Source organism: Plecotus auritus (genome assembly GCF_963455305.1).
Source record: "Plecotus auritus genome assembly, chromosome: 8".
NCBI lineage: Eukaryota > Metazoa > Chordata > Mammalia > Chiroptera > Vespertilionidae > Plecotus > Plecotus auritus.
The window spans coordinates 35,773,860-36,062,217 of NC_137782.1; the positions used below are offsets into that span (position 1 = coordinate 35,773,860).

General features: G+C 40.1%; 1 protein-coding gene and 1 pseudogene across 2 annotated transcripts; one reads left to right on the forward strand and one right to left on the reverse strand.

Annotated features, from left to right (window-relative positions):
* Positions 1-1,267: 1,267 nt before the first annotated feature.
* Positions 1,268-142,764, reverse strand: ARHGAP28 (Rho GTPase activating protein 28). The gene is made up of 17 exons (XM_080683466.1): positions 142,612-142,764; positions 65,514-65,731; positions 63,795-64,012; positions 47,140-47,229; positions 41,334-41,418; positions 40,491-40,633; positions 37,919-38,084; positions 37,723-37,814; positions 35,334-35,411; positions 27,902-28,064; positions 22,130-22,212; positions 19,540-19,737; positions 19,088-19,201; positions 12,489-12,545; positions 10,626-10,750; positions 6,767-6,831; positions 1,268-4,065 (listed from the first exon to the last, which is right to left on the reverse strand). The coding sequence occupies exons 1-17, from the start codon at positions 142,731-142,733 to the stop codon at positions 3,971-3,973; spliced, it is 2,112 nt and encodes a 703-aa protein (XP_080539592.1). The 5' UTR covers positions 142,734-142,764; the 3' UTR covers positions 1,268-3,970.
* LOC308255818 (interferon-inducible double-stranded RNA-dependent protein kinase activator A-like) lies at positions 105,536-106,469 on the forward strand (annotated as a pseudogene). Its single transcript has one exon. The product of its transcript is annotated as an interferon-inducible double-stranded RNA-dependent protein kinase activator A-like (transcript).
* Positions 142,765-288,358: the final 145,594 nt, after the last annotated feature.

The following is a 288,358-nucleotide window of genomic DNA, read 5'->3' on the forward strand; positions in this document are numbered from 1 at the left end:
TGTTTAATTTTATAAAAATTCACAAATGGGTATTGAACTTTGTCAAATGTCTCTTCTATAAGAAAAATTTAAGCTCCTACTAAAAGCTTGTGCAGACAGAACATCAAATTTGGGAAATAGTGCTTACTTATTCAATCTATCCCCTACCCACAACCACCCACCATGACCGAGGTGTACATGTGGATTCTGAACAAGACCACCACCTGGCTAATAAGTGACAGAGACTTACAGGGCTCAGACACAAACCTCCCGATGTTCAAGCTCCTGTTCTTTCATCAGCACCATGGTGGCCGCAGAGTAGTTAAATATAAGAATTCTCATAGCAATGCTTTTATTTTTTATTTTTATTTTCATCAATAAAATGCAACATACATATTATACTGAACAACAAAAGCTGATGGGACAAAAGAATCATTAACTTTTAAGGTGGGAGACAACATAAAACATTGGCATTCCTTGTGACATACCATTTTTCAATTAAATCACAGTTTTAGAAAATAGTTGAAAAATGCCTGAAAGAAAACATGTTATTTTAAAGTTAAGGCGCATATGTATGTAAACCTACTGAAAATGCTTGAAAGAAACATTTCAATCCATGTTATATAATTTTTTATTAAGTGATATATTTATGGAGAAGAGTTGAAAATGCCTATCAGAAACTAGGAACTATTCAATCCTACAATTTATAATCTTTCAGGCATGTGATACATTTGTGAAAAATAGTTGAAATATGCATGATAAAAGAAGGGTCATGTTAATCTAATCCTACTTTTCAGTCATTTGCGATAGAGGAAGAGCAGTTGAAAAATGCCTGCAAGAAGAGATGACTATTAATCCCTACACTTGAAAACCTGCATCCCAGTACGGTTAAACACACAAGACAATGACCAAGGGACAGGAACTCTCTCAAAGCATACCAGATGACAGTTACAGAGTATTTTTGGCTTCAAGCTTTTGCTAAAAATATTTTACATTATTAAATGTATATTATTAAGTGTACACTGAAAGCTAACTGAAGTGACAAATAATAAGACTCAGGGACAGTTTGTAACAAAAGTTGTTAAAGTCCATTAATTTTTTCCCAAGAAAGGCAAGTGAGGTAGTTTATACTGTGTATACATTATAAAGAAATGAACATTCCAGTTTGTTTGAAGGTCATTCACTCCAAAAATTATATCCCCAAGTGAGCTGCTTAGCAAAGGGATTCTCTTTTGCAGAATAAAGGACAAAGTGAGCCAGTTCTAGTTTTTTTTTTTTTTTTTTTTTTAAATGAGTAAGTGTTCCTAAAATGTTAATTTTCTCTAGTTCTTTCCTGGATATTATTTTCCTAACTGTACACCAAGGGCAGTAGGGGTGAGGTGGGGTATGAAGGTATTAAAAACAGAATTTAAAAGCCCAGTCTGATGGCTTTTGTTTGCAAATAATACTATTCATTTTTACAGATTGCCATAACTATTTTAAAACAACTCTTGATAAGGCAAGAATAGTTTTTCAATACTTAGGTGGCATGCATTTTTAAACTTCAATTGTAAAGGTTTGTTTATTCTTTAAAGTTAAAATTAGTAAAAAAAACAAAACCAAAAACCCCCAAAAAACAAAACCCTCTTTATTCACATAAAATTCGTCTGTGTGTTTACTGAAAATTCTTCTCTAATCAGTTAACCCTATGACTAAGAATAAAAGTTATCATTGGATAATGCTATTGGTATTGACATGGCCTTCTATATAATAGTTATTTGAAAGTTGTCACACATCCTTGAATACATTAGAGTGATTAATTTAAAGTAATTGACTCAGTTAAGTCTCTTTCCTGTGAAAACACACAAAGTGGCTAAGAAATTCAGAAACTTACTGTTTTTACCTGTCATCTGTTAGCCATTTATTTAAAACTGATGACAAGTGAGGTAAATCTTGAAATCCTTAGAACTTATGTATAGGTTCTAATGTATTTTCAGTCAAAAGAAATGAAAATTCCTAAATAAAAAACTGAATGACTAGATTCATGAATTTTCTATATAAACAATTTATTCTAAATGATAAGAAATACAATGAGATAAATCAATCATTATTTTCATATATACATAGAAGTGTAAGGTAGTTAATTTGAAGAATTTCTTCCATGTGTGTAGGCATATATTACTGCCATCTTATGTCTTGGAACTTAGCAACAACATAAAGTGAAATGTTTATTCCTGTTGTTTAAATTGCAAAAATGATAAAAGCATTTTTTCAGACTCTTGAAATTCATTATGTAAACTCATATGTCATCAATTACCCACATACCAAAAGCTAATGAAATGTAAGTCTAAACTTACAGAACACGCTTCTTTCCTAATGTGTTTTCAGGAAAAGGAAATGAGAATTCTCAAACAAATAAAATGAATAGATATTTGAGTTTTCTACAAAAATGTAACAAAATCTTAGTGACCAGAAACTGAATTATCTACATGTTGAATAAAAGCAATGTTTTTATAGACATCAAGGCATAATGCAGCATATAAAAATTTCTTGTATATGTGGGCTTTAATTATTATCACATTATGTTTTGAGACTTGGTAAGCAGATATGTTTTCTGCAATTGTGAGCAATTTTGTCTCTTGTTTGAACTGCAAGAGAGTCATTTGAGTGTCAAAGCTCATTAAAACTGATACAAAGTCAACAAAATACCAATCTGTGGATTCTAATCCAAGGCATGTGGGATAAATGAGACGTCGGCCCCATTTCTAGCTCACCCCAGAAGGACTATATCTGCATTCTCAAGATGAAAGGCAGAGCTGTCTGACCCTTCTGCATATTTTAGATTTGCTTTCAATTACAATCATGGGGACTGTGTGTTCTTATCAATTTCAGGTCTGAAAATGGCTCCACAGGATCTTGATAGCGAGACAGTTTTCCGCTTACAAAATATGCATCTGATTTTAAAACCTGATGCTAATCCCCAGTGCTTGGCCATGACTATGATTGATGAACAGAAACAAAACCTGCTTTTACAGCATGAAAATCTGAATGTAACGGTATTTTTAAGCACTCTTGGATAAAGGCAGTTCTGTATTTTTAAATGGGGGTTGCAGAAGTGACTATCTACAGTTGTAAAATATAAAAAGTGATATGTTTGATCAGAAAAGGAAATCAATGCCTGGCACATGGAAAGCTATTCATTGAGCACCATAATCATGATGAGAAAAATAGAGGCTCTGTGACTTCTGACTACACAGAAGGTTATGAAAACACAAGAATACCCTTTGTCAAACTAAGCTTGCCTAGGGGGCCCTGTGCTCATAAGGGAATAAGCTTTATAAATGTAAATTTTCACCAGTCCAAGAAAAAGAAATGTTCATTTGCACCAGAATGCTGATTATCATGATACAGTACAACGTACATAATAGTACAGTGTCTTTACACAGAAGTTTCTCCTTCTCCAATTCATGAGTAAGTCAGAGCATAAATAGTGTATGTGTAACTTTAGAAACTGATTCTATTGGAAAGTAGAGCTGAATTATTTTATAGAGTGGACGTTACTGATATTTCTGGCATTCTTGCTTGAACAGGACAATATATGTATATATAGCATAAGTATAAAAAAGTCTTTTTTTCCACCTCTTGTGTTTGGTAGCATTTGCTACACAGAGAAGTGTTTCTTATCCTTAGCTACAGGATCAAGTTTATTTCTGCTGTAGCCAACATACTAGAAATGATCAGAATTCCTGTTCTCGATTGGTCTCTCTTCAGAAGGATCATGACCTCTTACTTGCACTCTTAAAAGGAACTGTCATGAGAAAGCTTTAGTTCAAATGGTTAACCATATCCTCTTCCATAGTTCACGCTGACAATGCTGGGAGACACCACTTGGGCTGAGAAACACCACGAGGGTTATAGGAACAAACATGTCAAAAGCAGCCTTTTTTCCCCCCTACTTAATGTAGAATTTTCTTGGCATATTAAACATAACAGCTGCCATCTTGAGGGTATTTCAAAAATTTGATTGGGGTTTAATGACCCATTCTGCTTGAGGATTTACATGATATACATCCAATATGTAAGCATCTGGATCCAAGCAATGCTGTCCTAAGGAAAGAGAAAATCAGAGCATGTTTTTAAGAGTGAACACTTATTGTAAGATTTCAATAAGGCTAATATAGTTCTCTTAGCCAAAAGTAAGTACACTAAGCACTTTCCTTATTGTTTTTAGAGTTGAGTACGTTAGTTATTAAATACTTCCAGGCCCTTACTGATCATTGGACAAGCAATAAACAATTAAAATATATAATGAGACAAAAAATTTAGATGGCAAACGTCAGTGTACTTACACAAATCTAGAAAGTATAGCCCAATGCTGTAATTATATGTGCTATGTTTTTATATGACTGGCAGCACTGGCATCACCACAAATAAGTGACTAATGTGTTCTGCTATATATGACAGCTACAATGTCACTAGGCAGTAAGAATTTTCCTGCTCCAATATAATCTAATGGGACCACCATCATATATGCAGTCAATTGTTGACCAAAAACATGACTGTAGATACATTTTAAAGATTCTTATCAAAGCTTGCCTGTCTTCCTTCCTTCCCTCCTTTCTTTCTTTGTTTCTTCCTGGCTGTTAAGTACTTAAAAATAAATCCCATGCGAAATTGTGGAAAATACAGACATATCACCACAGGCAAAATGTTTCCTAGATTCACCACATCTATTAGCAAATATATGGCAAGGACTTGTTTCAGGTATAAAATGATCATTTGTAATGTAATACATGTCCTCTAATGGTTTTATAGGTAGTAACTTGACCAGGAATAGAGAAGATTAAAAAGCAAGTTCATTTTAATTTCTTTATGATGGATACAATGCCCATAGGCAGAAGATCTGGAAATAACAAAAAGATCATTCTATGTGATAAAATACATGTGAAAATTTTTATATACAATGTGTTTGAAATGCATATTAAAGTCTCAGGCAAACCTACCAAGATCTGACTGCTTGCTTGAGTCATTCATTTATCGAATACTTTATTGAGAGTTATTATGTTCCATAAACAATTCTCGGGCTGGGGCTACAGCAATGCATCAGTCAAAAGTACTTGCCCTATGCATGCTTACATTCTAAAAGTGGTAAAGTCAACCAGCAAATAAGCTAGTATAAAGTAAAGCAAGTCTGGTGGTGATGAGAACATTAGAGAACAACCAAGCGCGGAAGGAACATAGTGAAGATATAATCCAGGAAGGTCTCATTGAAAAGGTGATATTCACCAAAGGCCTGCATGAGCAAAGGGAGCAAGGAATGAACAATCTGAGAGAGTTCTAGGCAAACGTCAGCAAATGCAAAGACTCAAAGCAGAGTGTGCCCAGTGATTGAACAGACAAGGTTGGTGTTTGAGGGAAAGTCTGGATGTAAATGTGAGAGGCATCAACATACAGGTGTATTCAAAGCAATGAGATAAACTGAGCTCCCCAAGAAAGTTAAGTGTAGATAAAGAAGAGGTGGAAGGACAGAACCCTACACCTCTCCAATCTTAAGAGGCTGAGAGGATAAGTAATGGGCACAAGACATCCGTGAGTAGCCAGCATAGTGGGAGGGAAGCCAGAAGCTTAGGTTGTCCTTGAGACCAGATGAAAATGTTTTTTAAAGAAGGGAAAGATCAACTCAGGCAGTTATAAAGACAGGCTGAATTGTTGGATTTCACAAGGTAAGAGTTCTCCGGTGACCTAGACAAGAGAGCAATTTTGATTTAAGTGTTGAAAGCTAAAGCTTGACTGGAGTGGTTTCAAGAGTGAACAAGAGGAAGAAATGGAAGTTTAGACAACTGATTCTAGGAGTTTTTGCTGTAAAGTAGAACAAAAATGGGCATTGACTGGAAGGGGGTCAAGAGAGAATTTTGTAAAAATGAGAGACATGCCCTGGCTGGTGTGGTTTAGGGCATGCACTAAAGGTTGGCGGCTCTATTCCTGGTCAGGGAACATGCCTGGGTTGTGGGCTTGATCCCCAGAAAGGAGGAATGCAGGAGGCAGCCCATCCATGATGTTTCTCATCCATGTCTGTCTGTCTGTCTCTCTCTCTCTCTCTCTCTCTCTCCCTCCCTCCCTCCCTCCCTCCCTCCCTTCCTCCCTTCCTCTGTCTCTCAAATCAATAAAAACCAAATTTAAAAAATGAGAGACATTACCAAATTTTTATGTAGATAGAAATGATGCAGTTGGAGGGAAAGTTGATGATACAAGAGAGAATGGGGGAATACCTGGATCAAGGTCCTAACTGGGCAGGGTGGACATAAAGTGAGACATGAGTGGAAGAGTTGGTCTTAAATAGGAGCACAGATATTTCCTCTGGACTGGGAGGAAGGCAAGCAGAAGACACAGACACAGAAGATATGGGCACAAAAGAAAGTAGAGGGAATTTTCTTTAAATTCCTTTTTCACCGTCAGGGAAACAGGAAGAATGAAGTTGGGCTACTAGTGAAAATAGGGCAGTTAAATAAATGTTCCATGATGTTCTTTCCTTTGTTTTTCATGAATCTCCAGAAAGAGATTTTCCAACTTTGAGGCACATTTAAAAGATCCAAAAGTCTACTCTACATAAACTAAAATATTCACATTTAAACTCTGAAAATATTTTAGGAAAGTCATACTGTTTTTACATGAGATTAAAAAATCAAAAAGTCACTCATTTTGAGTTTATATCTAAGAAACTTATAAAATATACTTTTATAATAATAGTATCATATTTCTTTTAGAGTAATCAGAGAATTTAGGAGTGAAAATGTTAAAGAATCCTTACCTATATTTCCTCCAATTTCATATAACCTTTGGTTCTGAATTTTAATGCATTCTGAAGAACCATGACTGAAAAAAAGAGAAAGCAACATAAATTTAACCCTTTCATAATCAGAGGTTAATCTGTAGATTAAATAACCATGGCAACAAACAATTTATTCTGCCTTGAGTGAAACACACCCCACAAATCATTATGACAGAAGTTATGATAAAAACAACTTTTTGTTTGACACAGACAAGCATCTGAAGCACAGAGAGGATGGATGCTACGGGGCTTTCCACAGCAACTGGGGCCCATTTATCCACACTGTCAGCTCCACTTAAGGGAGGTAACTGCTACCGACATATCCCACTGGCCAAGGAGCAGCTGGGTGCTTCATTATGCCTAGTCATTGGTCCCATCACTCTTAGTTCAAAAAAAGTCAGGTTTCATTTCCATGTTTGCCAAAAAATGAATGGGATTCTCTCCTCAGCCCATGTCACATTTCTAAGCTTGGCTAATTAATGCTTTGCTACTGTCTAACATTTCATTGCATGACTTTGCCTTATAATAAAAGCAAGTCAGAGAAAATGATTGCCCAATGACATTTTTCTACACCAGACTAGAATGCTGGGGTAGAAGAGTCTGGAAAGACCATTTCTGATCTCTACCCCACTTCAGGAATGACTTTCAGCTTGATTTCTTCAAAAATATTGTTCTCACTCTACAGTGAGGAAGAATATGTACGTTCTCATTTGTTTGTTTAATTAAACATTTTGATATAATAGTAAATTTGCATGTAGTTGGAAGAAATAATACAGACAGATCCTATGTGTCCTTTATCCAGTTTCCTCTAAAGAAAAAGTATTTAAAGACTAGTGCAATATCACAACCATGATGCTAAGTGATTCAGTCAAGATATAGAATATGCCCTGGCCAGTGCTGCTCAGCAGTTAGAGCATCAGCCCACACATCTAAAGGTCACAGGTTCAATTCCAGGTCAAGGGCAAGTATCTAGGTTGCAGGTTCAATCCCCAGTTGGGGTGGGAGGCAACCAATCCATGTGTCTAACACTGATGTTTCTCTCTGTCTCTCTCCCTCCTTCCCTTCTACTCTCTCTAAAAATCAATGGAAAAAATATCCTTGGGTGAGGATTAACAACAACAACAAAAAAGAGAGTACATTTCCATCACCAGGAGATCCTTCCTTTCCCCTTTATAGTCACCCCCACTCTCTCTTCCTGTCCCTATCCATAACCCCATCCGCTATCCCTCTATCTACATTTCTATAAATTTGTCACTTGAAAATGTTATGGAAATGGAAATGTACAGTATAGAATTCTTTTGTATTAGCTTTTTTACATGGGTAAAAAATCCCTGGATATTCATCCAAGTTGCTGACTTTTATTGCTGAGTAGCATACCATGGTATGTACGTACTGTAGTTCGTTTAGTCATTTGCCTGTTAGAAAACACCTGGGTTTTTTCCAGTTTATTATTATAAAGAAGCTGCTATAAGCATTTGTACACAGCACTTTGTGGGAACATGGTCTTAATTTCTTTGAGATAAATGCCCAGGAGTGTAAATGCTGGGTTCACATGTTGTATAAGAAACTATCAAACTGTTTTACAGAATGACTTGTACCATTTCACATTCCCATCAGCAATGCATGAGTAATCAAGTTTCTCTATGTTTTTGCCATTATTTGGTATTATCGATATTTTTTTTATTTTAGCCATTCTTATAGGTATCTAATGATTAAAGATACTGAACGTTTTTTCATGTGCAAATTTGTCATCTGCATATCCTTTCTGGTGATAAAAAGGAGCAAACAATAAAAATCAATTTGTATTGATTTTTGTTGTTTGTTTTTACTGTTGAGTTTGAGTGTTCTTTACATATTCTAGATACTAGACCTTTTTGAATATGTGGTTTGTAGATACTTTCTTCAAGTCTTTAGCTTGTCTTTTCATCATTTTTATTGGTTCTTTCAGTGTATATTTCAATTTTGCTAAAGTCTAATTTATAAATTTTTATCTCTTATGGATCATGCTTTCAATGTTAAGTCTAAGAATTCTTCACTAGCTTTATATCACAAAAGTTTTGTTGTAAGCAATTTTCCAAAAGTTTTTATGTTTTACACTTAATTTTGTTATCCATTTTGGGTTAATTTTTGTATAAAATGTGAGGTTTAAATCAAGGGTCATTTCTGGGTTGTTTTTTTGTTTTGTTTTGTTTTGTTTTGTTTGCTTTGTTTTTGGCTCATGGATGTCCAAAATTTCTTTCTACAAAAGGTATACATGAGCATATAGAAACAACTCTGTAAGTAGAAATCTATTGGATGCCCAAGTCCCTCGAATGGAATTTCAAGTCCCTCTATTATTGCTCAGGGGAAACTATTAACAGTGTTGTAGGTGTCAGGGCCAGCAGCAGAAAGGAGTAAATGTTTGGGGTTCCTGTTGGCTTCTGTCTACTCTTCTTCTTTTTAATGTAAGCTTTATATGTATGAACTTACATAGTACTAATCATGCAAAAAGTGTATACATCATGTAAACAGCTTCCATATCTAAAAAATGAACTTTTCAGCATTATTTACAATAGCCAAAATATGGAAACAACCTAAGTGTCCATTGATGGATAAATGGATAAAGAAAATGTGATATATATAATGGAATATTATTCAACCACAAAAATGATACCTTGCTATTTGCAATAAAAACATGGATGGGAGCTTCAGGGCATTATGCTAAGTGAAATAAGTTATACAGAGAAAGACAAATAGCATATAATCTCACTTATATGTGGAATCTAAAAATACAAAACAAAACCTCCACCACTGCCGGAAGCCAATTCCAGCATGTCATAATTGCAAGAGTTTCATCAAAAGATTGATGGAACTTGGGGACTCAACAAGGGCTGAGTCACATATGTTATTGCCTGTTGGGAATGGCTAAAGGCATTTCCCCAAACCTGAAAAGGATGATTGCTTGCTGCCAGACAGCTCAGGGCATCTTAATCTACATGTTATTGCTTCCTACTGGCCAAACACCTGAATAGCCGCAGGCAATTCCCCATTCCGACAATGGATTCTGTACCTAACCCTATATATCTCCACTTTGCCTTAGGACAAATTGTGTTAATAAAAAGCAAGGGGTCCTGAGACAAGGAGAACTTAGTTCCTTTAGCTAAGTCTTCTCTGACTCCCCATGATGCCTTTCAAAATTATGTTTCGTCTCTGGACTCTTGATTAATTTATGCACAGCACCTTCTCCAGGTTCCTGAACCCTTCTAGATGCCGGATCAAGACCACCGGTGTTACACCACAACAGAAAAACAGTCTCACAGATATAGAGAAAAGATTGGTAATTGCCAAGGTAAGGGAGTGGGGTAGGGGGAATGGGTGAAGGGGGTACAAACTTCCAATTATAAAATAAATAAGTCATGGTGATAAAACGTACAACATGATGGTATATTTGAAAGTTACTAAGAGAGATCTTAAGTTTTCATTACAAGAAAAAATGTAACTATGTACAGTGACAAATATTAACTAGACTTATTGTGCTGATAATTTTGCAATATATAAAACTCTCAAATTATTTTGCTATATGCCAGAAATGAATATGTTATATGCTAATTATAATTAAAAAAAAGAAAATAAAGAATCTCACTTGTAGAAATTCCTTTAAATAAACCAAAACTTCTGTTACTGACAATTCTCTGGCCTACTAACTTCTTATTCTGCTTTTGACTTTTCACTTATTGGTAGTTTCCAAAGCAACTGGTTCTAATTTTTCAAAAAGGCCAAATTTGTAAATTCCTGGAAAGTTACTCTCTGATAAAAATTCATCATCTTTGTACAGAGACCTTTATTCACATTTACTCACCTGCTCTCATATTGAAATTTTGCCAGTATGTCTTTGGCTTTGGTTTGACTACTGAGCTGAATGGCCATGGAAACCTTCGAGAGACGTGGAGCATGGACCCTTATGACGCCTTCTGGCACATCAGACTGACAATGAGGAAAAATTCAGTACATTCTGTCAAACTAGGATGAACATCAATCAGTTCAATGATTACACTCAAGAGATATAAAAACCAGTGGCACTCTGAACTAGAAAAACAGGTAAACATGACTAATATTTAACCAGAATGAAACACTGCTTTCTTTTTAACTGGAGATTCGACAACACTTAACCTGGAATTTTACTGTCACCATAAGCTTAGGTCATATATGCCTTAAAAATCATGAGAGGAGTAGAACTGAGTTATAACAAAAAACCTAAAGTTTCTATTACTGCATTTCCTTGAACAATATTCTAAATAAGCCTACTGTAAGCAGAGTTCTATATTTCAATGTATTTTAATATCAACCTGAAAAAGTCAAGGATCAACTAGGAAATATGACTTTTTAAATATCCATTTGCTTTAGTCAGCCCAAAGTTAACTCCAGATGTACACTTGAGACTTGATCCCTCCACTTGTGCTAATAACACTGTGAAGGGCAGACATGGACTGCTACTGGGAAACAGAATGTCTCTGCTTTTATGTAATAGAATTGGCTTGGGGACTCTGAAACTCCCATCTAAATGAAATATTAAAAAATGTTGCTCTCTAATTAATAGAAATTTCTGTTTTGTCAGGATTGACTGGAAAATTTCTTTGTTTCAAAAAATTTTGAGTGTTTTAATGATTAATTCTCTAACTAGAGATGAATAGAAACAAATTTCTATTTGTTTGAGGGTCTGGCTACTCCTCAGGTAAATCTGTATGTTCTCAAAAGGTGAAATTGTTGATGTAGATTTATGTGAACTGATTCAATATTTACCCTAGAAGGGATATTATGTATTAAATTGCATTCCCCACAAAGGTATGTTGAAGTCCTCACCCCCAATACCTGAGAATATGACCTTCTTTATAGGGTCATTGAAGATATAATAGCTAAGATGAGCTCATACCAGAGTAGGGTAGGCCCTTAACCCAGTGTGACTGGTGTCCTTATAAGAGAAGAAGAGACAGGGACACATAAACAGGATGAACGCATATAAAGGCAGAGGCAGAGATTGGAATGCACCGACAAGCTAAGGAATGTCAAATACTGTTGGCATTATGAAAATCTAGAAATGAAGTCAAGAATAGGTTCTGGTTTCATGGCCCTCAGAAGAAATCAACCAAACCAACTCCTTGATTTTGGACTTTTAGACTCCAGAAATGTGGGGAGTGAATTCCTATTGTTTTACTAGTAAGTCATCCAGTTTGTGGTACTTTGTTATTTACGGTGGTACTAGAAAACAAATACAAATTTTAAAATAGGGTCGATTTTTATAGGACTATTCTACCATTCCCAGCAGAACCAGGAGAGCATGGTAGAAAACGTACATACAAGATTTAGACTTGGAATGGGGCAGAGTGCCCCTGCTTTGTTGCAGCCAAGATTGTATTCTTAAGCTACACTGTTCATTTCATGTCCTGCCCCTTCCAACTCTCCAGAAGCCTCTGTAAGATAAATTCCATACCCCTGACATTATCGAACCTGTGATCATAAAAATCACATTTCCTTCTAATTTCCACTTGTGTGGAGATGCCTAACCACACATTTTGAATCATCATTTAGTTGTGCTACAATAAAAATGTCAAGTTTGAAGGATATATCATGACCAAAATTATACACAGATATTCTGGATGTAGCCAGGGAATACTATGTAGAAGTTAATAATCACAGATGAAAGGAAATTATTATTTTTTCTTACCATTCTTCTTAAAGAGGGTGATTTTTGTAGTACCTTTGAAGTCTTGGGACTTGTAACCTAAATAAAACACATTTAGTTTTTAGGATTAATGTTGGAAAGACAAGCATGTGCTACTGTTGAAAGTACAAACTGGTACAATCTTTATGGAAAATATTCACCAAATTATAAAATAAATATGTACTTTAATCCAGCAATTCCAAATCTACAAATTTATTCTACAAATATACTTCATTTTTGAGAAGTGACATAAAACAAGTTTATTCACTGATGTAAAACTCTTAATAGCAAAAGACTAGACACCATCTAACTGTTCAATAATATGGGGTAGCTTAAATAAATTATGATGTGTCTATGAAATATCGTGCAAAAGAAGCAGAGAAGGCTTTGTGGACCGATGTGGAATAAGCACCAAGATGCAGGACAGTGTTTTATGTGTGTTATATCATTCATGGAAAAAAGGGGAGAGGACATTTACTCATATCTGCTTGTATGTACATAGTTTTTTCTGGAAGTATATACTAGTACACCTGCGAGTTCCTGTGGACATACAACCTGCATTAGTAGCATCATTGGTCTCTGGGAGGGGAAGTCAAGGTATCCAATTTTTATTCTATTGTCTTTCTTACCCTTTGAATTTTTTAACCTTTCAATGAACTGACTAGTAGTCCAATCAAAGTTAAGAATTAAAAACAATAGAACTGCAGAAAGACTATTTCTTCATCTTTAAGTGTTGCTTCCATGATACTTATAACTTTTAAATTCTGCCTTGGTTCTAATTTACAATTAAAAAATTTGTATTCATATAGCATTGTACAATTTACAAAGTGCTTATACACATTATATGAGTTGATGCTAATGATAACTCCGTGAGATAGAAAACATTACTTCCTCCTCCCCTACTCCAATTTATAATAAACCTGAGATTCAAATAAAGACTAATTAACCAAGGCTCCTATGGCAAAGCCTGACCTGACCTCAGTTTCAGCTCTGAACATAACATACTTTGCCATTAAAATTGTTCACAGTGAAAATGGCAGAGTAAGGAGTTCAAAAGACTGTCCCTCCATAAAAGCAATGAATGAAGTGGCAAAAATGGTCAGTATCAACTTTTTCAGAACTCTGGATACTAACCCGGAGGTTGCAACCAGAGTGCCTAAGTAAGAAAAAACAGCTGAATCTTGTTAAGAACAGTAAGCTTTATGGCTTTTTAGCTTACACTTTTCCCATCTCTGTTCCCTAGCTCATTGATAGCCTTGAAAATAACAGCCTGCATTCCTGGTACAGGTCCTAGAGGGAGAAAAAGACACCTCACTCACAAAGAATAATTATTTGTTTTGACCTATCTCATGGTTCCCTGGAACACTGGCTCAAAAGACTGCCTTTAGCTTGCCTAACTTGGAACTTGATCAAGGCTAAAATAGTATAATGTTGAAAACATCTATAGGCAAATGTTTTATCACTGCTGTCTGATGCAGTGGGTAAGAGTTGGGGGGAAGAGACTAAAAAGCTTTAGAGGCAAAACTAGAGATCCACATACTATGAGGAATTAGGGCTCTGAAAAGCTCCAACATAATTCCAGAGAATCCAGAGGCCATTCACATGTCCAGGGCTGTGCACGTGTTCAGGAAAGACCTGAAAAGAACTTGAACTCTCACCTCTAGCTGACATTCAGGCTCTGTCCAAGCAGAAAATGAAGGTTCAGGCAGAGTTATAAGGATCTCTGCTCCTGCCTTCTTACTTAATACTTTACAAAAAGTTCTAGCCAGGGCAATTCAGCAAGAAAAAGGAATAAAAGGCACCCAGATTGGAAAGGAAGAAGGAAAATTCTCTCTTCATAGAAAACATAACATTATCTTATAGAATCTACACAAACATAACTAAACTTTTATAACTAATAAAAGAATTCAGCAAAATTGCAGGATACAACATCAATATATAAAATTCAGTTGTATTTTCATATACTAACACTTAAACACCCCAAAATTAATAAAGAAAACAATATCATTTTCAATAGTTTCAAAAAAGTGTGTGATCAAGAAAGTGCAAGACTAATACACTTAAAAAATTATAGAAAACTTTAAAAAATGGAAAGATAACTCATTGTCATGCACTGAAAGCTTAATATTATTAGAGTGGCAATACTTTAAAATTAATCTACATATTCAATTCAATCCCTATCAAAATCCCAAGTACCTTTTTTTGCAGAAATGAAAAAGTTGCTTCTAAAATTCATATGGGAATACATGGAATTCAAAATAACCAAAGTTATTTGAAAAATAAAAAGTTGGAGTGCTTACATTTTTCAATTTCAAAACTTAAAACAAAGTTACAGCCCGGCTGATGTGGCTCAGTGGTTGAGTATCGACCTATGAACCAGGAGGTCAAGGTTTGATTCCTGGTCAGGACACATGCCCAGGTTGCAGGCTCAATCCCTAGTGGGGGGGCGTGCAGGAGGCAGTCAATCAATGATGCTCTCATCATTGATGTTTCTATCTTTCCCTCTCCCATCCTCTCTGAAATCAATAAAAAATATTAAAAAAAAACACAAAGGTATAGTAATCAGAACAGTGTGATACTGGCATATGAATAGCCATATAGATCAATGGAACAGAATTAAGATTGTAGAAATAAAGTTATATATCTATTATAAATTAATTTTTGAAAAAAGTGCCAAGACCATTCACTGGGGAAAGAATAATTTTTTTCAACAAATGGTGCTAGGATAACTGGGCAGCCACATGTAAAAGAATGAATATCTCCTAAAAACAACTCAAAATGAAACAAAATAAATATATATAGGAGATATATATATATATCTCCTATCTAATAAAAGAGTAATATGCAAATTAACTGTCACTCCACATCAAAAATGGTGGTGCCCATAGCTATAAGATGGCTGCGCCCAGTCCTCTCAGCCCCGCTGGAATCCCCCAGTCTCAGGGAGGGCTGCCGCTGAGAGCCGGCAGAGTAAGTGGCCTGGCAGAATGCTGCCCAGAGGCCCTCCTGATCCTTTATAAAAAACAAAAACAAATTCACTCCCCACGGAGCGATATCCCTCCCAGTGGCAGCAGCCTGGAGTCTCAGCCTGGGAGGGGCACGCACCCCCACGGCGTGATCCCCCTCCCAGCGGCGGCAGCCTGGGCTGGGGTCTCAGCCTGGGAGGGGCGTGTACCCCCACGGCACAATCCCCCTCCCACCGGAGGCAGCCTGGGGTCTCAACCACTGAGTCACACCAGCCAGGCAGATATGGAGAAATCTTAAATGTTTCTCTTTTTTTTAAATATATTTTATTGATTTTTTACAGAGAGGAAGGGAAAGGGATAGAGAGCTAGAAACATCTATGAGAGAGAAACATTGATCAGCTGCCCCTGCACACTCCCCACTGGGTATGTGCCCCCAACCAAGGTACATGCCCTTGACCAGAATCGAACCTGGGACCCTTGAGTCTGCAGGCCGACGCTCCATCCCCTGAGCCAAACTAGTTAGGGCTGTTCAATATGTTAAAGAAAAAACCCTATATAATAAAGAGGGAATATGCAGGGGAGGGCATTTGGGGGTGACCGGGTTGTCAGGGGAGGGCAGTTGGGGATGATTGGGCTGGCAGGGAGCAGTTAGGCGTCAATCAGGTGGGCAGGGGAGTGGTTAGGGGGTGATCAGGCTGGCAGGCAGAAGCGGTTAGGGGCAATCAGGCAGGCAGGCGAGCAGTTGGGAGCCAGCAGTCCTGGATTGTGAAAGGGATATCCGAATGCCTGTGGGATCGGGCTAAACAGGCAGTCAGACATCTCCCAAGGGGTCCCAGATTGGAGAGGGTGCTGGTTGGTCTGAAAGACACCCCTCCCCCCTGCATTGCATGAATTTCGTGCACTGGGCCTCTAGTGTGTGTGAGTGTGTGTGTGTGTATGTGTATATATATATATATATATATATACTAAAACTATAAAATTCTTAGACAAAAACATAGGGTTAAATCTTTATGATCTTGGATTTGACAAAAGATTCTTAGATATGACAACAAAACATGATCAACAAAAATAGATACAATTACACTTCATCATAATTAAAAACCTTTGTGCATCAAAGGACACAAATATTTTCAAACTATGTATACATTTGATAAGGGACTTTTATATAGAATATATGAAGTTTTACAACATAATAAAAATTCAAATAACCCAAACAAAAATGAGAAAACATCTGGGTAGATATTTCTCCAAGGAAGATATACAAATGGCCAATAAGCATATGAAAAGATGCTCAACATCATTAGTCACCAGGGAAATACAAATCCAAACCACACAATGAGATACCACTTCCTACCCACCAGATAGCTAGAATAATGAAGTTCTGATAATATATGTGTTGGTGAAGATATGGAGAAATTTGCATCCTCATATGCTGATGGAGCAAATGTTAAACGGGCCAGCCACTTTAGAAAACAGTGGTAATTCCCCGGATGATTCAACATAAGAGTTGCCATATGACCCAGCATATTACCAATGGAGTCAAACATATATTTACACAAAAACTTGTACATAAATGCTTGTAACAGCGTTGTTCCATAGTAGCTAAAATGTGTAACTAATCTAAATGGCCATCAATGGATAAATTGATAAATAATGTGATATATCCATATAATGGAATATAATTCAGCCATAAAAAAGAAAGTACTGATACATACTATAAGTTTGATGAATCATGAAAATATAATGCTAAGTGAAGTAAGCCACAAAATCCCACATATTATATGATTTTTCATTTATTGAAAGTACAGAATAGGGAACTCTAAACAGATAGATAATTGTTAGGGCTGGTGGTAGAAATGGGGCTGGTGGGGATAGGGAGATGATAGTCAAAGGGTATATTTTTTTCCCCGAGGTGATAAAATGTTCTAGAATTGATTGTATCACTAACTGGGTATCTGTGAATATACGAAAACCCACTGAACTGTACACTTTAAATGGATGAACTGTATATGTGCATTATATCTCAATAAAGTTATTTTTAAAAGAATATAAAGTCAAAGAAGTGAAGTAGTAATATATGCTACAATATGATGAACCTTGAAAACATTTTGCTAAGTGAAAGATGTCAGACACAAAAGACCATATATTGTATGACTCCATTTATATGAAATGTCCAAAATAGGTAAACTCAGACAAAAAGTAGATTAATATTTTTCAGGGGCTGTGGAAAGGGAGTAATGAGGAATGAGTGCTTAATTGGCATGGGGTTTCTTTTAGGGATGATGAAAATATTATGGAATCAGATGATGGTGATAGTTGCATGACATTGTGAATATACCAAAACCAACGAATTGTACATTTCAAAATAATTAAAATGGTGAATTTTCGATTACGTGAATTTTTCCCAAAACCATTTTTTAAAATATATAAATGTCTTGGTTCTACTTGATCTAAAGTTACTTTGCCTATTACCAATAAAGGAATACAGCCATTCATCATGATTGTGATAAATCAACCAGCAGCACTCACTACCTTGACCTTGGCATTTACCATTCCTTTCCCTGGATGAGCTTTCCCTTCCTTTCTCCCTTCAAAATGCTTTCCATCCTTCAACATGCGGCTCAAATGACACTTTTTCCATGAAGCTGTTTACAATTTCCCATGTTGGAGCACATTTCTTTCTCCTCTGCATGGTCCTTACACGATGTGTGCACAGTTGATCTGGCACTTAATGCATATCCATAGCTCTCTACACACCTGTCTCCTACATTAGGCGTAAATTCCTTTAAGGGGCAAAGTGAGTTTCATGTATCTCTCTATCCTCCTCAAGGTCAAATGCTATGCCTGACACTCATAATCATCCTCAAATTAAATTAAAGCAATAAAGATAATTCTTCTAGCTCCTGCCAGTTTTGCTTGGTGGTTAGAGCACTGGCCTGCAGTCCAAAGAGTTGGGGTTGCATTCCCGGTCAAGGGCACGTACCTCAGTTGTGGGTTCAATCCCTGGCCCTGGCAGGTTGGTCAGGGCGCATGCAGGAGGCAACCAATCGATGTGTCTCTCTCACATTGATGTGTGTTTTTTTTTTCTCTCCCCTCTTCCCTGCCTCCCTCCCTTCCACTCTGTCTGAAAATCAATGGAAAAATATCCTAGTGTGAGGATATTTTGTACCTCTTTCCATTATTCACCTCTACACAAACTGTGCTAATGCAAATATTTTTCAGAATGCAATGAATTTACACACAAAACAACCTAACGATATGATATTCTTTCAGTATTCAATCACTGAAGAAATTTCTTTCTCTATGTATTAGGTATTTTAAATTCTTAAATCTCATTCGTAGTGATTAAAACATCAACATTCAGTTTTTGTGAGAACCATTTTAGCCTAAAGTACTTGACAGAATAAAACAGTAAGTAAGCATGATAGAGATATTTCAGAAACTTCAACCAAAATGCATAGCAAAATAAAAAGACCACAGTGTTCTGCCATGGACACAATTTCCACAAAGTTTATAGTCACAAGACTGGCAAGTGGTGAGAATATAAAATTTCTGGTTCTAAATGACAAGCTACTTTTGCCTCACTCTGAGAAATAAAAACCTGGTAGTAACACTTGCCTCCGTGTTTATTATTACCTCTCGTTCTATGGTCTTCCTCCTTAGCAACTTTTTGACACTTGGGAGCTGCTTCTTTAACAACATGGTGGCTTCATTCATTCTTCGGACTTGATTGATTAAGAAAGATGGGACCTGGAGAAGAAAAATAGCTTGACCTGAAGGAAAACACTCAAACTAAACCTTCCCACTAGATTCTGTCGTCAGTTATGGTAATTCATAGCCACTCAGTATTCTGTGGCATTTGTCCTTGTAAAAATTAGAAAAAAAACTATTAGAATTCATATTTAAAAAGAGAGGACAAGTTCAGGAGCAGCTCTCAAAAAATGTATAACGATACCACAGGTAACCTGGGATTATATTCTCATATTTCCTCCCTGTGACTAAGGGCATTGCTTCCTCATGGAGCCATTGTTTCTTGAGTGCTGGTAGACTTCAAAGGAGTACATTAAGGTTATCACACTATTACTCACCTTCCACAGAATTTTCTGGTAGTTAAGCATTAGGCGGATGATGTGGGCTGCAGTGTTTGCTAAGCGTAATTCTTCATAGTCAGAATGCTTGCTTCTACTGAAGAAAAGGTTTGGTGCCATTATAGTAGAAATGTTCCATATGCTCATTCGGTTCTTTGATTCATTGGCAATCACTTTATTGAAGAATGTCATGAGGGCCTAAAAAGATACAGCATTGTGTCACACTAATGTAAATTATCAAAAGGTGCCAATGATCATGTTCATTTATTTCTGTACCCATTTACTGTGCCTCAGGAAAATTGTCAGATTATTCTCAGAAGTACAGAATGGCTAAATGTCATGCTCCCCTTCACTTGTTTAAAAGTGCTGATGAGAAATGTGAATAGTTTTTATGAAGTTTAGTATAGTGGAATCTCTATAAATAATAGTTTGCATTATCTTTTCTTTTATCCTAAATAAGTTTGACAAATACTAAAATTAAGTAATAAACTAGGACTAAAAAATACGTATCTCAAAAAAGATAAATAACATGTAATGCAATTTCATTTTGAAGAAAAGTAATTCTAAAAAAACCCAAAAACACCCTTAAAGCATCACTACTAAAAACTACCGTTTTCTTTGGAAAGGGAAATCCATTTTTTTTAAAAAAATGAGTATCTCATTCCTCAGGCCAAATGTAAACAAAATTGAAAAAATTTTAAATTTTACTTAGTGGATATCAGTTTTCCATTGTTTTTCAATTTTGGAATCTTCAGTAGACCAAAGGAAAATGCTTACATGCAGCTGTTGTAAAATGTTTTTTTTAAAAAAAGCTTTGAGAAAGCTTAATAACAGTTTGGCTAAGCCAACAAAGTATAAATGTTTATCAGACCTTCTGAAATTCACCAAGAGGACTGAAATCCTGAAGGGAGATGCTCTTTAGTTTCCCAAGTTTGAATTCTGCTATAGTATTTGTAATGAGAAAATGGACAGCACATAAGAATAATAATAGTTAACATTTATCTGCGGGTTTATTATGAGTCAGGCATTATTCTTAGTACTTTATATATATATCCACTGATTTTATTATATTTCAAAATCTTGTGTGGTAGGTACCAGTATTAATACCATTTTATAGATGAGAAACTAAGGTGAGGAAGGATTGATAGCTTTGTTAAGCATCAGTTCATTAAGTAGCAAAGCCAGGATTTGAACTGAAGACATCTGATTCTTGAGCCAGAGCTCTTGATCTCTATGTACACCACACCAACTTCAATCTTAGTTCCAGTCACAATTTAGAATGGGAGAGAGAAAGGAAGGAAGGAGGGGAAGGGGGGAGGGAAACTGGGAGCAGGAAAAAGGGGGGAGAGAGAGAGAGAGAGAGAAAGAGAGATATTGATTCTTCACAAGTTCCGTAATGTTTTTGAGGATCTTCTGTTAGAAATGTATTGAATTTCCTCATTATTACTACATCCTCAATTATATGAAAGGATAGATGATATTTTGACTGAGATATCTGATACCTGATGCATTTTTTGAATAAAAGATCATTGCTTAGACAAAGTCAAAAACTAATAAATTCCAGCTTTTGAAAAATTATGAATTTGTATCAGAGAAAGTTCTTATGCCATAGCCAACCCCCATCTTTGTGTTGAGGATATAATTAACATATAATTAACATAGGTGTTTTCACTATGTGGGAGGAAGGGTCCTCATCAAATTAAAATGTCTGATAAGAGTCAGCATTAAGAATCATATTTGTTTTCAGCATTATGTTTACTGGCTTCAAAATTATTGGCTCTTTCTAACTCATCTAACCTAATTTCAAAGATTCTCAACACCTATTATACTTAGATAACAAATGCCCTATTGTATACAGAATCACTATCAAAATAGCAAGAGAAACTTTGATTTTTTACCAACATACAGCAACAAAATGAATTTGAAATGAAGGGAGCGATATTTGGGATGAAGAACTATGGAACAGGATTCTATCAAATGTTCTATCATATGTTAATGGGCAGATCACTTTTCTGAGTTTAATTTTCCTAATTCATAAAATGACAAGTTCCTATCTTGTAACCTCTAAAATTCAGAGATTGTAGAATTCTTTAAATTGAATTTGCAAATGTTAAGGCATGAACATTAAAAAAAATTAAATCACTGATTTCAAAATTCCTCCCCAAGGACACTCCTCAGATCTTTTGCCACTAGACTGAGGTGGGCAGCTGAGGACCAGCAATTAGAGAGTTTTATATTTTACAACTTACATAATATTCTTGTTTATTTCTGACATCATTCTACTTAAGTCTTCCATGTTTGCTTTTCTAATCCTAATCCTAACCCTAGCCCAGGGCCTGGCACATGGTAGACATTCAATATCTAACAGACGGAATGAATGAAACTGAAATGTTCAAAGAAGACTCCAGGATTTACATTCTCTCTTATCTTCCTCCAGAGAACAGCAATGGGAGCATGGAAGGGAAACAGGTTTGCAGCATGCTCAGCTTGTTTTTCACTTGTTTGTCATCTTGTTTTTCGCTTTTCCATCTGAGCCATTTCCTCTGACCAACAAGAGCCACTGACAAAGCATGAGGTCAATCCAACATACCTGAGCTGTGTCCCTGTTGGCATCAGGCAGTGCCATGACCATGAGGTGTAAGGCTTGAAACTGTACTTTGATGTGAGGCCCTCCTAACAAGAAAACAGAAATAACCACTCATTTGGAACACCACTGATGTATGCTGACAGCATTCCTCGCTAACATCTGGTGGCAGAGGAGGGCTCCTGACTGCTCTCGGTGGTAAGGACTCTGTTTTTGTGCCCAACAATTAAATTTGTTGGTGTGGACAGTCTATCAGCTCCCCTCTCACATCCCGTGATGCCATTGTAGAGACAGGTGGCCAAGATCCTCAAAATAATTCTGGATTTGTACTAGTATAACATTTCCCATTTCAAAGTACTTTCACAGACCTTGCTTTACTTTTATGCTATAAACAGAAGGCTTGAAGCTCAATTCAAGAGAAAATAAATCTTGTTTCCACATAAAGAAGCAGCAAAATATAATTATTAGGAACATGGGCCATATAAGCAGCTTCCAATCCTGCAGGTACTGCTTAGTCCCTGAGTGACTTTGGGCAGGCTATTTCACCCCTCGTTGCTCCACTTTTATCATTTGCAAAATGTAAGTAGTCTTTACACCTCCCTCACTGGGCTGTTATAAAATTTAAATGACTTAAAACTCAAAATGGAGTAAAGACTTATACAAAAGACCTGGAACCATAAAACTCCTAGAAGAAAGCATGGCAGTGGGTCCTTGACATATGTCTTGGTGATGAATTTCTGAATCTGACACCAAAAGCAAAAGCAGCAGAAAGAAAAATTAACAAGTAGGACTATATCAAACTTAAAAGCATTTACACAGGAAAGGATATAATCCACAAAATGAAAAGGCAACCTGCTTAATGTGAGAAATATTTGCATATCATTACATCTGTGAATCATTATATATTAAGGGGCAAATATCCAAAACATAAAGAACTAATACAACTCATAGCAAAAAACCCCAAACAATCTGATTTAAAAATGGGCAGAAGAACAGTCATTTTTCCAAAGACATATAGGTGGCCAACAGGTACAAGAAAAGATGCTCACCATCATTAATCATCAGGGAAATGCAAATCAAACCACAATGAAATATTACCTCACACCTGTTAGAATGGCTATTATAAAAAAGACAGTAACAAGTGTTGGCAGGGATATGGAGAAAGGGGAACCCTTGTGTACAGTTGGTGGGAATGTAAATTGGTACAGCCACTAAGGAAAACAGTATGGAGGTGACTCAAAAAATTAAAAACGTATGATCATATGATCCAGCAACTCACTTCTGGGTATTTATCCTAAGAAAATGAAAACACTAACTGGAAAAGACATATGCATCCCAGTGTTCACTGCACCATTATTTACATTAGTCAGAATATGGAAACAACCCAAGCGTCCAGTTATAGATAAATGGAAAAAGAGAATGTGTTACACACACACACACACTGTGGATATTATTCAGCCATAAAAAATGAAATCTTGCCATTTGCAATAACATGAATGGACCTTTAGGGCATTGTGCTAAGTGAAATAAGTCAGACAGAGAAAGACTAATAGTATCGGATCTCCCTTATATGTGGAATCTAAATCTAAAAAATACCCTCCAAAAAAAAATTCATAGATACAGAGGACAGCTTTGGGAAAAAAACCCCAAACATTACTGAAACATACTTAAGGCTTTGTGATTTGGGCAATTACATAAAATCCATTTATAAATGCTCAAATTATACTTAAGTGGGATTGTGATCTATGCCCTATCCTTTATAGTTTTTCCTGGGTTGTAATAATTACAGAAATGGCAAGATTTTAGTACCAGTTGAGTCTCTCAGGGGATTTTTTTGCCACCAATAATTTTGAAAAGTATGGACCAATTTGCCTTTGCCATTGTGTATGCTTTATGTAGTATGTGGACTAAAGTGCTGGACATTCACTTTGGTGCCTCTGGGTAAATGTTTTGAGAATGTCCCATCCATTGCTGTGTAAGAGACAGTGCTGAGATATCTTCTATTTTATGTAAGGACAGATTGTTACATATGAATTAGTACCTCTTATTAAAGTATGGATTCATGAAATCGGAGAGAAAACCTTTTAACACCAAGAGCAACAAGATCAATAAAAGGTGCTTTTGTGCATAGTGGTTTATGGATAGAGTAATCCCTTTACCTTAAGAAATGTGGGCTTTATATATGCATGCATATAAGCATAACCAATGGACACAGACAGTAGGGGAGTGAGGGCATGTGCTGGAGGGTGGGAGTGGCCGGAGAGAGGTCACTAGGGGGGAAAAGGAGACATATGTAATACTTTAAACAATAAAGAATTAAATTAAAAAAATAAATAAAGAAAAAAATGTGAGCTTTATTTCATAACTAAGATTTCCTTTGTATGTTGGACTGCCTCTAAAAATTCATTTGTTTCTTCTTCATATGGGGGTATCTCAGGATGTTAGAAAATCTTTTTGTTTTCACATCATGCCTGTAGTGGGACATGGAACATGATGCCGGCCTGCATCCACCCCCCGCCCCCCCGGCCCCCGCTTTTCAGGACTGAAGGACTAATCCCTCAGCTGGCAGCTCTTCCTAGAAAGTGCTCTCCCCAGCTGTTTTGCCTAAGGTCAGGATGTCTTCTGAGGTTCCGTCTATATCCACGCACAGCCCAATTCAGAATAAAAATGCCCAACTTTCTCACTGTACTGGGAAACAATTCTGAAAGGCCACCCAGCTTCAGAGCTCTCCAGAGGGTTGCATGAGGTCTTGGCTCAGACTGCACCACTACCCAGCCTTATCCTCTGCCCAATTCTGCTTCCTTTCCCTTCCCTTTCAGAAGTGTGGAACCCAAGTGTACACCCTAATAAATGTTCTACACACACTATGAGATGCTGCTTCTGGGGAATCCAACAAAGCTTCAATCATGAGCCATTTCTAAGGCATATGATGAGCAAAGATGATAACTTAAAACTTTAAACAAGGTAGCTTCTGTAAACAGAATGCCCGGCATTAAAAAAGAAAGATTAAGTAAGTTAATATGTGTAGAGTGTTCACATCAGTGCCTCTAAGTCGTTACCTGTATGCGTGTTTTCTCTTGTTCTGATTAATGACACGTATTCTAGATCTTAAATGGACATTTAGGGAAGGTGATTCTATTTGGATCTCTGGAGATTGTTGATATTTTATTTCTTGACAATGACAGAAGATGGCGCTAGACGTTTGGCATTTATGCTTTTGTTCTCAATGCCAGCTCTTCCCATTTCAGGGAAGGGATTTTAGCAATTCCATCCACAACTGGTTAACCTACACCAGCTGTGCTGAAAATGTGGCGTTTACTACAGCACCCAGGTTTTGCTTTGTCTCTTTGTATTCTCCTCAAAATGGTCTCTTAGTGGGGAGTTCCTGGCAGGAAGCATTATGTTCTACAATCCCTGGGGAGTTCTCAAGTTGATGAAAAATCTATCTATGTATAGTCAATGGATGGAAGGCAGTCAGCTGCTTATAGTCACTTAGCTTCACAATACTGGAAACACTCCTGTGACCAGGTACTTGTTACAAGAGGTTGTGTGCACCCAAGTTAGGAGTAGATGAGGAATACAAATAAACACATAATGAAGGAACAGTTGGAAGGTGTATTTATAGGATTGTGTCATATTTTCTCAACACAATCCCCATGTAGATTTCTGGAAACGTATGTCAAATTTGTAAACAAAAATGACACAGGTGCAGGATATTTCTGAAAACTGCTAATGCATGCTGACATGAGTTTGATTAAATAACAGGACTATCAGGAGCACATCTCAGTACATATTTAGGGACAGAGAAAGCATTATTTTAATGAGGACTGCTAAGGGCTGCCTATAATCTTCCAATGTAATCCCAAAAAACCTCTATGGGGGAGATAATAGATGCAGACTGTATCTCCATCAATTTCAGATAAATGATAAAGTTTCTGTTAAGATTAAAAATCTAAACTGGCAAATAATCCATTTTCATTTTATTTAGGAAACCTGGCCCTACTCTGTTTTGTGTTTAATGGTTTGGTACTTAATTCATTTATTGCATCCTAGTTAAGTCTTCTTTGTCCTGAGGTCATTATTTCCTTAGACAGCTACCAAAGTTTTCATGCAAATAGCTCAGGTTTGATTGATGAACTATTAGTCCTTTAATTTTATGGACAACATTTGTTCCAAGTTTGAAAATATAAAGTAATTACCCTAGTGGAAGTGACTCTATATCCTCTATACCAGTGGTCGCGAGCCACATGCAGCTCTTTGGCCCCTTGAGTGTGGCTCCTCCACAAAATACCATGGCCTGGGCGAGTCTATTTTGAAGAAGTGGCATTAGAAGAAGTTTAAGTTTAAAAAAATTTGGCTCTCAAAAGAAATTTCAATCGTTGTACTGTTGATATTTGGCTCTGTTGACTAATGAGTTTGCCGACCACTGCTCTATACTGTTTCAGAGTATAAAGAGGGGCAGATTTAACACACATACCCACGGCTATAATTCTTCACTTCAGAAAATCTCATTACAACTAAAGTTTACTCTACCTGGCAAAAGGCTGTATTCCCTGCTGGTAGTAGCCCTGACCTTTGGGCTTCCCTGTGGGGTCAGCTGGTTTCAAATCATTCACTGTAATGCAGTATTTTTCACTTTCAGAATCATACAAAGAAATGTGGACTCCTCTGTGAGCCTTTTCAGGGTACTTCCCAGATCCTTTCCCTTAAATGAAGTGTACTGGCTGCAGACAGAGAGGGAGGAGCAGAGCTGAGCAGCTGCTGCCTCATTATTTGCGGCGTGTCCTCTCAGTCTGCCCATAGCCCTTTTCTGTCCATGTAGAATCGCCATTTACTTAACAGGCTTGTACAGTAAGTCCTCAAATACCATCTTCTCCATTCAACATTGTTTCGTCATAATGTTGGTGTGATGCTCTAAGAACTTAACTCTTGTTTACATCCATTAGCCTCTGATAAAACTGGTTTCCTCGTAATTGTTTCACTTAAAGTTGCAGAATCTATCAATGACAAGTGAGGATTTACTGTACATACTTAGGTCTGTGATCCCTGAATTTCTCAGGTTAGTAGTGAAAGCCGTACTATTTAGCTCCATTCTACTTTTCTAAATGTCTCTCTTGTCACACCCTCCAAAATATTCAACCCTTAGGCTGAAGCCATGACAAATCATTCCCTCATTGCCAAACACAACGTACTTTCCATTACTATCCTTTTATCAAAGTACTCACTTAAGGCCTAATCTACGTGACTTTGTAATTTTCAGAAGTACTACGTGATCTAATTTTCAAAGAGAAAACACATTCTGTGTAACATTTATTATGTGTTACATCATCAGGACAGGATTTTAGAGTCAAAGAAGAGAGAGGACTTACATATTTTTAAGGACTATTACACACCAGACACTATTCTAGATGTTTTCATCCAATAGCCACAACACTGACACGTAACTATTAACTGCAGTTTACCGGCACACTGATGAAGCCCAGAAAGGTTCACTGCATGGCTAACAATTGGTTGAGCAGGAATTTAAATCTCGAGAGTCTATTCCTTCTGGAAACCTCTCTACCTTTTAATGATTATAAAACTCTCTAAATCATATCTATCAGATTAATTATGTAAAGAGATGACTGCTTACCATCAAACACAATATTTCACCAAGCATTGCCAGGAAAGAGCAAATATACACTTTGGATCACATTTTATTTTGTATCTTTCTTCTACTCTAAGTCACTTTATTGACCTTATATCTTAGTCCATTCACACTTAACATCTTCCACCTACTTTCCATTAGAGTGATGAAGGCAGGTATATATTCCACAGGGAAGAGAGAAGTGGGTAGTTCTCTGAAAAAGGCTTTCAACATCACTGCAGCTTCTCTATGGCACATTTTGTCCCATTTAAATTTGTCAGTATTAAACTTGGCATCCAGTTCTTCACGGTATTGCTGAAAATCAAGGAAAATAGTAAATCTTAATGAGCTTTTACCACCTGACCCCCTCCACTCCACTTTGAAAGCTGTTCTCACACAAACTATTAAAAAGCCTAACTTTTCCCAAAATGATTAAAGAATTGAAATAGTTATTTCTGAATTAATTTTAAAAAATGGTTTTCTAGAATCTTTTTGAACAATGTTAATCTTGAAATCATTGGCTAATTCTGCACAAATATAAGAATTTTTTCCTCAGGTCATAATTTCATTTATGTGGTTTTGGCAGAATGCCACCTATCCCTACATGATAATGCAGTTAGACTGTTAGATTTTGACAAAGACTCCATTTCTTTTTTATCCTGGTCATCTAGAATTTCTAAATTAGATCATGAATGTATGCCTCTCAGTTAATTCACATCCAGAATAAAGAAACTCTGATCTCATTCAACCTACAAACCAATGACACCTTCCTGGAGCAGTTATGGCAAAGTTTTAAGCCAAGACATACACATGTCTCCCACATGTGTGCATGCTTATCCAATCCTTCAGAAGGTTTGGAACATTGTGTAAATACTTTAAGAAACAAAACACTAAGCCTCCTTAAGTTCTACTTGGGTTATACATTTATGTTATCAATTCATTTGATCAGTGCCACCAATTCTTCATGTTTCTTTTTCAAAGTCAAACTCACTTTCTACTGCTCCCTTCACCTACAGATGTTACTATTAATAGCAGATAGTTAAGTCAATTCCCTGATTGACCTTAACAGTTCCAAAAAGGATACTTACAATGTAACTTTGAAAACTCTCTATTTCTTTAAGACCCCTGCTTTATTCCTAGGAGAAGCCTAATTCTTCCAGTCTTAGACATGCATAGCCAGAGTCAGTTTTTTTAAATTTATTATTATTTTATTGTTTAAAGTATTACAAATAGTAGTACATATGTCTCCTTTTTTTTCCAATTGACCTTCCCCCAGCATCCCCTACCCGCTGGCACATGCTCTCCCCGCCAACCCCAGTGTCTTGTGTCTACTGGTTATGCTTATATACATGTATACAAGTCCTTCGGTTGATCTCTTACCTTCCCCCACACCAACCCTCTCTAGCCTTCCTGCTGTAGTTTGACAGTCTGTTCAATGTTTCTCTGTATCTATTTTTGTTCATCAGTTTATAATGTTTTTTACTATCCATAAATGAGTGAGATCATGGGAGAACATATTTGCCAATGTTATCTCTGATAAGGGTTTAATCTCCAACATTTACAGGGAACTCATACAACTTAACAAGAGAAAGATAAACAGACCAATAAAAAAATGGCAAAGGACCTAAATAGACACTTTTCAAAATAGGACATTCAGGAAGCCAAGAGACATATGAAAACATGCTCAAAGTCACTAATCATCTGAGAGATGCAAATCAAAACAACAATGTGGTACTACCTCACACCTGTCAGAATGGCTATCATCAACAAATCAACAAACCAGTGCTGGCGAGGATGCGGAGAAAAAGGAACCCTCGTGCACTGCTGGTGGGAATGCAGACTGGTGCAGCCACTGTGGAAAACAGTATGGCGTTTCCTCAAAAAATTAAAAATGGAACTGCCATTTGATCCAGTAATACCACTCCCAGGAATATATCCCAAGAAAAGAGAAACACGAATCAGAAAGGATATATGCACCCCTATGTTCATAGCAGCACAATTTACAATAACTAAGATTTGGAAACAGCCTAATTGCCCATCAGCAGATGAGTGGATTAGAAAACTGGTACATCTACACAATGGAATACTATGCTGCTATAAAAAAGAAGAAATTCTTACCATTTGCAACAGCATGGATAGAACTGGAGAGTATTATGCTAAGTGAAATAAGCCAGAGTCAGTTTTTATAGCAGACTTTTTCCTCCCTAGGAGCAGCTCATTATCCACCCCAGAAATAAATGCTCCCAGGGGTGCCCTGGCAGGACACATCTTAATAGACACAGAAACGATTCCAAGTCATCTTTTGATGACATCGAGAGATTTTTCTTATTTTCCTTGAGAAGCTCTCAATATACAGCAATCAATCAACCTCTGCTGATAAACACACTTATAAAGCATTGAAGCATGCATATAAAACTCTTGCTGAATAAAAGGAAGTGTAGACTGGGATCTAAGAAAAAGAGGATGCATGAGATAGATTCTTTGCCTTTAGGCATCTTATAGTTCAGTGGATACAACTAGTTCATGTACTCATAATGCTAACTTAGGGTGTTAAACACTCTAAGAAAGGTCACTATTGAATGCTATGAATTCATGAAAGAGAATCAAACTCTGCTAGGGCAAAGTGATAAAGACTAGTAAGGAGTTTGCCAGAAGAGGAAAGAGAAGGGTGTCATGGACAGAAGAAACTGCTCAAGCAGCGATACAAATCCAAGGAGGGCCAAGGGGTCTGGGAACTCCAATTAGTTCAGTGTTGCTGGTGCATCGCGGGCAAGGAGGTGAATAAAGAGAAAGACAAGGCTGAGGAATACACCAGAGGTGACTGGACTTCATTCTGTAGGCAATGAGGCAACATGGAACAATTCCAAGAGAAGGACATGGTAACATTTCTTTTCTTACAGCCAGATGCAAAAGTGATTTGGAGGAATGTGGTGCTTGGCACTAAAGAGCAGGCTAACCCTGGCCGACGCTAAGTGATTAGAGTGTCAGCACACACAATGAAGGGTCTCGGGTTCAATTCCTGGCCAAGGGCATGTACCTTGGTTGTGGGTTCATTCCCTGGCTCTGGTTGGGGCTTGTACAGGAGGCAACCAATTGATGGTCTTTCTCACATCTCTCTTTCCCTCTTTCTCCCTTCTCTCCCTCCCTTCCACTCTCTTTAAAAATCAATGAAACTTCATTGGTGAGGATTAACAAAAAGAAGAGCAGGCTAGAGGCAAGGAAATCAGTTATTAGAAAATTGACGAATATGTGGAGATTAAATAATTTGCCAGCGAACAACCAATGGATCAAAACAGAAATCAAAGGAAAAACTAAAAAATACCTTGAGGCAAACAAAAATGGAAACACAACATACCAAACTTTGTAAGATGCAGCAAAAGCAGTTTTAGGAGGGAAGTTCATAGTGATTAAATGCTTACCTCATAAAACAAACAAAAAAATCTCAAATAACGAATCTAACTTTATACTTCAAGTAACTAAAGAAAGAAAAACAAATAAAGCCCCAAGTTATTAGAAGGAAGTTAATAGTGAAGATTAGAGCAGAAATAAATTAAAACAGAGATTAAAAAGACAATAGAGAAGATCAATGAAACTAAAAACTGTTTTTATTTGTAAAGATACATAAAGAGAAAGACAAGGAATAGACCAAAGGTGAGTGGACTTCATTCTGTAGGCAATGAGGCAACATGAAACATTTCCAAGAGAAGGACATGGATTCACCAAGAAAAAAAGAGAGAACTCAAATAAAATCAGAATTGAAATAGGAGAGGTTATAACTGATACCACAGAAATACCAAGGATCATAAGGTACTGCTATGAACAATTACATGCCATCAAATTGTACGACCTAGAAGAAATAAATTCTTAGAAACATACAATATACCAATTCTGAATCATGATGAAATAGAAAACATGAACATACTAATTACTAGTAAATACAGGAGAAGAAAAATGTTTTTCATCCATGTTTGGTGCCATTGCTGTAAAGCAAAGGGGAAATGGTGTTCAAGTGGGCAGGAAGCACCAGCGAGGGCAAAATAATTCAAATCCATTTCCTACAGGAATTCATTCCCATAGGAAGCCATCTGAACACTGATGTGGCCATCGTTCTAACCGGCAGTGTTCCCTGTCACCTAAAAAGCAATATAGCTCTAGTGTCAAGAGCAGGCTCTATAACCAGCTTCTTTAGGTTTTTATCCCAATTCCACAACTAACTAGTTATATGGCCTGTGCCTAACTAGTTCTCACTGTTTCACAGGGATACTGAAGTGACCTCAAAGAGATGAAATCAGATGATATAATGTAAAGTTCAGGAGGCAGGGCCTGTCACTCAGTAAGTGCTCAATAAATGCCAGCTGCTAGCTATGTCCCCCTCTCTTTGTTATAACCCTTAGTATTGTCACCAACAGAAACACATGCATATGTGGTTGTGGATATTTGGGTGATAATATCACTTCATTTTGTCTGATGGCCAGTGTCAAACAAAACAGAGCAAGAATGCCCTCTGCTGGATTTAGGCAGAGCCAACTGTGGAGCAAAGGAGCAGAGCTGGTATTTCTGTGGCCCTAAAAGGGAAACCATAGAAATCGGGTGTTGAATTGACCTTGCCAAAGGCAGGGAGCATTTAGAGGTTAGAGAATCATGTTTTCTGTTCAATGTTAATGAGAACACCATGCCAGGGCTAGAACCACGTCCTTAAATCTCTCACAAATAGCCTGCTTCCACTTCTGAGATAGTAAAACAGTGCAAAGAACCTGCCTTCAGTTTCAAAAACCAGTGCAGGAAGGGAAACTAGCAGGCCAGGTACTAAATATGAAACATTTAGAGAAGCCTCAGAATAATTCAGAAAAGAAAACCTCACATATCAGTTTTCCTTCTTCCCCCAGTGCTTGACTCAAATTTCTGTCATTTGGTGGTGGTGGTGGTGGGGGGTGTGTGAGGGAGGAATTATTGAAAACACCAAAGTATTAAATTGGTTCCAAATGATCTGAGGCCTTAAATGCAGGAATGGGCCTCGCAGCTGTGGGCCTGAGTGGGTAACACCAGCAGCTCCCCATTTCTGTCGGCCTCACCAGGCCTCAAAAGCACAAGTCTGGGCCTGACTGTAGCTGAGGCATTAGTGTTAGTGTCATCCTCTCGGCCCAATGAGAAGATAACTATGATGTAGTTTTTTTCGAAATGGTCTTCCCTCAAGGATATTCCTAGAAAAAAATAGTCTAACCAATGAAATTACAAAAAAAAAATAGTTTAAAGTTTGAACGAGGAGAGGAATAAAGACCCCTTTACTATATCAAGTTGCAAGGCCTTTCTAACTGCAATGTTCCCCTGTTTTTGTTCACAGGCCCAGATTTTTTTCACATTGGTTTTCCTGGAACTCAAACAATGAAAACATCTGGATTCCATTTTTTGGACTAATAAGAGGTGGAATAAGTAGGCTGAAATGACATAAAACTGATTAGGGGAGAAAAGGGACTTCTACCCAATGTGATTCATAGATACATGTGCCTATGAGAACACTTTGAAGGAATTAATAAGCCAATGATAAGCATTTTTCAGTCAAAGATTAGCCAAACAGCCTGGCCAGCATGGCTCAGTAGCTGAGCATCAATCTATGAATCAGGAAGTCATGGTTTGATTCCTGGTCAGGGCACATGCCTAGGTTGCAAGCTCGATCCCCAGTGTGGGGCGTACAGGAGGCAGCCAATCAATGATTCTCTCTCATCATTGATGTTTCTATCTCTCCCTCTCCCTTCCTCTCTGAAATCAATAAAAATATATTTTCAAAAAAGATTAGCCAAATATAATCAAAGATTTAACCAAAACTAGTGATAGCCTTCATCCTTGGACTGAGGATATGTTTGCTCAGCAGTATATAATTACCATATCTATGAGACCCTGAGATGAAAGCAGATTCAATTTAGAAAGTATATACCTGAAGGACCCATTAGGGATTTCCCTGCCTTTCACATGAACTTGTGCCAGTATTTAGAAAGCTCTACTGGCAGGGAAGTCTACCACTGACAAAGTATGATGCCCTTCTCCGATCTCCCTTCAGAAAAGAACTTGCTGATCATCTGCAAAAATCCAGGTAGTTGACTATCCAGCTGTTAGGACTTTCTGGTCTGCCCCAGCCCCTCCTCCATACAAAGCCCTCGCCGTAATTGAGTGTGGTGTTGGGGCTAGGGCCTGGCCATCTGCTCAGTGCTAGGCTGATTCATGGGACAGGAGGAACTGTCAGACCTGAACTGTGGTCTGAGGCTCAGCCTGCTCAATCCTGCCTCCATCCCCTTTTCTTACAGAAGCACTATCCCCAATAACGCTCTTCTCCTAACTTCATCCCAGCATCTGCTTTCTGGAGCTTCCAAAGACACAGCCTATTTTCTAGTTTCCACTTAGAAAAACATCTTCTCAGATTCTATATAAAAACTCAGAGACTTCTGATAGAAATAGAATTTCTCAAAACATGTACAAAAATGATTTAATGAAGAGATGCTTTTCCGTTTTTATGCATTTCCTTTTAATAGTTCTAAAGAGAATTGGGTTCACTTTTCCCTCTCCCTGGGCATTTTTCTGAGGGACTCATCATTTAAACTGCTCATGTTTCTATGTCCACCAGCCAGAGAGTGATCCACGGGCAGGAAGGAATTCTTCATTGTGTATGCCCACCAGTAGATAAAGCAGCATATCCTCGTGGAAATTTATGAAAAAAAGCTTTTCTTTTCTAGTGATTCTTTTCTTTACTGAATGGTAAGTTTGCACCATACAGAAGTAAGAAAGCAAAGTAAAGGATTCACATTGCATGGGTGCTTTTATTTTTTATTTATTTATAATTTTTTACTGATTTCAGAGAGGAAGGGAGAGGGAGAGAGAGAGAGAGAGAGAGAGAGAGAGAGAGAGAGAGAGAGAAACATCAATGATGAGAGAGAATCACTGATCAGCTGTCTCCTGCATGCACCACACTGGGAATCGAGCCTACAAAACTTGGGCATGTGCCCAGATTGGGAATCAAACCGTGACCTCCTGGTTCATAGGTCGACGCTCACCTACTGAGCCACACCGGCTGGGCACACGGGTGCTTTTATATGTAGAAACTAACATTACTTTAAGTAGAACTGGGCTTTAGAACTACTGAGTATTGTAGTGGTTATGGCCATTCCTACACATTCTTATAAGGAAGTTCATTAAAAAGAGAGCCAAAGAATATTTCTGTATCTAAAGCAACTGGTAATGGAAATAAGGGCTCATATAATAATTGGCTTAATGAGTGAGAGGGACACAGCAAATTAAAGTGTTTAACACCAAAAACAGTAATGGGACATTTCAACTTTTCAAACTGAAGGTAACAGCAGTGCTGATGGTGAATTGATGTGTTATTTCACTGTTGTTGGTTTTTAATTGTTGTTTTAATTTAAAAGAATGCACAACTTAGGACTATAAACAACATCTAATCATAGGTAAGGAGGAAAACTAGGTAAGGCCAAGTGATAGAATTAAAACAGCAAAGGACTCAATACCTGATGCTTGTGTGAATTGGTCTAGCCAGCTTAGATCTCTAACTAGGAAGAGAAAAAAAACGTTTGTTACCTTGACTTTGGCAGTACATCCTGAAAGTCGAAAAATTCCTTCAGATTCCAAACCGGATTCCTCAACCTTCTCAAAAAACTAGAAAACAATGATACAACACAAAAATAAATACCTCCAATATGATTGCAAACATCTGAAATAACACCATTGATGACAACAAATGATAAATTACCAAGCATACATATGTGCCTGGTACTTGAATGCCTTGTTTAAGTTTTCACAACCACCATATGAGGTCAATGTTAGCCTCTGATTTGCAAATGAGGAAATGGAGACTTAGAGCTGTTATATCACTTTCCCAAGATTAACCATCAAAGTAATGGCACTGACACTCTCAACTTGTGCTCTTCACCACTAAAATATGCTGTCACTTCACTATTTTAAGATCTGATTACTACACCTCTTTCTGCAGATTAGCTAGTAAGAAAATGTTCTAAATTCGCTATCATTAGTTACAACCACTCTGGCTAAGGAACTATAGTCACTCTAGAAATACAACCAAGGAGGCAGAAATTATAAAGGGTTATAGCTCTTATGGTGATGGTGTTAAAATCATTATCATCATCATGACTATTAACATTGATAGTGTACTTTTTGTGTGTTAGATGCCATTCTCAGTACTTTACATCTATCAACTCATTTAAATCCTCACAATAATGCTGAGGAAGGTACTATTAGAATCCTCATTCTACGGCTGAGGATACTGAGACATGGTAAGGATAAATACTTGCCCAACTTCACACAAGGCTCTTGCTATTTTTCCTTCAAGACATAATGCCTGGAACTAAGGTAGCTCTTGCAGGTATGGAGAGAAATAGATATTTAAGAGAAGAAACACATCCATAAGAAAAGACTCTCCCATAGAAGTGGAAAGGTAATACCTCAAATTGTCTTAAATGAGGAACACTTAATTAACATCAGTAGAAATAATAGCTGGCATTTGTTGAGTTGCTAATACAATATAAATCCGGACTTAGCTTAACTAGCATTTATTGTTCACCATCCATTTGCTATGTCCTGTGCTAGGTTTCTGCATTTACATAATAACACAAGTTCATGTACTGAATATTCTCAGTCTAGATTTTTATGCATTTTCTTAAAACTCTGTCCTGTACAGAGAGGACAAAGGACATAATCTGGTTCTAATTCAGAAAGAAAAGAAAATCTTAGAGTCACCATGGACCTTGGCCTTGGATATATACTGAGCTCCTTTTTCCATCTACCTCTTGCTAGCTTGTGTTCATGGCTGAATTACCCTACCCTACTATTGCCTCAGTTGCTTCATCAGTAGAAGGGACATGATAACACTGACCTCCTCTGGCTGTTCAGTGCTGAGGAGATGTGACAGGATATGGAAGGCACTGGCCCAGCCTGTGCAGGAGAGACACCCTACAGATGGCCCCCCACGCACACCGGCATGTTGTTGGCCTCTTCTGCCATCCTCCCTGCTCCCACTGGCAGCTAACTAATCACCTAGTTTGAGGAGTAGTTCAACTTTCATTAGTGGTAACAAAATTTAGAAAGATAGTGAAGAGATGGAGAATTATTACTGTGAATAATGTAAACATGTGTTTCCTAAGTCAATATTTTCACATATCATTTAAAACCTCAATTTAAAATTCAGTAAGACTTACGTTAAGGGCTTGGAATTTTAATTATGACACTGGATGTCACTGTTAAATAAATGCATACTTAGGTAAACTGGTGTAAATTGTTGGTATAAAAAAATGACTTAAAAGCAAATGAGCCATTCACCAAATGATAGGGAGATATTAGCATATGATAGTTCAAATCATATCACTTCTAAAACTTCCCCAAACTCCTCTTTGTCTAACTGTATCATATTTACCTGTCATACCTAAAAAATTACCATAACAAGCTGATTTTTATATTTATTAAGCTTTGTTGGAAAATTCATCTAAATGATTACAAATACACATTTTGAAATGCCCAACTTATGATATAGCTCTGCAAATACTTATATGATTAACAGATAGATTGCTGATAATTAATAGTCATCTTTTATCTCAGACAGAATAATCAAATATACACAAATACATACATACATACATACACACAAATAACATTTTTTAAATATTGGATAAACCAGATATAACCAAAGGAAGCCATGTGACAGAGCATCTGTATCCACCACCTGATGCTTTATGGTCAACAGGCTCCAGAAGTTCACTGCGAGGCAAACTGGTCCAAGTACTTGTGGTATGGCAGGGCCTCATGGAAGGAAGCTGAAAATGGCCTGGGCCTGAGTCCTAACAGGGCTTAGCTTTAGTGTCCTTAACTCTAAAGGGAAATCCATTAACAGGTTTACAGATAGCAAATTGCAAGCAAGAGGTTCTATTTATCCCCCGTTCATTTATATTCCACTCACTTTTTGTAACACAAGGGGCACTTTCACTCCAGGGTCCTTCTTTCGGTCACTCTCCAGTAGGACTGTAAGTGGAACTCCAAAAATCCCGTTGTCTTCATTAGAAAATAGTTGAGAAAGAAAAAAGAATCAGAAAAGCACTATCTTATACCAAAGTGTCAAAGCGTTAAAATCAGAAGACACCAGTCCTCTTAATTACCTCTTCCTTTTACTTTCTCTGTTTTGTTTCTCTTCAGTGGAATTCCAAAGGCATCAAAAAAGGCCGTCAATTCAATCAGAGAGAGGTGGCGGATTTTCTTCATGTCTTCTGAAGACAGATCTCCTGCTTCAGTTAAGCCAAATCTGGTTTTCTGAACAATAAGTTTCTAAAATATATATAAGGATATTTATTTTTTATTGCTAAGAAAAATTACTATGCTTTCACTCAAATGCACCTGGACCATTCTAAATATATATGCTATTTGCAAAACAAAACAAAAAAACCTCTGAGGAGCATGTTGCATTATGAATGTAATTTTCAGAACATCTGCAGGTTACTACTATGCTAAATGTGAAGCAAAACAGTGGTCTGAGAATACTATAACATCGTCATCCCAACTGTAAAAACTGCTTTCTTCTAAGGACCCTCCTATATGGGCAATAGCAAACATCCCAGGCATCGCATAAAATGTACACACCATGGGCACATGTGAGATAGGCATATAGCCACATCATCTAGGTACTCCCCAGAGAGCTTTCAATATATTTTTTATTTTGAATTATCAGTCCTTAAATCAGGCATCATCTGTTCTGCATAGTTTAAAATACTGTAATTTCCAAATTGAAATTGATCGCACATGCTGCTGAAACAATAGTTATTTTACCTTCAAAATAAAATTTAGGTGATTCCAAATAGTCTTAAAAGAGAAAAATGCAGAGAAAGTGCCAAATAATCCTACTATCACTTTGAAGACAATAATATTGTTATATTCTCTATTTCCATACTAGAAAGCAAAATATACTAAAACAACAAAAAAACTCTTCAACAATCCAGAAATATTGTAAAGACTATAAGAAGACCTTTAAAAAGCAAAAGATTGTTCTTATTAATATATAAGCATTGCTATAAATATTATATATAATGATAAGATATAAGTATTAAGTAATAAATATGTAATTAACATGTAATTATATAAGTATAATATATAAGTATATATATATATATAAAGTATATAACAAATACTTTGCTCTCAGAAAACCTAATAATGGGGGGGAGAAAGTTAAAGTAGAAAAATACTATCGTTATTTAAATTACAAAGCTTTAGGTACACAGTCTTCATAGGGGTTCCTTAAATTAGAGCTTCCTTGGGGTTTTAAATCCATCCAATTCATTCATTCAATCAACAATTACTCATTGGAACTCCAAGTATTTAAAAATTAAACAATAAATTTTAGGATGTGTTTTGGGGCATAACTTGTGCTATTAAATGTTTAGTTATTTTATCTTCTTTCTGAGACCAAGGCCCCATATAACAACACATAACAACAACAATATAGACAAGAACCACAATCATTTATTGAGCAATTACTGCATGTTAAACCCTACGCAAAGTTCCTCATGGGAGGGAGGCTGTCCTGTACCCTGGGTGTGCAAAACTTCAGGAGGAGACACACACTTGGATGAGGGGGCTGGGGGCAAGCGTCCTCCCGTGGGCAGCTCTCTCTAAAGATTCTGAGGGACTCCCCACGAAACCAGAGTCCCCCTGGACTCCTTCTCTTGCTCTAGAATGCCCCTGTGCCCTTCACCATAGAGGCTTCTTAGACACCAAGAGGGTTTTTGGAATTTAACACTCATAGGTTCAAATCCTGTTTCTGCAATATACTAGCTATGGGCTACTTAGCTTCTTTGGGCCTCAGTTTCCTCAGCTGAAAAATGGGACAAATCACAGGAATGATTACAGCTGAATACCTAGTGCAGTGTCAAGCCCATAGAAGGCACTCAGCGAGTCTTACAGTTCTTGCCCTGCCCTCTTCTTCCTCTCCATCACGGGGTGTTTGTCTGGGAAAGATCCACGCCTCCTGGGGCAGACCACCTGTTTCTAGATGACTCATTCCTTTAGCTCTGAAACTACCTGAGCCCTGCTCACCATGCTGCCTGCCCTGGTCAGCACAGAAATTCAGGGCTCCACATCATGAACTCTTCTCAAATGCATTTATTGAAAAGCAAGCAGATCAATGTAACAGTTCCTGTATTGGGCTATCAAGATAGAATATCCTAGACATAATGAGGCTTCCAGGATAATGAAGTATGGAGCACTTCTTGCTCATCCATAATGAAATGAAAAATTCTTGACTTTGTTTTTTGATTAATTTTTAGTGTCTGTCCTATAAGCTTTCCTTTCTTGTTGTTATGACTATGACTTTCTGCAATGCTTCCATGTGATACGTGGTTCTAGAGGCACAAGTAGGTATACGAGTACTGTTGGAATCTGCATTAACCTGTAAGTAAGGACACAAAGTGCATGAAAGCACACAGCCAGGTGGAAAGCCTATTTCATCTCTACAACAATATTCAAGCACACACACCCTCACAACTCTTCCTCAAGCCAGGGCTGCCAGCAACAGCCAGGCAGGTTTCACTGCACAGCAAATAACGCCCTGAGTTTATGCAAAACTGATGCCTGGCCTCTCCCTATATCTATGCACACCCAAAGAAATTTTAAAAAATTCTAGTTTGTGCCATGTAGAAGTCACAGGCAGCTAGTGGAATAATGATAAAAGCTTTTACTTACAGTAAAAACATAGTCTTCTTTCTTAAAATCTGACTTCTTAAATTTATTTCTTTTTGGAGCCTCTGTAACCATTTCTGAGTAAGATACTTCAAAGGACAGCTCTTCAGCTTCAGGTGGAATGTTCTTTACCCGATAATCATCATCTAAGGAAAAATGATATGGAATATTTAATATGCCACTTAATCAATCAATACCACTTACTTTAAAATAAGCACAATCTATTTACAAGTTAATCCATAAGCATGTTAGAATGTTTACGTCCAGGGAAAGGTATCAGACCCAGAACATAGTATCATCAGACTTCCATATGAATAAATGTCAATAATCATTATCTAAACAAATTTTCTATTAAAGTGATGTTTTCAATTTTGGATTTTGTCTCATGAAAGGCCTTGAGGATAACTAGAGGAAGTCCAAACATGGCATATTTCTATATATTATTATGATATTAAAATTAAGTCCATCTAGACCTACTGTTGCTGCTATTGGGGAAGCATAGTTAGAGTGGCCTACTTCCGGCTTGTTTGCAACTGTTAAGCAGATCCAGATTACTTGTGAAAGAGGCCCCAAAGCAAAGACACTACCCAAGCGAGTGGTTTCTAAATGATATGGTGGTAGCAAAGGAGGAAAAGATTCTGCTCTCAGTTTGGCTTTATTAATTTTGTCTGGTGGGACAGAACAGGGTGTTGGGAGGTGGAAGGAGTGCATGCTGGAGTGGTAGAATCAATATGGGGAGAATAACACCTACATTTCCCTTTTAGAAATTCACTGCTAACTTTATGGAGTACCAGCACAAAAATGAGAAGACATAGCTTAAGTTCAGCAGGAGGCTGTGTCACTCACCGCTCACGGAATTCTGAACTGATTGTCCAGGGCCTGCTGATCCATTGGAATGAACTGGTATATCTGGAATAGTCTCAAGGATAGACTGTGAAACAAGGAAGATGAACACAAAACATTTACCATCAATACAGTCTACCCTACATTTCAATCTGATTTATGTTCTGTAGAATAAGAGAATTAAAATAAATTATGGAGCCTGTATCTAATTTCCTTTGTTTCTTCATTCAGTTCAGACCTATACAAGCCCACACAGTTACTCAAAAGAGAACTAGGCCAAGGTTAAAATAAGTGCATCTTCTTAGCTCTTAAATATTTATTACTCATATTTTTCCTAACACATAGATATTACATTGCTTGATATCACAGTTTGACAAATATAGTATTTTTACAATTGATTTCAGAAAGAGGAAGGGAGAGAGGAAGGGAGGAGGGATGGAGGGAGGATGGAAGGGAGAGAAAGAGAGAGAGGGATGGAGAAAGAGAGAGAGAGACAGAGAGAGAGAGAGAGAGAGAGAGAGAGAGAGAAACATTAATGTGAGAGAGACACATCGATTGGTTGCCTCCCACATGTGCCCCGACCAGGCCGGGGATCAAGCCTGCAACCCAGGTATGTGCCCTTGACCAGGAAATGAACCTGAGACTCTTTGGTACACTGGGCCAACAATAACCATTGAGCCCCATTTGTTATTCTTAATGCACTTGGTCACACATTTTGTTCATAAACTCTAATCTTGACATAGCTAGGTGTTACTAAAAGTGATGCTAGAGCCAGACTGCTTGAATGTTAATTCTGGCTTTACCACTTACTGTGTGACTTTAAGTAAGTTACTAGAAATCCCTATTGCTTAGGCTCCTAATCTGTAAAATGAAGATGTTAGCAGAACATATTTCAAAGTGTTATTATGAATTGTAAATGACTTATCCTATATAAAATCACATGAAACAATATCTAGTAGATAGCACTATGTAAGAGTTAGCTAGTATTAATACATTAACATATTAATTCTTCCACTATAAAATACAGTGATACCTACCAAATATTGAAAAACATTAGAAGTTCACAACCTATTTGTATCAAGATTAGCATAGCTCTGGTAACAATAACAAAACATTACACACACATACACATGCACACATACTAACCCCACATATTAGACTAGTGGTTAAAAATGCTAAAGTAGCAGCAAATCATATTCTATAGTATAATAAAAGAATAATATAACACATAAGTAGGATTTATTTAAGCAACAAAATTATAGTTCAACATTAGGAAAACCTATCACTGTGATTTCCTGAAGTAATTGCTTAAATAAGAAAAATAATATATTCATTTTACTAGATGATGATCATTTTTATATAATTCAACCTCCATTCCTGATAAATAGCAAGAAACCTAGAATAAATATTCTAGTTAATGATGAAACAGAATATCATGAGAAAATAAAAACTTACCTAAAGATCTCCATAATTATTATTCAATGTTATAAGTGACTGTGGTCAGTCAGTCAAACAAGGAAAAGAAAAAATAAATTGGGTAAATAAAATTTTCAGTATTTCAGATGATATCTGCTCAAACTATAAAATCAAATGAAAATTTCGTAGAAGTAAAAAAAATTCAGAAAGGAAGCTATAAGAGATATTTTTGTAAAAGAATAAAATAATTAATTTCCTTATACATCTGCAAAAACAAACTAGAAGATACCATAAAAACCCTACCATTTAAAATATGAAAGAAAACTATTACTAGTAAGTTCCTAGTAATTAAACAGTGAAAAGGTGTGTGAGAAAAAAAATGTAAGGTAGAAAACTATGAAGTTTTTTTGAGGGACAGATGATATAAATAAATGAAAAGACACAATCATTGTTTCTCAATAAGAAACAATATTTTGTTTCTTTCCCTGACATTAATCTTTAAATTCAATAAAATTCTCAGTGGAAAGGATTATTAGCATTCTTGACAGTAAAATAATAATCAAGTTTTCAGATTAATTTAAATAGGCTAATTGAAATAAGTGAATATTCAAGAAAATTTAATTGTACTGGACAAAAAGCTGTTCCTAAAGTGGTAACTAAAATTTCTATTGGTAGTTCATCTCATGGTAAAATTCCTGAACATGCAATGAAACTAAAGCAGTCATATTTTTGTGCAAAAAAATAAAATTTAAAGTTATCAAGACTGCATTATAAAATTTACAAAAGCCTCCATTAATCAAAAAAAGGGGGGATAGTAGGGTAATATCATGGAAGGAAAAATATCCTGTAAGTAAATTACATCTAGAAAATTTTTACTTTACAAAATTAATTTTCATTTGTAATGCTAACAGCAAGACACCCATGAAAAACACAGATGATGTCTAAATAAGACAAAGGAAAATCGTTTGGGCAAAAATAAAAAGGATCCCAAATCAATTATATAGAAAAGATTCCTTTATTAACTTTTGGTCGAGAATATGTTTGTATATTTTCAGAAAACAACTCCAAGACCATGTGGATTCCTGCAACAGAGAGGAATTGACAGGTCTGCTCCAACCACGAAGACAAGAGGAGAAACAGTCCAGAGATGGAAGACGCTGACGATGCCTTGCCACACTAGCAGTCAGCAGCTGTGCGTCACAGCAGGTTGCCTAGGACCAAACCAGAGAGGGTCGAATCTGCATTGCCACCATGGGCCCACCATCCAGATATCATTGCTGACATGTACACATAAGGAACTGTTTGACATTGAAACGGGGACTCAGAACTGTTGGACATTGAAATTGGGACTCAAACATTTTTTGTTATTATATGTTTATTTCTAGTCTGCAGAGGCAAGATTTTTTAAAGGAAAGAAATGGGGAAAAAATAGATACAGAGGCAAAGAAGCATTGAACAGACTGTCAAACTACAGCGGGAAGGCAGGGGAGAATGGGGGGGGGGGGCGGGGTGCTGTAAGAGATCAACGGATGGACTTGTACGCATGCATATAAGCATAACCAATGAATACAAAACACTGGGGTAAAAAAAAAAGGAGACATATGTACTACTATTTGTAATACTTCAAACAATAAAAAAAAAAGGAAAAGAAAAAAATATTCTCAGTGGAGTTCTAACAAGATTTCTTTTTTTAATGGGGAGTAATAGTCTTATTCTAAGTTCATCTGAAAGAAAACATTTCTAAGAAGAGTAAAGAAAATTTTGATGCAGAATAATGAGAGTGAATTTAGATTAAAAAAAACAAACTATAAAGTCATAGTAATAAAAATAAACCCTGTATTTATAGATATTTCATGTATCATGAAGGTTCATTTCAGATGTGAAGAAAAAAAGAGAGACTGGAAAAAATATTGGTCAAGCCAAGGTTATCCCTTTGGAAAAGATAAAGTTAGGTTACCTACTTTATACAATTCCATAACATAAATTTCAATGTGGTAAATTATCAGGAGTCCCTGTAGTCTTGTAGATGACAGTAAAATGTCCCTGGGAACTTATCTAGGCAGGTGAGATTTACCTTTACAGACGTCATGCCAGGACCCCTGAGGCCAGTGCCACCACTTCTGGAAATCCCACCATCTAAAAAGACTGGGGAACCAAACTAGGGTGCCTGTAGCTCCCATAACCAAGAAGCAGGGGAAGCAAAATGTATTTATAACTTGGTAAGAGTTAAGTTGGCATCTGTGGGCTACACTAGCAAATAACCAATTGTTGGACATTTCTTAGTAAAGATATTTTGAGTAACAAACCAAAGTCAGTCACATTGGAGACTGGTGCCAAAGAGATTTTTTTTCCTGGAACTTTTATTTATGTCATTATCAGCATCAAATCAGTTTTCAGAAAACAAAATGAAAATAAAACCAAAATCTAAGTAATCTACCCCAGGAAGCTCTATGATTCCAATAAAAGATCATTTATCTCTTTTACACTCTCAAATTTTCAAGAATCCTATTTGCAGACAATATATACTCAGTAAGGATTTTTAAAATAATGAATGAATGAAGCAACCAATGATCTGGAGAAGCTAGCAGAAAAGAATAAAGAAATGAAAAAAACATGACTAGCATCGGTCCTATTACAAATAAAATTGTGGTCATGGAACTGCCATGGAAAAGCCTCAAAAACAAGGCCTTTTCAACCAACTTTCTTAGCAACTCAATTGTGCAAACATCCCACTTCAATTTCTGCTTGGTGTGCGCCTGGAACCACGGGCAGTCCTTTGTTGGGACTCATACAAAACGTGTGGGATGAAGAGTCAGCTAGGGAGGCCAGACTATGCCAGGAGCTTTCATATTAACTAGAAGGTGTGGGGAAGGACGGAGGGCTTTAAGCAAGACTTGCAGCTTTGGAAAGATGAATTTGAGGTGTATAAACAAACATCCAGGAGATGACTTAAGGAGCTATTTCAGCAATATGGAAAGATAATGATAAGTTTCTGTACTAAGGAAGTAGTTGTAGGAAAAGAGGGGAGAGGAAATACTCTAGAACTACTTAAAATGATACAATCCACAGGTCTCGGTGATGGGCATGTAGAGGGGGAGAGGATAGGTGATGTTGAGACTAACATATAGATCTTGGGCACCTGGGTATCACCAGCTGAGGCAGAAAATAAAGGATGGCAGGCAAGAACCTAAAGCAGGACTCCCCAGTGACAGGGTTACAGCACAACTGTATTAAGGCATAGTATAGGCAACTACTTACTTCTAGTACTTACCAGAGTTTGTGAATGGCTTACTTTGTTTTAGTAAGTACAGTGGACTGGAATTCATTTCATGAGACATACTCATTTGCATTCCAATGTGGTCTTAAATGGGAAAGTAAGGGCTGAATTTACAGCCAGTTGTTCAGACAGTATGGGTCATTCTTAGTCTATCTATGCCAACACCTGTAGTGTCACTGACAACTTACTCATTAGACAAAAGTCACTCACATTATTTTATGTTTCTTATGTGATCACTGTACAAGACAAAAGAACTCCACAACCGAAGATCTAAAAACTACAGAAAAGCTAATTTTCATGGGGATAATACAATTATCTCCCTGAACAATGGGATATACTGGGAGTGTGTCATGCATGTAAATGTCAACCATCCAGTATCACAAAATGGTCAACAGAGGAGAAACTATTGTCCTGCAGGGACATCTGAATGTGCCCCCTCCGTCTATTTGAAGTGCTGTTTCTGTCCATCAACTTGCCATCAGAGAATGACTGCCTCCTCTAGCAGGAGCTCTCACTTCTTCTGGTCCATTGTATCACACCCATCAGAGCATCCACACAGAGACACCAGTGAAGGGGGAGAGGGGGAATGATGAGAATTTTAACAAAGGAAAGTACAGGTTCTGTTACTCAAGGCCAAGTGAGTGAGTGTGTATGGAGTGGAGGGTTTGCATGGGTGAGTCTTGAGTGCTAAGGTTGGAAAGGTAGGCAATAGTGGAAAAACTTCAATAAGGATAAGGAGTTTTACCTTATTGTGCAGTTAAAGGGACTTCTGTATTAAGATGGCAGAATTAAGCTGGATCATGTGTGTGAATTCAGCTAAAACGACCAAAGTTCATAAAATTCCTCCATGCTTGATAGATGTAAAGAACACATTTGGTTTCTGGCTGCAGTGGTATTAATTTATGAAGTCCTCTTTTAAACTGAAATATATTCACTCCTCAGCTTTGAATCTCCTTCCTCCTAATTATTTCAAGGTTCCTGGGTCTACTGGCAGCTGTGGTTTTCTTGCAATCTTATTTACAGTTTTCCTTATCTATTTTGAAGAAACTGCTTCTTTTTGCCTTGAACTGCCAATTTTGCCCTGACATGCAATTGTCTTGGCATGCGATGACTTACCACAGAGCCACTCCTGGGAAGTGCAAACTTCCCTTCTTCATCCTGGGACCCATCTGACAAGGTAGTACTGATGAGAGAAGCAGCATCTGGCTAAATGGAGAAATGAAAGTGCATTCTTATTCGGGAAAATATTTTCTAATGTGTTTGTGCATTCCACTGTGTACATAGTTGGATATGTGTGGCAATCTATGAAGTTACAACTGCCTGAGCCCAAATAATTGCATCCAGCCCTTCAGGGTTCATTACTGTAGCCACCTAAACACCCTCTGACACTGACCTCTGTGGCAAACGCTTCTATTGCCTACCACAAGCTCTATTTTCCTTAGCAATATCTTGGTTTTGTTCCAGGGATTTGAGTATTAAACTACAGAACTTGATCACCAGGTTCTTTTGCAGCTAAGAGTGATCATGTGACAAATGTGGCCAATGAGGTAAAAGGGTAATTTACCAAGAGTGCTTCCAGCAAGGCTATGGCTTTCTTGAACAAAAGAGCAAAGTCAGCTTATGTATGCTCATGACAGCACATGGATGAAAGCCTGGAATTGCCATCTTGTATGAGTAAGGAAAATGGCCACAGGGAAGAATGCCAGAAGGTCATCTGAGGTTGGTCCATGCTAAGGGGCATCATGTAGCTTCTCTGTCACACTTGGACCACCTCCCTTTGTGTGAGGCAAAGCAACTCTTTATTTCCTATTACATGCAGCCAAACACAAACTTAACTCGTCTCATCTTATTTTTTTTAACAGACTCTAAAACGACCTTTTCCAGAGATTATAATTCAGTAGCAATAGCATCAAGTTGTTTTTAATTTATAAAGCTGGGATGAAGAAATTTTGCTTCAGTGTACAATGGCTTCGCTGAAATTTAAAACCTGAATATTCTTTCCTATTACAAAGTTGGATATAATTTATACTTATGAAAACATATAGTTTTGTCTTTTTAAAAAAATGTCAGTCATCTTGCTTGACTGTATTTTCTAAATTTTCTATAGAAGGCATGCATTACTTTATAAAATGAACAAGACACTTTTTTCAAAGAAACACATAAAACACAAGAATAAAAGAAATTCAAGTCAAGATGGTGACTTCACAATTACTACATCCCCTTCCACCTCAAATTACTAAAAATGATAGAAAACTATATATCTATACTTAAATCCTCACCCAAGGATATGTTTTCATTGATTTTAGAAAGAAAAGAAGGGAGAGGGATAGAGAAACATTGATGCGAGAGAGAAACATCAATTGGTTGCCTCTCACACACATTCTGATCATGGATAGAACCTGCAATCTGGGTATGTGCCCTGAAAGAGAATCTAACTTGCACTCTTTGGTACATGGGACGATGCTCCAACCAACCAAGCTACACTGGCCAGGGTGAACACATATATTTTTTAAAGGAACAGATATTTAACAGCACTTTAAACCAATAAAGAATTCTGTAGGATATCAACTGATAGATATTTGTAGATAAAAAGAAAATGGAAAAAAGAAAATGGGCCAGGCTGGGATGGCATGGCTCAGTGGTTGAGTGTTGACCTATGAACCAGGAGGTCACCAGTTCGATTCCTGGTCAGGGCACATGCCCAAGTTTCAGGCTTGATCCCCAGTAGTGGGGCATGCAGGAGGCAGCCTATCAGTGATTCTTTCTCATTATTGATGTTTCTCTCTCTCCCCGTCTCGCTTCCTACACTAATTAATCATAAACCAATAACTCTGCAGAGAACTGAAGGGGCCTGGAGAACTGTATATCCACATGAAAGTGTGCTTCTATCTTATGCCTTGTAGAACCTTTTGCACCCTATGTTTTCATGGATGATGTGTTTGGTGGATCATCTCACTTTCTTGCTGTGACAGGATTCTGATACAGAGGACTATGGGGAAGGGACTAGGAGCTGAACAGGAGAAAACAACCAGGACCTATAGTCTTGATCAGAAGCTCTCCCTGCATTGGAGGCAAATCCTAAAACTTGAGAATACTTGCTGCCACCTGAGGAGACATGTGCACGTCCCTGACCAGATGGTATCCACACGCAGGCAGACATTTCACTGTTTGCACCACTTACTGCCTCACATTCCAAAACCTAACATGTTCTCTACAGAGATGTTTACATTTGAATAATAACTAGAGAAAACTAAATATTTATATGTAGTTGATACTGAAATGCTGAAAAAAAATATTTACATGGCAGTCTCTTATTTTTCTTTCTGAGCTCAACCATAAGGACCAAAGTTTAGTTGAGAACATCATCCACTTAGAATACACATAAAAAAACCACCTAGTATTTGTTGTTAAAAAAAAAAGCAATAGAATTTAGTTATTTTTTATTGATGCAATTAGTCCTTGTTGATTTTAAGAGCTATGTTTGATGGAGCTGTGGGTGTCTGTGTTTGCCAAAAATATGAATTACGTTGCATCTTTACCCAAGAGAAATGAAAATATACAAATCTTTATATTACATGAATATTCATGGAAGCATTACTCATAATAGCTCAAACCTTGAAACAACCCAAATATCCATCTACAAGAAGTATATTTATGCAATGAAATATTATTAGTAATACTAATACCAAACTTCTAATACAAGCAACAAATGGATGAATCTAAAAATTATTTTGAGTAAAAGAAGCCAGATACAAAAGTGCCTATTATATTTATAACTAGAGGCCCGATGCATGAAGATTTGTGCAAGAATGGGCCTTCCTTCCCCTGGCTGCCAGCACGGCCTTTGCTCCGGCCTGGAGCCGCCTTTTCGCTCTGGCCCAGAGCCGCCTTTCCACCTTCCCACGCTGCCCAGAGGCCCGGAGCGGCTGGGGTGTTGCAGAACACCTATGTCGCCGCCATCTTTGTTGGGTTAATTTGCATACTCACTCCTGATTGGCTGGTGATCATCGTGAAGGTACGGTCAATTTGCATCTTGCTCTTTTATTAGTATAGATTCCATTTATATGGAAGGTGAGACCAACTTAAGTATTAGAAATCACAACCAGGCTCGCCTCTGCAGGAGTGGGAGGACAATAGACTGGAAAGGGTCTGAGGGAAATTTCTGGAGGATAGAAATGTTTAATATTTTGCCTGATTGTGGTTGCTTGGGTGCAAACATTTGTTAAAACAACTTAATTATATACCTAAAGTGTATGCAGTTATTGTTTGTAAATTATATCTCAATAAAAAGAACACATCAGAATAATTTAATTCCTTACAATAACTGAGTTCTTATCTTCACAGTGATTTATGAATCACTGCTATGAGTTAAGAACCTATGCCTACCTATACTAATGAGTACATCAGAGAGAAAAAAGTTGTTCTTGGGAAATAAGAATAATCTTGCTAAAATTTATAAAAAATTTGAGACCAGCTAAAAATAATACAATAACAACCAAGAAAAAATTACTAATTTGAACATAAAGAAGAAATCTAGAATACAAAGCAAATAAACTAACATGATAAAAAATTGTGGGATATTGAAATCCAATTCAAGCAAAGTAACAACCATTTAATCTGTGTTCTAAAGGGGTGGGACATGGAAAATGTGGGAAAAATGAAGACATAACAGAAGACAATCCCCAAAAACTGAAGAGAGAAAACGGTTCTCAGATGGAAAGGAATCACCAATTTGTGACCAGAATGAATGAAATAAAGGGCAGATCCTTGTGAAACTTCAGAACTACAGATTTCTTATTTTTTAATGAAAATGAACTTCTAATTGTAGCTATAAGTCATGCAACTTAGCGATAAAATTATGTTGCTTTAATATCAGAGATCATGACTATATTTTGCAATGATTTATAAATGAATAGCAAGAATAGGCAGTTTTTTTCGTTTATAAGATTGAAAATACATTAGAGTATCTCACAAGCACATATGACCTACACAAATATTTCATTCTCAGTCACAGAACACTGGAGATGCTCTGGTTTTCATTAAGCAGGAATTGTATTTGGCGTCTATTCTGACAGTCATGGGCTGTTTTGTAGGTCTCTTGCTTATGCTCTAAGATTTTTAACAGCATTTTCAATACCATGGCATTCCCCAAAATAATATGAAAATATTCTATTCCCTGACTAACGCCAACTTAAATTAAATATAAAGGATGTTAATAAAATCATAAACTTTTATATGAGACCTTAGAAACTTTTATTTTTCATCTTGCTTCTCTGTATTTTCTTTCTCCAAAAGTATATGTATTGCATTAATAACAAAAACACATACCTATACTGAAGTGGGAACAATGCTAAGGAGGCACTACAAGAAAACTTAGGTGAGGATGGAGGACGAAGGGTGCACCACTCCCAATCACTCAAAATTAGAGAGTGGAAAGTAAAAAGTAAGTAATTTATTACATAACTGTACAGAAATTCTCAGACTCAGAACAGCATAAGTCAATCTTGCTGGCAAGGAAAGAACAGATCCACAAAAAGCAAATAGACAAATAAACAACAAAGCTCAGAGTGAAAATTTTAAAGGGCAATAAGGAGCCCCAGGGTAATGGCCAGGATAACTTCCTGTAAAGTGTTTTCTGAACAGAGGGGCCAGGCTAACCTTCCAGCAGCTCCTTTATACTGAACAGCAGGCAGCAGCTATGTATGAACCCAAGAAAGACACTCTGAATGAAGTAAGCTACCTGCCTTGGTAAGATGTCCAGTGCTGGGACCAAAGAAGACTTTCATTTAATCAGGTCTCTCTGAACTCCACAAAAGACATGGATGGGAAAATAAAAGGAAAACATCAGCTTTGTCTAGGAGAGAAAATGAAGTCATTCACTGTTCTCCCTTTGGCACTAAAGATGTGTGTTTGTGTGTGTGTGTTTGAGAGAGAGAGAGGTGTATATATGTGTATGTGTGTGTGCAGTGTGTGTCTGTGTGTACTAATGCATGTGCTGTTAAGCTCACTTCCATTCATGCACAGTTCTCATAGTTGATTGACTTATACAGGACCCAAAGTTTCCCCTCTTATTCAAAAAAGAGTTAATTGGGAAAATAGCTATACAATGACAGGAAATCATATAGCAGTGACATACCCCAAGTCATTAATTAATCAACCCAGTTCATTAATAAATATAAACTAATCACCAAAGATCACCAGTCATTGGAGAAAATCAACATTAAAAAGTTGGCCATGGAGAAAATTAATATCCTGAAAAGACATGTAGTGATATAAACACTCTGGGAGAGAGAGATAATTGAGAGACAAGAAGGCAGCTTATAATGATTTAAAAATTTCAGAGGGATTTGAGAGGCTATTGTATCTATATATCAGGAATTATCTATAACAATAAAGGGGAAATCAGTAAAAAAGGAAGAGTTCTTTTGAATTAACAAATAATTGAGTTTAAAAATTAATAGCAGTTAAATTATAACCACTCAGGGCAAATATTAGAATTAGGGATCTACAAAATGATGTAGACAAAACAAACAGAAAAACAAGACATGTAAAATGTAAAATAAATCTTAGGAGATATGAGTTTAATGCAATGAAATGAAAAATAGAGAAAATGAGGAAAATAAAACAGAAAAATGATGGGAATAGAATGTTCAGAACTGAAAGGAACATTTTTCAGAAACAAAAAACTGAGTGCTGATAAGAATGAAAAAAAAAATGTTTCATATCCTGATGACAGTCCAGGTCTCCAACAAAAATGATAAACCTAAAAAGCTTCCAGAAATATGAAAATGAAAGCAGGATATAAACACTAGAATAAGGTTTAGAGAGGCATCAGACTTCTCAACAATAACATTATATGTAAAAGCAAGTAGATTAATATTTACAAATATCTTAAAGAAACGGACTTAAGGCCTAGCATTTTGATACTGATCAAGTTAGGATTTAAGCTTTGTAGATATGAAATTTTAGTATCCAGAGTTATTTCTTGCCAGATATGCTGAAAGGATAAAAGGTGCAATCTGGAGGAAATGGCAACAGAGTAAGTGAATGCTGCACGGACATGCTCTCAGGAACAAAATGGAATTACAACTAAAATACAGAAAAACTTCCAGAATAATCAACAGAAGACTCGCAGGAGAGAACCCTGATACCCGAGGACCTAAAGTAGAAACCACGTAGATACAGCAACTGAAGTTCCAGAGAAATATCTCAGCTGTGGGGAGTTGCCACTGAGAATTCTGGGATCTAATCCCCAAGCTGGGCCCCCCAGCAGAGAGCACCACAACTGAGAAGGCTATGAAAAGCAGCGGGGTTGCTGTCTGCCAGGGAGTGACAAATCAAAATTCAGGTACCCTCTTAAAGGGCCAACACACAAAACTCCCTGTAGAGCTGCCCACCTGTGCTCTGCAGAGGGAGGGCAGGGTGGACTGGAGCTGTGTGAGTAGAAGCCAGGATTGGGCACTCGGGGGTTAGAGCTCAGAAGGCAGACACCCCTAGTTTCCTAGGCGGAGTCATCCCCACATGCAGCAGAGGACATCTTTCCCACACAGACATTTGCCTTGCTTTGGGAGAAGACAGTTGACCACCCTATTGGAAAACACCTTGCCCTGAGTTCACTTAAGAGACTAAAAATAACAATTAGCCTCCAGGCAGAAGCAACTGCCCTACTCTGTTGAAAAAACTGGCCACACCTGAGGATGATTGCCTGGGGGGCAATTCAAGTGGAATGCTATAGACAGAGGTGATCTCTGGAGGCTTTGACTCCTTGCCTGATTTAATGAGTCAGAAACAGCCTTTAACACTGTCCTGCACTAGAGAATGAGAGGCATAGAGGATCTACCTAATACACAGTCACAAACTCAAAAACAGCCAAAATGAGGAGACAAAGAAACAACCCCCAAATGTAAGAACTAGAGTATTCTTCAGAAGAAGAGATAAATGAAGCAGAGACACCAGTATTATATGAAATGCTGAAAGGTATTCTTTAAGAAGAGGAAGAAGAAGAAAAAGGTAAAGATAAAAATTATGAACAACAAATACATATCTATCAACAAGTGAATCTAAAAATCAAGTGAATAAAAAAATCTGATGAACAGAATAAACTGGTGAATATAATAGAATCAGGGGCATAGAAAGAGAGTGGACTGATAATTCTCAGGGGGCAAAGGGTGTGGGGGGTGCAGGAAGAGACTGGACAAAAATCGTACACCTATGGATGAGGACAGTGTGGCAGGGGGAGGGTGGGTAAGGACAGAGGGTGGGGTGGGAACTGGGTGGAGGGGAGCTATGGGGGAAAAAAGAGGAACAATTGTAATAATCTGAACAATAAAGATTTATTAAATTAAAAAAAATTTATCCAAAACAGAGTTCAGAGTAATGATGGTAAAGATGCTCAACAGAATGAAAAAAGATATAGTAACAAAAGAACAGTCTGAGATAAAGAATGACATAACACAAATAAAGAACACATTGGAAGGAATACACAGCAGATTAGGGGAAGTGGAGGAATGAATCAGTAAATTAGAAGACAAGGTTGAAAAAAAATCACTCAGAGAATCAAAAAGAAAAAAACAATTAAAAAACAGGAGGACAGCTTAAGGGAGCTATGGGACAATGTGAAATGTAACAATATTCAAATAGCAGGTAGGCCAGAAGAGGCAGAAAGGGAGGAAAGGATAGAGAACGTGTTTGAAGAAATAATGGCAGAAAACTTCCCTAACCTGGTAAAGGAAAAAGTCACACAAGTTCAGGAGGCACAGAGAACCCCAAGCAAGAAGAACCCAAACAGGCCTATGCCCAGACACATAATCATAATTAAAATGCCAAAAATTAAAGACAATGAGACAATCTTAAAGGCAAGCAAGAGAAAAGCAAACTGTTACATACAAAGGAGTTCCCATAAGGCTGACAACTGATTTCTCATCAGAAACTCTATAGGCCAGAAGGGAATGGCATGAAATACTCAAGGTAACAGAAAGCAAGGATCTGAAATCAAGATTACTATATTTAGCAAGGCTATCATTAAGAATAGATGGTGAAATAAAGAGCTTCCCAGACAAAAAAAAAAAAAAAAAAAAAAAGAAGAAGAAGAAGAAGAAAAGGCTAAAGGAGTACATCACCACCAAGCCAGCATTTACAAGAAATGCTAAAGAGACTGCTGTAATGAGAAGAAGAACACAGAGAGAAACCTAGCCATACAGAATTAAAGTGGCAATAAATAAGGACCTATCAATAATAAACCTAAATGTAAATGATTAAATGCTCCAATCAAAAGGCATAGGGTAGCTGAATGGATACAAAAACATGACCCAATTATATGCTGTCTACAAGAGAACCACCTCAGAACAAAAGACACATATAGGATGAGAGTGAAGAGATGGAAAAATTTTTCCACGCAAATAGAAAATAAAAAAAGCTAGCAATACTCATATTGGACAAAATAGACTTTAAAACTAAGGCCATCACAAGAGACAACAAAGGTCACTACATAATACTAAAGGGATCGATCCAACAAGAGGATATAACCCTGGTAAACAACACATATGTACCCAATATAGGAGCACCTAAATATATAAAAAAAAAACTTCTAGAAGGCTTTAATGGAGAGATGGACAACAATACAGTCATAGTAGGGGACTTTAACACTCCGCTTTACTGGTTAGATCTTTCAGACAAAAACTTAACAAGGAAACAGTGACCCTAAAGGACACACTGGATCAGATGGATTTAATTGGGCACAGAACATTTCACCCCAAAGCAGCAGAATACACATTCTTCTCAAGTGCACAGGATCATTTACAAAGATAGACCATATGTTAAGACAGAGATTTACTCCGTACTTCTGTGCTCTTACTAGCTGTCTCTGGTTATTCCTGCTGCAATATCTGTAACTGTATTATCGTTCAATAAATTCTTATTTTGAAAAAAGAAAAGGTACAATCTGCTAAGAAGATGTAACATTTTGTAATTTATGTGATTATGCAAATTAATACTTTTACTATTCTCTGAAGTCATTCTGTGATGCTAGGTGTCCTCCTCCTCCTGTGAGAAAGACCAGTACAACTGACCCTTTACAACAGGAGTTGGAACTGCCCGGTTCACTTATATCTTCAAGGGTCAGTTGTACTTGCTTTCTCATTCTATAAACTTGTGAGCCGTTCGGGGTGTGGCTGGAGTGAAACTTAAATGTTCTCTTCCATCTCAGGGAGAAGTTTTTTCATGTGTTTGGCACTACACCGGCCCCTTGATTAACCTTTAAAAGAAGGGGATAAGTCCTTCAAGAAATTGAAATAAAAGTGATAAATAAAAGTGATGAAAGAGAAAAGAAATAAAATAAATCCAGACTACTCATGAGAGTCCATGGCTAGGTGTGGGGGTGTCAGTGTGGCTTAATACCTAACATAAGGCCCACTGTTAAGTGTTGCCTTGACCACTGGAAAACTCGGGGAGGCCATTAGTGGCCTAACCACAACTTCCCCTCCCATTCTGCTCCCCCAGATAAGGCACCCCAGCCAGACAAAGATCTTTATCCAGGGTACCAGACATAGTTCCCTCATTATCCCTGAGTGGTGGGTTTCAGTTCCTTGCCAGCTGTGAAATTATACAAACAAGCCAATCACATCCTCTCATGGGAACCAGGCAGCACCTCACCTCGTTACTACTAAGCCTGCCTCCTACAGCCCTTCTTGTTCACTCTGCTCCAGGTGCTCTCCATGTGTGGCTGCGTGTGGTGTGTGGTGTCCTCCTCCCCCAGGCTGTGAGAATAGGTGACTAATAAGATGCTGTCGATCTTATCTGTCCAGTGTCAGGTGTCATGTGTTCAACCACCTCTATAAACCTATTACCAGGGCAGGAACCCCTCCCTTACCTATGAGGTGCAGAGGAGGCAATCAAAATGTAGGGAGAGTTAGTAAATGTAGGGGTAAATCTCACAGGAACCCATTATTTGGAAACACATCAGTGTCTACTCTGCTCCTCCTCTGGTGGAGGGAAGAGGCAGTGGCTGCTGTGAAGAAAAACTGGGCAGGCAGAGAAGAACAAATAACCCTGAGGCAAGTTCCTGGTTGGAAGTGAGGTATCCAGGACTTTTTGCACTGTGGGCACAACATGAAACCAGAGGACACCTTCTTCCAGCCCAACAGAAAACTGAAAAACCTCTGACTGGAAAGAGTTAGCACTCTTATGAGAAATACAATAAGAAAAAAATTAGAGACAACTTCTACAAAAAAGGATTGTTCACAGCCGCAATTGCCCAGACTCCACCTCCAGACCATGGCTTACTCTCAGTCACAGAAGGGCAGCCAGAACACAAACTGGCCACATGCAAACCCTACAGCAGATGTTCAGAAGGAACCAGGAGTAACCCATGAGTGAGTCCCCCATGCAAAATATGCAGAAGATGAAAATAAATTGTATAGAGACTAAACATCATTCTCATCATCTTCTTCATCAGATCAGAGGTGGTTCAGGGATTATTCATAGAATAGTAAAGAATCCCCCTTCTTCTGCTAGGAAGGGAGAAAAGCAGAGCTAGCGAGAAGAAAACATATTGAAGTATAAGAGGAAAGTCTCCCACTGCAAATTTTCTGCAGCCCTGAGTCCAAGTGGAGAAAGATATCAGTAAACCCATGACCTTCTACTTTTCCTACTCGGGTGCACCACTTCAATAAGAGGACCAGCTCCACACCAAGCGGTACAGATCATGGCATGGGTTCATCTCACAAAAATAAAGCCTTCTACTGAGATAGCTTTCCTGACAGTTATAACTCAGGTGAGCTCTTTGAAACTCTACTAAAACGAACAAGGAGTGCTCTAATGAAGTATCTCCCGCCCTGTGACTCAGTGACAACTATCTACCTCCTGTGCCAGACAGTGCACCTTGCACCTTTCCCCACTTAGTGAAATATGTTTAAGATGCTATCATGCTACCCCCCCAAATATTTACATTTAGAAAATAACTGAAATGTCAAAATATGTCGTATGGTGAGAATTACCAATTAATATTGAAAGCTACATGAAGGGTAGCGCGAGATTTTCCATTATGCGCTCAGCAAAGAGAATAACATTTTAGCTGATGACCTACCCCCCCCCCCCATTTTGCCTTATGGTTGTGGCTGTAGCTGCAGCTGTGGCTGTTTTTGATGTTGTAGGTGCAGGTAGGCCATATAGTTATTTGTGGTTTTAACTAGTTAATTAATTTATTCCTGAGTTTAAGAGTCTTCTTTTTCTTGTTACAAGCAGGCGTTTTTCTCAAGTGTTCCTGATTGCATTGAAATAATTACTGTTTTCTAAACTGCTTACTCTTAACTCCCCTTGCTTATCTTACCAGTAGACCATTTCTGGAGGGAATTGCTGATATCCCTTCTTCATCCAGGGTCGCATCCAAAAGAGGAGTTGGGATACAACAAAAATCATCTGGCTATTGAAAAAAATGAGAGTGCATTTTTATTCAGGCATATTCTCCCAAATGTCATTGTGCATTTAGTTATGTGTTTTGCATAATATGTGTATATTCCGACATATTTGTGGAGCTATATATATATATGACCGCCTTGCATTGATCATTGCATTTAGCCATGATCAGCCAGTATCTGCCAGGATGATGATAGACACCAGTCTCTGTGGAAACCAGATACTGTCAACTGCCCACCCCAAACCTAGGCGCTTATCTTCCTTAACATAATTCTGATATTTTTTAAGGAACATTTTTGTCCAACTAAAAAAAAAATTGATTTCCCAGGCTCCCTTACAACTAAAGATGATCATATAGCAGTTCTGGGCAACAGGTGGTACATGGAATTTTACCACATCAGATTTCCAGGAAAGCAAGTCAGAGGGACAGAAGCAGTCGGTACAAGTTCCAGGAACTGTCAGGAACACTAACATGGTGTGGCCAAACGAACTTATAAGCAAAAGGATGAAGGCCACATATGAAACACAAATAGAAATGTAGAAGGAAGCTGGGTCAATGCTAAGAAAAAGAATCATCTACCTTTAGCTTCTTTTTTTTTTTAAATATATATTTTATTGATTTTTTACAGAGAGGAAGGAAGAGGGATAGATAGTCAGAAACATCGATGAGAGAGAAACATCGATCAGCTGCCTCTTGCACACCTCCTACTAGGGATGTGCCTGCAACCAAGTTACATGCCCTTGACCGGAATCGAACCTGGGACCTTTCAGTCCGCAGGCTGACGCTCTATTCACTGAGCCAAACCGGTTTTGGCTAGCTTCTTTTTTTTAATATATTTTTAATTGATTTTTTACAGAGAGGAAGGGAGAGGGGCAGAGAGTTAGAAACATCGATGAGAGAGAAACATCCATCAGCTGCCTCCTGCACACCCTCTACTGGGGATGTGCCTGCAACCAAGGTACATGCCCTTGACCAGAATCAAACCCGGGACCCTTCAGTCCGCAGGCCAACGCTCTATCCACTGAGCCAAACCGGTTAGGGCAACCTTTAGCTTCTTAAAGAGAGAAAAACAAATCTATATTTGTATAACTTATGCTTTCTTGGGTTTTTCATTACATGCAGTCAAATGTGTATGTGCATATATGTTATTTAAAACAGAATGTATGACCACATTTATACGGTCAATTATAAGTCAGTATCACCTTTAACAGTTGTTTATCAATTATGAAAGTGGAAATAAATTAGACTGACAAATTTTCTCAAATGTTACTGAAAGAAATATTTGGTTCACATCTTCTGAATATTATAAAAATGTATCTAGGCACTGGAATTCTGTTCATGATGAATAAGACTGTAGACCTTGTGTTATGTGTCCAGAGGTTGATTTAGTATTTAATGGCTCTACCAAAACAAGGGTTAAATATTCTATTACTTTATGGTCAGAACTCCATTGAAAATAAAATTTATTGTATATTTAATGAAATAATAAAATTTTATTTGGACCCATAGAGATAGTCATAATTTACCTTGCTTGTCTATATTTTCTAAGCTTCTAGTAAAGATTATATATTACTTTTATAATAAGGAAAAATGTTTTTTGAAAGAAACAAATACTACTGAAGAATCAGCATAGGAGAGTTGGATCAAGATAGTGAATTATATATACCACTTTCGGGTCTCCCTGCAAATCACTCAAAGTGTCAAAAGAGATACCTTTTTCAAAGAGTAGATCTAGAAACCACTAAACATTTCCATTAGTAGAAGAGAACTGTTGAATGTTCCTGGAAGACAAAAAGCAAGCAAGAATGGTTTGATAAGAATAGAGGAAAACCTCAGCCTGAAAAAAGGTACAGGAAGCTTTTAAAAATCTACAAAGCTTCCACAGGAGGAAAATGTGCAGAAGGTGAATGCTGATCCAGAAAAAAGGCAAATATTAAGAATGAAAATAGCCCTGGCTCAGTGGATAGAGCGACAGCCTGCACAGCGAATGGTCAAAGGTTCAGTTCCCGGTCATGGGCACATGGCTGGGTTGCAGGTTTGATCCTCAGCCCCCAAGCAAATCAAGGGCAAGGAGAGCCTATGATAAACTAACAAAATGACCGTTAAATCTTTTTAAATAAATGAAAGGCAGAAGTAGTCATACAACCATGGCAAATTACTAGCATAAAAAATGAAGTTGAAGGGATATCAAAAAAGGCAGATCAAACATACACACAAACAAAGCTTGGAATATATGAGAGCATTTAAGAGAAATAGCGGTTCAATCCAAACAATACAGCAACCATCTAACAGAATTCCAAAAGGAGATAACTGAAAAAATGAACGGAATCAATACTTGTTTTAAATGTTAGAAGAAAATATGTAGAACCTGAAGAATGAACGAGCTCTCAGATTGCAAGAGCTCAGTTGGTAGTGACCAGGATGAATTTTTCAAAAAGGTGAAACAGGTAGAAGTTAAAGGTTCCAATGATAAAAATAAAATTTAAAAAGCTTCCACCCCTGCATATAAAGAAATGAGATTGATATAGACATTACTGCAGTGGTGCAGGAGAGAAGATACTGGACAAATATCTTCAAAATTCTGAAGAAAAATTATTTTGAGCATAGGCTTCTATGTGCAAAAAATGAAGAGAACAACTAGTATAATCTACATATCTATCTGTCAGATCATTGAGTTTATATCTCCACTAGGTAAGTTTGTTAGGTCAAATTCATAGCCTAAGATTAATGCAAAATTACCCTATGAAAATTATGTTAAAGTTTCATTAAGTAAGTGAAATGGAAAATTTTAGGTAATCTATTAATGTAGATAAATGATGCCCCCAAATAGAGTAAAGAGTAGTAGAGGATATGAGAGGGGAGAGGAAGAGAGGGTGGAAGGGGAAGGAGGAGGAGGAGGAGGAGGAGGAGGAGGAGGAGGAGGAGGAGGAGGAGGAGGAGGAGATACAAAGAGACAGATCAGGACAGATACTTGGGGAAAAAAGAAGGAGGGGGGAGGAATTGGTATTTATGCTGTCAAAATCAAATAGGAAATTGAAAAATTTAGGTACATTCCTCAAAAACCTGCACATCTCTTTACTTGGAGAAAGAGATACTGAGGGGAAAAATCTGCGAAGATGATCATTAGGCTTTATATATTGTGAATGTACATATTTTTTAAAATATTGCTTTTTACAATATGACAAAGAACAACTGAATTTTTAAGCAGCATATACAATGCTAGGCTTTCACTGACTTTGAGGTCCATTTGCTAGGATAACACAAGACCTCTGCTTCTTGAGTACCTGGCCTTTCTTTTACCTGCTACTACACTTCCTGCCTCATTCCCATTCTCAGTTCACCTAGGGCTGGGGCTTCTGCAGCAGGACTGGAAGGGAGAAGAGGAAGAGGACAGGAGGAAGAGCCACCCCTCCCTGGCCTCTTCCTCCATCACAGAGGCACTGTCTTAGGCCCTCTCTGGAGCTGAGAACACCAAACAGTTTATGCACCTGTACATGAGGTGAAAATAAAAGACTCATTTATTTGGATACCTAAAGCCCCAATGGGGAAGTGCCTATTTCATGTTTCCCTTCAGGATCTAAGTGAAAGAAGAGGAAGGATCCCCAAAAGATCTCTTTCCCTCCCTGATCCTGTTACTATCTATCCAAAGTTTGAGAAACCCTAAAGAGGCCAACTATGCATTTTCTTGAGTAACTGGAGGATTTGGGAGAAGCCTACAGGCCCTTTGCTATTTTGTAGTTTTATAGGGAAGAGCAACAACCTTTATCTGAGGTAGCTGGAAATAGAAGTGGAAAGGAGAACATGTAGCCCAATTCTCAGGACTCTCTCCTGATGATCCGGGAGATAACTGAAAAATGACCCAGGGAATTTAAAACAGCAGTGTACACCTTTTCCTGGATAGACATCTTGGCCGGGAACCTGTGGCTGGAGCCCTTGCCTTAAGTTGTGGGCATCACCTTCATTTATTTAATTACAGCTGTAGAAAATCTCACCATCCGGAACAACATAGGTTTCAGGTAGTTTGAAAATTTAAACATCACAGAACTCAAAACACACTTACTTCAAGGTATATCATTAAATAGAAGATTCTAGAATTGTGCTATTCAATTCATTAGCTATTAGCCACATGTAACTATTTAGATTTAAGTCAATTAAGAGGAAATAAAAATAAAAATTCAGTTCCTTAGTCACACCAGCCATATTTTGAATGCTAGTGCCACATGTGAATGGGGCTACCATATTGGACAGCACAGAAATAGATCATTTCTATCACTATAGCCAGTTCTACAGGATAGTGCTACTCTAGGACATTCTTAGCACAAATGCAAAGGTTAATGAAGTATATGTGAGCTTCCCTGGCAACTAGCCAATGTGATTAATATATCTAAGGGAAGATATGACAACCTAAAGTAACTCAAATCGGAAATTGGCTTCAAACTATGCTTGCTACCCAATATCCTTGAAATTTTAATTGATGTCATTATTGATATTATAATTACACAGATGAAAAACCTTACTCAGATGATTAACTAACTTGCCTAGGGAAATTTATTTGTAACTGTAGCAGAATATCAAGTTTCCTTTTATCTATATACTAATTACCCTCAAAGTTCTAAGAATCCCATCCTTATAGAACCTAATCTAGGACCTTGCACAGGTAATGTGTCCAATAACTATTTTTTGCATCAATGACGATGCAATACAACACTGCAATGATGCAATGAATGAATGAATGAGTTATAAGGCAGAGCTTGCAACAAAACAAACATAGAAATAGGAGAACCTGATTCACAGCCTCAGAAGTAAAAGTGTGGCCTTGGAACTCTCAGGTAAGGTGGAATTTCAACCAGCCATTCCTCAGGACACATGTCATGCTTCCCTTATGCTTTTTATGAATCACCTGTCTCCTACTTAATTAATGCTCAGACCTTTCAATTGTTTACCTTTTTAACTTATTTCACCATAAAGGCTATCCTACTTACTCTCCCACCCCCACCTCCATTTAAAACAAACCACCCAGACTTGCTTATGATACTGGGGTCACTTTCCCAGGGCTCCTTTACCTGTTTCCATTCAGCACTTATTTAAGTAAAGGCGCTGTGTAGCCCATCCGCAAAGACTTGCCGTTGCCAAAAAGTTATTCTATAACTTCAGTGAAGAAAGGAATACATTGAATGTTGAGGGAGACTGATGAATGGGATAAGGAATGACAGCTTAGGTTTCAAATCTGTAAAATTTCAGACTGTGCTGTCTGCTTTAGTTTTCTTTAAAACCTAGAGGATGATACGTTTTCCGTGTTCCCTTCCTTCACCTTCCTTACCAACCAAACCAAACCTTTGGAGCCATGTTCCTTACTTACAGGAGATTCGCTGACTCCGAAGATGTCTCTGACATCCCTGACAGATTGCTTGTTCTTTTTTCTCATGGTTTGAGTGTAAGTATTATATCTCTTTTTCACTGCAGCTGCTTGGGTTCGAGTCAATGTGGAGAGCAAGGCTTTGCCATCCTCCTCTTCATCACCTGAGATCAGGGTTGATAAACCCACATCTTGCAACCACTCTGCTTCAAGTTCTCCTTCTGAAAAATAACATGACCGAGAGGAGGTTAGCACATTCTCTGTCTGATTGGATGAGGTGTATATCTGTAGGTCTGTGCATATCTGTGAATAAGAGATATCAATAATCAATATATTAAGACTGTCCTTTTTTCCCAAATTATAGAAAAGGCCTATTAAAATTAATGAAAGGTTTGTATTGTATTTTTTAAATAAGCCAAATTTTAAAGTATTTTCTAGTACAATAAGGTTAATTGGCAGATTGAGTAAGGTGTTTTTTTTTCTTGGCCAGACAGTTAAATATAAGCTATATCTAGACTATCAATTCAAAAGAAGAAAAAATATGAATATTTAAATGAAAATCGTAATAGAAAAGTAGGGGTTTAAACAGCATCCAAAAGGGCTTTTAATCACTCAAAGGCAGGTTCAAATCCCAATGCTACTATTTACTAGATACATGGATTTGGAAGGTTTTAAGGTATCTTTTGGCTTCAGTGTGTTATTGGCAAAATAGAGGTAATAATAACAAAATTTTTACTCGGCTATGAGGATTGTTTTATCAACGTAGTTATGACAAATGGTAAAAAACCTTGAACAGAGTATGTGGTTCAACAGTTATTTGTTCTCTTACTTTCTCCTTATCCTGAACATTAGGTAATCTTTCCATTTTTCAGAAGGCAATTAAAAAAATGCAAAATTAGTCATAATAAGAATCAATTGCTATTATAAATTAGAGGTACAGAAATAATAAAGGATTCAGAATAACAACATCTTGTAACAGCACGTCCACTGCACATACAATTTTGGGAGCTATGCTAAACAGGCATTCCTGAATGAGGTTTGTCTAAAGAGCAGATTAGACTGATTCATAAATGCCTGTCAAAATATCAGTCTAGTAGTCATGGACCATGCTTGCAGCACTGGTATGTGAACAAAGGCCTCGAATGTGCTTCACAGCTCCAATATCTTAGCTAGGCAAATCTTCATTTTCTTCTTGTTTTTATTGCTCGTTTGCTTTATAAACTGTCCTTTAACAGAAAATGCAAAGGTGAACCTAAGTTGTACCATTCTGTACTAACCCACCACATCAGTAAGGTTGTTGGTGAACCATATTAAAAAGGGAATTGCCTGGCCGGTGTGGCTCAGTGGTTGAACATTGACCTATGTACCAGGAGGTCACGGTTCAATTCTTGGTCAGGACATATGCCTGAATTGCAAGCTCAGTCCTCAGTGTGGGTGTGCAGGGGGCAGCTGATCAATGATTCTCCCTCATCACTGATGTTTCTAACTCTCTTTCCTTCTCCCTTCCTCTCCGAAATCAATAAAAAAATATTTTTTATAAAAAGAAGCCACTTTGAGTCAGTCCAGTAGATATAAATCAGTGGGAACAGGTAGCTCATATGCTGAATTCTACTAAATTCATTTGTTAAACTACTAATGAAATGAGTTTTACCTGCTGACAGAACAAGAGAGAGCATACAAAGGAAGTAAGTGAGCACACAAGAAAAGGAAGCTCGCACTTACCATCCACAGGCTTGACCTCAGCTGGTGCCTGCTCTTCCTGCCCTCCCATGCTGTTCTCTTTAATACTTTCTATTTCCCGCCAGAAATCCTCCATGGAGGCGCTGTCCATGGAGGCGCTGTCCACGGAGGCTTGTGAGTTGGAGCGGCTGAACGCAGGAGAATGTAGGGATTCATTGGAGAGCATCCTGTTAATTCTTCGGCAGCGAGGAATGGATTTTCTGAGGAAAGAATATCTGTGAATTAAAATCAGTCTCTTTTATGTCATAAATCATAAAATTCAATTTAGGTTTAAAGTCAGTGAAGAAATGGAGCTAGTGTGGAAGAGAGGGGTTTGAGGGGAAAATCTCCACTCAGTGGTGGCTTTTTTTTTCAAACCTTCTCTAATTCATAATGACTCTGTGGCTATTCAGGACTTACCACAAAAACACTTTTAAAATTTTCACATATTCATAAAGTAGAAAGTTATCTGCATTAGTCAAAACATACATAGTCTGTCTCTAAAGGATCCAAGATGATGACAGAGGAGGTAAAGGGTTGCCTGCTCGCACCTATTAGGGTTGTCACAAAAAATAAACAAAAACAACCATGTTGATGAGAATGTGGAGAAACTGAAACCCCTGTGCATTGTTGGTAGGAATGTAAAATGGTATAGCTGTTGTAGAAAACAATATGGAGATTCCTAAAAATTTTGAACGTAGAATTACTATATGATCCAGCAATTCTATTTCTGGGTAAAAGGACAAAAGAATTGAAAGCAGGGTCTCAAAGACATTTTTCGTACGTCCATGTTCATAGCAGCATTATTCACAAAAGCCACAAGGTATAAACAACCCAAATAGCTGTCATTGAATGAATGGATAAACATAATATGGCATATAATACAAACAATTCTGCTCCATGCTACAACATTAATGAAACTTGGAAGACTTGATGCTAAGTGAAATAAGCCAGGCTCAAAAGACAAATACTAGAAACTCCACTTAGCTGAGATTCCTAGAGTAGTCAAATTCATAGAGGCAGGAAGTAGAATGGTAGTTTCCAGGGGCTTGGGGGAGGAGGGAATGGGTAGTTGCTTAATGATACCAAGTTTTATTTTCTCAAGATGAAATTAGTTCTGGAGTTGGATGGTGGAGATGGTTGTGCAACAATGTGAATGTACTTAATACAAGCTTAAAATAATTAAGATGGTAAATTTTATCTCATGTGTACTTTACCAGAATTTTTTAATTGAAAACAATTTTTATGTTGCCTTTTGAGATGAGATAGTGACAGAAAACAATATATAATATTTAACGGAAAACCCTTGCCCTAGACGGTTTGGCTCAATGGATAGAGTGTCAGCCTATGGACTGAAGGGTCCCGGGTTTGATTTTGGTCAAGGGCACATACCTCAGTTGCAGGGTCAATCCCTGCCCTGGTCAGGGTGCATGCAGAAGGCAACCAATCGATGTGTCTCTCTTATATCAATGTTCCTCTCTGTCTCTCTGTCTTCCACTCTCTCTGAAAAATCAATGGAAAAATATCCTCTGGTGAGGATTAAAAACAAAAACACACACATAAAAGAAACCCTATATTCGGATGGGGAAGTGGGACATCAACCTGCAGCACAGAGACCTTTGGTCAGTTCAGGGAGAACAGAATCACCACCTGCATAGGTAGGGAGACCCTACAGGGGTGAGGAGGCAAAGGGTATACTTAGAAGACATTATCATAAAACTGCTGAGGTCTGGGGGAACAGACATGAAATACGGACATGAGCATCTGAGTAACACACTGGTTTCATCTGAGACAATCCACCTAAAGAATGCTTTAATTGCAGTGATCAACTATTCTTTTTTGGCAAAGTACACAGACAGTATTTTTTGGATAAGCACATTTGGAAGAGTTCTCACTTTTTAAATTAAGGATACAAATATTTCTTCCTTCGTCACAGAGAGGAGGGACCATGACCTTCCATTTTTGAAGCATCACATACTAGTAATTGTGATCCTCAGGCTCATCCAACACTTCGATGAGCTTTAATCTGGCGTTGCATACCTCACCATATTAGGATAAATAGAGTCGAAGCTTTGTCAGCTGTTTGTATTTTTTTTTAATTTCATAACAATACCAGGAAAACATTACATGAAAACAGAATGCAAATGTATTACAGAGCAACTATTTTTGGGAAAAACACCATTAGGTTTAAGATTAGATTTTAAGTTCATGCTAACTACCATAACTTCAAAATGGCATTTAAAAATACATTTTATTATTGTATTTTCCTCAATTATCTTTTAAGGAATAAATTGTATTCTATTTTAATGATTACTGGAGATCTAGAACTTATTACTGTCTACCTTTAATTAATATTTTACAATTCCTCAACAATGTAAATAACTTACGAGAGTATAATTCTCTCCTCTTTATATTACCGTTGTCATAATGTTGCTTCTTCACATGTCTCCATTTCACAACAGTTATCATTGTTGTTTTTATTTAAAAGTTAATAATATTTTTAAAAATTAAATAAGCAGTCTTTCTTGTGCTCTTAATCCTTCCTTCCTGTCCATGTATCCATAACAGATCATTTCCCTTTAGTTTTGAGAACTTCCTATAGCATTTCTTCTCTCTCTCCTTACCATTTCTTGCACTGTGAATCTGCTGGTACAACAAATTCCATCAGGTTTCTTTCTGAATACATCTTTAATTCATTTTCATTTTTAATGAGTATGTTCACTGGGAATAGAAATTTAGGTTGACAGGCTTTTTTGTTTGTTTTTAAAATCCTTTTAAAGATGTCATTCCATTGTCTTCTGGATTTTTGATACTGATAAGAAGACAATTACAATTCTTATTTATGTTCTTCTAAATTTTGTTTTTTTCTGTAGCTGCTTTAAAGACATTTTCTCTTTCTCTTTTACTTTTAGCAGTTTAAGTATGATATGCCTAGATTGTGGTTTTCTTTACATTTATTCTGCTTTAAGTTTACTGAGCTTGTAGAATCTTTCGTCAATTTTGGTATATTCTTATCCATTTTCTCTTCAAATATGTCTTCCATCCTATTCTCTCCCCTTTCTCCGGAACTCCAAAAACAGGACTGTTGGGCCATTTGATATTGTCCCAAATATCCCTCACAATCCGCTTTGCCTTTCCCCCCACCCATTTTCTGTATTTCTGTTTAGAGATTTTTCTATTGCCCTGGTTTCTGGCTCACTTTTCATTTCTTCCATGTGTCCAGTCTGCTAAGTCCATCCAATGAATGCTTTAATTCTGATTTTGTGGGGTTTTTTCACATCATGAATGTCCAATTCGTTCTTTTTAGAGATTCTATTTCTATGTTCATTACTCATCTTTTTATCCCCTTTTTCCTTTAATTTCTTTAACATATTTGTTATTATTTGAAAGGTCTTGTCTCTTAATGCCAACATCTGTGCCATCAGTGTGTCTGCTAATATGGAAATATAGTCAATTAATTGTCCATGGGTCACATATTTTTCCCATTGCAAATTACAACTTTGTGTTGTATGGAGACATTGTTTTTAAAAGAACTCTAGAATACTGGAGTTAATCATAATTTCCTCCAGAAACACAAGCCTTTTCCTCTGATAGTTGAAATGAGGCACAGATTACCTCAACCCAACCAAGAGTTTAGTTGGGTCTGGGCTGAGTTTTAGGTCACCTTCAAGGGGGAGATCTGTCATGTCTGTATTATAGGTCCCTCCTGCTCGGAGGACTTTGGGATAACGCCATGGGACTACAGAAATCTCTCTCTGCTTTAGAGCTCAGCCCCCAGCCTCGAAAATCCCAAGGGGGAGAACTATCTGGTGTGGAGAATTGGCTCTGCATTTGGTACTTCTACAAATTCCAAACAGTTGAGCCAGTGCAGGCAGCCATTAACAACTCCATTGGTGCCTCCTCATCCCAGTAGAGTCTCTCTACCTATGGGGGTGTGACCTTATGCCTAGCAGTGCACAGACTCAGGGAGAGATACATTCCACAGAAGGAAGTGACCACTAGGCCCTGCTCACCTAGGAAAGCTCTTCCCCCCATGGAATTTACCTCCTTTAGACTTCTTTGTGTCCACACCTCTCCATTAAAGCTTTTATTTAAAAAAAAAAAAAAAAACAACACATGATTTTAATGTTTATCCTTCTTTCTCTACTTGTTACAGTGGGAAAGTTGGCCTGCCACAACCTAATCTATGCCTTAACTAGAAGTGAGACCCCCACAGAATACTATAAATATTTTGTTTAACTACCACAGAACACTTTAAAAAATGATAATTTTGAAAATTGTATTTGCTTACATAACACTTGCTCTGTCTAACCACAAGTTCAATTGTTCTGAGTATTTTTGAAAGAACATTTTTAACCGGCATATTTCTTTTTAAAAAAAATATATGTTTTTATTGATTTCAAAGAGGGAGAGAAATAAAAACATCAATGATGAGAGAGAATCACCATCGGCTGCCTCCTGCACACCCCTCACTGGGACCAAGCCTGAAACCTGGACATGTGCCCTGACCAGGAATGGAACACCATGACATCCTGGTTCATAGGTCAACACTCAACCACTGAGCCACACTTCTTGCCAAGAAATTATTACTCTATGGATTTTACCTCTTATTTTATAGAGAATATCACATATAACAAGTTACTGTCATGCACATTACATTAACCCCATTTGATACTTACATTAACCCCATTAAGTAGCCAAAACAAGTATTAAACATCTCATTATACAATGAAAGAAACAGTTACCCAGACTAAAGTGGGGACACACACCTTCCCATTCTAACTACAATAAAATGCCAAGTCTGTGACTTCATGGCTCAGCATGTTCTGTCCTGGAACTGCTTCTGCAGTCTTTTTTTTTTTTTTAATTTGGCCATCTCTTTATTTATTTATTTTTAATTTCTTTATGGATTAAGGTATTACACATGTGTCCTTATCCCCTCATTGCCCCAAAGTAGGATGCTAATCTTTTTTTAGTTCCCAAAAAGCCAAGCTCTTTCTTCTCTTAGGACATTTTCTCTTACTGTATTTTTTTTTTTTTTGGTTGTTGTTTTGTTTTGTTTTGGTTTTATTCTGCCTGAAACATTCTCCTGCAATCTCATAGCAAGATACCTCTCATCACTCAGCTCCCAACCTGAATGTCACCTCTCATGGGATACTTTCCTGGCCACGCTAACATAGCATTCCTCCAGCTATCCACCATCTCAGCTCTCTACATATCCTTCTTTGTATTTATCAACCATATATAATTAATTTATTCACTTATTGAAAATTTTAGAACTATTTTCCTCACTAGAATATAGAGGAAAAATGCCTGTCTTATTTAAACAGTATCTGGCAAATAACAGGAACTCAGAAATATTTGCTGAATGAATGACTAGTGTGGGCCATGAGAAAGAAGATACGTACTAAAAAGGTCTCTAGGTGGCTAACTGAGCACACATTTAAAAAAACACACAGCCATTTCTACAGAGGAGCCTCTCATTCAAGCTGCACTTCAGGGAGAAGCCTGCACTAAACTGCCTGCCTGCACTGTGTTCCTGCCATTGGAGCCAGCCCGCATAAAGGAGTTCCTGGAATCCTAGACTGAGGATTCCCTCCCCAATCGGAGATGTGCAGCTATATCCCCATCAGATTTTTTACCAACCAATCGGAGCAGCTCCTTTATAACAAATCAGATCAGTGCCTTTTGGACCAATCAAACTAGAAGAATGCAGAGTCCTCATTTGCATGAGGACAGACCAATCAGGGACTAGGGGCGGGGATTTCTTTCTATATAAGTCAGCTCCCCTCTGGCTTTTGAGAGTGAGCTTTCCCTTTCCACCAAAGACTTCAGACTTCATTGCCCTGGCTGGAGATGAACCACAGCAGGACTGACCAATGCAGGGAAGAGCAGACCAGATGAGACTCAGTGCAGGGCAGAGAAGAACTGTCTTGCAGGAGAGGGGCCTGACCTCAGGGCCACCTTGCCCAGGGCTGCCTCACCCAGGGCCTCCCAACAGCAATTCTGTTGTCACAGCCCTGCTGTATCTCAGTGAGCTGTCCCACAGCCCTGTTGTTTTCACAGCCTACTCTATTACAACTGAGCTGTTGCACTGAACAAAGTTTCCTCTTCAACACACTCCAAACTGGGGATTCCTATTGGTGTTGAATTGATGCCAAAGACCTTTAGTTGACCCTAGTGATAGAGGAGCCAGGATTTAAATTCAAACCTTTTCCATGTTGTCCAAATGTCTTCCCTACAGTAATCTTTTTTAATTTCGAAAGTCCCTTCAGATATTTGTATATCTGCATATAGCTATACATATTTTTATCCCAGAGAAGGAATATAATATAGAGATGTAGAGGGAAAACCCTGAAGCCAGCCAGTCCAGGTTTAAATACAGGCTCTGCCACTTCCAAGATCTATGACCTGGAACATGCTATTGAATCTCTGTGCCTCCATTTCTTAATCGATAAAATACGAATGCAAAGTGGTTGTTGCAAGGTAGTTTTATTTACTTGAAGCAAGGAGACATATTCAAAGCTGTCTCCCCAAAGGGAGGCTTAGCTTTTGCTTATATACACTATTTAGTCAATTACATATTGATTTCTTCTTTGCAGTTGACTCACTTATTTGGTTGAGTTCCTGTCAAGAGCTTCCTGTTTCCATCTGCATCTACAAAATACTGTGCTACATTTTAATGTTCAGCAAGAATAGCATTTAGTAATAACATTTAGAACTGGTCAGACCTTGAGAGCCTTGTCCTATCTAACAGAAATATTAATCAGCCCTGGCTGGTGTTTCTCAGTGGTTAGAGCACTGGCCTTCACACTGGAGGGTCGCTGGTTTGATTCCTGGTCAAGAGCATGTACCTGGGTTGCAGTTTCAATCCCTGCTCCCTGTCGGTATGTGTGTGGGACGCAACCAATCGATGGATCTCTTTCACATCAATGCTTCTCATTCTTCTCTCTCTCTCTCTCTCTCTCTCTCTCCACCCCCCACTCCTTTCAACTCTCTCTAAAAATCAATGGAAAAAATATCCTCATTCCTCAGGTGAGAATTAATATATATACATATATTAATCATATACTATACTTAATGGAGTTATTATAAGGATTAAGTGAGTTAATATACTTAAAATGCATGGCATATAGTAAACCCATGGGTTAAGTAATAGCTATATTTGCTAGCATGCTCATAGCTAGATTTAGGTTCAGGCTATAACAGGTGCTAGAATATCTCAAGGGCACTAACATATGACTAGAATGTAAAGAGATAAATAAAACTAGATCAATCGGAATTCATCTCTGACCCAACATCATTCTCAAGTCTTGTTTGCCCAACTCCCTTAGGCCAATGTGGACGTAGGACACAATTCTGGCCAAAGTCACATAAGAACTATTCCTCTCCATGGTTTCAGCAAAATCATATTTTTCTTGATATAGGTGCTATTCCCTTCTCTTCCTCCTTCTCCTTTATTAAAATGTGAACAAAATGACTGGTGCATCAGCAGCCATCTTGCAACCATGCAATAAAAACCAAGAAAATTACAGTTATCAGCCTTAAGTCTCAGAAATAATGTGAAATGCTGCCTATCTCTGTACTTCCAAAAATGTGAGAAAATAAACTCATTTTTAAAAACTAATCTTTGTTGCTATTGTTACTTGCAGCCAAAATCGTTCTTAACTGATATAACTGGAAAAAAAATTTTAAGTCATTTGGGGTAAGGTGACATAAGACCTCTCTTACCACACTAAGAGGAATATTTAAGTAAAACTAAACAGTCAATAATAACCTGCTTCCCAAAGGAAGGTAAGGTCTAATGTAATGCTTTTTGATTTTATAGACTGCCCAATTATGAGCCTAACCCCAGGTCTTGGTCTGGCCTTGATCCCTATACTACAGAGTTAAGCTTCATGGTGAAGACATACCTGTCTAAATATACAGGAAATGTATTCACATTGCTCTCCAATCTAACATATTCCAAGAGTTTTAGGAAGAATACACCTAAAACCAATGGTTTCCCCTTCCCTTTCTGAAAGAAGATAAGAACATAATTCTTCATCTTCAGTGTCTTTGAACGATGCTGGTGCCAGCAAAGAGTGGAAGGTCTTAGGTACTGACTAGCAGGGCTCTTGCAAGATAAAGCACTTGCTCTCTGAAAAAGGCCTGGGCACAGCCCCACTAATGCAGCTGTTTGCCTTCTTAGCTTCCTCGGGAGGCCATTCAGATAAAGTAAGAGGACAAATCCTTTGTTTTTATGCTCTGGCTTCTCAGGAATCTTTGGATTCTAACATGCATATAAACAAGCTTAACTTGGATGTCTTGCAAAAGTACTTGAAAGGCAATGGCGATAAAAAGAAGTTATAGTGTCAGAGTAATAGAAGCCAGAACGGAGGAGAGGAGGTTCCCCCTTTCTCTCTCAGGCTCCATGGCTCTGCCTTTCACTATCATTCTGGCGTCCTCTCATGCTCATCCTGCCACTCGCCATCCCAGTTTTCTGTTCCTTTCCTGGCCTGCCTCACCCTCTTAAGGAACAGGAGAAAGCTGATGAAGCTATTCCATCAGGAGGTTAACCAGGTATGCCTCTGTTGGCAGTAAAGGATACACAAAAATGTGTTTGTAGATTAGGGGGAGGCTTAAAACAGCAAACAAATCTCAGTCATTCAACAAGCAATATTCTAAGCGGTTTTAAAAGCTGGAGTGTTTTGTTTTTTGGGTTTTTTGACCAACTGAAGTTCATATCAGCAGTTAAATTCTTGTGGATCTATGTATCACCCTTGAGTACAAGCACTTTGCTAGAAATGGGGAATGCTGTGATGAAGGATGAACGAAAGAACAATTTCAAAACATTATACATTCAAACCCAGTGATTTACAAAGGAGGAGGCTCAAACGGGGCAGCAAGCTCTTTTGTAAAAGAGAATGACAGGATCTTTTCTTGGGGCTGGAGAGAGGACAGCATGTTTTTCTGTACTTCTAGCTATGAGAGCAAAGCAACTACATCAGTTTAACTCAAAGTAATCTATGCTATATTCAGTTTACTGATCTACCAAAGAAAATGAAATTAATGTCTGTATAATTACCACATAATTAAAATATACTAATTATATGGATATATATATATATATATATATATACATATATATATATATATATATACACACACACACACATTAGTAATCTGAGTGGCCAGATTACAATGATATCTATATATTAGAGGCCCAGTGCATGAATTCGTGTATGGGTGGGGTCCGGCCAGCCTGGCCAGGGGGAGGGAACATGGGCGGTTGGCTGGCCTGCCTGCTGGTCGAACTCCTGGTCAAGGGGACAATTTGCATATTAGCCTTTTATTATATAGGATATACACTGAGTGGACAGATTATTATGTGTTCAGGGATCATAATAATCTGGCCACTCAGTGTATATGTATGTCAAAATCAAAATATGATCTGTTTCTTAAATTCTCCCTACTTTGCCTGAAGGGAGGGGTAATGGAGAGTGGACCCTAATGGATATCGAGTTGCTTTTTGGAGATGAACATGTTCTGGAATTAGTGGTGATAGTATCACAACTTTGTGAATATACTAAAATAAATAAATAAATGAATAAACCCACTGAATTATACACTTTAAAAGAGTGAACTTGAAATTATGGGAATTATATCTCAAAAAAATACTATATTGGAAAAAAATGCCATTTTAAATTTTTTAAAAGATTTTGTTAACAGTGTTAAGGAAGTAGAACAATAGAAATTCTCAATCATTGCTGGTGGGGTTGCAAAATGGTATAGCTACTTTTGAAGACAGTTTGGTGGTTTCATACAAAACCAAACATACCCTTCTCATACAATTCAGCAATTTACCCATAGGATTTAAAAGCTTAGGTCCTTGTGAAAAACCTGTACCCAATGTTTAAAACAGCTTTATTCATAGTTGGCAAAACCAGGAAGCAATTCAATGATGTTCTTGCCCTGGCAGGTGTTGCTCAGTGCTTAGAGCACCCGCCCTTGTACTAAAGGGTCTCAGGTTTGGTTCCAGGTCAAGGGCACATACCTGGGTTATGGGTTTGCTTCTCACCCCAGGTCGGGACATGTGCAGGAAGCAACCAGTCAATGTGTCTCTCTCACATGGTGTTTCTCCCTCTCTCTCTCTCTCTCTTTCCCCTCCCCCCCTTCCCTTCCACTCTCTCTGAAAAGCAATAGAAAAAATATGCTCAGGTGAGGATTAACAAAAACAAAATAAAACAGTAAGAAGATATTCTTCAGTAGGTGAATGGATAAGCTATGGTTCAATAAAGTTAATAAGCCTCTATCCAGGCCACCAGCCGGCGGGGTGATCAATCGGAGGGCTCCACGATCACTCTAAAGAGGGTGGCCCAGGCCACTGACCGGCAGGCTGCAGTGGATAGCCTGGGCCTCCCTTGGCGGGAGCCATCAATCACAGAGCCCCAGCCAGGTGGGCAGGGCCTACCTCTTTGGAGCAATTGACTGTGGAGCCCCAGCTGGGTGGGCAGGGCCTCCCTCTGCGGTGCAATCAATCGCGGGGCTCCCAGACTGTGAGAGGGTGCAAGCTGGGCTGAGGGACCCACCCCTTGAGTGCAAGAATTTCATGCACCAGGCCTCTAGTTAAAATATAATATAGGGATATTATAAACCTTATGCCAATAAGTCCAACAACTTAGGTGTAAAGGACAAATTTCTTATAAGATAGAACCTACCAAAGCTCACTCAAGAAGAAACAGGTAACCTGAGTAGCGCTATATCTATTAAAGAAATTGAATTTGCTGTTAAACACCCTGTCAGAGGAATACTTCAAAGCCAGATTGCTTCACCGAACATTTAAAGGAGAGATAATACCAATTCTATATAAACTTTTCCAGAAAATCAAAGAGGTGGAAATGTTTACTAGCTAATATATGAGTCTACCATTACCTGAATACCAGAAAGAGATAGCTACCATAAGGAAGGAAAACCACCACCAATGCCCCATGTATGTAGATGCAAACATTCTTAACACATTTTAGCCAATCAAATCCAAGAATAGGATAAAGCACCATAACCAAGTGAGTTTATTCTGGGACAGCAAGGACGATTTAACATTTGAAAATTGTTGATTCATTTAATTCATCAAAGTCATCATTGTTTAAGTCATATATTAGCAATAAAAAATAAAAACCACACGATTGCCACAATAGATACAGAAAATGTTATTTGACAAAATCCAGCATCCATGTAAAACAAAACAGAACAATCCTCCTAGAAAATTAGTAATAGAAGAGAATTACCTCCACTTGTAAAGGGCATCTAAGAAAAAAAGATCAGCTAATATTATATTTAATGGCAAACGACTGAATGCTTTCCCCCTAAGCTCAAGAACGAGACCTGAATAACTGCGCTCATCACTTTTATGCAACATCATAGTGGAGATTCTAACCAATGCAATCAGGCAAGAAAAAGACAAAAAAGGCAACCAGATTGGAAAGAAAGAATTAAGGTATCTTTATATGCAGATATGATCATCTATGTAGAGAATCCTATACAATCCAGGAAAAAACTACTAAAACTAATAAATAAGTTCAGCAAGGTTATAAGATAAAGATCAATATATAAAATATCAATATCCAAAAGCAGTTGTATTTCTACATACTAACAGTGAGCACTTAGAAGTCAACATTTAAAAGAAATACCATTCACAATAGCATTAAAAATGTGAACTATTTAGGAGAATTAATCTGACAAAAGATGGGCAAGACCTGTATACTAAAAACTGCAAACATTGCTGAGAGAAATTAAAGAAGGCCTAAATAAATAGAGATATGTAACTTGTTCATGGATTGGAAGATGCAACACTTTATCAATTCTCAAAAATTCAATTCTCCCCATACTGATCTATAGATTTAATATGATCCTATTAAAAAAAGCCCAGCAAGCTTTCTTTTTAGAAGCTGACAAGTTTTCTAAAGTTCATATAGAAATAAAAGAACCATAGAACATCCAAAACAAATGTGAAAGAAAACGAAAATCAGAATACATATCTAAATTCAAGACTTATTATAAAGCTACAGGAGAAAGCAATACAGTACTGTAATCAAATAGACACACAAATCGATGAAATAAAATACAGTCCAAAAATATATCCACACATATGTTGTCAACTGGTTTTCAACAAGGGTGCAAAGGCAATTCAGTGAGGAAATATTTTCAATAAATAGTGTTAGAACAACTAAATATCAATATGCAAAAATAATAATAGTAAATGAACGTCAGACCACATACAAAAATTAACTGAAAATGGATCACAGATCTAAATGTAAAACCTAAAACCTCTTAAAATTTCTTGGAGAAAATTTTTATGACCTTGTGTTAGGTCAGTGGTAGGCAAACTGCGGCTCGCGAGTCGCGGTTTGCCGCTTTGTTGACTAATGAGTTTGCCAACCACTGTGTTAGGTGAAGATTTCAAAGATAAGACACAAAAGGCATGATCTGTAAAATAAAACATTTATAAAATGGATTTAAAACCTGCTCTTCAAAGACACCATTAAAAGAATGAAAACGTAAGTCATACTGCAAATCATGTACCTGATAAGGCACTTGTATATAGAATATTTTAAGAACTTTCAAAATTCCATAATAATGAAACCTGACTTTTTAAAATGGACTATTTGAACACTTCACCAAAAATATAAAACTGATTGGGGAAAAAAGAGATGAAGTATAAACTAAGAATGAAAATAAGTACCACTTTCTCTAAGATACTGTCCCTGTTCTTACCACAGGAAAATGATCTGCCATCGTATGCCATTTACTATCATGTATTACATGGACATGAAGACATGACTCACCTCAACTACTCGATTTTAAACTACTTGAATTTAGAAATTACAAGATTTATTTTGACATCTCTCAGACTATCATTGATCCTGGCATGATGCCTGCTTCATGAGTAAATACTAAATGCAGAAAGATGAATGAATGGTCGGTATAGATAGATCCTTTCTTTTTTTAAAAAACACATTTTTATTGATTTCAGAGAGGAAGGAAGAGAGAGAGAGATAGAAACATCAATGATGAGAGAGAATCATATATTGGCTGCCTCCTGCACGCCCCCTACTGGGGATCGAGCCGGCAACCCGCATGTGCCCTTGACCAGACTCGAACCTGAGACCCCTTAGTCCACAGGCCGACACTCTATCCACTGAGCCAAACCAGCTAGGGTGATAGATCCTTTCTTAAATGACTGTTGTATCAAAAAACATGTTTCAGAAAATGATTTTATAGGTTTAATAATTTTATAATTTCTTTTTAATGTGTTGTAGAAAAATTTGAATTTTATTAAAACAAAATAAAAATCTATCTTCTTCCTCCTTCCAAATTTAATGATTTTCCTTTAAATGCAAGTTTTCACTAAACAAAAAACACACCAAAAAAAAAAAAACCACAAAAAAACCCAACAACTTGTTTTTAAAAACCTGAAGTTAATAACTTCTCTAATTTCCTTTCTCTCACAGAACTCCAAATTGTGGAAATTGGTTCCAGGCAGTGCCAGCTCCAAAAAGATAACAGAGGTATGCTATTTTGGAAAAGAAAAGGAAACAGAAGACTAGAGAGAGGGAGAGAGGGAGGGGGGAAAAATGCCACATAATTTTTTATGGAAATCCAGAGTCCTTAAGTTGTATGCACTGTCCCAGAGACAACTGCCTGGGCGTCTGGCCTCAGACAGCACTCGGAAGCAAGGGCAGACAGATGCCTGGCGAGGAGAGCTCCGGAAGGCAGGGATCTGTGACTTGACAGCCATCTTTTATTTTCCTTTTCTCAAAGTGACACAGAACAAACTCCAGAAAGCATCAAAGGGATTTAGGCTATTTTCCATTTCTAAAATCTTGCTTCAGGCGGGGCACAAGGCCATCTTCCACAAAGGACAGGTTTTGAAAGTGGATACATCTTGTCACCAAAAGTTAACCTTGCACAACACCTGAAGGGTAGCAAACAGGCAGAGACCAATCAGGCACCCAAAGCCTATTTACTTTCAAAAAATATTTATTGGACACAGAAACATAAAAAAATTTCCCCTCTGGTGAGCTCTTAAGTCTGCCTAGATAAACCTTATCTTAAGGCCATCATCAGTTTCCAGAACTCTCTACCAACCAGCCACGTTGGCTAATGTTTGTTTCTCATTTTCCATGTGTTATTTAATTAAAACTTTTAAATTACTTTTGAATGAAACATAAAATCACAGAAGTGTGTGTGTATGTGTGTGTGTGTGTGTGTGTGTGAGACAGAGAGAGAGAGAGAGAGAGAGAGAGAGAGAGAGAGAGAGAGAGAGAGAGAGAGAGAGAGAAGGAGAAGGAAACACAAATAGGCGTTTTACCGACAGGGGACTATGTCCCTTTTATTTCCAAAGGTCTGGTAGACTTTTGTTAAATAAGTAAACTTGGCAATCTCATTATTTATAAGGCCTATAGGATGTTGTAGTGAGGTATTTTTGGAAAAAGAAAACGAAGTTGAACTTAACAGAATTCAGAGGGGAAAAAGAAAGAGACAGAGAGATTAATTTAATTTCTTTGCCTCCACGAACACCTAACTTTTCCTGAAGAAATGACTAACATGTTGATTATAAAATGTTGTATTCAAGTAACTGGATACTGATTTAGAATAAGGAAGATCTGAGTATCTTTGAAGACAAAGGGCAAGAAGTTTTTTGAAAAGGGAGAGACTGATTTGGAGGTATGGAGTATGGGGGTACCAAGCAGGGCTGCCAAGAGAGTGGAAAGGTAGAGGTTCAAACTTAGCACAAGTCCTGTTTTACCAGTCAGGAATAAAGAGAGGGAAGGTGAAGATTTGTAATAGAGAAAGGCAAGCCTCATGTGCTCTTGATATTCTCCGAAAAAAATGCATGCCCTGATGGATGTTTCTCAGTGGTCAGAGCATCAGCCTGTGCACCAAAGGGTGGCAGGTTCGATTCCTAGTCAAAGGCACGTACCTGGGTTGCAGGTTCCATCCCTGGCCTGGCTGGGGCATGTGCGGGAGGCAACCAATTGATGTGTCTCTCTGAAATCAATGCCTCTCTCTCTCTCTCTCTCTCCCCCTAACCCCCTCCCTCCCTTACACTCTCTCTAAAAATCCATGAAAAAGATATCCTCGGGTGAGGATTAACAACAACAAAATGTAGATATGCATGTGTGTGCATCCTCTGTTACCATCTACTGAGGCCTGCCCAGTGAGTCCTGTCCAGGAGACCTGCTAGCTGTCTACTAGGGCCTGCTGCTCTTGGTGGGTGCCTGGACCTTTCTAAGAGTTACGAATTATCTGTAACATGACCCTGACATGCTGTATATGGTTTATTAAGCATTTCTATCCATCCATTTACCTGACTGTCCAAGTATAGGAAAAGCCTATAGGCCTTAGATATAACAATCTGGCTTTGCCACCTGCTATAATTTGAACTTAGAGTCCAATGTGACACATGAAACGTAATGGTATAACTTTACTTGGCTACTAGTATATGTTTTCAAACCTTCCTTAGGATATCCAGGCTGTGGCCTGGATACCACATGTGCTTAGGAAGGTCCAACCTCTCAATGTCTGGTCACCCTTTTTGTAAATGGAAACTAGGCCCCCAAATGCCTCCTTTCACCTTTAGGGCTGGGCTATACCAAGCTAGCCCAATAAGCAGGTGGCAGGTGACCTGGAGCTGGAGTCAGTGAACTACCGTGGACAAATCCAGTCTGTGCTGGCCTTTTGAAAAGCCGGCTTTACTGACATAGAGCCACTTCCACTTGTGTAAGTAGAGCCCGCGGGCACACTCAGGTTGCAGTGACAGAGCTGGATAGATGTAAGAGATATCATGGGCCACAAAGCAGGAAGTATGTACATGCTTTTTACAGGAAGTTTGCTGACTCCTGGCCTACAGAAAAAGAACATGGGAGTGGGCTGCTGCTGTGTGCCTACCTAGGACACGTCTAGAGAAATCCGCTCCCTCCTCCAGATTAAGGGGACACACTGTTTCCTGAGGAGCCATGGCTGTTAGAACAACAGCCTCCCCATTCCTCCACCAGGACCACTAGGAAGCTCTAAGACTCGACACTCCTTACTGGACCACAGGAAAAATGGAGGCTCATTCAGAACTTGCTGGTGCTATTTTCATACCCTGAGCCTGAGTCTGAGTCTTTGTATAAAGGTCACTCCTCCAGAGAGAACAATGCTGAGTCCTCCCGGGCTTAGAAAATTAGCCTTTGATAGAACAAATGTGCAGGAGAACACTCTAATGGCAATCTATGAAAATAAAATTTCAGTGTTTCAGTTGACTTCTCCAGAAAGTTTAACAGCATTTAATCTTCCTTCATGCACCTAAGAAAAACTGCAATTGAAAAATTAAATTGATCATGTGATTTTTAAAATTCCAAGGTTCAAGATTTGTTGAGGGAACAAAAAGCAGGATCTGAAATAAAGGCTTTAGACCCTTTAGTGAATTTAAATAATGTACAAGAAAAACGGAAAACCACAAGTTAAGAAGACAATGCAAAAACGGAAAACCACAAGTTAAGAAGACAAAAACAAAACTATTGGAGCATAGCTATGTCCTGCGAGGCACAGAACAGCAATGTGATGTCAACAGACAGGGAAGGATCAAGTTCCCTCTGCAGGTCTGGTCAGGTCCCAGACCCCTCTGCAATTCACGGGACTGTTGCCCCATTTTCCTATTACATGCCAAAGATCAATGAGCTGATTTTAAAAAGTGACAATTTCTCTAATATTTCTGAAGTCAGGATGAAACATTAATAAAAAAAAAAAACCACTGCAATTCACTTACTGAATTATGAAGAAAAAATGAATTCAAACAAAACTAGTTAGACTATTATAAAGCTGAGTAAGTGGGGAAGATCAGAGCAAGATAGGAGAAGACTGTTTATCATGTGGAGTGAGATATGCTGTAGAAAACATAGAACCAACTTGGCAGCTATTTTAAGCACAATTTTCTGTGTATCTATTTTACAATGCCATAAATCTGGAATTGCACATCATACACATTCTCTCAAAGGAAATATTATTGAACATTGAGTGGGAAAACAACTTAATAGTGTTTATCTAATATTCCTATTTTCCCTAACTGAAAATGAATAAAGAATTAATATTAATTTTATCATTGTACAGAATTTACAAAGTATAACCTCTCTCTCCCCTTCATATCCATTGCATGAATGATAGAACAGAGCCTTGAGCAAGTAATCCAACATACTCTCATACTGATGAATGATTTTGGGTGTAAAATTTTCCAATTATATTGTGAATTATATTTTCTGATATCCTTCTTGATTACCCTTAACCTTCATTTGGAAGCCAATATACATCCTTCACGGTTGAAAACAAACAAACCTATCATCTTTTAAATGCCACTGCCAAGAAACACATACTGTGTTTTACAATTCACAATATGGCTTCACGTGGAACTGAGGTGGGGGAAGAAAGGAGAGTAGGAAAAGACATTTAAACAGTTTCTTAAAAATCACTACAGTTCCTTATTCTCTTTCACTGAGAACATCACCTTCAGAGGTCTAAATTTAATTTTCTTCCAGACCTTTTCTATCTACTCCAATTTTGTTCATTTCTTTTGGGCAAGGGAAAATACAAAGAAGGAAAAATAAACATGAAGATCGATCTCTATCTAGATAGATAGATAGATAGATAGATAGAGAAAGAGAGAGAGATAGAGAGAGAGCACTCATCCATGAACTGAATACCTAAAATAATAGTTCAAAGAAATATTGGAGGAGCAACCTTCCTCATTTGTCCTTATTTTGAGTATAAGAAGACCTTACCTACTCTTACATGCCAAGGTGTTCCATGGTAATCATGATCCATAACAACTACGGACCTTATATTTTATAGCATTTTAGATTTATCATGCCTCATAACTATTTTAATTGGGAAGAAATGGAAGCTCCAGGTGTTAACTAACTTGCCCACAGTCACATGACTTAAAGTAGAATAGTCTTTTGGGAAGAAATGTGGAGAGTTTTTGTATCCAAATGGTCAGTATAAATACCACACAAATCACCCAGACTAAGTAAGGTATTTCTTTCAAGATCCTCTTTATGTTCTGCTAAATGTTTAAAATACAAGTTACATTTGTATGTCTAATGAATTAACCTAGAATGTATAGTTGAAAGAGGAAGGAAGGGATTGCAGCAGTATTTGTAAAAACAGTGGAAAAACTCTATCATCTGATTAGGGAGGGAGAAACACAGAGATCACAGAGGTCACAATTATTACACCATTATGTTAGCCCCCTTCACTTCTTGTTTAGCCTGAGCTCTGAAGACTACAGAACCCCAAGGAGGGGTGTTTGACACTGAACCCACGCCTCTCTCTTGGACTGTGTCCCTCTACAGGGAGTGCTCTGGAATGCTGTGGGAGAGCTCTTTGATTGTTGGAACAACTAGGGGCCTTGCTGGAATTTAATTGGCAGGGCCAGGAATGCTAAGAGTCCTACACTGCAGTGGACCGTCCTGTGCCAAGCAAGGATTGTCCAGTGTCACACCTGACTTTCACATACCCTGGTGGACAGTCACCACAGATGAGAGACCTGTTTATGAGTCTCGGAACTTAGAGCCTGATTGAGTTTTACACTTAATAGAAAGTATTTTTTTTTATGCACAGAATTTTCCAGCAACACTAATATAATGTAAGTTGATAGAAAACTATACTTTGTTTTGTGTGAATATTTACCATTCTGGAAATTCAGGTCACGTGCAGCAATACTGCAATACCGCTCGTATGGACCAGACCATTGGCAGCATCCCATTCATGTAATTCTTCACAGCCATTGGACTCCTCCATCCTGTCATCTCCTTTACTCATTTCCCAGTGTTTACCTATGGAGATACTTATTCTCTATACTTTCATTTTATTTTTTCCCTTATGTTAGGTTACAGTTGGGGCATTATATTGATTTTTTTTTAACTGTGTGCATTGGTAGGTTATACTCTACACATTTTATCTGGGATGGTAAAGGAGACAATGTGTCTGGTAGGACTGAGAGCCAGGGCTCTGGACCATTCTTTCTTTTTCTGGACAATCGCTCCCTCATGGCCTAGAGAACTATGCTATCTCCTGGTTTTCCTGAACACTCTTTCTTCGTCTGATGGCCCCGTATCCAACTCTTAAAAGCAGCAGTGTTCCCCATAGTTTCATCCCCACCTGAGTTTAATGCTCACCGCAGGATACTTGTCCATTTGTTTTTAGAAAGAGTGGAAGGGAGGGGGAGAGACAGAGAGAGAGAAACTTCCATGCGAGAGAGATAAATCTGTTCTTAGCGATTTATTTCTCCCTCTTAACTTCTTGGACTTGGACTAACACTTATTGGCCAAATTGCTCCCACCTCTTTTGCTGAATTTCACTCCACATTTTCATTTGTCACTGTGGAGTACTTAGATATTCTATCAGTGCAGTATCTCAAATGAAGCAAGTCCAAAACAGAACACATTATCTTCCATGCAAAGTCTGTTCCACCTGTATCTTTTATTTTCTTGGTTAGTGATGATATAATTTAACAAGTCTGACAAATCAGAAAACTTAAATCATCTTAGATTAATTCATCAGTTTTCACTTTAGCAAAGCAATTGTTCACCACATCCAATCAAACTATCCTATATCTTGAATATTTCTAAAATCTATCTAAAGCACAAGTGTTTACACTTTTTCTGAAATATAATATAGCAGTATTGAAGTCTTAATGTTAAGTGTGGTTTAACTCATTAATTTTACTTAAGCTATACAGCCGATGAAAAGCATCATTTTAGACAATTTTAGGCACAAAGATGTTAAATATAAGATTTTTATGAAAACTTGGAAACAACCAACTAAGGGAACAGTTTGGTATTTTTACTGTGCATCCATACAAAAAGCCATTAAATTTGCTAATGGAGTGTCTTTATTATAACAACTGCTTTTCATAGTGTTAAATTAAAACATCAAGATCTAAAATTATCTTAACCATATGAAACATGCAGGGGAAAATGACTGGAATGAGTCATTATTGGTGGTTATCTCTGGTAAAGGATTGTAAATTATTTGTATTTTCCTCTTAGTTTTTTTTTGTTTTGTTTTGTTTTGTTTTTGTCTTCCAGACTTTCCACAGTGCTCATGGTTTTCCTACAAATAACTATTTTAAGTCCTTTTCAGGTCTTGTCCATCAGGCCTGTACCACAGTTCAGCCTCCTAAGGCACTTTCCTTGCTTCCTGCATCCTTTCCCTTCATTCCTCCTCCATGCTGCTATTGGTGAATTTTTCAAATTGTAGATCTGTTTATGGAGTTCCCTTTCTACTGGCTCCCTACCATGCAAAGGTCAAGCAGCACACACGTCAGCATGTCATAAAAAGGTCAGACAACTTCTCTCCCAAGTCTGTTTTTTCAGCCTCATCCCCTGCAATTTCTTACCCACAGAGACCTTGCCACCTTTGCTTGAACAAGCCATGGACTGTGGCACGTTCTGTAAGGCAGTTTTCTTTAATAGGAATGTCCTTTCCCCCCTTTGCTGCCAGATCAAGTCACATATTTATCCTTAAGACTCAATTCAAATGCCATAGCCTCTCTGAAGCATTTGCTGACAAAGTTAGGAGCCACTTACACTCTCCTCCCAAACGTTGTTGTGGATACTCTCATGTTTATCTCTTGATATAAGAGAGCTATAGCCACAAGAATTCCTCTCCTTGGGAAAATACTCTATCTTAGTAATTGTTTGTGTGTGTGTTTTTAATCCTCACCTGAGGATATTTTCCCATTTATTTTTAGAGAGAGTGGAAGGGAGGGAGAGAGACACAGAGAGATAAATACTAATGTGAGAGAGACACATCGATTGGTTGCCTCCAGCATATGCCCCGACCAGGGCCGGGGATTAAGCCTGCAACCGAGGGACATGTCCTTGACCAGAATCAAACCTGGGACCCTTCAGTCACAGGCTGATACTATCCACTGAACCAAACTGGCTAGGGTGTATTTTAGTAATCTTTGTATCCTAAGCCCTGATACAAAATTGGACACACAACAGGCACCAAAAAAGTAGCTGATTCTCGCTCATCATTAATGTTTCTAGCACTCTCTCTCCCTTCCTCTCTGAAATGAATAAAAAATATTTTTTAAAAAATCTCTTGTACCTATGTATTTAAAATATAGGAGTCTCTGGCTCCATTTCCAGACTCTTAAAAGTTTAATAAGAGTGACATGTTTAAAGAAATGACTAAGAATTCTTAGCAAAATTTCTATGACTTTAACAAAAATTCAAATTATATTTAACAAAAAACAAAAATAATACCCAATGTTGGATGACACAGGTAAACAGCATACATTTCTGAAGAGGAATTTGTTAGTGGGTATAGATAACATTATAATGATCATATCATTTGACTCAGGAACTCTGAAAATAAAATGTTGGTGTTGTGCCTAACACTTTCAATAAAAATCCTAACTTTGCTTAAAACTGTGTTTTTGAGAAGTAAAACAAAACACCCATGGAAACACCTATGGGAAGCCAAGATGCCAGATTCACATCACATCACAAATTTTTAAAATCTTAATGCCTGGACCACATTCTAGGTCAACTGAATCAGAATCCCAGGGGCTGGAGCCCAGATATAAAGCATTTTTGAAAGCCCCTACTATTGAGAACCACTAATCTACATGGAAACAGTTTTCCCCAATTGTTGACCATCTCCCTGGAAGGAAACCTGTATCTTCATAATTATCGTCATTGTTAATCTCATTCTTAAAAAGAGAAAGCAAATGAAATATCCTTACTATCAAAGGAAGGTGAACAACACAGTGTAAAGAAGTGTCTTCATTCAGGAATGCTGGTTTTCATTTTAGTTTATTTTTTTCCCTACTTTGAAAATATATTTTCAACATAAAATTCAAATTTGAATAAATGATCACATTGGAACATTTTGATGTTTTTAGGCCAAAGGAAAAAAAGCCTGGAGACTAACAAATTTTATAGGAAATGGAGATGTAAAAAGAAAATTTGCTATTTTAGGGATATTTCCCCCCATAGCATCATTTTAATAGCTTTGACTAGCAGTTCTTGCTGTAGGAAAAATGTGCTTAATCCCTTTAATCAAATTTTAAATGGTACAATGCTATATCATTTTTTTGAGGGATTCAGTTAATAGCGATGGTGATTTCAGACAACTAAGAGAACTGTGTGGTCAGCCATCCTACGACGGCTTCCTGGCAGGCATGTACTGATGAGAAGGTCACAGTGGGATAACTGTGGGGACCCTGGGTTCCAACCTTTCCTTCCTGAGGGCTCCTTTTCTCCTTTGGGTTCTCACATCTTTACTCTCATTGCAGCCAATTTAGCCTGACTTGGGTACATACGTGCCCCTTTTAAACTGGCATAGTTAAGAAAATCTTCTTAAATTTTTTTAATGTATATATGACAGGATACTTTTTCCATTTACTAAAAACTAAAGAAAGAAGAAGAAAATAAAATAGTTAAAAATGGGAAATTTATAATACATAAACTTGTGACCAATAGTGGCTAATAGTGCAATTTGGCTAGAAAAAATTAACAATTCTAGAAATTATCTTGGTCATTTGGTATCAAAATGCTGTTTGTTAGACTGACTTTTTCTGCTCTATTTAAAGATACATTTGGTTCTCTTGAATGATGAATGAATGAATGAATCAATCAATCAATCAATATTCAGAGCCCTAAGCCAATATTTGTGTGTTTTATTAATTCATAATGGTATAAAAAATTGTCCTCGAATTTTGCTTGGGTAATTTAAAATCTGTGTTATTTCATTTAAATGAATTATAAAGAGACTTGAATGGGAATGTTGACTACAGGTGACAAAAAATGGGGACCTAATTGGGAACGCCTATGAGAACCTTTATAAAGGGGGATTTAGATTCTTTAACAAGCACTGGAATTAATTCCAAGGACAGCTTATGAGGTAATCAGTTGATTGTTTTCTCCATGGATTCCTTTTGGAAAAAATCAGCTTCTTAATTTCTTTAGGGCTCTGGCTGTTCAGCATCTGCCTCAATACAAACAACTCTGACACCACCGCTCCTGGGAGACAGACTGCTATTTGTCAAATGTGACATTAGGATGAAGTTTGAGGATGGAGGATTACAATCAGATATCTTTACTTAAGATTTGCAGATGTGACTAAAATGAGAAAACACTCCTTTCACAGGATTTTACAGAGGGATTTCCTCACATTCATTAAGCAAAGTAACTTTAATTTTGATAACTTTGGCCTTTGTTTCCATTCTCTCTCCCCTTTCCCCCTCCCACCCAAGTTCCTCTACTCCTCAGAGACCTAGCCTTTCCCCAGGATAATCAGCAACTGCGAGGCAGAAGAGGAGAGCAGCCTGAACCTGACTAACAGTTACATGGTCCCAGCCTCTGGCAGGGTAAAGACAACATCTTGACCTAAGTTATGTTTCGGTTCTAGAGCCCTAAGGTGGGCTACTTTCCCACTAGAGCTAACAGAGAAGTCAGGGTAGGGGAGCTGAATCCAAAACACAGTCCCCCTGACTGCCTCTATAGCGGCACTGGCTTAAAGCAACCACATGGAATAAAAGGAGAGGGATGAAGGGGAAGATCCTGACTATTCCTGATTTTTAACCAAGAGCAATTTAGAAAGCGCTAAATTGGATGAAGCAGACTGGCTGTGGCTGTGACTAGATTAAGTTTTTCTGCTGTCTGTCAGAAATAGGGAATTAGAGTTAGAATATAAATGTATTGACAGAAATAAAAAAAATTATATTCTGTGACTGTGAAATCCATATGTATTACAAGACTGATTGATTTTTCACAGTTTCCACTGATTAAATGTTATATGTGAATATTCAGTCAAGCTCAAATTCTATCCAGAAACAGCAGCCCCATGGTCTGCCATCTGCAAAGGATGGAGAAGCTGATTCTGATTGGCCATCTGGCCTTGACCTGATCTTACTCAAGGTCATTTTTAGAGCTGGAATGGTCTCATAGGTTCAGCCCAGGCTCAACCATCAGCAGTCCTGCCTGGAAGCACCTGGGCCTATGCAGGTCCTTAGTCCTGCCTAAGAGGTGAAATGTGCAGCCAAGCCCTGCTCACATGCATGGCAAAACCACTGTCACATGCATGACAAAACCACTGTCATGTCACAAGCAGGACCTGACCCTTCTGCTCACCTCTCCTTCCTAATGTCTTGTTGCATCCTCATATTTCCCGAGTTTTCCAAACTATGTCAGTTCATAAGGCCCTCTCTTACATAAGCTAGGGACTCTCAGGTTCCATGCCAGTGAAATGCTGGGTTCTCTTCAATTTACTTTTATAGCAGGATGGTTGAATTTCTGCCAGAGGTTTCTCAGAAAGACACACATTGACAAGAGTAATTTTGAAGCAATAAAGAATTGTTAGAGGCCAAAGCACACCTGAGCAAATGAATTTTCACTATTAACTAACACATCTTTTCCTGATAAATGAGAAATATGTTAAAATGCTATACAAGATTAGACAGATGTTTTTGCTTTTCATAATGACTGGTGAGCAACTGAATGTGACCTTTGTCTTAGACTAACAGGGCAAATATTCATAAAATGGTTTAGGGGATCATGTGATACCTATACCCTGGGGAGTTATGTACTGAAACTTTAATTGTAGAATTTGATAAAAACAACATGGAGACACATTTGATAAAAACACATTCTTCATAGTCAGTTTATGAAATAGGAGTAATGGTAAAGCCATCTTGCAATATTGTTCTATACAAGGAAATGTGATAAATGTATGCAATCCCTGAAAGGGACTCTTTTGCCAGCTATATTATTCAGTTTCTATCAAGTGAATTCCACAGCCCTAGTCAGAAGCCCAAAGAGAACAGCTCTGCTTAACTTTGCAGAACTTCTATGTCTAAATACTGCAATTTGGGGGAATTCACCCAACAACATGATGAGGGTTGCTCTTCTATGCAGGGCACAGTGCACCCTGCAATAATACCTGGGGCTAAGCCACATTTGATTTTTATAATGGCCTGTGAAAAGGCCTGGGCTCTCATGTCTGCATGACTCCATGTCATGGACATTAGAAGAAACACTTCTTTAATACTCAGACAGTGCTCTTTGAGACCTGGTCTGGAGAACAAAGGAAATGAACATACCAGAATATCAGCAGATTGCTTCAGATGTTCTGACCCCTGCTTAAGCGGCAGAGTTAGGCCAGCGCTCTGCTTACAGATGTGAAGTGGTGACTCTGTAAGAGGAAGGGAGGGATACCCTGAAAAAAATATAGTCTTCCAAATCCATTAGAATGACCTGCTGTGATAGTCCAATATCCTCTAGTATCAGAGAACTATTCCCAGTACCATTTAGCCAGGAACTAGATCTAGGAACTGGATCACATTCAGGGAAGTCAGTTAAAAAGATTTCCAGATAGTACAGCACTTATAAAGGTATTTAAAACAGAATTAAGTAGAAAAATGGACTCTAGTCAATATGCATTAATACTCAGTAATTACATGTAGCATTCCCTAGTGTCCAACATTGTGTAAATATCTGTTGAAAATCCTCAACAATTCTGAAAAGTACTATCTGTACTATAATAATTTATTTTTACAGATAAAGAAACAAAGGCTTAAAAAGAAGAATCAATGGCCTGAGGACCTATAGCAGTTAAGAAGAAGACCTAGGATTCGAGCTCAGGCAGTAGAACCTCAGGCCAGAACTCTTTGCCCTTGCCCTGTACCATGGGTACTTTCCCCTAGGCTACTTGCAGTGCTGTTATTTCTCATGCAATGAATGGACAATACAGCCAATTTGTAGAGAAGCTTCTGCTCATTACTGAAAGAGAACACCACAGTAGAATCAAAACACTCATACATTTTAAGGACCTTGGAAGCTGCCAATAAAGTTTCCAAGACATTTCACAAGACACCTGGAGCTTATTAAGGGATTGTCAATCATTTCATATGGATTCCAACAGTGGACTAATTTATTTTAAAACTAGAAATGCAACATGCAAACTTTAGGAAAAAAAAATCCTAAAGAAAACCTGGGATATGTAACAACCAATTTATGAGTGAGTAATACATATCTCCAGACTATACCAATCCTTAGTCAATTTACAAAGAGCAAACCATTTCCCAGCTTTGGAGTCAATCCTCTGAGAGTGACACTAATAAAAATAACAGCCAAATGGTTCAGCCACTAAGGAAGCTACTCTAAAGGACAGCTTGTAATCATGTTGACAGAGGCTTGAGAAACACCTAAGTTCAGTCCCAGAGTCCTGACTGTTCCCATCAGACTGGAACATTGCTAAAAAGGGTCGTACCTTCAACATTTGTGGCTTTCCTGGGTTTGGTCCTTTACCTCTTTCAATATCTTTCCACTTATGGCAACCCAGCCCCTTGCCACGACCTTATCTATTGCCATAGTTACACTTACAGGCTGAGGATTCACAAATCTTTCGTCTGATTGCTCTTGAGCTTTGACTCTTCAGGATGTCAAATTGCCTTTGGTAATGTTCTCCTTCACCTGGAACTCAACATGTCTAAAGCTCAGCCCCCTCCTAACTCCTTTTCCCCAACCTCAGGAATGGCATCATTAAACATCCTGCCATTTTTACTCTTCCCTCTTCATTGCCCTCCATATTGAACAGGTTCACAAATCTGGGCAAGTTTACCTCAGACACATTCTCAAATCCTTCTTTTTTAATTTTGTTGTATGTCCTATGTACAAATTTATGATATTTCTAGGGCAGTGGTCGGCAAACTCAGTCAACAGAGCAGCAAACCGCAGCTCGCGAGTTGCATGTGGCTAGCGAGCTGCAGTTTGCCGACCACTGATCTAGGGCATTATACCACCTAACTTGTCTCCCAATATCTTGTCTCCTCCCATTTTAATACTGTTTACATACAACTGACGGAATTATATTGCTAAAACAAAAATTATATAATGCCATTCTCTTGGTAATAATCCACTAATGTGGCTTTCATAATTGTTGGCACGATATTCCAAACTCATTAGCTTATATAGAAGTTTCTTTACAACCTGCCTTAGCTTACCATTTCCAATTCATCTCTATCCCCCATGCCAAAGTTTGTTCATAATGATCTAATAATGGGTCCCCTAAGTAGGTTACTGATTAGGAGTCAATGGGAACAAGATATTCCAGTGGTTAAGACAGAGGGCTTTTCAATTGCACTGATGTGAACTGAATCACAGATTTACCTCTTACCAATGTAATAACCTATGTGTACACTCTAAGAGAGATGTCCTGGGTCTCAAAAATGGGACAAATAAGGTTATCATCAGCAATGGTTAAGTGAACGAGTTACCTATTATAATCCTTATCATCCTATCTAATAAAGAGGGAATATGCTAATTGACCGCCACACCCTCAAATATGGCGGTGCCCACAGCCAGCTAAGATGGTAGCACCCAGTCCCCTTAGCCCCGCCGGGGCAGCAGGCACGCGGCATGGCCGGGCCCGCCCCTAGGCAAGTCCGGCCGCTCTACGCACCTGACTCTGGAGTCCATTCCCCTTAGTCCCCAGCTGCCCAGGGCTGGCCCGAGGCACAGGCAAGCCTCGGATGGTGGCTGCCCAGCTGACGCCCAAGGTGAAGGCAAGCCTTGGATGGCAGATGCCCAGCTGCCCAGGGCTGCCCAAGGCTCAGGTAGCCAGGGCCAGCTGAGGCTTGCGCTGCTGGCAGTGGCAGCAACAGAGGTGTGATGGGGGCATCACCTTCCCCTGATCGCCGGTCGCCTCCTGCCCCTAAGGGCTCCCAGACTGTGAGAGGGGCAGGCCAGGCTGAGGGACGCCCCCTCCAGTGCATGAATTTTCATGCACTGGGCCTCTAGTCAGGTATATATAAAACTTAATTTAATGGAGAGCAAATTTTCAAAGAAGAAACACTGTGCAAATATGTTATTACTTAAGCAATGATGTCCTCAAGGCTTATATTCTTTGGTCTCTAGAGGTTCTTGAAGTAATAGTGTGGAAAGAAATTGAAATAGGTTTGTAGCAATGAAGAACTATCCTGTTGAGGATCTGATAATACCCACTTTTCCCTACCACTGACTTAGTAATTCATTGATTACAGAACTTATATATGATAGATCTTACATTTTTCTTTTCTTTACTATGAGTTGTACTTCCAAATACACCTCAGTATAAAAATTTTATCTTATACTTCTTGGCATCTCAACACTACATAGCCCAACACAAAATTCTTAGTAGACTATCAATAAATATTGAGTCAGAGTGAGTTATCATGCTAAAGATTGCTAATCCCTGTGGTAAATGCCAAAAAATAAATTCATGAGTTTCTGATGTTGGTGCACCATGAGGTGTTCCCCCCCCCCCCCCAGGAAATAAAGATTATACTTCATATAAGAAAAAAATATTTTACAATTTGTTTTGTTATGCTGTACAAAGCAAAATACAAATTAGCATGAGCCCATGGACACAGAAGTTAAAATGACGTTCTGAATAATTAAGTACTTTAATTATAATGTTGATAAACAGAGTTCATAACATGGAAGCCATTTTTCTCCAGGTTACCTGCACTACTTGACACCAGTAAATGTGCACAGTGCTTATAAAAATATCAGCTAATATTTGACTGTAAGTGAACAAGTCTGTGAGTCTGGCCTTTAGATGGAGAACATCTCACAATGCCTCCATAAGAAAATGTTGTTCCTCTCAAATATTCTGTCTCCATGAATTTATAACTTATAAATGTTTCTTTAGATAGCCATATTTTAAGGATTCAAAAAATCCTGTCTAGAAGTTGTTCTGAGCTTCATTAAAATCCACTTATTGAGTGTGGGTATAACTAATGATATTAGCAGTAACTATGTGCCAGGCACCATTCTAAGCACTTCACACATACTAACTGGTGGGTATTACTACCTACATTTTACAGATGTGACAACTGAGGTTTAGGGGTACAGCCTTGGTTTGCACACAGTCTGTCCATTCCAAGAGCTCTGCTCTCAACCACCATGCCATTCTGCTAACATAAAGTAGAATTCAGTAAGTGCTAAGAGTTTTAGTCAACTCTGGGAACTCAAAGGAAGAAGAAAGTACTTCCTATTAAAGTTCCAGAAAGACCTCAAGGAGAAGGACGTGCAGGATTCCGATTGGCGGAGATGGAATAGGCATGATAACCTACTAGTCTAATAGATTATTTTGAATTATAATCCAGAAATCAAGAAATTTTCCATTGGGAAGACTAACACACTGAAACTCACAGGATAAAACACCAGGAATGAGGATGAAGTTCAGAAACTTCAGCTGCATATGTTTAGAATGATTGCTTCCTGGCACGAGTACAGCTCATGTGAAAAAGATGAAGAGATTTTGGCCAAACGGAAAGTCAGAAAAAGCCAACAGCATTAGATGGATGCCAAGAAAATTAACTGGACCCTAAGTGGCATAGAAGTATATCACATAGAAAGGGGAGGTAATTACCCTAAATGCAGCAGAACTGGAATTCAGCTGTGGGCATCGCATTAAGGACGGATGTTGACAACCAGGACAGAATTCAGAGCAGAATGGATGAGCAGAGACCATCAAAAAGCCATACCACATGTGAAAGAAATACTGAAAGCACTGGAGAAATGTAGAAGGCTCTGAGGAAGCATGATCACTGTCTTCAAATATTTCAAAACCTGTCTTGGAAAGAACAATCTGTGTAGAGTCACTCATGATATAAAAACAGAACCAATGGGATGATAACAGAACAAATAAATCAACTAATATTCATGCCAACTCTATATTAGCTATGGGGGAGGAGGAATGTTACTGAGGTAAAAGAAGTAATCAATACTCATGGGGCCTAAATGCTAGCCAGAGACAAGATAATGCTTTTAAAAAGAATACTCATCTTTCTGAGTAGGGAGTACATAAATATTAAAGGAAAGATATTGATAACTAGTCTTTACCAATTTGGAGAAGTCAAAGTTGAGGAAAGTGGTAAGACAGCGTTTTAAGGACAAAAGAGACTTGGAATTTGAGCTAAACTTTGACAGATGAATCCGTTTACAAAAGTCACCACCCCAAAGCCAAATTGTCAGTAAACAAAACTGCAAACAGATTTCTGAAAATTCTCAGAGAATCCACTTAGGGTTTAAGAACATATAACAATTCTCTGTAATATACCACTTCTCAAACCATTCCTAAGAGGTGATGTGACTCCTTTCTCTTCTCAAACCAGTGCTTCTCCTCCCTCCCCCCTGCCCCCACACACCAGCACAGTGACAAGATGTACCTATTACTAGGGAAGGCACCATTCTAAGCACTTCACACATACTAACTGATGGGTATTACTACCTACATTTTACAGATGTTGAAATGTGTACAACATTCTTCAAGATAGTAGGTCAGAAAAGAAAGTAAAAATAGTCTGAGAATAGAGAACAAGGGGACCCCATTAATGAGGAGAAACAGCTTATCTGAATTGTTCAAAGGCCTGCTGATACTTCCACCAAAACCTCAGAGTTTTCCTATTATTTCCAGACCGAAAAACACAGATAAGAAATTTGTCATTCAGTCAGCATTGTGTGGGAAAAAATCCCCAGGCCTGGGAGTCAAAGTTTTACATTCTTGCCCTGCCACTCATCAGCTGTCTAGACTTGGTCAACACATGTAACCTCATTGTGCCTCAGTTTCCTTCTCTGTAAACTGTGGATAGCCACTTCTGCATGGAGTCTTTGTGAAGATCAATAAAACAGTATTCTTAAAATGCTGCACACATTCTGTAATTCCACTCCTACCATTACCACCATAACCTATAGATTTCTAGTGGTAGATGTTTTATTGGCAGCTCAGATACCTCTGTTCTTTGGAAATTATTCCACTTTTTGGATAGTTCAAGATGAGTTTATCTAATATCACTTTCTGATCTCTTCAATTTCATACATTTTGAAGGGATTGCAACTTCTTATTGGTAAGGGATTTCCATGGATTTACCTTTTTGCAAAAAGAGATTATGCTTTAGTGTGTTTTGTTTTGTAAAGAAGAGGTGGAGGTTCTGTGGGGGGATTGAGGGGGAGGAAAGGGGTGGGAGGAAGGAGGCAGAGGATGTAGGGTGAGAAGGAAGAAGAGGAGGAGCTGCCACTTCTAGAGCTAGATCAAGTGATAATCCTGTAGCACTTTAACTATAACATACAGGAAGATTCATACCTACTGAATAATTTGAGGTTGGCAAAGAATGAAATGAAAGACAATTAATGTTTAATAAGCTATTATTTAAAAAGAATCTTTTGAAGTGAACTTTTTGCCTCCATTTATTTATATGTCTACAGGGCACCCTGTCTTCACTATTCATGCAGTTCCTGCAGGTGTCCCACACCAGTGCTGAAAGCGCTTGTCAACCAGCTGGGCTCCCCGTAACTCCTGCCTTCAGCAGGCAGGACTGGCGTGGGTTATTGCCTCATTCCTCCCGCATTCCTTCTGAGGTTTATGGAAGCACTATTTGTAATGAGCTCCGCAAAGTGTGGAACAAGAAGAAAAACAGTGAAGTATCTCTGATAACATCTACTAATTCCAGAAGTTTCAGGTGGTTAAGTATCCGAGTAACCAAATTATTGTGATTTTTAAAAATTTTATCTTTAGCCCGGCCAGTGTGGCTCAGTAGTTGAGCATCAACCTATGAACTAGGAGGTCACAGTATGATTCCTGGTCAGGGCACATGCCAGGGTTGTGGGCTCAATCCCCAATCGAGGGGCGTGCAGGAGGCAGCCGATCAGTGATTCTCTCTCATCATTGATGTTTCTCTGAAATAAACAAAAACATATTTTTTTTAAAAAAATTTATCTTTATTGTTGAAAGTATTGCAGATGTCCCCTTTGTTTGGTGTGTTTTTTCCCCATTGACCCATCCACCCGCGCGCACCCCTCCCAGGCTTTCACCACTCTGTTTTGTGAAGCACCAAGTTGGTTTCTTGGAAAGTCAAAAGGAGGTTGATCTACAGCTAAACAGAAAATATCATTTGCATACCTGGCTCCAATTTTACTATGTATATTCCTAAGAGAAAGAAAAAAGTTTAAATCTTTATGTTCATTTAATTAAATACATCTAACAAATAGAGAATTATTCAGTCATAGCTCAGAGAGACAAGAACTTGTTTGCTCACTTGCAAACCCTGAGTGTGTGATATCTGAGCTTTGTAAACCCATCATTTATTCATCACTAAAGTCACCTAGCAATGAATGGCCAGCTAATCAGCACTTATGTTATCCAAACACTCCTCACAGTAGTTTCCCCCACCTCAAATAATCCACAGACTTCTCTATCACTAAGAAACAATTCCCCTCTCTCAATCCTTCCTTCCTTCTGTTTATACAAGCACTGGGGGTGTTTGCTCTGGGTGCTATCTTCTCTCTGTGAAGGTCTTATCACCAGTCACACCACACTCAGAGTGCTGCCAGGCAGAGTGCTGCGTCCCAAGGCAGTTGGGAACTGCTGCCCCGCACGTTTACTACAATAACACAGCACATCTCCACTGAACTGCTTTCACCCTCTGCTTTTGGAAAATCTCCAGGCAGGGTCTGTGTTTACATCAGCAAAACTGGTTCAAAACACCATCTCCAGGGTTTTAAACAGGCTCTGAAACACATTGTGCACTCAGCGCAGCTGGGGTCAGTAGGCGGCCTTCCAGTAAATCTGTTACTTCGCTTTGTCCTTCTACTTATTGCACAGGGGCTCTGATTTCCTTTTAGATCATCTCATAAGCCATTTTGTTATTTTTTCCTAAATATTCTGCCAGAACCTTGGCTAACAGACCCTTGCATTATTATGCCTGTTGTCTTCAGAATTCCTTATCTGTAAAGATTCTGCTGATTTAGGTAAGCTAAACTATGTTCTTTCCATCTGATTTTTTTTTCTTCAGCTTTAGGATCATAAAGTCTTTTGTTTACATTTTCAAATGTAAACACAAGTCTTATCTTGTTAAACTTGCCTTTGATTAGCACAGTTACTATTCGATTTAATCCCTTGGTTGGCATTTAACAAGAGCCTTATAAAAGGCTTTGTAAAAGACTGAACATATACAAGGGGGCAGGGCAGGGATTATATGCAGAGCTATAGGGACCATCAAAATGAAACTGTAGAATGTGAGGCTTAAAAACAATTTCTAAATATAATGTAAATTCCTTACAAGATTTAAAGTTGAAACTCTCCCCATTTGTCAATAATCATCAAGTACATAAATGTTAAATTATTTTCACAAACAAATGAGCACATCGAGATACTGCCACACCTAGACACCATGCTGGAAATTTATAGGCTCATCATGGACCTTAGTTTTGCTTACCACCTTCTGAAATCTGAGGTAAAACTTAAAAAACAAACAAACAAACACTCTTTTTCCTCCCCCAAACTATACAAAAAAGCAATATTCCATCTAAGAAGGCTTTCTTACCACACACTAATTTAAAAAGAGGACAAAATAGACATTATAAAATACACTGGTGATTATAAAATACACTGGTGAAACAATTTTAAAACAATAAAGAAACTATAAACACAACTGTAAACTATAACATGATGCTACTTAACTAAGAACACAGAACCCTCTAAAGCAAATGATTCCAATCTAATTTAAAGGAAATGAAATTCAAATAAAACACCAAAACCGCCCTTCCTAACATTTCTCCTTCCCTCTGAAACATAACACAAAGGACCTGAACAACAATTCAAAGAAAATAAAGAAGAATGAAGTATTGACAGAGTGGCTGTATGGATAACAGTATTCTAAAAGTTAAACATTAGAGGTTAATCGATGTTATGAAAACCGATCTGGGAAGAGCAGGCCATTTGTGCTTCTTGAAGTAGACCCTCAACTTGCTTGCTATTAAGCAGACTAATCATGGCTTAGAGAGTACACTCTAACACAGATACCAATTTCTCCGAGAAGGGACACAGGGAAGGGTAGGCAGAGGCCAGGAAAAGAGCAGAAGAAATGGACAGATGCAAGTCACACAAATCCTCAGGCAGAGTGCTTTTCTGTGGGGAAGGCACATTAGACCTCCCTCCCCACTCACCTGTCTTTTCTAGGACAAGGGCAGCAAACACAACCACTGGGTCGGTGCCCTTTGTCCCAGCACTGAACATAAGAAGAAGAGCTTGGTAGCCTTGCCAGAGACATACATTAATTCCTTTAAAGAGTGGAAGAGCTGACTTGGGTAATAGAGTCTACCTCAGTCGATGTTTCTAAAATTAGGTAATTATAAGGAAAGACTGAATTAGATAGTTTAAAAGCTCCAGCTTAAAAACAGGAATTGGAATAAAAAACTTCTAAGCTATTCTTTTTTATGCATCTATTAAGATCCTATTTTAACCAGTCTCCCCAAATTAGCAACAGGGTTGATCTACTTTCCTATTGCATCTGATCTTGAGAAATTTACATTCACACTGTAACAAAAATCTTCCATTTACTATCACTTAACAGTATGTACCTACAATCTCCTAATAAAACTATAAGCCCCACCCATGCATTCACTTAAAAATTGATTTATTTAAAAAGCTGTACTATTCGCTCTTTTCTTTTCTCTTAAATAAAAGACAGAAAGAACCAAACTGTCGAAAGAAGTCTACAGCCCAAGTTATTGATTTAGGAAGTTCTTGGAACCTTACCTCTTCGCAAGTTAAAAGTCTTCAGGGATGATACGCTTGAGGGAGAAGCACAAATCATCTCCGGGACCATGTGTCCTCATGGCCCAGCGGTGGGGAGGCCATCCTCCAGCCCACATTCCCCACCTCACACCACAGAGTGCTGCCTCCACCTCCAGGGCAGGGCAGTGCTGGGCTGGCTGCCTCCCTAAGGGCAGTGGAGTTTCACAGGGCAGTGGAGTTCCTTCCCCAAGTGCAGAACCAATTCCCACTGCACAGTAGCTATTTAAAGAGGTGGGGCCTGCAGGACAAATGTGGCCTTCGAGCCTTCCTGTTTGTGTCCTCGCTCAAATTTTCATCCATTTCCTAAGGAAGGCTATAGAGTGTAGTAAGCCTTAGGAAGGCTGAGATTTATGAAAACAGTGTGCAAGGGCAATTTTTAGAAACAGGTCTTCCCTTTCCTTCTTTTCTCCACAAGCAGATATGAGGCTTTGCAAGTACTTTAAAGTCAAAAGCAAAAACTATCTGTTGTGGTTTGGTAAAGATTTTCTACTCCTGAAAAATTTTTAATCTGAAATGTAGAATGGAAAAAAATTGTGGCTCATTAACCCAACATGTATTACATAATAATACAGAAAAAAATATTTGCAATTTATGGTCAGAGGCAAGGGTTGGATTTGAAAAGCCTTTGCCTTTTACTAGCTTTAATTAAAGAAATTCACTCTGGGCCTCAGTTTCTTTGTCTGAATAAATGGGACTAATAACATGTAATCTACATGTGTTACAAAACCTGCATTAATAACTGTAAAAGGCCCTATACAGTGCCTTACATATGTCAGGCCATGCTATTATTACATTGACGTATCTAATTTCCCAGCTGCTGTTAAAGAATATCAGGCATTAGTAGCTAGATAAAAAGTGCAAATACATCTCCTTTCTTTTCTGCATTTGTCTGCTTGTGTATTGTCTGACTTCCCCATTGGCACCAAGATTGTAGGAGGACCAAAGACCTCATTGGTAATGCTGGTTTAACATATTCCCAGTACCAAGAACAGCTCTTGGCATATATCACCATGCAATATGCAATGTTTGGTTAAATAAATAAATAGATAAATGCATACTTTCAGACAAAATCAAGCACAGTGCTCTACACATAAGTCTGAAACAAATGCATGTTGAATTAGTGAATGAACCACAACTTTTTTTCTATCGAGAAACATCCCAGGAAAATGCAATAGAATTTTAAGACAAGTTGGAGCTGATACAAACATTTGAGATAAATATGACTGTATGTTTTGTAAGATCACCCTGTCAAACATATTATTTAGACAGTTCAAGTACAAACCTCTTACATCATGAACATTAGGTACAATATTCAATATGAATTCATTCACTGAAAAAATTTTTTTGCTTAACTTAGAATGGACCTAAAATCATTCCTCAGGCTTATTTCTGTTAAAAATAGAAACTCTTTTCTGGTGCCTTGGAAGTCCTAGCTTGGTGGCAGTGGGATTTGATAAGGATTCATTGATTTCTTTAAAAGCATTACCAAGATAAGAAGGATAAAGATGTGTGGTCCCTTGTGGTTCTTATGAAACAACTACTAATGTTTAATATAACATAACATGCCAGGAGACAGGACAGTCTCCGGGACCTGAAACAGATTTCATTCTGAGCCTTCACATTGTTGTCTGAGTCCAGTTCAGGCCACTCTAGGCCACTAAGAGACCAAACTTAACTATTTGATAGCTGCTCATTAATCTATTATGTGTACAAAAGATAGACACTTTCATGGATATTTGTCCACTTCAGCAAATTACCAAGGAGGAAGAATCCTGAATCTTAAAGATCATGTGAAACAGAATTCCCTCTTCTGAGGATTTCTCTTGCTTTGCTCGAGAAATAGGAACATGCAGTCTCTCTCTTCCTCTCCTCTCTGCCCTCTCTTGGCTCCCACTTTATAGAGAGAACAAGAGCTCTCCTGCTGCAGACCTTTCGCAAGGCTTAAACATGGAGAAAAGATTTAAAGCCACTTCTCTGAATGAAGTCATTTTAGTTCCAAAATATGAGGAAGCACTTCATAATCATAAACTATGAAAGTTCTACAGTTTTTGGCCGATGAAAAAGAATCTCTGAAAACCAGAGTGGTGGTCAAATAAAAATAGAATTTACTGCTTAAAGCAAGTATCTATCCTCTGTATTTTTCTAAGGTCAAAGTTTCAGACACTGTGAAGATGTTTTTCCGCCACATCCCTTCTCCTCCTTCTCTCAAGCAGTTTCTCTACTGCTGCAGGCATTTTTAACTGAGTAATTAAAGATTCTAAGGAAGTTCTGAAATAGATTTTTGACAGCTTTCAGCAGCAAGGCTTTCTCTCGCCTGACACGTAGCCTCTGGCCTAACAAATACCATCTACATGGAGCTTGTGAGTTCAATTAGAGGGTTATCAGATGTGGCTTAAATGCCTCCCAGAACATGCACATTTGACCCTGGGGCAGGGGGCTGAATTGTGGAAACTGTCATCCAATAGTCAAGCTGCTTCTCCCTCTAATGTAAGAAAGCTTGTAGGCACTCACCCAGAGGCTCCGACAGCCTCTCCTGGGGATTCTGAGGAACCTGCCAGCTATTTCCTGGATTAATAGCGGGACTGCCCCGGCTACCGACAGACTTCATCAAGATATCAATGTGTTACTTGGTTAGCAAATAAAAAGATAACCTCAAGTTACTGATTACACAGTCTTCTTGTGCTATTTCTATCATTATTTGAGACCAGGTATCTGATTTTAATGAACATTTATCTAATACTATAGAAAATATAATAATCATCGTGTAAGAGGAGAGACAATGTACAGGCAAGATTAAAAGGAGCAAATGTAGAACACATTATCACAGAGTCTGCCGTTACTGAGTATGTGCACTGCACAACAGAACAATGAAGAATTTCTCCTTTTGCCATCTGTTGTCGTATAGGACAGCTGATTTCCTATCTGCTGACTCTAGTAACTATGCCTAGTTAGAAATAAAATAAGTAAAGCAAAGTTATAATGAAAGATTAATCTTCGTAATAAGAAAGGTCTGTGATAGCAAGTTCATTCTAAGATTTTAGTGATATTTCTTTTCCAAAATGAGAAATAAAGGGGATACTATTTCTCCTTCTTCAATTTGCTGTGGACAAAGGCTCTTCTAGATGCTTTGAAGACACAAGATGTATAAATAGTGGGTTCCTATTCTCAATCAATTCATGAACTGGTAAGACAGGTACAGAGATAACTATAGTACAAAGGTAGTGTGTGGTAAAGGGGGAAGTAGAGCCTAATATCAGGAGTTGCAGGCACAAAGTGAGAAGGACATAGGCTTAAATTCTGGCTTTGCCACACCCATGCTATATAATCTTGAGCAAATTTCTTAATTCCTCTAAGCCTTGCTTTCCTCATGGGTAAAATAGAAAACATATTAGACCTACCTCATAGGGAGATGGTGACAATTAAATGAATTTATGAATGTAAATCCTTAACAGAGTGCCTGGGTTTTGGAAGTCCTCAATAAATGGCACTGATGCAGAAGAAAACTATTAAAAGATATACTTAAATTGCCATGAACATTCAATGGAGAAAAAAAAAAAAACAGTCTAACCATAACTAAAATAAGAGATATAGAATTTTCTAGCCAGAAAACTTTCCTTGACTTATATCCCTTAAGTTTGTAAGATGATTGGTACAAGAGTACCTGGCAAGAAGAGGGGTACAGCCACTCCTAGTCTTCCCACTGCCATACCCCCTTGTTTTCTGGGATGCCCAACCATGGTCTTGTGTCTAACTTCAGCCTGTGCTAGTCTACATCACAGCAAACGGCTGTGTAGTCTCTTCTCTCTCTCCAACAAAATTACTTCTCTCTCAACATCAGAGATGGCCTCAAAGGCTACCTTATATGTAGGAGAAAACATCCAGAGTATTCATAAAAATGAAAACTTCTGTTTCTGGCAATGATGGATTAAGTGGGACTGGATTAGCCTTTCCAATGTAAATAACTAGAAGACTGGATAAAATATGTGAAAAACTGTTTATAGATATTAGATTAAAGGAAGCACAAAATGTGGTCCCTGAGAAAAGGGGAACATCTGCAGTGAGTTCCACAGTCATCCCATCTTTCAGCCTGAAAGCACATTTCAGACTAGCAGTGCAGTGAGAGGAAACCCAAGAACACTGGGGCTCAGGGAGTTACGGGGCTACAGAACAGAGTGCACTGAGGCTAAGGCAGATGGAATTCTCTAGGAAAAGTACCATGTAGGAAGGATCTATGCAGACAAGGAGCTCAAGAAATCGATACAGGGGTTTCCTTGAGTTTGCTGCTGAATGTTAAGTTGACATACACAAGGTCAACTTTGTAATTATGGGCAAAAAAACAAATAAAGATCTGTAAGTACACAATTCCCAGATCTGCCAAAGAGCTAGGAGACATGTGAGTTGTTACCAGCCAGAATAGGCAGTCTTTGTTGAATACCTGGGCTTAAGGTCACCACACCAAAAATGCTTTTAGTGATTTGACCAGTGGCCCAGTGCACGGATTCCTGCACATTGAAAGGAAATTAATTAGAAGAAATATTTTAATATCTTTATTTGCCCTTTCTCTATCTTAGAAGTGTCAATCAAATTCATGATCAACAATGACAGATCAAAACACATGTGTGTGATTGGCGCCAGTGAGAGCTTTATATGTATCACGTATGTGTGAGTCAATGTTTATTTTTAAATTGCCAGTGTACATCATATGTACTGGCCGGTTGGTCAGTCAGACGGTTGGACAGACATACGATCGGTCACTTAGCCTTTTATATATAGAGATACTTTAAAGTATCAGTTTAATGGTACAGCTAAATCAGCCCTAGAGCAAAGGCTATTATAGACCTGCCCTAACAACCCTTTTAAAAGAAAGAAAGACAATAAAACTTTACACTAAACAAAATAACAAACAAAAAATATCACAAGTCCATCATTCAATTAAAGACTGACACATGCAAAGAATCAGGAAAAGACGTAGAAACAGACTCAAGAGACAGAGCTGATGAATTAGTACAAAAGGATAATTATACTAGTTATTATGATCAATATACTTAAGAATTTCAAACAAAGATAAGAGGAGATAAATGAAAGATTAAAAAGAATAATATTTTAGAGTTTTTGAAATGAAAATATACCAGATGGAATTATCATAACATTAACTAATTGCCAAAGAAGAGACCAGTAAATTAAAAGGCAAAACAATATAGAAAATACCTTACATGTCCTTATTTGTCAATTTAAAAAAAAAAAAAAATATTGAGTGGTAGTGCCAGTGCTGACACTGGAGTGCTCCTCTCAGGGACTGGATGACCCTGGGAGCAAGGACATGCCCTCTCCAATGCACCGCTTTTCCTGCCACCATTGAGCCCTCCCTTCTCTCCATGCCCCAGAGCAGGCATTGCATGGTGGCCCCGCCACTGGGGCACAAAGACAGCGAGACCTTCAGTTTAGGGAATATGATTACAGCTATGCTAGGGAAAATACAAAATTTAGGTATTACACAAATATGGCACTAAGACCAAGAATGTCCCAGATGATTTATGAATGTGAAAGATATGATGTGCAAATACATGTGCCACTTTCACCTTCAGAGTAATCGTTGGTGACAACCTGCACAGATGAAGGTACAAATAATTAGCTGCTGAAACATAGAGCTGCAGAATCTACCACAAACATTTTGAAAGCCAATGCAAGTATTTGTTTTGTAGTTCCTGACCCCTTAATGCCTGATCCTTCCAAACAACCAAATTTAATCCTATTTGTTCATTACAGGAATTGGCTGTTTATCATGGCTGGAGACTTCCTGAATATACCTTTTCGCAGAAAGGAAGAATTGCTCATAAAGAAGAATATACCACAATTCACAGGCTTCAGTCATTTATGGAAACTGGAAAGGGTCATCAAGAAAACAAAAGGCCAAGAGAAATACTGCTGAGAAATTACTTGAGAAATTCTGTAATATTTCTCCAAAGAACCACATTCTTTAACAAAAGTAGTAGGTCATTCTTTAGGATGTACTTGGCATTCTTTGAGGAATTCTCCTGGTGAAAAGATCAACTTACTGAAAAGCAGCCTCCTCAGTATTCCAAATACAGATTACATCCAGCTGCTTAGTGAAATCACTGTTTTAATAGAACATATTTGGATATAGGCAAACTGAGGGCCAAGGAACATTATCAGTGTTGCACTAAAATGTACACCAATCCCATCACAGTCTGTCATGGCACTGGAGTCGCCTGTAGCAACGTGCAGAGTGATGCAGCTCACAATGCTTTGCAGTATTTAATGATAACAGCAGAAAGGAAATACACTTAGAGCAACTTAGAAAACCCACATAAAAATCCCCTCGCCCCTTCCCAAGTAAAACGTTTACTATAATGTTTGAGTTTGTGTGTTGTTTCTAAATATCTTCATAGATTCCATTAACACTCCAGATTTCATCATCTCCTAGTAGTTGTTATTAAGCTCTTTTTAATGGCTTCAACTTTGTATTGGTATATTGTACTTAATGTACTTTGTACCATAGGCAGAGTGTAGTACCCATTTAACAATGCCATGTACCGGTATTGAAAAGGAAGAAACTGCATGTTTATTGATGATGAGGAGGAGGATGAAGTAAAACTACTGTTAACAACAGTCTTTCTTTCTGGTGCTTAACTTCTTTGTGCAAGGCTTTGTAAAGGGAATTTGAAGGAAGCCCCTTAGAATTAAGAGTGTTGAGGAATGCTCTAACAAGCTCTTAGTGAATGTGATTATTAAATGTCAGGGGGCATGGCTGATCTGCTGCATATTTGATCCACGTAATAAAAAGCTGTTGTTATAAAATAAAACATAATTAATTAAAAAGTATATGTCAATTATGTCTCAATAATAAAAAGAAAATATCCAAACTGAAAAACACAGAGAAAAAAGGCTGAAAAATGAATAGAGTCTCAGTGACCTGTGGGATAACATCAAGTAAGCTAACATATGTGTTATTGGAGTCCTGGGATGGGAAAAGGGGATAAAAATGAAATAACGAAATAATAGCTGAACTGTGTCCAAATTCAAAGAAAACTATAAACAAGAGATCCAAGAAACACAATGAACACCCCCCCCCCCCAAAAAAAAAAAAAACAACAAAACAAAACAAAACAAAAAACACAGCCAGGCATATCATGATGCAATTGCTGAAAACAGAGATAAAGAGAAAAAGCAAAAGTAGCAGAGTGGGGGAAAACAGACATCTTATGTACAGAAGAACAAAGACAAGAGTGCAAACTTCTGATTAGGAACAACACAAGCAAAAAGCAGTAGAATGACACCTTTCCAGTAATGAAAGAAAAAAGGTTAACCTAGAATTCTATATCCAGTGGAAATAGCCATAAAAAAAAGACAAAATAAATACAATCTTAGACAAACAAAAGGACAGAGAATTCATATACAGCAGATCTGCACTACAAGAAATGTTACAGTTTTTCAAGAAGAAAGAAAATAATACTAGATGGAAACTTGGACCTACACAAAAGAATAAAAGTGTGGGAATTTGTAAATATGTAGGCACATAAAAAAGAATTTTCTTATATTTTTACTTATTTAAAATAAAATTGACTGGTTAAAACAAAAATAATACCAAGGTTTTTGACATATGAAATAAATAAAATTTATGACAACAAAATCAAAAAGGTCAGGGAAGAGAAAATGAAAGCATAAGGTCATAAGGTTCTTACATTATATGTGAAGTAATATAATATTACTTTAAGGTGTGATGTAATAAGATAAAGTACCATATTGTGAACTCTGGAGAGACCACTAAAAATAATCAACAAAGAGTTATATTATAATACAAGAGTGAAGATGAAAGAGAATACCAAAAAAAAAAAAAAAATGCTTAAGTAATCCAAAAGAAGAAGAGGAAAGAGGAAAAGTGGGGAAGAGAACAGATGGGATAAATAGAAAACATATAGCAAGATAGTAGACTAAACCCAACTCTATATGCTGCCTACAAGAAACACATTTCAATTATATAGACAGAGTAAAAGTAAAAGGATGGACTAAATTTACCACATAAACATTAATCATAAGAAATCTTGCATGGCCATATTAATTCAGACAAAGCAGACGTCATTGTCAGTTTGGGTCTTGAGGAAAGCAGAAATCAAGAACTGAATCAAAGGTTCGCGAGACTGATGGAAGGAAACACTTGTGAAAGATAAAGGTGAGAGGGAGCAGGATTGGGCAGAGAAAGAGCCTCACACTGAGTGCAGGTCCCAGGAAGTCTCAGCCAGGCTAATCGGCAGTCCCCAGCAGATACTGGCCCTGCTCATGTTGTGCTCAGACATGAGCTAACAGCATCCTGCTGACAGGATAGCCGTGGTGTGTCTATGCGGTAGATCCCAGAAGTGTGACAGCTGAGGGTATAGGCTAAGTATACTACTTTTTGGAAAAGGGGTCTGAATAGTACAACTCTATTTCTGCCACAACTTGTTCTATCTATTACTGAGAGAGGAGTGCTGACATCTCCAACTATCACTAGGAGTTGTTTGTTTCTCCTTTCATTCCTGAGAGTTTTTACTTCAAATATATTGAAGCCTTATGGTTCACGCATACACATATAGGGTTATTAGATTTTCTTTATGAAATTAGCCTTTTAGCATTAGGAAATATCACTCTTGTCCTTGGTCATAAAATGTTGTTAATAAAATACTATTCCAAGTATAAAATAAAAAATGAACTCTAGAGTAGAAAGTAGGTGTACTTAGATTGTGGCTATGTTCATTTTTTGAAAATAATTTTTTAAAATAGGTTTTGATTGATATTTTAGAATGGAAGGGGAGGGAGAGAAACACCAATGTAAGGGAGAAACATTGATCAGTTGCTTCCCCCATGCACCCCTACAGGGGATTGAGCCCACATCCTGAGCATGTGCGCTGACCAGGAATCGAACTGGCAACCTTTTGGTGCATGGGACAACACTCAACCAACTGAGCCACATGGGCCAGGGCTGAAAGTAACTTTTGATGATAATCCTATATTTAGAAAAGTTTTATGTCATGTGTCAAAAGAACTGTCTGAAATAATTGTTTTATTTCTAAGTGGAGCTATATGTTTTTCAAGGATTTCTCTCTCAGAACCCAGTATAAAGGCCATTGCCTCTAAAAAGCTCTCCTGTCTCCCAGGCAGTAACAGCTGCTGCCTCCTTTGTGCCCTTGGTCTTGAACATATCTCCATCCCAGCCCATCTCCCTCATTGCATGTATTTGCTCTCACATTTGTCTCTTCCACTAGACAAAATACTCTGAGGGCAGAGACTATCTTATTACCTTCATATCCCCGATGTCTGGCGCTCACTAAGTACTTCATTCATACCCACTGAATGAATTAAAAGCTTAAGTTTAAAATTATAATTCAGAACTAGCCTGGCCCAGTTTTCATTGGATCACAGGAATCGACATGGGCCAGTGTGCCAGTGTTCATGGACCTTGGATTGTAGAAAGTACCTACAAAATTATAAAAAATGTTATTTTTTAACATCAATTCAATAATTGAGATATTTGTCCTTCACTGAAATTACTTAGTCTTATTCTTTTATTCTATGAGGACTCTTCCCATGTACAAATTGAACTGTGTAGAATTAGATTTTATCATCTATTCCTAAAATTCTGAAGAAAAAAACTATCTTTTTTAATGTTTCGATAGAACAAAATAGCCAGGAAAGGGCCAACTAGATACAGGAATATAGATTGGTTATAAAATATTTCTTGATAATTACTTGTCTGCTTTCATACTTTCTTTCCCTGACCACAAATAAACAGCCTTGCACACACTATGAGGGAAGAAGAGGGAGATGTTAAGAGATGCTGAGATGTCATACTCTCTTGAGCCCTGTGAGCCACACTTCTGCTCTTTCATCCCCTCCACTTCAGAGCATCACTGCTATTCTCCTTCCCCATCTGCAGGCTGCACAGGGCTGCCCATGGCAGTTCATCTGCACCGGAGCTGGGAGCAACCAACAAATATTTGTGGGCCACACACTGTGCTGGACACTGGCCGATAGATGGGAGTAAAAAATACAGACTTGGTGCTCCGGGAGAAGAAAATTAGATAGCTATTTGCAGTAACGTTGGATGAATGCTATGATAAGGTAAATGAGGCTAGTCTGGAGTTAAACTCTAATACTAGTGTAAGAATATTCTATCTTGACAAATTAAAGAGACTGTGTCTATTGGACACAATCACATTGGTTTGCAATTGCTCTTTCGCCCTGTTTTCTGATCAGTATATTTAGGATGATAAAACTGCCTCCCCATCATAAAGGTTTTTTTGAGAATTAATGTGAGCAGGCCCAAGCCCATAGTGAATGGTCAAAGCTCAGTCCTGAAGAATGAAATAAATTAATTGTGGATATATTATTTTGCTGGGGCTGCCCCAACAATATACCATCAGTTGAGTGACTTAAACAGAGAAATTTATTTTTTCACAGGAGGCTGGAAGTCGGAGATCAAAGTGTTGGCATTGCTGGTTTCATTCTGAGGCCTCTCTCTTTGGCTTGAAGATGGCCCTCTTCCTACTCTGTCTTCACCTGGTCTTCCCTCTGTGCCAGTATGTGGCCTAACTTCCTCTTCTTATCAGATCAATCAGACTGGAGGAGGGCCTGCTCTAATGACCCCATTTTAACTCATTTGCCACTTTAATTGCTCTGTCTCCAAATGCAGTCACATTCTGAGGTACTGGATGTTGGGTCTTCAACATATAAATTTTGGGGGAACACAACTCAGCATATAACAGTGGGGGAGGCAAAGAGAGACACAGAGAACTCTTTCTAATAGAAGGAATAACGTATTAACTGAAAGAGAATGGTGTAGTGCATTAAAAAGAAACTGAATGAAATAAAATCCTTTTGCAATAGAGATTGTTAGAGAATAAATAGCAAGAGGTGAATCAAGGCATTTGAGAAATGCTGATGGCTTGAGTCATTCCATGGGGATGAAAGGAACCCATGTACTCTGAAAATCTAAACAACAGACTTGGTGACTGATGGAGGGCAGGAGGGAAAAGGAGAATGATTTCCATGTTACCAGCAAATAGGTCAATAATTGTGAAGGAAGATAAAGTCAAATGGGTCTCCTGAATTTAAGAAACCTGTGGGACTATCAATAGGCCATTAGCTATTTGTACTACTGAGTGCTTGTTAAACCCTCACTATGCACCACATAGTATGCCAAGAACTATACTGGTACATACCTTTCTATAGATGAAAAATCTGAACCTTCAGTACATAATATAACTTGGCCATGGCTTCAAGTTCCTCCCACACTCTGCCCCACTCCCACCCTAGGGGTACCACTATCTTGAGCTCTGATACCATAGATTTGTATTGAATATTTTTGTATGGTATATGAATGAAATCATACAGTGTATGCACTTTTCTCTATATGTCTACATGGGTTTTAAAGTCTGCTATATAACTTGGGGGGAAAGGGTTATTGTAGATAGACATTAAGTATAATCTCATGAATTCATTTTCCTGTATTCTAAGAACCCCTGACATGAATATATATAGTCTTACACATTTGTATTCTGAAGTACACCTAGGTAAAATCAGTAATGTGAAATAAATCTAGGGAAGGACAAAGCCCATTTCCATGTTGTATCCTCTGGAAGAGATTGAGTCTCTGATCCCGACTAACTGTAACAAATTCCTGCATATGAATTAAAGATTAGAATGTAAAGTAATAGTAATGGTGAGAGAGGTTTTAAAGGGAAAGTTATATTGCAGTAGCTCAAAGTAAACTGAGATAAGCTTTAGATAATAAATCTGAAATCAACTCTAATTGTTGCTTTATTGAATTAATCCCTTTTTCTAGTTATGAATCTTTTATACTGCTAAGGAACTGCTGTGACTTTGGAAAGTGTTTTGAATGTGCTGTAAAAACAATATAAATGTCAGTAGAAAATAAGCTTTTTACTAGTTTTAAAAATTCTTTTCTAAAACAATTTCATAGAAGTTGTGTATTTAACTTTTCAACATTTTACTGTATGTTCATTATATGATATAACTGTATATTGTACTTGCTGAATTCTGACTTTGTTTCTCACCTGGCACTAAGAACTTCTCTTTCTTAGCCAGCATGTTTTTTAAAAGATCTTAGTATTTAAACTTATCCTGATGATGATACCCAATATAGAACTATATTCATCTTTAATTTCCCTGAAATATACCTTATCCCACCATGATTTAGCACTGCTAACTGGTCTCAGTTATCCAAAGATAGGTTTAACATCACTATGATAATGACATACCATTAAAAATTTCTCTATAAAAGTTGCTTGTGTGTGTTACCTTCTGGGGAGAAACTGCAATAAGACTGAAGATCACATTTAATAGAAAGAAGTGGATATTTTATTTAAGAAGTAAAAAAAAAATAACTATAGCTTCAGAGTCACATGGCCAAAAAAATTATATATTACATTCTATAATAATGTTTTAAACAGTCATTTCTTCTTAATTACCTGTTACCTTATTCCTTCATGAAAATGGTCTTATTTAAGATAAGTAGACATCAAGAAAAGAGGTATAATTATTGCAAACAGAGAATCAATTGTATCACATATTTTAGAGCTATTGATGTGATGATACTCAAGATAAGAACATAGTCACTTAAGGTAGACCAGTATTTGACCAACTCTTAATCACAAAAAGTGGGCTTGATTCTGTGTGTCAGCTTATAGTTAAACTCCTATTAAGAACTGCAGCAACCTCTTTGTCTGTTATGAGCACCGACCATATTTACTAAGACAAAAATCAGTACGCTTGGATTGGAATGTTTCTAGATGAATCTTGACTAAACAGAGCCAGAACTATGCAAGAGCCATGCGTCTGGGAAGACCACCAGAACTCAAAAACAGAAACAGAAATAAGATGCCTCAGCTCATTCAACCCCACTGCCCCAAATATTACCCTTCCGTTTAGTTTAGAAATTATCCATTTTATTAACAGTCAATCTTGAACCAAGCCTCATGCTATGTGAGGTTTTGTATATTACGTTATTCCAACTGTGGTCTGCAGTTATAGAATAAGCTGAGACTTTATTATATGATATATAGTAAATCATAAGATGGCATGAACCCCATGAATCTCAAATACAAATAGGGGAGAGAGAAGGAAGAAATAGTTGATCTCAATTTGGTCTCACTGAAAATATAATACTTTGTTCTTATTGTCACTTTGCATTAGATAAAATAGAAACACGTATCTAAGAAAAACATTTTAAAAGGCTAATTTGAAGAAATTTATTTTAATTAAACAAGTGGCTCTTGTGTCAAAGTAATGCTTTTACTTTAGGCTTTTAGTAAGCAGAAATATTTAATAGTCTCTTTCCATGACTCAAAAAAACTACAAAATAAGACCACTAGTACCTTTTCAAACAGAGCATCTAGATATTACAAGTCCCAGACTCAGCCTAGATTCAGAACCACTTGACTAAATGGCATTTCTGTAAGACACAAAAGCTATTGATTTATTAGGAAATGGTTTGAAGCACTATTTTTACCTCATCTATTACTCCTACATATAGTGTTTACGGCAACAAGAGAAAAGAAATCATCAACCACTGGGTCAAAGACAAGAGTAAATAGAATAATTATGAGCATACAAAGAGGCAGAAAAATAACCTGGTGCGATGACACTGAGCATTGCTTAGGAACCTAGCCTCTGCATTCTTGAACTGTGACCAGAGATGATAAAGAAGTGTTGAGAGGAACAAGCGAGCTCATTGTTACCTGTCTGTGCTCCTGAGGGGAGTGGAGGCAAAGCCTGTTGTATCATCACACAGCAATCCCAGGCTAAGAACTAACCTCGCACCCATGAGAGGCTTCCAGGGCCCTTTTCACAGCAGTCCTTTCTGTTTAGACATGGTCCTCTTTGTGCAGTGGCTGAAGTGATTTAGCAATTGGTTTTGCTGAGCCTGGAACCTCTGTTGCACTGCCTGAGGTCCGTGTTAACTAAAGATACAAATGGCCTTGAATAAAGAGACCAAATTAGGGAGAGAGGATCAAGAGAAAGCTCCTAAGGAAATTTTCAAGTTAAGCACTAGTCCTTGATTGACCTGTGATGCCAGTTATGCAATCAGAATAGGAAGAAGGGTCTGTTTTGCTTCATTGTTTGAATTTGGGTCTATATATATAAAAGCCTAAGGGACCATCTGACCATCCAACCAGTAGCTATGACATGCACTGATCACCAGGAGGCAGCTGCTCAATGCAGGAGCTGCTGAGCTGCGGTGACTTGGCAGCCGTGGTTCTTGGGTGATGCACCTGGAACCAGAGAAGAGGGAGCCCTATACTGGGGTGTGTCACCCGAGAGCTGCCTTCTTGCAATCTGGGACCCCTAGGGGGATATTGGAGAGCCAGTTTTGGCCTGATCCCCACAGGCCAGGCTGAGGGACCCCACCACTGCACAAATCCGTGCACCGGGCCTCTAGTTTATGATAATGCTCACATTCTTTTAAAATAGTTCCAGAAACTGTGGTCATTGAAGTCACTAGGGGAAAGAAATCCACTTGGCCCACTCATGTTTTCCCTCCAAGAGGAGTAATGAGGATTAATAAAAAGCATGACTGAGGAGAAATTTTATTAGTTTACCTAGGGTGAATGGGCATTGGCCAATTTGTAAAGGGAGCTAAAATTAAATGTATATAATAAAGAATGACCACCCTGAAAATTAATCTACTTAATAGTTAAAATATAATCAAATTGGTCTGTTCTACAAATGTACTTTCCTTCCTTTCTAATTAAGCACTATTTTATGAAGTTCAATTTCCCGGAAGCCTGCAATTTTATTAAGAGTTTTGTAGGAATATCTTTGAAATGCAAGAGACTTTGCTATTTCTTATAATAGGAAAATTGGCTCCTTGTCTTAGCAATTGCCAATTACCTTCATGACCCTAGAGAATTTCAAAGACATGAAATCAAACTAAAATCAGAAAGAAAAATTAAATAGCAAATCTTACGGTTTACACAATTACAGAGACAGCACTACCTACAGTATTTTATAATCTATGATGCTGCTGCAGCTGCTTTTCCTGGGTCTGGCAGTACCATCTGGGGGTGGAACACCCCAGTAGAGAACCAGTAGATACTCTAGACACCCCCAGAGAGTATCGTGAGTCCACCAGTTAAGTGATATTTCTTCTTGTTGACTCAATTGGCATTGTTCATTTTGCCTTTCTATGCTCCAGCCCCAACAATCAATTTCTATGCATATTCCTCATGGCCAACATTTTCCAGTCTTTAAAATTACAGTCTCTGATATCCTATGAATCATCCCAAGTTACCGAGCCCTAAATTAGATGCTGCACTTTCACAGGAGACATATTATCTCCAATAGGAGGGATTGCCTCACAATGAGGTCATGGAAACTCTGGTTTTACAGTATGAAAAACAAAAGCATTTCCTTTCTCTTTCGCCTCCAGTGGTTTTTGTTTTTTCTTTACAAGAGATAAAATCTGACAAAGTGAAAATATAACCAGCTGACCTTGTGGAACCTGACCCTGATTAGCATTTCCCTGTGTTTCCTCCGCATTTCATTTTCTATTTCTTATTGTAAGAAACTGTCTTCTGTGACACATTTTAACCAGAGTCAAATTTGGAAAAGAAAATTCATTTTTCAGTTTTGGAAAAGGAAATTCATACACTGCTCCTTTCCCTTCATGCCATCAACCTTTACAGAGCATTACTGAGCATGTGATCATCAAGACAGGCCGGCCGTGGCTTCTGCTCTCGGGGAGCTGCCACCCAGTGTGGGAGCAGGAGGCAGGCAGAATAACATCATAATTATCATTGGCCCGGGCTTCACAGGGAGCACCACAGAGATATAATGGAGCCAGACTGGAAGGGAGGAGGAAGGGTAGTAGGGAAGGCTTTCTAGGCAAAGTAAGCTGTGACTGGATCCCCAAGGACAATAGGACTTAACAGGGTGAGGACTGGCTCCTCAGGCAAGGGCTGCAGGATGTGTAGAAAGGGGGCAGAGTGTGGTGTATAAATGACAAGCTCTACATGTATACTTTACCACATTTTTTAAAAAGCAGCAGCAGTTGGGTTTTGAAATGAGGTAATTATATTTCCCTCAGGCTAGTTACTTACACTCTGTTTCCAAATCTTTAAAATGAGAAGCAAAATAGTACCTACCGCCTAGGTGTAAAACCTTGGGGGTTAACACACATGAAGTGCTTGGCCCCTGCAGGCTTTAGAGGAAGAACTAAATAAATGTTAGCATTTATTATTGTGCATACAGACCCAGAGAGGAGTGAGGGCAGGGTACCTTCAAGACATTGTGAGTTTAAGCTCCCTTCTCCAAGAGGAAAAGTCCAGGAGACATAAGAAGAAACCCTGAAATAGGAACTGAGCTGAAGGTTATCAGAAATGACATTTAAAAAAAAAATTTTTTTTGTATCTATATAAGATAATGGAGATTAAATTTATTGCAGTAATCACTTCACTATATTTATAAGTCAGATCATTATGTTGTACACCTTAAACTTATACAGAGTATGTCAATTATGTCTTGAAAAACTGGATAAAAGAATTATAATAGAAAGATGGAAGGAAGGAAGAAAGGAAGGAAGGGAGGAAGAGAGAGGGGGAGGGAGGGAGGGCGGAAGGCTGGTTTTGAACATATCACTTTTACCTCCCTGAGGTCCTCACTGAACTTGGAACATGCACTGAGGATACATCCTACTACACCTTCCTACTTGAGAAGAACATGTCAATGCAAAATAATTACATCTTCCAGGATTAAAATACTCCTTTCAAGGGCAGACTGACCATACCGCTTCAAATATACCTTCTATCCCAAGGCCTGGAAGGAGCGCAGTCCTAAAGCTATGACACTAAGCATCCCACAGAAACCCATGTTTGGTTACATAGCACCACTTGACAGTCTGGATAGAGGAATGTTATGTTATGATGCCACACGTTATAATGACAAAACAACAATATGAGAAAATAAGATGAATCAGTCCTTCCCATTTTAAAAATGGTATAGAGGAAACTCCATACTGTTTTCCACAGTGGATGCACCCGTCTGCATTCCCACCAGCAGTGCACTAGGGTTCCTTTTTCTCCGCATCCTCGCCAGCACTTGTTGCTTGTTGACTTGTTGATGGTTGCCATTCTGACAGGTGTGAGATGGTACCTCATTCTTGCTTTGATTTGCATCTCTCGGATGATTAGTGACTTTGAGCATGTTTTCATAGTCTCTTAGCCTTCACTATGTCCTCTTTCGAAAAGTGTCTATTTAGGTCCATTGCCCATTTTTTGATTGGGTTGTTTATCTTTCTTTTGATAAGTTGTATGAGTTCCCTGTAAATTTTGGAGATTAAAACCTTATCAAAGATAACATTGGCAAATATGTTCTCCCATGCAGTGGGCTTTCTTGTTGTTTTGTTGATGGTTTCTTTTGCTGTGCAGAAGCTTTTTATTTTGATGTAGTCCCATTTGTTTATTTTCTCCTTAGTTTCCATTGCCCCAGGAGCTGTATAGGTAAAGATATTGCTACGACATATGTCTGTTATTTTGCTGTCTATGGAGTCTTCTAAAATTTTTATGGTTTCCTGCCTTACATTTAAGTCCTTTAACCATTTTTAGTTTGTTTTTGTGTATGGTGTAAATTGGTGATCTAGTTTCATTTTTTTGCATGTATCTGACCAAATGTCCCAAAACCATTTATTGAAGAGACTGTCTTGACTCCATTGTATGCTCATGCCTCCTTTGTCAAATATTAATTGAGCATAATGGCTTGAGTCTATTTCTGGGTTCTATGTTATGTTCCATTGGTCTTCATGTCTGTTCTTGTGCCAGTACCAGGCAGTTTTGAGAACCGTGGCTTTGTAATATAGCTTGATATCTGGTATTATGATCCCTCCAACTTTGTCCTTCTTTCTCAGGATTTCTATGGTTATTCGGGGTCTTTTTTTATTCTAGATCAATTTTTGGAGAGTTTGTTCTAGGTCTGTGAAATATGCTGTTGGTATTTTAATGGGGATTGCTTTGGGTAGTATGGAAATTTTAATGATGTTGATTCTACCAATCCATGAACACAGTATGCTCTTCCAGAACTCCCATTTGACCCAGTAATCCCACTTCTAAGACTACCTCCCAAGAAACCAGAAACACCAATCAGAAAAGATATTGCACCCCTATGTTCATAGCAGCACAATTCACCATAGCTAAGATTTGGAAACAGCCTAAGTGCCCATAAGCAAATGAGTGGATTGAAAAACTGTGGTACATCTACACAATGGAATACTGCGCTGCTATAAAAAAGAAGGAACTTTTATCATTTGCAACAGCATGGATGGAATTGGAGAGCATTATGCTAAGTGAAATAAGCCAGTTGGAGAAAGATAAATATCACATGATCTCATCATATGTGGGATGTAATAATAAAGATAAACTGATGAACAAAAATAGATTCAGAGACAAGGTAGCACTGAACAGACAGTCCAACCTCAGAGAGAAGGCAGGGGAGTGGGGGGGGGGGCAGAGGGAGGGGAGGGAGGGTTAGAGATCAACCAAAGGACTTGTATGCATGCACATTAGCATAACCAATGGACACAGACACTGGGCAGTGGGGGCTTGCCCTTGAAGGTCTGAGTGGCAGAGGAGGGGGGTCAATCAGGGGGAAAAGGAGACGTATGTAATACTTTAAACAAGAAAAATACTGTTATAGAAATGTTGGAATAGCAGAAGCCTGAGGTGCTAATTTCTTAGTTTCCTCATTGAATAAATAAGGCTAGATGTTTCTAAGCATCCTTGGAACCATGAATGTCCTACGAACTGACTGATGAACAGGCTGTATAGAATCAAGGCAGGATATGAACCCCTGGGTAAGGAGGAATATATGTCCAGTCCAGAAATTTGTCAGACAATGCCACCAGGAACTGTTTGCAGGGGCGAGCACAGTAATATTTGGTGCTTACATTCCTAACTTTCCTATAAAGATATGCTACTAATTTACTAGTCATGACTTCTAACCTTTCTTGAATCTGTCTTCAGTGTACCGTTGCCTGTGGCCTACTAACTGGATGATGTGCAAAGAGATCAGTTGTTTGCTCTGCTTGACTTAGTGCACACATTTTGCCTCAGGTTATTTTTATAACACTGGACAGAGATGTGCTAGAAGATTTAACCTTAATCTCAGAAATGCTTCATGTGCATAAACAAACATTTTTCTCTCTGTCTTAGCACCCAAGACTAGAAACTGGTGGTCTCCCAAGCAGATCACACCCCTGCATAGGCATCCGAGGAGGAAAGTACTAGAAACACCAAGCAGACTCCCATGAGGAAATGTGCCATGGACTGTAGGTACGAGGGCCAAAAAAAAAAAAAAAAAAAAAAAGGATTAGTTTCCCTTATCTTCTTATTAAACAACAATTAGACAATGCTCACCCTCACATGTGAAATACGAAAGGGCTTCTGTTTCCTCTACTCCTTCCTTGAGAAGTGGCTAAAACTCAGTACCTTCTTGCACCATGATCTCATTAAGTGTTGATTGCCAACATTTTTCCCTTCTGAGAACATAAATATCCTATTCATACAGGTATTATCTCGTGAGCCCAGGGCGCTCCCGGACTCTGCCCTGTCAGCTCTCTCACATCAGCCAGAAATGCCTGAGCTGCAGATGTTGCTCATGATGGCAAAGCCACCCAGAAGTGTCCTGATTACAGAGACACAACACAGAATGGCAGCCTAGGACACAGCAGGCATTCTAGCAGCCTCTCCCTAGGTTAGCCATATGCTATATTTATATTGAACTTGTTCCACATTTGTTCAAAGCTAATCTCTAGGTACTAGGGAAACAATATTATGAGAGGTTTCTCCGTGTACAGAAAATGGTCATCATAGCTATATATGTAAAGATATCCTGGATTTTAAAAAAAGAAGACATTTAAAATACTATCAGCATATTCTTAACTTACAGCCCATGGACTCACCTGAAAACACATATGCAAATCTGTATAGCATAATATGGATACTTTTCATAGGGACCTAATGCTTTTATTAGATTCTCAAAGAGTTCTATGACTTGAAAAAGCTAAGAACTACATGATAAAAATAATAACCTTTTTTGTCAGTATGTAAAAATACAACTCAGGTCCCCAAGCAACAAGTAACAAGAAAACACAAAATACATCACTTTTAGCTTCCATTTGAATATCTCTGAGTAATGAAAGTATATTCCAAATTAAAAGACAGTATCAGCCATAAATACTCAGTTTGTGAATAGTTCAAGTAATTTTGACAATATAATTTTTAATTTGGCTTTGAATAAATTCATCCTAACAGGAGGGGAAAAAAAAGGGATGTTAAAGGTAAAACAGTTCCCCAAAATTAGTACTGATGCAGTAAATGGGTTATTTAATAGAATATTTTCTGAATTTGAAGTCCAATCATGTTTGGATTTGGGGAGAATTCTATTCTCGGAGTGGTGTCATTCCAGGAAGGCAGAAAACCTGTAACTGAATCTCTTTCACCACTTTCCCCAAACAAATTGGGGTGCATTCCATAACACCAGCAGCCACAGTCTTAACTGCAGCTGACCACGTCTGAGATGACCTCCAAAATCTGCTCCGTTATTAGTAACATTCTTGCCTTCATGGAATTACCAAAATGCCTATGCGGGTCAGGGTTTCGTTAGTGTTGACCCCAAGTCTTCTCCCTCTGCCTGCCCTGGACCCCTCTGATGCACACACTAGGGAAACCGTCATCACCATCCCCAGCTGTGTCATGCAGTCGCAGGCCAAGTTAACTGGGGGTTAGAGCTATATATGTCTCTGCTAAATGTGAAGTCTGAAAACTGGAATTTTGGTAGAACCACTAGGATTCCAGCATATGTTTCTGATTACTATTAAGCCAGCTACTTCCAATATATAAGTTAATTTGTATCAGTTATTCAATTCCTTTGGCGGGGTGGGGCATAAACTGTTTGAGAGTTCCAAAAAAAGTTAAGTTTTTGCTTGAGTCTGATTCTTTTAAAATTAATGCTTTACTTCAATAGACTATATGATATCTATAAAGAGTTGAAAAGACCCTCCCAAAGTGAGGTACTTTTATTAATTTATTTTCATTGTTTTGGCTGGAACAATTGATATTTCTTTGGCAACTTGTTTATTTTCATTAAACTGGTTGCTAAATGTGTAATTCTCATTTTTTCTTGGCCCACCCTTGATTCAGTTTCCAGAGTGCTACTACTTGAATTCCCATTGTTGTTTTTCTCTCTCTCTCATTCTCTCTCTCTCTCTGTCTTAGTCCTTTAAAATAAGTGAGCTAAGATAGTTTAAGACAGTTTCCTCAATGTCAATCTGACAGTATATTTGAGGTACTGTGGTCCTGTGAGTTACATCTATCACAATCTGAATAAAGCAAAGAACCCTGGTCAAAGACTCGAGCGTTCTGAATTGTCTGGGGCTCTTCCATTAACTCTTTGTGACCTTTCAAAAGAAGTTATTGCTCTGAGATTCAGAACCCTCGCTGAAAAGTGAGAGGCTGTAACAGGCGAAATCTCCAGTTCCTTTTGGCTTTATGTATTCTAGAGAACTAATTGTCTCTATTTTGCTAGGATAAGCTTACTATATAAGCCTCAGTGTAGGCAAAAGGAGAAGCTGTCTACATTAGGGAACTGAGTTCTATGGCCCAAGGACCACATGGGACCACTGACTGTTTTTGTACATAAAGTTTTATTATAACAGTTATATCTATTGGGTTATGTATTGCTGCTTTCATGCTAACAATAGCAGGTTTGCAACAGAGTCCATCTGGCCAGCAAAGCCAAACTACTTTTTTAGAAAAACTTTTCCAGTCCCTGGTCTAAATGATATTCATGAGGCATATGACTTGCTGCCTAAAGACCTCTCCTCTGTTCCCTGAATGGACCTGGAATTCCACCATTAGAGATTTAAACATTTTACATATGCTTTGGAAAGGCAAAACACCTTAAGTGTTGAGCAGATAGTCCCTTGATAGGAAACAAATGATTCCTACCTGCTGCACTAGAAGGATGATGGAAAGGCTCCAGAAGTCAAAGCAAACTGAGCAAGTACCAAAAATAGATCTGCTTACCTCCCAAGTGTGCCTAGGTCCACCATGAGGAGATGAGCCTTTAGATTCTGACACTGTGATGGGTTTTAACCTAAACCTGCTCCCTTGCTTAGACTCTCTTATATGCAACAGCCCATACCTGTAACACAGCTGGATGACAATCAGTTACAACAATAAAATAAAACCACCAAAGGGTCTATGTACACTTTTACCACTTTGAGGCTCTGATGAAATAATGTGTTTGAATCTCAAACATCATTACTGTAAATAATATATATAGTATTATTCTGTTTATGTGACTTCCAAGAACAGGCAATACTAATCTATGGTGACAGAAGTCAGAAACTGGTAGGAAATTTCCGGGGTCATAAAAATGTTCTATATCTTGTTTTGGATGGTAGTTACATGGGTGAAAGTAATCTAACTGAACACTTAACTGAGCATTTTATAAAATGTTGAGTACACCTCAATTTTTAATTTAGTAACTATTATCACTAAATAAAGAGCCTATTTGTTTGGGAATATGCATTCAGAAATCTTGGAGAGCTTTAGGATCATTGCCGTTATATAATTTCTCCTGCATTAAGATTAGAGGATGAGGTGACAAGTGAAAGGAGAAGAATGGAGGAAGAGGAGAGGGATTTTCTAAGCCTCTAGCCCAGTGGTTCCCAACATAGGGCACATGCCCCAGAGGGGGGCAATTCGAGAATGAGTTATTAACAGAGAATTTTTTGCATTTCTTATTATTCTAGGGGCCTCATATACAGTATATAAATATATATTGTGACATATTTATATATTTCAGTTCTCTATTACGTTTTGAAACTTTATTTGCTATTTTTCAACTCACTTCATGTTATTGTTATTTTTTAAACAATTTCTTAGTGATTTCTTCCTCAGTACTTCACCTGTCCTTTCATTCTTATATTTTTCTCTTTCATGGATGCCATGTTCTTTGGAAGCTTGTTTAGACCAAGTTCATGGCTTTTGAGGCTTCCTCCATGTGAATAGGAGTTCACTTTTTGAATAGTAAGAATTCTACGTAAAGGAGACATATGTACTACTATTTGTAATACTTTAAACAATAAAATAAAATTTAAAAAAAAAGAATTATATGTCACAGAGGGGGCATCAGGATTTTAGAAATGCTTAGGTGGGGCATGACCAAAAAAGGGTTGGGAAGCATTGTTCTAGCCCATTTCCTTCACAGGCACATCCTTGCAATATACCATCAGGTAGCTCAGTTTAGGGACCTAGTCTTTCAGAAAAACTCAAAAGGAGAAAATGAGGAAAGAGGTGAAATTTTTTTTTTTAATTGTGTGTATGTTTGTTGGGCTATTTAAAAATACAGAGAAAATATTCAACAACATGCTCACGTTTCTCTACTTATTTGTATTACATATTTATTCTAATTTTGTACCAATAATACAAGTATTAAATCTATCATATACGATATTGATGTTTTATCTTTCAAAAATAATTTTTTTAAGTTTATTTATTGTTGACAGTATTACAAATGTTCCTATTTCCCACCCCCACTTCCTCCCTCCACCCAACCCCTGCCCCATCTAGGCCTTCACCACACTACCATCTATGTCCATGGCCTATGCATATATGCATATAAGTTCTTTGGTTAATCTCTTCCCATTCCCCCCACTCTCTTTAAAGTGGTATAAAAAAGTAAAAAGTAGAATTCTTAAACAGTACCCAACATTTCTATTAATTGGCCTCCAAATTTATAATCATCTAAAGATCAGTTCTGTTTATTGGAAAGGCTATTATTTTTCAAAGAAAAGCTGAAAGATTAACATCTTACTAATATATGATCCTGACTTGGGTAGCTTGATTAAAATAAGCCAAACCCTACTTAGAGTAATTGCAGGCACTGAAATTAGACAACAGTTTATGCTTACTACCAGACAGCATAAGTATTCGAGAGATTAAATAAGCAAAGTTAAATGAGAACGGGAAGGGTGTTGTTATAAAATTTGTACAGGTCTGAAACCATGTTTTGGTTAAATATATGGGATTTTCTAATTACCTACATTTCCAACTTAATAATAGAGAAAATAAAATTTAAGTGTTAGAAGAGACCTTAGAGGTCAACTAATGGAACCTCTTCATTATCCAAATGAAGAAACTGGGTATGTAACTGAGTTCAGTCTGACCCTAATCACTACCCAAGTGCACAGGAAGTGGTCTCTACCCTCCCTCTACTTTCACATTACCTGGCCTCAGTCATACCAGCAACTGCGACTGGCTGCATGCTGCTGTCCCTTTTCCTTAGACTGCTTCTTCTGCCAGAAACATTCTTCCCTCTCTCATTCCCTCTACTAACTTTTTTAAAAATATATTTTTTTATTTCAGAGAGGAAGGGAGAGGGAGAGATAGAAACATCAATGATGAGAGAGAATCATTGATCAGCTGCTTCCTGTATCCGCCCGCAACCCAGGCATGTGCCCTGACCAGAAACTATGACCTCCTGGTTCATAGGTCAACACTCAACCACTGAGACACACCAGCTGGGCCCCCTCTACTAACTTTTAAACACTTAAGTTAGTTATCAACTCCTCCCAGAAGTTTTCTTAACCCCTCTCTCACTCTCACCAATGTAACTCCTAAATGTTAGTTACGCCTTCTCTGCTCTCCTAGAGCACCTCATGAATTTTTTCTCAATCATTCTTTCAACCATTCAAATACTGAGTGCTCACTCTTGGCTGGTGGGCTAATGCTAGGGGGGGGGGGAGAGAGAGAGAGAGAGAGAGAGAGAGAGAGAGACATCACAGCTGCCCTCAAAGGAGCCACACTTCAGGTGTAGCTGAAATAACCTGTTAATGAGTTCATCTATTCTCTTCAAAGGACTGTTAAGCATCTCTGTGCCCCAGGACCTGATACGGTATATGGCATATAAAGGCTCAATAGAGGTTTGTTCAAGTTCACTTTTATTGTAAGAATGAATCTGAATTCTTATTTTAATGAGTGAAATGACCCTTAAGCAAAATTTAATCTTTAACAATGAAGGGTATATTTTACCTATTTATTATCCATGTTTCTCTTAGTTTTACATGTCAAGACATGCTCATTTTTAATTGTTCCAGTTTTTATTTTTACTAATTATTCTTCACTTCATAAGCTATTACCAAGAGTTTATGTTATCCTATTAATAAAGATTACTTTAGTGAATCCTGGGAAAGCACATAGTATGTAAGTTCAGAACAGTATATTCTCTAACAGAATACCAATCCAAGATTTCTAATATTTCTAGGGTCAAAATAATAGAAAATTATGAACATCTCATCACCTTTATAGTAGGACTAGAGGCCCAGTGCGTGAAATTCGTGAATGGGGGAGGGGGGTGTCCCTCAGCCCAGCCTGCACCCTCTCCAATCTGGGACCCCTCGAGGGATGTCCGACTGCCCATTTAAGCCCGTTCCCAGCCATTTTTTTTTTGGATTTATGTATCTTCTATCATTGAAACTTTGTAGCCTTAAGAGGAGGCCTGGGCCGGCCCAGGGTGTGCGGACAGCTTGGCTTCCTCCATCACCGGAGGCAACCCTAGCCTCCTGCTCTTTCCAGCTCCGTGGCTGCTGCCATTTCTGTTTGGGTTTATGTATCTTCTATCATTGAAACTTTGAAATTTGAGTGGAGGCCTGGGCCAGCAAGGGCAGGCAGAAAGCTTGGCTTCCTCCATTGCCAGGGAAATCCAAGCCTCCCTCCTCCTCTCTGTGGCCATAGCCATCTTGGTTGGGTTTATTTGCATATTTGCTCCTGATTGGCTGGTAGGCATGGCTTGTGGGCATGGCTTGTGGGTGTAGCAGAATGATGGTTAATTTGCATATTACTCTTTTATTATATAGGATTATTATCTTCACTACTATTTAATGAATTGTTCATTTACTCAATAAACATATATGTACCTGGCATTGAATTAGCCAGGGATACTGAGATGAGTAAGACATGGTCCCAGGTGTCAGCAAACTCCTGGTCTTTAGAGAAGTCAGCTACACAAGCACAATGTGAGGTACATGCAATACTAGAAGAATGTATGAGGTAGAGGAGACACAAAGATGGAAGGGACCAACTTAGACTGAAGTGAGAGGCAGTCAGGGAAGACTTCACAAAGGAAGTGATGCTCAGATTTTTAAGATGTCTCTGATAGCTTCTCAACCCAAGAAGAGGCCACATTTCCACATTTCAACTGACACTTTGTTTATTCAGCCACCATTTGTTAAGACTATTGAGTGTCATGCCCTTTAATGGGGGAGGGGGAAGGTCGTTGAGAATACAGCAATGAAGGAAATAGGCATGCTTTGGTCCTAACAATGCTCATATACTATTGTGGGACTAGCGACAAAATTTCATCCTATATGCAAGAACGTTATCAAAGGATATAAATAGAGGACTAAATGTGTTTAAGTCTTACATTTAAAATTTTTTATATGTTTTTATTGAATTTTTTTTCTTAGAGACAGAGGTAGGCAGACAGAGAGAGATTTAGAAAACATCATCAATGAGAGGAAAACATCCAGCAGCTGCCTCCTGGCACACCCTCTACTGGGGATCGAGCCCACAACCCAGGCATATGCCATGATTAGGAATCAACCAGTGACCTCCAGTGACCTCTTGGTACATGGGAAGGTGCTCAATCCACTGAGCCATACCAGCTGGGGTAAGTCTTACATTTTATAAGTGCTAGGTTTATTTCCTGACTTTATCAGATTTATAGTTTTTGGTTAGTTCTCAAAAGCTAAAATTTTATAATAGGTTCTATTTGCTGTCTCTATTTTTTTCACCTCACACTCTTCAACCTGTGGCAAACTGGCTTCCACCTCTATGACTCTATTAAAAACACACTAGCAAAGATCTTCATTGCTATCCATGCTACAAGTCCAGTGGACAATATTCAGTCTTCACCTTATTAGTCATTAGCCACTCTTTTCAGAAAAGAAGAGAGAGGGAGAGAGAGATAGAAACATCAATGATGAGAGAGAATCATTGATCGGCTGCCTCCTGCACATCCCACAATGAGGATCAAGCCCACAACCCAGGCATGTGCCCTTGACCAGAATCAAACCTGGCACCCTTCAGTCTGCAGGCTGATGCTCCATCCACTGAGCCAAACCGGCCAAGGCAGTCATTAGCTAGTCTTGATATGGCTGTCCACTCTTTCTGAATCTAACGCCTTGGCTTCTGGAATGATATCCTTTTGGTCTCCATCAAAGGTTCTCAACGCTCTTCCCTTCCCTGATTGGCATTGCTCCTGCTCCAGGTTTCGTCTTTGTTCCACTGCTGCCTCTATAGACACTCTATGCTCCCCTGCCAGATCTTACCAGGTCCCAGTAGTATCTGTCTCCCAAATGCTGAAGTCTCCTGTGAATAGAGCTGAGAACTTTCAGCTTTGATCTCCCTCCGGTTTCTAATTGTATAGCCAAATACCTGCTGGGCATACACACTTAGCTCAAAATTCCACGTGTTAAACTCATCTCCCCATCCACAATTTGCTCATCCACCAGAATTCTCTCCCTCTCTTTTTTTAAAGGCATACCATTTTTATTAATACTTACATGCAGAGGAATTTACAGAAAATAAGTAAAACTCAAAGAAGCAGTTAGAAGCTTTTATGTGCTTCTTAAATAAGGGAGAGATGTGGCTTCAATGGATGATAAATTGTGGGGAAATGACTAGGAAATATGTGGGAGAAACAAGCTAAGAGCTATTTTGGTAAGTCCTGTTTACGCAAGCTCATCTTGCCCATCTTTGATGATGGAAGTCATTCTTCTCTCCCTAATGGGGGGAGGGACACCTTCCTCAGAGGGTATTTATATCCTGCTTTCAGGCAATGAAGGGAGGACAGAGGACTCCTCCTGCATCTGCTGACTTTCAACTGCCTTCACCTCAAAATTACCTTTATGCCAAAGTGGCATATGTTGGGGTGGCACATTCTGATCCTCTTCAAGGTTCAGAAAGATCAAATACCTGTCCAGGTTTGCACAGGTGATGAGTGGAGGACTCTGGGATTTAAATCCACATCTGCTAGGCTCTAAAGCATCTGCTCTTTAAAAGTAAACATTCAGAAAAAGTCTGGTTTCCCTGTTTTGTTTTGTTTCCTAATTATTGAAATAATACTTTCATCCCAAATAATAACTGTCATTTTGTTACTATAACATGATGCTGCTTCAGAGTGCTTTTATGAATTAGCTCATTTACTAGTAATCCTCTCAGGCAGGAGTGGGAACCTTTGTTCTGCCAAGGGCCATTTGGATGTTTATAACATATAAAATTATCAACTTAAAAATTAGCCTGCTCTATTTGGTCAAACATTGAGTTAACTCACCCCTAATGCCTTGGCAAGGCCAGACCAAATGATTTCATGGGCCTTATATGGCTCCATGGGCCAGATATGCCCCAGTCCTGGTCTAAGGAATAGAATGGCAGGATTTGCTACACTGGATTTATAAACGAAGAAACTAAGTAACAAAGAATTTAGTAACTTGACTATAGCCAAAAACCATTTGGTAGCACCGTTGCAACCTTGTCTAGGTCTCCTTGTCTATCTAGCCAGAAAGATGCCTTTTGTTGGCTATTTCATTACTGCCTCTTCCCTAACTGCCTACCCAATGAATTTAAATGGGATTATTTCATTTAACCACAGACCTCGGGGGCATAGCCTCCCAGGGTAATATGCAAGTCACTGTTCTGAAATCCTATGACCTGGGTCTGAGCCCAGGTTTAGCTATGTGGGGTAATAGGACCTGCCTTGCAGGATGAACTGGAAAGGAGATAAGGCAGTAGAGAATGCTATAGAGGGGCCTCCACTTCCCTGACCACAAGCTTCTGTGTGGAAAGCCTTCCACCAGAAAAACCTGCTTTACTCTTTCCATCTGGATTGTTTATCCCTAGGGCAGAAGGAGTGATGTACCTGATTCGGGCGTTTGGAGAAAGAGCTGGGCAGAACTCACCTGTCCAGGACTGCATTCTGCCTCGCTGTGGGTACAGAGGGGTCTGTGCGTGTGGGGAGGCCTGTGTTGTAGGTCAGAGGTGAAGTCTACTGCAAACACCAAGCCATGTTCTCCAACCTACCTGCTCTGTAAGAAAGGCGCTCTTCTGATTTCCACTGCCTGCCTCCGTTCAGTTGATTCTAAACTCAGGCAGGGAGAATAGATGTTATGTAGAACCCAACAAATAAATAGATCCTTTGTTGTCCTTGTTCATAGAAGAAGGTGTCTTAAATACACTGAAAAAAATTGTATCTGAGCAAAGTTATAAATAATTTTTGACATGTGAACCAAATTTTAACTTGTAGGTCTGAAAATGCTTTTATGTCATAAATCTAAATGGGTATTATTGCTTTCCCACAAAAATCACAGGTGGTTCTGGTGAAGTTTGATAAGCATTTCAGAAGTTTCCAAATGTCATAAGAGCAAACAAAATATTAAAAAACAAACAAAAGAAGTGGAATAATTATTATGCTTATAAAATATCACTAAAATCTGGAAAATGGAAGTAATATACTTCTTTTTACCTTTTAAATTAGAGCCATTAAAGTGATTAGCAGTAGGAAAGTGCTAGGATCTTCCTCTAGTGCCAATTTTTCATACAGAAAATTCATAGCCCATTTGGACTTTCAAAAATTATCCTTGCCTAGCCAGCATGGCTCAGTGGTTGAGCATCGACCTATGAACCAGGAGGTCATGGTTTGATTCCAGGTCAGGGCACACACCTGGGTTGGGAGCATGCAGGAGGCAGCCAATCAATGGTTCTCTCTCATCGCTGATGTTTCTATCTCTCTCTCCCTCTCCCTTCCTCTCTGAAATCAATTAAAGTATTTTTTAAAAATATTATTCTTTTGCCAAAACCGGTTTGGCTCAGTGGATAGAGCGTCGGCCTGCGGACTGAAAGGTCCCAGGTTCGATTCCGGTCAAGGGCATGTACCTTGGTTGCGGGCACATCCTCAGTGGGAGGTGTGCAGGAGGCAGCTGATCGATGTTTCTCTCTCATCGATGTTTCTAGCTCTCTATCCCTCTCCCTTCCTCTCTGTGAAATATCAATAAAATATATTTAAAAAATATATATTATTCTTTGCACTTGTTATAGCTCTTATTACTGAGGTTTGGGAACCCTTTCACCCAAGGGAATCAGTACATCAACTCGTAGTAAGAACAGACTGGCTGATAATCCTACCCGTTCACCTTCCTCCTCTGGCGTCTCAGACTCTCCTCTCCTCTGACTTTCTTCTATGCCAGAGGAGAGGAGAGTCTGAGACACTTGCCGACTCTTCCACCAACTCTTTAAATGCTGGAGTTCCTGGTCCTCCTGTTTTCTTCTTACCTTTTCCATGGGCATCCCCGTCCACACTTTCGTTGAGGACTTCTAAATCCATACTTGCCCCCAAGCTATTCCCCTGAAACTACATTCAAATTCCTAACTGCTGGAGGTATCACAGCTGTCTCAAACACAGCATGTCTAGAACTCAACTCTTTCTATACACTTCCCCCAAACTGAAAGATTTCAAATAAAAGTCCGCTTCTCTTAACAAACTGGAAAATCTGATAATGCAGAACCCATGTGAAAACAACTGGCTGGAGGTAAGGAGTAGCTGCCTCCTTTAAATGAAGCCTGAGGCCTCCTGTTGTGCGCAGTCCCTACCACTTCCAACGTCCTTTACCTGGCTGACTTCACACAATACATTCCTGGCCTGGCAACTGTAGATGCCTTAGTTTGTGACCAGTGAAGTAGGTCATCCAAGATCATCTGCTGAATTAAGAAATGAATTAATGAACCAAATAGCATCACTCTTTCCTATTCAGACTGGAATTACCTGATTTTATTGAATCCTGGCTCACCAGTTACTAAACGGATTGCAATGTTGCATAACCTCTCTATGCCTCAGTGACTTCATTCATGAAATACTCATCCACCAGAATTCTCAATTTTAATTAATACCACTCCAAAACAGAAACCCAAGTTATTTTTCCTAGTCCCCAGTAGACACTTCATCACCAAATCAAACCAATTTCATTGCTTGTTTCTCCCACAGAATCTATTATTCCTTCACCCACATTCCCAGGACCCTAGTTTAGGCCCTCATCACCTTTCCTTGAAGAATGGCATTAGCCTTCCAAATTTTTTCTCTACCCCAAGTCATGGTCCTGCTTCAAACCATCTTTTATACTCCAGAAACTGGAGGGACCTGGAACAGAATGATCAAACAATTACAGCATTACAATTTTATTTTATAGATTTTAACCCAATAGTGTTGAAGCCAGATTAAAACAGCAATGATCTGAATCCAGTATGAGCAGAGAGGGGAAGGGAAGAGATAGAAGAGAGAATAAGAATAAACTGGGTAAAATGTGGTTAGCTGAAGAGAGCTCCTTCTTAAGACATAAGCAAGTCCTCTGAATAGAAACTTCCACGAACTATAAGAGAATTGGTGCTAATTTTTTTAACTCTCACAAGAAGAACTTTTTAGTCTGGATAAAAGGACTTTCATGTTTGTTTAGGACTGGTGTAATCAGAATCAGCTTCACTGGGGCTTCTTCTAAGCAATGACTCATGTTGTTTTAGCTGGTGCTGACTCCCTGCCCCGCAGAGGATGACACAGCTTTGAACAGGCAGAGAACGGCCTGGACTGCTGTCTCCAGCTCCATACACGCTTCCAGCCACTGGGAGAGGTGGGCGTTCTCTAGAGCCGATCTTTCTGCAACTAAGCACAATTCAGATTTCACAAAAACAGTTGCCAAGTCAACCTCGTAATCACTGAGCTTTACAAATGAGGAGGGAAAGAAGTTAGGTTGTGGCATGTTAAAAATCACAGGGGCCAGCCATCCTCTGGTTTTCAAAACAGAATGTGCGGAAACTTAGTCAGCTTTTTCCCCATTTAATTGCTTACTCTGTTGAGGTCAGCAAATGTTTTCCTTTAAGATTCCAATGAGAAGTTGCAGCCACTGTGTTTTCCAGACTCTCCACGTAAAACTTAAGGAGATAATGTGCACGGATAGTTGTAATAGTATTTGAAAGGAAGCTAAGGAAATGCCTTTCTCACAACCATCACGACCTTTTCTCTAATTCTACGCTAGTTCTTACTGTTTCCCAGTGAGAACGCCAGTTTCCCCCTCATCCATGATCTCCTTGCTGTTGGCCTAGCTGCTCCCAGAACCATGTTGTGGGCCTCAGTACCCTGGTAAGGGGAACTGGTGACCAGGGGGCAGCAGATGGTAGTCAGAGCCTGGCTCAACAAGCGGAATATTCCTTCTGAGGCTCCAGCGAGACACTGTTCCATACTCTCTTCCCAGCTGCCTCACAGGGGTTGTTCCTTGCAGTCCTCACTCATGACTGGATCTCCATGATGCCCAGTTCCCATTGATAACACACTCTGAGCAACCTGGCTGATAAGAACAGTTAGAGAAGACTTCTAAAGACATGCAGTTAGCAGAGGAGCCAGACCACTCTTTTTACGTATAGTAACTAAAATAACTGTCCAATCTCTGCAGCTCTGGTGTCCTGAGAACCAAAGTTTATCAAAATGAATACCTTAAAAAATAAACAAGTGCCCAGAGCCTAGAGGCCATTCTGATTCTGACTTCCCCAGAAGATTCAAGTCCAGACTATAATGGGCCCTGGATTTGTTTTCTAAACAGAAGCCCTTGAAACCCAATCTAGGTGTGGCATTATCCATGGCTCCAAGGTCACTGATGGATAAGAACTGTGCCCAGGCTAGGCTTATGAGAGATTAGAGATGGCTCCTGGGTCCAGATGGCCACAACCTATCTTATCTTATCCTAAATTTCTGAGCAAGACTTAGAACTGATCTTCACAAAGGTATGGTGCAGGACCTGGCTTGGTCCTTCGGTAGGTTTCAAATAGAGATAAGGTAAAAACCTGACTGAATATTGGGAGACAAAGAAGGCCCCATTCATTCTTATGGAGTGTTTTCTCAACATACATTAAGAATTCTTATGTTATAGGTCATATTGCAAGGAACAGAGTAAAATATACTTTTTTTTAACCAAAGAAATCTACCTTAGTAGCTAAAGAAAGCAATTATTAAAACTAAAATGAAAAATTCTAAGAGCTAGTTACTAAGAACATAAATTTAAGGATTAAAAGCTGCCTTCCCCCTTTCTGCCTAAAAAAGCCAAAGGAAGATTTCCTGTTACTGATTGCTTGGGTCTCACTTTCTTGGTCAAGTTAAATGACTTCTCTAGCACATTCTGTCTATTTTTAAATATTCTTACCTAAATAAGACTGCATCAAGGGCAAGAATAGTTTTTAAAATAAAATAAAAAAAATCTTGTAATTGCACTTCTTTCAAGTGGTAACATTTTTCTAATAAACTATTTATATGCATTCACACTTAACCTACTTCATGCATATTTCATTAAAACAAAGTAGGAATGATTGCAAAAGGAAAGACTAAATCAAAACGAAGCATTTATAACATCTACCATGTGGAAGTTGTTGATGCTGGTTGCTAAGGGGGATACAGTAATACTGACCCTGCTCTCAATAAGCCTACAACAAAATTCAGGCGGAAAAACACTAAATACATAATATATTAAGTAATGTTTCAAGATTGAAATAACAGGTTTAAAAAGCACCAGTTTTGGAAGGATTGGGAGGGAATCCTGGCTCTCTCATTACCTCACTGTGTGATCTTGGGCCTCAGTTCCTTCCTGGCATAGGACTGTTGTAAGGACTAAATGAAGTCTTGTATGTCAAGCTCAATTAAGGTATCAAAAAAACTAGGCCTTCTTTTTAAAGCAGACAACACCAGACAATACATGATTAATTATTAAATAACTAGAGGCCCGGTGCACAAAATTCGTGCATGGGGGTGTGTGTCCCTCAGCCCAGCCTGCACCCTCTCCAATCTGGGACCCCTTGAGGGATGTCCGACTGCCTACAGGATCGGGCCTAAACGGGCAGTCGGACATCCCTCTCACAATCCAGGACTGCTAGCTCCCAACTGCTCACCTGCGTGCCTTCCTGATTGCCCCCAACTGCTTCTGCCTGCCAGCCTGATCACCCCTAACCACTCCCCTGCCAGCCTGACTGATGCCTAAATGCCCTCCGATACAGGCCTGGTCACCCCTAACTGCCCTCCCCCCAACTGCTCTCCCCTGCAGGCCTGGGTCCCTCCTAACTGCCTTTCCCTGCAGGCCTGGTTGCCCCCAACTGCTCTCCCCTGCCGGCTTGGTAACCCCTAACTGCCCTCCCCTGCAGGCTTGATCACCCCCAACTGCCCTCCCTTGCAGGCCTGGTCCCTCCCAACTGCCCTCCCCTGCTGGCCTGATCACCCACAACTGCCCTCCCTTGCAGGACTGGTCCCTCCCAACTGCCCTCCCCTGCTGGCCTGATCGCCCACAACTGCCCTCCCTTGCTGGCCATCTTGTGGTAGCCATCTTGTGTCCACATGGGGGCAGGATCTTTGACCACATGGGGGCAGCCATCTTGTGTGTTGGAGTGATGGTCAATCTGCATATTACTCTTTTATTAGCTAGGATAGAGGCCTGGTGCACGGGTGGGGGCCAGCTGGTTTGCCCTGAAGGGTGTCCCAGATCAGGGTGGGGGTTCCCTTGGGGCGTGAGGTGGCCTGGGCGAGGGGCCTGTGGTGGTTTGCAGGCTGGCCACGCCCCCTGGCAACCCAAGCGGAGGCCCTGGTATCTGGGGTTTATTTATCTTCTACAATTGAAACTTTGTAGCCTGGAGCGGAGCCAAGCCTTCTGCTTGCTCCCATGGTGGCAGCCTTTTTTGGGGGGATTCATGTATCTTCTATAATTGAAACTTTGTAGCCTTAAGCGGAGGCCTGGGCTGGCCAGGGTGTGCGGAAAGCTTGGCTTCCTCCATCACCGAGGGCAACCCTAGCCTTCTGCTCTTTCCAGCTCTGTGGCTGCCGCCATTTCTGTTTGGATTTATGTATCTTCTATCATTGAAACTTTGTAGCCTTGAGTGGAGGCCTAGGCCAGCAAGGGCAGGCAGAAAGCTTGGCTTCCTCCATTGCCAGGGAAACCCAAGCCTCCCTCCTGCTCTCTGTGGCCATAGCCATCTTGGTTGGGTTTATTTACATATTCACTCTGATTGGCTGGTGGGCGTGGCTGCTGGGCGTGGCCGGTGGGTGTAGTGGAGTGAGGGTTAATTTGCATATTACTCTTTTATTAGATAGGATTACTGTTATGGCAGGTGAAAACTCTTCTGGCTACTAGGATTAAGGAATTCTTCAGAAGTTTCGTCCTTACTTCTTTGACTATGTTTATTCTCTTTTGTTTTGCTTTTTATCTCCTGCCACTTAAATATGGGTTTAGTCCCAATCATTGACATGTTAACTTCATCTACTGTGTGAATTTTTCAGTGTGGTAATGAAGATAGGGAAAAGTGGGAAGGAAAGACATCAAATATCATATTATTAGATATAATGTCATTTTAGTATGCTTAACATTTTTTCTAAACATCTGTCAGATTTCTCTACTGATCTGTAAAGATAAAATCCTTTTTTATGATCTTTGTAGAAAGATAAATGCAATGGCCAGTGTTTTCTAAATTGATTTCATAAATGAATACTGAACAGGAAATGTCAAAGGAATTATCTTCTTTATACATTACAGATGTACAGATAGAGATGTAAAGACTTATCTCTTATACATAAAAGATAATCAGTACCACAACTTAGAATTACTAAAATAGTACAAATAAATCACAAGTGTTTGACAATTTCAAAACAACTACATACTACTCTGTCTCTGATTTCCGTTTCTCTTTCCTGTCCTTTGTATTGTGTGTTTGTGTGCAGTCGTCATCTGTTCATAAGGGATCAGAAATGGAATGCACAGGTTTAATTAGTTTTAAGAGTAACATGAGACACTCAGCTGGTTCTCTAAGTGACACTTAGAGCATGTTCTCCCACCCTCGGAATTACTTGGCACTCACTGCCTGTCAAAAGGATAGTTTTATCAAAAATATTCATTTAGTGAGGAGTGATTTAACACATTTGATACTCAAAGAATGTCTCATAACCCCTAGATATTTAAGAAGATGAAAACACAATAAAACAATCTACTGCTTTCTTTAGTTCCCATCTTAGAGAATAAAGCAACTTTATTATTTTGTTTTGATGTACACCTCTAGTAACCACAAAGAAATGGACACATGAAACTTCATGGGATGAAGAATGACACATGATCTGAAACTCACTAACCCAAGTAACCAGAGCATAGCAAGAAACTGAAAGCAAACCAGCAAACCAAAAAAACTCAAAGAAACCGACATAAATGCTATCAAAATCTTTTGTTAAATTACACATTTTAGTCCTTTGAACAGCATTTTCTTTACACAGTTCTAACAAGCTTAATTATCTAATCAAAAGTAGATTACAAAGCATGTTAAAAATAGCCATAGTAGAAAGAATAGAACACTGCCAAAGGCTTTCAGGACTGCCTGAAAATAAGGGGAAAATAACAACAATGATAGATAATACTTAAGTTACATAAGAAATAAAACAATGCACCAATATAAGCCATTTACTATTAAGACAAGCAAACTTACACATCTTAATAGATGCCTTTACTACACACCATAAACCACACTGTCTTACTAATGAGTCATTAAAAAAGGGTCATTTCTACATTATTTAAGGCTACGTCTGACTTTTCATACAAAGAGGCTTAAAGGCAAAACAAACACTCTATTGCTTAAATGGATAAACTTTATTCCCAAAATGTTCATCAAAGAAACATTTTATTCCCTTCCTTTGCTTTGCTACAAAACATTTCACTTTTATTCTTTGCTAGAACTATATCTAGAGACCATACATTGAGAAAACAGAGAACAGAAATTACTTTAGAAATGAAATAGTTTGGTTTAAGGATGGAATGACAAGAAATTTTGATTATATGCAAATTAGAATGTTTGCTTTCATTATAACACATTTGCAGATGTGCAAGTAACATCTTAGGAACACTAGAGGGGAAAAATGTTTTCCATCAGGAGAAGCAGTTCTAAGAAAACAGAAAGCCTCCATAGCCTCACCAACAGACCCTAGCAACCTGAGATTAACAACTACCCTCCTTTTCTTCTTATCCTCACCCAAGGGATTTTTTCCATTGATTTTTTTAGAAAGAGTGGAGTGGAGGGAGAAGAGAAAAAGAGAGAGAGAGAGAGAGAGAGAGAGAGAGAGAGAGAGAGAGAGAGGATGTGAGAGAGAAACAGCGATTGGTCGCCTTTTGCATGTGTCCTGACTGGGCAGGGATCAAGCCTGCAGCCGACCAAGATAGGAGGTACATGCCCTTGACCAGGAATCAAACCACTGAGCAAACTGGCCAGAGCTAGTAACTACCCTCTTGATGCAGACTTTCACTTAGCATCTTTGTGATTACTTTTCTTTTAATCCAATAATAAAATTTTCCTTCTAAAGAATCATGAAACTTTGAAAACTAGAGAATTTCTTTTTATAGGTTTCACCAATTCAGACCAGAAAAAAAAACAAAAACCATTCTATCACAAAACTGTGGGGGAAAGAGTAGGTTAAATGACTATTGATGCCTTTTTACATTTACTTGGTTGACTTTTTAAAGGTGTACAGTAACTCCCCATGATCATTCTCATATATTAATTACACAGGGGGAAATTATAGATTTACAATAGGGAACCCTGGCTGACATCACCTTAAGCAGGTGATCAGAGTTAACATCAACATTAGTGAGACATACTGACATCACGTACCCCTGACATGATGTTACTGAGAAGGGCCCAACATCATTCTGCAGATTTCTCACCCAAAATGCATATCTTCAGTTTAATCATGATAGGATATCAGACCAACCCAAGTTGAGAGACTTCTTCGAAACAACCAATCAATACTCTAAGAGGGGAAAGGTCATAAAAGACAAGGACAGACTGTCACAGATTGGTGGAGGTTTGGGAGGCATGAGTAAATCCATCCTAGATTCAATTCTACAACAGTGCTAATGGAAAACTGGTGAAACTAGGATAAAGTCTATAGTTTAGTTAATAGCGTTTTACCAGTATTCATTTTTCCGTTTCATAATGGAACTGTGGTTTTGCAAAATATTAACATAGAGGAAGCTGGGAGAAGCTTACACATAAGTCACTGAACTACCTTTGAAAGTTTTCTGTAAGTCTAATATTGTATCAAAGTAAAAGTTAAGAAAAAGATGTCATCTTTATCCTCATGAAAGTGATTCTGTATTTTGTGGACACATGAAGGATTAATGATCAGGGAGGACTGAGTAGGTTAAAAATGGACAAAGCAACTGGCCAAATGTTTGGGCAAACGACAGGATCAAAGGAAATGTGCCAGATGTTTTCCACTCGCTCTACACAGGGAGGCACCCCACTCAGCAGGGCCCACTGTAAAGAGAAACCGGAGACACAAACTCTGATTTCAACCCTAACATAGTGACCTATAAATATCTTATTCTCCCTTAAGACTCCTGTTTCCCTTATTATTTCTGAAACCTCTAGATAAAGTCCTACTGCTGTGCTTATGTATATGTCCATAAGCTCACAGAAATGTCTTTTAATTAATTTCAATCCAGGAAAGTACCAATTAACATGTCATTAAAAGTTCCTAAACTTAGTCTTTTTTACAAAATAGTTACTTTCCAGTCATTTTAATATAATCATTCTCATTCTAGTTATGATATGAGGAAACCACATCCCCTTTACAAAAGTTTAACATTGTTGTAGAATTAGAATGCCCAGGATAACCTTGGTTAGCTTCTATGTTTGTTTTTGAGGAAGAGTTGGTTCTTTTCTTCTTCTATTTTTATCCTCTCTTGGGAAGTTTATGGCATAATGAGATAAACGTAAGAAATACTCATGGCCATTTAACACTACACCTTCTCAGAAAAATGTGGTATATTTTATCTGTATATAACTTAGAAGGTCTTTGAAGATATCCAGCTTTCTCTTCAGCTACTTTTCACTTTGTAAGTGAAGTTATTTTGTATGTATGTCAACATGTTCACCATGGATTCTGAATGAGGGTGGTAGAAGCTTAGCCTCTATAAAAGGCACATGATTCTAAAGACAATTCCAACCATTTCTTGTAACAGAACAGAGAATGTATAAGCCTTCATTCTCATTTTTCGTTACAGGATAAAATGTAAAGGACAGAATGTTTGCAAAAAAGAATTACTTCTGCCGAAACCGGTTTGGCTCGGTGGATGGAGCGTCAGCCTGCGGACTGAAAGGGCCCGGGTTCGATTCCGGTCAAGGGCATGTACCTTGGTTGCGGGCACATCCCCAGTGGGAGGTGTGCAGGAGGTAGCTGATCGATGTTTCTCTCATCGATGTTTCTAGCTCTCTATCCCTCTCCCTTTCTCTCTGTGAAATATCAATAAAATATATTAAAAAAAAAAAAAAGAATTACTTCTTCTCCTAACGAATACTTAGTACTCTTTCCTGCATGAGCAAGTTTTAGGGATTGGTACCAAGACTATCTTACTCTCCTCCTTACCAACAACTGTGGTTAAAAGTGATAATAGTAATAATACAGCTAACAACTAGAGGCTTCCTTGGTATCCGACACTATTCTAAGCAGCTGAAGCAAGTTGCCTAAGGCCAAATGGCTGTAAAGGATGTAGGTGGAGTCTGACCCCAAGCCAGAGTAACTGGTGCTCCATACTGGCTACTGACTTTAATAAAAAGAAAATGGGCAGGCCCGAAAGAAACTGCAATGGACACCCTGCTTCAGTGTTGAAAATGAACAGGAAGAAGCTTGCGATTGAGCAGCCTTTACTCAGCTTCAGCGAGTGCTGGCAGGCGCAGCCGAGGCCTGAGCTGTTGGATCATTTAATTTTCTTTCTTTTCTTTTCTCTCTCTCTCTCTCTCTCTCTCTCTCAATAGGAAGGTGGCAGTCTAGATTTATGTCTTGATTTCAAAATGTTACTGCTTATTTCCATCCTTTTCTAAAAATCCTAGTGGTCTGAAAGGTAAAGAGGCATATTCTCATGGCAGGGACTTTATCTCATTCATCTTTGTATGCCTTACCTAATGTGCTGTTGGCACATAGTAGGTGCAAAAAGGTTGCCTTCTGCTGTTACAGCCCCTGCCATTTTATATACGTGGTAGGAATTCATTAATTTATTCACCAAATATTTACTGACCTACTACAATGTGCCAGACACTGTTCTAGGCACTTGGGATTCAATAGTGAAGAGAAAGAGAAGAGAGAAGAAACAGAGGATCATATTTTAGTGGGAGAAACAGGTCAAATGAAAACAAAAGCACATAAAGTCAGATGGAGTGGAGGATTGGAAAATAAGGAGATGGTTTGCTTTGAATTGAGCCCATGCCATCCAGAGCTAAAGAATGAAACTTAGGAAGTTAGATACAATAGTCCATGCTTCCTAGTTCCATACTGCTCACTACTCCACAAATATGTCACACATATGTAAGCAATTTAAAGAAAAGGGTCTTCTTGAGAGAGAGAGCTTTCTTCATAAGGAGAACAATAAGATCTTGCTCCTTGGCTTGAAAGGAAGTATTGATCAGTAGTTAGTGAGTCAAAGGTTAATAACTTGGGCTTGATTATTTCTGTTATCTGACTGATGATTGATGATGTCCTCTGGCTCCTCTAAAGACAGGAACCCCCTTTTGATTGCTGTTACTGGGAACCAAGGAATTAAGCCATTCTTTAGTCATTTAGTTGCAACAGGGCAGGGGCAGGGGTCGTCTATCTCCTGCATCAGAGGGTGCATGGCACAAAGGTCCCTACAGAGAGGGTACAGGGCAGTCACCAAAAATGCAAACTTGGAGCAACATAAATTTAACGGGCAACTGGCATGGTAAAAAGGCTAGCTAGCTCTGACACACAACTCTTCTGCTCTCATGTATTATCATTCCACAAGACCACATGCTGAGTTAATGGAACTTCTCCTCCAGTTTGCTTTGGAAACGGATGTAGTTTCAAGTAGCCCAAATGGCACAATCTGGCTATTGCCCCTAGACAGCTGCTGGGAGCTGCAGACAGGACAGCTCTACCAGATGAGGCATATGCCTCCTATCACCAAGTTGTATCTAAAAATGCACAAACCTGGTCCCCAGCTTCTCATCAAATCACTCATATCTATTCCGTACTCATAATTTGAGTAATTAGTCAATGATTATGTTTAGAAAACACCCTAAAGACAAATGCAAGTTTGTATGTTCAAGCAGCCTTTAAAATAATGTTCACAGCCCCTAAGACTGGAAGAAAAATTTCCTTTCCTCGTTGTCTTTATATAAAAATTAGATTTTACTCAACTTGCACTTTTTTGGAAGAAACAATATTTTCTTTGTTAGTCAAGCCCCAAACAGATATCATGCCAAGGCATTTTGTTCTTGTCATGGAAACTAGCCAAAAAGATATTCCTTGAAATAAAAGTCACAATCTGTTGAAAGCCTCACAAGTCCATTAAATTAAGAAACAAGTAATCATTATCACATAACTAAAAAGCATGAGAAAAAGTTAATGACTTAAATATGCAAACTCCCCACTTGTAAAGAAAACTATCAGTGGATCCATTGCTGCCAAATAGCAACATTTAAACAAATAAAATTTCCCCTAAATAAGTGTCAGATATCAAACCATCCTACTTATCAGTGAACTACTTTTGTCTACCCACAGAAACTTCCTAAAAGTCTAACATCTTTGGTTTCGTTCATGGAAGTTCCATTGGCCTTGATCTTGCATCAAATAGATGGAAACTGATAGAATAATTTAACACAGATTCCTGATTTAGTAAATATAAACTGCACATAATGAGATGGTTATAGGTCTTTTGACCCAAAAGAAATGTTATAATTGCATTTAAAGAATAGTCAACATTAGCAATAATAAAATAATACCAATGTATTTATACAATTGAAAGTGTTTTTGAAAAAAATGTAAAAGTAAAATTGTTTATAAACGTCTACTGAGATTTACTTTTTGGAGAATGTCTCCATCTACTTCGTATTAGTTCAGGTGGCATGGAGTTAGTTACTAAAGAAGCTCTGGATAGTATTCGAGCATTTAGGATAACGTATTGTTAATTCTTTTTTACTTTCTGCTTGTGTTTCACTTTAAATGCTTTTCTTAAAATTCTCCCATACCCCCATGGGTGAATCTGGCAAAGATGAGGCATATGCCTGCTATCACCAAGTTGTATCAAGAACACAACTCTGCTACTGATCTCTGCCTTCAGCCTTGGCGGGTGCGACTTCGTGCACTTCCCACTTCCAATCAAGAACAATACAAAGAACAGCAGGCTCCCTCCCCTGTCCACCAAAACTTGAAACAACAATCAAGGGATGGTGGAGGGATGCCCAGGCAGAGAACCCCGGGACAAGCCGAAACCCCCAGCCCCGAAAGCCCTGCTCCCTCCGGAGCGGCTCAGTACCTGCTGCCCGGGTGGCTGGCGGCGGCGCGGGGCGCGCAGCGCGGCTCGGAGCTGGGCGGCTGGGAGCGGGCGTACGAGTGGTAGGCGGTCAGCACCACGCCGCCCGAGTCCTCCACTTCCATCGTCAGCCGCGCATGTCTCGGCTCCCGCCCGAGAACAAAGGCGGGGACCAGCATGGACCAGCACCGGGACCCCGTCACCGGCGGGGAGGCAGGGCCCATCCAGCTCCCGGGGGCTCTCTCCGGGCTGTCAGGGCAGCCGGCCCCGCCCGCGGGGCAGCCCTATTAGCATAGATTGCAAAACACGCCCCGGAGCCCTGGAGGGGGGTGGTGGGCCGTGAGGACGAGGTGGTGGGGTGGGATCCCTGACTCTAGGAAACTGGAAACCGGCTGTGATCCTTCAGGGCTCGGGCGAGCTGCTCTAGTAAAGTTTTTTCTTGCTTTGTTTCTTTTCCTTTTCCTTTTCTCACCTCCCCCATTCCACCGGGAGGCTTATCCGATAGCTAGGAACATTTCCTGCCTGGTAGCCTGGAGTGAGAGAAAGAAACCGTGCCTGGGAGCCCGGGCTGGGCAGGAGAGCAGCCAGGTCCACACTTGTGGTCTGGGAAGAAAGGAAGAAAATGCGACTCTCATTTAAAGCATCCACATCAAAAATGGAAGAACCGGATTACGTTGCTGTGTACTTAGTCAAGTTACAATAAACTTGATTTCCTTTCGGGCAGGTAATTCCCGCTTACAGCAGGCAGAACATGTCCCTCCCTCGCCCTCAATGCCACAACAACCAGGCTCTGACCTCACTCCCACATCCCTTTCCTCCTCCGAGTCCTGATCAAATTAACAGACAGCTTTCAGCTGGCCTGGAAATCAGGCTTCATAAGCTGAAGCTTGTTATTTCCAGAGGTCTTGATGGGAGGTTGAGGAGTGGCTGGCTGGAAGGAGCCTACCTTGACTGTCTTTCACACCCTGCCCAGGTGTGTTACCTGCTGTCTCTTACACTCCCCTGGGAGCTAGGTAGGCTGGAAAGAGGAGTTCCTTCACCCCTTACTGAGGGATGGCCTGTTATGCTACTTAACATCTCGAATCTGTTTCTGCATCTGTGAAAGGGGAAAAGAATATTCTTTCTTCTCATGGCATTAAAAGCACCAACGACATGCTAAGTTCTCAAGAAACATGGTTCTCTCTGCTCCTTCCTTACAGCCATCCAGGGAGACATTTGTTTTCACTGCAATTTCAGAGGTTGGGGAAGCAAAACGTTTTTCACCCAAAATGCTTTTTTAAAAAACGTTTTGTTGATTAAAGAAAGGGTGGGATAATAACTAACATTTACCAAAATACTCATGTATTGGATCCTGTACATTAGCTCTTTAAACAACTCTCTGAGGCATTATTATCCAAATTTTATGATTAAACAAACGTATCAAGCATCCGCGTATGGAAAAGGCACTGCAAAGGTGGTTTCATCCCCCAAAACTTGCAGACACAAAGAGACATCTGTTTACCTACTCAGTCCTACTGTATCTAATGCCAAATACATTAAAACTACGATAATACTTTCTTAAAATGTGAAGTAATAAAAAAATAGTGTAAGTATTGATACATGTCCACAATGCCTCAACTAAAACCTTGGAACCAGATACATTTCAGAATCTATTAATATTTTTTCATTTTAAAAGTAACTTGGTGCATGCACCATTTAACATTAGAACACCCTCCACCTGGGACAATTAAGGACAGCACCCTGTATTTAAACATATTTTCTTTAGCAAAAAGAAGTGACCCTAAGTGCAATAAAGTCTATTATTAGTCTCACATCAATTCAGGTCAGGTTTATCACCAAATTAGTTTTGGCACCAAACTTTTTTTTTTAATGTATACTTTTTACAGCTTTTCGAATTTTGGAACTAGGAATTATAGTAGTGGAACTTTTTATGGGTATGGGATTTCTCCTTGGCATTTTTTTTTCTTTTCTGAACTACAGACTCACAATTCTAAATACCTGCAGGGTACTTCCTTGAATGCACTTTGGCCATAACTCTGCCTCAAGATGTCCAATACCACAGTAGTACTCCCTCACGCCGGCATCATAACCCTTCATCTTCTTTTCCTGTATATTCAAGTTTTACACATCCTGGAGTCACTTTGATTTCTCTTGCCAACTGATTATCAAATCTGTCAATCCTTGCTCAAAATGTCTGCCAACCATTCCTCCTATTCCCACTGCTACTGTCTTTGTTCTCCCATCACCATCTCTTGCCTGGTGATGACAATCTTTCCTTGACATAGATTACTTTCAATTACCTCCTCTTAAACCCTCCCCCTATTCAAAGTGCTGGTAGAGTGATTTTCCTAAAACACAGGCCCGCCCCTTCTCAAGTGTCCTCAGGTGTAACCCACTTACTACAAAATTAAGTCAGAACTTGTTAGAACAGCTTCTCGTTAATGTTTTGATCACCTAAAACGTTTTCGCTCCCAAGACCCTATGGCCCATCACAATAGCTTAGTGGCTGGCAAACTCATTAGTCAACAGAGCCAAATATCAAGAGTACAACGATTGAAATTTCTTTTGAGAGCCAAATTTTTTAAACTTAAACTTCTAACACCACTTCTTCAAAATAGACTTGCCCAGGACGTGGTATTTTGTGGAAGAGCCACACTCAAAGGGCCAAAGAGCCGCATGTGGCTCGCGAGCCGCGGTTTGCCGACCACTGCACTAGCCTGTCCTGCACTCTTACCTGTCATTTTCCTATCTGGGACCCCTTAGGAACCCTCTATCTAACCCCATAAAGGCTTCTCAGGCATTCCTAACTCAAAGTAACCCCTCCTCTGGCCTCTTCTGAAAATTGCTCTTACTTCTGTGGTGGGAATAATCTCATTCTGTCATGGAGTTAAAACCCAGTTACCCCAATTGCAGTGTGTCCACGCTCTGCTCCTGTGCCCACCTCACACATAATGATTCCACCAGACTGGTTTTTGCCACTGAGCCCAGATGTGCCCACAAAATCCTTCAAAACAGAGTCCCCAGCTGCAAGATAACTTTGAGACAAAACTATTTGCTAACCCAAGATTGTATTGCTATCTTCAACAAATTTGTGCCTTTTCTTACATTGTAAGCTATTGGAGGGCTAGTGTCATATTTTTGTCATTATATCACAGAGCCACGATGTCATTATATGGTGTTTTGCAGAGTAGGCAATCAATAAGGCATATGTGTTCAATGAATGAACATATGAATCCAATAATGAATCAGTGGATGAAATAGCACTCTCTAGTGCAATATTTCTATTCTTTCAGAGTAGCCAAGGAATTATCATTATACATGGTTCATGAGTCTATATGACACAGCAAACTAAAAAAAAAAAAGTGTTTCACATGTATGTATTAATATTTTTCAACTGGGGATATATGCTTAATAAAATACAACTCTGTAAGCATTCTTGAGTTTTCAGGTTTCATAAAGATGGTAGAGTGCACATCCTATATAATAAAAGCGTAATATGCAAATCGACCAAACAGTGGAACAACTGGTCGTCAGGGGGTGGGGCCGGCGCCAGCGAGCAGGCGGTGCCAGGCCAGCAAAGGTGCATTCCAGCAAGCTGCGGGGTGGGGGGAAGCGGAGGGGCGAGGGGGGAGGGGGGGAGGACCGAAGCCGGCTGCTTGCGCTGTCCCCTGACCGGCCCACCAGTTGCCTCCCACAGAGGGCTCCTGGACTGCGAGAGGACGTAGGCCTGGCTGAGGGACCCTCCTCCCCGAGTGCATGAATTTTCATGCGCCAGGCCTCTAGTATTACATATTATAGAATACTCTGTGCGAGATAGCCTCCGTTTGCTCTCCAGATCCACTTGGCACCCTCACTACCCTGCTTAGTCCTGGTGTCATCCACGAGCTCCCTTGCCTCTACCTTTAGGAAAGAGGCAACCAAAGAGAGGTGCCACCAGAAGTCCTAGAGGGAGGAGGGAAACCAGGTTGGGTGTTTATTTCCCAGGCTTCTTCTCTGCTGTTTTGCTGTTGTCTGGTTTCTTTTACAAAGTCATAGTTCCTCACTGCAGCTCTCTCCCATGCTGGTCTCTCTGGAGTCCTGTAACACTACCTCTACCTGGCCCTTCAGATCTAGGGGTGGTAACAGCGCTTGGTTCATCAAGAAATCCCTCCGTCTTCCCTCCTGCAAAATCCCTAATTGGTCCCTCACCCCACCCACACCTTTACAAACAGTCCCTTTACTGAGTGTCCCATCTCTTCCCGCCAAGATCCTGACTGATACATATCAGAGATTTAGGCAGTATCCCGGAGGCAAGAACATTAGAATGTCTGCAGTGAGCTGTATGAATATACACACCATGAGGGATGAATACAAACAATAAACACACTCATGTCAGTTCAGGTGTTTTGTCACCAAATAAGTCCAGGTCTGAACAAGTTTTGCACTCAAATGAGTTACAAAACGTTTTCAGAATTAAGAGCTTTTTGGATTTCAGAATTACAGCTATGGAATTGTGGACCCGGGGTCTGGGAACATTCTTGGCATGCTGGGAATCACGAGGCTAGGGGATGGCAGCACAGGACTGTGACAGCTGGTTCAGCACAGAGTAACCGGGAACCCTGGCAAAGATTCTTCATCGGGGAACTGGGCTGATAAGTCGACCCCCTGGTCGATAGTGACATTCAGGCTCAGAAGTAGCATTTCCAGTTTATCTGGAGTAGGGCGACAGTAGAGGGAAAGTCTAGTTTCCCACCCAGTGCTGCTCTGGGTGGCCCTGCAGCACCCAGCACTGGAGTGAGAACGGGAGACCTGGGAGTCAGCACCAACTCTGCCCATAGCAGAGCATGGAGCCAGTTGCTGACTGCACACCTGTCTCTCCACATGTAAAAGAAAGAAAACAGCCCACATCTGTGGAATGTGTATCATGTGCCTGGTTCTGTTCTAGGATCAGAACCCCAACTCATGAAATGCTCCCTGTAGCCTTCTCAGACACGAGATACTGTTAGCATCTTCATCTTACAGTTAAAGAAACCAGCTGTAGTAACCTTCCCAGGTGAGGACATGGCAAAGCTGGGATTCAAACCCAGGCAGTCTGGCTCCCTGAGTTCATGCTTTTAAGTATCATATTTCTATTTCATAAAAGGGTCGCTGAGACTCAAAATATATTCCTCCTCTATAATGTAATATAAAATAGGTAGGATATATGTTTTTTTGTTGCAGCTTTTCATACCCCCTTTTAGCATATTGAAGGATAGATATCATCCTATCTAATAAAAAAGTAATATGCAAATTAACCATCACTCTGCTACACACACAAGCCACGCCCACCAGCCAATCAGGAGCAAATATGCAAATAAACCCAACCAAGATGGCTACGGCCACAGAGAGCAGGAGGGAGGCTTGGGTTTCCGTGGCAATGGAGGAAGCCAAGCTTTCCGCCTGCCCTTGCTGGCCTAGGCCTCCACTCAAGGCTACAAAGTTTCAATGATAGAAGATACATAAACCCAAACAGAAATGGCGGCAGCCACGGAGCTGGAAAGAGCAGGAGGCTAGGGTTGCCCCCGGTGATGCAGGAAGCCAAGCTTTCCGCACACCCTGCCCGGCCCAGGCCTCCTCTTAAGTCTACAAAGTTTCAGTGATAGAAGATAAATAAATCCCAACAGAAATGGCTGCCGCCACGGAGCAAGCAGAAGGCTTGGCTCTGCTCTAGGCTACAAAGTTTCAATTGTAGAAGATAAATAAACCCCAGATACCAGGGCCTCTGCTTGGGTCACCAGGGGGCATGGCCGGCCTGCAAACCACCACAGGCCCCTCGCCCAGGCTGCCCCACACCCCAAGGGAACCCCCACCCTGATCCAGAACACCCTTCAGGGCAAACCAGCTGGCCCCCACCCGTGCACCAGGCCTCTATCCTACCTAATAAAAGAGTAATATGCAGATTGACCATCATTCCAACACACAAGATGGCTGCCCCCATGTGGTCAAAGATCCTGCCCCCATGTCGACACAAGATGGCTGCCACAAGATGGCCAGCAGGGGAGGGCAGTTGGGAGGGACCAGGCCTGCAAGGGAGGGCAGTTGTGGGCAACCAGGCCTTCAGGGAAAGGCAGTTGGGAGGGACTCAGGCCTGCAAGGGAGGGCAGTTGGGGGGGAACCAGGCCTACAGGGGAGAGCAGTTGGGGGGGACCCAGGCCTGCAGGGGAGGGCAGTTAGGGGGAAAAGGCTGGCAGGGGAGCAGTCAGGTATCAATCAGGCTGGCAGGGGAGTGGTGAGGGGGTGATAGGCTGGCAGGCAGAAGCAGTTAGGGGCAATCAGGAAGGCAGGCAGGTGAGCAGTTGGGAGCCAGCAGTCCTGGATTGTGAGAGGGATGTCCGACTGCCCGTTTAGGCCCAATCAGGCAGTCGGACATCACTCGAGGGGTCCCAGATTGGAGAGGGTGCAGGCTGGGCTGAGGAACACACCCCCATGCACAAATTTCGTGCACTGGGCCTCTAGTCTATATATATAAAAAGCCCGCATTCCGTAAAGACCAGAACACCATGGCCCCTCACCCAGGCTGGCCCCACCCCCCAGGGAGTGGTTAGGGATGCCCCTAGGCAGCGGGATAGGGTGCAAGTTTGATGGGGGAAAGTCAAAGAAATAGGGGGGAAGGTCTTAAGGGTCTGCGGGGTTGGGGTGGTAGGCCCAGAGTAGGTTTGGAGTGTGCTGGGGAAGGAAGAGGAAGATCCGATTGGAAACGGCTCAGCACAGTACCTTCCTCATTGCGAACCAGGACGTGGACTGAACGGGCGGTTGTTTCACGAGTGCGCTGGGGACCGACATGTTCATGGCAGCGGCAGTCCTCCCAAAACTTCACTCATTCTACATAGTAAACAGCTATCAACACCAAAACAGAAAAACCCCCTCCAACTGGAGGCCCTGGACCGTGCAACGCGACTGAAGGAAACACACTTAAGGAGGAGCTCGGAAAACCGGAAGTATGCGACCAGAGGATTGTGGGATTGTGGAGGACGCCTGGGCGCCTATGGCCAGACTGTGAGCCTGTTATTGCACATGTACATGGTCAGCCCTATAGCCCTCCATCTTCAGTATTTGGACATGACTTCTGGCGGGAAATTATTTGATTGAGGTTTGCTGTTCCCTTGCAGCAGGAAGATCAGAATTAAAGGTTTCGTTTGTTACCTTGGTTTAAAGCGGAGGAAAATGGGATAGTGACAAATAAGAAACTTTGGAGATAGTGAAGGGCAGTTTGTCCAGACTGTTAAGAGCCCAGAATTAGAGTTTAATTGGGATAGAAATCCTGCTAATAGCACCTGATGCCTGAAATCTGAGCACTCTACTTTTAGGTTTTCCAGTTCAAGTTTTTGGAGACTGCCAATTAAAACATTCCTGGTTGGAAAGTGTTTGTATAGAAGCCCATAAGTATTAAGTATTTGCTGTTTTTACCATGCTTAGCTCTCTGTAAGGAATATGGAATAATGTTAAATGCCTCATTTCTCAAGAAGCTTGAATTTTAAAATAAAAAATAAAGAAGAAATATAAATATTAAAAATAAAAAAGAAGAAGCTTGAATTTTAGGGGTGAAATCAGGCAGGCAGACGAGCAGTTAGGAGCCAGCAGTCCCTGATTGCAAGAGGGTGTAGGCTGGGCTGAGGGACCCTCCGCCCCCATTCCCCCTCCTGTGCATGAATTTCGTGCACTGGGCCTCTAGTTAGCATATAATAATGATGATGAAAATAGTGATAAGTGAAAGGATTGCATGTGGTTTCAATACACAATATTAAGGTTATTCAAAAAATATATCTATTTCATTAACTGCTAAGAGCAGTTCACCAATTGCTCTTAGAATGTGCTGAAGGTTAATTCAGTGGTATTTCATCTGCCTTGTAAATTTGTGAGTAGATACACATAAATAAGTCATTGGAGAGTAGTGACATAGGTGCGCTACAGGCGCACAAATACTCTGCACTTTCCAAATAAACAGAGGAGGCAGAGTGAGAGACCAACCAAACAGGGTCAGAGTTGAGTTGTAGTTTGAATTATGAATTTGCTAACAACTGTCTGTGTTACCTTAATTTCTCTCTGTTTCAATGTCCTAATTTGAAAAGTGGGGAATATCCTCAAATAGCTGTTGGGAAGGTAAATGAGATAGCATCTTTGAAACACCAGTCACAGTGCCAAGCATACCATAGACACTCAATAGATGCTGGTTCTCTTCTCCCTTTTTTACTATTTCCTGTCACCCGTCTTCCACCCCAGTCTTTCTGGAAGCATCATTTGAGTTCAACCCTCCAGAGTAAAGAACCTGATTTGGGAATTCCAAAAGCGTTTCTTAGGAATACCCAAAGGCATTTTATAACCTTCTTGAGAAATGAGTCAGACTCAACTGAAATCAACTTATCTGGGAAAGCCTCACAAACCCATGGCGGTAAGTGTCAGGAAGTATGGAATATTTCAACAAATTCACCCTCACGAAGAAAGGCAAGAAAACAGAGCATTTATGCAAAACCTTAACGTGGACAAAGAAAAGTGCCTCCTGTGGCCTTGGCTGCTTCTCTAGCTAAACTGCTTCTAGGAAAATCGTTTAATACCAGAACAGGAAAACAGGTGCAGCTGCTGGAATCTTTGCAGCCACCGACTGCCATCCACTCAGCAAGAGGGTTTGAAGTTACATAGTCACTGGCCCTATCTTGCAGGAAACAAAGGCACAGTTCTTACCTACAGAGGGGAATGTGTTAATTCTATCAAAACTCCATCTTACCTACTTGCACGTTTCCCCAACATCCTCTAGGAAGATTGGGTAAAATGAGGGGGAACCAATGCAAACTGCATTTAATATAAAGAGAAAATACTTTAATGAGGTGATCATTTAAAAGAGTATTTTAAAAAGTAATGTGTAAATCTTGAATTGCTACCCTAAAATATTTTTTAAAACCTATTGGCACTACTTAAATTATTCATATTTATTTTCTGAGTCCTCTCATTATGACACAACTTTTAGACTATTCTCATGTTTCCATTGCTCTTTCTTAGCATCAATTTTTAAAGAGATACCAGGGCCTATTTTTCCTCAGTAATTTTTCTGTGCTCTATGATCAATTTGGTAATCAGGTTATGCAGACTATGTCTCCATGAGAGCTTATCAGCCAGGTCAAGACTTTTGTTATTTATGTGAAGGGCATAACTGAGTCACTTAAGTGACTTAATGTGATAAGTGGCTTCTACAAGTAAACTGAATCAGTATTGATTGGAAATGAATCACTACTAATAGACCTAGCAGAGTGGGGGAAGGGACTAGACCAGCTATAGACATGAAGCTTTGGTCTGTAAAGCTTTGCAATTTGAAATACTTTCAGCAGTGCCATGTTTTGGGCTTTATTTATTCATCCATCCATTCCAAACACCTACAATCATTACCAGAACCCACAATACTAAGCACCAGGAATATAAAAATTAAGACTCTGAAATCATAGTCTCTGGAGGGACTGGGGCTTGGAGCTGGAGTAGGAGGTCATCAAAGAACACTCCCCAGAGGAGGTAATGCTAGAGATGGGTCTTAAAAAATGAATAATGACGGGCCAGTTCAGGAGTAGGTGTCCACAGTGGGTGAGGAATGAGAAGCAGGGCATTCTAAAGAGAGATAACAGACTGGAAAAAAAGGCGCAGAGAAAACAATCTAGTGGGTTCTACAGAGAAACACCTTTAGTTTAGCTTTGCTAGAGAATAGGTGTAAGGAAGAGAATGCTGGTGATGAAACTAGAGGCAGAGGCCAGTTACTGGGGACACCTGAATGTTATGTGAGAATTTTAAACTTTGTCCTTGAGTTCAGATGGGAAATCCACTGTGGGTTTCAAACAGGATAGTTCTGGGGTCTACCTGTGCTTTTAGATAGTGCCCCCCTCCCACCCAGGGTTCTGCATAAACCGTGCTTCACTTAGTTATTCTGAACCTACATCTCTTATGCTTCCCAGCCTCCTTTGGAGAAGAGTGTACACCAGAGCCTGTGAAAGAAGAAAGCCGATTCAAATGACCAGATGCTAAGCCCCAAAGTCCAAGATGGATTCCAAATAGCTGCTGAGAAGAAGTTTAGCTTAATGAGTTAAGTAAGTGCTCGGAGGGGAAGCTGAGAGCAGGATGCTATCAATCCCCTCTGTCACTAGCTCATCATTGCCAATCAGTTACCTGCTTTGTTAACAGTCACTCCAGGCAGCACAGACCACCTGACCTGGGAAGTGATGGAATCACATTAGATTTCCACTAATGAGGGAAGAGCACAACAGTAAGATGCTTGGGGAGAAATGTGGCAGGCAGTGCTACCAACGAGGAGAAAAGATTTATTACAAGAGTTCTTTGGATGGAAACCACAAAAATATTTCTGAAACAAGGAAGAATGTTTTGTAAAGATTGTGGGAACCATAAGTTAGGATTGAAGGTCAAAGCTGAAGAATAGGCTTGGAGCTGGAATGAGAACATAATCTTGCCAGAAGACTGTCTTGCCAGGTTACTTCTTATAAAATTAACCAATTTTAACTCCTCTCCCATCCTTACTTCATTCTTCTCGAGACACAGAGAGCCAGAATACTGCATGGGGTCGGCTGCACTTGGGCTTCATGCTATCTTCCACTTGGCAGTCTGTGAGTGTTAAAGAAATGGTCTGGCTGATGTAGCCTTCGGGGACCCCTTGCCTTCTCTAATGGTAAAGCAGGCCCCAAGATCATATACCATGGGGAGGAAAAGTCCCCAAATTGACACCTGGGTGTTTTTAGGTAGCAAGAGGGAATGCCAACATGCCATCAAATGGTCAGTGTTCACTAGAGGGAAGTTGGTGCAGCCTTGGGGAGGCAGGGTTGGCCTGAAAGCACTGGCCAAGAGGCACACTTGGGTCATGGATGGTAAAGACATCCAAAAGCTGAGACAGGAAGGAGTCTCCAGAGAGTGGGAGGAATAAGTGATGCCCAGAGAAAGAATACTCTTGCCTATCTTGTGGTTTTGCCTATATGTGGCTCTGAATAAGGAGGGTCTTATTTCCTGGAGTTTACAAATCAAATAGACCTGTGATTTTGTGATGAGAATAGGAAGGTTCAAATCCATATTGGCTAATCAGTCCTCAAATAGGGCCCAGACTACATCATTCAATAAGACTTACATGCTCTGAACTAAGTATGGAGAAGTATTACTGAATGTGTAGTTTTAAAGTAAGTTTATGCAATGGGTAGTTAAAGCGGTACAGTGGAAGGAAGGCAGGGTCTGAAGCCAGACAGGCATATGAATAAATACCATTTCATCCATTAGTGCCCTAGGATATGAGCCTTTATTAATCTCTCTGAGATCTGATTTTTCTCATCTGTAAAATGAGATGATAATATCTATCACATGGAGTTGCTGGCCAGGATTTAGAAAGGACTTATAAAATCACTGTGTACATAATTTTCAATAAACATATGTTCCTTTTATTATGCTATGCTTTCAAGAAATTGTTATTTTACCTTCTACTTTGTTAGTGATACCTATTTGATGTCCCAGGGGAGTTCAATAAACTCTAGCTACCATTATTAGTCAGCTAATACAGACATTTCAATACACTCAGATTGTATTTCTATAGAAAGGGTCATGATTTTGTTAACAAAGCCATGTTTTGAAACTGAGCAGGCATTGGCAGATAGGAAATTAATGTTTGTCAGTTGAAACATTATTCAGTGATGTACCTAGTTGTTACTGATTAGTACCCAGCTCAAAAAAGTCACTGAAAGCCGGGATGCCTTGCCGGCCAGGCCAGAATATCGGCATGCTCCTGAGAGGAAGTCTTGACTCATAGCACTGGCATTCCAGATCACTGGTTGGTTTCTCAGAAGCCTGTAGCACACTTAAAATAGCATCTGATTCAAAGTAGGCTTAAGCAATGATTTCATGAGTGAAGACCCCTCTGCCACTCAATCCTCAGTGTTTATATCTTCCAATGTATAATGAAACTATAAGGCTGTTACCTTACTGTGACTTTATGGAAAAAATGGGAAGACAGGGAAGTCCTAAGAGAGGAGTCGTAGAGAATAGGATGCTGTGAAACTTACACCCCACGGGCTGTGCAATGCAGCCCTGTTAGGATGGCTTTAAAGATAGGAGTGTCAGGCTAAATTAAACAACAGTTGTAGTAAAACTTGTGTTGAAGGGAGTGGACACTGTTCTTTCTGACTTCTGCTCTTTTCCTGCTAGCAATGGTGAAACTGCGTGTGTGTGTGTGTGTGTGTGTGTGTGTGTGTGCACGCGCGCTATGTATGTATATCTACATCGTCCTGATCCCTTTCTTTGGGGCATCACACTGAGTGCCTTTACACAGGAATCCCCCTCAGGCCATGTGGTTTGTCAGTGCTTGTCACATGACGCAGGCCTCGGAACAGGAACGAGTATTTAATAAAGCTGGGACCTCTGCCACATCTTCATGACAAGATGTTTTTCTTTCTCTGTAAAGATAGTGCAGCCTTGTAGCTGCAAAGAGCCATCTTGCTACCATAACGCTGGTCTGATATATCTTGAAGCCAAGAGAAGCAAGTGGAGATGCTGGGGAGCTTCCTAGCAATATCACTTGAAGCTCTTTCCTCAGGCTTGTCTGGAGCAAATATTACCACTCTTTCTTTTGCTGCTTGACTTCACGTGAGTTGGGTTCTTACTACTTGCCACCACAATGATAACAATAGCCAGCACTCACATGGCATTTAGTAGGTGCCACATGTTATTCGAATCATTGACTCACTTAACCCTCACACTAACCGTGTCAGGTAGGTACCATTATTGTCATTCTCTCCACTTTGCAGCGGGAGAAATAGGAGCTCAGGGAGGTTAACTCATCCAAAGTCACAGACCTCAAAAAAGGTATAAGTGAAATTCAACCCAGGGAATCTGGCACCAGGGTCCAGGAACTAAGCAACTACAGCATCCTGCTCTTAATTGCCCAGACTTATATTGTGAACCTGGGCAAGTGACATCTCTGAGCCTCCACTTTATCAGAGCAGGCTCTGAGTGAGTAGCGTGGTTGCAGTATTTGTAATTATTTCACTACTTCACTCCATTTCCTTCATTCTGAGTGGTGCCTGGTGGGTGGGAATAAATGAGTTTATGTTTGCAAACAACGTTGAGGACTTGGAATGAAAACTAGGTCTTAAGAATCATGATAGTCTGTTCTCTAAAAACAAGTAACAGTCTTGCTTTTTTCCACAGAGAAAGAATGGACTTGATTGTGTCTGTCGCCCTCGCCATCACACGCAGGAATAAATGGTCACTTGAGGCTTGGCTGTTTTTAGAAATATCCTCTCAAAGTGAGTGAAAAGAGACTGAAGATGATGAGATACTTGAGAAAGAATTATTATATCCTTAATCGAAGTGGTTCAAAGAACTTAGAATCCCTTTGTTCTGAATTCATTTCAATTGCTAATGGTGGAAAATTTATTTCCTAAATTAGATGAACTCCTGTTATCTACAGATCACAGATCAGATGGAAATGCAATGTAATTCTAATGGTAACTTGATTAGGAGCGATTTACCTTCAGGTAACTGCAGTCATTATGATCTGCCCCCTCCCCCGCCCCCGCAGCTTCCTCATTTTTATTTGGACCTGTCCTCCTCTGTAGACACAGGACAAACTAGCCACTTCCCTCTTCTGGGCTGCTTTGCTCCTCCAGGTTCCCTGGGGAAAAGGGATGTGCTCAGTGCTGAGGGATTCCTGTGGAGTCACTTCCCTATAGCTCTTGAAGGGAAAAATCACCCCAGTTCTCTTCCAATCTATAAAACCACAGTATTGGGGGTGAGTTAGATACTATCTATAGTTATACTTCTTCTATTCATTCATATATTTATTTATTACTTGAATCACTTATTAAAACATGTTTGTAAATGTATACATTTTTTATATAAATTAGTCTTTACTAAAATTTAGACCTTCTATTTGTCAAAAACCACCATTAAGAAAGTGAAAAAGCAAGTGACAGATTAGGAAAAGGTATTTACAAAACATATTCTAATAAAGGGCTTCTATCCTAAAATTTTAAAGAGCTCCTACAAATTATTAACAAAAACGATTGCCAATCTCATAAAAAAGGAGGGGGGGCAAAAGAGAAGGTAGTTCATAGAAGACCATCCAAATAGCCAATAAGCACATGAAAAGCTGCCGGTCATTATTAATCAGGAAAATGCAGATAAAACCTGTATACATTTCTTGAGAACATATATGCCAGACACCATTCTGGGGTCTGAGGATACAAATATAGTGGAATTACATTTTGAAATGTATTCCTATGCTTTCTTTTTTGTATTTCCCAATATGATATTCTTTCTATTCAGCCAGAGATTACAGCTACTTTAGTGTGGATTCGCCATAGGAAAATACCAAACAGACAAAAGAAGTGCTACATGGTCTCATTGCTAGCAGGTGACAGAGCACAGATCAGAATTGTCCTCTGCCTCCAACACAAGTTTATTACAACAACTGCTTTCTAATTTAGCCTTACACGCCTGTCTTCAAAGCCATTCTAACAGGCTGCATTGCAAGGCTCCAGAGCATAACTTACACAGAAGCCTACTTTTGAGAACCTTTGGCACTGATCTCCTATGATTTTTTAGTCCCACTTTTTAGAGGAAGTCACAGTAAGAAAACATTTTACGTTTGCAGATATAGAACCTGATAGAGGTTGTTATAGTTACAATAGAGAAACGGATAAGCGTTAACTGTCAGATTTTCACTTTCAAGATTGGCTCTTGAAGGATATTTCGGATATATCAATCAAGAAAACTAGGTTTGCCTGGCAGGTGTGGTTCAGTGGCTGAGTGCCAACCCATGAACCAGAAGTTGCTGGTTTAATTCCAGATCAGGGCACATGTTGGGTTGCAGGCCCCATCCCCAGTAGGGAGCGTGCTGATTGGTGCTTCTTTCTCATCAATGTTTTTATCTTTTTGTCCCTCTCCCTTCCTCTCTCTCTGAAAATCAATAAAAACATATTAAAAAAAGAAAGAAAGAAAACTAGATTTTTTATGACTAGAGTTTAGCACTTGCGTTTCCTAAGTTAAAAAAAAAATGTCCCATTAATGACAAAACCATAGTTTGGAAGACTGAATGTGGAGATTTTTAAAACATGAGAAGTAAGGCTACAGACCGTGATGTAAAGAGAGGGGTAGCATTGCTTCTAGAGAAAAGGGACTTGAAAACTCTCAGAGCTTGGGAGAGATGGTAAGGGGGGAAGAGTGGTTATCCAACCTGCCCCTTCCTGGGTTAAATCCCTGGGACTCAAGGTGATATGAGCATTAGTCTTGAGTACTTGAGGATGGAGAAGTTTATGTGCCATCCCCTCCCTGAAACTCTGGACGAGGTAGTCCTGAAGAGGATCTCAGATGGCCCACACCCCCCAGAAATGTCATGGAAGGCATGGAGGGGATCACCAATTTCCCAGGTGCCCCAGCAGGAATTGACAGTCAAGCTCTCAGGGCACTCACTATAGCTCAAGTGAAATGACTTGGTGGCAGAAGGTCTCAGATTGACAGCCCAAGCTGGGGAGTCAAAGAGTAGGTCTAACCAGGTGACAGGAGATCCCCGGATCAGCAAGTTCTGAGGTGGGGACCTAATAAGCAGGGGGCTATGTCAGAGTCCCCAAGGAGCACTGCCTACGCTGGCAAAGTGCATAAGGAGCCCTGCTGGCAGTGGGGACAATGAAGACAACCTCCCTCCCTCCCTCCCCCACACACTCCAACCAGAGTAAAGCAGATGAGCAACCTGGAGGACAGTGCCAGCCCCCTGCATCACATAATGTCTCCCGTGCCCGGGCACAATCTCAGGGTACCAAGCAGAAGAAAAGACCCCACCACTCAGGAGAAGAACCATGAAGGGAAGTTGGAACTTTGATTGACTGAGCTTAAATCCTGAATATAGTGATTTCCTGAAAAAGACATCTGTAAATCAGAAGATAGTAAGTATCCTTGATGTGGTAGGTAGAGCTAAGATGAGTTCAAGGATAGATGAATAAAGGCACATGTATTTGTAGATATGACTTAGGACTGTATTCAAAATGTAAAAACCACTGCATAAAGAAACATAAGATAAAATTTCTGCCGTAAAAAGCTTATAATCTAAGGGTGTGTTACAAAGTGAGGCATGAAAGTCAGGAGTTTTCTGCCTTATAATTTTGCATATGATTGGTCTTAACATTTTATGGCTAAAAACATGTCATGCTTGCAACTGCGGCCTGTGGAGGCTAAAGTGAGACTAGGTAAAGTCTAGAACCAGAAGACGTGATGTTCTACCTCAACCTGGTGCCGATTGAGAGAAATGTAATAGAGCTAGGTGGGAGCCCATAAAAGACAGTCTAAATAATCTAAAAGCAGGAAAATGCTTTATGAAAAGAAGTATTAAGATGATAAAACAGTCAAGACATGCAAATGTTGAGAGGGACCAGCCTGAATTCTATCAGGTTTCTTTATTAAACAAAATCATCATAAACCATTCTTCAATCCCACTATAAAAAATTAAAGTTGGGTAGCTCCGAGGTCTGATTCATTGTGGCATTTTTTTGGACTCAATAAACCCCTCGTGATACCAGAGGTGACATGATCCCAGGCACTTGTATTTTATATGCTTTTGCTAGGGAGGTGAGCAAGGTTCATATAGTATGTTTATTAGTGTTGCCCAGGGAATGGCCCCACTATGGAGATCTGTTTCAGAACAGGCCTCAGTCAGGAAGTGGTTTTCCTCCAAAATACTTTAAAATCAGGTGCAGAGAAAACCCAGAAGCGATGTAGAAGAATGCTCATTCCCTAGTGAAATCCCAGGCCCAGAGACACTGTGCACCCTGGGGAAAGGCTTAAAGAGCTGCAGACTTGCTCAGTCACCCTGGAGCAGACAAGTCTCACATCTCAGTGTGAGCTTTGGGCAAATGCATAAGAAATGACTTTGTACCCAGAACTTTGAAACAAGACACAGACATCTCAGAACGGAGCATACTTTGAGTTAGGGCCACCATTTGGGGCATGTAGCAGAAGAGGTGACTGGGGCCAGCAAGGTCATTCAGTCACAATAGATGAAGCACTGCCATCAATCCCTTAGGGAGGAAGATCCAAACACCTGTATAAAAGTACACGCTGCTTCCTTTCACATGTTCTATGGTACAGAGATCTTATTACAGAGTATGGGTTTAGTCATTCTCAAGAAATGCTTTTGATGTTTCCATAAAAATCTAAATATCCCCCTCTGCATGAATTCTGACTGGTAATTAAAAGGAAGATTCTAGTACAGAGTAGCAAGAATTTCTCTTTTTGATGAGTGTGTTAAATGGGCTATACTTACTAGTACTTATGTTCTACAGCTCCTGTCTCTTATCATGTATCCAAGCTGCACATCTATGAAATGGCTTCTTTTTTTTTTTGAGGGTGCTTCTGATTAGTCGATTGTACAATTAATTTGAGAAAATGGCCCACTGACAGAAACAGTATCTTATACTTCTTTGTGGCTGACCCACACTCCTGTCAACTGTGTACCCTATCCCTGACAACAAGCATTGCCTAAAAATAGATATATATTGAAGTTTATTTAAACTCAGGATTAGTGGTGTAAGTATTCTTATGCTAGATGGAAGTATCCAATGAAAAAAATGTCTTTGCAAGTGCTGTTCATTGAAGTATTATAAGAATAATGGAAGAAGTGAACATAATTCCTTAAGCCATTAAGACAAATAGGGGGTATCCCCAAGCAAAGTAGAAATTCTATTGATCTGGGGAAATAATAAGAAGGAATTTACATTGTCTTATAAGAATATATTAGAGCAAGGGGTAGAATTTAAGCAGTGGAAAAAAAATCCATGAACCTATAGATAATCAATAATTTCTTTACTCAACATTTTAAGAAAGAGAATTAGAAAATCAATTCACCTTTCTTAAGACAAAAGCATAATAAAATGTATTTCTGTTCAGTATTCAGGCTAGACAAGGGGGAAAGATGACATAAACTAGGAGAAAGAAAAGAATATCACTTTCAGCCTACTCCAATGATCGTTTCTGTAATGATAGTAACCATATGTGGTATATTTTTTTGAATCATTCCAGTTTCAAATATTTTGTGTTAGTGTTCAGATACATGCATGTGTATTTATCACATATTCTGATTTGGGGTTTGGAAAATGTCATCAAACCTACTTGTACCCAGGCCTCAGATTCACTCCTGTTGTAGTCCTCTCTTCTGACCAGTGACTGGACAAAAGTGATCTTTAGTTTTCCTATCGTTCCTCACTTATCCTCCCCACACCCAAACACCCCCCAGCCCTAATGTGTTTTTGCCTGGTAACCTTACCTTCCTCCTTGCTGTGACAGCCAGAATTCCTGACCTGACCAACTTCAAACTTCCAGCCCTGAACGACTCTCAAGGCCATCAATTCAATCCCATCCCCCACCCAACTGGATGAAATTACTTTGCTTGGCCCTGTGCGCTGAACTCCCTAATAGCCCCTGGCTGCTTTTTGGCCACAAGTTCCCTTTCCACAAACCTCAACAAAAAACATATTTTAGGTACTTGTCTTTGGTCATCTAACTAACTTTAGTTCCTCCCTCTCTGAAAGGTTCTCTCACAGTGCAGTTATGATGAAATAATGACTAGAAAATCAGTTCAATTCCTCAAATATTTACTGAGCATCTACTATATGTTCCATGCAAGCACTGTACTCTGCACTAGCTGGTAGGGAATAGAACTGACACATCCCGAATATATAAGACATCCTTGCATCCAAATTGGATGGGTAGGGGACGGGGTGAAAACTTAACTAGGATATAAGGGCGATTCTTAAGTGAGCTAATCTAGCTTCATTGGCAGGATGAATTGTAGAGGGAAAGGATGAACTAGGGAAAAATACTCGCCTCTCTCTGTTGTGAGCACAAAAGGGGAAGCAATTGTTTCTGACCAGAAGAATGGGAAAGTCTTTATTGTGGAAATGGCTTTTGGACTGGACCTGGAAGGATAAGTAGGATTGCGCTAGTCAGCAATGGGAGGAAGTGCAGGAGAATGCTCTTGGTATCCCTGCCTATGTTGCTGCCTCCTAAAACCTATCTGATGACTAATTTTCCATGGGGAAGTGTATTAGTTTGCTAGGACAGCCATAACAAAGTACCACAAACTGAGTAGCTTAAACAATAGGAATGTATTGTCTCATGGTTGGTTCTGGAGGCCAGAATTCCCGGATTAAGGTTCCCAGCGGGGTTGGTTCCTTCTGAGGGCTCGGAGGGAGATCTGTGCATGCCTCTCACCTCGCTTCTGGTGATTTGCAAGCAGTCTTGTCATTCCTTAGCTTGTACAAAGACCACCCTATCTCTTCCTTCATCTTTACATAGTTTTTTTTTTTTCTTCTGTGCATGGCATTCTTCAAATTTTCCTTTTTAAAAAAAAGATATCAGTTATATTGGACTGAGGCCACCCTAATGACCTCATTTTAATTTGTCTATTCCTGTAAATATCATATCTCCAAATAAGGTCACATTCTAAAGCATTTAGTATAGGACTTAAACATATGAATTAGGTGGGGGGGACACAATTTAACCCTAAGGGGAAGATACTAAAAATATATTATAATATGTGAATATTATATTAATGATATTGCTAATTAACACAAAAATATATGTGTATGTTATATTAATTGATACAAGTATATATAACTAATATATTAATACTAAATATATTATAAATGTTAGAATTAGATATGTAATAGAGATGCAATAACACAAATCTTTACTGACCACTTACTATGAGCTAAGTTATTTTTCCTATCTTATTTCATTTACTCCTCACAACACTCCATGAGAAAATTCCCATTTCAAGGTGAGGGAACTGAGATTTAGAAAGGTTAGTAACTTGCACATAGCCACACGTTTACAGCAGCAAAGTTGAAACTCACGCCAAAATCTTTGTATCTATATTCTGTACTCTAATCACTGCACTGAGTATAGTGTTAATATATATACACATTTAGAAATAGATAGCTGTATAGCAATGAAATAAATTATTCTGTATAATTTGTGAAAATCACTTTATATTTACTCTAGATATTATGTAGATAAACTAGAAAGATTTCTTGTAACACACAAGCTTTTCATATTTACAGATTTTTGTTAGGTGATATATTGCTCTTTCTCAAATTTCTCACTTCAAGTCCCACAGCACCTTTAAGAAATATGTCAAGTTTCATGTTCTTAGATTCAGCATTTTATACCTACAGATTCCAAGTACAACAATTGCCTTGTTTTCTTCCCATGAGAAGTAAACAAACAAAGAAAATAGATCATGCATTATGGTACAAATAGGAAGCATATAAAAATATTAGAGACTTTGGCTCCTGAACAGTGATAAAAGGTTTATTATTGCCATCTACTTTTATGATAAGTACCATTAAGAGAATACCAAGTTTAAAAGGGAGGAAAGCAAGCAAGGGTATTTTCATTTTTCCAATTTGGTAATAAGATTTGTATTGAAAAGGGTTCATAATGGTAATAATATTTTAGATTTTCATAGTGCTTTAGAATTTTTCAAAGTGTTCTCATTTATTATATTTTATTTCATTTGACTAAACAATTCTGTTTGGTGGGCAAAATAAGGGCGATAACCCCCATTTTATAGATAAAGATACTGAAGCCCATAGAATTTAAGTGGTCTCCCAACTAATAAATGCTAAGAAACACAAAGAATGTATTCTTGACCTTCGGAACAGCTTTTTGTTAACCTGGGATTGCTAGCCTTTGGGAAGATTATATAACTCTTCAATGTCAAACTGAATTGACTTATGAAGCTCTTCATCAAGAACTTTTTTGCAAAAGATGCTGAATTTTGTTTTCAGACCAAAATGCTTATTAGCTGTTAATCAAAGTTTCCTGATAGAGCTTTGTGTAAGTTCTTGAGTGGCTGCCAAACATCACATGTAAACAATGAACTACAGAAAAAGTATCATTCATCCAGGGTATTACAAGGTAATATTAATTTATTGATTGTTTCAACAAATAAGTTAAATAAAGGAGTTGAATGTTGAACAACTACTATGTGCTAGACATTGGGCTACTTACTAAGGATATGATAATGAGCCAAAGTGAAATCATCCCATCTCCGTGAAGCTCTCATGTCAGGCACGTGTGTAGTGTGTGTATGTGTATATGGGGAAGAGGGGTCCCCTAACTACAGAATTATAAAATGTGAAAGAAAATTGTGGCAGGAAGACCTCTTGCAAGCAGTTAAAGTGGGATGATCAGGAAAGCTCCTGATGATGTAGGAGCTCAGACACAAAATATGTGAATGAGCTAACAAGGACCAGTGGTGTGCAGGTGAGATCACAGTGAGGAGGAAAGGGACACCAGGTAGAGAAATAAGAGTGCGCAATGGCTTCAAAATGAGATGGAGTGTAGCACATCTTAGCGCATGGAAAGCTGTCTATCATGGCCACCTCACCTCCGTTTCTCTTGAACACTCTTCACTTAGGTTTCCATTTCCACCATTCCACTCAAGCTGTTCAAGTCAGCAATGACCACTGTATTATAAACCTGACCAGGACTTCTACGTGACTTCATTAAATCTCTCGCTGGCATCAAGCTGCTAATTTGACCCCAGAGCCACGTCATCAAAACTCTTCAAAGCCACGTCATCTGTGTCCACGCGGTGGTGAGGCCGAGGTGCAGGGAGCATGGGGCAGGTGCCTGAAGGACTGCAGTCACAAAGCTAACCTCCCCCCCTCGTGGCCAGGGGTGCGGGTGCCTTAGGCTTCCAAGTGGCCTCTTCAGAAGGGGGAAGGGCGGTCTCAACAAGGGGAGGGGTCACTAAACTGAGTTCTGTTTGGCATTAAGATTTTATTAAGAATTGAGAGTATATTTTTGTTTTGTTTCTGTTTTTCGATGGTGGAATATGTTTTAAAAATTAAAAACAAATTCTTTAAGGAGCAGAGCATGGCATGTGCATATATATATATATATATATATATATATATATAGAGAGAGAGAGAGAGAGAGAGAGAGAGAGAGAGAGAGAGAGAGTATAATCAGATGATCCCACCTAGGGAGGATTATGAGGAGGGGGAACCCAGTACAGAGGAGCCAAATCAATATGAACACTTCCTTTAGCCACTGCCAAGCAAGCCCTTGGGATTGCCTGAGGCCACCTGGGGCGCATTCTCCTGTCCTGAGAAGCCTTAGTAATTGTGTGGTCCAACAGGAAAGCCCTGTATGCACTTAGAGCAGTGGTTCTCAACCTTCCTAATGCCGCGACCCTTTAATACAGTTCCTCATGTTGTGGTGACCCCCAACCATAAAATTATTTTCGTTGCTACTTCATAACTGTAATTTTGCTACTGTTAATGAATTGTAATGTAAATATCTGTGTTTTCTGATAGTCTTAGGCTCTAAGCCAGGGATGGGCAAACTTTTTGACTCGAGGGCCACAATGGGTTCTTAAACTGGACCGGAGGGCCGGAACAAAAGCATGGATGGAGTGTTTGTGTGAACTAATATAAATTCAAAGTAAACATCATTACATAAAAGGGTACGGTCTTTTTTTTTTATTTATTTCAATAGTTTTATTCATTTCAAACATTTTTACAAGAAGAATGTAAACACTAATTATTATAATTTGAAACTTCAAAAAATGGAGGAATCATAGCACAATAACATACCTTATATTGAAGATGGCAAAGGCAAAATAAAATTGCCTAACAAAGGAAAGGTACAAAAGCCTTTCAAATTAAACTTAAATATAATAAAATAATTTAAAACTAAAACAAACAGAAAAGAACAAAATGTGTAAACAGTAAATTAAACATTTTCTTTAGTGCAACTTCCAAATTATGCCCGGGACGTAGATGTAGATGGCAATGTAGACTGGGTTGAAAGGTTTTTGGTCTTTAAAACATCAACTTCAGTGGGAACAGTGTTGTTGGTCTCCTGTTTAGCTAATGCTCTGATACTGTGCTCTCCAGGGGCGTGTCTCCCTACATCACCACGATAACGTGTCTGCGCATTCCCAGGGTGATGTCGGGGGACACGTCAGTGGGCATTACAAGGAGCCTCTGGAAGATTGAGAGGTTGTTCCTTCTACTGAATGGGCAGATATAAATCGGCCCACTCAGAAGAAGGAGCTGCGGCCATGTTTCCCGACGTTGCCATGTTAACACTGCTGCTGGTGAAGGAGAGGAGGGGAGAGCAAGAGAACCCTCCGCTCTTTCGGCTCCGCGGGCCGGATAGAACAGCCGAACAGGCCGGATCCGGCCCGGGGCCGTAGTTTGCCCACGGCTGCTCTAAGCAGCGGTTCTCAACCAAGGATCGTGACCCACAGGTTGAGAACCGCTAGCAGGGTCGCCTAAGACCATCGGAAAACACAGATATTTACATTACGATTCATAACAGTAGCAAAATTACAGTTATGAAGTAGCAACGAAAATAATTTTATGGTTGGGGGTCACCACAACATGAGGAACTGTATTAAAGGGTCGCGGCATTAGGAAGGTTGAGAACCACTGACTTAGAGACTTCTCAGTTCTGAACCCGCATGGGAGGAACAGTAGACTCCCCAGTGGCAGGGCTGGTGTGAAACAGAAAGTCCCTACTACCTGGACATGGTTGGGAATAGAACACAGCTCAATATTTACACACCTCTCCATCCTAAACCCAAGCTAGCACAATGGTGAGACCCTTCCATTTCAAGGGAAAGGGGCTTCGAACCCAGAAGGACCAAGAGGACTTGATCACAGACCAAAGAAAGACAGTTAAGTCTGAAGGAGCCGTCAGGACAGGGCTGAGTAGGCTCCAAGAAGTTGAGTTCAAAAGGCAGTGGATTGGTCACCCCAAAAAATTCAATAAAAATTAAAATAAATAAAATAAATGGTAGTGGAAACTTTCAATAATCCTCAGAGCAAAAGGTGCTATATCTCCCAAACCCCAAGAAACTCTGCTATAACAGCCTCTCTTTCTCCACCCTTGACACTCTCGAGCAGATATTTCTATATCTGGACCATCCAATTAAACAGAAGTGTTGGAAAGTCCACTCTACATTGTCTAACCATTATCATGTTTTATATAATTTTTTAATACCAAAATAGGGTAACCTCAGCAAACTGTACTAAGCTTAGAAGAACAATTAGCAAATTAATAAATTATAGTTCTGATCTTCCTACTGTTAAGTCTAATGATTTTTGGGTCTACTTGATGTATATACACTAAAATGCATTCAATTTCTGCCTACCCAGAGTGATATACATATACATACCAAAGGTACATATTTAGAAGCAGGTGCCCTGGTAGAAATTCAAATTTTCATGGGCACTTGTAGTGCTCATCAATGCTGGATATCTTACATTAAACAAAAGATTCTCATTTCAAACAATAACATTCACACTGAAAATGCAACTCTCAAAAGTTTACCAATACTCAGTACCCATCAAGAACTGGGTGAAGTCAGACTATGTACAGGTTGGGGCAAAAGTAGGTTTATAGTTGTTCATATGGAAAATAATACAATAATTAATAAATAATAATACAAGAATAAACTCTGTTTATTGCAACTCACAACTGTAAATCTACTTTTGCCCCACCCTGTGTTATGTTCAGTCCCCTTCAAATTTTTCTCTGCCATTGCATTTAAGAACATAATAAAGGATTTAGAAAGCTGTGTCATATATATATTTTGACACCTGGGAGATTCTTTCACCTTAGCAGATTACAAATGTTATCAGACATCATTTTCAAAGACACAGAAATTGTGGGATGTAAACGGATGACTATATTCTTAAAGCAGAGAAGCCGAAAAAGCAGGCAATTTATTTCTCCCTGCTTTGCCGAGATAGCACAGCATTGGGGGCTGACAGTGACCCTTGCAAAGGCTGAGATAGAATACCAGTTTATACAAGGGAAATACTGTTCCAAGTTTTTGAGGTTTCTTAGGAAATGAGAACTGTCACTGGGTTCTGCCTCTTAGGTTAAACATTTTCCAGTAATGATTGATGCAGGAGAGAACTGAACTGATGGAATGGAAAAGGTGTGCACCAGAAGAAAAAGCAGCATTCTTATTACTTAGAGATTGACTAAATGTGATGATCATGTGACTTCCTGGTAGAAATTTAAAGCAAGTGGCATGTTGGTTAAGTATCATGCCAGTTGCAAGTGAATTTCAGCCTGTTTAATGGGGATTGTAATCCTATATAATAAAAGGCTAATATGCAAATAGACCAAACGGCGGAACAACCGAACAATCGGACAACTGGTCACTATGATGTGTGCTGTTAGTGGGGAGTAGAAAGAGGCAGGTAACAAATGGAGGCCTCACTCACAGTAGGTCAGTCCATAGACCTAACCAGGGGCAATTTCCCCAGTCCCCACGTGTTTAGTTGGGATGGACATAGTTGATTGATAGCAAGAATCTCACATTGGTTCCTTAGTTTGTGAGGTAAGATTTATCATAGTGGGCAGTGCTAAGTGGAAGCCTCTGGAAAAATTCTCACTCTCCTTCTCTCTCTCTCTTTCTCTCTCTCTTTCTCTCTCTCTCACACACACACACACACACACACACACACACACACACACACACACGTGTGTGCACTGGCCAAAACAATATATCACATTTTGTAGAAAAAGCAGAGAATAGAACCATGCTTAAAGACTTTAAGGAGATAGAGATAGTAGACCCCTTCTTCTTTAAATTCATCACTTTGAGCAATTTAAATGAATCCTACCAACAATATAATAAAGCAACTTTGCAAATAACCTTAACACTTCAGTTTAACCAATGTTGACTCTAACCCCCTCTAACTATAGGTTAATTTTTATAGGCCAAATATCGCTACCACACATTATCTACATGTATGATTGTCAAATAAATTCTGGTTGATGTATCACCAAATTTAAGACTAAACAGAAGTTGAGTAACTTTGTCTCATTGGAATCAAATTTGACATGATATCTCCATATCAACTAGTGCCGGAAACCAATCATTCTATCACTAATAGAAAGATGTGGACAGGAAACTGGGAAGGCTGGTCAACAACCTTAATTGTTTTGATCACTCACTGTTTAGTTGAAACATTGTTAGCTGAAGCAGCCTCCACCTCTGTTTCTCCTATGTAAATTTCTGTTATTGGAATTTCCTGCCTAAAGGTTATGGGCGTATCCCATAGTCTCAATAAAAAGGATTGCAAGGCCAGAGCAAAGGGTAGTCCTCCCACTAGAGGTGGGCTTCCGCCTGGCCCCCCATTTTCCCAAATTAACTCTTTTCCAAGTCTCTTTTCATTTGTGTGCGGCCTTCTCCAGAACCTGAACCCTGAACTGGAACCCTGAACCACGCGGGACGTGAAAGGGGTTCCCACATCTGGCGCCTTCAACGCGGGACTTCTGGAGGAGAAGGTATTTTTCGCCTAAGAGCAAAGGAAGGAAAAAAATTACACCGAGAAAAAGGTGTGGAAATTCACCGGGAAAAGGTGAGGGAAATTCACCGAGAAAAGGTGAGGGAAATTCACCGCACGCAAAGCCCACGGACTAGCTGCAGAGTCGCGAACTGTAAGTAGGGTGGGAAAGTCTTTTTCAGCCAGGCTAATGGGGAAGAATTAGGTTATAAAATAATGTTGTTTCTTATTCAAATTAAAATGTTAATTGGTATTTGGAATTTAAAATCTGTAAAAAGAAATGAAACTCCGCTGCTGAAACCGCCTCTGGTATGGAGAAATTTAAAGGTGGCAGGAGAGGGCAAGGCTATCCGCTCTCCTGCAATGAGATTACTTAAGGTTTCATTTAAAAATTATAAAAGAACTCGCAGGGAAATGCAAATCTTGGCCAAATTGGGTGCTAGTTATTACTTCGGAAAGCGAAAAAGAAAGAAAAAATTTAAGATCTGTCTATCTTTTAAGCATGAAAAGAAATTCGTCCAGATCTGTTGCTGAAACTTCCCCCGAAGTAAGCAGGATGTTGTTATTAATCTAGGAACTGCTAAATGTTTGACTTGCCAGCTTCAAAAGTTCAAAGTGCAAATTAAATTGGGAGAAATTATATAGTTGTGGTAATTAAATGTCTAAAGTATAAGAACTTATTTTTGAGAAAAAAAATGTGTTTTCGCTGAAAACAATTAGGAATTCAAAATAAATTGCTTATTGGTCTAATTAAAAAAGAGGATTAATTCTGTGATCCCAACCAAAATTTTTCTATGCAAAAACTAGTTTAAAATCTAATTGATATCTTAAAATAATTATAAAAAGTATTGTAATCTTTAAATCATATATGGACATATATATATTTGATCATTTTTTCCATGTTAAAATTTCAAGGCTTTAACAGAGATGATTCTTGGAAAGCTCCAAGGGCCAGGAGTAATACAGGAAATTTGTTCTCTCTTCTCAAAGGAAATATTTTTGAAATTTAACCGATTGATACTTGAAATTGCATGGAAAGCTTTATCAAATATAAATTAATAAATATATTTACTTTTAGATGTTATAAAGGTTTTGGCCTTTAAAGTAGGGGACTATCACTACTTGCTCCTGGGAGAGGTGCAGAAAATGTAACTAGACTTTGTCTATACAAAGAAAAATTGACAGCCAGTTTGAAATTGAATTGCCATGGCCTAGAGCAAAGAATATCCTTACATGATATTATTCTACAATGTCATTATAATTTTTGATATTTTACAACAACATATTGAACAATTATCCCAAACAAACTTACAAACTAATTCTTTGCATGTTAGGCAGCAATTTAAAAAAGGACATGAAAGGATTTAATCCCTTCCAGAAAGGAATTAAGGCCTCCCTGGGAAGGCACTTGAGCGTTCTATACTGGCCTTTTTGCCAAGAGGGACCCTCCCACAGCTGTTGCCTGACCTTTCTGTTTATGCTGAGGTTGAAGCCTCGTGATGGCTGGTACCATGGACCTGTCTCAGGCCCAATGGCGTGAGCTGGGCCCTCTCTGGAGAAGAAACCTGGGTTCCCCAAGATATGTGATCAGTGCCGGGACCCCGCCAGCAGGCGAGGGGATCCCAAGGCAGGTGCTGGGCGTGGAGGCCACGGGGGCATAGACGACCAAGGAGACAGAAATGAACCCTGCTTGGCCCCGGAGGATGGCTGGTTAGCCAGAGACGGGTAAGATTCCTCAAGGAAGGAACAACCTAAGACAGGCACAGTCGCAGAGGGGCCATCAGGAGAGAACTTGGGGGTTAACAGAGGTGGGGCATAGACCCTCACCCCCCTAACCTTGCAGGGGCCTGAATCCTAGCCCCTTCTGAGGGAGGTCTCCTGCCCCATGGCTGCTTCGTGCTTCCCACGCCCAGCTCAGATCGGGACCCAGGTAACAGAGCCCAGCTCAGATTGAGATCCAGCTACAAACAAGAGACTTGGCCCAGCTCATATTGAGACCCAAGCAACAGAGAAGTGGCTAATGGTGACTGCCCTATATCTAAATCTAACCTAAATCTAGGAGTGCTCAGGGCTTTCTCAAGGATGCATATAATCCTTTCCATTAATTTTTACAGAGTAAACTAAAATTGTTAAAGTATTAAATTTGACAGAAAATTTAATTGTACAAGAGGCTGTTCTTAAAGTATTAACCCAAATTTATTTAAAAAAAATTTCCAAAAGCCTCCATTAATCAAAAAAGGGGGGATAGTGGAAAAATAGCATGTAAGGAAAAATATTCTGCAAGAAAATTACATCTAGAAAATTTTTACTTTAAAAAATTTTCATTTTCATTTATAATGCTAACAGCAAGACACCAATGAAAAACATACATGGTATCAAAATAGGCCAAAGGAAAATCATCTGGGCAAAAAATAAAAAGGATCCCAAGTAAAATTTATAGAAAAGATTCCTTTATTAACTTTTGGTCGAGAGTATGTTTGTATATTTTCAGAAAACAACTCCAAGACCATGTGGATTCCTGCAACAGAGAGGAATTGACAGTAATCCTTCAGCCATGAAGACAAAGAGGAGAAACAGTCTAGAGATGGAAGACGCTGACGACACCTTGCCATGCTAGCAGTCAGCAGCTGTGCGACGCAGCAGGTTGCCCAGGACCAAACCAGAGAGGGTCAGACCTGCCTTACCACCATTTGTTCACCATCCAGATGTCATTGCTGACATGTACATATAAAGAACTGTTGGACATTGAAACTGGAACTCAGAACTGTTGAACATTGAAATTGGGACTCAAACATTTTTGTTCTTATGTGTTTATTTCTGGTCTACAGATGTAAGATTTTTTTTTAAGGAAAGAAATGGGGGAGATGCCGGAAACCAATCATTCTATCACTAATAGAAAGATGTGGACAGGAAACTGGGAAGGCTGGTCAACAACCTTAAATGTTTTGATCAATCACTGTTTAGTTGAAACATTGTTAGCTGAAGCAGCCTCCACCTCTGTTTCTCCTATGTAAATTTCTGTTATTGGAATTTCCTGCCTAAAGGTTATGGGCGTATCCCATAGTCTCAATAAAAGGGATTGCAAGGCCAGAGCAAAGGGTAGTCCTCCCACTAGAGGTGGGCTCCCGCCTGGCCCCCCAATATTTCCAAATTAATACTTTTCTAGTCTCTCTCTTCATTTGTGTGCGGCTTTCTCCAGAAACCGGACCCTGAGTGGGCCCTGAACCACGCGGGACGTGAAAGGGGTTCCCACACTAGGAATATAGAGTTATCAGACAACATTACTGTAATCTGCTTTACCTTTACACTTAAAAAATTAATTTCTCATTCCGTCAAACGTTATTTTCAATTTCACTTGGAGATGAAACATTAATTTATATTCTAGAAAAGGCTGTCTAAACAGATAATATCACAAGTATGAAAGGAAAACAGTAGTAGTAACCAATTCTTCCAGAAAAATATGGACTCAGAGAATGTAGGTATATAAGAAATGTAGAGAAGAGAAAATGGCAGATTAGACTTCAATTTTTTAAAAATCTTACTTTGAATTTTATCATTGGGGAAAAACCCCTCAAAAATCTTCATTAAGGATCTGATGCAATCTCTTTTTTTCTGATTACAAAAGCAATCCCTCATAATCACTGTAGGACATAAACAGTGATTATGCTATGCCTTTGAGGTTGGATAGAATTGAATTAGAATCTCAGCTCTACTACTTAGTAGCTGTCTTATATTGAGCAAGATACTTAAATTTTATGCCTAGCTGACTTGGCTCATTGGATGAGCGTCAACCCATAAACCAGGAGGTCATGGTTCAATTCCAGGTGGTCACAGTTTGATTCCTGGTCAGGGCACATGCCTGGCTTGCAGGCTCGATCCCCAGTGTGGGGCATGCAAGAGGCAGCCAATCAATGATTCTCTCTCTTCACTGAAGTTTCTATCTCACTCTCCCTTTCCCTTTCCCTCTGAAATAAATAAAAAATATCTTTAAAAAATTTTATGGTTCTCAGTTTTCTAGTCTAAAATATGGAACTAATTTTACTATGTGTCTCACAGGGTTTGTGTATTAAATGAGATAATATTTATAAATAATTAGCATGATGTGTGTATATAATAAGTGTTGAATTTAGTTTAGCTGTGGTTGATGAAACTATTCTTATGATGACAATGATTTACTGGTAAATGTAGTTAAGAGTTCCTAATCCAAATAAATTTTGCCTAAATGCAGAGAATCAAACTTTTGATTACATTTATTAAAAACCATGTCATTACTTTTTGACATAGGAAGTTTATGGGACATTTTCAGAAAGTAGAACATCCTAACGCAGAATATAAAGCAGTTTTAGAAAGGAATAGGAACTATTTGCTAAAACAAAATTGTAGTAGAAAAACTGGAAACTATACCTATTACAAATTATTCCAATTGGCCACCTCATAACTTTAAAGTTCTAGACAAAAACTTCCATGGAAATCTTTTCAATATTTTAGCTTGGGCCTTATAGCTTTCAATTTGATTTATAAAATTTCTAAATTCACTGGGAAGTGGGATTTGAGAGTGCTGTTTGGATCCTAAAGGAAAACGATATTGTTATTAATGACGAATGAAAATGTATCTTGATTGGGCAAGATCTGCCTGCCTGAAGGTTGAGGGCTAAATTAGGTAATTAAGTTTTTATTATAACATATAAATTACATACAAAACCATGCAACAACAAGTGACCACCACCCAGATTCATCAAGAGATGTAATTATTACCTGGGAAACTTTACATCAAGAAAGAGAACATGGCCAGAATCCCAGAAGCCCCCGTGTGTACCATTTCAATATAACACCCCATTATTTCTCCCATGGAAAAAAACTACTAGCCCCATTCTCATTGTTTTCTATAGGAAGGTTCATCTAGCTGGCCATTTCCATTAATGAAAGGTCTGGGTGAATTTTAGAGAACCCTCTTAATCTTACCATTTAGGAATAAGCTCAAAACAATAGATCAACACGAGTATACTCTATATAGGTCTCCAATGTAATAAGAGAGAGCTACAGTAAATTGAGGCCAAGGATCTCCACTGAGCATTAGGCAAAAGTCAGCTGACCTGAAGGAAGAGAAAAAAACTTGAAAAATCCTTATATAATATTCATGAAATTCTCCCATGATGAAGTCTGGTTGCTTGAAGAAATTACTCACAGCTTCCTCTTCCCTTGAAACTGTCTGAGATTTATTCCACCTCCTCCTTCTATTCTCCTCTGCCTTCCCAAATCTCACTCTCTCACTCACTGAGCATTTCTTCAGGGAGCTCTAGAGACTTCCTAACCTTTACTTCTGAATTTCAAATTCCATTATAAACAAAGACCCCTTATTCCTATTGACTTTGTCCCAGTTTTCTGGAAGCTCTAAATGATTCTTGGCTTTTATACATCCGTCTTAGAGTAATGTCTTTCTTCCCCCTTTGGAGCTTCTTAAAACAATTCAGCATAATTGTGTCTACTTATTCCTTTAGCATAAAGCCTGCATTCTAGTCTTTAAAAACCACTCAGTGATCTTAAAAATGTTTCTTCAATTTTTTTGTTGACTCGTTATTTTTAAAGCAAGTAAAAGCAAACAATCCAAATACTTGATTTATTTTTATTAACAAGAAGACCCAGAAAAAACCCTTTCTTCCTGAGAGGTTAAGGTTTATCTGACAATAACATTACTGCTTCAAACATAATTTCTTAAAATATAAGGCTGTCCTTTCTTAGGAGACAAGCACAGTCAAAGCTGTCATTATTTAGCTGAACTATATTGGATGAAATGCATCTTTTTCTTCTCTCCAAGATCATTTTAATACCATACACAAAAGGAAAACTATATCCATCTAGACAAAAAAGGGCTTTTCAGAAGGAAATTTAAAACTTTATATGCTCTGGTTTTTGTTATAAAAATATTTTTTCTACTTTGGAAAAGGCAACATAGATCCTTACAATTATTGCTTAAGATCACAGGCAATGGGCTTGGCCAGTGTTGCTCAGTGGCTAAACATTGACCTATGAACCAGGCCATAGTATGATTCCTCTTCAGGGAACATGCCCTGGTTGCAGGCTGGATCCCCAGTGTAGGGCATGCAGGGTGCAGCCGATTAATGATTCTCTTTCATCATTGATGTTTCTATCTCTCCCTCTCCATTCCTCTCTGAAATCAATAACATTATATTACAAAAAAAAAGAAAAAAGACCTTCATTCTATCATTATCTATCTATATATAAAAGGCTAATATGCAAAGTATCCCCGTGGGAGTTCAACCCTGCGACCAGGAGTTCGATTACTCGCTATAACATGAGCTGACCACCAGGGGGCAGTGCAGAACAAAGGGAGGCCCTGGCCGGTAGCTGGAAGGCCCCGATTGGCCCTGATTGCTTGGATATGTCCATGGGTTTCCAATACATAAATGGAATTTTACAAACATTTCACATAAGTTGTCAGATTTGCAAGATGTTCATCACAGTATTTGTTTTTTTTAAAATAATAAATTCTAGAAGTTGTCTGAAAATTCATTAATTCAGAATTAAACTATGGTCTAGTACAGTGGTCAGCAAACTCATTAGTCAACAGAGCCAAATATCAACAGCACAACGATTGAGATTTCTTTTGAGAGCCAAATTTTTTAAACTTAAACTTCTTCTAACGCCACTTCTTCAAAATAGACTCGCCCAGGCCATGGTATTTTGTGGAAGAGCCACACTCAAGGGGCCAAAGAGCCGCATGTGGCTCAAGAGCTGCAGTTTGCTGACCACGGGTCTAGTATATATAAGAATACTGTGTAATTCTGATAGATGACCTATATCGATATTCATAGGCAAGAAAGATCTCTATGCCACCTTGATTTAAAAGCAGATTATGAAATAACACATGTAATTCTATTCATTTGAATTTGTTTATGTGCTTCTACCCATGTATGCTGTATGTGGAGAGATGGTTAGAAGGATGTTCTAAATCTTTAGAATACCTAACTCTGTGTGGCCTAACTTCCTCAAGTTTAAAATCAGCTGACTGTTTTGTGATATGGATTTTATCAAAATTTTAATCCATAGAAGACTAACTATATTGCTTGAATTTTATCCATGAGTATCCACACTAATAAAAAAGAAAGGTGCAAATTGACTGTACCTTTGTGATACCCACCAGCCAATCAGGAGTGAGTATGCAAATTAACCCAACAAAGATGGAGGGTTAATTTGCATACACAGGTGCCGAGTGGCGGGGGTGGGGCGGGATGCTTGCGTCATCGCCATGGTAACCACGCAGACATTCCACACCACCCCAGCTGCTCAGGGCCTGTGGGCAGCATGGGAAGGCAGGGCCGGAGCAGAATGAGGTGGCTCCGGCGCTGGAGCGAAGGCAGTGCCAGCAGCCAGGGAAAGGAAGGCCCATTCTTGCACGAATCTTCGTGCATCAGGTTTCTAGTATATTATAATTAAAATTAAAAAGTAAACTTACCTTTATTTGAGAAAAAATGATCTGGCTAATTGATTTAGTTCTTCCTTTGTTCAAGAATACCAAATTGGCTAGAAAGTAAGAATTGCCTTCAAAGTGGACTATGTACAATGTCTCAGAGATGTTCCTGTACTTCATTTTGCCCAGGAATATTTATAGGAATATTTTGATTTGGGTGCTTCTACCAAAAGTTTTAAAATTTTCATTAAATATAAAAGATGAAATGAAAATAAAATAGCTAATAATTATTTGATATTTCTACAAGTATATTATATCCATGTTGTAGCCTTAGCAGAAACTTATGTAAAAAGCACTTTGAGTTCCTCCCTTCTCGATTTTCTATGAAACTATTTTGGAAGACTGCCAAGCATGTGTTCAACAAATGTATTGTACTGGAAATGCTTTGCCATAATCACAAACTGATTGAATAACCATGATAGTTTAACTGTTCTTTTGTTCATATGCGTCAATGTTTTTTGCTTATTTGCTTGAAATATGTGCTTTGTTTTTAGCTGAAATCAAGTTCAGATGTGTTGAAAAATAAAGAGCTATATATTTCCATAGCCATATTCTTATAACACGAGAACTGTAAAAGATGTTAGAAATAAGGTAATAATCACTTGGCATCAAGTGAAAAGAAAGCTATTTTGGGGAGATGTTTTCATAGTAAAAACATTGGATTTTGGTCAAAGAATTGAATTAGAATTAATTTGAACTGTGGTATGTCTAAGATATAGACAGCCAGATTATTTTAATTGGAAACATATTTTCATATTCAGAATTGCTCACTCTGAGGCACAAAGTTTCTATTTCAAACACTATGGCCTGGTGCAGTAAACCCTTCATTTATCTGAAAACCTCAGCTGACCAAATGACCACTGAGAATCAGGAACAAAGCAAAACAGGCTCCTAGCATCAAAATAGAAGTCACAAACCCTCAGCACACCAGCCCTTCCCTTACAAGTCTCCAAGAGATTAAGAACCTCAAATTCAGAAAGACTCTAAAAAGTCAAACTGAAAAGAGTGCAAAGTAGTGACTTCTGACATTATGATAGCCCAAAGGAAATAGTAGAGCAGGCGTTGTAATCAGAAAATTGAAGTCTGGAGCCATTCCAAATAGGACCTGTGCATGAAGGGTAGCAGGGTAGACTGAACAATATAATAACGGATATTTTAATGATACTGATTATTTGCTCCACAAATACATATCTTCCAGTTGTGATTCTTGGATTGGGCCATGCATGGGGCTAACGCTCTTGTGGATTGGCTGTGATATACTACTCACCAGGTATACAGACAGCGACTCTGAAAGTGTTCAGAGCAGGGAAGGATCATACAATTATCTCCCCTCCTCAGTTACACTGCCTTTATCCTGACTCCTTGTACTTCTAGGAATTAATAGGATGAAACTATCAAGAACACAATTTCAGTGCACTGTGCCTTACAAGTAAAAATATGGCTAAAACAATGATATATTTTGGTTGGGAGCATATTCATATTTATATTGTGAGACATTTCTAGGTTTTCTAATGGAAAAAATATTGGTCAAGTAAGATGTAATCAGCTTTTAAATATAGCTCACAAAATTATACTGTAATTTTGCAGGTGTACTATTAGGTCCCATTAAAAGAAAGGTGATTCAGATGAGTTTGTGTTCTAATGAGCAAAATGATAGAAAGCTCATCAAAAAGAAACAGTGACTCTTTCCAGACTTTGCTAATAAGCCTTTCTTTCTTTGCAACCATAGAAAGTAGAGATTAAAAAAAACCCAAACACTTGTTATGACCATCATCACACTTAAAAGACTTCACCGGTAGCAGGAGTGTCCCCTTGAATATGACATTGTGCATCTCTGGCCTTGCTGCCTTGCCACAAATAACACAGCAAGAGCACAGGCAAGCTAGTAAACTTAAATTTACAGAAAATTAGGCAGTATTCACAAGGAATACTCTTTTCTTGAAAATATTTTTTAAAGGTACAACTCTTTTTATACAGAAAAAAGAATGTGAAATTTAACTTGAAAATTCCTTTTGTGTGGATGAAATTTTGTAATAAAAAATGTCTAGCATTTGCTTTTTTTTTCTGTTGCAGGGGTGGGCGAGGCTGCGTTTTTCTTCTTACAGCAGTTGGAGTTTATGGCCAGGGCTAACAAAAGTAATATCTTTTTCCCTTTGCTCTTCCGTGGATTGCCTAATCCTGAGTTGAGGGATTCGTTACAAGGTCCTCTCTCCCTAAGAGGTGAAGGAATATGGGTTTCACATGCATGGATTTTACATCTGAGATAAGGCTGGAGCTCATGATTTCTTGGATGAAATCATGTTATATTTTAATTTTATTATATTATTAATTTTGTTTTAGAGGAAAATACTACTTTCTGAACATTGAGGTGTTTTACAGAAGGTGAGGAAATGATGAGTGTGGAGCAGACAGGAGTGCTGAGTAAGTCTTAACACACATCAGAATGCCATAGAGAATAACTAGACTGGGATATGTTTTCCTGAATATACCTCTTTTTCCTCTTGCTTTCCATTGTTTAAACTGTCTTTTCTCCCCAGTGGGGCATCGTTGAGGCTGTTACACACACTGAGATGCCAACGAGGTTTATGCAGTCACCTAAATCTAATACGAATACTGGCACTGGGGAACACCCGTGGGGAGCGCAGGGACAGGAACAGGGAAGGACAAAAAAGGACTAGTAGGCAGCAGAAAAATAATGAGAAACTACATTTCTGTGTATTCTGCATACACAGCGTGGGTATTAAGTGTTTAACACCAACCAACAGTTATCAAAAGTACTTTAAAATCCTTGATTTCTTAAATGCTAATTCCAGATTAAGTCATTAACATATATTTGTAAATATTATTTACACTATACTTGTCAAGTGTGCTATTTTCTGCTTCAATACTCAGGAAAACATTGGTAAAGACTTGCAATAATTCCCTGAATTAATTCTTTTGAACTTGTGTTTCTCATAAATAAGAGGTTTTTCCTGCACATCAGTGCCAACTCCCTGAACCCTCAGTTAGCTCGTTCCTCGTTTCTTCAGGAATTTTGCTCAGATGCCCCTTGCTCTAGGAAGTGTTCCCTGAAGCTCCAAGTGTGGATTCCAGACCACCAGCACATTACATTAGCGCCCTACACTTCTCCTGAGCTCTTCACACAAGGCATTGTAATGGTTTATCTGTGGATCTTGAGTCTCTGCTAAACACAGGAAAGTGATAGTCATGAGTATGGGCTTTGAAATAATAAAAACACTCTGTAGTGCATACTGTGTGCCAAGTGTTATTCTGAGTGCTTTACGATACTAGAGAATCTAATCTACAATAACTCCCTAGGAGACTGGGTCAGGGGCAGGTTATCTTTCTCATGGTTACATGGCCAATAAGAAGCAGACCCAGAATTTGAACACTGCAGTTGTTTCCAGAGACCATGCTCTGTACCATAATAAGGTGTTGCCTCTTGAATCAGAGTCTTGGGTTCTAAAATAAGATCAGTCACTTATTAGCCATTTGAACTGGAGTAATATACTCAGCGTGAAACTCAGTGTTTTTTATCTGAAAAGTAAAAACATTTACTTATTTAGTTGAAGGAGCTGAGAGGATTCAATTAAATAGTACATCTAGTAGATAGGAGATAGGAGATAATTCACTCAACATAGTACTTGACCTATAATAAGTGCTCAATAATCATTTTCTGTTGCCATGTTATCCTTATTCTCCTCCTTCCCCTCTTCTTCCTTTCTGTTTCCTTTTCTTCTTCTTACTCTTCAGAATAATGTCTGCAGCTCTGAGAAGATAATCCTATCTAATAAAGAGGGAATATGCTAATTGACCATCACACCCTCACAAAGATGGCGCCTCCCACAGCCAATAAGGAGGGAATATGCTAATTGACTGGCACTCCCTTAAAGATGGCAGCACCCACAGCCATAAGATGGCAGGGTCCAGTCCCCTCAGCCCTGCCTGCCTCCGGAGTCCCCCAGTCCCCTCAGCCCCCCAGCCGCCCAGGGACAGCCCAAGGTGCAGGCAAGCCTTGGATGTTGGCTGCCTAGCCAACGTTCAAGGCTCAGGTAACCAGGGCTGGCAGAGGCTTGTGCTGCCAGCAGTGGCAGCAGCAGAGGTGTGATAGGGGCATTGCCTTCCCCTGATTGCCAGGTCACCTCCTGCTCCTGAGGGCTCCCGGACTGTGAGAGGGGGCAAGCTGGGCTGAGGGACCCCCGCTCCAGTGCATGAATTTTCATGCACTGGGCCTCTAGTGGACATATAATAGACATCAGTAAACGTCAATACTCAGGAAAAACATTAGAAAAGACTTGCAATCATTCCTTGAACTAATTTTTTAAAGTAGGCATCATAATGAGAACATTGAACTCAGAAGCCATTTCAAATAGGATCTGTGCACTGATGGTTGAGGGAATGAATAAAGTAGCAGGGACATTTTCTTTGAAACGGATTTGCATCAGTCTTCCATGTGTCTTCTCCATGTATTTTCCTCTTTGTAGACTGAGGATCTGGCTGTGACATCTGCAACCCTGGACAGGTTGACCTGTCAGGCAGTTGTATCTCTTCGCTCTCACTGAAGAGCAGAGCTTTCCTGGATGAAAAAATGGGTACTTTGGCTAAAAGTGGATGCGTAGCCAGGCTGTTCTGCTAGAACCACAAAGTTGGAGCTCAGGGTCCATTTGTAAGAACTTCTGAAATGTTTATAATACCAAGAAGTATTATATAGCCTCAAATTCTAAATTATTGAGTGCTCAAAAGTTTTAAAACAATCTCAAGAATTTATATTAAACTGACACTACAGATATATCAAAATTTTGCTTAATTAAGCTAATATAAGCATCTTGCAAGGCCATTACTGTTGCATTACATTATTGAACATTAATTTAAATAATCATAATAAAAATGGTTATTGCGATAATTGCTTAAATTTATGCAATTATCTTTTGGAGTTCATAGTTCCAAAATAGTGTCAACATTTAAAGAAATATTTTTATTGATTTTTACAGAGAGAGGAAGGGGGAGAGAGAGAGAGAGAAACATCAATGTGAGAGAGCGACATAGATCAGCTGCTTCCTGCACACCCCCACCAGGGATCGAGCCCACAATCCGGGCAATGTACCCTGACAGAGACATCCAACCACTAACCTTTTGGTACACAATTGAGTCACACCAGCCAGGGCTAGCATCAGCACTTTTAAGATGCCAGATTTTATTGGGCTAGCCATGATGAACAGACATTCTTTGCTTAATGCATCCAAAGATAAGACATAAGCTAGAAACCAACACCAACTTCAGTTCAGGCATTCCGGAACCAAATACCTTAGTGAAGGGAAATGATAAAATCTCTTTCTCAGCAAGCACTTCTACATATTTTTCTAGGATTAGTTACTAGGGACCATGCTTATATAGTAGGGAGTTTCTATAGAGTGGGATTTTCTAGTGCCCCAAAGGGAATTCACAAAACTTGTTTCATTATGTAATCAATGGACAAGATATGTATGTTATTCTGCCCATGCTTGTGTGTCCCGGTGTAGGCTGGAGACATGCCCTGGTACAGAGGTGACCAGAAGCAGCACACACATGGGAGAGAGCATGGGGAGTCTGGCAAGTTAGTTGGTCTTAACTGGGATTTTGCTTATTCCTCCTTGTCCCTTAGTTCCCTTTGTTTCCCCTCTGTTTGATATGGTTCTACTGTATTGTTGTGGCTGCTGGTGGTGGTTTGGCTGGGGAAAATATGCAGTTCTTGGCTTTCTCAATACTAAATGGCAACTAAAAAGGAATCCAAATGTGTGTGGGAACAATGGGTAGGTATTTTAGGAGATTCCCTCTTTAGATTGTTTTCATTGTTCAAGTGGAACATTCAGAGCCCTAAGTGGAGACCCGCCCTCAGCACTAAGTGTATTGTAGTGTTAATGGGCAAAAAAAAGTGAATTCTCTGCTTCAATTCAGTTATTTGGCATTTTATATTTGTCTATTCTTTTCAGAAGAGTTCACTTGCCTTAATCAAATTTGGCATATAACTAAAGGAATGTAAGATATACCTTAAATTTTAGTTTATCCTTGTCATTTTTAGGCTCCACCCAGTGCCTTGAAAAATGAAGGCAATAAAACTTTTGGAAACAAAGTCAGTGGGATTTTGTCTCAAACCTACTGCATTCATGAAAATTCCTTTTCTTTCTTTCTTTCTTTTTTTTTTTTTAACCTGCAGAGGGTTTTAGAGTAAATATATCTGCCATTATGAGGTTCTTATATGTTTTCCAGAAATCTGTATCATTAGCTAATGATAATTAAGCAATCTTCAAAGTATTGACAAATATATAGGGATTAAAATAGTTAGCTTTTTACTTGCAGAAAATGAAATAGACTACAATTGATGACTTACATTTTAATTATTGAGGGTTCATGTCACCATGGGCCAGGCCTATCCTAAGTGTCATAATATACTTTTAAAAATTAAGTTTAGAAAAAAAATAATAAGTTTGAAGAAATTGAAAACACTATCTTAAAGACTTTCTCTAGAAAATGTCTAGAGACAAAATACCAAGTGTCAGTGTTCTATTGTTAAAGCAGTCTCTTACAAAAGGAAAGATTTCTAAAATGGAGCTGCCTCATGGAGAAGACATTTACAGAACAAAACCTGTCCATGGTACGTATGATTTGTGCAAAACTTGTGCTTATGAGAAGTGAAGTTTAAAAGAAAGTGCTAGCAAGGGAATAAAAACAAAATAACTTTATGCAAACTACTTCGCATAACACTGCATCACTGCATCTGTCCCTGAATGCATCTAGTGTGTCTTGGGCTGGAAACGGGAGCTGTGGACAACGTGTAGGAATAACAGAGGTGGCTCCTGCACAAGGAGGGATGTGCTGGAAAGTGTGCGAAGGTCAGACCTCTGAGAAGTCTGCTACGTAGCAAGGGCTTCCAGAAGCAATCCTTCTACACACACACACACACGCACACACACACACACACCACTTACTTTCTTTTCCTTTTATAACTTTAACCTCAAGTTTCTAATTACTATGTGTTATCCCTCTCAATTCATATCCCCCTTTAAGGTTTTGTATTTATTTGAATATTTTTCTATGTCCTTTTAATTCGGGACTTGCTTTATGCTGTAACTGAATCTTTTCTCTTTCTGCAAATTCTATCTGGTGCCTCCCAGGCCCTCCTATTCCGTGAGGGATTCCTGGCTCCCCCTATCCCTGAAGAAGGAAGTAGTATTGCTTTGTAGCTTAGAGAAGTGGGAACTCCCTCCACTGAGGGCCTACCCAAATCACTGCCGAAAAGTCCTCACGAGGTGTGTCCACCTCGCCCATTTTCATTTCTACTCCTGCTAGTCTTTTTGTGACTGTTAAGTGGTTTCTAAGGTAATTTTTTATTATATTGTTGACCATGCTCCTTTCTGCAACCTCCTCCCCTTTCATTTAAATATATATATATATATATATATATATATATATATATATATATATATGTACTGTATATATATCTATAATAATAAAAGCATAACATGCTAATTAGACCAATGGCCAAACAGCAGAACAACCTTCCGGACGAAGCAGGGGCTGCGAGGGCCGAGCCCCTTGCACGAGTTTCGTGCATCAGGCCTCTAGTGTGTGTGTGTGTGTGTGTGTGTGTGTGTGTGTGTGTGTGTGTATAATTATATATGTATATATAATTAAGTTGATTTCAGAGAGAGGAAGGGATGTTTATGCATGATCTCCTTGAATAAAGACCAAGCTGATCCTGTGTTCAGGGGCACACCACTTTGGGGAAATGACCCTGCTCCCCTGTCCTTGCCTGTGGGCTGGCAATAAATACATACCTTCTCATGAAATCTTCTTGGAGCTGTCTTTAGGCTGGCAACTACTGAGTAACTGCACCTAGTTTGGTCCAGTAACAATACACACACACACCCGTTTCCTACTTGGTAGCATCCAAATTTGATCTACGTGATCATGAAAGACCTTTGTCTTTTTTAAATACATCTGGTATTTGTAACATTTGCAAAGAAATAACAAGGGTATTCAACATGTAGAATTCTGAGTCTTAGATTACCCGTCCGGAGATGAATGCCCTTAAGCCCCTACCACCAGGCTGTGCGGAAGCAGAAGGCACCCTTCACTTCTGCTCCATGTAAAGGCCTGCAGTGAAGTGCTCTGGTTTCATCTGAACCCTTACCTTTCCTCACCAGAGCAGAAAAGTTAAAAGAGAAGTTGCAAAATGCTAGCCTACCAGCTGAGTCTGGCCCTTGGCTATATTTAGAATAGCTTGCTCAGAGGTTTAAAGGTAGTTTAATTAGTGGCCAACATTTACATATGAAGACATTTTACTTAAAATCTGGGTTGCTGGGTCTCTTAAACAAGTAGAAGCTCTTACAACCTCAGGCCACTTTCCTTTTGGGGAACACTTGGCAGGAGCCGCATAGTAGCCCCTCTTTCCATGGGAGGTGCACTCCCTGTTTTTAGCAGCTTCAGCAGTTCACTTTCTCTTACATTCATCCTTCTACATCCTGTGGCCTTGACCTCTAGAGGCATGTGAGTTGTTCTTCTGATTAAGACACCTGGGTGAGAGAAACAAACAAACAAAACTTGAAGTGAATCACGGGTCCTGGTAGGTATCGATGGTGAAGGTAGAGACTTTGGAAATATGTTTTAAAATAGAATCAAGGAACAAACTGAACAGCTTGTTCCTTACTGGAGTAAATTTCTGGCAAATAGCCCATTTACCAAAAATTGTTCATATAACGAAGATAGAAAATTGCAGGCGGGGCAACAAAAAATGAGGGAGCAACTGCTGTGTGCTTTCCCCAGACCCCAGTTCCTTTCCCTTCAGAGCAGACTACTTATCTCAGCCTTACCTGCACACGGATATGTCCACATGACCAAGAACTTGAGCAGAATGAAGGGTGCCACCTACAGGCCTGACCCAGAAAAGCTTCTCACACAAGTTTCCTTGCTCTTAGTCTCCAAAAGAAGAGGATGGAAGATGGAAGGAGTCTGGGAAACACTCCCAGGCCCAACCTCCCTCCCTCTCCATGTAGACCTATGACTTGAGGGGGAAATAAGAAAATTCTGGTATTTGGGGGAGGGAATATTTGTTAATATAATTAGCCCACTCCTGACTTCAAAGCCTAGGAAACGGGTAGAGTAAAAGGTTTCTGAAGATAGTAATGATTGCTAATAAGCATGTCTGTGCCACAGAATGGATAGGGATCTGAATAAGAGTGCTTAGCCCTTAATGGGCTGGAAGCTTCCAGGTTCCAGCGAGCCCTGCTGAAGAGAAGGTGAAAGCTGTGGGTGGGTTTAAGCAATCTTTTACACACAAGTGCTCAATGCAGTTGTGCTTTTCTTGCCCAGGAGGAAAGGAACACATAAAGGAAAGCCCATCTGTTTGGGGACCATCAATGTGCCTCTAGGCTCCTAGGTAACACATACCTGAAAAGGGGAGTAGAGAGAGTATCAGGAGGAGGCCTAATTCGGCTTCAGAATAGTGTCTGAAATCCATGCCCCCCTAGAGTGATACACAATTCCAGGTTAGAATTCTTTATTAGTTCAGTACCATTGGAATGACTGGAGTTTTAAACTTCTGGTTTACATTGGCTTTAAACTAGGGATACATTGTTCTAACCACAAACTTTCTCTTTTCTGTAGCATGTAGACCATGAGGGTGAGAATTTCTAAGGACTCAGCAATTTGTTGAGATAATTAGAAATAAAGAAAGAGATGGCATCCTAACTAGCTTGTTACTTTGCACTTTCTTTTTGCTCTACTTGTTATGGGTTGTGATACAGCAATTTAATATAGAACATTTTAATGTTAATAATTTTATTTCCTGGGGACTTGCCTAAAATGAGCAAGTTGTTTTCTGAGCGGTTCCAGCTCACAAATGAGACTTGACAGTGCAGGGAATTGAGCCTTGTAAGCACGGCGAGTTTTGGCCTTAAAGGCTGAATGCATTACAGAATGACAAAAACCCAGTGTCTAATTCCGTCCCATGGCACAAGGCCATGGAGAAGTGCAGGCCTCAGTGTTTTTGAAGGAAGTCCTTTGGGTAATCTATTTTAATGTGCATACTCTTTGAATACAACGAGGAAGATAAGAACAAAGACATATATGAGGAAGTTAATAAAAGAGAACTAAGTAATCAAGGCCAGAGGAAGAGGTTTTGCATATGGTTAGTATAATCTTTTCATAATGGTTGCTATAGCTGAATCAAATGTGGCTATGAGTTTCTGGCAGCAAATACCAAGTGGACATGGCACACTGTAAACTTGTGCTCTAGTCAATGGGAACTGAGTCTCACTCAGTTCCTCAAATTCTCAAAGAATTGTGCATATTGTTATTGAAGAAATACCCTCTCCTAGTCCATAGGTATGCGAATGAGCTTCTGAGAGGCAACAACTTTCCCATGTCCCCTGCAAACATACTTTTAAAGTAGGTTTTGCATTGTCTGCAAAACCAGGCTTTCTGGTTATCTCAGGGTAAAACAAATGAGCTGAAAGGTAGCAAGGATGAATTGCAGAATGTATTATTACTGAAAATTAAATATTTTTTCTCCCTGGCTTGTCTTTCATTAGCATGTCTGATCATCACTTGTTTATTCATCAGATGCTTCCCTGAGAACATGCTGTGTGCCCCAATGAACTGGAAATCCCTTGTGAGGGAGAAGGAAAGAAAAAACAACCATTTATGAGCCAGTTCTCTAGGTCCAGGTGGGAGGCATAACCTCAAGCACAGTTGAGGGAAAATATCTGATCATAAGCACATGATTTGGGGGCTGATGCTGTGGATCAAACCAAAGAGCATCCTGTTGCCAGTTTGCCAGTCTATGCAGATTCTTTGTAGGGAAGGATACAGTCCAAACATCATGAAATAAGGTGGGGAGCCAATAGGCAGGGCACATGGGGCCTGTGCCTTGCAGTGGTGAAAAGGGAAGGGGTAGAAATGGGCAGATGGGACTAGCTACCAATAAATTGAAGGGCAGGTCAAGACCAAATTCAGAAGATGCAACACACTCCCTGCAATACCTCCCTTAGCAAATGGTTCCTCTGGCTTTTTGAGGCTGGAGATGTGCTTGTAAAGAAAAAAATTGCTTCAGGCTTAGAACTTGGTGACTAAATACAATACATGATGTGGATGAGAAGGAGGAGTCAGAGCCGTAATTGGAAGGCATGGTGAGTTCTACTTGCATGGCTGAGAAGGCTGTGCTATCCCTAGGTGGGGTAAACGTGCATACCTGGTCTCAGGAAGTGAAGATGCAGAAGTCACCTGCCTATGGGCAGATGGCCTCCTACAGAGTACTGTTCGGTATAGATCCCATCTTGATGGCAGGGGTCTGGTGTAGATCCTACTAGTGAATTGCTAATTTAGATTACTTTCCAGGATTATGATCCTATGATGCTGTGTTTCAGTTTTCCTTTGGGTCCCTCACTCTTTAGGAAGAGAATTGGTTAAAACATTTCCTTTGTACACTTGAATTTCTAACTTGCTTTCAAAGAATTATGCATATTGTTATTGAAGAAATGACCCCCTTCTAAAAATTAGCATATAAAAATCAGATAAAGCAAATAAATAATCTATATTGTTGCCACCAGGTGTTTTTGGTTTTTGCCCTAAACCAGGGAAAAAGCTATATATATAAAAGCCTAAGCGACAGTTTGACCGGTAGCTATGATGTGCACTAACCACAAGGGGGCTCAATGCGCAGGCATGGAAACATGAAACAGACTGATGAATCTCCGAGTGAAGGGGAGAGGGGGAAGGGCAGGAAGAGATTAATAACCAAAGATCTTATATGCATACTAGAGGCCTGGTGCACAGATTTGTGCACTGGTGGGGTCCCTCGGCCTGGCCTGTGGGGATCAGACTGAAACCGGGGGTCCGACATACCCCGAGGGGTCCTGGATTGTGAGAAGGTGCAGGCCAGGCCAAGGGAGCCCACCAGTGCATGAATCCATGCACCAGGCCTCTAGTAAATTCATATTAAGAAATCTGACTATTGCCCTGGCAGCTTTTGCTCAGTGGATAGAGCATAAGCCTTCAGACTGAAGGGTCCCAGGTTTGATTCCAGTCAAGGGCACATGCCCAGGTTGTGGGCCTGATCCCCAATGTAGGCTTGATCACCAATGTGGGACGTGCAGGAGGCAGCCGATTGATAATTCTCTCTCATCATTGATGTTTCTATCTCTCTCCCTCTCCTTCCTCTCTGAAATCAATAAAATAAAATAAAAAGAAAAAACAAGAAATCTGAATATTTACCCTCCTTTTCTTAAGCCCTCCTGTCATGGAAAATTCATGGTTTGGGAAGAGATTGATCCAGAGAAGGCTGAAATAATTATTAATTTGAATGACCAGATCTATGGATCCTCATTAATGGGAGGGAAAGATGGAAAAGGCAATATAAATTCTTGCCAAGCTTAGCTCAGGAGGGAAGACAGTGATCATCTAGTACTAGGAAGGTAATTGGTGCATACAGCTCTGCCAGACCCCTGCTGTCTCCAGATAGAAACAGACACAGCAAGGGAGAGGCATTCATCTCACAGAGTGGAGAAGGTGCAGAAACTTATTAACATCAGCTAAGAAGCAAGGCACAGGAAATGTTCAAGAGTCATTTATATGTCAAATGTTCCTGACTTTGGGTCTAAAAATGAATAACCTGTAAGTCAGTGAAGAGAGGGATGAAGCATTTCTATTTGCAATTTTTTACTGCTCCCCCCCCCTTTTTTTTAACTAGTGTTTTTATTCAGTGAATTTGCTACCACATTTATAAGTAAGGATGTTGTAGAGATGAACCGTTGAAGACTTTGGGATTTGTCCTGTCAGGCAGAGGGTGGCCCTAATGCATACTTGGTGTAACCTCTGGCAGGAGCTCTGGAGAAGGGTACCTGCTTCAGTCTGTCCTTACCCAGACTCGGTGCTCCCACCAGGGAGGCCTCTCACCCTCACTCCTGCCCCAGCACAGCCCAAGGTTCAGGGCAGAGAGCCGGGCTCTGCTACCTTTCCCAATTATAAACCTGTCCTTGAATCCCTATTCCTAATTTTTAGTTCTTTTCCCCCTAGCTGTTCTCTCACCACCCAGTAGACCCATCAGCTGTCTCCCACAGGCAGTATGTTTGGAAACTGCTGCTGAATAAGCCTCCTGCTCTGGACGTGTGCATCCAGAGCATGCCCTACCCTGGAAAGCTACTCTACCTGTCAACAGCAAGCACCACCTAAGTAAAGGAAGAGAGGTTTGCTTCACCATCCAAAGCGCAGGATGTAAAGTTTGAAGGCTAAGTGGATTCCAATAGGCAAATGTGATTCCAACAGACTTATGTGAGCACCATTCTGTAGGGATGCTACTTACTGCAAACTGGGTGCCAGAGTCCACATTAGGTGCTTTATAAAGAATGAAGATATATCAACAAAGATGAGAAAATGTGAGCTGCCAGATAATGTCCACCCTGCACACTGCCACCATCCTGATCAAATGGATCCCAGCTTTCTGCTATGAAAAATCTTCTAGATTGTATGTATACACAAAAGGTACTCAGTGGGTTAACCCTGACTGGCTCTTTGTGACAGTTTTCCCACTTGGGAAAGCTGCTCACCATACCTTATACCTTTAGTCATTGGACCTATCTTGGTCTATTGAGTACTTCTCCTCTCTTCCTCATCAACTCCAGTTGTGAGTTTCTACAAACAACCTTGTTCTGATTACTCTCCTGTGTGGTGTCTATAGATAGAAAAACTCTCTGCGCCTCTCCACCAAAGCCCATCAAGACCAAAGGCTTTATCTTGGCCTCTGCTCAGGCTGCCCTGGACCTCCGCTCAGAGTTTAATAAGTACAGTCACCAGCTGTGTCCTCTAATTCTGACGACCATCATTCACATTACACTAAAGGGATCTTTTTCTAAGAATTCTATAAAAAAGGACCAACAGTGCTAACTAAAAAATGAAAATGATTAAAATAAACTTACAGAATAAAGTATGGACAGTTCAAATAAAAACTGTGAATTTGTATGCCACAGGTCTGGTCTTGTCCCTTGCTAAAACACTTGATTAAGTGTGACAAAGGAAATCGGGCCTCTGAGCTTAGCTAGACTTGCCTCTGTGTTCATGACTTTAACCCACCCGGTTCCTATCACCTGCTGATAAGCACAGGCCTCGGGCCTGGATAATGACTCTGGGGATCCTTTGTCTCTCCCATGCTGCAATTTCTCAGTGTTCTGACTTGAAGTACAGGCACTTCATCCATCATTCATATAGTTTTAGCTATGTAAGACTCTACAAGCGATTACACAAATCCCTGCAAATCTCAACCTTAATTGCATTTGTTTCCAACAAATTACCCTCAGCACAACATTAGCAGGAGCTGTGTGTTACCCAAGGATAGATTCTCTACCTTCAGGTTGGATTCTGCTGTAAAACTCTTTGTTTCTAATACTTTCTGAATAAAGTAAATGGGTGACAGTGGTCAAAGGTATAAAACTTCCACATATAGATAAGTCCTGGGATGTAATGAATAGCATGGTGACCAGTTAACACTACTGTATGGTATATTTAAAAGTTGCTAAGAGAGTAGATCTTAAAAGTTCTCATCACAAAGGGAAAAAAATTGTAACCATGTGTGGTTGTGGGTGTTAACCAACTAAAATTATTGTGGTAAGTTTAGTTATATTAAATAACATTTGGCATATATAAAATTATGTTCTATACTTAAAACTAATACAATGATTAAAAATGAAAAAGCAAAGCAAACAAAAATTAATAAAATATTATATGTCAATTATATCTCAATTAAAAATTCATTAATTAATGTTAAAAAGAGAGTAAGAGCCTGACCAGTGTTGCTCAGTGGTTGAGTGTGGGTCCATGAACCAGGAGGTTACAGTTTGATCCCCAGTCAGGGCACATGCCTGGGTTTCAGGCTCAATCCCCAGTGGGGGGTGTGCAGGAGGCAGCCAATCGATATTTCTCTCTCCTCGATGGATGTTTCTATTTCTCTATTCCTCTCCCTTTCTCTCTCTAAAATCATTTTTTTAAAAGAGAGAGAGCAAGAGAGCAAATAATGACTAAGTATATGTTCCTAAGGACCAATAAAAAAACTAAGTGTAATAAATACTTATTGTAAAAAGGTAAATAAATACATACTAATTAATCCTGAAAACAAATAAACAAACTCTTTAGTCCTAATACTTTTTGAGTCTCACTACCAGAAATAGAGCCTGGCAACCTGAGACTGTTATGTCATCATTTCACACCAGGCTTTTCATGCTTTCCTGTAATTTCTGTTCTCTATGTGAACCAACAAGGGAATCCACTCCTTGGAGGTTGTTGAGAATTGGTCGTGGCCCCGCAGCAGCCAATAGTCTGAATTGAAGAAGCATAATTGGAGGTCAAATGTGCCATCAAACCTAGAAAAACCTGAGATAGGGTTTAGTGGGAGGGTCAAGGGATTATGGAAGAAAAGCCCAAGGAATAGAAGGATGGAACAGGGAGGGAGGGAGCGAGATGGGGTAGTAACCAAGATGAGATGATGAGAAGTGTTTGAGGTATTCAGGAATGTACAGCATGGCTGAGCTGATTTCATTTGAAAAGCCAGAACAAAAATTCTGCATTTTCTGCTGTCTAGTGGAAACTTCCAAGTTTGATAATTACATATGAAGTGTTTACTTTGGCCACATACTTAAGGGTTCAATCTTTAAAAGTCTTACATTCTGTAAAGAAACATAAATTGTATCCATATTGCTAAATCACAAGATGGTGTAAGTTAAGTATCACATAAGTAGTATAAAGAACATATTTATTCAGAGGGAGAGAGATCTAAACTTTGAATTTTAAACCACAGGTTTTTTTTTAAGAGAAGAGCATCATGGGTTGTGAAGAGTTTCCTGGAGGCAGAATACAAAAGAGATTAGAGATGAAGTCACTGATACACAGAAATCAATTCGGAGATTATGCTAAAACTAAAGGCCCAGTGCATAAATTCGTGCATGGGTGGGGTCCCTCAGCCTGGCCAGCGATGAGGACCAATTGGGGCTGTCTAGGCAATCGTGGTCATCGGGCCGGCTGGCTGGCTGGTGGGGGTGGGGGGTGGGGTGGGGAGAGGAACTAAGGGAGGTTGGCCAGCTGTGGGAGGTTGGTTGTGGGAGCATGCTGACCACCAGGGGGCAGCTCCTGCATTGAGCATCTGCTCCCTAGTGGTCAGTGCACATCATAGCTACCAGCCAGTCATCCGGTCATCTGGCCATCCAGTCATAATGGTCGCTTAGGCTTTTATATATATAGATAGTCCACTCATGAGGAGAGAAGGGCTTAGTATATATAAGTCTTGACAATCGATATACTTTGGGTTCACCTATTTAAGTTAATCTCTTTAGACATTTCCTTCAAGAAATAGTACCAAAGACAAAGTTAATTTAGCTCATTAACTCAACTGAATATCCTTTGATTCATCTATCTCTCTTTACACACTAGTCTAGCTTTGCTCAGAGGGGTTGGAAATTAGTAGGAAGGTGATAAATAAGAGAGAACAATTATTAGAGAAGATGATATTGTAACATATTTGTGCCTACGTAAGTTTTGGAACCAGGCACATCTGAGTTTCAATTTGTTTACTAGTTTGTAATCTTGGGCAATTACTCAATGTTCTCTGAAGCTCCATTCCCTCATTTATAAGTCAGGACTAATAACTAAGAAAGGATCTGAATGAGAGTGCATAGGAGCTATCTCTCTAGAGAACCAACTCTATAAAAGTAACCTATTGTTACTCTGACCATTTTAAGGGTCACATTTCTGTCATTTTACATGATAATGATGCCTCTAAGATGATCAGTAACTACAGAGCTCAGGAACTGCAACTGACTGTATCCTGGTCCTGTTATGCAAGTTGTTATAAAATATTGCATCTATCTCACGTTGTAAATATTAGTTTTAAATTTTAGGATATTCCTTGTTTTTATACTTGAAGACTTATCAACTCATTTTAACATAGATATCAACACAAAGTAATGCTTAAATCCACATTATATTTCTTAGTACAAAGCTCTAACACTTGAAAAACTAGTTTTGCAATACCAGGCACAAAAGTGGTCTTACATTAGAATCTTACTTAAAGCCATTTATCCTGCGTGCGCCTGTGTGTGCATGTGTGAATGTATGTGATTTGGGTGATTAGATAGATCTAAGACTTGTCTGAATATTAGGCCTCAGTGAACGTTTCTTTTTTGGTTTCATATGACTAATCTCAATCAATAAAATAATAACCCTGACGACACTCTGATGCAGACTTTAGGCTTGGAGGGGAAGGAGGGTAACACCTCAAAGTAAAGAGAAACGGGCTCGAGAACAGAGTTGTTGGGACCTATTGGGTGTTCTGGTCACAGACCCATGATGACTAAGTAGCATAGGCAGCTAACAGAGTTCAACAACCACATTTGGGTGCCAGTGCCCTGCATTAGAGAATGTTTATTCATGATTCCTTTTCTTTCTCTGTCCCCAAACCTGGCTCTAAATATCAGTGCCCATATACACACAAAGACAAAACCTCGCTGATTAATATCAATCTGAGACTAAAACCTATTTAATTTTGCAAGGCAATATTAGGATCTATCCAGAAATCAAAAAAGAATTACTTGCAAGAACCTACAGTTTCCCATTCTATGAAAAGAATGAGGAAAAATAGCACACACAAATAATTGGACCAATTAACTACCTTATATAATTTTGAGGTAGTGATAAGCATAAATCTGCCACATGTATAATGTGATATGAAAATATCTGTGATTTATTTTGGTAGCATCACAGGAACTTCTAATATCACAGTGCTTTGTTGTCTTCATTCAAATTTGAATAAAATTATAAATTGTATTTTGAGGTTAGTGAAAATAAACTTAATATTTTCTCACCCCACAATAAATAAATAAATAAAAATTAGTTGGGCTAAGTTAAGGAAAACTTCAATAATAAGGACGTTAAACATGTTGATTTCCAGCACATATTCACCAAGTATATTTCAGACCCACTGGCTCAAGTTTGAGGAGACAGAACAGAGAACAACAAAAGGAGGTCGCTGCAAAGGCCTGGCCTATTAAACAGCTCACTGAATACCAGGGTGAAGTTTAATGATCTGTGACTCCACCAGGCACAGACCACCTAGTTAGTAGCATTGACTGCCTTTGATTAGCTCCGCCAGGGAAATAACCCACAGGACCCTGAGTAGATGTGGCAGACAGAAATCTAAACATCACCCAAAGCAGCAAAGTCACAGGCATTAACCTTCCACAAATATTTATTGAATAGTTGGCAGCCTAGATGCTCTCATCCCAAGAGGATCAGACACACCAAAGGAGGGAGAGAGGCATGCATGTGACCAACCGCAATTTATTTTCACAAGTGGTGCGCTGAGGAACAAAGGAGTAGAACACATAAAAAAAGCAATATATTCTGACTGGAGACCTGGAGTCTTGTGGTGGGACTCACAGAAGTGGTGATGGTCAAGGAAGTCCTTAGGAAGTAGAGAAATTCACCAAGCAGAGCAAGTGGGGAAAGACATTTTATACGAAGATGGGAACAACATGTGCAAATTATGGTGGCAAATAGCACATGGCATTTTAATGGATGGAGTATAAAATGTGGAGGTAGGAAGGTGGCAAAGGGGATTAAAAAGTAATATTGCAGTAAAAAATGAAGGAGTCTGAATGCCATGTTAAAAAATTTGGGCTTTGCCCTGTTGGGTGGCTCAATTCATTGGAAAGTCGTCCTATACACCAGAAAGCTTACAGGTTCCATTTTGGTCAGGGCACATACCTAGGCTGCAAGCTCAATACCCTGCCTGAGCTCAAGTGGGAAGCAATTGATAGATGTTTCACTCTCACATCTATGTTTCTCTCTCTCTCTCTCTCTCTCTCTCTCTCTCTCTCTCTCTCTCTCTCTCTCCTGTTCCCCTTCCTCTCCTTTCTCTAAAAAACAAATAAAGATATCATCATATCATCAGGTAAGGATTAAAGAAATTGGGACTTTATATGTATTATGAAATCATTGAAGCATTCATTCATTTTTTTATTTGTCCTTTCCTTTTCTCCCTCTCCTTCCTTTCCTCTAAATCCCAAACTAGATTCCTCCAAATCCCAGGATTCTTAGGGGTGTATGTGTGTGTGTGTGTGTGTGTATGTGTTTGTGTGTATATATAACTGTGTGTGTGTGTTTAAGGGGAGGACCAAGGCAGCTGGGGAGCCACAGAGCCCAAAGAAGTCACTTCTGCTCTTTGATCCTCACTTCCTGGTTTATAAAATCAGGATGGAGGGAGGATCAAAAGAGATGACCTCTAAGAATCCTTATGCAATTCTCTGATCAGAACACAAACTCCATCATGAAATAAAGCTGCTTCCAAGTAATGATGAGGGACCACTAAGCTCTCAAAGAACAAAAATAAATGGTCATCTGTGGAATGTGAGACTCGGAGGCAGTGATTAGTAATCAGCAGAGCCTTCCAAAGAACAGCTCTGAAGTACAAAATGGAAGGACCCAAACACACAGTGAAATACACGAAATGGCACCATCTGCCTCTCTCAAGACCCATCCTACATCCTACTCTTAAAGGGTTTCTCCTGACTAGCCCTCAGCTAATCCCTGCTCATGTGCTAAATTATAATAGCAGGGAGATTTACTCTAATGAGGAACTCTTAAACATTAAAAAATTCCTTGAAGATCAGAAGAAATAATGTGCTAATGAAGTGAATCCAGGCATGGTGACAGCATGAGAGAGGAGTTTTCACAGCACCATTAAATTTACCTCCTGTAGAGGCCTCCTAATCTGTCTACTTGTAATAAGCCCTCCACAGCCACTGTCAGTTCTTGGCATGATGAGGTGAGTTATCAGAAAACAAATAATTTAATGAGCCTATACCTGCACTTACCCACAAAAACCTCCAGAATTTCATGGAAGACAAAGAGATTTCAAAATCCAATTTTGAAGCTTAAAAATAAAAGCAGTCTGAGGTTTTTCTACATTGGGAGTGAGCCCACAACTGAGCCCATGGCAGTTAAAGGGGCGGCTGGAGATAATCAGTTTCCAGAGGGTGGTGATGGGGGATAATGAATGATTTACTCGGAGGCCTCATAGCCGAGGTGCCTAAAGCACTGGCAGTTCACTTCAGATTAGTGTGCTCATGGCAGAGCCTACCATGGCATTAAAAAACAATAAAACTTCAATTATAAAGAAAAGAGAAATATAGTGATAGTCAGGCATTTGCTTCAGCACAATAAAATAAAAATGCCATTAGGCTGATGGCCTTAAGGTGAACACAGAAGACACCCTTCATCCCTACCACTGTTTTGTTGCCCCAGACATGATACTTTAGTGGGAAGAAATTTTGTACTGCAAAGACTCCTTATTTTTTTCTTTCATATTTAGGGAAGGAAAAAGGGCACATAGGAAATTTGATTTCAAATATTCACAGGAATAAGTATCAGTTAGCTTTGCTGAATAACAACCCCAATATTAGTGGCTTAAAACAATCACCATTTATGTAGATTATGATTCTGTAAATCAGCAGTTTGGGCTCATCTGGACGGTTCTTCTGGTCTTGACTGGGCTCATTCGTGTGTCTGATGTCAGGGTAGCAGCTAGCTTCCAGAGGCCGGCTGGCTGCCAGTGGGACCACAGAGGCAACAACAGGATAGCCAGGCATGCATGCAAGGAGAGGTGAAGAATTGCGCCTATTTTTGCCATCTAATGCAGGTAGATTATGTCTACATAAGACACAAAATATAGTGAAGGTAGAAAAGAAGACAGAAAGCTTGGCTACTCACCACTATTGTACTGGAACAGAATCAATTCCAAAATAAGCTTACTTAGGTTTTCTTTCACTAGCCTCTAGTTATCTTAGCAAATAATACTATATAAAATAATATATAATAGGCATAGGATATTAAATAAAACTAGTAGCCCTGTGCACAAATCCGTGCGCCAGTAGGTCACTGCCACCCTCCTGTAGCTCCCCCACTCCCTCCTAATAGCTTGCTGCCCTGCCCCTTTCTGTAGCTCTCTGCTGCCCACTTGTAGCTCGCTGCCCCACCCTCCTGCAGATCTGTGATCCGGTTGTTATGCGGTCGGTCGTTACGCCTCATGGCATAACGGATAATTAGCATATTCCTCTCTTATTATATAGGATAGTACTTTTAACTTGTTTTGCCATCTTCCTGTGATTTGACCTTACTTTACCTCACCACTATCTTTCCATTTACCTGCACCTACAGTGACAATTAGATTATCACTAGAGAAAAAAGAAGGATCCAATCAAGACTAAGATGTCAAATTCCTCCTAGCAGTGGAATGATTCAGTTAAATTCAGAAAACATATACAATTTGCCCAAAGTTAGTTATATATGGAAACAGTACTAAAACCCTCATTTCTCAATATTTGGTTCAATACTCTATACCACACTGATTGCATGGCATAATTTTTATGAAATAAGTCTATGATTTATTTTTTTTCAGATGACCAGAATGCTCATGAACATGTTGCCTGAAAAGGAGCTCTCTGCTAGGATAAATTAGATCTGCCAATAGGTCAGGACCCACTTACTATGCTCCAAGTGGATATTGCTACTTGCTGCTTCTAGCTGCTCTGTCTGGCTTTCGTCTCTCCCCCTTTACCATTGGCTATACTTCTTGGGGAGTTATAGGGACATTGTAGCTTGCAGCAGTGCTTATACCTCTACTCTGCTGGCAGTAGCACTTAGGATTAGTTCAGGCTGAAGAAAAGAGGAAATCCTAAATAGTAGCATATAAGCATTATCCTATCTAATAAAAGAGTAATATGCAAATTAACCACCACTCCGCTACACCCACAAGCCACGCCCACTAGCCAATCAGGAGCGAGTATGCAAATTAACCCCAACCAAGATGGCTGCGGCCACTGAGAGAGCAGGAGGGAGGCTTGGGTTTCCCCGGCGATGGAGGAAGCCAAGCTTTCCGCACACCCTGGCCAGCCCAGGCCTCTGCTTAAGGCTACAAAGTTTCAATTGTAGAAGATAAATAAATCCCAGATACCAGGGCCTCTGCTTGGTGGCCGGGGGGTGTGGCTGGCCTGCAAACCACCACAGGCCCCTCGCCCAGGCTGCCCCACACCCCAAGGGAACCCCCACCCTGATCCGGGACACCCTTCAGGGCAAACCAGCTGGCCCCCACCCATGCACCAGGCCTCTATCCTATCTAATAAAAGAGTAATATGCAGATTGACCATCACTCCAACACACAAGATGGCTGCCCCCATGTGGTCAAAGATCCTGCCCCCATGTGGACACAAGATGGCCACCACAAGATGGCCAGCAGGGGAGGGCAGTTGGGAGGGACCAGGCCTGCAAGGGAGGGCAGTTGGGGGCTATCAAGCCTGCAGGGGCGGGCAGTTAGGGGTGACCAGGCCGGCAGAGGAGGGAAGTTGGGGCAAACAGGCTGGTAGGGGAGCAGTTAGACATCAATTAGGCTGGCAGGGGAGTGGTTAGGGGGTGATCAGGCTGGCAGGCAGAAGCGGTTAGGGGCAATCAGGAAGGCAGGCAGGGGAGCAGTTGGGAGCCAGCAGTCCTGGATTGTGAGAGGGAAGTTGGACATTCCTTGAGGGGTCCCAGGTTGGAGAGGGTGCAGGCTGAGCTGAGGGACACAATTTCGTGCACTGAGCCTCTAGTTCTATCATAAAAATCTGTCATCACATCATGGATGTTGAGTTAAGCAAATTGGGTCAAAAAGGCAGCTCCACAGGTTTCTTCTTGCTGCTTCTATCAGCATCTTTACCTCATCACTTCTGTCCTCAAGAGCATCATGAGGCTTCTGCAGCTTAGCCATCACCTCCACCAGCCACGCATGAGAAGATGGAAGGCAGAAAGGCAAAAAGAGGAACAGCTTCCTTTTGGCAGCCTTCCAGATGTCCCATCCAACATTTCATCTTACTTCTGTGGGCCAGAGCAAACCACAAGACTACCCCTTGCCACAAGGAAGTTAGCTCTTCATTGGACACATCCCCACACTGAATAAAAGCAGAGTTCTCTTATAAAGCAAGAAGAGACTGAATATTGGGCAGGCAGTTGTCAATCTCCCAGACTTGTTCACTGGAGACAGCCAGGCTTTGGTGAAATTCAATATTATCTCTCCTCAAAACAGCACTCCCTTCCTCCTGATTGGGGACAGGCCCTGCACTTCAGAACAAGAGGTTAGAAATCCTATCTGCTGACAAGGCCAAAATATCTGACAAAAGATGACAGCTGAATTTTAATATAATTCTATATATTTAAGGGGGGCTTAATTTTTAAACTAAAATACTTTGAGGTCATGAGATTTGCCTCCATACAAATTCTTTAGTACTGAACATTTAAAAGTAAATTTTGGCCAACATAAAATAAAAGTAATGTTAAAACAATGAAAAATCCTAAATTAGCCATCCAGAAATACAGACTTAAATAAAAAATATTGACAATAGCAAGTATTAGTAAAGGTTATTTATTAATACTTATTAATAAAGGTTATTTACTAATACTTGCTCCAGTGGAGCAATATATATTTGCTAATGGGAATATAAAGAGGTATGGTCATCTTGGAAAAATGGCAATTGTTTTAAAAGGTTAAATTCACTCTTAACCATACAATCCTATAATTCTGCCACTGCTATACATTCATTCCAAAGAAGTGAAAACACAGGGCCACACAAAGATTTGAACACTATTGTTCATAGCATCATCTATATATATAAAAGGCTAATATGCTAAGTGTCGGACCGTCCGGGTAATGACGTCACATAGCAACATCCAGCTTCCTCTCTCTAGCGACTAGCCTCCTTGCAGTTTCTTCAGCCCAGGAACATTACTTGCTTTATAGCCAGGTGCAAACACTTTACACTGTAACCAAATGTCTGTGAAGAGTTTTCCCATGCCTCATCTCATTTGATCCTCACAGAAGTCCTGGAGTAGGTAGATAGGAGACTCGATGGAATCCTATTTTCTTTTCATTAGCTGGAAAATGTAGATTTGGAGAGCTTAGAAACTTGACCCAACTGAAAAGAAGTAAGAAATGGTGGACCTTGAAAATTACTTCAGGTTTTCTCACTGTACCGAATATATTTAAACACTGCTGCAGTTAAATATTTTACCTTTTGTTCTTCCTGTGTGATCTACAATAATAATCTGCTTCATGTTGATATTTACTGCTATGCTGCTGACAATTACCTGAAAGAGAAGTTGGGGTGCTTCACTGGGCTGGAAAAAGTTTTGCTAAATCAGAAAGCAGGTCTAATTAAGCAAGTTTATTCTATATCTATAACAGGCTAAGTTGACTCACACATGTGCAATACAGTATTAATAAAAAGATTATAATCTGTTGTGCATGGAGGTGGCTTGAACCAAGGTATGTAAATGGGCTCAACTCCGTAGCCATGATAGCTCCATGAGGCCCACCTCATAGAACCTGATCACTCCTAGATCCTGTGTGGTGTGTCCAAATCGGGGTCATATCAACTTTCAGACAAGTCTCTGGAAAGTTAGCTGTCTGGGTTAACCACTGAAACTGTTTTTGCATATATACTTAGGAGATAAGTAAAATCTGTATCACTATTGGAATGCAGGCAAGCTGTGGTAAAAGTTAAAAGTAATAATTATGATTACATGGAGATGGGAATGAAAGTTATCTAAATAAATGTGTAGTTTGATTCACTAATCAGCATTTTTTGTAGGTCCTACATGGCCAAATACATTTGGGAAATTACATACTTTGATGCCCTCTTGGAAATTCACGAAGAATATTGACCCATCAAATGAGTTAAAAACCACTGTATTTTAAAACTCCAAGACAATATTTCCCAAACTTACATGGCCAGTTCCTCCTTTCTCCCTTACATTTTGTTTTCTACATAGGGCATTTTAAAATCCCATGAAACACACTTCAGGAAATGTAACATAAAATGAAAAGTTGGTTTAATTGCTACAGATGCACCCTTCAAAGGCCACTAGTATATTGGTGTCAATCTGTGTGAAATTATGGTATGCTGAGATAGGATTTATGTACACATTTTGTCTTAATTCAGTAATTTTATATCCAAGAAAGTAAAATATGGGTGCACATCCAAATAAAAAATGTAGTTTTACAGTTAGGGTTATTTTTACACAGTATAATTTTCTAATTTATATTCATAATTTGTCCATTGGCAAATGCAAAATTTGGTAGCAAAATGTGTAGAAAAGCAGTCTGAAGCTGACACAATAAACTGTGGGTACAATTAGCCACCTGGCATTCAATAGATACAGTGGGCTAACTGGCATGTGTACAAGTAGAGGCTGGAATTAGTTTACTGTTTTTTCCCTGATAACATTTTAGAGGAAATTTTTTAGGCATAATTTTAAGAGAAAAATTAGGAGGAGTAGAAGGACATCTAAACCCTCCCAAAAGGTTACTTACTATTTTAGAATAATTACTTAATGACTGCAGAAACTTGTTTTGACATACGCCATTTTAAAAACTTACAAAAGTACAAATAACACATTCAGTGTACATGCTTACTCTATAATTTTCCACTCTTCTCAATCAGAAGAATATACAATTTCTCCTTATTTATGTGAAAGGGCTAGATACTTAATCTTGTTAAGAGATACTCAAATCTAACTTTATGATTTCTTTTTATCTGGGTGTTTTTAATTTCAGGATCAGTTCATTACAATTATCAGTTGACTCATACCAGTGGCTTTCTAACGTACATGTATATCAAGTCAATAAAGGAACTGTGTTGTGATCACCTGAATATGAGTATTTGATATAAGTGCAAGAGTAATAAACCTTAGTGCCTTTTCCTTTATTATATCTAGATACATTGATATTTATATAACCAAAATAAAAATGGTTAAACTTTGCTTTCCAGAGTTACGGGCAATTGGATATGTGCCCTGGTGGCACATGGAACTCCCAGCTGTCCTGAGACTGAGCTAGGTATAAATTGGTATTTGATAGAGTTTATTAATTAGTAATTACAAACATTAATATTGAAAAAATGACTACGTGATTGTGATAACACAAGACATTACCACAGACCACTGTAATCAGAAAGAGTCAATTTAAACTCAGCCAGTATGGGTCAGGATGAGCGTCGATCTATGAACCAGGAGGTCGTGGTTTGATTCCTGGTCACGGCATATGCCTGGGGGTTGCAGGCTCAATCCCCAGTGTGGGGAATGCAGGAGGCATCCTCTTTCATCATTGATGTTTCTATCTCTCTCTCCATCTCCCTTCCTCTCTGAAATCAATAAAAAAATTATATATCTATATATATAAAAGCCTAGTGACCAGAACAGTGGAACGACCAGAATGACCAGTGGCTATGACATGTACTGTGGCAGCCAACTGGCCTGATCCAGCCCTGATCGCCTCCTCCTGCCCAGCTGTCCTGGCACCTGATTGACCCCCAACACCCCTATTGGGGCTGGGGCTGGCCGGACCCCGCCCATGCACGAATATGTGCACCGGGCCTCTAGCATTTATATGTATAAAAGGCTAAGCGACCATTGCATCTGAAACAACTGAACCGATGACCGAACAGGCTGTGTGGGGTGACCAGGCTGGCAGCGGGGTTAGTGAGGGACGACCAAACGACTGAGCAGCAGGCTGCATGGGGCTACCAGGCCCGCAGGGTGGGTAGTTGGGGGCAACCGACCAGACTGGCAGGGGGGGCAGTGAGGGGCTACCAGGCCAGCAGAGGGGGACAGTGAGGGGCAACCAGGTTGGTGGGGGGGGCAGTTGGGGGTGACCACGCCAGCAGAGGGTGCAGTAAGAGGCGACCAGGCTGGCAGGGGGCACTAAGGGGTGACCAGGCCGGTGAGGGGGGGAAGTTGGGGGCGATCAGGCCGAGGGGGCAGTTGGGAGCAACTACACCTGCAGGGGGGCCAGTTAGGGGAGACCAGGCCAGCAGGGGGGGCAGTTAGGTGTAATCAGGCAGGCAGGCAGGTGAGCAGTTAGGAGCTAGTGGTCCCGGATTGTGAGAGGGATGTCTGACTGGCAGTCAGACATCCCCTGAGGGGTCCCGGATTGGAGAGGGTGCAGGCTGGCCTGAAGGGACCCCCCCAGGCACGAATTTTGTGCACCGGGCCTCTAGTATATATATAAAAGAGTCAATTTAATGAGAAAAATGATGAAAAGACACAAATTTAGAAATCTTTTAGCATTCCAGGGTTTCACTAGTTTGACACTAAGGATTATACACTTTATGCTTTGTCTATAGAAATAACATTGCACCCATTTAGTATAAGCAAGAATGTAGAAGGATTTACTTAGACTTTGCAAAAAGACATAACAGATATAAAAACAATATTAACAATTATGGACAGTTCTTCTTAATCACCTAGGATAGCTAGGAAGACTACATCATTTTGAATACTACCAAAAGATGACAGAAAGGAAGAGAGGGAGGGAAGAAGATTAATTTTGGATTTCATCTTAGTTATAATAAGGATTTTCTAAGGGGGTCATTAATTTTAAAGAAAATTACAGTATTTCCCTGGCTGAAATTTATTTATAATAATTCACTTACTATTCTGTAGTTGCATGGTTTCTGAAATGTGATATGTGCCACATCAGTGCCCTATTGTTGAGTCCACCTGATGGCTCAGTAGATTGATGCAGGAGGCTTTGAAAGAACACCCCACTCTAAAACAACTGAACCCTAAGGTTGGAGGGCAGGCCCAGGCCTCTGTGTTTCCTAAAGATTCCGGCGATTCTCTGCCCAGACAAATGTAAAACCACTGGACTACAATTCTCATTTTTAAATAATTATTCCATGTAGTCTCATGAGTGCTAAATAACAGTATTCACATCTTCCTGAGATACTTCTCATTAGAACAAGTGTATATACACATTTTGAAAATAAATGATACCCTTGGATTGATCACAAGAGAAAAATCCTAAAATACCCCAATAATTACCCTCATCAGTTTGCACTAGATCAAGTTTCAAGAAATGCCTATGTAAATCGATGTAAATTATATAACCTTATAATTAGCACCTTGAGGTACTTCTGCTAAATTTCTCCTAAGCCACAACTATGAAACTATAAATTCTAAAACTGGCTGCAGAAAGAGCATGCTTTCCAATTAGGGAGTTTTCTCTTAACTAAATAATGAAGTAGCTGGGTTGATTTTAACAACCTTTAGGTAAGAAAAGAGAAAAATGGTAATGTCCTTATTAGAAAATAAAACGTTGAGGCAAAAAAAGAATGCACAAAGATGAAAGAGAAATGGAAACAACTTTCTAAGTCTGATAACTCTGCAGTGGAATTCTGTCCTCTGCCATCACTTAGTTATGAAGAAGTTTTGGCGTCTCCACATATTTAATAGTAACCCAAAGTGGTTCATTCTAACTCAGAATGTACCATCTCATTAAGGCCTATAGAGATTTAAACAACAACACAAAATCAACAACATATGCATTGGAAATAAAATGTATTCTTTAACATTTATTCTTTAAATAACTGTCTAAATATATTCAGAGAGTGAGTTAATTTAACATTGCCTTTGAATCACTTAACAGAGTATAGACTTATTCCTAATATTGTTTCTCAAGCTTGAGGCTTTTCTCCAGTTGCTGCCTTCCTTTTGGATTATATTTGGGAGACTATAAAGGCTCAGATAACCAACTGCAGATTTAACTATTTTGGAATGTTATTTATCAACTGAAAATAGTTTTAGGCAAAAAACTCCCAATACCAAAAATCTATTTTAATTTGACATGTTAACTCTGGGATGATTTATTCATTCAAAATGTTCTATACAGGATTGTGGGTTAATTAAATAGCTCATCTGGTAGAAATCCCGAAGTTCAGAGGACACAGTTAATCCAGCTTCAAAGAACATCAAATTAAGATAAATACAAGGAAATAGAAAATAAATGAACATAAAATGATGCTATACATTCCTCCTATGAACTGGTCATGGTTTTCTTCACATGTCACTTGTTGTTTTTCTCATATTAAGGATGAAAAGATGAGACAAAAGCAGAAAACACACTCAAGTAGTTAAAATTAAAAAGTTTTGACTATGTTTAAAAGTGGAAGATGCACTCACAGAATGCTGATGTGACAGTTTAAAAACGTGCTTCAAGACACAAAGACAAATGTTCAATTAACAAAAGTTTTTCTTTGTTGTTTGTTTTTGATGGTTCTGGTTCTTTCTGAAATCTCAGGAAAGGAGACAAAATACTTATTAAGGGAAGCAGATACTATTAACAACATTTATTACATTAAGGTATTCTTAAATAGAGAGCCAAGTGGACAAATCGGAGCCACTGAAAATAAATGATCAACTTTGAGAATGACGGCAGAGGCTTCCCATTACAGACAGCAGACACAGTGCTTATACCTATGCCCACCCAATGTCCCTCTGAAATTACTAATAAGATATTTTTAAAACTGTGCAACCATAAATTTACCAACAGTGGCCCCAAAATATTAAGGAATATATGGAAGATACAAATGAATGGGATAAAGTTAATAGAGAAGGAAGGAGAGGAAAATGTAGCTGAAGAAGAACACACTATGAAGAAAAATCAGAACTCTGAGTACAACTGAGAACAGGTAATAGACTAAAGTGAAGATGTTAATAACTGATCTCAGAGAAAATAGAGTTGGCTTAATTAACAGAATAGAACCTTAAAATTGTCATCATGTCTCAGAGAAGTTTAAATCTAGAGGATATTAGGATAAAAATGTGAGAAGAGGTTATTCACTAATTTATTTGCTTATTTGACAAATACGTATTAGTGTCTACCATGTTCCAGACACTATTCTAAGTGCTGGGGATAAAGCAGTATTCACAACAGACAAAATACCCTGCCCTGTTGCAAATTACACAAGTGTACACAGCAAATCAATCAATCAATAAAAAAAAAAATAGCCCTAGCTGATTAGGCTCAGTGGATAGAGCATCAGCCTTCGGACTGAAAGGTCCTGAGTTCGATTTTGATCAAGGGCATGTACCTTGGTTGCAGGCTCCTTCCCGGCCTGGGGCCCTGGTCGGGGCTCACGCAGGAGGTAACCAATTGATCTGTCTCACATCAGTGTTTCTCTCTGTCTTTCCCTCTCTCTTCTACTCTCCCTAAAAATCAATGGAAAAATATCCTCGGGTGAGGATTAACAACAACAACAACAACAACAACAACAACAACAACAACAAAAAGTGTCGTAAGTAAATGACATAATATAGAGAAACAGCAGAGAATTGAGTAAGGGAGTGAACTCTACAGTTGGGATTTTAAATAGAAGGCATCTTAGTTTGTTCAAGTTGTTATAACAAAATACCTTAGACTGGGTAGCTTATCAACAACAAATATTTCTCATAGTTCTGGAAGCTGAGAAGGCCAAGATCAAGGCTCTGGAAGATGTAGTTATATTTTAAAGAAATCATTCTGGCTTGAGGGGAGAACCTAATCTGGAGAGAGGGAGAGCAGGGAATACAAGTTAAGGAGGTTATTTTAATAGTCTAGTTAAGGGATGATAGTAGCTTCAATCTGGACATTACAAGTAAAGTTGATCGGAAGTAATTAGATTCTGATTAGGTAGAAGTTTGAATAAAGTGTGATTGGAAATAAAATACGATTGCCTAAACTACATACATATGAGGATGTGCTGGATTTTTAAATTGGACAAAACTGAAGATTAAATTATTAATCTGAAAGGCAAAGTTAAGGAGATATTTTATAATATTGACCAAAAAACAAAGAGATTAAAAAATTAAAGTTGAAAGCCAGGAAATATATATGGAATCCAAAATGTATCCAATAAGAGATCCAGCTAGGAAGACTAAAGAAAATTGAGAAGAAATTTTAAAAAGTAGCAGAAGGAATAAAAGGACAGGAATCTTCAGACTGGCATCACCACATACCAAGCAAGGCTAATGAAAGCAATAACTAAAAGCTTAGTGGATTGAGAACTCCAAGAGAGAAAGTCAATTCTCTAAAAAGAAATGAGAACAATCAATCTTTTAATTAGAAACACTAGGTTAGACATAAATGAAACAATCCACTCAAGCTTCTGACAAAAAAAATATTGTGATTCCAGAATTCTTCACTCAACCAAAATAACAATCAAATGTAAAGACAAAACAAAATCTGGTGAGTATGCTCAGTGGTTAGAGTGCACAGAAGGATAGCAGGTTTGATTCCCAGTCAGAGCACATACCTAGTGTTTGGGTTCCATGCCTGAACAGGTGCATACAGGAGGCAACTGATCAATGTTTATCTCTCACATCGATGTTTCTCTTTCTCTCTCCTTCTCCCTCTCCCTTCCTCTCTCTCTAGAGTCAATGAAAAAACAAACCAAAAAAACATATCCTCAGGTGAGGATTAAAAAGTAAATAAAGACATCATGTTTATTATCTAGTCAGGAAACATATCTGCCCTCTGCCTAAGAGGCAGGCACTAATGTTGCTTTATAAATGTCCTTGAAAAGATAGTCTTGGTCAAAGGTTGTAACAAGGCATGCACAAATGTCACGGAAGGCAGTCCCACAATAGTATTCTAGCAAGATAAAGGATGATCCCAAGAAAGAGGACAATATGGGATACACTCCTATAAAAATTGTCATAGATGACTGTGACCAGGAGAAATGTATAATGCCAGAATTAAATTAAAATGTAGCTACTATGAGGTGCTTGGAAGAGTCTCCTTTGTCTTTCTGAGTTTAAGTTGCACAGCATTGCATTTATATTTCATTCTATACGACATATAATAGAACCACATTTTAATTCTATAGTGAATGAAGTTTATATAACTTTTTAATATGATAAATAATATGTATTTGGTTTATTTGCTTCTTAGATTCAATCTTAAGACAAAGTGTGAAAGACCTAATTATGATTACAAATTGAAATCTCAACATTATAAAAATATCTTAAACTTTCATAGCCAGGCAAGACAAAATAACAAGGACCAAATATAATTTCCCTCCACTAACAATTAAAAGCTGCACAAAGTATGCAAAATAATTGTTTTCAGATATTGGGCAACAGCTAGCTCAGGACTATGATCCTAAGGGTAGGAAAACAAACAAAGTAAGCCCTACAATTGCCCCATTTTTCTGCCTAGAATCAATTTCCCAGACACAGGTGTAAGTAGGGGAACTCTAAACACGGTCCACAATGCCTACTGAGATGATGAAATGGAAGTCAGAATCATGGGAGGCTGAGACAGGTGGAGATCGAAGGGCAGAGCCCCCTAAAAGGATGGAACTACACAGAAACAATTGCACAAATCTACACAGATGTGCTCCAGAGTCTGCTGAATACCGGGCCATGCCTGCATAGAGTGATTCTCTACAACCGTGGGCAAGAAAGACTAGGTAAATTGAACAATTCCAGATCTCAATCTGAATAGCCAGAGTGGAGAATATGCAGTGATCACTCAAGACATTCAGGAAAGACTCCCAAAGGGGTCACCCCTTGTTAGTAATTCTAAGGTTGAACCATTTTGGAGAGAATGTAGAGGAAAAAGAACCCTTATAAGCGCTTGGTGGGAATGTAAATTGGTGCAGTCACTATGGAAAACAGTATGGAGGTGCCTCAAAAAATTAAAAATAAAACCACTATATGATCCAGCACTTCACTTCTGGGCATTTATATTAAAAATAATAAATGAGAACACAAATTCAAAAATATTTATCACCCCCATGTTCATTGCAGCATTATTTACAGTAGCCAAGACATAGAAACAATCTAAGTAAATATCAATACATACATTGTGGTGTACATATACACCATGGGACATTATTCTGCCATAAAAAAAGAATGAAATCTTGCCATTCGCAACAACTTGGATGGGCCTCAAGGGCACTATGCTAAGTGAAACCTCAGACAGAGAAAGGAAAATAACATATGATCTCACTTATATGTGAAATCTAACACACACACAATACCAAGCTCACTGATACAGAGAACAGGTTGTGGTTGCCAAAGGCAGGGGTTAGGGGGTGGGGAGAACTAGTGAAGGAAGTCAAAAGGTATAAACTTCCAGTTATAAAACAAATGTCATGGAGATAAAATGTATATCATGGTGACTATAGTAAATAATACTGTGTGGCACATTTGAAAGTTGCTAAGAGAGTAAATCCTAAAAGTTTTCACACACACAAAAATTTTGTAACTGTGTAATGTGACATATTTAAACAGACTTATCCTGGTGATCATTTCACAATGTACACAAATATCAAATCATTATGCCACACACCTGAAACTAATATGATGCTATATGTCAATTATATCTCAATTTTAAAAAAAGGAATTTCCAATGGAGCATCCATCTGTAGCACTTTCAACCTTGTCACACGTGGTTCAATTCTTTGGAAGTCTCTGAACTAGGGTTTGTATTTGTGATAGAAACCTTGCCACATCACGATGCCAGACTGAATGGGAAACCTGCATGCTTTGTCCTGTTGGAGCCTGCAGAACACACATCTTCTTTTTATAATATATAATCAAATCAAATTTTATCTTAAAATATGTATGATTCTAAATTCAAATTGATTCACGTAAATAATGGTAATCACCAAAATGCCATATTTCACCATGTAAAAAGGACAATATGCCAGAAAACAGGATTACAAAGAGCTGGCATTGTAACTTTTTCTCATTTTCAGAATGCGTAAATCATAGTCTCTGTGGGAAGATTACAGAGATGATGAAAATAAAATATTTGGTGCATAGAAAGCACTTAAATGTATTTCTATTTTTTTTTTTTTAGGAAGATGAAGACATTTTACAGGGAAAAACTGAAGGTTCTGTAAAACAAATTGGGATTTTGGTCTCACTGGATGAATACCTTGACTGAGTGTTCAGAGTTCCTGTTGGGAAGGATGCTCTTTAACAGGGCCTTGTCAGCTCCTTTAGGAGAATTTCTTCAGCCATGAGCAGTATCAGAACTCCCCAAACAGAGAAAATGAAAGCAACGTAGGTGGGAATTCAGCGGCACTAAAGATAGAAGGAGCTCACTTTTCATCATGGCTTCACATAATCGGAGTGATTTTAAAAAATGCATCTTTATTGATTTCAGAGAGGAAGGGAGATGGAGAGAGAGATAGAAACATTAATAATGAGAGAGAATCATTGATCGGCTGCCTCCTGCACACCCCATGCTGGGGACCGAGCCTGCAACCCAGGCATGTGCCCTGACCAGGAATCAAACTGTGACCTTCTGGTTCATAGGTTGATGCTCAACTACTGAGCCATACCGGTTGGGCAATCAGAGTAATTTTGATGACAGGGGCCATCCTACTAAAGCAAAGACTAAGTAGGTTAACTCTATTGAAGGATTTTGAGAACATTTGATGTATGAGCACTGTTCTTAGTATCTTATTTATTAGGAATCCCAACCTTTAAGACAACTTTAATGCACAGCTCATAGTCTGCTGCAGGGCAGAGTTTCAAGCATTTTATTGAAAGAAACAATATAGCCCATGGAATTAGACTGTAAGATCCAAGAAGTTTCCAGAATTAGCTCACTTGAATTACCATAGCTAAAAGCCTGCTCTCACATGGAGACCCTTCAGCCCTATTTTACATTCCACAACAGGACAGAAGAGCCAAGCCAGCCAGATGACAACACTTCCTGTGTTCTTCCCAGCATGCCAGGGATGAACACTCTTCTCAAGGTCAGTTCTCAATGCTAATTAAATATGTAAAAAACGTTTTAAAGAAAGGGTTTTCTTCACACGAACTTGACTAAAATGGCACTCCAGCGATCAAACCAGAGCATCCTAACCACTGAGAAAGCCATAGGGCGCAGCCTAGAATCCCCAAAAGGACCGACTTCATCAGGGCACTTGGATGGAATGTTCGCAGCTCAAGGATGTTTCCCTTCAAACTGCTGAAGTGAGGCGGATGGAGTTCAGAATAGACACTATGGGAGACCCTGGTCACAGAGCAGCTCGAACAGGGTTTCAAATGCCTTACCCTGATGCCTTCCGATCTACTCTTGTCCAGCTGCATTCATGTTAGCTATGATTCTAAAAGCACCTGATATCCTCAGCCAGCTCTGCCATGAATTTCTCCTGGCAGTTGGAAGCTTCCAGAAAGGATATGCTGAGGTCAGATGGAATATCTGCTGACAATATGTCTCTTGTTACTAGATTCTCAACCCGCCAATCAATGAGTTGGGCAGAAAATATTAGGGCAGTGTGCCTCTAAATCCTCGTCATTACTTAGCCCACCTAATGCTCCACAGGGAGCTCTACATGAACTGGGGGGACTAATAGAATATATATCCCTGAAGCGATGAACAAATTAAGTCCTCACATCATAGACAGATCCTGCAATTTTAAGTGAAACAACATATAACAAAAGCAATTTTACCATAATAAGCTAAGTGTAACTGATATAAAAAGAGTTACGTTCTTACACAATTCATCAACTTTATAACAAAACAATATTGAACGAAACGGCATTATTCGAGGACCTGCTGTATTTGGTATTTTGGCAAGAGGGGATCTGTAAATAAATCCCACTTGATTACAAATTTATTTTCCCTTTCTTTTTAAAATTTTCTTCTTCTTTTCTTCCATTTGTCTGCTTGTCTGGTTGGTTGGTGAAGACTGCTTGTCTCTTTTGTGCTACAGAGGTTCAGGGCAAAGTCATAATAGTTTTCATTTTTTCAGGTAGAAAATTATAATAGAAGCCCTGGCTAGGTAGCTGGCCTGGCTGGCATTGTCCCAATATGCCAAGGTTGTGGATTCGCTTCCTGGTCAGGGCACATACAAGAATCAACCAGTGAATGCATAAATCAGTGGAACAATAAACTGATGTTTCTCTCTCTCTCAAATCAATCAACAAAAGAAAAAAAAAAGAGAGAGAAAGTTATAATACTGCATTCAAATATATTATATATATATATTTTTTCTTTTTTAGTGTTGGATGCAAATTTGATGTTACAGTATTTATTATATTATTTTCATATAAATTTCAGAAAATGTAGCTTAACAAATTTTCTTGATAAATAAATGGGAGATATGTTGAAGATAGTGAAATTTTTACATTAAAAAAGTTTTTTTACAAATGAAAACCTTGATGTAATTCATGTCCTTGAAGTAGTCCATATGCTCACAGGGCGTGTTACCTGAGAGGCAGGGTTCCCAGGGCCCAGCATTGACCTGGGAAATGAACTGGAGTTTGGACCCCACAATGATGGTGCCCGTTTACAGAGTTATTTGGGAGTGCTGACTGAGAGGGCAGCTGTGAAAATGCCCTGTGCACGGCCTGGCACCTGTGGGTAAATAGAGGCGAGCAAGAATTAAAACCGGTACCAATAGAGGAGACCTGGAAAATGACCTGTTTCCCAAGCCTGAGAAGTGAACTACAAGTCGTCTTTTGACTAAAATACCAAATTCTTGTGTTTTCTTGCCCTTGGCTTTTCACTCTGTACACAGAAAAATGTTCAGCTATTTGCACCTACTTGGTACTTAGACTCTGGATAATTAAAGTTTTATGTATCTGTCTATTCGTCTGGAAAGACAGACATAAGGTTCACTGTTGCCTGATTTTTTATTTGATGGCTACATGTTTAGGACCTTCAAAAGCATGTTTTGGAAGCATGCTACAGACTGGATGGATGTTGTGGTCAGACAAAGCTGTTCGTAGCTCTTCGGAAGGGTGTGGTAGTCTCGAGCTCAGAAAATCACTGGAATTTGGAGACTCCTCCAATTAAAGTAATAAGCATGTTGGGATTCAGGTTTAAACTGGAGAGAGAGATTTGTCTGAGGATATTTAACACCCTATGATAATCTTGTTCCTTGGTATCATTTCATTTTTCAGTTTAATGAGGAATGGATGAACATTCAGTCTCAAGTCAAATAAAAAGATATTAAAAACAAGACTATATCCTGAAACTGTCTGTGAGCTTTACCAGAACTGCTGGTTCCAGTTCCGTCAGAGTTTCTGTCATTAACTTCCATTGTTAGATTTACGATTTTATTCTAGAAGCTAGCTGTGGCCAAAACCTGACAAACAGGTTCCGACTTCTGTGTAAATGGAAAATTTGAAGGGGAAACTGCCAGCTGTGATTTTGTACACACTTTGCAGCTTCTTTGATTATATCTTGGAATACTGGCATATTTGTATTTGCATATAGGCAAGCAGACAGGTGACTCATAGATTTTTACCCCCCACCTCCATACAGAGAAATTGTGAAGATTATCCTATAAACCAGACATTAAGGAATTTAGGCTGATGTGCCTCTCAGAGCCCTTTGCTGACTTAGATATTGGTACGTCTTCTATTCTTCAGTTCAGAATTTGGACAGATGAGGTTTTTGATATCATCCCAGTACTCAGTAACCAGCTAACTCCATTGCTAAGGATGGTTTCTCCACAGCATGAAGCCCTCCTGCAATCCCTCTGATTAACATCCGTAGAGCTTTTGATTTAAAACAGATAATTTCTGATCAAATTATGTTTCATTTTTCTTTGCTTGCTCCTTCCCACTTGGTTGAAATGAAAAAAGAAATGTGCTTGGAATGTTTATTATTTTTTATTTCAGTCTCTGCCCCACTTATGCAAACTGGCCCTTCTCAACCTTTTCTTTTTTTCCAATTTTTCCCGAAGAAAAATGAAGCGCATGATGCCAAGAAAAATATTATCTTTACTAAGCTTCTTCCAAGAAACTGAGTTTTTGCTCCACGTTTCTAAATTATGCTTCAAATTCTCAAAAAGTCTTCATATTTTATCTTAATCTTACATTTGAGAAACCTTAATACCTTTATTTTTTGCCAGAGCAGCAGTTTCCAAATGTTATGCGTGATTTATTCCATTTTAAGTAAAGGATTTGAAGCTAATACACTTTTTCAAATCTTTCTGTCTTTTGGCCGAAACCATAGCTTCTCTTGAATGAGTCCTAGATTTAAGCAAGGCTCTTAGGCTCATCATGTAATTATTGACCCCCAAACTCTTCCTAACTCGAACTTCCCCCACTTTTTAACTTATTTAGTTGAAAAATCACAATCAATAGAATTCCATTTAGTTGTTAACATTTGATAGTGGTGCGCATTTACCACATGACAATCAAATATTACATTTGCCAATAGAAAACTTCACAATCTTGGAAAGATTTGCAAATCCAGCTGCAGTTTTTAAAATGCAAAAGGAGGTTAAATTCATGGATCCTTTTAACCCTTTCCACCTCCACCACCTGTAGCCATGTGTATGGCTGGTCAAGGCATGAACTCCCCACAGAGAAGGGGCAGATTAGGGAGAAAAGATTGAAAAACAATCCAAAATAAGTGATGGAGGCCAAACAGGCAACTATCCAAGAAATGAGATAACTGTTAGAAAAAGGCAGAACTCTAACTTTTAAAATTAATCATTCCTTGTCCTCATTGATACAGTGCTCCTTTTTTGTTTTGAGCACTGGGAAGGTTAAAACAGAGATGAAACGAAATAGCTTCTTCAGCAATTCTACACTCCTAATGACAATCGCCAGTGTTCTCTCAGCGGACACGGACCCTGCTCTCTCCCTCTGCCATCACTGTCACAGAACACCTAGGCAATATTCAGGACCTTTACATCTATACCAATGTCATGGCAGGGGCCATATCTACAGGACGTGATTTTAAATGTACCCTTTTAAAGCAAGTTTGCACATTTAAATCATCTGCTACATAGCAGCAGAAGGGCAGACTTCTCTGATGGCTGACATTCCTGGGGCTGAGATCACTGCCTATTGTCTTGTTTTGGTTTCCTTTAGTGTGTGCTTCTCAAATGGAGTTACATGCACCCCTGGGATATGAAGCAATCCACAGGATAAATGGCATCAATTTTCCTCAAAAATGTGAGAGGGTGGAGGAGAAATGAAGGCAATATAACTTAAAGTGTTTTTATAATTAAAAACACAATAGTTATATTTTCAAGTGGAATGCAAAATCTCCACTTTAATAGAACACAAGGCTACAACATTTTTAACATTTAGAGGGCTTGCAAACCTCAGAAGCATTGATTCTCTTCTGTTTGATAGTTGGCTTCAATAAAAATATGCCCAGTAGTGTAGAAGGAGCTGCTTGGATCATATGCTCATCTTTAGACAGGAACGGAAAGACCGGTTCTATGCAAACCACAATCGACTGTGGGACATGCGAGTGTGTATGGGTGGGAGAATAGGGGAGGTCATGATGGGTTCAGAAAAAGTGGGAATAGATGCTATCAGGCAAAAATCATGTTAGTCTACTAAGATTATTTTTCAAAAGCATGTTTCCCCTAAGAGCTCTGAGTATCTCCCATGTGAAGCAAGTAATTCCTTGGCTTGACAACACAGGGTTTATTGCAGAATGGAGCTAACATTTATCTACTGCCTACTCTAGTAGACAATGTTAAACTTCATTTTACAGATGAAGAGACTAAAGCTCAGGGAGATGACAGGTGCTGTTTACAAAACAATGGCCATAATAGCAACTGTACCCATGGCCACTTACCAGCAGAAACAGGTTGGGGACAACCTGGAGTTGGGGAAGAAACTGCAGACTCAACAGTAGAGGCAGGAAGAAAGAACACAGAACAGGTCGGAGGTATTTCCGGTCGGAGCAGGCCTGCTGGCTAGTTAGTTTCCTGGTGACACTTTTCCTCTCTCACTCCATACCAAAAAGGTTTCAGGGGTCAGTAATCAAACCGTCCAAAAATGCATGTAGTCTTTGAAGAGTTAAGTAGCTGTCAATCATTCTTATATTTGGATAGACTGAGTTAACCCACTGGTTTTCTTCGAACACCTGGATAAAATTAGTGGACTCAAGGGAGGGGGTAGCACAGCCCACCCTGAAGCCAAGGTGGTTCTCGGGGAGGGGCTGTTCTTTGGGACTCAGGCTCTGCAGACCGTGGGCAAAAATGGAGGCAGGTGGAAATCAACTCAGAAATAGAGGCGGATGGATCCCCGTGAGGAGCTTCAGGTATTTTCACATTTTCAGCAGAGTTGGCCCTGATTCAGGAAACTGCACATGAGTGGAAGGGTTTGAATATTCTGTGATGTCCCATGTACTGAAATTTCTTTTTCTATCCTTTATTCGCAGGTCCACAAATTTGAGTATTAAGATCTAGTTCCCAGAACTAAGGGTTAAATAGCACAGCCAGGGCCTAACTACCATTTGTAACAAAATGCTTGGAAATCACATTGATGTTTTGGAATGCAACCTCTTCATTCAATACCACCTTCTAGGTTCCTTAACTCTCCCCCTTCTCGGAAAGCATTACCCTCTCCAGCATGACCTGTCCAAATTGGTGGACACAGGCTCTATCTAATGTGAGGTACCATTCAAGGTGAGAGGACAGGTGGGGGAGAAACAGAAGGCCGCAGGCTCGGTTCCACTGCCCCCCAGCTGACCTCCCCTTGGTTAAATACCTCTTACTAGCAGATGCCATACTGAGCAGAAAAGCTGCATCCTGTTTACCTATTTTACTAAAACATATAACTACCAAAGGCTTACTTTTCTGTGTGCTCATGTTTGCTAGGTCTGAGCCCCAGGGAGCATCCGGGAGGCTGGGATGGAGCTCCAGGCTGGAGGAGATGAGTTTTCAAAGAGGCCAGTAAGTGAAAGGGGCTTCTGAGAACCCCCAGGGGAGAAGGGTTGTTGGAAGAATAGACCTTTGAGCAGTGGTTCTCAACCTTTCTAATGCCGCGACCCTTTAATACAGTTCATCATGTTGTGGTGACCCCCAACCATAAAATTACTTTCGTTGCTACTTCATAATTGTAATTTTGCTACTGTTATGAATCATAATGTAAATATCTGTGTTTTCCAATGGCTTGGGCGACCCCTGTGAAAGGGTCATTTGACCCCCAAAGGGGTCGCGACCCACAGGTTGAGAACCGCTGCCTTTGAGGGTCTTTCTGGTGTAAGAAAAAATATACACCCGCAAATCCCAAGTGCTGCTCCAATGAAGTGAGTCTTTTTCCTCTTTATACAGGGCCTGGTGACCTCTGCTCTATTTTTATCATGTTATTTTACCAAATTGGACGTGTTAAACATTTTATAATATAATACTTTCGTCTAAATAATTATTGTAAATGGTTACTGTATTCTTTTGTGGTCTTAGGACTGATTTCTTTTCTCTTTGTGGAACAAGTTGCTGAAATTAAATTGAAAATAGAATACAATTCACAATGATTTATAGTCAGTTTCTTAATAAATTTCCTTTGCAGAAGAGCCAGAGAGGACCCTCTGCCCCCATCCTGCTCTCACACAGGAAGTGTGGGTGCTCCTCGCCCCAGGAGGTGTGGAGCTGCACGGAGGACAAAGGACAAGGAGACTCTGCCCTGGGCAGCCGCAGAGGTCTCTCAGGGGGTGACTGACTGAGAGGCACTGGGGTACAGGGGCAGCTGGTGTGACTCTCAGCCCTCCCTTACTGATACCCAATTCATTCTTTGGCACATCCGTCATTCCACTTAAAAAGAAAAGGAAAGAGAAAATAAATATGTATGTTTGAGATATATTGGACTTGGGTTTGTTGAACAGTATGGCTTGTCTTTCAGACCCACCACTTGTTGCAGAGATTTGGCAGGTTGCCTAGTTCCCCTGGGTCTCACAGGACGAACATGGAGACTTGAGCTTGGATGGGACCCAGTGGTGGCTCTCACAAGGCTCTGTGGGTAGGTGGCTGTGCCCTTCTCTAGATATGCAGGTACTGAAGTTTATCAGGCCCTATTTTTCCTGCCTTTATAGAAGAACTAGAGGCCCAGTGCATGAAATTCATGCGGTGGGGGGGTTGCCCCTCAGCCCAGCCTGCACCCTCTCCAATCTGGGACCCCTCGAGGGATGTCCGACTGCCCGTTTAGGCCCGATCCCACTGGATCCCTCTCACAATCCAGGACTGCTGGCTCCCAACTGCTCACCTGCCTGCCTTCCTGATTGCCCCTAACCGCTTCTGCCTGCCAGCCTGATCACCCCCTAACCACTCCCCTGCCAGCCTGATTGATACCTAACTGCTCCCCTGTCAGCCTGTTTTCCCCTAACTGCCCTCCCCTGCAGGCCTGATAACCCCTAACTGCCCTCCCCTGCAGGCCTGGACACCCCTAACTGCCCTCCCCTGCAGGCCTGGTCCCCCCCAAATGCTCTCCCCTGCAGGCCTGGTCCCTCCCAACTACCTTTTCCTTCAGGCCTGGTCGCCCCCAACCTCCCTCCTCTGCCGGCTTGGTCACCCCTAACTGCCCTCCCCTGCAGGCTTGATCACCCCCAACTGCCCTCCCTTGCAGGACTGGTCCCTCCCAACTGACCTCCCCTGCTGGCCATCTTGTGGTGGCCATCTTGTGTCCACATGGGGGCAGGATCTTTGACCACATGGGGGCAACCATCTTGTGTGTTGGAGTGATGGTCAATCTGCATATTACTCTTTTATTAGATAGGATAGAGGCCTGGTGCATGGGTGGGGGCCAGCTGGTTTGCCCTGAAGGGTGTCCCGGATCAGGGTGGGGGTTCCCTTGGGGCGTGGGGCCGCCTGGGCGAGGGGCCTGTGGTGGTTTGCAGGCCGGCCATGCCCCCTGGCGACCCAAGCGGAGGCCCTGGGGATTTATTTATCTTCTACAATTGAAACTTTGTAGCCTGGAGCAGAGCCAAGCCTTCTGCTTGCTCCATGGCGGCAGCCATTTTTTGGGGGATTTATGTATCTTCTATAATTGAAACTTTGTAGCCTTAAGCAGAGGCCTGGGCCAGCCAGGGTGTGCAGAAAGCTTGGCTTCCTCCATCGCTGGGGGCAACCCTAGCCTCCTGCTCTTTCCAGCTCCGTGGCTGCTGCCATTTCTGTTTGGGTTTATGTATCTTCTATCATTGAAACTTTGTAGCCTTGAGTGGAGGCCTAGGCCAGCAAGGGCAGGCAGAAAGCTTGGCTTCCTCCATTGCCGGGGAAACCCAAGCCTCCCTCTTGCTCTCTGTGGCCGTAGCCATCTTGGTTGGGTTTATTTGCATATTTGCTCCTGATTGGCTGGTGGGCGTGGCTGGTGGGCGTGGCTTGTGGGTGTAGTGTCGTGATGGTTAATTTGCATATTACTCTTTTATTAGATAGGATGTCTAGTGCAAGTGGAGGGACAGAAAGCAGTTGGAGGGGAGGAAGGGCTACAACTGGCTTAAAGGCTAAAAAGGGGATTCAGAAAAGGGCTACTGAGGCCAGTATCTCAGGGGTAGAACTGGAGGTGAAACTTCCATTAAAAAGTAGTAATTGTAGCTCATTTTCATTGAGTACTGACCACAACACTTTATATAGTAGTATGTTGTTTCCTCACAGGAAGGCCCTAAGACAGATGTCATTATCTCCCCAGCTTTACAGATAGGGAGCTGAGTTTTAATGAGTAGAATGGACATGCCTGAAATCAACCAGCAGCTAAGTGGTGAAGCTGCAAATTCAAATCAGACAACCAGATGCCAGAGCCCCTGCATGACCGCCATGCTGGACAACGCCTGGCCACCACCAAACGCCTTACGTTTCTCTGTGACTGGTTGGCCCAGCAATACCAGTAGGTATTTTCGCCAGTTTCCAGTAACAACCATAAACGGACCCACTAATGTCAGGAAAGGGGAGAAGGGAGAGAAGGAGAAGAGGGGAGAAGAGGTTAAGGCAAGAACTGTAGAAGTGAGCACCTGCCCAGATCTTGGAACCAGCTGGGGCACAGCTGAAGCACAAGGGACACATACGGCCAGAGGGACCCCACTATGGGGAAGGAGTGGGGTGAGGAGTCATATGAGCACAGTGGCCCCTGATTGGGGCTGAGCTCCTACAGGCTTGAAAGGGGGAAGGAGAGGAAGCCTCCATCTGTCAGAAATACTTCCTGAGTGGAAATGCAAGCAGCCTCAGATTTCCTCCTGGCTCCTCTAGTGTTTTCTTAGCACAGACAGGCAATTTGAACCATTAAGGACAATTTTTAATTTTTTTCTATGAAAGACTTAGATTCTTATTCTTCTAAAAGGTTTTGTTCATTTATGTGATGTTCCTAAACACGCTTGATTTTTTTATTTCATACAAAACTCACCTTCTCAAGTACATGTGAAATTAAAATTATTATAGCAGGTTATATATGGATGTTTTTATAGTTTTTATGTATATTTTGGAAAGCATTGGAATGGTGCATTATTTTTTTTACAATGTATGAAGTAATCAAATCATATGACAAAAATGTTAGAAAAAAGAGAAAAACTCACACATAAGTTCAGGTAAATAATATAAAGACTGTTATATTTTTGGTCTCTTCCTTCCTGTCTGTTTTTTCATAGGCATGTCTTCATAATTTGCATAGTTTTCTACTCCTCCTTTTTTCACTTTTTATTTTAAAGGCATGTCTTTATTTGGGTATGTAGTTCTTTTTTAAAATATATTTTTCATTGATTTCAGAGAGGAAAAGAGAGGGAGATAGAGACATCAGTGATGATAGAGAATCATTGATTGGCTGCCTCCTGCACACCTCCCATTGGGGATCAAGCCAGCAACCTGGGCATGTGCCCTGACCAGGAATCAAACCATGACCTCCTGGTTCATAGGTCGATGCTCAACCACTGAGCCACACTGGTTGGGTGGGCATGCACTCCTTTTGCCACCATTTTAAATTGCTTAATATACCACTAAGTGACTATAGCATATTTTTCTTAACTACTCTTTTTATATTGGGAATTAAGTGGTGAAGCAAATTTCGATTAATAAGAATTTTGGCATAAAACAAATACATGATGACCTTAAGTCAGAAGGCAAAAAATTAGCAGATGCTGAATTAATGTTAGTCCCCACTTCTTCTTTGTGAGAATAAACAAGTTATCTTTTCTGTCAAAGAACAGTTTACAGCCGCCTTTTTGGACTGTGTGACTTGGCAGCCGCCATGTTGGCTGCATAGCTTGCAGCTCCCCTGGGGGCCGCCATCTTGAAACAGCTAAGATCAACTCCTCCCTTTGAATTAGCCAATCGTGAAAGACTGTGCACCTGAGCTCCAATCAAGAGTGAGGGACAGGTCATGTGCGTCAGGATTATAAAGCCAAGCAGAACACCTGTTCGGCGTGCGCGTGCTTCCAGACCGTGTGTGTGCACCCTTCCACATAGAAGTAAAGATATTTGCCTTGCTGCCTGGCTCCCTAGTATGTTTTGTGTTCTACCAGGACCCCTGAACTGGCAGCCTTCCCTTATTTCTTACATTCTTGATCACAATTCTGATAAGCAGCACAAGAAAAGCAAGGGGTCAATTCCCCATCATTTTTTTAAAAATATATATTTTATTGATTTTTTACAGAGTGGAAGGGAGAGGGATAGAGAGTCAGAAACATCAATGAGAGAGAAACACTGATCAGCTGCCTCCTGCACACCTCCCACTGGGTATGTGCCCGCAACCAAGGTACATGCCCTTGACCGGAATCGAACCTGGGGCCCCTCAGTCCGCAAGCCGATGCTCTATCCACTGAGCAAAACTGGTTAGGGCTTCCCCATCATTTAGACTAGATGAAGAGGCTGATAATAGATGCAAAATAAATCCAAGCTTTTAATATCATATTTGGTTTTCAAATCAATCCTCAAAAAATATTGAAACACCAAAACAGGATCATACAACGTAGAAAGCAGGAGTTAGCTAAGTGAATGGAAACCAAAATGGTACAAGATAAGGCATATTGAAGGATGGTCTAAATTAACCAGATACATTCAAAAGTGTAGGTCAAGACATGGTAATATCCTCAGCATTTGATGGTGCTTTGCACACAGTGGACACTCATAAGTACATGTGGAATAATGGAGGAGCAGGCATTGATGCAAACAAGGCGACATCTCAGACATCAAAAGAGGTTTGCACTTCTAGCAGGCTGGCCTTAGGAAAAACTGTGAAGTGGATGAGGTTTGTCCTAACTCTGTAAAAAGTTACTGACTTCTGGCTCTGTTTTTGGCAACTTGCCTTAGGTTCTCACAGTCTTTATGCTTCCCAAATACCCTATTCTGTATTCTTCACAGACCTGCCCCACCCCCCTGGTTCTGTCGGAGGCCTTGCATCCTCTCTTAGCATTCCCTTTTCTTCCTTTACCCCTCTCCCCCACCTTCCCTTATGAAAACTTACCTGTCCTTTTAGCTCACTACCCCCAAACTTAAATCCTATATCTGATCATGGCCTAATTTATATTTCATCCTAGAGGCATTTTAGTGCCTAGGAGGTGCAGGGGCTATTTTGAATGGGCATCCCTTTTGTGTTGTTCAGTAGTGAAGTCAGTCCACCTTCCAGTGATTTGTCTCTGTTGATGGGAATTTGCAGCAACTTGTTCTGCTCTCCACAGCTGAAGAAGTAAAGGAGAACATAAACACCATTAGACAATTCCACAGAGAGTCATAAGAAGGGCTTAAAGAGAGAGAGAGAGAGAAAATGTGAACATTTCTCTAGAGAAAGTGAGAGTCATAATATGCACTTCCACTGGTTCCACTGACAACAAGCACAGAGGCTTACACTGCGGCCCTGTGTGCCTGCCCACTCCTGTACCCCTTTAAAGCACCTACTCTGCCTTCAGAGCACTCGGTAGTGCTGCTAAACTCAGATGGAAGGGTGCGATCAGACAAGGGTGGTTTCCTGGAAAAGGCTTCAACTACTAGAAGCCATTATTCACGGAAAATGTGAGATTTTTTTTCTCTGGAGGGTAAGACAACTCATTTCTCTGAAATGACTTCATTGTGGTTCCTAATGGTAAGTGACTGCCCTAGAAATTTGGCTACAGCCTTTCCTGGTCCTGATATGAGAGGATTCTAGACTAATAGGAGCAAAGATCAAGGGGAGTGCTTTCCCAGGGAATACCTGGGCATTACTTCCCTGGTGTTTTAATCCAGTGCTGAATAATGGGGTTCTCATAGGTAGAGGGGGCATGCCACAATATAGCACCACAGGATTTATGGCCACCTCATTTATGTTCAGATCCTTCATGCGTTTAAGGATAGCTTTAGCTCTGGACTGGGTCAGACTCTCCTTTCTCCTTTGGAATTCCCCAGGGCCTTGTGCCATTGTCCTGTTCTTCCTAATCGGACTTCACACTTCCATCAAGGCATAACTATTTCCTATTTTCAGCAGAATAATGAACAATGCATGAAACAGAATCCTTGTCTCTAACATGCGGACAAGCCTAGGAGAAAACACCAGCGCTCTGCCGTCACTTCACTCCAGCCATGTTGGTCTTTCTCTGGTTCTTTCCCGAAGGTCCTTGGTTCAGGCTGGAATACTTTCCCCTGGATGGTTCTTCAAATGATGAGCTTCTTCTCCCTCAGGTTGGGGCTTAGCTGTTGTATCCTTGGGGCAGTGGTCCAAGACTTCATGATCTAAATAAAGGAACACCTACCCTGTTTGTTCATTGATGTCTAACAGCACCCTGCTCATTTCCTTTTCAGTACCACCCTCAATTCAAAACTAATTTTGTATATGTGCACACATATATGCACACATTTGTGTGTATATATATGTATATACTAGAGGCCCAGTGCACAAAAAATTTGTGCACTGGGAGAGGAGGGAAGGAGTAGGTTCCTCAGCCTGGCCTGCACCCTCAGTCCGGGACCCCTCGGGGGATGTCCAACTGCTGGCTTGTGGCTGGATGGCCTTCTGCTGCTACACAGCCTGCTGATTGAGCTTCAGCAGCTGCTGCACATGAATGGGCTGGGCCACCACGGTCTGTCCTGTGAACACCATCAAGTGGGTGAGTCAAGCACAGAGGCAGGCTCAACCTGAGTTCCCTGTGCTTCCCTGAGTCACTGAGTTGTTCAGACTGACTGCCTTCTACAGAGAATGGCACCGGGATCAGGCCTAGCCGGCAGTCGGACATCCCTCTCATAGTCTAGGACCCCTCAGGAGATGTAGCAGTGCTGAGTGGTGCTCCCCCGGGGAGCACACTGACCACCAGGGGGCAGCTCCTGTATTGAGTGTCTGCTCCCTGGTGGTCAGTGCGCATCATAGTGACTAGTTGTTCCGCTGTAATGGTCATTTAGGCTTTTATATATAGAGATATATAACTTATTGTCGGGTTCCTGAACTGAACACTCAGGTCCCTGAAAACAAGAAATGTGTGTTTGTTTCATATCTGGAGAGAAGCACAAGTAGGAGCCCTACATTAAGTGAATAAATTAATAGATATCTCTAAACCTCTCACAGGGAACAGCTGAAATTACATTGTCTCTACCTGTGCTGTCCATGGCGGCACCACCAGCCACAGGTGGCTAGTGAGCAGTTAAGATGTAGCTCATCCAAACTGAAATGTGCCATATGTGTAACATACCCTCAACTTCAAAGACTTAGCACAAAAAAGTGTGCAAAATATCTCATTGATAATTTTAGATTGATTATATATTTAAGTAACATCTTAGACATATTGAGGTAATGAAGTGTAGAATATAACACTAAAATTAATTTTACCTGTTCTTTTTCCTTTTTTCATTGTGGCTTCCTGAAAACAAAATCACCTAAGTGGCTCGCAATATTTTCCAATTGCCAATGCTGGTCTATACCTTTGTGAGAACAATCATGAAGACAGTATGTTACCTCTCAGTGTTGTTTAATCAAGTTAAAGAGCAACTTCTTCCCCATATTTACCAACCAGACTCTAGTCCTAGATCTGCCAATAGCTGCTGCGAGATGGGAGCTGAGTTGCTTCCCTCAGGGTCCCCAGTTCCCCCATGTGACAATGCAGGAACTGAATTAGACCACGTCAAAGGATCCTTTCAGCTGGAACAGAGCAGTATATAATTCTGCCATTACTGCTTATTTTAGCTTAGGAGAGCAGAGAAATCTTCCTGTGGGATTAATATCTATACTAATAAAAGGGTAATATGCTAATTAGACTGGGAGACCTTCCAGGAGACTTTCCAGACATTCTTCTGGACAAAGCCATGGTGGCAGGGCTGATGTAGAGGCAGTTGTGGGTGATTAGGCCAGGATGGGACGGCAGTTGTGGGTAATCAGGCTGGGTGGGGCTGTTGGGGGTAAGCAGACCAGCAGGGGGACCAGTTGGGGGTGAGCAGGCCGTCAGTGGGGTGGGTCAGTTAGAGGTGATCAGGCCAGTGGGGAGGGAAGGTGGGGGTGAGCAGGCCAGCAGGAGGGGCAGTTGGGGATGAGCAGGCCAGCAGGGGGGGCAGTTGGGGGCGAGCACACTGGCACGGGGGGAAGTTGGGGGTGATCAGGCTGGTGGGGGGGGCATTTGGGGGCAAGCAGGCCAGCAGTAGGGGGCAGTTGGGGGCGAGCAGGCCAGCAGGCAGAGTGTTTAGGGGCAATCAGGTAGGCAGGCAGGCAGGTGAGCAGTTAGGAGCCAGCAGTCCCGGATTGCGAGAGGGATGTCCAACTGTTGGTTTAGGCCTGATCCCTGTAAACCCGTAGTAGGACATCCTTCGAGGGTTCCCAGGTTGGAGAGGGTGCAGGCCCGGCTGAGGGACACCCCTCCCCCCATAAACGAATTTCGTGCATCAGGCCACTAGTATTTTATAAACCCCTGCTCCCTGTACCTCACCTTGTCCCTCAAATGTCCCCTGCAAGCTGTGCTATGCAAAGTTAAATTTCAGCAAAACTTTTATTTTCCTGGACTTAATGTATCCAAAGTTGGTGCAAACAATAATCTATTAATCAGACTCAAAGGGGTTGGTTTAGCTGGCTTCCCGGAGCTGCCATAGTGGAAGCTGCTGACTTTTCTGCATGTTTACAGACAATTGGCAGCTGGAGTCCTAGCTCTCAGGTGGCATTTTGCCCCATCTGGTTGCATGAGCTCCATGCTGTGACTGGCCTCCCAGAGGAGCTGGGTCCAGAGTGGCTCCCAGTGTGTCTGAGATCCTATGGATGGCTGCCCGCGTTGCTGCTGCATGGATTCACACTGGGTTAAGTCACTCAGGACATTTGAGTTGGAATGTTTTTATTTTACATTCAATGCTTATTTGGTAAACCTAGAGAGAAAGGGGTGAGGCAATTTTATAGCAATTCATATATAGTTATAGATTCTTTTGTCAGAGTATATTTAAAAAATACAGTTTTGATCATGTTCATTGCTTGGCAGACAAAGAAAGTGTGACATCCTCTACTCCCTCTGCGTGGCAGGCAGTGGTGGCTGCTCCCGTGACTCCCTGCCTCCCTCCTCTGCCCTCTGCAGTGGCTTTCTTTTGCCTGGAGGAGCTTTCTTCCCCTTTCCGTTGATGAAATCCCATTCAGCCAGCAGTGCCCAGTTCAAGTACCAGTTCCTTGTTCGAGTCTTCCCAATTCTCCAGAGTAGGAAATGCAGTACTCCTCGTCTGTGCTTTCATAGGAGCAGCAGAGTGAACACGTATTGACAATGCATCAGACACTATTCTGATTTTACAGGTATTACTGGGTGCAGTTTCTGAAACAATCCCTTGAGGTAGGTAGCAATGAGTATACCGAGGCATAAAGAGATTAAATAAATGCCCCCAGGTCCCCTAGGTGGTGTCAGGCTCAAGATGAAGGCTCAGAGGTTCTGTGCTCTTACCTACCAGCTCTCTCGGGCTGTCCGCATAGGAGGGGTATCACCCCTTCCCTGGGTTATGGAACTTTTGAGGGCCTGGACTATACTTCATTCATCCTTTTATTTTCCAAAGAGCATATAACACATATTTGAAGGAATTTCTTAAATAACGGCATTACTTAATATTCAATAGGAGAAATGTAGGTTTAAACTTTTAGAAATCACATAAAATATTCAATTTTCATCTAAAATTTGCCATTACTCAAGCTAATTCATTTTCTTTCTCCCTCAGGTGAGTTTTCCCACTTCTGCCCAGACGTAATAGCAAAAGCTCAGATAATGTCAGAAAGCCCAATAAAAGTAATACTGGCACTAAGAAGAATGCGTGGGCTTTCCGAGGACAGCAGGAACTTTGACTTGAGGCGGGGAGGAGGAGTTCTTTCAACAGAGTCCTGATTCCCTTCCCCTTTGGCATTTTCATTTTTTGGTGGCCCTCAGGGAACTTGATTCTGCTCACCACTTTCAGAAGCAATTGTAGGATTCAGGTCAACAAACATCAGGCAAGATATCACCAGTCTTTGTCAAACTCTCTCCAGTCAGAGATCTCTGGTCAACCACAGGTTCTCTCTCCTACTGACCTTTAACACACACAGCCTCAGAATCTTTCTCAATAAAGCCACTAGCCATTGACTTGACTTAACACTCCAAATGAAGTACATTTGCCACCACTAGCTAGGCAAGTAAGCACTACAGTGGCTGCAGCAGACCCTGCCATGCCTGCCATGTGCCTGCCCTTACAATTTCAGTGTGGATTTGTTGGACCTCCAGCTGCAAGCATCTGGATTCCATTGCCTGGAGGTCCTCTATAGCTAATAGAATCCACTTCCCACCTCCACAAAAAAGGCTGGAAATGTTGGGAATTAACAATGAATGGATATATAGCTGGTGAGAATTATTGTATAAACCCCGCACCCCTCAGATATAACTCCTTTGGGGGTACTCTGGGAGCCACATACATAGTTATCATATCTGTGACTATGGACTTAACAATAACTATTTGCTTGATAATGAGCCTTTACTTGCTGCTTTTTCTTTTCTACTCCATTCCTCTATGGTATTTCCTGGAATAATCTCCCAGATGAACTACTTGTACTATAATGGTGGGCTTAGGGTGGGCTTCTGGGGGCCCCAAACCTAAGACAACAGCTATATCAAAGTCTGAGGAATGAAGTCACTGTCGTAGCCTGAATTGTGCTCAGTGTTTATTGAGAGATTAAGTGCTTCTGATGGGAGTTCGTGAGTAGGGTTAGATGGCATGGAAAGATGAGAACAGGGTGAGGCTGAAGTAAAGGACAAGAAGGAAAAAAGGGTTCAAGAAATTAGTTCTGCTGGAGGCTCAGGAACGTGGAGAAGCAGTTTGAGCTGGGCACAGGAGAAATGCATGGAAGGCCAGTAGCCTGCCACTAAATCATTGTCTCCCGGGAAATCATGAAATCTGATATAAAGAAACATACGGATGGGTTCTTTCTGTGCTATGCCCTATTTTGGGGGGTGGGAGGGATTTGCATATTTTCTCCCTAAAAAGATAGAGATAAAGTGATTTGAAAAGTATTAAGAAGTAAACCATTGTACGATGCCTTTAGTTTTGAATACTAAGAATGCCATTTTCTCATTTCCTTTGGAAATCTAATTGAATATTCCTTGTGAAAAATCGCTTGAGGATAAGCACTTAAAATTATTGCTACCAGCTATGCTCCTAATGTTTTCTTATCATTATTTACCTACATGGAAAGCGCATAGATCATGACGATGGCCCTGTAGCTGCCAAGTGAAGAGCATTAAGATTATTTTGATTCACTATATTGAATGTTAGTGTCTTTACTGTAAAAGAAATTACCCAGACCCAAGTAATTAACCCAAACTCACTAAATCTATTGACATAAAACAGCAAAATCTTTTAAGAATAGATGATATAGTAAGACCCAGGATAAAGTGAGTTCAACAAAAATCAAGTACTCTGTTTAATTTGTCTAGATTGATTGTCTTGTCTTTTCTGCTGGGGGGAGGAGCAGATACTCTACCAGAACGAAGGGTGGGGAAACCACTGAGAAGTTGTTCTTTTGTCTTCTTCCATGCCGGCCTTCCTCGACCTCTTCCCTCTCATGGCAAAGGAAGGAGCTTGAGCACGCCAGAGCCCTAGGGAAGGACAGTTATGGTGTTTCTGTCAGGAGAAGAGGGAGCATGCAGAGGGAGGGGGAAGGAGAGTATATAAAGAGATAATGTTCATGCCAGTTAGTGAAGGTGAGTGGGAAGGGGCAAGATCTGGGAAAGGAGGGAGCTCTTAGAAAAAGTAGAGAGAATAAAATGGGATGATTTGCTTCAGATTGGAATCATAAGAGCACATGCAGCTCAATAAGAACACAAATTCCCACGGAGGCACTTTTCAGTTGAAGGACTTTAAAAAAATGTAGGGAGAGCATTGTGTTGAGAAGAAGGGGCCCATTTGGAGCAATTCCTGCGAGTGATGTCACTGAGGTTGCACTGCCTGGCATGAACGTCAGTGGGAATTCTAAGGTGAAGTATGGAGAAACTAGACTCAGGAGGCTTTACTTGCACAGTGACGGGACATCTTAGAATGGGCACTGGCCTGAGAGAAACAAAGGGAAGGGAATGGAGTTAGAGTGCCCTCCCGGAGTGCTCTGCTCAGGGCCACCCTCACGCTGCCTGGTCAGAGGACCAGGTCGCCCAGCTGACAGGTGGTGTAGGAGGAACTCAAACCTGGGACTGTCTGGCCTCAATTTTGTCCTTTCTACTCCACAGTAGAAAAGATAAAGAGAAGAATGCTGTAAAAATCCCACTCAAGATGGACTTGGTGACAGCGTGCTAATTCTGTAGTACTGACTAGAGCAGCCGTGGGCAAACTAGGTAAATAATGATAAGAAAACATTAGGAGCATAGCGGGCCCGTTCTGCTGTTCTATCCGGCCCGCGGAGCCGAAAGAGCGGAGGGTTCTCTTGCTCTCCCCTCCCCTCCTTTACTTTGAATTTATATTAGTTCACACAAGCACTCCATCCATGCTTTTGTTCCGGCCCTCCGGTCCAGTTTAAGAACGCATTGTGGCCCTCGAGTCAAAAAGTTTGCCCACCCCTGGACTAGAGTGTACTTTGTGTCCCCAGAGCGAGCCATGGGGTGTGCAGCTCTCCCAGCGTGGAGGAGAAGGAAAGGGTGCACACCAGGGGTGCCGTCCATGGAAGATGGAGGGAGTCGGTGCGGAATAGTGAGAAGAGGGAGCCCGTGGCTACCAACCTTGGTCCTAAAGTCTCTGGGCATTACTCTGCACACAAGTGGTGATCCAGCGTAACATGTGCATGGCAGAACTGGAGAACCTGCTAGGACTTCTGAAAACATCTAGCAGATCTTTCTCGACTCCACATCTGCCCTGTTCCCACTGTCCCACAGCTCGGAGCGTTTCCTTCGCTCTCCTCCTGGCTGGCGCCTCCCCTGACCTAGCTCCAGCACCTGCTCATTGGGAAGGCTTTCACACATCAGCCTGGAGCACTTGAAGCACTAGGTGGGCACTGTGTGTGTCGCTGTCCGTCACCTCTCCTAAACCATGAGCCCCTTCAAACAGAGGCAGTGTCCTTCCGAAGTTTCTTCTCGGTGCTTTAGCTTAATGCGTAGCAAGTGCTCAGCCAGTGTTCCCTTCCAGCTCTGTCTCACTACATCACACCGTCCTTTGCAGATTCCATCTATTCTTTGCTCCCTAGGAGAAAACTGCTCTTTAAAATGCTGCTCTGTCCATTGCTTGCTAATGGGTATTGATGGAAAGGATGGAGGCAGCACATCTCCCTCAGACTGCTCAGTTCACCTGTCTGGCAGACTGGCAGATCATGCCGGTTTTGCCCCCAACTTTGACAGGCACTGTGACTTCCCAGCTGCGCAGTTACAGGTGCGGCTTCAGTCAAACAAGGCAGATAACGGAGGCCATCGGAATGAAAGACAGGCATCCGTGCTTTTTAAATCTCAGGTTATGATGATGTTCAGCCAAGGCTGAGCATCTCTACTTCAATCTAGTCCCCTTGGTCTGCGCAGTACTGTCTGTCAGACTGTGAAGTGAGATTGCTCTTCTTTACAGAAGGATTGAGACCATTTCTGGAGGGAACCGCATTGTTCCAATGTTCCCCATGCCCAGATGGTGAATATTCTGCCTCAGTTCCCACCAAATACAACCGCTTTCAGCTCCTGAGACTACGTGGTGATGAGCCTCATTCCAATGCTGGTGAGCAGACGCCTCAGGATTTCTTTGTTGGGGAGGATGGTGTGTGTGGTGTAGTTTGTCCCTCTGCTCTTTAGGAGGCAGAGGCCATCTCAGTGTCCTGGAGCTTAATGCTGGGTTTGAATTCAGACAATATGAAACAATGATTTACAGACTTTCCTCCTTGATTTTGTTCTCTGCTTCTTGGGTAGCATTACTGGACCAAGTGCTGCCCAAATAGCTGAATTTAGTTTTCTGTCTCTGATTTAAAAAAAAAGTCTCGAGAGATCCAAGATGGCGGCGTAGGTAAACACCTAAACTGCTGCCTCGCACAACAATTTCAAAACTACAACTAAAAGACAAAACGTCTATCACCCAGAACCACGGGAAAGCTGGCTGAGTGGAAGTTCTACAACTAGAAGGAAAGAGCAAACAGCATTGAGAGGTGCACAAGCGCTGAAAAGCTGAGGTACGGAGACGCGCGAATCGGGCTGGCGACAGGTGACTGGGAGCACTGCTGTTTTCAACCCGAAGGGAGATAAGCTCCTGATTACTCCGAACTCGTTTCTGGGGAGACGCGGGGGACCCAAACTCCTATGGGGAGAAGCTGGACTGTCTGCCGTGGGGTTGGAAAGTGAGGGAGGCTTGCTTGTAGGGCTGCGCGCAGGAACAATTGTTTATTGTGCTGGGGCGCAGGACACGGGGACAGGGTCCGAGACCCAGAGCCACAGAGCCGGCTTACTGGCAGCCATCGCTGTTTGCCACGCCCTAGCCTAGTCACGCCCTGAGACCCCGCCCTGCACAATCTACAAACCCACCCAAGCTCCAAGCAGCGGCTTTAGCATATGAATGGCCTGCCCTATCACAGCTTAACCTAGCAAACTTGCAGCCCTGGTCAGACAGCTCCAAAACCTCCAAACCCTAAGCAAAGAGGAGAAAACTGTAGTTCTTGCTGTAGCTCCTGCTGGGTGGCCTCAGACAGTAGCTGACCTGCACCCCATTGGAGATCCAGAAGCCAGTGTACCTAGTGGTCAGTGTGAGACACCAGATTTCAACTCCTCACATCCATAAGTGATACATTCAAGAGGCAGACTCAGTGAGCACCAAAGCCCCACTGAAACAAGTCCTGCACCATAAGCGTGTCTCCAGCACCGCAGTTCTTCCATTATAGACACAGCGGGTCCTCACAGCCAATTGGCCTGGAGGTCAATTCCTCCCAGTGTACCAACAGCAATCAAGGCTTAACTACACCAAGACTTTGCACTCAGCCCACAAAGGGAATACCAAAGGCGTCCACCTCAGGTGATTGGGGAGGCTGAGCTACTGGCCCCTATAGGTCACCTACCACACAAAGCCACTCCATCAACATAAGGAAGCAGCAAAATGCGGAGACAAAGAAACATGTCACGAATTGGAGAAATGGAGGAAAGCAAACTAATGGACGACATAGAGTTCAGAACCACATTTATAAGGTTACTCAAGAATCTTCTAAAAACCGCCGAGAAACTTGATGAGACCTCTGAGGAGCTTAGTGAGATCTTCAAGGACCTTAATGAGAATGCCAAAAAAATGGAAAAGGACCAGACAGAAATTAAGCATACACTGTCTGAAATAAAGAATATACAGAAACTCAACTGTAGATCAATGTACCCCAAGAATCAAACCAAAGATCTGAAATATGAGGAAACAAAAAACACCCAACCAGAAAAACAAAAAGAAAAAATCCAAAAATATGAAGATAGTGTAAGGAGCCTCTTGGACAACTTTAAGCGTACCAACATCCGAATTTTTGGGGTGCCAGAAGAAGAGAGAGAGCAAAATATTGAAAACCTATTAGAAGAAATAATGACAGAAAACTTTCCCTACCTGGTGAAAGAAATAGACTTACAAGTTCAGGAAGCACACAGAACCCCATACAAGAGGAATCCAAAGAGGACCACACCAAGACACATCATAATTAAAATGCCAAGGACAAAAGACAAAGAGAGAATCTTGAAAGCAGCAAGAGAAAAACGGTTAGTTACCTACAAGGGAGCACTCATACGACTGTCAGCTGATTTCTCGGCAGAAACTATGCAGGCCAGAAGGGAGTGGCAAGAAATATTCAAAGTGATGAACAGCAAGAACCTACAACCAAGATTACTCTACCCAGCAAAGGTATCATTCAGAACTGAAGGTCAGATAAAGAGCTTCACAGACAAGAAAAAGCTAAAGGAGTTCATCACCACCAAACCAGGATTACATGAAATGCTGAAGGGTGTTCTTTAAGAAGAGGAAGAAGAAGAAAAAGGTAAAGATAAAAATTATGAACAACAAAATGACATCAAATACATACCTACCAACAAGTGAATCTAAAAATCAAGTGAATAAAAAATCTGAAGAACAGAATGGACTGGTGAATATAATAGAATCAGGGACATAGAAAGGGAGTGGACTGACAGTTCTCAGGGGGGAGGGGGTGTGAGGGGTGCGGGAAGAGACTGGACAAAAAGCTTACACCTATGGATGAAGACAGTGGCGGGGGGTAAGGGCATGGGGTGGGGTGGGGAATCAGGTGGAGGGGAGCTAGGGGGAAAAAAGAGGAACACCTGTAATAATCTGAACAATAAAGATTTATTTAAAAACAAATAAATAAATAAATAAATAAAATCACAAATAAATAAATAAATAATAAAAAATAAAAAAAAAGTCTCAAGCCATGGCCGGTTTGGCTCAGTGGCTAGAGCGTCGGCCTGGGGACTGGAGGGTCCCAGGTTCGATTCCGGTCACGGGCATGTTCCTTGGTTGCAGGCACATTCCCAGTGGGGTGTGTGCAGGAGGCGGCTGATTGATGCTTCTCTCTCATCGATATTTCTAACTCTCTATCTCTCTCCCTTCCTCTCTGTAAAAAAATCAATAAAATATATATATATTTTTTAAAAAAGTCTCAAGCTAGAATGAGATTCAGTCTCCTTTAGGCTCACTGTCAGCTCCCAGGACTGTTCCTCTCCTAAGCAGTCCCGACTACAGGTCTTGTTGCACACACAATAAATATCCGCAACCATCCCTGTGACTTCTAAAGTGAATGCAGTCTGCACATGGAAGAGCTTGTCAGATATCTATATATATAAAAGCCTAAGTGACTGTTATGACCGAACGACCAGTTGACCAGTCGCTATGATGTTCACTGACCACCAGGGGACAGACTTTCAATGCAGGAGCTGCCCTCTGGTGGTCAGTGTGCTCCCATAGTCAACCTCCCATGGCCCCTCTCCCCCTGGCCAGCTGGCCCACCTCCTGCAGTCCCTCCTCCCAGCTGGCTGGCCCCCTGATAGGCCTCGATCACCTGCCAGGCTGAGGGCCCCACCCATGCACCAATTTGTGCACCAGGCCTCTAGTTTGAAAATAAATCCTGTAAGCCTGCAGGTTCTATGCTACATACTCTCAGATGGTCGCATCCCAATGCTCAGATAGGCTAACACTGACCAAACTCTGCTTCCCTTGGGGCTCTGAAAGGGAGCGTGGGCTTTCAAATGGCACAGACCCAAGGGTCAGGCTGGGTTTTGCCATTTATGACAGGCAAAAGCTTTCTTTAGTACTTTTAAATGTAGAAAATGTGATCTCCCTAGTACCTTTGGGTTTGCCCTTTTAGGTGTCTGCTTTAGCATGAGGGGTCTCATTTCCTGCCTCAGCCTGGGGAGGACCACAACTACACCTGATCACTGCCTATGTCCTGGAACTGGGCTGAGTCAGCTCCATGGACAGCCACCTCTCACCCCGGGGGCCGAGAAGAAGTGGATTAGAACAAGCCCTAGTGCTTTCTGCCCCATGGTTCTCAAACTTAGTTGCAATTGGCACCACCTGCAATTGGCACCAGCAAGGCAGCAGGAGTATTAAAATCCTGCTTCCCTGGCCTCATTCCAGATGAATTGCATTCTGGAGGTGAGCCTCAGGCATCAGTGCTTTTTTGTAAAGCTTCTCAGGTCATTCTAATGGGCAGCCCAGGTTAATCACCTCCACTTAGATCAAGCCCCTTTGGTTTTCCCAATATTGTTTATCAGATTGTGCAGGTTATTCCATTGTGTAGACATACCACAGTTTATTTACCCATTCACCCATGGAAAGACATCTTGGTTTCTCCTAATTTTTAATGCAGGTTTTTGTGTGATATGTTTTTTTTTTCAACTCAATTGAATAAATACCTATAAGCACAACAGCTGGATTTTATGGTAAGACTATGTTTAGCTTTGTAAGACACTGCCAAACTGTCTCCCAAAGTGGCTGTACCATTTTCCATTCCCACCAGCAATGAATGAGAATTCCTGTTACTTCCCATCCTCACCAGCATTTGGTGTTGTCAGTGTTTTGTATATTCAGCATTCTAATAAGTGAGTAGCAATGTCTCATTGTTGTTTTAATTTGCAGTTCCCTAACGACATATGATGTTGAGTGTCCTTCATATCACTACCAAGGCGGCTCTTCCAAATTGAGATCTGAAGCCACAGTGCAGTTCCAGGACTGCTTCACCGATTTATGCTCCTGGTAATAAGACTTCACGCCCTTCAGCAATCTTCTGATCTCTGATTCTGTCTTTTCTTTAGTTCCTTATTCCAGCTCCTATAAAGTGTTTGAGGCACCTTATAGCTAACTTTCTTCTTACTTTCTCTTCTTATTATGCAGGGAATTAGCATCCATCTGTGGCTGCTTATGGCTAACCCTGGGGAAGCCATAGGAAATGATGGGCAAGAACAGAGGCTCCGGGCTCTGACCATCTCCATCTCCACTCCAGCTCTGCCACTCAGTGGCTGTGTGAACTTGGGCAAGTGAGCTGACCTATCCAGGGCTCTGTGCCTTCATTTGCAAATTGAAGATTATAGTCACAGAGCCTTTCCCATAGTCCCATCGGAGGATCAAAGGTGTTCATGGGAGTGAGTACTAGTGTAGTCCCTATCCCCCTGGAAGGTTTCAGTACCCATTACTATCACTAAGGCAAAGGTGAGGAAAGGACCTCTAAGTGACACTGTGACCCTTTTCAGACTATACTCACACCCTTACTGGCCACACAAATGTCAGCATTATTTGTACATACCACACAGATAAAAATGTTTTATGAAAACATAACATTTTTAGCTGAAAGGAATGACAAGATTACAAAAGCTTCCATTTTGTAAGAGAGTGGAGACCAAATTGTTGAGTGTCATGCAAGATCGCACAGTGGCTAAGACAAAAACTCAATCTCTCCCATCATTCACGTTAAGGCACAGCTGGCCTACCTCCCACCCAGGACAGCCTTGGTTCCATGCCCTGCTGGCAGCGGCCTTCCCTTCATTGCTCAAACCCCGTGAAGTCCAAGGCACAAGTATTCCCATACTCTCCTCTGATTCTAAGCACTTCGTGCTTTGCCCCAATTGCCATTACAGTATATGGTTTACTTGCTTCTGGTGTTGACTTCATCCATCTGGATATTCTTTGGGACAAGGACTATTTCTTATTTATTCCTTTACTCACTAGCCCAGTATAGGCACAAGGAAAAAGTCAGCGCATAGTTGTTAATCAAATAGCATTATACCCACAAGTTGTTTGAAATATGACAGGTGGGGTAAGGCAACTCTATGACCCCAACAAGTAACTCAAATAACCAAAAGTCAGGGCCCTTCAGGAGGTGTGGACAGTTCTGGAGTTCCAGGGAGGCCTTAGCTGTCTCACAAATTGTGACTCATTCTCTCTTCTTTCTACTTTGGCACTTGGCCCTTAGGAATTTCTGTCCTTGTCACCTCTGGATGTAACGGAAACAAGTAGCTGCTGGTTAAGCCCTCAGCTGCCAGGTGGCTGAGCAGCTGTTGTCCAGGAGGCCTGCCAGGAAGTGCCTGTGCCAGGTGGGGGCCCGAGAGGGAGCAAACTTAGGCCCCAAGAACGCTGTGTATATAAGTGGCCTTCTTCCTGGCATTTCTCATTGTTTACAAAAAATATATAACACTGCTTGTTGCTGATTCCCTGGCTGATCATTTTGGGGGGGAAGTAAGTGACATCTGTTAACCAACCAGGCTAAGGAGTGGGGGGTCTTCTGGTAATGACATTCCTCGGCTAACAGAATACTCCTCTGGGCGTTGGCTCTGGCCCAGCAGGGCTTTAGACACAACTGTTTTATGGTTCAGCCTTATATTTACTTCACTTTCCCAGCCACATCTCCTCTTTCTTTTGATCAGAGGAAACCATTACAATGTCATCAAAATACTTTTAAGACCTCATAAAAGAACAGCTTTGGTTTGTCCTTGGTGACTTTGAGGTAACAGAATCTTCTTGAGAGAAACCAATATCGTTTCTCAGTAGATAGGAAGAGAAAACAGTCCTGGAGGAAAAACATTGATTAGAAACGGAGCAGTTGCAGTAATTCTGGAAAACAATGGGGGAATTGTTAGCACAATGAGCAGTTAAAATGTAAATGTCAAGTTGCCTAGTAATCCCCTGGTTGAATAAACAAAATTGAAAAGGTGAAATGACTTTTCCCTTTGAAATCAGAGCAGAAACCCAGAAATCGTTGAGAAATGTGTTGAAAATATCAGGCATCAGCTAAATCAGCTGTCCAAAACAGAGATTGGGCCATATCTGCCGTAACTTCAGAAGCTGTTTTCTTTCCTCTGTGCTATGTAGACAAAAAACTTTCTACGCTGCCACTTTTGGGGCTGTGGCTTTCCCAAGCTTCCACACTGGGCAGGAAGTTAGGTCCTGGTGGTGTAGACCAGTGGTCGGCAAACTCATTAGTCAACAGAGCGACAAACCGCGGCTGCAGTTTGCTGACCACTGGTGTAGACTAACGAGAATGTTCATAGGCTGCATATTCAGGTATGGGAGAAGGTATACCAAACTGTTTTTGCTATACTGTAGCAAATTCCAAGTGGTCCTGTGGTTCAATCTTTGGATGTATTTGTTCTTTCACAGTCTTATTTCTTTTGGATTCTCTGAAGAACCTAACATACTTGACACAAATTAGACTCACTATAAGGCAGCTGTCTTTCTATGATGCTTCAATGACTTTGGACATGGTTATAGTTATAGGAAGAACACTGAGGCTTGCTCAGAGGTTCCCGGCTGCGATAAGAATTGTGCATTCTCTTGTCCTCTTCAAGGACTGAGCCTTCCCTGTTGCGTAGACTTGATGCCTAACAATACCTGGCACTGAGGAGGTGCTCACTGACCCCACATACGCAGAGTTTTCTTCCCTGCTGACATGGGGTGGCCGAATGGACTACCTTCTTGAGTACTTGATAACAGGTGAACCCTCCGACTAGCTGCTCACCAAGCTGCGGGAGTAACTTTTCCTAGCTAAGTTTCCCAATCTGGAAATTGAGAATACTGAAACGTAGCACATAGAGTTATTATGAGAGATAAATGAGACAAAGATAGATAAGGCCCCTGGCACACAGTAAGAGCTCAATAAATGTTCGCTCTCTTCTCTTCTGTCCTATCTGGTGATCCACGTGCATCTTCAGTTTCACTTGCCCCCTTGTGGGAGATTGGGTTTTGGTGATGGTTGCTTTTCCTGTTAGAGCTTTAAAACGCCAGCTGCCCCAAATGACTCTGGCTTCTCCACAGCACAGGGACACAGAGGCACTAGATGCTCCGAGGGCAGTCTCTGTGCTCTGCAGGCAGTCAGGAGGTCCCATTTACCAGATTGCAGTATGCCGCATTTTCCAAGCATTATCCATTTTTATGTTAGTTTGTATTTCAGAAATGATTTTTTAATAGGAAAACAAGAGTCTGCCCAACCCAAACTGCCATATGATACATCTCCAATCCATTTTCTAGCTGCATTTCTGATATTGGAGAAACAAATCATGCTTCCAGGAAATGCTTGGCCCCTTTGGAGATGGCAGGGAATAGAGCATGCGGCTGCAGTGTGGGCAAGGATCGTGAGCCAGCCACTCAGCCCCGCCCTCTCCATGCTGCCCAGGCGTCGGTGTGGTGTCCACCATCTGACTGTCACGCTGCTGCTCTCCAGGGTCAGCCCATTCCAAGGAAGCTTCTTTAATTTCCCACCTTTGGCTGGAAAAATATTACAAGCAGTTTCTGGTGGCTCCTCATTATGTTTTATAAATCACACTATTATTCAGTGATTCCAAATTCCTTAGTAACCGCAACCATATGATAGTAACCACCTAATTATTTTTTATAATGCAGAACAGAACATTTGATGGGTTGGAAAAAATGACTAAGGAATGGTTTTTTGCCTAAAGAGCGTGTTGGGCTGGGGCTGCAGACAGGTGAGAGCATTGGTGCCACCTTCTAGTCTTCCTTGTTAGTGCCGCTCCAGCAAGCCAGCCAAGGCGCTGTCCGTGTGGAGAAGAAAGCTGCTAGCACGGCATACATTTCTAACAGTAGAGGCAGGAAAGTAGCTTGTTTCTCAGTGTGATCCGAAGATGCATGTCATTTGTTCATATGTCTGTATAGATATTATTCTATTTTATAGTATTTGCTTAACATCTACAAGTATACAGCATATTTTGTTTGGCGCTTTTTTTTTTTCTTTAAAGGACTGTCAGTACTCTCCTACTGTATCTGTTGACTGTCAGCTCTCTAAATACATGTAAATCCTCAGAGATTCTTTCTAAGTGCAATTGACAAACTGGTATTTGAAGTTTTTATGATTGTCCCAGGATTTCAGCTGCAGGGTACTCCACAGCTGGAATGTAAAATCTATTTACTTTCAACTGCCACACAGAATGCATTACAGTATATTTTGCTAGCGTATCAGATGTGGATAAAAAGATGGAGTTCTCATAGTGCTTGTCAAGTTTTATGTGTTGTGCAAAAGGGTATTACATTATCATTTTAATTGTGAATGTTAAATGCTTCATGCAAGTCCAATAGGACTTGTTTTATGGGATATGTCTCCAGCTCATCTGTTTTGGGAGTTTAATAGCACACATCATAAAATATTCCCTAGCAGGTACTAATGTCAATCTAATGGTACTTACGGTACACAAGGTGGTAATGTTCATGGGGCAATATTAGGATAATGTTCAATGAACAGCTAGATACATAAAGTTTAATTAGTAAAGGAACAAGTTTGTCAAGCTCTAAACAACTTAATTATTTGCTGACTATCAGTGTAATAACTGTATTGTCAGCAATCCCACCCTGAGAGAAAATGTGCAAGTAATGAAAGTGACAGTAAGCAGCCTATCAGAACTTCTGGAACCTCACACGTCCCATCCTGAGCAGTAGTCCCCTGTCCTTCCGCCCCACACCTCACACTCCTTCCTTCTACGGTGTCCTGTGGAGGTTCAGGCCTTCTATTTAGCGGACATTTGTCATTCACTGAAGCCACCATTCATTTACTTACCCATTCACTCAACAGACATTTTTTGAGCACCTACTGGGTGCCAACTCCCTGGTCCCTGACTTCACAAAATTTATAGTGCAATGCTGGCCCTCTTAAGTCATCCTTCCTGGTGGCTGCTCAGCACCCTCTCTCTGTGTCCATTACCAGGTCTGAAGGATACTGCACAGTCTTCACTGGTCAAGTGGAAAAGGATGATCTGGCCTTGCTGCTTTGAGCCGGAAACACCGTGTCCTGCAGGCTGGGGTCCCTTGCTAGCTCACATGTCCCCATCCTGCAGACCAGGCAGGAACCGAGAAAGGGTGGCATGGCCTTCAGTCCCAAGAGAGCCCGGCTGCCTTCCCATTTTCAACTCAAGACCTTGCTTCTCCCTATTTTAAACGCTGAACTGCTGTGGAGGCAGAGCCCCAGCCCAAGGTTCGGTAGGCTTAAGACCTTGGCTACCCAGGTTTAAAGAGCTTAGTATGTGGCTTGTTTTATACAGTATTCAGTAAAACTGTTTGCAGCTCTTAGAGGAAGTACTCTGAAGTACAATGAAGAGCTAATGACATGCAGCTGGGTTTTTCCGGCTTATGAGGCAACTTCAGGCCAATTAGAAAAAGCAAAAGGCTCCCCTCTGAATGGACAAATTAGAAACATGTGCCCCAATGGGGACAAATGCAGCCTCATGGACACAGAGCCAGGCTGACATCCATGTGCTGGCCTTCTGCCACTACAATCCCCCTCTGTGGGTGCCTTTTGCAGCACAAGAATGCAGCCCCATGGAGACAGCCCTGGTTTCTCTCACTTTTAGTGGGAATATGACTTTGGTGGACCAGCTGGGTTCCAGAAGTGCTGAGCTTGCTCAGCCTCAGCAGGTCCCTCTTCCTGGAACTCCATGCCCCCACTCAGCCCCAAACACAGCCCACTGAGTTCAATGTCATTGTTGCTGGGGGGCTTTCCCCCATGTGACCTGGTTTTAGAGGGCCTCCACGCAATCCCGTGGCATCCAGTGTTTCTCTTCTGCAGCCTTAGCATCCTATTGCAATAGTCTATTTGCAAATTTGCCTCACATATGCAATAGCAATCCTACAGGAACAGTGACCTTATTTTACTGAACTTTGGTCCCATTTCCTGACCATAGCTCACTCTCAGCTTCTTATTTAAAAAAACAACACAGAGATAGAACAGAACTTCTACATGCTCCCATGACCAGTTTATCATGCACTGCATTGGTAGGGACACCCTTTGCCTCTCTTCTGATACTATGACAGAAGAGCACATGTGCTCATCTATGTCCCTGCCCTCTCATCTAATTTAGGATGTCATTTCCAAAATCACCTCATCTTATGAAGTATACTGGTTTTCTCTTTATCCTCCCCCAAATCTCTCCCCAACTGCTGCCCAATTGCTTGGTTCCATTTTACAGCAAAATTGCTTTAAAGAATTATCTATAGTCTCCCTATACTCCTAGCCTTCCCATTCTCTCCTGAACCAATGGTGGTCAGGCTCTTTCCCCTACCACTCCACTGACACACTCTCATCAAGGCCAATGGTGGTTTCCATGTTGCCAAATCCAATGGGCTGTCCTCAGTCCTTATTTCTTGATATACCAGCAGCACTGGTTGGAGGTGATGAGCCTTCTTGAAATGCTTTGTTCACTTGACTTCCAGAATGCTCTCATCTCCTGATGTCTCTCACTGAATGTTACTTCTCAGACACCTGTTGGAGCCTCCCCATCTTCCCAAATTCCAAACACTGGAGCTCCCCAAGGCTCGGTCCTCAGTGTTCTCTTTTATCTACATTCATGCCTTCTGAGACCTTTTCCAGCCCCAGGGTTTTAAATATAAACTACAAGCTGGTGATTCTTTTTAAAAAAATCTATTGATTCTTAGAAAGTGAGGGTAAGGGAGAGAGACAGAAACATTGATTTGTTGTTTCACTTATTTGTATATTCATTGGCTGTTTCTTGTATATACCCTAACCAGGGATCAAACCTGCAACCTAGGCAAACCAGGACGATGCACTAATCAACTGGGCTATCTGGCCAGGGCCCTGGTGAATCTTAACTTTTTGCCTCTGAATTCTGGAATTATATTCCCAAATGTTTACTCAAGATCTTCACTGAGATTTCTAACAGACATCTCTAACTTAACACATCCAAAATTAAACTCTTGATTTTTTTTTTTTACCCTGAACTGATTCTTCTTGACTTCTCCCATCTCCATAACTGGTAGCTCTGTGTTTTCAGTGTTTGGTCTAAAGACATCATTGACTCCTCTCACGCCTTACCTCCAATTCATCAACAATACTTTGGCTCTTCTATCACAGTGTATCCAGAATGCAAAGATGTCTCATCGATTTCACCACTACCTATTGCAAGCCACTAGTCTAGAGCACTCAGGCCCTTGCCATTCAAAGTGTGGTGTGTGGAGCAGCAGCACCAGCTCACCTGCGTGCTTGTTGGAAAAGCAAGATCTCAGTCTCAACTGAGACAATGAACTGGAATTGCATTTTATCTGATCCCTAGGTAGTTCATTTACATATTCACGTTTGTGATGCTCTGACCTAGACTACTGCAATAGCCTACTAATTGTTTCTCTTCTTCTATCCTTGCTCCCCTCTTAATTCTATTTTTTCACACAGCAAAGGATCTTTTACTAGTAAAAATGTAAGTCAGAGGATGTCTCCCCTTTGTCCCATACCCTCCAATGGCTTTCCCCCTCACTCAGGGGGTAAACTAACATCCTCGCTATGGTCCACAAACTCTACTTTGACCTATACTTCCCTCCCCTCCCCTCTTTGGACCTCAAGACCTCATTTCCTCCTACTCTCCTCTTGATCACTTCCGTCCAACTATAGTTCTCTTCAGACTGTTTCACCACCTGCTAGCACGCATAGCCTCAGGATCTTTGCACTGTCTGCCTGGAAACTCTTCCCCAGATATGGACAATTTGTTCTTTTACTTCACTGAGATCTTTTTTGAAATGTCACCTAATCAGAGAGGCCTTCCACAACATCCTATTAAAGACCATTCTTCCATCACCCTTTATCCCTTTTCCTTTCCCTGCTTTATTTTTCTGCATTTTTCTTCACATCAGATACTTATTTGCTTATTGTCTCTTGTCAGTAGAATGCAAGTTCCAGGAGCCCAGGGACTTTCGCTTTTGTATTACCTGTGATTGAAATAGTGATGGCACACAGTAGGTGCTCCTTAAATATTTACGGAGTGAACAAAACAACCTCCAGTTTCTTGTTGGATATTGTGTTCACTTTATATGACTAATAACATTTGGCAATTGCTGGGGATTCTTAGATAAAAATCCCCTGAGTATGCCATGGTTTAGAAGAAGGCTTTAGATTTCTTTGGAGCTTCGGGGTAATCAACTGATACATTCACTGCCTATCCTGCCTCAATATGCTAAGCACTAGAGTCAGGGAATGGAGACCCAGTGCTGATTAAGGAGGGGGGCGGGGGGGGCGTGGCTGGAACATACATGCTGTGGCATTGGCCTGGCCTGGCTGGAGGGTTTACTGCTGAAAATGTGGTAATTACCCGGCCCAGATCCAGTCCTGGGTTTCTCAAGCGCTTACCTCATCTGCTGGCTGACTTTCCTTTCATTTTATGCTCAGCTGCAGGTTTGCATTCAGCAGCCTCCAGCTGAGTTTTGTAATCAACAGTGAAGGTGAAAAGTCTGAGCAAACCTGCAGTGACAGCGAAGGCAGGCTACGGACACCAGGGCTGCCCACAGGTCAGAGAGGAGACAGCTGGCAGTTAATAACTCCAGGTTGGTGGCATCCAGAGAGCAGGGGCACAACCTCTTTACCTCCGTCATACAAAGGAGCAATGTCAAAAATGCCCTTAAACAGCTTTACTACAAATTACAACTTAAAATCATAATAATATTCGATGTTTATTAATCAGAGCAGGGAGTCCATGCAAGAGGATTGCTTTGAATCAGGCAGAGACACTTGGCAAACTTACCTACATATGACTTCAGTTTCTCTTGGGATGGAACTTGCTTTTATTTTACATTAAAAAAGGAAAACGTTCCTCCGTGCTTGTAACAAGTGGGTCTCACTTGCACATGACCGTTCTAAATACCTTCTGAGTTTCTTAGAGTCACACAGCACCACTGCGGAGAAGGACCTGGGAAGTACTCTTGCCCAAACCCGTAGTCCATGGATAAGGAAGCAGAAGTGAAGCAACTTGCCCTGCAGCTGGAAGCAGCAATGTAGTTCTTGGGCCTTCAGAGTGACCCACTGGCCCCTCTGCACCCCAGTGATGAAGTCACACTTAGATGTGAGCCACCCAGTGTCCTGGCACTGACGCCATGGCCAGAGGAGAGTCTTCAGCACCTGCCACTGTTAGAGAGTGGGAATTTTTGAGCATGCTTACTACTCCCATTCCAGAGGATTATGCCCCAGATCAGCGGTTGGCAAACTGTGGCTCGCGAGCCACATGCGGCTCTTTGGCCCCTTGAGTGTGGCTCTTCCACAAAATACCACAGCCTGGGCGAGTCTATTTTGAAGAAGTGGTGTTAGAAGAAGTTTAAGTTTAAAAAACTTGGCTCTCAAAAGAAATGTCAATCGTTGTACTGTTGATATTTGGCTCTGTTGACTAATGAGTTTGCCGACCACTGCCCCAGATAGCGTTATCAGTGCTGACACCAGGCCAGGCCTTGAGATACGGTCTCATGGCCCCTTCCCAGCATGTAGGCCTTCTTTCATAGAGCACTGTCAGCTTTCTGAAGAACAGGATGACCCTGTGAATAACATGGTTGTCAATGGCATGACTCTGACGTTGCTTAGGAAAAACTGTTTTGTCTTAAATTGCCTGCTCTGCAAAAACAGGATGTGGTAAATGTGCTTAAAAGTGGTCCTGCACAAAGGGTCTGGGCTGCTCTCTGGACTCCCTGCGTGGAGAAAGGCAGAGCAGTTGCTAGCTGGCCGGCTGGCCGGCCGCCAGCTAATAAAGGCTCCCTAAATTTTAATTTGGTCTGGACTCCAGTGGTCGTTCACTTGCGTTCGCTCCACACCACCACCTTTCCTCATCATACCCCAGCATCAGTGCCAACACGCAGAGCCTTCCTCGGCCTTGGCTCGAGGCCCAAACAGCCCTCCTATCCTGGCTGCTTGTCTGAGTACAAAACCCAGAGTTCAATCTCTGCCTCCCCAAGATTTGCTCTGGGAAAAGAACTTCATATCTCACTTTCTTCCTCTGAAATGGGGATTAATGCTGCTAACCTTGTAGGGTGGCTGTGACATCCACAAGAAATGAAGTGAGAGAATTTCCTATAACCTTGTAGATAAATACTAAGCAGCTATTCCCCTCCTCCATCAAACCCTACTTCATTGTCTTGCCTTCAGCTTTTATTAAGTAGGAAATGACTCCGATAAAAGAACTCACAGGCCTGTTTGACCTTGAGCAAGGTGCAAATAAGTGATAAAGCTTAATGTGTTCAAACCAGAGGCTGTTTGGACCCTTTAGCAGAAAGAGCTGGCTTTCACATCCTAAAGCCCTAAAGCAGAGGCCCGAAGCTGCCCACTGTCTAAAAGGGAAGTCCAGGCAATGGCAGCCAACTACACCTCTGAATCTCCCTCTCTCCTCAGTGCCCATGGTGATGTCATAGGTGCCTCTCTCCCACACCTCCCCCCATCCTTTAGTGCACAGGGGTCAGGAAAAATTGTCAGGCTTTAAAATGAGTAAAAAAGTTTGTGGGGTGTATTAGCCAGGGTTCTTCAGAAAAACATAACCGGTACACCTGGTATACAAATACAGTAAGGAACTGAATCATGAAATTATGAACTTGAGAAGATCCCAGATATGCAGTCAGCAGGCAACCTGGGGACACAGGACAATCCAAGGTGCAGCTCCAGTTCAAAGCCAGCAAGCTGGAGGCCAAAGAGCTGACGTTTCAGTTGGCAAATGGAGGCAGGGAGAGTGATGACTCAGCTCAATGCAGTCAGGCAACAATCTAAAATCATAGGTTGTTTTATCTGACTCAGGCTCTTTGTTCTATGCAGGTCTTCAGTTGATGAGATGAGGCCCACCCACCTCAGAGGGGGCAATCTGCTTTACTCAGTCTTCCTATTCAAATGCTAATCTCATCCAGAAACACCTGCACAGATGCGTCCAACAAAATAATGCTTGACCACATGCCTGGGAGCCTGGTGGCCCACTCCACTTGACACATAAAATTAATCATCACAACTGGGTAATCTTTCAATGGAAGGCGGGGCACATTCCTCAGGGTTATCTGATTCTACAGGGTCTGTGCTGATGTATAACTCTATAAATTATACAAAAACTAATGGTCTTTGAGCTGATGTATAACTCTATAAATTATATAAAAACTAATCGTAATTCCAGTGAATTTCTTTCCCATAGAGGTGATTCAAAGGAATTTTGCCCAGGTGGAGATGCAATTTATTTCCCACCTGAGGAAGAGATCAGTTTTGCATCGACTGGCAGATTTAGTCCAGCATTCTTAATTGCATATAGATGTTATTTGGATCCTTTCTGGGAACTTTTTTTTTTTTTTTTTTACATTTTAATGATTCCCTCATTAATAGTTGAAATAAAATATTGGATATGTGTTCACAAAATATTTTAAAGAGAGTTATGATTTTACCTTTTTAAAAAATATTATCCTTTGACATTAGGAACCTCCTATACCATAGACAAGGACTCTCTTCCCAAATCCCCAAAGATGTCCTACTTGGCTTCTTTCATCTGATCTCCTATAAGCACTCATTGTCCATACATCACGTTTGACTCTGTCATCTTCCTAGTACTTGTTGCTTCCACATAGACTAGACTTCCCTTGAGAGCAAGGACTATATCATGTTACCTTGGATATCCAACAGCACTTGTCACTCCGCTTTGCGCAGGATTGATACTTTGTCAACATTTTGCCTTACAAAGCCTCAGACATCTTGAAATTCTTCAACTAGCTCCAGATGGCTAAATATTGACTAGGCATCCAAGTGTTCATTTTGGTTGAAAATAATAATAAATAACGAATGAAAAAACACCCACATCCAACACATGTATGTCATTTGCTGTATTGCAGGAACTATTGCAAGCATTCTTCATGTGTTTACTTAGTTAATTATCACAATAATCGTACAAGGTTGTTCTATTCCACTCTGCATGTTATAAGTGAGGACCTGAGACAGGCAGAATTGAAGTAACACTTCTGTGTATAAATATAAATATGAGCTCTCTGGAATTTCTGGCATCCTCCCTGCCTTCATTCAGACCTGCAGCTCCAGTGAACACACCTCACCTGTCTGCCTTATGGCTCCATCCTCCATTACACCTCTATACTTGTGACTGTTGCTGGTGCTTATCGATTCTGCTAACCTTCCCACCTGTCACTGGAACCAGGATCTTGTGGTCTTTGGAGGCCTCATGGTTCTGAAGAAGCCAAGACCAAAAATGTACCTGGGTCACAGTGTGTCCCTTGGGGGCTCCCCAGTTCTCTTAGTGCTCTCATTCTTTTAAAGTGACCCATGCAACAGTCCATCCATGCATTCACTCATTGACTCCTCCATTCACGGCGGGCTGTGTGATGGGCCCCTTGGGAAAGGCAGATGGACTTCCTCACCACAAGGCTCACAGCTTGTGGTTCAGTGGCTGGGGGTAGGAATCCAGCAGCCAGTGGGCTCAGGAGCTTTGCAGGGCAAGGCCACCTGGTACCTGGGAATCTGAACTCACCCTGGGAATGTCCCCACACCATGAGGGAGCATATTAAATGCAAACAAAATCTTCCATCACAGGTCAAGAGAGGCTGAGAAAGAAAGGAAGAAAATCATTCGATATCCTATATTTTAACAGCACTTCGCTCTTTCTGTTTGAACAAGGGCCCCATATTTTTATTCTGCACTGGGCTCTATAAATCTTGAAGCTGGTGCTGGCTACAGAATTAGACTTATTACCAGAAGAAGATCTTTTCTGGCTGATACCTTTAATCTCAAACAATTCAACTCTTATGCCCCCTACAAGCACACAAGATTTCCAGGTGTTTCTGAAGCTGAACTCAGAACTAGGTAAAGTTTGGGCTGTACTGGGATCTCGGTTTGCATATGAACACCACATAAAGGGAAGAAAAGGTTGTCATTGGCTGTTCATTATATTGTGAAAGTGGAGCCAGTCCCTGAGTTTGTAACCCATATTCTTCCATTTACCATCTGGGAGACCACTGGCAATCTTTTTAGACTCTCTCTGTTCTTGGAACGGAGGTAAAATAGTACTTACTCCATAGGCTGAACCTGCAACCTAGTGAGCCTTCAATAAATGTTAGCTAGTTGAGGATTTATCAGTGTTGAGGCCAGTGAATTATATATATATGTGTAAATCTACAAGGATTAAATTGATTGGGAATGGAGGGACCCTTGTAGGAAGGAAAGAAACTTGACCAGCTTAACGGCATTTATAAAAGGAAACAATGAGAGGCCGAAAAACAAATGTTACAGGATGTCATGGGCCATATTTACTTCATAGACAACCATATAAGGGAACATGATTATTTTTTGGAGAGGCTGGTTTCCTGTTAGTGTTTCTTAGGCAGTTATATCAAAATGAGAATAAACTAAGGTACAGCCTCTGAATGTATCATTCTGAACAATAGAAAAAGCAATATACACAATGGCACGCTGAGAAATTTTTTCCAGGTCTTGAGATGAAAATGAATCTATAATATTTAAAGTCCACAATAATGCATAGTACAGATTTTTTTTTAATTTTAAGCCTGGATACATTTTTTAAAGTTTGTTGCTTATTTTAAATTAGTGGCCTCTATTAAATGATACTGTTTAGCTAAAGGTGATGTCAGCAGGAACAAAGAAATTTGGACTGTCTGTCTGTCTCCCCTGGTATCCCACCCAAACCCGACCCAAGCCAGGTACATACCCACAAACTGCACAGGTTTTTCTGCTCTGATTAGTCTAGATTCTCTCTGCTCTTTACACCAGACTCCAATTCCTTCTGCTGACTTCCCAGCCATATATGACCGTAGTATGTGGGCTCCACCCTTTCTCTGTCTATTGTACATCAACGCTTGGCTCATTAACATTTGCAATCTCCATAAGCCACACTTTTAACACATATATAAGATCTGTCTTGTCAATGCAAAAGAACACAACTCAGATGTACACATGACTGGGGGCATTCCAATCATCACTGTGAGATGTATTAAATCAGATACACTGGACGTTAGGTTCTACAACCAGCCATGTAGCAATCACATACTTAACATTTATCAGAAGTCCAAGTAGATGCTGTGAAACCTTGGGGGTTTTCTGGCTATAAATATTTCAAGTGAGAGGGTTTGCCAACTGATACCAAATTGTTGATTTTCAGACAATATAGTTTTAAATAAATAGAAGATCTCTTCCTTGATGTAAGCATATGCATAAAGAATGCATGCTAGATAAGACAGAGGATAAAACATGTGGCAGATTATCTTTGAAGGATGTTTCAATTAGGACAGGATATAATGGACATTCCTGAAACTTCTAGGGAAAGAGATGAAACAATGTGTTCTGTACTTTGATGGATAGGATGCTAATGTTTTTTTCTTCCAGAACACACATCCCTTAGGAAACAGAAGCACATGGTAGCTGGTTGAATTTTTCATTAGGTTGCTGGCTCCCACTTCAGGCATATGCAGCTTTGGAAGTCAGATTTGTTTTGCAGTTTGTAGAGGAAACCCACTTTCCTACAGATAGGAGTTAGTGGCCTTGAGCACTCTCTTCAGCTGCTCCAAAGCTGTATTAGCACCCCCTGTATCTGTGTGCACACCACATACACATCTCTGCCACACACACGTACACACACACACACACACATGTGTGGAGAAACATGGGCTACCTTGGACTTACACTGGGAGGTTATAGGTGGTATACAACATCAGGTTCCAGCAACTGTTTGTCAAATAAATAAAGGAAAGCGTGGTCCAATTTTGTAAACTGTTCAGCATGGAAACTCAAGAATGGAAGCAAGCAAAACACAGCGTGAGCGACTATGGAGACCTCATAGATAGCAGGGATTGGATTTATTTAATTTCTTTTTGTGAGGCACCTACCAGACAGAGTACCACAGTGAGCAAGTCACCCACGCGTAATTCCACCCATGTAATGAATCGTCCTTCTCCATTCCTGGGCTCCGTCCTTGGCTCTGGTGGCCTCCATTGCACTAGAGGCTGTCTTGTTATTTGCACATCATGCTGTGGAGCATTCAGCGCTGAGCAGCAGTGAGAGCCCGGAACTGGGCACACTGCTGGCACTTAGAAAATGTAAGCAAAGAAATGTGGAGAACCTCCTCGTAACTCACCTGTGAGTCTCGACTTCTCCTTTAACACAGGGCAGAAGGAGAGATCCGTGTGAGCTTAGCAATATCAGAGTAAACAAAAGAGAGTCACAGTAAGCATCCAGTTATGCTTTGATAATATTGCCCATTTATAAAGCTATATACCGAACAAATGATCCTTTTCCATAAAGTTATTAGTCTTTAGTATTCTACTTCAACTGGATCCATTTGAATTCTTCAGCTTTAAAAATCAGACTCCAATTAAAATTAAAGAATAAGATAGAGTAAAGCTTTGTACAACCCAAACATGAAATTACATAAGTAGCCAATAGAAACGTGTAGAAAATACAGTAGAATCCCGTTCTGTTTCGAATACTTTTTAGGCATTGAACAATAATGACCATTTTCCTTTTTCTTCTGGCTCAAGAGTGTTTTCCTTGTATGAAACAACATCTACTTTACAGTGACAGTGAGTCTTGACAGTTCCAAGAACCTTTCTGTGTTACTGCACCATTACCTCTCCTCTGTGTGTTCAGGGCCAAAACTGCTTTTATGGATTCACTCCACATCTGTGGAGAAGTGGATTCCGGAATGATGGCATTTCCAGGAGTAGCTATGTATTTAGAAAGTGACTAATGGACCATTAATGTTTTCTCAGTTTGAGATTTATTCTCATTGATTTCTTAGCAAATACTCATAGATAATAAGCAGTTGGGGCTGAGAGTACTAGGACAGATGAAAATTCCAATCACCAAAGAGTGATTAAAATATCAACCCTATAAAATAACGCTATTTTATTTCTTTAAAAAAATAGAAAAGAAAAATATTAAATAATAGAAAATGGTAGTAAAGGAAAAATATTGTGATAGAATCCTAAATTGTTGGGTTTTTTAAACTAAGAAATTGAAAGTAGTCAATAATCCTATATAATAAAAGGCTAATATGCAAATTGACCAAACAGTGGAACAACTGGTTGCTATGACATGCACTGACCACCAGGGGGCAGATGCTCAACGCAGAAAATCCCACAGGGGGAGCGCCACTAAGCCAGAAGCCAGGCTCACGACTGGGGAGCACAGCTGCGGTGGCAGGAGCCTCTCCCACCTCCGTGGCAGCGCTAAGGATGTCTGAGTGATGGCTTAGGCCTGCTCCCTGGGGAGTGGGCCTAAACCCTCAATTGGACATCCCCTGAGGCTTCCAGACTGCAAAAGGGTGCAGGCTGGGCTGAGGGACTCCCCGCCCCCTCCCCCAAGTGCACGAATTTCATGCACCAGGCCTCTAGTATTATAATAACTATATATGGTACCAGGGGGGTACTAGTCTTTGAGAAGATTACATCAAAAATTATATAAATGTCTAATCACTATACTGTGCACCTGAAACTAATAAAAGTCATATCAAATTTCAATTATAATTGAAAAATAAAAATTTTAAAATAAATTAATAAATCTGAAAGATATTATTTTAAAATATGAAATTGAATGTGGACTCTATGCAAGGTGTACAATAAGAGAAATGCATCCTTTGGCTGGTAATCAGGTAAAAACCAAATAAAATTGGTGGCAAATGGAAGTGCACAGGTGCTCTATTCCAGAGATCTAAGTCTCGGTGCGGCCAGGTACTAGCTTTTGGCCTTAAGCAAGCTCCTTACGCCACTCACATCTTAGCTCTCTCCGCAGTAAAAGGGGATTATTGAGAGGTTTAGGTGAGACAACATAGCAAAATGCCTAGTGTGGGGCCTGGAACACAGTAGGCTCTGAGGTTCCCGGAACAAGGCAGGTTTTGGTGGTGATGGGGTGGAATTTGTAATAAGGCGCTTGACTGCAGTCAAGGGGAAGACAGGACAGGAGTAGTTGGAGCTCAGTGATTGCCAAGTCCTAGGACAGATGAAGGACACAGACTCCCAATCTTCAAAGATGGATGAAAATGTCAGTACCTCGGGTTGCCTGTATGGCTTAACTTACATAAAAGAAAAAACCTGTTTAGTTAGGACATCAGTGTTTTCTCTGTAGAGGTTTCTTAGCTGAGGTGATTTTCTGTCCTTTTCCATAAGGAGACACAGCCTCTATTCTTCTGCAGAGCCCACGGGGCCCTGCAGCTGCCTGCTGCCTTAGCGTTTCATCAGCGGCTGCTGCAAAGGCGTGAGCAAATTCCTAGTAGTTGTGTCTGTTCCTCTCCAACAATGCAAATGGACTCTTCACACTTTATTTGCTGTGCTTTTCATTAGGCAATTTCTGAGTTTTGATGGTCTCTTCCAGACCCAAATTAATGAAGCATATTTGACATAACACAGGAACATCTCAAGTTCAGGCAACTTATATTTCTGCTGTAGCTAATAAATAGTCTTGGGTATCTTCAATCCCAGACACAGATAAGATATAGACCTTTAATGTCTATTGATGAGAGAGCATATGGTTTAAAACCCTTAAAGCCCTTACTCAGTTGGTTCAGTAGATAGAGTGTCAGCCTGTGGACTGAAGGGTCCCGGGTTTGATTCTGGTCAAGGGCATTTGAGTAGGTTGCAGGCTGGATTCCTAGCCCTGGGATTCCTGGCCCTGGTCAGTGCGCATGAGGGAGGCTACCCATCAATGTGTCTCTCTCACACTGATTGTTCTCTCTCTGTGTCTCTCCTTCTCCCTTCCACTCGCTTTAAAAATCAATGGAAAAATAACTTGGTTGAGGTTTAAAAACAGAAAAACCTTTTAAAGTTTTTGCTCACTGTTCGTTGGCCACTTAGTCACTCATTAGATCATTAATGAGCTATTGATAATTCTATCTATACTAATAAAGAGCTAATATGCTAATGGTCGGAACACCATAATGGGTAACGACCAGGTCATTAGCATATTAGCTGGGGCGTTGCTCCAGAGATGGGGCAGAAGCAGGGAGGCACCCAGAGGAGGTGGGACCATCCCGTGCAGAAGCAGGGAGGCACCCAGAGGAGGTGGGACCATCCCGAGCCGGGAGGGCAGGGGTGAGAGCCCATAGCGTTCCCCTCACCGGTCCTTCGCCACACACCACTCACACTCTGAGTGCCCCACGGCCCACCTGCCAGGAGCAGGAGCACAGAGCAGCAGGCGGGAGGCTTCCACGCTCTTCTCTGGGCGCTATGACTGGGCGGAGCCGCCGTGTTGCTGGAGACGGGGCGGAAGTGGGGAGGCGCCCAGAGAAGGCGGGACCAGCCTGAGGGGACTCGAGGGACCGAGGGCAGGGCTTGAAGCGGCCAGAGAAGGCCAGAGGGTTTGGGGGCTGGGCCAGGCCCACTGGAGCTCTGTGTGGACAGGTTTGGGTGTCAAGGCAGTGCTGCAGGTGGCTGGGCAGTGCCACGCGAATTTGTGCACCAGGGTCCTAGTCTGTAATAAAATCTAGGTGACAAACTGAAACTAGGTGGAAAATATCATGATAGAAGATTTTAGTGTTACGTCAAGTTGTAATTAACTGAGTCAATATAATGTTAAGCATATTTCAGAAATATTTAGTTAAACATAGTTATAAATAGAGACTGCATAGAATGGAGAAGACATGAGCCAGGGCTGTGGAAGCAAATTCATCTGGGTCCTGATCTCATGTTCAACTTCTAAACGTCCCACAAGTTTTGTGACTTAGAGTAAATTACTTAACCTCTGTGTGCCTCAGTGTCCTCAGCTATAAATTGGGAGTAATGATACCTACCTCACAGAGTTGTTTTAAAGATTAAATTTGATAACATATAAACTGCTGTGCACTAAGAAAATAGTGGTTTATTTTTAACATTATTGTTATAAATTCAAAAGAAATTCATAATCAGAATCTGTACTTCGTTACATGCCACTTGGTCTTAAATTCAGCCTTAGGGACAATTTCATATTTTATCTTAGATTAGATGTTAAAATTGGAAAAATATAATAACAACCAAGAATAATTTTATTAAAAATGATCATCTTTCTATTTTTTACCAAGTGCTTAGAGTACACCTGAAAACCAAGTGAAAATGCGAACTAAGACAACACAAAGGCTGCATCTGACCAGCCCTGCCTAGACCCATAGGGGCAAAGATGAAGAATGAGGCCAAGAGATCAAAGGACCAGACTGGTAAACCGGAACTGTGGTCTGTAGAAGCCAGAGGGACAGGCCAGGACATTGGTAAGTGACACTAACACCAAAACGAAGCACCTGAATCCCAAGGAAACAGCCCTCCTCCCCCAACAGCTGAGAACAAAGACTAGTATTGTCATCATCGCCAATATCAGCTGATGATATTTGCTAAGTGCCCGCTATGTGCCAGATGCTACCTAAAGCCCTTTGCATGTAGTATGATTTCTCCAACAACCCTTCAGGTTGTTACTAGTGTTACCAGTCCCATTAGCAGGTGAGGAGACTGATGTTTACAGAGTTCAAGCTACATGGCCAGTACCAAACCTCTATGGCAGAGGTTGGTCTGACACTAAACTCCATTTTCTTAACAAAAACAAACTAACAAACAAACAGCAACATTCAGAAAGGCATTCTGGGCATTTTTATTGGCCTCTTCTGAGTACCTCCCAATCCATACACTACTGGCCGGGGCTGGAGTAGGCTCTCAGCCCAACTCTGTTTTCAGGGACTTCACATTGGTAGCTTGAAGTTGAACCTGGTGGGAGCATTGACACTATGAAACTGGCAAACACTACAAAGTGGGGCTTCTTTATTTCTGGAGAGCTGGTCATCACCACTGCCCGGACACTTCTGACGTTGATAGCCACAAACAGCTTAACTGTCTGGCCAATGAATTCACTTCTGCTCTGTTCATTAGTTCGCTTCCATTTTGGAGAAAGTAAACATCTCAGCAATTAAATTTCCATTCTGCCATTTGTCCTTTTTTTCTAACAACTTTTTATTATTGATTTAAGATAAACTTATTAAGCCAAAATCCAAAAAAAGTTAGTTATCCATTTTAATACTTAGACTATAAATGATCTAAGTATTAAAATGGAAAACTAACTTTTTTTGGATTTATGCTATTGATTTTCTGTACTACATACCACACTTCCCCTTGGTTATTATGAAAGGGTAAACCTATGAAAAGAAATAGTCTCCTTTAAAACACTCATTGTTACAAAAACAGCAAACTCTGTTTTGACTTGGCAGTTAGCATGTTGGGAGATTTCTTTACCAGGTCAACATCCACTGAATATCTACCACTCTTATACCATGGGCTCTGTCATGGGCTGGTGATAGAAAGTTCTTCATATTAGGGATCTCAGAGTGTACTGGTAGGGAGATAGAAACGTGAGTGAGCAACAGTTATAATTCAATGTGGCAAGTACTGCACTGGAGCTCTGCACAAAGGACTCTGGGATACCAGAAGTTATATATTAACTCAGAGTAGGCAGGCTTTTCTGAAGACGTGAGGTTGGAATTTCCAGGATAAAGATCAGAATGAAGAAAGGCATGGAAAAGGGAAAAAACAGAATGTGATTAAAGATTGACGAGGCAGCATGGTGAACCTCAGATGGTAGTCATGGCTACTGGAATGATAAATTAGAAGGAGAAACTAGGGAACCAGAAAGGAAATGCCTTCTCAGTGCTGATGGAAGGTTGCTTTAGGAGTAGTGTGCAAGGAGGTGGAGGAAAGAAGAGGGAGGAGACCAGCATCAGATGTTGAAATATTCCATGAAATCAGACTGAAGACTGGCAGGAGGGAGAGAATGGACTTGAAGGAGACTTAGGTTGTGTGAAGAGACAACCTCTGATGCCTGACTTGATGGGAGGTGGGGAGAGAGTAGTAAGTGAGTGTAGAAAGAGCCTAAGCTTCAGGGCTCTTACTACTCCATGACTTCAGTCATACAGCTGTGACTGTGTCCTATGGGACAAGGACATGGTGATCTCACCTGATGATTCAGAGCCTCAGATGGCAATAGGATGAGCTGTGATATGGTCCAATTAATTTGGTGTTAGAGTGCTGGGGATAACTGGCAGACCCTGAGCGACTGATGAATGATTACTCTGATACATGTTTCTGTGAAAGAGACAGCTAAGGGACTGCCTGGCTAGAGAAATCAAACAGCCCCATTCACCGGCCTCCTAAGGCTTTTATTGCAACAGCAGCTTGAACTAAAATTAACTATTAGATACTATCAGAAGCGTAAGCATCCTTGAGAAGACACATGTGTCTGCAGTGTCCTTTAAGTAAGGACATCTAAAGACTAAACATAAAGATTCCAGTAAACACCTGGGTGCTCACATGTACACAGACTTGCTTCCCCACATAGGGCATGTGACCTTCCCTGCTATTGGCACATTGCTTCCTACATACTACAGGGTGGGCCAAAAGTAGGTTTACAGTTGTGAGTATGCAAGACAGAGTTTATTTTTGTATTATTATTTATTAATTATTTATTGTTTTCCATACAAACAACTGTAAACTTACTTCTCCCCCACCCTGTATACTCTCAATAAATCCTTGTTTAGTGAAGAAGAAAGAGGAAAGAAGGATGGCTTGGAGGTTCTGAACAGAGAATTTAAGTAGACACACAGCTAAATTGCTTAGCTTGTCAGCAGGAAAATCACATTTCTATAAAGGTTTAATGTAGAAGAAATGTGGACATGGTTCCTGGGATGTGGCTCCAACAGGTGCTTGCTTCTGTTCTACACCATCATAATTCATAGAGGCCTTCCCATTGTGGTGTTTACCCCAGTAGAGGCTGGCTCATTTATAGTTGTGAGGGACAGCAAAACACCTATTTCTAGATGTGGCCAAATAATGGGACTTCTAACCATTGATGTAGAAAGAAGCTTAGAAGTTTCTAATGTAGTTTATGGCTGTAAAATCACCCACACATTATGGAACAGGGTGAGTAAAAACTTCTCATGCCTCTAGACTTGTCCTCGCATGGACAGTACCTTCTCATTCAGGTGGTCCATGGTGAACTCAGAAAGCACAGAGGCATTTCTGTGAGGAGCTATTATCATCACTCTGTCCTTCGGCCGGTCTGTTTTTGTAGTTGCATGTCCAAAGAAGGTGGCTCAAGTCCCAAAACATACTAAGTGATTTTCAGGTGGTGTGGAAGAGAGATCAAAGCCTTAGGAATTAGAGGAACATAAAATCTACAGGTGAAGGGTATGTCGACTGTCTCCTGATAATCATTTCTGACCAACTCTCCATGTTGCCTCCCAGTTGTGAATGCTATGAAGCATTCCCTAAACTCTTAAAGGCATACTAGCCTGAAAGTTTAAACAGACGTAGTCTCCTTCTCATCCTGTCATATCAAGCCACAGGCATTTGAGTTTTTGTTTTTGAATTATATTGTTTTTTCAGTATAAGCAAATAAGCAAATAAAAAAAGTGTTTTTTTCTAGTGCATTTCAAAGGCTTTTATCAGATCCTCAATAATAGATCTTCTTTTACTTGAAGTGATATCAACTGATCATCATCCTTCCCAAACAAAGAGTGTCTTGATGAGCAGAAAGCTCAGCGAATCCACACAGTAAATTTATAGCCATGGCCTTTTCTGTATTAATATTTTCTTCTTCATCCATTCATAGGATGTAAATTTAATGGTCTGGAAATGCTGGCAAGCTCTCTAAATTTTTCTTTGCATGGTGTTATACCAAGATTCATTTATCCATGTCTTAAACTGTAATACAAGCTTCCTAGCAGTGAATGGCTGTAATTACGGTCAGTTGTCTGGCCATTTCTTGTTAAGCAGCTTTGATAGTACAACAGATTGGGAGGAAATTATTCTTCAGTCTATTCTATCCCCTGTCTCTCTCTTCTTCTCTTGGAATGTTCCCCCTGACAATTGAAGTAAGTGTTTTTATAGTTTATAATTTGTATTATTTTAGTTCTGATCCCAATTCAAAACTTCTGAGACTATATAACCTTCCTCTTGCTCGGGGTTAAACTGCAGATTTCCTTCCTGCCTCATACCGGAAATGAGGTTCAAAATATCTGGCCTTGGGACACGGAACCAACCTTTAAAAAAAAAAGCCAGATTCATACACCTTGGATTATTCCACTTTAGACAGAAATATTTTATTTTTTAAATATTTTCAATTTTTAATTGAAAAATAAAAGTTAAACAAGGATTTTTATTTATTTTTTTGTCTTGTGTAATCAAGTTTCAGGCAAGGTAAGTAACTAGATAGAAGGAAGGGATTGCATAAGTGGCTAATAGGTTGTGTCTTGGGGGAGAATAATGGATATGCCAATTAACTACTTTTCCAACCATTTTTAACGATATGGAGAAACCAGTCCATCAAAGGTCATCCTGTGCTAGCTCACTCTATCCCATTCCTCGTTGCCTCATGAAGTTGTCCCAGGCTCCCTCCTCCACATACACAGGTGTCATTAGAGGAGGGTGTCTTCAGGTAGGATTAGCAGAAGTGAACCTGAAGACAACCAGTGGGATCTTATCTCCCTAGGTCTTCCCTGGAAGTAGTCTCCACCCCTCTCCTTAGTACCAAATACGTAGTGAAAAAGAGCTCCAAAATATTATTACAACAGGATTAGGTCCTTCAAGTTCCTTCATTCCCCTCACAGGCATGTTCTACAGTGTGATGATAATATGGGAGACTTTCTGGAAACATTAAGCTTGGGAATTTGAACCCATTTCAGAACTTTTATAAAAACAATGGCACTAAGATGGAGATTTGCTCTGAGGACATCATCCTACTTCTTTTTGAAGACATTAAATTGAAGCAGATTTATACCATAGAAAGACAAAAAATTGGGTGGATTGCCATTTTTCTTGCCTAAAGTCTCCTCACGTCTTAAAGTGCCCAAACCTTGCTTCTGCTAGTCACACCATCCCTTCACCACATCTCAGTGCTTCCACTTGCAAAGGTATGCACTCTGCCGGAGCCGGGGTTGGGGAAGGGAGACCCATACACATGACATCCCTCCAATTAAAACCATCTGGCTTTCCCTGGATAACCACTAACTTCTCATACATCCTCTATTGCTTAAAGCCTGTTTTGTTTTGTTTTTAAATTGGGGATGCACCCTCCTGATAAAACTGTTTGGGGCATCTTCAATACATGTACATTTATTTCTATGCTCTAAATATATATTACTCTCAAAATACATTATATACATTGTTAAATATACACACAAGTGAAACTGTAAAAGTATTAAGGTTACCATAAATAGAAGTTCTAAATTTTTTTTTCTTGCACTCCACCTGGGATCTGAGCAGCTGATTTGAGGACCCCGGAGCCTGGAGATGATGGAGGTGATGGAGGGCACATGGTGAATGCCTTCAGACTGAAAGGAGGCAAATGCGCTCTAATTGAGACCGGTGTTTGCGACTTGACTGCATCCATATTTATTCTGAGTCATTTTTGATAATCCCAACTCCTAGGAAGCTTGGCGGAGTCATGCATCAGAATGACTAATGGCTGAGCTAATAATAAATCTATCAAGTTATGCATACCTCTGAATTATTTCAACAAAACTGAAAGAAGTGGGGAGGATATGACAGTACTCAACTCTGCCTGCTAGTGACACAGTTCCCACGGCTCTTTCTAAGATGGGGTAGAAAGTAAGACAATTAGAACATGGGAGTGTCATTCCTGGAAACTGTGAAACACCTAACACAAGTTACCCTGAGCCCATTGGAGAAGGATCCTGACCCTGCATAGATAAAGACTGGGAAATTTCAGAAACGTGTTCATCTGCATTTTAGATAAAATATTTGAAGAGACGGATTTAGTTTTCATTAACATGAAAAAACGATTGAAATATCAGTTTGGTGTGTGTGTATTTTTTTAATGAAATTAACTTAGAGTGCTTTATTAGTTAAATGTTGGGGAGTTTGTAGCTGGTTAGAAGAAAACACTACCACAGCTCTGCAGTGTCTCTGTTACCTCTCACATCACCACTGATCTCCACAAGGTCATGGAGAGACACACTCAGGCAGAGGCTTACTTCAAAGAGAAATGTGGAGAGAACTGCTGCTACAGAGAAAGATCAAAGCTCTTCATTTCCCCAGACCTTCCTGCGCTCCCTCTTCATCGGGCTCCCGAACCCCTGGGCAATCGGGGCGCAGAGCAGAGAGATGTCCTCCTGCTCCCAATGAACAAAGAGGCTAGACTAGAGGCAGAGGCAGGAGAGCCAGCAGTTAGCTCCCCACAACTGGCTGGGCCAGGGTGCCGCCGGGGCCCAGACAGGGGCCTGGAACAGCCTGCAGCACTTAGGTGGCCCTCCATGCTTGCTGCCTAGACGGAATTCTAAAAAATATTCTAAAGTTATGAAAGAAGATAAATCACAAGCATTTACTGAACAAGTGATATGTACCCTACTCTGCTACAAATTTAATGGATGTAGTTTCATGATAGGAATGTAATGATTACGAGGGAAGGCCTGAGAGGCAGATTTCTGAATTCATGTCTCAGCTGCAGCATCTCCTACCTGCGTGTACTGGGGGTAAGCTAGCTCACTGCTCTAAATGTCTATTTTCCCCATCTGTTAAATGGGTAATAATCGCTTTTATTTCAGAGGTAAATGCTATAGTTATGAGGAACAAACTCATTGATCTAGGTAAAGCACTTAGGGCTATGCCTGACACAGTCGATGTTCTATAAATGTGAGCTCTACTATGTCTGTTAATCCTAATAAGCCGTGAAGTAACTGTTATCATTACTGTTATTATCTCCATTTTATAGATGAGGGAACTAAGGCCTCGAGAGCTTTGGTAACTTGCACTGGTGTGGACCCAGGCTGCCTGGGGACGGGCAGGCAGAGGTACTGGCTCAGGAAAGGGAGCCTAAGTGAGATGAACATGGTGATTCAGGGAAGAACGGCGAGAGAGGATGCTGGCAAAGAAATGACTACCGTGATTATTTCAGAAAGAGAAGGCCGGAATTACAGCGTCAAAAAGAAGTAGATTAGAGATATTTTTCATTGTGTGGATGTTACTATATTATATGAGTAGATAATCTTCATGAGTAAATAAGAATTTCAGAATTTTGGCCTTTTTACACAAATCAACTACACTTAAGCTATAACTGTGCAAGCTGGGAGAGGACAAAGCAAAGTTGCAAGATTTTAGGATTAAAAGTTAATACTTAACATACACTGAAGTTTCCTCTTGTTTTTCCCAGTGGTTCCATATTTTGCTGTTATATAACATTTGATTTTAATTATATGTTATTTTAATTATTTATATTATAGGTTACTCTCTTTTTTTTTTGTCACACCAAACATTTTTCTTTTTAGTTTGTAAAACATTGGCCCCTAGAATTTCTTGCTGTCCACTTCTAAGGCTTAATTTTCTACATGCATATACTATACCAGTGGTTGGCAAACCGCAGCTCGAGAGCCACATGTGGCTCTTTAGCCCCTTGAGTGTGGCTTTTCCACAAAATACCACATGCGGGCGCGCACGTATAGTGCGATTGAAGGAGTACCCTAATTAAGTTAATAACAATGTACCTACCTATATAGTTTAAGTTTAAAAAATTTGGCTCTCAAAAGAAATTTCAATCGTTGTGCTGTTGATATTTGACTCTGTTGACTAATGAGTTTGCCGACCACTGTACTGTACCCTAAGTTGCCATTCCAACTCAGTACTAGTGATGGTGACCAGGAAAAGAACATAACCTGAGAGGACAAGTTTCCACTAACCCAATGAGATTATCCACTGAGTCTCCTAGAGTTGCTTCTGAATTGAGTACCACCTTCCTTATTAAAGGCCCCTTCCCATCATTACTATAAGATCTTTTGTCTCCATAGAGACACTCCTGATTATCGTTTCATTCCTATTAATTCATTTATCAAACAGGAAAATAAAGAAAAGTATCTAATGAAACACTAACTGTTAGTAGTTTTCGGTTTTGAATGATGGAAATAGCAACAATGAATCCTTACTTCCCTCCTTGTATATACTAACACACATTCCTAAGACTCAAGAGTGAGAAATACCAAGGTCTGACTAACAAGGCTGAAGTCTGCCATCATTATGGCTCATGCCTGTTTGCTCTAATAAAGCGGACTTTAGGTACTGTTTTGATTCCATTAATGACCACTCAAGATAAGGAGCCTTTCCCCCATGTGCCTAGATGCTTTATTTACTCACTCAAAATGTTAAACTTGACAGAGGCTTTGAAAACAAACGAGTTGCTTCTAAGGCCCCTTAGGAATAACCACAAATGAATTATAAATAAAGGAAAATTCTGCTCACAATTTTTCCATACAGATGAAATAGAATGGGTTTTCTTGGACCTGTAATTGCAGCAGCTCAAACTTTGCTAATATTTTGTGCCAGATTTCAAAGGTGTTCAGGAAATAGTTTATTTCAACATAAAAAAAGAAACCATGCATCATTTACTTTTATAAATACTGTAAATAAAATCACTAAACAATCAGTTGAACAAACAAGAATGCACGCAAGCTTACTGGACGATAAACTAATGAATAACCTTTCTCTATTAAGAATGCAGGGTGGGGCAAAAGTGGGTTTACAGCTGTAAGTATGTGAAACAGAGTTTATTCTTGTATTATTGTTGATTAATTATTGTATTATTTTCCATGAGAATAATTGTAAACCTACTCTTCTCCCACCATGTATATTTATGGAAATTATTTCCTTATTTATTTATTTATTTATTTATTTATTTATTTATTTATTGCTATTGAGTTTTAGAGTCCCCAGGGAGCATACGTGAGGGGCAGGGGAGTGAAAGTGGGAAGGAGGGGAAGTGATACAGGACACCTATATGGCTTAACCCCTCCAACTTTTTGAGGATCCTCATGAAATGTGCTCTGAACTGTCTGCCCAGAGGACAAATAAGGAAGTAATGGTGCTCAGTTGCCAACCCCATTGGTCAACTGTGGCCCATGGGAGTGGACTCCCCTGCACTACCCAGCAGGTTCCCGTTGGCATCCATAGAGAAACCCCAAGGAGGAAGCAAGAGACATAGACAGTGGGCCTTCAGCAAGGAGCTGGCAGTTCCGCCTGCTCCAAGCTAGTCGATGCCTATGGGGAGCAGGTCACTTCAGCAGTGGCTGCAGTGGAGGAAGGGTGGGAAGAAGGATGGGAGGGCCCGGAGGGTTTGTAGGGCACACAGGAGTGGCCCACAGGGATGGAGAGGGGCTTGTCACAGTACAGGAAGAAAAAGGCAGCACAGGAGAAGCAGAACACTCACATTCTTAGTTACACTTAAACCCTTAAAGTTGCTGGTAATGCTGGCTATACTCTTCCTGGAGTCAGTTTCTCTGAAAAGCCTTTCAAATAAAAAAATATATACATAATATTCTGGGGACTGGATGAAAGAAGGAGAAGGTTTAGCCTAATAACATATATGCATACTCGATGGACACAGACAACAGTGTGGTGATGGCCAGAGGGAAGGGGGGACAAGGTCTGGATAGAGGGGCACAATGGAGGGTGGGAAACAGATATCTATAATAGTGTCAACAGTAAAAAATAAAGAAAAATATACACATGTAATGTTCTTAGGTATTCGTTGTGATATGCACAATTTTGACTAAAATTTCATGAATATATGTGGACTTTGATATGCTCTCCCCAATATCCTTTGCCCATTGTGTAGGACATGGGTAGAGGGGAAATTGACTGCATCCTTCATACCAGAGGCGGGACTCTGGTTATTTTAGTTCAATCAAGGTCATCTTACACTCCTTTTTGCAAAGATTGGTTCAAGGAATTCAGGCTGAAGCCAGTTTGTCCATGACAGTCCCACTGTGTGTGACTAATTGGTACTTAGGTTCCAGAAGCCTCTTGCCCAGAAGGTTGTAATATACACTGAGTGGCCAGATTATTATGACCACCCCATCAGTACTTCGTTGGGCCACCTTTTGCCTTCAGTACTGCAGTGATTCTTCTTGGCATTGACTCCACGAGATGTTGAAAGGTGATGCAAGGAATCTGACACCATGTCTGATGAATAGCACTGTCCAGTTCTGTGAGATTTGATGGTTGTGGAACCAGCTGCCTGATGGCTCTTTTAACTTCGTCCCACAAATGCTCAATTGGATTGAGATCTGGTGATTGTGGGGGCCACCTAAGCAAAGTGAAGTCTCCCTCATGTTCTTGAAACCACTCCTGCACAATACGAGCACTGTGGCATGGTGCATTGTCTTGTTGGAAGAAGCCATCTCCATTGGGATATGCCATCAACATGATAGGATGAACTTGATCAGCAATGATACTTAGGTATGTTGTGCTATTCAGACGTTGTTCCACATGAATTAAAGGGCCCAAATCATGCCAGGAAAACATGCCCCAAACCATAACACTGCCCCCACCAGCTTGAAGGGTTGTACTCATGCATGTGGGGTGCATGCTTTCATGCTGTTTCCATGAAATTCTCACTCTGCCATCTGCATGATGCAACTGGAAACATGATTCATCGGACCACATGACTTTTTTCCAATGCTTGACTGTCCAATCCTTGTGTTCCTGTGTGAATTGGAGACGTTTTATCTTGGTAACTGCAGACAGCAAAGCTGTTCGAACAGGCCTTCGGCTTCCATATCCCATATGATGCAGTGTACGGCTAATTTGCCTACAAACGTCAGGTGGTCATAATAATCTGGCCACTCAGTATATGCGGATATGAGGCCCAGTACTATCACAGCCATTTCTGCCCCCAATGAGCGAAGCCAGCTGAGGGCTACACCAGAGGGAGGGAACAGCTAAAAAGACACAGACCCTGGATGAAGCGACCTGGAAGCCATCCCATCCTGGACTTACAGTTGAGTAGACACCTTTACTTATTTAAGCCGTTTTAAGTCAGAGTTGCCATCAAAATAATCTCAACTGACACTCTGACAGTCTCAGTCTCCCCAATTTTGAATCAATGATTTAATCCCACTGGAAAATTTTCATTCTGGAGGAGGAAAATATGCCCCTCTCTTAGGCAAGGGTTGATGTCTTCCTTTTGGTAGACATATTGATTTGATGGAGTTGCACTGTTTAATAAATAACTGCTTGGTGGTACCCCAGGCAGAACTCTTTCAAATCACGATTTTTTCCTTCTTCTGAAGCAGTTTGTTCAACTAATCTGCAACTTGCCTTAAAAATATTTTTCACCCATGACCTGTGCAATTAGCCTGAGTTGATAGGAAAGAATTCAGGGTATTTTTCCAACATGTGGATGGGGATGGGAAGGGGAGGCCTGGGACTCAGAGTTATTTTTATAAAAATGTAGCTTATATACAAGGAATATTACATTGTTTCTTATTACAGAAATTCCTGTACATTAATATGTCATACCTCTACAGATTTAGTTTGTTGGCCCTATTTTGTAGTAGTTTCCTAAAATTCAGTCCTCAATCTATGAGGTATTTTCTAGAACAGCAATAGATAGTGGAGGGCAGATGAAGTAAAACTTTATAGGCAGGTCCCTGGGGATGCACAGCTGTCTCTGCTTCAGAAGATGGTGCTGTGGAAAACCGTCTGTGGCACCGTGTCCCTGAGTATGACTCCTTTGCAGCCTTGGCCACATAATTGTTAGGAACGGAGCAAGGGACCTTTCTGTGTGACAGATACCAGGACGATGAACCTATTGCGTGTTTTAATGTTCATGGCAAGAACAATTCCCAGTCTGTCAAACATTTAGACAAGGTTGTTGTCTGGCCTTCCTGCTTCAGCCACTTTGGCTTAGTGAAGTATGACACCTGACTTCACATCGTTGTATGATCATTTGCTGGTAATTCAAGGTGCCTTTGCCTTCTGACTCAAAAAAGCTAGTGAATTAGGAGGCATTGCTGCCAAGTTTCTGACAAAAGAGGGGTTACAAATACTCACTTTCCACCAATTTATATGTAATGTCTTATGGAAATTAAAACCAATTTACTATGAGGACCTAAAAACTTTTAAAAATTATGATTTCTGAATCTAATTTTCTTATGGACTGCTGCATGAATAAATTTTGACCATCACCAATACATATTTTTCTGTTTAAAGAAACAGCAAAGGCACGATCCATGGAAGAAATAATTGACAAGTTAGATTATTAAAATTTAAAACTTCTGCTCTGTAAAAGACACTGAAAGGAGAATGAGATGACATGCCACAGACTGGGAGAAAATATTCTCAAAAGATAATCTGATGAAGGATTATGATGCAACATATACAAAGACTGGCAAAACTCAACAATAAGAAAATAAACAACCTGATTGGAAAAATGGTTAAAAGACAACAGTCACCTCACCAAAAAAGATATACAATTGACAAATATGCATATGTAAAGATGCTCCACATCACATGCCCTCCGGGAAATGCATAAGAAAGCTGCAGTACATTTACACAATGGGATACTACTTTGCCACGAAAAAGAAGGAACTCTTCCTCTGGCCAGTGCGCCTCAGTTGGTTAAGTATCAGCCATGCACCCAAAGGTCACTGGTTTGATTCCCTGTAGGGCACATGCCTGGATTTCAGGCTCAGTCCCCAGTGGGGGTTGTGCAGGAGGCAGCCTTCTCTCACATCGATGTTTCACTCTCTCCCTCTCCTACTCTCTAAAATTAATAAAAACATGTGGTTTTTTTTCTTTTTTTAAAAAAGAAGAAAATCTTACCTTTTGCAACAGTATGGATGAACCTGGAACACATTATGCTAAGTGAACTAAGCTGGTCAGAGAAAGACATTCCTCACCACAGTGGTACATTTGTTACAATAAGTGAACTTACACTGACACATCATCATCACTCAAAGTCCATATTTTACATTACTGGATATTGATAATGAAGGAAGCTGCGCATGTGTGCATGAAGGGGGTAGATGAAAATATCTGTACCTTCTGCTCAATTTTGCTGTGAACCTAAAAGTGCTCTAAGAAAATGCATGATGGCCCTGGCTAGTGTAGCTCAGTTGGTTGCAAGGTCGTCCCGTACACCCAAAGGGCCCAGTTAGGGCACATACCCAGATTGCCAGTTCTATCCCCAGTTGGGGCACAAATGGGAGGCAACTGATTGATGTTTCTCTCTCACATTAATGTTTCTCTCTCTCTCTTTCTCTCTCTCTCTCTCCACTTCCTCCATTTCCACTATCTAAAATCAATAAAAAGCATATCCTCTGGTGAGGATTAAAAAAAATACACACACACACACACACACATATATATATATGGTATGGCAAAAGTAGGTTTGCATTTATTCATATGGAAAAACAATAAACAATAATAATACAAGAATAAACTCTTTGCCATACTCACAACTGTAAACCCACTTTTGCCACACGGTGTATATACGGTGATGGAAGATTAATTTAAATGGATATTTTAAGATGTCCAACAAACATGAGTTTTAAAGAACATTTGGTTTTCCTGTGTCTCTGTGATGTGGGAGAACCAGCCCTGGGGAGTCTCAGCCTGCACCCCAGAATCACAGTGATGAGGGCAAGTGACCCTTCTTCCCTGGGCCTCTGAACCTTTTCGTCCTTGGGGGAATGGAAATAATAATACCCTTAAGATTGTTGATGAATTAAATGAGATAATAGTCAATGTTATCTTCCATTTCTATTTTTCATCTTTTAGAAAAACTTAAAAAGAAAATAAAATTGAGGATTTTTGCTCTTCATACTATGCCTGACAGACAGCATGTCCCCCTGGCAAGTTGCGATCCACAAACACGGCTCTTGCAGAATTATAAACAAGCAGCTGGGACAGCTCAGCTTGGAATGTTTTCTAAGTCTGGCTGCCCAAATTAGGTGTGTGCAGACTGAAGCTTGTTTTGCAAACAAGTATGCTAGAAACTAAACAGGATGTGGAAGGGTTGCCTTCTCAGTCTCGAATACATTTCTTTTCAAGTTTTCTCATTACAAAGATTAAAAAAAAAATGTTTTGTCACCAAACAACTAAGGAATTTGCAAATAGAAAAGTGTTTTGAAAAAGATGATTTTTTAAAGCAAAAGGCCAGAACATGTTGTTTGCTATGATGATCAGATATCTGTCGGGAATCCTTTCTTCTACTTTCCTTCCTCTTTTTTGCTCAGCTTGAATTCCACCTTGGGTGTGCTGTGACTTTGTCTGGGAACTGCGTGACAGAAACACACCAGCAGAGGATCCAAGGCCTTCTTCTAAGGTAAACGCGTTGAGATCCTCTTAACCAGTCAGTCCTCAATAACCATGTGCCAAGTAGTAACGCATACAGCATCTGTAACAAGGGGCAAATGCTCTTGGGGTCTTGGGCAAGTTACCTAAACTTTCTGGAAAATGAAGATGACAGTATCACCTAATTCACCATGTTGCTATGGAAACTAAGCAATGAAATTTACATGAGATGCCTGATACAATGGCCAGAACATGAAGAGGCCTCAATACATGTCATTCTAGGACTGTAGATAAATGTAGATGCTGCCTGTCTGTCTGGACATGTAGGATGGATTGATTACAGTCTGGCTTGGACTGTAGCTATAGAAAATTCCAAGCAGAGTTATTTGATGCCCTGTTGCTCTTAGAGTCAATACCCTATAGAGATAGATACTTCAGAAACTTGTTAAAGAAATATTCTCTCTGGCTATTTTGGGCTGTGCTCTGGGATCACTTGGGAATCTTGGAAACTTGGTGGAATCTTCCTAAAGCAAAAAAGATTAAAAACAATCTAGGGCAATATGGAAGAGAAAGGGTGTGGGCTTCCCCTGAGTGGGTGAAAAAAGACAGTTATGACTAATGCTGGATTTACTTGTCCTTGGCTGAGAGCACAGTGTTTATTCAAAGTTGAGTCTAGAGTGAAAGAGACTATAAATGTATATAAAATATAAGAGAGAGTTTTCTTGAAAGAGATTGGCTTTTCATCTCAAATTTATTACCAGATATATACCTACCCAAGAATACACAGAACTTTGTGCCCCATCTAATGTTAAATATTAAAAAGGAAATGAAAACAGATCACTTCTATCTTAGCAAAATCCTTTTCCTCATTACTTTCATTGCTTGGATTATGAATTTCAATAGATGCAAAGGCATTTCTAAATGTAGGAATAAAAAAGCATGCTTAACTAGAGTCCACAAAAACAATATAATTTTAGAACTCAATTTATTCTACTTTTAGTTTTGCAAATAAGTAAACTGTGAACCATAGAGAGGAAGTTGATGAGTAGGGAAAGAGTCTAAAACTAGCAAGTGGCACCAGTGAAATTAAATCTGGCCTCACTTGATCCCCAATTCAATCCTTTTTCTTTATCTCATCCTACCATTCAGAAAAATGATAGGTCAGTAAAACCTCACTTTGTGAAGACAGTTTTGCATGTGAAATGGCTGCTGTATGAAGTTGAACAGTTTATTTCATTTGGGTGTCAAAGGCTGGTTTTCTTTAGACACAGGAAAACGATCCAAAGGTAAGCAACTTAAAAATACTTTTTCTGGATCAGGTAAGACCTAATGCTGCCCTTAACATGTTCTACCAGGTTCCCATGATGTCACTGAAGGCAATGTCAGTCTTTACAGACTGTGATTTCATCACTTTGCTATCTCTGGTAAGAAGAAAGAAACTGAGTTTCCCAATAGCTAAGAAAGAAAATGGAAGTCACCTTTCCCTTAATCCACAGAAGTGTGAATTATCGGTCTTGCAACAATTCCTATCTGTCAAGAGTGAAAAAAACGATAATATCCAAAACACTGTATCTCAATGGTTTCTTCTGCCTACACAGTTAGAACAATGGAACTTGCACCAACCTGCTTCAGAAAGAGGCAGCTTTTCAGATTTTCTCATGTGATTTAGTCTTATCTCATTTGAGATCTCTATTGTTTCTGAATGGTAATGATAGACACGGAGGGAAAGGCCCATCAGAGGTGGAAGAACTAGGCTCATTCCTTAACCCAGGATATTCTTTTCCAAATTTCAGTATTAGAATGTGTCATAAAAATGTCAAATTCTGGTAGACAAGAAAATGAATTTAAATCTGATCAATGACTGTCTTATTTAATGCCCGCCTAGGGAAGAAGCCTTTCTCCTTCATTTCGCCCTATTTTGTTTTTAGTCTTTCTGCTTTAGAGAAATTCTGCTCAGCTTCTAAGACTCCCAACTGATCCCTGAGCACAACCCAGAACAGCCAGAAAAAAACTTATTTAATAAGTTTCTAAAGTATATATCTGTGAAGGCTATTGACTTCAAGAGCAATCAAGTATACAATAACTGTGCTTAGAATTTTCTATAGCTACAATCCAAGCCCGATTGTAATCAATCCATTCTAGGCAGCCAGACAGACAGGAAATATCTCCATCTATAGTCATGGACTGACAGGTATTGAGGCCTCTTCATGGTCCAGCCACTGAAGTCTTAGGTTTCATTAAGAGTCCTTGATCATACACACACACACACACACACACACACACACACACACACACACACACACAAAACTTTACCTCTAAGTTTAGAATGCTGATCTCAAAATAGCCCCCTCTTTTTATATTTACCACCTGAACTTCAATTGGCTAACTTTCTGTCTCTGTTCCCTTTGCTAGAAATTTGTTGAGCAATGATGATGATTTTAGGTAACAGTAAGGAGCTTTGTATATCTCTCATTTCAAAAACATTGAAGCTTTTTATTTCATTAGGGCACATGACTTCCTAACAATACATTTCTAAAATCTCTGTTTAGTGTCACCTTAAGCATCTCTGGGGATGGAACTTCTGTTTCCTCCACACAAACTTGCTCATTCCATTATCTCACTTTTGGTCTAATGACTGAAAGGTAAGATATCATGAATATGAAGCAATATATTGGCTGTTTAGATTATAATGCAGTTCTATTGATTGTATACAACTTTAATAAGCTATGCAAGGATTTAAGCCAAACACTTCCCTATGTTTGTATTAACAGTATTTAATATCTCTGGAACTTCTTTCTCAATTTAAAGGTTGTTGTAGTATGTAGAAGATTTGCTCTAACCACGTTAAATTTTCTGTACACTCTGAAGCATTTTGCTTGCCTCGTTTGTTTGCATGACTGAGTTAAGTATTAGCCTTTGTATAACATTCTCTTGATACTCTGTAATTCAACTGGTTGCATTACAAAGATGAAACTTATAAACACAATGCACTTATTTATGAGAAACATGAATTTTTCATGTAGAACTTTAAAAAAGTAAAGCTTTAAAATAGTTTAGTGTGGATTTTTCTTTTATGCAAATCAGAAACAGTCTGCTCTTTAACACGTTTGAAAATTAAACCTCTCTCAACAGGATAGAAACCTGATTTGCTCATCAAAATGGACAAAACTTATTTTGCAGGGTGAGGGGTATACTTAGTGCATTACTTAGTTTGAGAATCAGAAGCAATCAACAACCATGCTAGAGCTTTAAGCCTCAGGAAATTCACACTCTAGTTCTAGATATGGTGTTTGTACAACCTTGAGAAGATGGGAGAAAGCTGATGACATCTCTAGACAAAAGGTTGGGTTCTGTGACATTAATGACATGACATGGGCCTGATGCTGCCCTACCTGGCCTTCATTCTCACTGGCCTTTTCCTCACTGGTTTATTATTCTCAAGTCAGAAGCTAGGAGATTGTTTCAGTGCATTCATTATTATTTTCCTTCTCCAAATCCATTCTTGAGAGGTTGTACAAATCCCTGACTCTTCCATTCCAACAAAGTGTATAGACTTTTTGCCTCTCTCTATACTAGTAGAAAAGGAGGTTAACATATCTTTCTTGGACACATTAAATGGTGACTTGCAAATGCTTCTTGTGGTTACATTTACATATTCTATAGAAAATTTGAGTATTTGTATATCAAGGGTAAGCAGAAATTCAATTATACCAAAATTTCCATCAGGGCATTACCCAATAAGCTAATGATTTTCCTATTGCTTTTCATTGATTAGTAGGATAATGTATAAGAAAATGCAAGCCAGTGAACAAAGAACAAAATTGTCACAATTGTAATGCTTAAAAGTATAATTTCTTATATTTAATGTAATTTGGATTAACAATGTTATTTTGATGAGCTTATATATGACATTTTAACTGACTTCCCTAAGATGACAAATATTGTAACATAAAATACACAAAATCTTTGGGAGCACATTTTTATATGACCTTATAGTTCATATCCTGACTTTATAAGAGAACTGCTCCAGATCTGTTTCCCAAGAAAGTCTCTACAATTTGTGTGCTGAGATTGTGTGCTGGAAATGTATTGAGAAGAGTCTCAAGATAAACACTGTGGGGGACTGAAGGAAGGTCTGAGCAGAGGAAGGAGTTGAACTGTGATGTTAGTGTGAAAAAGGCAGAATATTTGAGTCTCTCCCACAGGAAGCTCTGGAGTGAAGCTCAGAGCTGTCCTACCTTAAATCAAAGGCACCAGAACATTATATGCTCCCACCCCTGCACTCCCCTCTACCCCAGCCCCACACCATAGACTATAGAAGAGGATGTGACCTGGGGTAAGGCAGCAATCTTCAGCCTGACAGTTTATGGAGAGAGGTTCAATGACGGCCTTTAGCTGCCAAAACGTCCAGTTCTGAAGTTAAGATCTGGGTGGAGCGCCCCAGTATTTATTACAAAACCCAAAAGAAAACAGCTGGCTTGACAAGTTGTTTGGGCGATAAGCCCAGGGGGTTACTGATTTACATTAAACCTTTCTTTGCTTTTCTCTGGGAGCCATGAGATCACCTTCATAGAGCCCATCAGCTATTTTCCTTCCCCTTTTCTGGTAGGGCCTCTTTCTATTATTCATGAAATAGTGGGCATGAGTGCACGCATTGGATGGAGGCAGACATGAGTTTAAATTCCACCTCCTTCGTTTACTGGATGTATGTGGCCTCTCTGAACTGAATGGAGGTGATAGTACCCATCAAAAATTGTGAGGAGGCCTATATTTTACCCTCCTTTCAGGCTAAGTTAGCGTGCTAGTTTTGTGGCTGCTGGTAGAAGACATGAGACTTCTGGGTCAGAGACAAAGCATAATTTATTTTTCACAGCAATACACGAGCTGGAGTATCAGTATTTGCTTTGGTTCTCCAAGGCCCAGTTCCTACATGGCAGTGCAAAGAGGGCCAGATGACACCTTCAGAGGCAGCAGGTTGGGATATAGTAGTGGAACCTTGAACATAGGAACTCAAGTCTTTTTTCTAGGCACTAAGCAAAGCCTGCCCTTTTCTCTGGACAGAGACACTATTTCAATCTGACAACATCCTACACTAACATCCTTGTTATGCTCTACTAACATCCTTGAAAATAGTCTGAAACAAAGGCAGTTAATGACTCTGCTAGAAAGATGTACAGAAATGCTAGAGACCTAAGAATAATTGTCACCCAGCAGTGCCTACCTCCTTAGGTGACATATACAGAGGGTGGTATACCACACTAGTAGTTATGAGCATGAGGTCTAAGACTACTTGAGTTTAAATACTAGTTCTACACTTAAAAGAATGTGACTTGAGGCAAGTTCCTTAACCTCTGTAAGCCTCAGCTTTTATTTATCTGTGAAATGGAAATAATAATAGTACTTATAGCATAGGATTCTTCTAAAGATAAATTGAGATAAGACATAAAATGGCTGACATGTGGTAAGCAGATGCTCAGTAAATGATAATATTGTCATCATAGTAGCTTGGACACTGATCAACTGCCTGGATATTTTCCCCAAGAAGTGACAGCAATAGGAAAAAAAGATATTCCTCAAGTCCTAAGGTAAGAGAAGTGGTTGATCATTCATAATATTCTCTGCAGGTCCTCCCTCATCTTGCATGTGCTTCTTTTCCTTGATAGAAAATAAACACTTTCTTAACTTCCTTATTTCAAATTTGACCTACAACCCACTCCAATCTGATTTCTCTTCTCCCTGTGCTAAACCACCAGTGAGTTCCATTTGGCTGATGGGGCACTTAAACTCAATATGTTCAATGCTGAACTCTTATTTTTTTCCACCAAAATTAGTCCCTCCTTTTACCTTCTTCTCAATAAATGCTATCTCCTTTTTCTATCCCATTAAATGGCACCTAAATCAAACTGGTTATTCACACCAGAAATCCAAAGACATTTTTCAGCATCTCCTTCTATCAATCTATCACCAAATCTAATAGATTTGACCACCTAACTTTATTTCAAATTTGTACACTTTTTTCCCCCACCTCCATTGGTGTCACTTCAACCCAGCCACCATCTACGACCTGGACAGTGCAATTACTTTCAGGATGACCTCCTTGCTTAGTCTCCTGTCCCCTTCATTCATTTCAGCCATAATCCAGATCATTTCATCATCTGCTGCTTAAAACACTTTAAGGTGTACCATTGCAATCAAATAAAAGGAGTCCTTAGCTCTCCAAGCCTGTCACTTTCCCTCTTGTAAGTGTCCTTTCTACTCAACAGTGTCAAGCGCCAAGTTCTTCCCTGTGGAGGAGCCATTCTGTCCTATGGACAGCTGCCATGCCTGGAACAGCTCCTCAGAGTCCAATCTGGATTGGATGTAAATGAGACTGAAGCTCTTACTGCAGGCCATTTTTCTTAAGGAACGTATTTTAAAGGAAAATCTCTATTCTTTCAACATCATCACTTTCTCCAAACCTTACAAAATAACACATCAGAACCCAATCTCAACTTCAGGCTGTCTGTATAGCTTTGTTGTGTTTTAGCAGGGATTTGATAAATCTCAAAGGCTTTGACAGGCTGTTAGGTAGTAAGGTAAATTTAACAGGGGATTTAATTATTTTATTTCCATGAAGTCTGGTCTCTGAAATGTTGCTACAAATAAGCTGGCTTTAAGCTTTATAATAACACTAGAGGCCTGGTGCACGAAAATCGTGCATGGGCGGGGGGTTGTCCCTCAGTCCAGCCTGCACCCTCTCCAATCTGGGACCCCTCGAGGGGTGTCCAACTGCCTGTTTAGGCCTGATTCTGGTAGGATCAGGCCTAAACGGGCAGTAGGACATCCCTCTCACAATCCAGGATGCTGGCACCCAACTGCTCGCCTGCCTGCCTTCTTGATTGCCACTAACCACTTCTACCTGCCAGCCTGATCACCCCCTAACCACTCCCTTGCCAGCCTGATTGATGCCTAACTGCCCTCCCCTGCAGGCCTGCTCACCCCTAACTGCCCTCCCATGCAAGCCTGGTCCCCCCCAACTGCCCTCCCCTGCAGGCCTGGTCCCTCCCAACTGCTCTCCCTTGCAGGCTTGGGTCCTCCCCAACTGCCCTTCCCTGCAGGCCCAGTCGCCCCCAACTTCCGTCCTCTGCCAGCCTGGTCACCCCTAACTGCCCTCCCCTGAAGGCTTGATCGCCCCCAACTGCCTTTCCTAGCAGGCCTGATCCCTCCCAACTGCCCTCCGCTGCTGGCCTGATCACCCACAACTGCCCTCCCTTGCAGGCCTGGTCCCTCCCAAATGCCCTCCCCTGCTGGCCATCTTGTGGTGGCCAGCTTGTGTCCACATGGGGGCAGCCATCTTGTGTGTTGGAGTGATGGTCAATTTGCATATTACTCTTTTATTAGATAGAATAGAGGACTGGTGCATGGGTGGGGGCCGGCTGGTTTGCCCTGAAGGGTGTCCCAGATCAGGATGGGGGTTCCCTGGGGGTGGCCTGGCTGAGGGGCCTGTGGTGGTTTGCAGGCTGGCCACACCCCCTGGAAACCCAACCAGAGGAGGCCCTGGTATCTGGGATTTATTTATCTTCTATAATTGAAACTTTGTAGCCTTGAGTGGAGGCCAGGGCTGGTAAGGGCTGGTGGGAAGCTTGGCTTCCTTCATTGCCGGGGAAACCCAAGCCTCCTGCTCGCTCCATGGTTGCTGCCATCTTGGTTGGGTTAATTTGCATACTTGCTCCTGATTGGCTTGTGGGCGTAGCAGAGGTATGGTCAATTTGCATGTTTCTCTTTTATTAGTGTAGATAAATGTTTGTCAGAAAATATCTAAAGCAATTAGTTTTTATCATAATGCCCTGTGATTTTTTTTTTTTAAGAGTAGATAGGTGAAAGGTAGAAAGAAAAGGAATAAGGAAAGAAAAGTCCTCTGAGCATGTAAAATTAGTAGCAAATTTTAAAAATAGTTATTTATAGTGGATAGAGTATGTTTTGTTTAGGAAGTAAGCTAGTAGTTAATCAGCTATTGTTTTGATAACTTTAAATCTATAGCTTTGTTAGCTTTATAAAGCATCAACTGTCTGGAATAAGGTTGATGAGTTGTACCAATAATAATTTCCTGATTATGATATTGTGTATATTGTAAAAGATGCTACCATTGGGGAAACTGAGGGAAAGTACATGGGATCTCTCTGTATTATTTTGTTCAGTAAGATATATTATTATTACATAAGATGCAGAATATTAATACATGTGTATAGACATTATGTTAAGATGAAGTTTGATACATATCTGCATATATATATATACTAGAGACCCAGTGCATGAAAATTGTGCACTGGCTGGGGGTCCCTCAGCCCAACCTGTGCCCTCTCACAGTCCAGAGAACTCCTCAGGGGATGTCCACCTGTTGGCTTAGGCCAGTGGTCAGCAAACCGCGGCTCGCGAGCCACATGCAGCTCTTTGGCCCCTTGAGTGTGGCTCTTCCACAAAATACCACGTTTTTAGGAAAGGCCAGCTTAGGAGTACCCTAATTAAGTTAATAACAATGTACCTATCTATATAGTTTAAGTTTAAAAAATTTGGCTCTCAAAAGAAATTTCTATCGTACTGTTGATATTTGGCTCTGTTGACTAATGAGTTTGTCAACCACTGGCTTAGGCCCTGGGGATTGGGCCTAAGTCAGCAGTCAGACATGCCTCTCACACTCCGGGGTCTTAAAATCCGGAACCCCTCGCTCCTTACCATCCACCTGCAGCTGAGGTGGGAGAGGCTCCTATCACTGCCACTGCACTCGCCAGCCGTGAGCCATCTTTGTGGTGCTCTCCCTGTGGGAGCACACTGGCTAAGTGGTGCTCTCCCTGTGGGAGCACACTGACCATCAAGGGGCAGCTCCTGCATGGGACCGGGGAGGGATGCAGGAGGTTGGCCAGCCAGGAAGGGACTGTGGGAGGGCTCCAGGGCATGTCCAGCCCATCTCGCTCAGTCCCAATCAGCCAGACCCCAGCAGCAAGCTCACTTACTGGTCGGAGTGTCTGCACCCTGGTGGTCAGTGCATGTCATAGTGAGCTGTTGAAAGGCCTTAGCATATAATTAGCATATTATGCTTTGATTGAACAGCCGACCGGGTGACCAGACATTTAGCATATTAGGCTTTTATTATATAGGATATGCAATAAGATAATTTTATAAGATAACTCAATTATCTCAAAGTAAAAAGTTAAAGAAAGTATCATCTGAATAAGGCAATAAAAAATTTGATAGATGGATAGATAGAGGCTCTGCTTTTTTCAGAAGCCAACAAAGTCAGTTAAATGTGTAACTATTATTGTCTTTTCATCTCACTCCCACATTTCATTCTGAAGTCTTAAGAGTTACTATTAGAACTCTCTCATCCCTGGAAAGCAAACATACTCTGTTCTTTGTATTGGCAAGGGTCTCTTTTATAGCCATCAAGGCTAATGGACTTATCTAATTCTACCAATTTTTTAAACAAAGTTCCACCTATATGTTGCCAGTCAGAGTGAAATGCATCTTCAACATAAATTACTTCAAAATAGGTAAAAACTTATCTTCATATTTCTCACTAAAATTTATAATGTTGGTTTAAACTACCCAAAATAGCCTCTGAACTTACAAATTGAAGTATACTGTGTCTGTTGCCTTTTATTTTTTAGGTGCTATGATAACATACCAATGATTTATAAAAGAATTAGCAAAAAGTACACTTTGTCTTTTAAATGCTTTTAATTAAATTGTTTTCAAATTACAAATGTGTTGTTTTTTTTCAATTTTAAAATAACATAGTACTTTTCTCCTTTACTTTTCTAAATTTGTAAAAATTAAACTTTTTGAATTAATTATAGATTCCCCTGCAAGGGTAAGAAATAATGCAAAGAGATCCCTTGTATTAATTAACCAGTTCCTCCAATGGTAAAACCTTGTACAGTATCACAGCCAGGACACTGACCCTGATATAACCCACAGAGCTTATTCACCTCAGTTTTTCTTATAGTCACTTGTTTGTATTGATGTGTTTATTTCAATGCATGAAAATTATCTATGTTATTTTTCCATTAAGTTTTCAACCAGAAGGACATTGGACCTCATCTGTGTTTCTGCTTCTGGAAACGGCAGATAGAGATTTTAGCCACAGAAATCAGAGCCCTCCCTGCAGGGTGCTGTTTCCTATGATAGCATGAAATTGTTCCAAGCTGCTCCACGAAAAGCAATCAGCGGCCCCAGAAAACAAATGATGGTTTGAGTGGTTTTTCTGTCTCAGTCTTTTATTTTAGCATTCTCTATGTTAAAGCGCAGGCTTCTCTTCCATTTTTCTGTTCCACTCATATCAGCACTCCCTTCCCTTCCTATTTTCTTTCTGTTTGTTTTTAATACATACTCTAAAAATACCCTTTGGAAAATCACAACTCAACTGAGCAAGTCTGTTCTTCAAAGAGTTATAAGCAGATGATTAAGTAAGAGAAAACTGTTTAATAGCAGGTTCTGAATAGATCTCATCTATTAAATAAATCTAGAAAAAATTTAAAAACAGTAGGCTGTTGATACTTTAATGCAAACTGAAGAACACAAACTAATAAAAGGTCTGAGGAATAAAAATAAAGAACTCATTCCCTATAAACAGTTGAGCTGATTTCTTACCTCTCTGATAATGTCCTGACCTTAAATTAATACACATGCACACAACACACACATATATAAATACACATGCACACAACACACACATATATCCACACAAATGCATACAACACACACATATATCCATACACATGCACACAACACACACATATACCCATACACATACATACAACACACACATATATCCACACCCATGCACATCTCTTGAACACACAGCATCCAAGGCAAAATAAAACAAATGCCACAGCTGGGGTAGTGCTTTTCCCAAACTGTGGATACTGTGGCTCCTATAATAAACGGGACCAAAAAGATTTGTTGGCAAAACATGGAGGATGCTGATTTTATTTTCTTAGGAATAAAAGGGTTAGATGTCATTTTTTCCCCTGTTTTAACACAAATGAAAAAGCATTTAGAAAAACAAGATGCTTAAATCTTGTTAGGACAGGAAATCTAATGTTAGCTTAACAGTAAAACCCCAAATCTGCTTGCCCCAGAATTTTTCCCATTAGGACATGTCGTTATCACTTGATACAATTTTCCCACCAGGCTCTTTTCTCTCCATGCTTCCTGAAGTAGATATGCTTGAGAGGAAAAAAATAGAAAGAAATACTGAAAAAAAGAAGTGATCCAGAATGAACTATTCACATAAGGCAGCCCACTTTTCATTCATCGTTGAACAATCTGAGAATTTATGCAGCATAGTCTATGAGCATGAAGCACAGAAAACAGACCAAATACCAAATGGGCTGTAAAAGACCTGCTAAGTGACCGAGTTTCAGGAGGGATTCCCGGTGCATAGTGCCGGGTCCTGCTCTCTCCCTGGGAGCCTTTGTTCTTTTATGCTTGAGCTTTCTGTGGAAAGTGGGATGAGAGAGGTCCTCAGACTTTATGAGTCCCAGGTATCTGTGAAGTGAGACTGGGAACTTTTCTCCCCGCACTGTGAAAGGGTTTTCTAGCAAGAAAAGGTATTCTGAACCTTCTCTATTCAGACCCAGGTATTCTGAAACCTACAGAGAGACTCACAGGTGGAAGCAAATGATGGCATGGATTTTCTCTGCACTCAGAGAACACCGGTTGGCAGCCGGGTCACGAAAGGCCCGCAGTAGGGATGCCCGCTGTCCTCAAGCATGGATGGCAGGGAAGGGCTGCGTCAGCATAGAGCGCTCCTAAAAATCGGAATTTGTCAGCAGGAAGGCATTCCGCATTAATAATGAAAGAGATGAGCCTTTCAAAAGCATCCGTTCCTCTTAATTCAGCAACACGGTACAGAGGCAGCAATGTGTAAGCCACCAACATCTTTTCCAGTTAGCTAACACGGAGGCCTTGCCTGGCCATGGCCAAGCCAAGCAGGACCTGGCGGCCACCAGGCGGCCTGTGGAAGCCCAAGGTCAGGGCTCTCCTCGCCTTGAATTTTTTCTGAGATTTTTTCTTTTCGCTGGCAACGCCGATGGGCCTGTTTCGGATTAGCCAGTTCACCCAGTCCTTGAGTGGAGCCTGGCTCGCACTCAGTCCGGCAGCACAGTTCATTAGAAGCAGACTTTGGACAGCATCCCGGGCGGCACTCGGCAGAAAGGTCTCCAATGCTGAGGTCTGCCTACAGGAAGGCCAGAGGAGAGAGAGCACTTCCTGGAGATGACTCAGCCTCTGGCCTGAAAGACCAGGATTAGGGGTTCACCTCTCAGAAAGTTCCCTCCATCATTTACACTCACTCACCTGGACATGTAAATCACACTGGTCTGACGAATGAATCAAAGCAAGCGTTTCCCGTGTCCCTAGTCATTGCAGCTGAAAATGATCCGTCTCTTCAGCTGATGGGAGCCTTCGCCGGTGTCTGGAATCAAAGGCTTGAGTTCCTCTTATCTCTGCCAGGCAGGCGGAGCGGCTGACGGGATGCTAGGCCAGGAGTGGCATTCCCAGGGACGGGATGTTTAATGTCAGTGCGGGGTCACTGTGGCAGGACTCAGAGGCCCTGGCACTTAGACAGCAAAACCACTGGTCTCGTTTCCTCGGGCGTCCTTTACCTTCCTGAACAATCACACCTGTAGCCTCGCTAGAGAGCCCGTCCTATCTTTTTGAAGGCCGCCTGAGTGAAGGCACACACACCTCTACACATACATATACACAAACCTTTGGTAACTCTGTAAGCTTCAAAGCTGATATCTGATCCTTCCTTGCAGTGATTTAATTATTACATTCTTTTTTTCCCACAAAAATGTTTATTTTTCACTGATTATTCACAAATAAACATTTAATTTGCAATGATACTTAATGCTCCAGGAAACTTTATAAGTGCTCAGACATGTTAATACAAACTTCTGATTTTTGCCTTCATTAAATAGGGAGTATAGGATTAGTGGTTAAGCATTCAAGCACAAGAAGCAGACTTTTTGAGTTCAAACCGATTCTTGCACCTATTAGAGGATTTGAATTACTTGTTGCCAAGATGCCCTATACCTTGACTTTCTCATTTGTTAAATGGGCTGATGTGAACAGTACTTCCCTCCTAGGGCTATTTTGAAGACTAAGTGAGTTCATGTAGGCAAAGGGTTTAGAGCAGGGGTGGGCAAACTTTTTGACTCGAGGCCACAATGGGTTCTTAAACTGGACCATAGGGCCGGAACAAAAGCATGGATGGAGTGTTTGTGTGAACTAATATAAATTCAAAGTAAAGGAGCAGAGGGGAGAGCAAGAGAACCCTCCGCTCTTTCGGCTCCGCGGGCCGGATAGAACAGCTGAACGGACCGGATCCGGCCCGCGGGTCGTAGTTTGCCCACAGCTGGTTTAGAACCATACCTGGCGTATAGTAAGTAGCCAACGAATGTGGCTGTCCTGGCTGCTGCTATTGATGGACTGTTGCTGACTGGTGCTCTGCAAGCAGGCTCCTGTGGTAACACTTCAACAATTCACTGTTCATAGCATTCCCTGCTTTCAAACTATAACCACATCCATCACGCTATTATCCAGTCCTCATCACAGGCCTCAGCTGGATGTGCTGCTCATTGCGCTCTTCATTTACCAGCTGCAGAGAATGAACCTTGGAGGAGCTGTTTGTCCAAGGATGCAAAGAAAGTTTCAGGGTCAGAATTCACCCCGGCTTTCTAACCTTCGGAACAGACTCTTTCAATACTTTGCTGGTGGTATCCTATCTAATAAAAGAGCAATATGCAAATTAACCAGCACTCTGCTATACCCACAAGCCACGCCCACCAGCCAATCAGGAGTGAGTATGCAAATTAACCCAACCAAGATGGCTGCAGCCACAGAGTGAGCAGGAGGCTTGGGTTTCCCTGGCAATGGAGGAAGCCAAGTTTTCTGCACACCCTGGCTGGCCCAGGCCTCCACTCAAGGCTACAAAGTTTCAATTATAGAAGATAAATAAATCCCAACAAAAATGGCAGCAGCCACTGAGCTGGAGCAAGCAGGAGGCTTGAGTTGCCCCTGGCAATGGAGGAAGCCAAGCTTCCACAGCCCTGGCCTGACTTGGCCTCCGCTCAAGGCTACAAAGTTTCAATTTTAGAAGATAAATAAATCCCAGATACCAGGGCCTCTGCTTGGGTTGCTGGGGGGCGTGGCCAGCCTGCAAACCACCACAGGCCCCTAGCCCAGGCCACCCTATGCCCCAAGGGAACCCCCACCCTGATCCAGGACACCCTTCAGGGAAAACCAGCCGGCCCCCACCCATGTACCAGGCCTCTATCCTATCTAATAAAAGAGTAATATGCAAATTGACCATCACTCCAACACACAAGATGGCTGCCCCCATGTGGACACAAGCTGGCCACCACAAGATGGCCAGCGGGGGAGGGCATTTGGGAGGGACCAGGCCTGCAAGGGAGGGCAGTTGTGGGGGATCAGGCCATCAGGGGAGGGCAGTTGGGAGGGACCAGGCCTGCAAGGGAGGGCAGTTGGGGGCGATCAAGCCTGCAGGGGAGGGCAGTTAGGGGTGACCAGGCTGGCAGAGGAGGAAAGTTGGGGGCAACCGTGCCTGCAGGGAAGGGCAGTTGGGGGGACCCAGGCCTGCAGGGGAGGGCAGTTAGGGGTGACCAGGCCTGCAGGGGAAGGCAGTTAGGGGCAAACAGGCTGGCAGGGGAGCAGTTAGGCATCAATCAGGCTGGCAGAGGAGTGGTTAGGGGGTGATTAGGCTGGCAGGCAGAAGCAGTTAGGGGCAATCAGGAAGACAGTCAGGTGAGCAGTTGGCAGCCAGCAGTCCTGGTAGGATCAGTTGGACATCCCTCGAGGGGTCCCAGATTGGACAGTGTGCAGGCTGGGCAGATTGGAGAGGGTGCAGGCTGGAATTTCGTGCACTGGGCCTCTAATACATTATAATTATGAATTTTATTTGCCGTAAATGTTTTTTGATTCTAGTACTCCCAAAAGAAAATTATTCCTATTTTTCATGTAAATATAAAATGTACTCCTAGAAAAACTTGTGCATCTAGCAGTGCAAACATTTTCATCAGTGGACCATGAACCTACAATGGATAATGAAGTCACTTTAGTGAGTTGCAACCAACATTTTTTAAGAAAAATGAAATAGCATAGATTATACCAGGACAGAATAGAAAATATCAGAATGTTTATTATTTTGTGAAACTCTTATTGCAGCTATTTTTCATTTTTATGTGTTTATAGTAGGTTGCATGTGAAATGTAAATACATTTTTGAATCTATTTTTTCATACCCACTAAGATGGCTATATTAAAAAATTAAAAATTATAAGTGTTGGCAAGGATGTGAAGAAATTTGAACCCTCATACATATCTGATAGGTATGTAAAATGGTACAGCTACTGTAGAAAACATTTTGGCAGTTTCTCCAGAAGTAAAATAGCAATTCCACTCAGAAAAACTGAAAATAGGTATTCAAATAAATACTTGTACATGGATGTTTATAGCACCACTATTCACAATAGCCAAAAGGTGAAGTAAAGTAATCAATGAAAATAAATCATAAACAGGAATGAAGTAATGATATATGCTACGACCTAGATGAACTTGAAAAACATTACCCTGAGACAGTGGTCGGCAAACTCATTAGTCAACAGAGCCAAATATCAACAGTACAACGATTGAAATTTCTTTTGAGAGCCGAATTTTTTAAACTTAACCTTCTTCTAATGCCACTTCTTCAAAATAGACTCGCCCAGGCCATGGTATTTTGTGGAAGAGCCACACTCAAGGGGCCAAAGAGCCGCATGTGGCTCGCGAGCCACAGTTTGACGACCACGGCCCTAAGAGAAAGAAGCCAGGCATAAAGCTCACATATTGCATGATTTCATTTATATGGAATATTCAAAATACATAAATCCATATAGACAAGAAGCAGAGTATTAGGGTCTAAGGGTTATGGGGGATGGAGAGTGACTGCTAAATTGGTATTTAGAAGTAGAGAGAAGTGGTAGTTGCACAACTATGTCCATGTACTAAATACCACTGAATTTTACCCTTTTAAATGGTTAATTTTATGTTATATGAATTCAACCTCAATTTTTTAAAGTGAAAAAAATCTCTACTTTTGGGTCAGAGTCAAAAGAATTTGAAAGTCACTGAAATATGAAGGTCATGTTGGGTTAGGTGTTGTACCCATCTTTCTGGCACTGTGATCTCTCAATCTATTTTGACCCTACGTGGGAGAAGCCAAGCACCTTTCTTTCTTCAGCTTCGATACCTGTCCTGCTTCTCCCTGCTCAAGGAAGGGACATGGGATTTTGAGAAAGAGGATCCTGCCTATCTTGGATTTTCTCAAGAGCTGAGAAAAATTATGGACTCCTTCCATCTTGAGAGCAACATGGGAAGAGAGGCAGCAGCTTGACCTAGAGAAATGAGTGTGGGATTTAAAGTAAATCTAGATTCCAATTCCAATTCTACCACATACTTAATTCAAGATCTTTGGAGAATATTGTATCCTCTGTTTCTTTATGTGCTGATTTTGCATTTTTGTTGCGAAGATCAAGTGGGATGATAGATGTAAGGCTCATAGAACCTAGCAGATGCTTAAGAAACAGCAATTGCTATTATTATAATTGATATCACTCCAATATCTCACCGAGTCTAAGTCCCACATGTTTTCATGTTTTAACATCTCCAAAATCAGGATGTATCTTGCAGTTGAAAACAATTCATAGTTTAATTGGCCTCATTTAAAAATCTTGTTTAGTGGCACATCTTATAATCGAAAGCATCTTGGACTCAATGAAATACAGGTTCTCCAGAACAGTGTGTCTCAACACTATAAGACCTAATGCCCACTTTTAATGAACATATTTTGTAATTCTCTTTTTTTACCTGAAATAATATTTATAGTTAATATAACCAACCTGTACACATAAGTCTAAAACAATTAATATACTACTCTGATAGTCATATGAATAAGAAATTAAAAAGTGATTTATACTAATTACATATGTCAATATGTAAAAGATTAGGAATAATCACACCAGAAGATAAAGTGGATAAATATTGTACCTAAATATAAAATCACTTCATTTGCAACTTCAAAAATCTGAGTATTGTATTGATGACTCATGGACTTAAACACGTAAGTGATGTTATTTGATGTCATTTCCTGAAATAGTAAATAACTCAATTAATTCTGAAAAAAATTGTTCCTTGATTGTTGTGGTAGTTGTATTCCTGAAATGTTTAGTGTGCATTAACACGGTACAAAGTACTTTGTGATAAAACATAGCATGAAATTAAGTTCTAGGTTCAGATATTTAAACACAGGTTTTTCACCTACACATGAATGGCCAGCACTATATCCAAATATTACACTACATGGGAAAATTCAAAGCACATGTGATTTTCTCATGCATTGTCATTCTATCCCACAAATGCCAGGTGAGTCCCCCAACTATGACAACTAAAAATGACCCTTTTCAGATTTCCAAAAGGCTACTAAGGGCAGTACAGCTTCCCCTGGGAGGTACTGTTCTCAGGCTGGCACCTGGCCTGGATGGCACTCTTCAGTCCTTTAAATACGAAGGGGGCTCTTCTGTGCTGACCCGTGAGAAAGCAGATTAAACTTGCTATGCATGAAATTACAAGACCTCTCCAACCCACAAACATATACTCCCCTCCCCTGCACTGCCCCCTACATGTCTGGACACTGGAAAGCTGAGTCCCTGTTTGGGACTCACTATCCGTACCTGACTCATGGGATAACAAAGCCTTCTTTATGTACCCCAGTTACCTCATAAAGCTAAGGTGTTGTGAAAGATAAAATACAACAATTGTGAAAGCATCAGGAAAACCTATAACACTCTACAAATGCTAAACAGTGATGTTGTTGTTGTTGTTGTTTTATCACTGGTCAAAAATGTGAGTGTGGAAGAAATTTTAAATAGGACTAAAAGATTGTATATCATGCATCAAACTGATGCTACATCAGTGAAACTCCTGTCAATCTTATGCTCAAATAGTTGTTGTGGTACTAAGACAGTACATCTGTGATCTGCTGAAAACCTCATGAAGTTGCCTATGTGTAACCAACATTGCCAATTAAAAAATTAACTATGGTTTGCAAATTGCCAAAGTGGAAGTTATGAAAATAAGATGGACAAGGAAAACAGCATCCCAAAGATTCCTGCAAATGGTACATTTTTCAGTTAATGGTAGAAAAATATGTCCGTAGCTAGCATGATAGAGAACACAAGTTAACAGCTTTTCTCTAAAGCTAGTAGCTTTTCCTTTAAGTCTAGTAGCTCTTATTTAATTCTCAATAAATGCAGATGCCAGTACCAGATGTTTCTTTTTTAAATTTTTGTAAAGCAAGTTTATTTATTTATTATTTTGAATATTATTTTATGTTTTCCATCACCATTTATCTCCTATGCCCTCTCCTACTTCCCCACCCCAAAATCTCCACACTGTTGTTCATGCCCATGAGTTCTCTCTCTTTTTATTTTTTGCTCAATCTCTCCACTCCCAACCCCCCTCTCCCCACCACCAGAGCTGGCTGATGTTTCTATTGGTTTCATTTTTGCTGTAAACCAACAATTGTCCCATCAGAAGTGAACAATCTTAATAGGATGGATACATTATTTCAGAAAAGCATATACAAGTCTTAGAATAATTAACAACTACTAATAAATTTGTCATGAGAAGTATAGGAAAATCATTTTGTTCAGAATTTACCCACAGTCAAAAGAAAGATTCAAGATATGAGATAGCCATTTTAAAAAATACACACCTTTCTAAATATAAAAAGATACATTAAAGAGTGAATGTGAATAAAACATGAAGGATATGTATTTACATTTGACATATATTAAAAATGTAGTGTTTGCTTATACTTTAGAAGCAATGAATATACAAATACAACACAAACAGTTGAAATTATTACCTATAGAAAGGGGGGGATAGGATGGAAGGGACAGAGGTTGATACTAAATTTCTCTAAATATACCTAGGAAACATATAGATACTTTATAACTGTGTTTAAACAAAATTTAGCTCAAAGCAATAAACGTAAATCTTAAAATCATATATAACATTAAACAATGAGCTTAAGTATCTAGTTTAGGAGAGAATGGATGGGTGGAGAAGATTTGGAGAGCCTCTGAAGTTATGTGACACAACTACTTTGAGCAACTCTACTGGGCTATACCTTAAGTAAAAGAATAGCTAATAATAATAATGATGTTAATAATAATATAATTTTAAATCTTTTTCTAGCAATCATAACGTTGATGGGTGTATTAGTATTGTTATTCTGAGATGATTATGTGTAACGTGAGATAAAGTAAATGAGTAATTATATTTCTATCTTTGAATACTGAGATTTTGTCTGCAGGAGAAAGGAGAGAAAGACAAAGGGTTGGTTCATTACTGAACTTAAAGTGGAAATATCAGTATGAACCCCTGATGTATTTTATCTTTAAAAAGCAATACAGACCTGGCAGGGTTGCTGAGTTGGTTGGAGCTTCATCCTATGCACCAAAAGGTTGCAGTTTGTTCCCAGTCAGGGTAAGATCCTGGCTTGTGGGTTCATCCCCGGTCATTAGGGTGAGTACGAGAGGCAAATGATCATGTTGCTCTCTCACA

What these genes read in the sequence shown, in the direction of transcription:
- ARHGAP28 (XM_080683466.1), bottom strand. Translation starts at nt 142,733, where the DNA reads ATGGAAGTGGAGGACTCGGGCGGCGTGGTGCTGACCGCCTACCACTCG. An exon ending in TTCCCAGGAGTGGCTCTGTG is followed by an intron (nt 41,419 to 47,139) that starts GTAAGTCATCGC and finishes CTTGTTTCACAG; the next exon opens with TCTATCCTTGAGACTATTCC. An exon ending in AAATTTCAATATGAGAGCAG is followed by an intron (nt 6,832 to 10,625) that starts GTGAGTAAATGT and finishes TCTTTTTTTCAG; the next exon opens with TCATGGTTCTTCAGAATGCA.